The 288,358-nt window shown below is 40.9% G+C and overlaps 3 protein-coding genes across 3 annotated transcripts; all 3 read left to right on the plus strand.

Moving 5' to 3' along the window:
- The first annotated feature begins 24,712 nt into the window (after positions 1 to 24,712).
- HHIPL1 (HHIP like 1) lies at positions 24,713 to 129,432 on the plus strand. The gene is made up of 9 exons (XM_036752656.1): positions 24,713 to 25,141; positions 53,006 to 53,652; positions 56,859 to 57,002; positions 59,818 to 60,146; positions 63,163 to 63,289; positions 67,661 to 67,806; positions 106,336 to 106,417; positions 118,569 to 118,651; positions 125,321 to 129,432. The coding sequence occupies exons 1-9, from the start codon at positions 24,854 to 24,856 to the stop codon at positions 125,908 to 125,910; spliced, it is 2,436 nt and encodes an 811-aa protein (XP_036608551.1). The 5' UTR covers positions 24,713 to 24,853; the 3' UTR covers positions 125,911 to 129,432.
- LOC118844703 (40S ribosomal protein S29-like) lies at positions 77,410 to 77,709 on the plus strand. Its single transcript, XM_036752657.1, has one exon. It carries the CDS (start codon positions 77,410 to 77,412, stop codon positions 77,578 to 77,580), a length of 171 nt encoding a protein of 56 aa, XP_036608552.1. The 3' UTR covers positions 77,581 to 77,709.
- A 32,450-nt stretch (positions 129,433 to 161,882) lies between the features above and the next one.
- LOC118844835 (cholesterol 24-hydroxylase) lies at positions 161,883 to 225,215 on the plus strand. The gene is made up of 15 exons (XM_036752828.1): positions 161,883 to 162,068; positions 164,109 to 164,189; positions 171,711 to 171,792; positions 178,375 to 178,448; positions 181,270 to 181,356; positions 195,115 to 195,253; positions 199,103 to 199,213; positions 200,482 to 200,638; positions 202,226 to 202,285; positions 204,558 to 204,630; positions 206,373 to 206,457; positions 211,539 to 211,649; positions 213,203 to 213,291; positions 221,765 to 221,831; positions 224,001 to 225,215. The coding sequence occupies exons 1-15, from the start codon at positions 161,899 to 161,901 to the stop codon at positions 224,142 to 224,144; spliced, it is 1,530 nt and encodes a 509-aa protein (XP_036608723.1). The 5' UTR covers positions 161,883 to 161,898; the 3' UTR covers positions 224,145 to 225,215.
- The last annotated feature ends 63,143 nt before the right edge of the window (positions 225,216 to 288,358 follow it).

Raw genomic sequence — 288,358 nt, forward strand, 5'->3', positions numbered from 1 at the left:
AGTGGAATGGGTGGATGAGAACAATTTGTTTCAATAGCCCCTAAGGTGGTAGAAGCAGGCCCTGTGGAGCACTTATAGCTCTGTCAGACATTTGAAGATGCCAAGGTCATCCACTGCATCCCGGGCCATCAACAGCCCTCTTGACTTTTGACTTGCCACTGGATTTCAATGACTCTGTGTAACAACAATGCTGCTTGTAGCTGCTGTGGAGGTGTAAGGCCAGTAACATCAGCACACAGGAAGAGTTCTTTGATCTGCTTTTCTAAGGAAAGCAACTTTAAGGGGTTAACAATCTTACTTTAATTAAATATATTTTATATATACATACATACATATATATGTGTATATGTTATATATATATGTGTGTGTGTATATATATGTGTGTGTATATGTATATGTATATGTATATGTATATGTATATGTATATGTATATGTATATGTATATGTATATCATTCACTTAGTTCAAGGGGAAAAGTCAGCACCCTGAACTTCAGAGCAAATACAAACAGAAATTACAAACAGAGAAAATAACACAAATCAACAGACTGGCTTCTGTCTCACCATAGTAATACACACATAGTTACCAGAGAGAGAAGCACCAACATTTGGGTTTTCAAAGCTTAGGCTCCTTAATGGCTACCCAGAGGCTCATCTGGCCAAATCACAGGAACAGTCTTCCAATGAGTGAGCCCCCAAAGCAAAATGCTAACCTCAGAATATATAGTCACTTCTTCAGGGTCAGCTCACAGAGGGCGTCACAACCATGTGACTCAAACTCATGTGACTTAGGCTTTCTTGTGACTTAAGCAGGTCATCAAAGACTCTTGATTCAAGGAAAGGCAAGACTCAATCAAAGGCACTTGATTGCCTTAGTGCTGAGAAGAACTAGAACTCCAAAAGAAAAAAGAGCAAAACAAAAAGTCCCACTTTGCTTGCCGTTACACTCAGAAGAGAGGATGAGACTTTGTTTTTTGTTTTTTTGAAATTCAACCTTTTTTTTAAATTTATTTTTTATTTTTAGTTTACAGCCCTCAGTTCCATAAGTTTTTGAGTTCCAAATTTTCTCCCCCTCCGTCTCCTCCCCCCACCAAGATGGCATGTAATCCTATATAGGTTCTACATATACCTTCACATTAAACTTATTTTCACAATAGTCAAGTTGTAAAGAAGAATTATAACCAATGGAATGAACCATGAGAAAGAAGGAACAAAACCAAAAAAGAAAAAAAAGAGAGAGCAAATAGTTTGTCTCAATCTGCATTCAGACTCCTTAGTTCTTTCTCTGGATGTGTGTAGCTTTTTCCATCATGAGTCTTTTGGAGCTCTCTTTGAACCTTGCATTGCTGAGAAGAGCCAAGTCTATCAAAGTTAGTCATCAGAGATACTGTGTGTCTGTAATTGTGTACAATGTTCTGGTTCTGCTCCTTGAGAGTGAGACTTTGTGCAACTCTGCCTCACTTCAATCCAATTCACACACAAGTCAAGGCATTATCCTGTGATGTCATTGGTCCTCCTAGAAAACAAAGAATGAACAGCAACCACAAGAACAACTAAGTTCCAGGGACTCTAGTAAGCACCGGGGATACAAATACAAGCAGAAAGAAAGCCGGCTCTTTCCCTCAAGAAGCTTACACTCTAACGGGGGAAGACAACATGTAAAAGGGCAACTGAAAAGTGTAGTGGGGGAAGAAAAAGAGATACAAGCATAGGGGAGGGGTGGTTAAATCCAGAGAATCAGGGATAGCAGGTCTTGGGCCCTTCCCCCAAAAGGAAGTCCTGGGAAGAACTCTCCAATGGAAGAAGGGGCATGTAGGAGCTGAGGCAGGAGGCAGCTGAAAAGGACTTCCCCTAACCTGTATTGAATTTCTTTCCAATTTTCAAGGTAGGCTCAGGTTTCACCCCAGTGAAGTCTTTCCTCATCCCTCCAGTGTTCCTCTTCGGCCCGAATCTCTCATAGAATTATGAGGATTAAGTCCCTCATAGATTTAAAGTTTAGAAGGGACCTCAGAGGCCATGGAGTTCAACTCTGATTTTGAGACTGAGAGCAAGGGGGTTTAAGTAGCTAGCCCACAGTCACACAAATGGCAAATGGCAGGATGGGGATTCAAACCCAGGTGCCCTGACTTCAAATCATCTCTCTGTCTGATTTTTCCTATGTGTTTATATATTCCAATCTTTATTATTTTTATTTCAATTCCATAAACATTTACACACCTACTATGCGTAAGGCACTATGCTCATACAGGTCTCATCCATCTGTATAACTGTAAGCTCCCCAAAGACAGACACTGCATAAATTTTCATCTCTAGTTGCACAGGGCACATAGTAGGTGCTTAATAAAGGTACATGGGGTAGGGGCAAGGTTGGTCTCAAAATACAAGTCAAAGGAGCCCCCTTGTTAGAGCCAGAGTATGGGGTCGGACTCCAAGGTTGAGCTGGTACTGATCCCTTAGAGCTATATAGCTCCTGGGGTCTTTATTTTGTCCTTGCTTGGGGCCATACGAGTCTCAGGGTCTGGAACATAAGTGAGACTGCATTAATTTGGTCTTTTTCAGTTGTATCTGACTCTTCATGACCCCATTTGGAGTTTTCTTGGCAGAGATACTGGAGTGGTTTGTCATTTCCTTCCCCAACCCATTTTACTGATGAGGAAACTGAGGCAAATAGGGTGAAGTGACTTGCCCAGTCACATAACTAGAGAATGTCTGAGGTCAAATTTGAACTCAGGAAGATGTCTTCCTGACTACAGGCTCAATCCACGGCAACACCCAGCTGCCCTAGGTGAGACCGCAGATGAGGATCCTCAAGCAGGAGGATCCCTGGGAAAGGAATCCTGGAATCAGTTCTACTTCTGATTCTGGCATTCAAGGACCTTTCCACTTTGGTTCCAACTTACTTTTATCAGCTTTACCTTCCCAGTCTCATCTTCATGCACTGGATATTCCAGTCAAACTGAATTGTCCTCTTCTTTTGCTCCATCCCACCTTTAGTGGACTCCCCTCTGGCCCCACTTTTTCTGTTGAAATCAACTTTTGTTTGTCTTACATACCAGTCTCCTCTATACTTTCCCTGATCTGCCAAGATGAATCCATTTTTTCCTCTTCTAGTTCCTCTTCTGGACCTCTCCTTTCTACTCATCTCATTCCCCCTTGGGTTGGTCTTTCATGTACATATCTTTCTCCCCATTAGATTCTAAATTCTTTGAGAACATGGCTTTTATTCTATATCTTTTAATGCAAGTACAAGGCCTTATATACAGTAAGCGCTTAATAAATGTTTGTTGAGTTGAATTGAATCTTAGTTTTACAAGGGACCTTAGTAGAATCATTGACCCATAGAAAGTCAGAGCCAAAAGGGACTTAAGAATTATTGACCCACATGGGGGCAGCTAGGCGGCTCAGTGAGTAGAGCACCAGCCCTGGAATTGGAAGGACCTGAGTTCAAATCTGACCTCAGGCACTTGACACACTTACTATTTGTGTGAGCTTGGTCAAGTCACTTAACCCCAGTTGCCTTGCCTTCCCTTCCCTTCTCCAAAGGAAAAAAAAAGAATTATTGACCCATTAGAAGGATAGAGCTGAAAGAACCTCACAGATCAGGGGTTCCTAACTTGGGCTTCATGGACCCCTGGGTACATAGATGGATTTCAGGGGAATCATGAACTTGGATACAAATAACATCTTTATTTTCACTAACCTCTAACTAAAATTTAGCATTTCCTTCCACTACAAAATTAAAAAAAAAAAAAACAACCGTGTCATTCTAAGAAGGAAGTCATAGGCTTCACCAGACTGTTGATACAAAAAAAGGTTAAGGACCCTTGTCATAGATCACCCATTCTGACCTTTTACTACATGAAAGAGATGCTAGTTGCCTTCCACAGTAAAGGAGGGTCTGTAGCCTGAGTTTCACATATCCTTCCAGGCTATGTCATTCCCTAGGAAACCTGGTTGGGTGGGCTACAAGATTGAAATGAGAGTTGGGTTGGAAAGCCGGTAACTCCATAGATCTCCACTTCGGGCCCTCTTAAATACTCTGAATGCCTGTCGGTGCTGGCATCATTGCTAAGGAACCAATATTAGAAGGGAGGAGAGAAAAAAACAAACAAACAAATGATTTGGGAGTTTAGGCTAGGCAGGGAATCTACCACCAAGAAAATAAGTCAAAATTCTAAATACACGTGAATTTAGGGAGCCAGAGAGTAGGTAGGTGAACCAGTGGTGGGATGAGTCGTCAGGTATTTGGCAAATAGAAATAATAATAATAAGTTAAAATAATAATAGTAATAAACCCCTTCACTAAAATCCTGCTGCAATGCTTCATTGTAGTGTGGAAGTAACCCTGAGTTCTCAGCAGCTATAAAGTCTTTGGAGATATAGGTCTGTCTTTGGGGATTCTGAATAGCTAAATTGAGAGTGACATCACCAGGAGCGGGCCTGGAGGTAGTAATTTTATTTTTTAACAGTTACTCACAAGGACTATTCACCAAGGCATGGAGGGATTACGATGAAAGGAGTAGTCACACCAAAGAAATTTGTTGTTGTTCAGTCATTTCAGTCATGTCTGACTCTTCTGTGACCCCATTTGGGGTTTTCTTGGCAAAGATACTAGTGGTTTGCCATTTTCTCCTCCAGCTCATTTTACATGTGAGGAAACTGAGGTAAACAGGGTTAAGTGACTTACTCAGGGTCACACAGCCAGTAAGTGTCTGAGGTCAGATTTGAACTCAGGAAGATGTCTTCCTGACTCTAGCCCCAGCACTCTATGTACTATGGAGCCACCTAGCCGCCCCAAAGAAATTAAAGATCCCTTATGTAGGTCCTTAATGATTATAATGCAATTCACACTTATTATTTCATTTGATCCTATGTAGTGGAGCTTGCCATGTCCCATATATCTGGGAGCCTGGGGGCTGCCACAGGGGGACATTGAAAATAGGACTGCCTGAGCATGGGTTTAGGGCAGGGATGAAGCCATGCAAGAGGTACAAATGGATAAGAAAACCTTCCTTCTTTTTGTTCCTTGTAGGCTTTGTGTTTGGGCAGAAATGCTGGTTTTCCGTTCATTTAATTTGGGTGACAGAAAGAAAGCATTACTCTGGGGGTGATTGAAATCTCTGCCTGTGATGAAGCTGAGTGACAGTGGATTTGAGGAATCAAATGTCCTGGGTTGCTAACAGTGCAGCCTGAGCGTCTGTCTGAAGTGATCGAGAGGCTAAGATCCAGATCTTAAGTGGAGCCACAAACTGAAGGCTGAGATTGAGGGGCAGTGTGGCTGCTGGGGTGGGTTCCAAAATATTGGTCATAGCCAGCTAGAGCAGAGTGGGTGGGGGTGGGTGATGAAACTTTTTTCTTGTGCTGCTCTCACCTTTCAGTTTTTGCTCTGAGGTCCGAGACATACAATTCCTTCCCCTAATTTTGCTTTGTTGTTGCTCAGTCATGTCCAGTGACCCTTCATGACTCCATTTGGGGTTTTCTTGGCAAAGATACTGAAGCACTTTACCATTTCTTTCTCCAGCTCATTTTACAGATGAGGAAACAAAGGTAAACAGGGTTAAGTGACTTGCCCAGGGTCACACAGTTGCTATGTACCTGAGGTCCAGGAAGATGAGTCTTCTCAACTGCAGGCCCAGCAATCTACCCACTGGGCAGCCACCTAGCTATCCACCCTGATTTTACTGCAGCCCTGCAAATCTGGCACTTCCCTACCGGTTAATCCACTCAGATTTAGACTCCACCCTGCAGTTGAATTATTTACTCCGGCTGGTGAGTATAACTTCTTGAAAAATCATTTAAGCTATTATATCAAGCTATCCCTAGAATATTATTCCCATTCTAGCTAGCAACCTACACTGGATATCTTGCCATATTCCTCTTCCTCTCTCCCTGCTCCCCACCTCCACCTCCAACTTTCTTCCTCCTGCTCACTCCAAGGACAGTAGTCAAATCAATACTACCATTGCTTCTGGAAAGGGTATGGCACTTCACTGCTGTGACTGCTAAGACCAAAATGCCCTTCCCTGGTCTTTACTCAAATATTTGAGCGTTGTCTTCCATCATTAGAATGAAAATTACTGATAATCAACTGTGAAAGACTTAACTACTCCGATCAAGACACGGATCCAAGACAATTCCGAAGGACTCAGGATGAAAAATGCTATCCACCTCCAGGGAGAGAGAACTGATGAATTTTGAATCTAGGTTGAAGTATATTTTTTCCCTTAATTTTTCTTGTCTTTTTCTTTTTGGGCAGCATGGCTAATGTGGAAATGTTTTGCATGACTTCATATATATAATGGGTATTGTGTGTCTTGAGTTTGGATGGGGAGGAGAGGGAGTGGGGAGAGGGAACTAAAAATAAAATAAAAGAATGTAAGTTGCTTAAAGGCAAGGAACATTTCACTTTTGTATATATATTCTCAGCATTTAGCAGAGTTCTTGGAATGTAGTGGGCATTTAACAAATGTTTGTTCACACTTTCATTTTTTAAAAATTATCATTATCTTTTGTTTTCTACATCACCAGAATTTTCCAAGTATACCTCTCCCCTTTTTCTCCTAGAGAGCTATCCTATATAGCAAATAATATGCTTTAAAGAAAAAGAAGAGCCCAAAAAATCAGCAAAACTGGCCAATACACTGAAAAAGCCTGAAAATACTTGCTAGACACCACAGTCAGGCACGCCTCCCACTTTTGCAAAGGAATGGGATGAGACTCTCTTCTTGGTGTCATTTTTGTTCATTGTAATATTGTAACATTCACTTTTCATTGTTTTATGATTGTTTCTTTTATTTACATTCTTATGGTCATTGTATATATTGTTTTCTTGTCTCTGCTTACTTCACTCTGCATCAGATCATATTTTCCATGCTTCTCTGTAAATTCATCATATTTGTCATTTCTTACAGCACAGCAATATTCTATTACTTTCATTTACCACAATTTTTGTAACCGTTCCCCAATGGATGGGCATACTGCTTCCAATTCTTTACTACCACAAGAAGGGCTACTATAAATATTTGGCTATATATGGGAGCTTTTTTTTCTTATGAATAACTTCCTTAGGGCATGAGCCTACTGGTGGAATTTTTGAGTCAAGGCATATGAGCATTTTAGTCCCTTTATTTGCATAATTTGAAATTTCTTTTCAAAACAGTTGTAGTGATTCATAGATCTGCCAACAATGCATTAGTGTGCCTGTCTTCCCATAACCCCTCCAACATTAACTATTTCCATCTTTTGTCATCTTTGTCAATTTGCTAGTTGTTTAGTAAAACCTCAGGGTTATTTTGATGTGTATTTCTTTTAGGATTATTAGTGATTTGGGGAATTCTTTCATATGGCTGTTAATCATTTGCAATTCTTCTTTTGAGAACTAGTTGTTCATATCCTTTCACCACTTTCCTATTGGGGAACGACTTTTGTTCTTATACGTTGTAATATTAATGGAATAGGAAGATCTTCCCTGTTCATTAATAGGCCTATGTGACCACATGTGTTCTATCACAGCTGTGATACATCCTGGGTCACATAGAGCCCATTGGGGGAGGAACTTCCTTAAGGAGGAGCTTGCTTAGAGGAAGTTTGCTTACTGGGAGGCTTACTTGTAGGAAGGCTTTCACACCTCTTGGTACAAAACTAATTAAGCACTGAGTCGTGAGGGTTGTGATGCCTTCTGGCTCTGAAAAGTGTATATATATATTCTGAAGTTGTTATTTTGCTTTGGGGGCTTGCTCTTGGGAAGGAACTTTTGATTCCCTGGATGGGACTCTGAGTAGTATTTGTTCAGAGACCCCCCCCTGACTACTCAGATGTATCTGTGCTCCTCCATGCAGTGGTGTATGTAGGTGGTTGTATTACTTTGATCAGACAGCTGGAGCCCTGTCTGTTGGTCTTTGTGCTAATTTCCCTGCTTGTATTTTCTCCATGTTCAGGGTGCTGACCTTTCCCCTGAACTAGTGAATGTAATTAAAGTAAGATTGTTGACCCCTTTAAAGTTGCTTTCCCTTAAGAAAAGCCAATCAAAGAACCTGTGCTAGCAGGCCATCCTGGGTGTGCCAAGGTGCTTGCTGTTACATGTATACATATACATACATACATATATATATATATACACACATACATACATACATATATATATACGCACACAGAAATAACGCACACATATATAATCTGTTAGCTATCTATATATCTTGGATAACAAATCCTTATCTGAGAGATTTGATACAAATATTTTTCCCCTGTACTTTTGCTGTATTTTCCTAGGTCTTTTTCTGCACCTAATCAAGATAATGTGGTTTTGCATGGTTTTCTTTTAAACATTACTAATTGTGTTGATTGTTTTCCTAACATTGACCTATTTCTATTATATAGTCAAATTGAACAAAATGAATGGTTTTCTTGATGAATTTCTAAAGTCTGACAGGATTTAAAAATATTTTGAATTAGTTCTCCTTTATTTGTTTTATCCTTCCTTAGTTTGGGTATTAGGAATGTATTTGTCTCATAAAAGGAGTTTTGTAGAGTGCTTTGTCTCTCAATTTTTGAGAATAATTTAGTAGTATTGGTATTAGTTTTTATTTATAAGGTAGCTATGTGGCCCAGTGGATAGAGTACTAAGCCTGGAGTCAGGAAGACCTGAATTCATATCCAGCCTCAGACATTTATTACCTGTGTGACCCTGGGTAAATCACTTACCCTCCCCCATTAGACTGTGAGCTCCTTGAGGGCAAGGAGTACCTTTTACCTTTTCTTGGCAGCACTTAGCATAGTGCCTGACACACAGTAGGCACTTAATAATTGTTGAATAATTGATTGACAACCTCAGTTTTCTCAACTGTAAAGTGGAAACATTAATAGCTATGTCCTAGGGTTGTTGTGAGATTCAAATGTGATAAAAATTGTAAAGCCTTAGCAGTTTCTTGCATGTAGTAAATGCTTAATAAATATTTGTTTTCTTTCTTCCTTTAAAAGTTTGATAGAATTCTCCTGTAAAGCCATGAGGAGCAGGATTTTTTTTTCCCCTTTGATAGTTCCTTCCTAGCTAGTTCTATTTCCTTTTCTGAGATTGGATTATTTAAGATCTCTATTTGGCCTTCCGTTGGTTTATATGTTTTGTGTTTTTGAAGACGTTCCTCTATTTCTTTTGTGTTCTCAGTTTTGTTAGCATATAATGGTGCAGAATAGGTTCTGATAGTTCTTTTTATTTCTTCTGCTTTTATATTGTGATTTCACCTTGTACATTTGCTGTTTTATTGGTTTGATTTTTCTGCTCTGTTCTTATTAAGTTGGCTAAAGATTTATCAATTTTGTAAATCTTTTCAAAGTATCAGCTTTTAAGTGGATAAGCCTTTTTCATTTTAGTTAATTTATAGCCTAATTTACAATATTTCTTCTTTTGTGCTTTTGTGTTTATTTGTTGGATTTCTATTTTTAAAAAATTCATTTCGCTAATCCTTTCCTTTTCTATTTTGTTAATATACATTTTGGAGTCATCATTTTCCCTAGGACTGCTTTAGGGGTATCCAAGACAGTTTAGCTGTTGTTTCATTGTTACATTTTCTTTCAGATAAATGCTTTCTATTATTTGTTTTTTGACCCATTCGTTATTTAGAGTTTCATTGTTGCATCTTAATTTGGGTTTGCCTTTTGCTTGGGCTCCCTGAACTAGCTACATTTAAAAAATTGTATCATAGTCTACCAAGGATGTGTTTACTATGTCTGTCATTTAAAATTTGTTTTCAATATCTCTGTGTTCCAATACACAGTCAATTTTTGCAAAAGTTCTGTGTGGTATGAGAAATATGTATGTTCTTTAGTGACATCATAAAAAAGATAGTGTGATCATAAGTTGAGCTAATCAAAGAATATAATACAGAATAAAAGAGATGGCAGTCCCACTGCATTCTGCCTTGGTCAGTCCCCATCTGGAGCATTATGGTTAGTTATAGACTATTCATTTGCGGAAGGATTTTAACAAACGGTAGCACCTCCAGAGGAAGGTAACCAAGTTGTTTAGGGGAACAAGAATCAGGTTATTCAAGGATTCATTGAAGGAACCAGGCATGTTTAACCTGGAGAAGAGAAGACTTAGGGGGATTCAATTGACTAATGACAGAATTTTTGAATCCTGTCAACCAGCTAGCTCTAAATCCACCTAATTATACCATCATCTATTCCACATAGCTCCATGTTGTCCTGAAGGATATCATTTAAAAACTCTGAAGGTCATAGAATTACATACGGAGATCCCAGAGGTTAAGTAATGTGCCCAAGGCTTTGTATATAGTAGGGTCAAAATGCTTTTGCTATGGGAAAATCCTCAATGAGTAAATAGATTTTTTTTCAGTAAGATTTTGTGGAGAGCATATATCCTGGAAGTATTTTATAAAACAGCACACACATCCTCAAAAAAGGATGATTTGTTCTAAGATTTTCATAGCAGCATTTTATGTAATTGCAAAACAAAACAAAACAAAAAAAAACTAGAAGCAACTTAAGGGTCCCGATAGGGAAATGGTTAAATAAATTATGATTCATTAATATAGTGGAACATTTTAATATAATCAAGACTAATGAGTTTAAGGAATACAAAGAAATCTGGAAAGATCTTTATGAAATAATCGAAAGTGAAAAAGGCAGGACCAGAGGAATGAAATACACACTATGATCATAAGAGAGAAAAAGTGAATGAGAATAAATGGACAAATAAACCATTCCAATAGGGACTTAGAAGAAGTGACTGGATAGTTTATGTGATACTTTATGTACTGAGATTAATTAATCAAAATGTAAATCTCTACTATTTTGGTTGGTTGAATTAATGCCCAAGTAAGTTTTTAATGGGGCAGCTAGGAGGCAAAGTGGATAGAGAGCTGGAATTAGAGTCAGGAAGCCTCATCTTTCTGAGTTCAAATTTGCCCTCAGACACTTACTAGCTGAGTGACCCTGGGCAAGTCATTTAATGCTGTTTGCCTCAGTTTCCTCATCTGTAAAATGAGCTGGAGAAGGAAATGGCAAACCACTCTACTACATTTGCCAGGAAAACCCCAAATGGAGTCAGGAAGACTGTTATTCATGACTGAATAACAACAAAAAATTTTCATAAAAAATTGATCTTTAGAAAAGTTTTATATAGATGGCTAAATAGTCACAAAAGTTGTTTCTATAGTTGCTGGTGTCTTCTTAGTTTCCTTTTGAGGTGGAGGTGGGAGTGTAAAAGCACAGGCCATTATTCTCTGTATTATTTTTGAATCTTCCCCATTTTGAGTCACCTTGAAAATTGATCTGTGCGTACATTTATATTTGTGTCACCTCCAGCACAGACTTCTGTATGTGTTTGGTTATGTTTGGCTATTTTCCTTAATGTAATCTCCTTGCGTGTCGTAGTGGAAAGAACAATGCACTGAAAGCCTTAGAGACTACAATTCAAGTCTTAGCTCTGTTATACAATAACTGTGTGGCTTCAGCCGTGTCAGTAATACCTAGGAGTCCCAGTTTGTAGATCATTTCGAAGAAGGCCTTTCAGCTCTGACATTCTGTGATTCCACGATGATATTCCTCTGATCTACTAAACCAGTAACTAAAAAAGTTAGTTAGACTAGTTCTTAATGAACACTGCTCCCTCTTCTAAATGCTTACCAATCATTCCTTTAATAATAGCTGATGGGTGAAAGGGTCATGCTTGTGCTTTGCTTCCATCTATCTACATGCCCAGAGCATGCCCCGTCTATGGTCCTTATCTTAGCTTGGTCTCTTTTACAAGCTTTCAAAGATTACTGTGACCATAAAGCCTATATGTAATATGATGTGGAAAACACTGAAGAACCTGGGGTGTCAGCGATGCCTGGGGTCTAGGTTGACAAGTTGAAGCAAAGTAGCTACTAGCTAACATTTCTATAGCACTTACTAAGTGCCAGACACCATGCTAAGCACTTTACAATTATTATTTCAATTAATTCTTATAATTCCCATTTTACAAATGAGGAAACCGAGGCAACAGAGGTGAAGTGACTTGCTCAGGATCACTCAGCTAGTAAGTGTCTGAGGCCAGAGCTGAACTCAAGAAGATGAATTTTTCTGACTCTACCTATCTACTCTTATCCACTGTGTCACCTAGCTGCCCCAGTAGAAACACAAAATTTTGGAAAATAATTGAAGCTCACTGGCCTATAGGTTAAAAATTCTGTCTCTGTCTTTCTCTCTGTCTCTGTCTGTCTGTCTGTCTCTCTGTCTGTCTCTGTCTGTGTCTCTCTCTGTCTCTGTCTTTCTCTCCCTCTCCTCCCCGACCCCCCCTTTCTTCCCCTATTGGGTAATATTTACTTATCTCTAGATTTTCCTATTTTACACTGTTTTTCAAAGCTTACTCATCGTGGCTTTAAATCACAATTGTAAGTTTGTTCAAAGGTCCAGGACACCACTGATCCCTACCTGGTAACTTGAATTCGTAGCAAGTATTTAAATATTCCCTTTACCCGCTTCACCCTTATCTTGACTTTAAGTCTCTGTTAAATACTTTTTGTTCTATCTCTCCTAGTCCTAAAATCAATCTTCTTGGTATAGGAAACAAAAATGAAATGAGAGCTGAATGGTCCTGCCTTTGCTCTGTTTGTTATCTCTGTTTAGATCTTCCTCTTATTTTTTTAAAGATTCTTTTTGTTGTCCTTTATCATTGATTGCAAGCCTCCTCTGAGCTTTATAGGATCATGTCAGTCTTTGGGATTCACTCTCAACTGCTTGTTCTTTCTGGAATCTTCTGTACCTGTCTTTTAATGGTGTAAGTCAGTCCAGATGCTCTTTGTGAATAACAGCAATAACTGATGCTTGTAAAGCGCTTTAAAGTTTGCAAAGCCCTTCAATCAATTATTTCACCTGAGTCACAATTATCTCCATTTTGCAGAGGAGAAAACTCAAGTTCATAGAAGGTCATAGAGGTTCAGCAACTTGTTCCTGGCCAGTGGGGTTAGTCAGCATCATGCACAGGACTGGAAATCAGGCCCTCCTGACTCTAATTCTAGCCATCTCTCCAGCTGTGCCTGTGATTCCACATGTTTCTTTAGATAGCTGAAACTCAGAGAGGTGAGAAATTTGTCTAGCTAGTAAGCGGCAGAAACAGGATGCCTCAGGGTCTTCGGATTACGTTCTTTCCCTCACCCATCATGCAGAAGGGAAGAAATCAGGAGAGACCCCATTAAGTCCCATAAGGCAGACAGACAGTTGTCAAGGGGAAAGTTTGTATCAGACAAGGCAGATGTCTCAAGCCCACTGACAGTTGGAATCTGGTAACGGGCAACAGATGGCAGCCCAGGCAGTGAGTAGGTCATTGTTGGTCTCTGGCTGAGGTCACAGGGCCCTAGCTGGGAACATGGGGGCTTTTCCATTAGAGTTCTATCAAATGCCCTAGACAGTGTTTAAGGACTGACCCTGAACTGCATGCTATAAGGGAAGCTTAATGTCAAGGACGCCTAGGGATGTAATGAACCTTGATGAGGACCAGGTGGGAGAAAGGGGCTAAGACGGAAGAAGGAAGATGCACTGGGCAAAGGCCACAAGAAAGGAGGGGGTGGAGATGAAATAAGAGGATATGCAAATTAGGAGGTTTCCTTGGCCAAAGGCAGGTACATAGGGGGTACTTATTCAGAGGCAGAGAGGAAAAGGACTTAAAGGAAAGAGGGGAGATTAGCAGGTTAGAGGTGAGACAAAGGATGAGGTGGCACGTGGTTCTTTTCCCTTTTCATCCCCAGTCCCTGGCACAATACCTTGTACTTCGTGTATCCTTTATAAACACTCATTGAGTTGAACTGAATTGTGGGTGGTATTTGATGCAATGTGTAAGGATCAACACAGCTGAATGGGGGATCAGAGCCACTCCCTTGGTGAAGCTCCCTATATGGAATAAGTAAAGCTGTGCCAAATACTTAGATCCCAATTGGCTTGAGTTATTCCATCTCCTGCAAGGGGTGGAAATGGTAAACGACCTCAGGGGAGGAGAAGAAAGGTAGCAGTTGGCCTCAGACTTTATGATGGACATTGATAAGCTGAAAATTGTGCAGAGGAGGGCAGCTAGGGTAAAGAAAGAGGATTCTAAGCAATACCATGCAAGGATCGGTTGGAGGAAATAAGCTGGAGAAGGGGAGAGCTGGAGGAGAGATGATAGCTGTCTCAAATTAGCCAAAGAATTCAGTAGAGAAGAAGGATTAGAATTATTTTATGTGGCTAGCTCAATTGCCTCAGTCACTCTTTCTCTCCTGGGTTCTTGGATGAAGGTGAGAAAGAGTCTTCATCTAGCTCTACACAAAGAGGGGACAGCCCCTCAGTTGTTCAGTTGTGTCTGACTCTTCAGGACCCCATCTGGGGTTTTCTTAGTAAAGATACTGGAGTGGTGTGCCATTTCCTTCTCCAGCTCACTTTACAGATGAGGAAACTGAGGCAAACAGGGTAAAGTGACTTGCCCAGGGTTTCATAGCCAATAAGTGACTGAGGCCAGATTTGAATTCAGGAAGATGAGTTTTCCTGACATCAGGCCCGGCACTCTAACCACTGTACCACCCCCCCCCCCCCAGCTCCTCCCAGCCCCTCAGTAGAGGCCTTTAAAGAGACAAGGATTTAATATCATCCTTCTGATGGGGCTCCCAGGTTGGGGGAGGTTATAGCTGGTAGGTCGGGAAATACTCAGTGGATCATGGCAAGGAGCAAGTTCCAGTATTGACTACAATCCTGGGAATAGATCGTAGGCAAGAGGCTTATGTCCTTGTAGTTAGTTACCTTTCTAGAGAGAACCCTGACAGTGACTGGGATGGCTTGAGGCGTTAAGCCGAGGTGTCTTCTCTGGCACTGTGACCCTAATGTTCCTGGTTCTGCTACTGTTCATTACCACCATTTCGTATCAGGAGGCATGAACTGCTTCTCATATTAATCCCACTGAATAAACTACTACTTTTTTAGATCGTTTGGTTCTTTTGTCTCTTCCATTGGCATTAAGCTTCTCCTCCAGGGCTGATCTCTCCCGAGGTCAGAGTTGTTTGGTCAATGGTTTCAAGGTTGTTTAAGCAGTTGAAGGTGCCCTGGAGGATTTGGGAGACCATTGCTACCGAAGTGTGGGATGCGGTAAGAGTAGAATCTGCTTTCCCTAGTCTGGGCTGTTTTCTGTAAGAGGCAAGAAGCCTGTCTTTAGGATTCTCTTGGTCTGGCTCTGGATGACTAAAGCTTGAAGCACTGGTGTAGCTTTCTTGTTGCCTGGAGCATAAAGATCCCAAGAACTTATGAGACATTATTCCAGAGCTTTGCAGAGTTCCCATGGCTCTACTGGGTCTTTCTGACCCAGGTTTTGCTGCCTTGGCAAATGTGGGGAACAGTTTCTATATTTATCGAATTATATGCTTTCCTTTTTATTGTAAATAAATGGATATTTATTGAATTTGATGATCCACGAGTGTTACATCACATTTCCTTTCTTCCTGAACCTGAATCATTGGATTGACCTGGGTGAGCTAGGCTTGGCTCAGAAATATATCCTTAACTTTATTGAGGCAGCTAGATGGCATAGTCAGTGGCAAGCTGGATTTGGGTTCAGGAAGACCTATGCCTTCAGTTCAGGAAGACACTTAGTACCTGGGTGACCCTGAAAAATTCACTTTACCTTCTCAGAGCCTCAGTTTCTTCATTTGTAAAGTGGGCATGATAATGGCATTTATCTTAAAGGGTTTTTGTGGGAATCAAATTAGACAATACATATATATATATATATATATATATATATATATATATATATATATATGTACAAACACATGTATATGTGTGCATAGAACTTTGTAAACCTAAAAAGTTAATTATTGTTAGAGTTCCAAATTTGCTTTGTTATGCAGCCTGCTCACACCCACCATGTGCTTCTCCTTTGTCCTCTGTTACTCATTTTAAATTCTTCAGACTGTAGTAATCCATGCCTTACAGCCTTCAAACAACACTGGTAGAGGGAAGGAGGGTAGGAAGGAAAGAAAGAAGGAATGAAGGTAGGAAGGAATGAAGAAAGGAAGGAGGGAGGGAAAGAGGGAGAAAGGATATGAGAGAGGGAGGGATGAAAGAAGGGAAGAAAAGACGGAAGGTGGAAGGCAAGGAGGGAGGAAAGACAGGAAGGAAGGAAGGAAGGAAGAGAGGGATAAAGGGAACAGGGAAGGAAGGAAAGAAAGGAAGGAAGGAGGGAGGGAAGAGGAATAAAGGAGGACAGGGAAAGAGGAAGGAATGAAGGAAGGAAGGATGGAAGGAAAGACGGAGTCATTAAAGAAGCTTTACAATTTCCCAAAGGCAATACATTCTGTTCTCTTCCTACTTAGATGACTCAGGCAAGGATGGCAAGGATAGAGGGACACTGATAGGTGAGGTGGGAGAGTTGCAAAAAAAAAAATGACCAGTTTCCCAAGTTTCCCCACTCTTAGTGTGGTATAGTGAAAAGGCCATTGGACTGGGAGTCTGAGGATCTAGGTTGGATCCTATCTCTGTCACTAACTGGCCTCTGGTAAGGACTTATTCTGAACTACGGAAGCGCCTCAACCCTGTGCCTTTGCCTCAAAGAGAATCTCTCTGTGTGTGCCTGTATCATCTTTTGACAGCACTGAGAAAATATTGAAGGAAAAAAAAGCTTTTGAGGTTTTATGAACCTAAGGTCTTCCTGGTCCTGAATGCTTTCTTCCTTTTAAACAGGGTTTCACACTACATATGATTCAAAGTAATAACTTTGTAATCTCTGCATTTTATTCACTTTCTTTCCATTCCCAAGCCCTTTTTTGGAAGTGTGTCAGGGAAACACAGACTGGTTGCTTTTGGATGTTGGTTCTGGAAGCTCAGACTTAGCTAAAGGAAACAGCACAGGGAGAGAGTCTGGAGACATGGGGTTTAGTTGTGAGTCCGTCACTAACGTACTATGTGACCTTGAACAAGTAATTTATTTCTCCTCTTGGGGTCTAATTTTCCACATCTGTAAAGCAGAGGAAATAATCACAAGATCATAGAACTTAGAGCCGGAAGGGTCCTTAGGGATCATCTAGTCTGACTCTCTGATTTTATGGATGAGGAAACTAGGACTTTCAAAAGGCTGAAGGACAACAAGCGGTTCTTTGGATAATTAAGTAAAAGAGCTCAGGACTGAACTTAACTTTCTAATGGGGTCACTGTGAGGATCAAATGAGAGAGCAGAGATAAAATGGCTTCTTAAAGTTAAAATTCATTCATTCAACAAACATTTCCTGAACATCTACCTACTAGGTGCCAGCTACCCAAAGGAATACCAGCTACTCTTAAGTCCCAGGTGTTCCTTTACTGTCCCTTCAGTTGCTTAGGGCAGGTAGGTGATACAATGAATAGAGCACCTGGCCTGGAGCCAGGAAGGCTCATCTTCCTGAGTTCAAATCTGGCCTCAGACACTTACTAGCTGTGTGACCCTGGGCAAGTCACTTATCCTTGTATGCCTCAGTTCCTAATCTGTAAAGTAGAAATGGCAAATTGCTTCTGTATCTCTGCCAAGAAAACCCCAAACAGGGTTATGAAGAGTAGGATGTGACTGAAAAATGACTGACCAACAGTTATTTTAGCTTCCTCCTCATGCCCAATCCCCTAACCCACAGTAAATCCTCATCCTTAAAAGAGATCTGCAGCTTCTCTGAAGCAGTGTGTTCTAGTTGTAGGTACAGCAAATTATTATAAGTTCACAAAACTGGTACTACCAAAGATCTTGCCTTTAAAAAAAAACACTCGTTCTTTCTAGCTTGACCAGGTATATTGGTAATTAAGGTGGGACTTTTTTTTTTTTACTATCTTCTCTTTTGAAGCACTTAGGTAATCAAGTGCCTTTGATGAGTCTGGCCTTTGTTTCTTTGATTAAATCCAGGAGTCTTTGATGACCTGCTTAAGAAACAAGGAAAAGTCTAGTTCACATAGGTTTGAGTTGCATGGCTGTGATGCCTGAAGAAGCTTCACATGGTTTCGAGTCCCATGGTTGTGACACCCTTTGACGCTGAACAGGGTATATAAACTCAGAGGTTAGCGTTTTGTTTGGGGCTCTCATTCATTGGAAGAGTGTTGGAGACTCTGGGCAGGTGTTGTTAAGAGCCCCCCAACTTTGAAGAAAACCCAAATGTTGGTGCTTCTCTTTTTGGTGACTATGTATGTGATATCTTGATCAGATAAAGCCTGTCTGTTGAGTTCTGTTATTTGATCTGTTGATATTTTCTGTTTGTAATTTCTATTTGTATTTGCTCTGAAGTTCAGGCTGCTGGCTTTCCCCCTGAAATAAGTGAGTGATATATGTATGTTTGATTAAAGTGAGATTGTTAACCCCTTAAGGTTGCTTTCCTTAGAAAAGCAGATCAAAGAACCTGTGCTGGCAGCTCTTGTTGCTGGTCTTGTTGGATCTTACACCCCTACAGCAGCTGCTAGCAGCATTGTTATTACTACACCAGGCAGTGGACACTCACAGCTCCAGTGCACTATGGAAGCTCTGACCTCCTCAGTTGCTGACACGGGCAAGTCCTTCCCACCTTAGGAAGTCTGGTGGCCCCTGATGCTGAAGGCTCACCATATTGGTGCCAAACTTAGTGTTGACACCAATGGGCTTTTGCCCTACTGCAGCTCAGAACTCCTGAGCTCAAGTAATCCACCAGCCTCAGCCTCAGCCTCAGCCTCAGCCTCAGCCTCAGCCTCGGCCTCAGACTCCTCAGCAGCAGGGATGGCAGACATGTGCCATAATGTTTGATTAACTATTTTACTGCTTAAAATCGACATGCTTTTAAAATTGACTCTTTCTCCCATCTACCTTCCTAGGCCCTGTTGCTCCTAAAGCAAAAAACAAACAAACAAACCCCTGAACTATAAAGGATGGAACAGAAGTGTGTGGCAGAGGATGGAGGTATTTTACCAACCTATTTATAGTTTGATTTGTGAGCCCTGCTTTAAAATAGTATTGTATGCAACTGTCAAAATAACAAGCCATAATAACTTGGTCAGGCTGACATGGAAGAGAAACAAAGCAGAGAGCTTACAATTGAAGCTCCCATTTCCATGGTGTTTTTGGCCTTTTTGATGAAGCTGTCTCAGATGAAGCAAACTAGAATGGAAGAAAGAAGGTGGGAGAGAGGGAAGTGCCTACTATGTGCCAGGTCCTGTGCTAAGTAATCCCTTTGCAAATATCTTATTTGGTCTTCACAATAACCCTGAGTGGTAGATACGATTATTATCCCCGTTTTACAGATGAGGAAACTGAGGCAGACAAAAGTTAAGTGACTTGCCCAGGATCACACAACTAGGAAGTGTCTGTGTCTGGATTTGGACTCAGGTCTTTCTGACTCCATTCTATTTGCTGTGCCACTTAGCTGCCTTAGCATCAGGAGTTACTGGCTGGTCACTTTAGGAAAATCCTCAACCTCTCTGATCTGCAGCTCCCATACCTGTCAGAGGTATTAATCCCTCCCTGTCTCCTTCACAGAGTTGGCATGAGACTCCAATAGAGTGATGTCCCCTAAAGCAATGTCCCCTATCATTTCCAGAAAGATGGCAGAGTGAGGGGTGGTAAGCAGCTCAGATTTTTTCACAGCAGCAGCAGCAGCAACAGAATTTCCCAACGAAGGGAAAGAATAACTAAAATACTTAAGATGAAAATCACCTTGAGCCAGGTGAAGTGACACACAACTGTAAACCTTGCTACTGGGGAGGCTGAGGCTGACAGATCTGCTGAGAGGGAGAGAATGAAGAAAGGAGGAATGAAGGGAGAGAGGGAGAAGGGAAGAAGAAAGAAAGGGAGGGAGGGAAGGAAGGAAGGGAAGGAGAAAGGAAAGAAGAGAGTAAAGGCATGGAAGGAAGGGAGGGAGAAAGGAGAGAAGGGAAGGAGGAGGGAGAGAAGGAAAGAGGGAAGGAAGGGAGAAGGGAGGGATGGAAGGAGGGGAAGAAGGGAGAAAAGAAAGAAGGGAGGGAGGAGGGAGAGAAAGAAGGAGGGAAAGAAGAGAAAAAAGAAAGAAGGGAGGAGGGAAGGGAAAAAGAAAGAAGGGAGGAGGGAAGGGAAGAAGAAAAATGGGAAGAAAGAAGGAGGGAAGAAAAGAGGAAATGAAGGGAGAGAGAAAAGAAAGAAGAGATGGAGGAGGGAGGGAAAGAAAGCGAGAGGAAGGGAGGGAGAAAAAAGGAGAGAGGAGAGAGGGAAGAAGAAAACAAAAGGCTTAAGGTGGGTCAAGCTAATAAAGCAAAGATGATAATTCTTCATTGTTTAGCAATTTTCTCAAGGAGCACAAGATCATAGGTCGAGAGTTGGAAAGAGACCTCAGGAATCATCTGATCCAACCTCATTTCAAAGATGAGGAAGCTGAGGTCCACAGAGGGTGAGTGGCTTGTCAGTCACTAAGGAAATAAACAAGGGTGTTGGGAATAAAGTCAGGCAACATGACACTAAACAATGCTCTTCGTACTATTCCATACCAAACAATATACGATTTTGTTATCTGTATGGTGTCTTGTACATTGTCAACATAGGATAAACATGAAACGTATTATTTTGAGAGTGAAGAATGCTATTAACCTATCTGACTTAAGGATTACAGCATAAGTAAAATAAATTATCACTTTAGATAAATTTTGTATATAGTCAAAGTCTGTTAAAAGTGGAACAGAGATTAGACAATCATTCTAAACACTTGACTTTTGTTGAATTAACTATGTCTAACAATATGGGTGCTGTTAATAAAAAGCATTTACTATGTATTTATACTGAAAGACATTTTCATAGTTGCTAGAAATGTGTCTATACATTCATATGCATCATATATACATACATATACACATACATTCATACACACACACATACACATGCACACACACACCTGCAACAACTGGGCCTTGTCACCTACCCAAATGCCCTACCCTCCTATGAATGTTTTGTCCCCTATTCAGAGGTAAGATCCTTGAGGGTAGGAGTTTTCTTTTGTATTTCTGTCTCTGGGGGCAGTTAGATGGCCTTGTGGTTAGAGTGCTAGGCCTAGAGTCAGGAAGATTCATCTTCCTAAGTTCAAATCCAACCTGAGGCACTTACTAGCTGTGTGACCCTGGTTAAGTCACTTAACCCTGTTTGCCTCAGTTTCCTTAGATGTCAAATGAGCTGGAGAAGGAATGGCAAACTACTCCAGTATCTATGCCAGGAAAATCCTAAATAGGGTCACAGAGTCAGACGTGACTGAAATGACTGGACAACAACAAGAATCTATATCTCTAGCATAGTGGTTGGCATGCAGCATAAATTCCCAATAAGTACTTTTTCATTCATTGCATCCATTCAGGGAGTTTCCAGTGTAGAAATGCCCTGTACTACAGCAGATCAGTGACTCTGCAATTTCTAATCTTGAAATGGTGTTTAGGAGCACTGGGAGACTGAATCACTTGCCCTTGTCCCACTATCTGTGTCATATGTATGTCAGAGATGGGACTCGAACAGAGGTTTTCTACCTCTGGGATACTGTCTCTCACCTACGTAGACAATGCAATAACACTCGAAATATCAGTGGGATGCTTCCTAATATTGGATAAAACAACAAAATTTAATTAGCAGGACAAAAGGTCAGGAATACCATGGAAAATAATGAAAAGAAAAAAAATACTGAAGATACTTGCGACACCAGATCTCAAATTATACATTAATGCAGTAAAAATATCAAAATTATCTGGTGTTGGATAAAGACCAGAAAAATAAATCAGAGGAACAGATTCACAATCTAGAATACAAATATGCATGCAGTGGACTTGTGCTTTATAAACCAGAGATCACTGAAACATTGGGAAAGGATTTAGTTATACAATAAAAACCATTGGGGAAATTGCACGTAGTTTAATGAAGATTAGAATCGACTCTATCCCACAAACATTATACCACACAATATATTTCAAATCAATTAATGATTTAAATATTTTGTAAATCATAAAAAATTACAGAATAATGGAATATTATCTTTCACAACAATGGAAAGAGGAAACATTCTTAACCACTCATAATTGAAAAGAAATTACAAAAGAAAAAATCAATGAATTTGATCATACAAACTTAAATTATTTGTTCAACAAAAAATGTCTAGAATAAGAAGTAAAGAAATAGATTGCTAAAAAAAAATCTTTGCAGTAAGAATTATGATAAAAGTGAGCTATTCAAATTTTATAAGAAAATTTGTAAAAAGGAAGACTAATGTGTCAAAGGATCTGAATAGGCATTCTTAAGAGAAGAAAGACAAGTTATTAATAACTATACAAAAAGTGTTAAATTCCCTTATAGTCACAGAAATATACCTGAAAAGAACTCCAAGATTGCATCTATCCTTTTATACCCAACACTGTACCCATCAAACTGGCAAAGATAGTAAAAGAGGATAAAATCCAAAACGTATGCCTCTGGAAAAATATTGCTCATGAAGCTCTGAATTTATTCCATCTTTTTGGAAAGCATATGGAATTATACAGTAAGAGTTAGAAAAATGTGTATACCCTCTTGCTCAGTGATCCCACATTAGGATTATCTCCCAAACAGGACCCAGACAGGAAAAAAAGAGACTGATCTGTTAAAAAAAAATTCCTAGCAGCAGTACTTGTAATGACAAGACTGCAAACTATGCCTCCAATGATGGGGGAGTGGCTATACTAATTATAGCATATGAATTAATAGATGATTATGGTTCATAAGAAATGACAAATATGACTTATTTAAAGAAATATGGGAAGACATATGAAGTGCTCAAGATTGAAGAAAACAGACCAAAGGATAATACACACACTGACCACATGTAACAAAGATAGCAATAACATTAACCAAACCATTTCAGTACACAGGCAAGTACAAAAGGGGTTACAGAAACCAAAAAAGATGATTTGGCTACTCTCATTAAAGTTCATCTATACATCTTTTTGTTTGTTTAACAAATTGTAAATAAGAGAAGATTTTGTTACATGTATCATCATTTAAAATAAATTTTCTGGTTTTTCTTGTTTTTTCTTGTTTATATAGTTGAGCACATGTACTTCGATGTTGGGAGTTCAACTAAAATTCATTGTGAGGAGAAAAAAAGAAATAAAAGCTGTTATTATTAAGGATCAGTCTGTGCCAGAGTATAGGGACTGGGCACAAGTGACCTTTTCCTGGGGTTTTGTCACTGTCTTATTTACAGGTTCATCTTTGCCCCTCACCCAAAAAAGAAGAGTGACTACCTGCTCATTGACTTATGTGTTAATGCATCCCTAGAGAGAGTTTTCTTGACTCAAATGACCATCATTAACACCTTCAGTCTGGCGGATATTAATTTTCCTCTAGACTCAAAGGATGGTTGAGAGATAGCCAGGGGAACCTCCACAGTAGATTCTAATAAGGTAGGATCCCACGGAGGGAGAGGGGAACATGATCCACCAACTTTTCCTATGCCTATAACAGATTCTAATTTATATTTCGATTATTTGTGGATATTTCTTATTTTCCTGAGGTACTTATACTGCTCTTTGTCCTAGGATATGTGGAGGAGGGGTCCCCTAGTTCTTTGGGTGGGTCCCCTTCTGAGGATTTGCACAGAACATAAAAAGAGCAGGATAAGAAGAAGGGTATGGATGGGTTGTGATCTGAACCACTGGAAGGTGGTTCTCCTAGAAAGTTATCATCTTGCGTCTCAGTGCCCAGCACAGTTATAATCCTTCATGCTTGCTGAATTGAACCATCTTCTCAACAATGTTTCTATGCATTTCTAGTATTCCCCTTACTAAAGGCTTCTAAACTTCCTACCTCTAAGTTGAGTTAAAAGAAAAGAAGACAGGGAGCCAGAGGATCACAGCATTAGAGCTGGAAGGGAAGGTTAGAACTGGAAGGGAGGGATCTTAGAAATGCAGAACCACAGCATGTTAAAGTTCTTAGAGATCTTAGAACTAAGAAATATCTCAAGTCAGAGCTGTTTAGAACACTGAATGTCAGACCTGGAGTCTTAATATCGTGGGATGGTAAATTATCTGAGTTGGAATGGGCCTTAGAGACCATGTAGTCTAGAGGTCCTTAACCATTTTGGTTTTCATGAATAGTCTGTTTTAACAGTGTAAAGAAGCCTATGGATCTTCCTCAGAATAGTGTTTTAAACAATTGAAGGAACTGCTAAATTTCAGTAAGAAGTTAATGAAAGTAGAGATGTCCGTCCCCGCCCCCCACCCCCCATCCAAATTCACAGACCTCCCTGGATTCTATGTCTGTAGCCTCCAGGTTAAGAACTCTTGCTCTAGTCTAGCCCCTTGATTTTAGTGAGGCCCAGTGAGAGAAGAGACTTATGCAAGACATAAATTCCCTCCAGGATCTGATGAAGGTTTGTGGTTTGAGGAGAGAACACCAAGGGAAAGACTTCTGGGTCCAACGACTTTGCCTTCTGTGGATGGAATCCCAAGGCCTCCCCGGAGGCAGAATCTTGGGCTGGAAGGATCTTGGAATTGACCTTAAACATTCTTCCAGCCTCGTCGGGTTCCGGGAAGGAAAAACCCAGTTAGGGGCTGGGGGGAGTGGGGGTGGGGAGAAGTTGTTAGGGAGAAGGCTAATCATCTTTTCCTCCCCCTTAGCCAGGGCGGGGGAGTCTTTCGATGGGTGGGAGGAACGTCCCGACTCTCCTGGGTCCCCTCACCCTCCCCGCAGGGCGGGGCTGCAAGGCGACCTAAAGGGAGGAGGGGGGCACAGCTGGAGCTGAGAAGGCGCAGGAGGAGCTCGAGGCTCGAGGCTGGCCAAGCTGGGGACTAGAGGGAGGCGAGGGCCTAGAGTGCACGGGGGGAAGGAGAGAAGGAAGGGGTGGAGGCGGGCCAGAAGCGAGGAGCGGGGGCAGCGTCCCCATGGCTCCGGCCGGCTGCAGGGCGGCGCTGGCCCGGCTAGTGCTGCTGCCGCTCGCCCTGGCCCCTCTGCGGGCCGGCCCTGGGAGCGCGCACCCTCAGTGCCTGGACTTCAAGCCCCCGTTCCGGCCGCCGCACCCACTGCCCTTCTGCGAGATGTACTCGGCCTTCGGCTGCTGCGATGCCGAGCAGGACGCCGCGCTGAGCCGCCGTTACTGGGCCGTGACCCGCCGCCTGGAGCCCGACACCTTCGCGGACTGCGCCGCCTACGTGCGCGACCTGTTGTGCCAGGTGAGGGGCCGCTGCGGGAGCTGGGGGATCGGCGTCCGACGCCCACCAGGACCCCGCCTCTCCTTCCCCTCTGCAGCCCCCTGACTGCTGGTCGAGGCGGTGCGGGGGGAGGTCGCGGAGGGTGTGGTCGTGCTCCTGCAGCTGTGGGAGGGTAATTATAAGCGGATTGGGACAGATGAGGAGGAAAGCATCAGGGAGAGGGCTGAGGGATACTGGCCTGTCTGGGTCTCTGGAAGAGATACTTGGGATAATCGGAGCTGGAAGGGGCCCTCAGACATCTATTTCTATCCTCTCATTTTACAGTAGGGACAACTGAGGCCCAGAGAGCGATCCTAAAGGTATAACCTTGTGCTTCGGGAAACACAAAAGTTTTGGTTGAAAGGGTACATCTAGCAGAGTTGGGCCTAGAATCTAGGAATTTTGAGTGCAAATCCAACAATAAAACATTTCACTTATGCAGATATTTTAGCAAGGGCCTACTATGTGCAGAGCAAATCCAGTGCTCTTGCCATCAGGTCACAACTGCTTCACTGTGTGATCTTGGGCAAGTTCCTTATTTTTTTCCCCTGAATTTTAATTCCTCATCTATGGAATAAGGAGGTTGGACAAGGTGGTCTCTAAAGTTTTTTTTCCCTCGTTTTTACAATTCCTCTTTCTTTGGTTCTGAGTGGGTTTTTTTTTCCCTCCTCTATTCTAATGATACATACTAAGTTCAGTGATTCTAAGGTGGGAGAGAGAGGATTGGGTTCTCCTTTGGTATTCATTTGAGGCACAGGAAGGTTCAATTAAATTCAATAAATGTTTCTTTTTAAAGCACCTACTATATGCAGGGCACTGTGCTAGGCACTGGGGATGCAGAGTCACAACTGAAACAGGCCCTACCATCATGGAGCATCCCTTCTACTAGGGCATACGACATGTGCACAAAAAAAGGATAATACAAGATAAACTTAAGAAAGAGATCACTGTCTAGGAGGGCCATCAGAGAAGGCTTTCTGGAGGAGGTGGCATCTTCTCACAGTTGAAAGAAGACAGAGGTTTTGAAAAACAGATACAAGTAAGAAGTACATTCCAGGAATGGGGGAAATGGCTTATGTGAAAGCAGGGAGGTTGGAGATAAGAGTCCGAGAGAATAATTAGCAGTTCATTTTGGCTGGAAGATGAATTTATGAAGGGGAGTAGTATGAATAAGGCCAGAAAAGTGGACGAGAGCCAAGTTGTGGAGAGCCTTAAAAGCCAGGCTTTATCCTTGTATTGAACAACCTCTGAAGGATATCTTTTTTGGGGGGCAGGGGCGGGATAATGTGCCCAGGACATAGGTGCTTAATAAATGTTTTTTGACTAATGAAATCCATTGGGGACATTATTTTGTTAGCTGTGTGAAGTATGGATTGGAAATTAGTAGTGATAATGGACTGAGCTGGGGTGGAGATTGTGTAAGTGAAGAAAAAGGGAAGGATCTGAGCGATATTATGGAGGTAGAATTGAAAAGATGTCACAAGTGACTGGATATGGGTATTGCAAGGGAATAGAGTAATGAGGGTGACTCCAAGTTTGTGAACCTCAGTGAAATTTGGAGGAGGAATGAGTTTTTTGGGGGAAAGACAAGATTCTATTTTGAATACGTTGAGTTTGAGAGGTCCATGGGACATCCAAGGAAGAGAAAGCCAACAATACATGACTAGTATTCAAGAGAGATTAGGGCTGGATATATGGATTTTTCATCTTCTCAATAGAGGTTATACTTGAAACTATGGGAACTGAAAAGATCTCTGAGAGAGAGAGAGAAGAGAAGAGAAGAACTGAGGCCAAGACAGAGACCTGGAGAACTTCCATGCTGAGGTGACCGGAGATGGATGAATGGAAGCCTTTCCCAACTGATTAATTCCATTGACTTACCTCTGCTGATTATTTCCTATTTATCCTGTATATAGCTTGCTTTGAATAGTTTTGTTTACATGTCGTCTCCCCTATTAGAGTATAAGGTCCCTGAGACCAGGGACTGTTTTTCTCCTCTTTTTGTATCCCCAGTGCTTAGCTCAGTGCCTGGCACATAGAAGGCACTTTATGTTTATTGGTTGATTGATTGGTGACCCAAGAAAGAAACCTGAAAAGGCTTCTTCTTATGGTCAGGCAGGCAGGAGAGCCAAAACAAAGTAATATAACAGAAGGAAAGGGAGGAGAGAGAGATTATCAAGAGGAGGGGTTTAATCTACAGTGTTTCATCTTCAGAGGTTAAGTAGGATAAGGACTGATAAAAGGCTGTGTGATTAAGCAGTTAAGAGACCATTGGAACATGGGAGAGAGCTGTTTCTGTTGGGTGATAAAATCCACATCGATATTGCAAGGGATTCAGGAGTGATGAGAAAGTGGATGCAGGCTATCAATGTAGAGATTCTTTCTAGGAATTTGGTGTGAAAGGGTACTGAGTGATAACTTGAGTGGATGGCAGAGTTAGTTGCAGCTTTTTATTTATTTTTTATTTTATTTATTTTTTCTGAACTTAAGAAATAAAACAAGCATTTCCATAGCATAGTAGAATAGGGGAAAAAAAGATGATTGTACATGAAACAATTGCAGCTTTTTAAAGATTAAGATAGATCTAAACATGTTTGTGGGCAATGGGGAAGGAGCCAAGGGATGGAGAGAGATTAAAGATGAGGGAGGAAATGATGGATCAAGTTCCTGGGGGAGGTGGGAGGGAATGAGATGGAGGGTGAGGCCTTAGGAGACTGGAGTAAAAGAAAGGAGGCTAGTTGAAGACATAGGGAGGCTGGGAGGTTTGGAATCCAGTAGAAAAGGGAGGTCATGGTGGATGGCTTTTATTTCCTCTTTAAAGAAAGAGAACATCTGTTGAGAGATGAGTAAGGGGGAAGCAATTGGACCCTTGAGATGTTTTGGAACAGCTACTAAGTCCTTTCATATGGTAGATGCTTAGTAAGTGCTGTTGAATTGAAAGAGTAGAAATATTTGGGGTTTTTCCCCCTTGTACAGCAATAAAGGTCCAGTTGAGTTGCTTTTTTAATCTGAACCTATGATTTCATTGACGTGATATAGAGAACTCTCAGTGCAGAAACTCTTTTCATGGATACAGATTGACTTCTCCTCAGTTATTTATAGTCTTATAGGGTAGCCATGGAGTCACTGAGATATTAAATAGTTTGTCCATGGTCACACAGCTAGTATATTAGGGAGAAGACTTGAACCTAGGTCTTCCTGATGCAAGGCTTTGCCTCTATCCACTAAGCCAGGCTGCCTTTTCATTTGAGATTAGTTAACCTAAATTTGTAATGATCCCAACTGGCATGGTGCTATGACCTCCTCCAGTGTTCTTCAGCAACATGGGAGCCAACATTGAAGAATATGGATGGTGTAGGGTGTGATTCAGGGTGGAGGATTAGCACAAAACGAAGAGCAGTAGGACAGTGGGGTTAAGGGTGGTGGACATGGTATGTAGTTGTTCTGATCAGCTGTAGGGTCAAAACTATAGAGGAAAGTGAGATAGGAGCAGGGGTGACAGTCTGGGTTACCTGGGAGGGATGGAGAGACTGGTGGTCATAGTGAAGAAGAATAGGTTTAGGAGGAGTGAGTCAGAGGGAGAAACAGAAGAAGTGGAGATTTGGATTATCCAGAAGAATTTCAAAGTTCAAAATAATGAAGGTTATAGGGTTGGGGTGTTGGGGTGGGGCAGGGTGATGGGAAGAAGTAATTGGAAAACCGACCTAGACCCAAGGCTGTGCCTCCAAGGCCTTCAGAGTCTTCTGAAACATGATTCAGAGGTCAACCTGGGTTGGAGCTGGACTCTAAGGACTGCCTTGGAACCAGGGGAGGAAGGCAGAGCTTCCTGTAAGCCAGATGTTCTTCCCAATGGTTATTACAGCCTTTTTGAGAGAATTTTAGAATTTATAAACTTAGAGTTGGAAAGGACCTTTAAGATAATTTAGTGACACTCCTATATTTTGTAGATGGGGAAATCAAGGCCAAGGGAGATTAAATAACGTCTAAAACCATAAAGCTGGTTAGTGGTAGAGCTGAGTCTAGAGCTTAAGTCTGGACTTCTATTTCAGTGCTATTTTTAAGAAGTCCTACTGACTCTTAAAAAACCCATGATGTTTTTTATTGATGTCTTTTGTTTTTCACGTCATCTTTTCTGCAGTATCCCTTCCTTTCCCTCTCCCAGAGAGCCCTCCTATATAACAAGTAGTATTTTTAATGACAAAAACAGGAAAAATCAGCACAACCGATCAATACACTGAAAAAGTTCAAAGCCGCATTAAAATGTGCGACACCTGTGGACCTCCCACCTCCACCTTGAAGGGATGCTTTGGGAGTGTTCTCTCCATACTACTGACTCGATTAGGAAGGAGTGTACGTGTAACCCTTCAGATTTGTGGATTCTAGACTGGTAATTAAAAAAATTGTCATATATCTTAATCTGTCCTTTTTACCTTGTTTGCTAGTGCTGCTTCTGTTTCCTAAAGGCTACTGCAGGCCTAAGTATGCCCTCCTCTGAAGTGCAGCATAGTGCTGGTTCTGGTCACCTAGTACCAGGTTGCTTAGCCTTAAGGGGCCTGGAGGACTGGCAGTTCTTCTACCCTTACCAGTAGGAGGTGGTAGCTAGGATCATGGGATCACAGATTGAGAGCTACATCTTAAAGGTCTCCGATTTTACAGATGAAGAAAGTAAGGCCCAGAGAGGTTCAGCTACTTGCCCTAAGTCACATAGGCAATAAGAAAGTAGCAGAGTCAGAATCTGAACCTAGGTCCCCGACTCTAAATCCAGTTCTCAGTGTCTCTAAGGGTCATTGGAGCTTTTACTGCTTTCTTTCCAGCAAACACAAGAAGAGAACAATCTTTTGAAGAACAGCTTGTGGCCTCCAAGTTTGAGGGCTGCTCTGTCTCAGTGGGTCCTGGAGAACTAGAAAGGGACTGAAGTTTAATTCCTCCCAACAGTGGGTGGAAATTGGCAGATATTAAGGATGAAGCTGTACATCAATGAGGGGCAGCTATTTATTGGTTTATTGGCAGCTAGGTGGCACAGTGGATAGAATGTGGGGCCAAGACTCAGGAAGACTCATTTTCCTGAGTTCAAATCTGGCCTCAGATACTTTCTAGCTGTGTGATTCTGGGAAAGTTACTTAACCCTGTTTGCCTCAGTTTCCTCATTTGTAAAATGAGCTGGAGAAGGAAATGGCAAACCACTGCAGTATCTTTGCTAAGAAAACCTGAAATGGGGTCACAAAGAGTTGGAAACCACTGAAATGAGAGACCAACAAAGTATATCAACAACTTTCTTCCAGGAGACTTGGATTCTTTTTCCTTTTTTTAAAAAAATTATTTATTTTTAGTTTTCAACATTTATTTCCATAGGTTTTAAATTTGCTCCCCCTTCCTCCCCCCTCCCTTCCCAAGATGGTGTGCAGTCCAATATGCACTCTACACACGCATTCCTATTAAACACACTTTCACATTAGTCATGAGAGAAACCATGAGAAAGAAAACAAAACAAAACAAAAGAGAAAAGAGTCTGCTCTGCTCTGCGTTCTGACTCCATAGTCCTTTCTCTGCATGTGGATGGCATTTTCCATCATGAGTCCTTTGGAAAAGTTTTAGGTCCTTACATTGCTGAGAAGGGCTAAGTCTATCAAAATCAGTCCTCGCACAGTGCGACTGTTACTATGTACAAGGTTCTGGTTCTGCTCACTTCACTCAGCATTGGATTCTTTTTCGAACTCTGCCAGAAATTTACTGTGTTGGTCTTAAGCTGGTCACTTTCTCTCGAGGTATTAGTTTTCTCATCTGTAAAATAGGTGGATGATTTGTAAGGTCCCCTTCCAGTTTTTACATTTTATGACACATACTAATCAGAAGAATTTAAGGAACACTGGAAAAAGAGAAAGCTTTGGGAATAAATCAGGCGACTATTGCAGTTATTTTATGTTAGGAACAAACACTAGGCTTTGTCCATTAGTGGACATCTGTAGAGTCCCTTAAACGGGGCAGGTATTTTCCATGAACAAGTATAGAACAAACTAATTCTCTGAGTACTAGGAGAAATGTTTTGTAAATCTTATGACAATATACAAATAAATGGTAGCTATTATTTTGTTGAAATTGCTCAGTCATTTCAGTCATGTCTGACTCTTCCTGACCCCATTTGGGGTTTTCTTTGCAGAGATACTGGAATGGTTTGCCATTTCCTCCTCCAGCTCATTTTATGGATGAAAAAACTGAGGCAAACAGGATTAAGTGATTTGCTCATGGTCAAACAGCTAATAAGTATCTGAGGCCAGATTTGAACTCAGGAAGTTGAGTCTTCCTGATTCCAAACCCAGTGCTGTGTTTACTGCACCAACTAGTAGCTTCTTCTTCTTCTTCTTCCTCTTCTTCCCCTTCTTCTTCTTGCCCTTCTTCTTCTTCTTCTTGCCCTTCTTCTTCTTCCTCCTCCTTCTCTTCTTCTTCTTCTTCCTCTTCTTCTTCCCCTTCTTCTTCTTGCCCTTCTTCTTCTTCTTGCCCTTCTTTTTCCTCCTCCTCCTCCTCCTCTTCTTCTTCTTCTTCTTCTTCTTCTTCTTCTTCTTCTTCTTCTTCCTCCTCCTCCTCTTCTTCTTCTTCCTCTTCCTCTTCTTCTTCCTCTTCCTCTTCCCCTTCCCCCTCCCCTTCCCCTTCATCATCATTGTCTTCTTCTTCTCTTCCTCCTCTTCCTCCCCCTCTTCCTCCTTCTCCTCTTCCTCCACCTTCTCCTTCTTCTCTCTCAGTCCGTGCCACTCAACATAGTCCATTGAAGGAGAGGGAAGGGAATAGGCATTTATACAGTGCCTGCTGTGTGCCAGGCACAGTGCTTAGTGCTTTTTAATAAATATCTTATTTAGCCTGTTGACCATGTTGTGTGATTTTCTACCATTTCAAGTATTGTGCCTCGCGTCAGAATTGTTTGTGTTCTCCACTCAGCCTCCTTGCCTGGTTGTGAGTTCCTTAAGGGATCACAGAATCTTAGACTTAGGTTTGGATAGATCGTATAGATCAGACCTCTTGTTTCACAAGTGAGGAAAGTGAGGCCCAAAGAGCTTAAGCGACTTATCCCCGATCAGGTAACAAGAGACAGAGGCAGGATTTGAACCCAGGTCCTCTGACTCCAAAGTACTTTATATGTTGCCTCAATACTTTTTCCATCTTTGTATCCCGTTCTTATAACAGACATACAACGAATGGAGTCTGTTTCAGTGATACTTGGGTTCTGTTCCTTTGTTCTATTTGGTCAGGAGTCAGCCATATTTATTCATTGTGTTCCTTTTTGTTGTCTTGTTAAACCGTGGTATTTCCCAGGTGTGTCAAGTTCCTTTTGTCCCCACTGAAGGCTGACAAGGATGCCAGTCCTTCTTTGAGACATTTCAGGCAGAAGTCAAGCCTCTGGGCCTGGGAGGGCAATTCCTGATTGGCTGGAGGTTTGCCATACTTTCTAAGACACACCAATAGCATCAGCTCACACAACTAGATGAACAGCTGTGAGGAGCCAACCGTGCACTGAGGGACTGCAGGGGAGAGACGTGATTCTTGGGGAAGTTGAATTGGTAGTCATGCTGTTTTTTTTTTTTTTTTCTGGTGGAAAAAATCAGGAAAACCCCAAGTGAGCAAACAGAACAAATCCTAGATAGGTTTAGAAGGACTAGGGACGTTGACTTGCATGGGCCCTTGAGGACTCTATCATACATTCTAGAAGTACTTAAGAAGTGAATTGAATCAGAGAACAGGCTAATTAGAGAAACTCCAGAGAAAATGTGTATAGACAGGGAAGGGGTAGGGAATTCATTTTAGGGTCTTTCATTTCACCTTAATCCTCTATATTTTGCTTCCTTTTGACAAATTTCCCTTCTTAAATCTTGGTAGCAGGCTAATCCACAGAAAGGCATTTAATCAGGAAGAACATATTTGAAGTGTGACCTAATGTCTCGTCCAAGGCAGGGAGCAAACAGTATCTGGTCAACCAGCGGAAAAGATGGGCAACGGGGTTGGGGAAATGACATGAAGGGGAGAAAAAATGATCCTATTTAGTTCTTTTTGGAAGAGGTGCCATCTTTTAGCCCAGAGTTTGTGTCAATTCCATTTCATCTCCAAATATTTATTGCTTAGTACTCTGTGGCCAGCTCCATTCTGGGTGCAGCCATTCAGTCAGTAGCAGTTAACTGGGATGCAGGACCATGTTACAGCTGGGAATGAGCTTGGACTTGGTGTCAAGAAAGCCTGAGTTCAAATCTTGCCCCAGACATTCATTAGCTGTATGACCCTGGCAAGTCACCTGACCTCTCTCAGACTCGCTTTTCTCATCTGCAAAAGTGGGAATGGTCATAAAGTCAATCTCATAGGATGCTTTGAGGATCATTTGATATAATATATATTATATATATAATATAAACTGTTTTGTAAACATTAAAGAGCTGTATAAATGCTAATGACTATTATGTATTTCCTCGTCGAAGGAGAATGGCCCTAACATCTCACTGGGGGAGCACAGTTGAAACACAACCCCAGAACATCTCAGCAAGGCTTTGGTTTTATGATCCTCTTTCTCCGGGCGGTCTTTTCGGGGTAGAGGCTGGATGGGGTCATGGGGTGAACTGAGTTCCACCTGCATGCTTGGGCTTTTTCCAGAGCACTGAGGGATCTTGAAATTCCTTCTTACTCTGGTACCTGTGCTTTATGGAAGAGCAGAAAGGGAGTTACAGGAATATTCTTTTTCATCTGTCACTGTCAACGAGGGAATGGAGTAAAATTTCCTGTTAAGGTCATCTGTTAAATTCAGGGCTTCTTAAGCTTTTTCCGCTTGTGACCCCTTTTCATGTTTTGGCATCATTCGTTGGCATTGCATGGCCCGAGAGCATGAGCGGTGCAAAGTCCCCATGCTTTGTGTTTGAACCAAGGCTGCAGTGAAGTTGCTGCATACAACATGGGCAAGGGCTGCCAGAAACACCCCAGATTCATTACACATTTGATTTTTAATTAATTTCTGGTTGTTGCACATTCAGAAACCTTTTACTGTTGCCAAATTTTTTGCAACCCCATATGGGGTTGTGACCCACAGTTTAAGAAGTGCTGAATTCTATTTGAGGGGAGATAACATCTTGTTACTATTTCCAAAGTGGTGAAAATAAAAAAAAATTAGACAAAATAAAATGAAATGAATATGAAATTAAAAACATGTTTATGGAGCACTTTAAGGTTTATAAAGGACTTTCCCTATAATAATCCTGTGGATTAGGTTGAGGAAATGGGTTTAGGAAGGTGAAATGATTGACCAGGGTCATACAGAAAACTAGCATTGGAGCTGAGATTTGAACCCAGATCTGCTCGTTCCAAGTCTGTTTTCTGAGGCAGGATACTGGACACAGTCTAACCTTATCTTTAAAAAAAATTCATTGGTACCTTCTATTTTTACATCCAGCATTTCCAAATATACCACACCCTTATACCCTTTGTTTCAACAATTCAGCTAGCAGCTGCTGTGGGGGTGAAAAACCAGCAACAACCAGCTCATAGAATGCTGCAAACCTAGGTTCTTTTGATCTGCTTTACTAAGGAAAGCAATGTTAAGGGGTTAACAATCTTCCTTTAATCCAGCATACAAATATCATTCACTTAGTTCAGGGGAAAAAGCCAGCACCCTGAACTTCAGGGCAAATACAAACAAATTACAAACATCGACAGATAGACCTTGTCTGATTCAAATCTCAATTCAGAGTTACCAGAGTAGTATCAACATCAAAGCTGGGAGCTCATAACAACGGCTGGCCTAGAGTTACGCACCACTCCTGCTTCAGCTCAGAGCTCTGAAAGAGAGAGCCAACCTCTGCGTTTATATATCTTGTTCAGGGTCAAAGGTGAGTCACATGTGCGACTCACCCATGTGATCTAAAATTGTCACAAAAATGCGATTTAAACCCACATAGTCTCAAAGCCTCTGATATCACAAACATGTCACTCAAACCCATGTAAGCTAGGCTTTCCCTTGTCATCAAGGACTCCTAACTTAAGGAAACAAAGGCCAAACTCTTCAAGGGCACTTGGTTGAATAAGTGCTAAGAGCCCATCTTGATTCCCAATACACTCCTATCCAGAGAAACTTCCTTTGAAGCAAAGAAAAATAGTAAACAAAACCACCCATTGTCTAATATCATGTGTAACATTCTATATTCAAAGTCCTCATCTTCTCCAAGGAAAGAAAAAGAAAAGATGCATCACCTCATCTCTTCTCAGGAGCCAACATTGGTCGTTGAAATTATAGTGTTTTATATTAATTTAATCTTTTTTTAAATTATTGCATGGAAACAGATTAACTCTCCTCCAGCCCTTTTAGAAATAGTGAGAAAGCATCAAAAAATCATCTGAGTCTGAATCCTTTGGACTAATCTGAAAGAAAAACCTCACCCATCCTTTTTAACTATCAGTTCCAAAAAATGTCCTGCACCATTCTTTCTGACCCTTATTAATTTTGTAACCCTAGGTAAACTAATTTAACTTCTCTGAGAGTCAGTTCCTTTATCTGTAAAATGCAGTTATTGTAATTGTAAAGATCAGATAAGGTAATGTAAGTAAAGTGCTCTCTAGATCTTATAACACTATGCAAAAGTCAGTTGTTACTATTGTGTGGCCAGAAATGGTGTGAGCTTCACTGTAAGTAAAGGTGTGGAGAATGGGTGGTGGATGTGGGCGGTATTTGCTCATTAGAATGACTCAAAGACTATGAAATGTTGGGCAAAGCTTATATCCTGACTTCCACTGGGACTGACTGGTGTGTTTGGAGACCTCTTGGCTCCAGACTCAAGTTGACCCCCTTCTAGATAGATTTTGAAATATGATGTAGCTTGCAGAAAGACCCCATCCTTGTTCCTTACTTAGCTGATACCTTCTCAGCTGCCCTATTGTACATTAGCTTGGATTCTGCTTATAGAACATCACCGTTTTGAGGGTAGGGACTATTTCATCTTTGTCTCCCCTCCCCCAAACACAGGGCTTGGCACAAAGTAGGCTCTTAAGTACTTACAGATTGATGGCCCTAATCTTTCTCAGTAATATTGTGAGACTGTCCTCCATGCCTGATGAGTCTGTCAGTTGGCTTGCCCCCAGGCTTAATGGCCCCTAGACTACTGTGCTTTGTGAGTTTCTGTGTCTGCTTAAAAAAAAAAAAAACCTAATGCATTGGGGGGCCATCCCTTGGAAAATGCTTGGAATTGCCTTTCCTAATTCTGGTTCATCAGATAGAATCTTTGGGGCCCGTTTCCTGGCATGTGGGGGTTGGGGGACTTGCCATTTTAATATGATATGGCGAGTCCTGAGTTGCCTTTTCTCCTGGCGCCTTAGGAGTGATGTAGTATAGGGAACTATGTGAATTACAAGAAGAGACAGTTTTGGGGTCAGCCCCTTGTTTTGGTTCTCCCGTGTATCGGTGTGCTCTCTCTAGAGAGAGAACCTTTTCATCATGAGAAGTTTGGGGAGATGAGCAGTTATCTTTCCCCTTACCCCACTGCCACTCTGCTGATGGAATCAACCAGGTAAGTTTGCACCTGGGCCCTGGCTGCCTACTCAGCTTTGTGTTTCATTTCCTGAGCGGGTGATTGAAAATCATTCTTAAAAAAAATCATTCTTAGGGTGGGTTTGACTTGTTTGGAGACCACATCGTGAGTTTGAGAAGGCTGAAGGCTTTAAATCTCATTGTGTTGGAGCTGACTAGTGGCCGGAAAAGCTTCTGTGTCGGAGAAGGTAGCCACTGAGTCCCCAGACCTGGATGGCTGTTTTACAAGCAGACGTCTACTGAGTTAGTTAGACAGTAAGGAGCTGAGGTGAAATGTGAAATGCCTAAGTACCAATCCTTTCAACTCTTTTATGTTCTGATGAGATTTAAGTATCAGCTTAGCAATAGATTGTCACAGTACACCTAAGGTCCATTTAGGTAGTGAATCTTATTTTAAGTCATTCTTAACACGCACTGAGACTTTTAAGTTTAGCATTTCTTTTGGGTAAAGCAGTAAAATACCTGTCCCATATCTGATTCATATCGTACATTGAGTACCCATTTTATTTCTGCTTTTTGGAGAAGCTCTGAATGGGAGCCATAACCTAAGCTAAAAGTGAAATCATCTTTGGAGCAGGAGTTTAATGAGTTGTAGAGTATGTGAAAAGCAAGCCTAACCCCTCTCATTAGAAGCTAGACTCCCTTAGAGGGGACTGAATCCTGTCCAAACCACCTCTGTGGGTACAGAACAGGGAGTGGTGCAATACCTCACCCCATGTTTTCCCAGTAGTGTTTCCTCAAGTTAAATTAATAACTACCAATGAAAACAAGCAATCAAGAAAATTTGAGAAATAAGTAATATGTTAAATGTTATGCCATATTTTAACAAATGAGAAACAAATTAATCAAAGAAATGTGTGCTTCCATCCCCTCCTAAGTTTTCGTTACTGGTGGGTTTTAAAATGTATACATATATGTATATATATTTTATATGTATAGTATGTATGTATGTTTGGTTTTTGATAATCGTTGTAAAACATTCCCAGTCTTTCCATATTCTTAATGTTAATATTTTGAAAGTATGATACTATTCAATTACATTATATGGCACAATTTATTCAGAATGAAGTTAGGAAGATCTAGGTTCATGTCCTATCTCTGACATGTTATCTATGTAACTGTGCTCAGACATTGCTGTCAAGACTGGCATTGATGGAAGAAGTTCCCACACTAGACTAGAACCTCAGCTGGGAGTTCCCCCACATGGATAGCATTACAGATCCAGACTACCACCCCTTTCCCCAAAATCATTGGATTTATAGCCTGTTTTCCAAGTTTTTGTTATTGTAAATAAAATAGCTATAAATTGAATCATTTCCTGACCTTCCCCAAACCTCCCCCCTTCCTGTTGTCAATATTTGTTTTCCATTGCAGTAAATCTTTGGTTGGCTGTTTTTAATTGATTTTAGGCTCTTTTGATGTGGTCATCCTTTTATTTCTTTCATAAATTCCTTAGTGATACCTTCAGTTGCTCCAATGTTTTTTTTTTACTTTTTATAAGTTTTTTTATATCATCGTGGTATTTGGTGTCTTTGTTATCGTCATAGTTGTTATTTTCATGCCAAAAACTGGGTGTTAAAGTCTTTTTTGTTGAAATTTTTCCTACTAGGAAAACATATCTTTTTAAAAACTTTGGAACCCCTACCACTTTTATCTACCCAGTGATATTCTTCAATGGAAAGCACCTTTTTCTTATAGATAGAGAAGCTGGTACATCAATGGTTTGGGAAGCCACTAAAAGTGGGAAATCTAAGCCTGTTAGGGTTCTGTGATCTCTGATTGCTTGGGTTTCTTTACCTTGAATTCAGTCCCATCTGAAACACGTAAGGAAGTGCTCAGAAAATCTCCTGGACAGTGTCACTATTGCTACGGCTTTCTTTATCTTCTAGGCCCAAGGCTTGAGGCAACTTGTAGGACAGATAGGCACCCAAGACTTCCCCAGGGGAAAACACAACACAGGGAAAAAGAAAGTCAAACATGAAAAGCTCTCCAGAAATAAATTTATGAAGCTCCATCATAGAGGTTCCACCTCACTTGCTGTCTTTCTCTCTTCCTCTGGCTGCTTTGCAATAGCAGTGAAAAGGACCTGCCTATCAAATGCCAATCTAGATATCTGAATTCTCCTCACTTTTAACTGCCCATTGCAAACTGGTTTGTGTTTTCTTTTTTTAAGTGGGAGGAAAGGCTGGTGTTCTTGGTATGCTTCTGAGCAGCAGCTGCTCCCTTCCTGGTTTCATAACTAAACTAAGATGCTTCTTATGATTGTGGAAACACCTGTCTTCACGCCCCTTATCCCTTCCATTGTTGTCAATTGGCCCCCAGAGAAGAATGGGTAACTGTATGAACAGACTGCCACCAAGTAGGAGAAACACCTATAGACAGAACAAGAAATTGCCATTTATCTCAGTTGTTTCATATCACATCATCCCTTAGCCCTGTGAAGGGGCACAAGATTAAAAATCAAAACATGGAGAAAAGGACCTCCAGTCTCTGGATGGTGCTTGCTGAACTCACTTTAAGAAAGCAGCTGGGATATGTTCAACAACCTGAATGCTACCTCAAGGATATAAGGTGAAGTTGAAGCTGGCCCATTTTTTCCCTAAGAAACTCTATCAGCATGGATGAGTGAATATGTCCAGTAATAACACTGTTGTTTGTTCTGAGTGACCATCTTGATTTGTCTCTGACGAGAAAATTAAGGTCAACTTTTCGCAATAGGCCTAATAGCATGTCTTCACTATGTCAGTCATGATGTGGAAACAGCAGCATCTGTTGAAAGACTTGGCGGAGGTTCTTGATCTCAATCAAAGGGGTTGTCATGGATACTGCTTTTAGAGGAAAGGGTGCTAACAAGTGAGTCAGTATGGTATAATAGAAAAAACACTCTACATGGATTAAAGACATCTGACTGAGTACTGACTTTTACTATTACTCACTATATGACTATGGGCAAAAGGCATTGGGTCTCAGTTTCCTTGTTTGTATATTGGAATCGCAATGCTTGTATTGCCTATGTCATGGGTTTTTAAAAAAATTTTGAATTTTTTTGCTTCAAATTTTAAAAATTATGAATGTAAACACCAATGAGTGTTTCAATATGCAAATAAGAAAAGAAAAAGGATTATTTAAGAAATTGTGAACTCTTATGTATGTTTTGTTTTTTTAAAAGATTCATTTTAAATTTAACACTACAGTAGCAAAACTTCACACATCTGAACTTCCTTTTGCTCTCTTCTGTTATTAAAAAATGTTTCAAGGACACTCATTTCTTTTTTTTAAATAAAAACAATAAATAATTTAATTTTAAAAAGATGTCAATTAGACAACATAACAAAATTTTGGGGTTTCAGCCAAAATGATACTTTCTAGGAAAACTTTACATCTTTATTTTATTTTTTATTTTTTTAAAATGTTATTTATTTGTTTGTTTTTAGTTTTCAACATTCACTTGTATAAGATTTTAAGTTCTAAATTTCTCCCCTTCCCTCCACTCCTCCTCCCCAAGATGGTGTGCAATCTGATATAGGCTGTACATGTACAATCATATTAAACATATTTCCACATTAGTATGTTGTAAAGAAGAATTAGAACCAAAGGGAAAAACCACAAGAAAGAAGAAAACAACAAAAAAAGAGAAAATAGTATGCTTCAATCTGCATTCAGACTCTGTAGTTCTTTCTCCGGATGTGGATACCATTTTCCATCATCATTCTTTTGGAATTGTCTTAGATCCCTGTATTTCTGAGAAGAGTTAAGTCTCTCAAAGTTGGCCATCACACAATGTTGCTGTTCCTGTGTATAATGTTCTCCTGGTTCTGTTCACTTCACTCAGCATCAGTTCATGTAAGTCTTCACAGGTTTTTCTGAAGTCTGCTTGCTCATCATTCCTTATGAAACAATAGTATTCCATTACATTCACATACTACGATTTGGTCAGCCATTCCTCAATTGATGGGCATTCCCTCAATTCCTGATTCTTTGCTACCAGAAAAAGAGCTGCTATAAATATTTTTTATTCATGTGGGTCCTTTTCCCGTTTTTATGATCTCTTTGGGATACAGACCTAGTAGTGGTATTGCTGGCAAGGACACTCGTTTCTTTCTTTTCTTCTTTTTTGTTTTTGGCATCAAATGTCACTATCAGCCTACTCCTTGTCATGACTTATCTCCTCCTCCCCTCAAATAAAAACTCTTCCTCATAACAAGTATAGTCAAGCAAAATGAATTCACCCAGTGGCAATGCCTGCCAATATATGCCTCAGTCTGCACTTCTAGTCCATTACCTTTCTACCAAGAGATGAGAAACATGTTTTATCATCATCTCCTAAAGACATGATTGTTCATTACATTGATCAGAGTTCTGAAGTCTTTCAGAGTTGTTTTCCTTTTCGTTGTCAGCTGCTGTATACATTATTCTCCTAGTTCTGCTCACTTAGCTCTCCTTCTGTTCATATATGTCTACCCAGGTTTCTCTGAATACAACTTCTTTATCATTTCTTAGAGTGCATTCTATTCTGTTATTCTATTACATTCTATTATTCTATTACATTCTATTCTATTCATCATGTAACTTGCTTAGGCATTCTCCAGTTGTTGGGTACCTACTTTATTTTCTGTTCTTTGCAACCACAGAAAGTCCTACTTTGGATATATTTGTGTGTATGGGTCCTTTAAGCCTTCTGTCTTTGATCTCTTGAAGTATATGCCTAGTAACTGTTTCTCTTTTGGCCAGGAACCCTGAGAGTCTTCCCTTCCCAGATTGATTTTTTTTTTTGAATTTCGAATAAAGGGGCCATCCCTTGATTAACTTCTTAAAGAGGCATATTCACTGAATGGGCATTACGTCACTCAAAGTGAGAACCTGAAAAGACCTTGGCCTGAAAGGGCCAGGGTCTCCCGTTGCATCCTGGGCCATCTCCAGTCATCCTGGTGAATATCAAGCCACTGGACCCAGATGGCTCTGGAGGAGAAAGTGAGGCTGGTGACCTTGCACAGCCCTCCCTCACTCAAATCAGAATCAACTGCAAGTCATGGTATCATTTCCCTGATATCATGATCCTTTTCAAGAACGAAGGACAAACACACAACAACCTGTTGGTCCAAAGAACATAGACATTTTAGGGACTATTTGAGTGTAGTTCCAAATTGCTTTCCAGAGTGTTGAACCAATTTACAGATCCCACCAACAGTGCAATTAGTGTGCCCATCTTCCCACAACCACTACAGCAATCATCATTTTTGTCATCTTTGCCAAGCTGATGGCTGCGAGGTGGAATGTCAGACTTATTTTAATTTGTAGTTTTCTTGTTATTAGTGATTTGAAGCATAATTTTTATGTGGTTGGCTGTATCTTGTGTTTTTTCCTCTTGAGAAGTCTATTTATTGGGGATTGGCCTTTGTTTTTGTATATTTGTATCATTTCCTTATACATCTTATATATCAGATCTTTGTCAAAGGAATTTTGGGGCAAAGATATTTTTTTTCTCAGTTAATCAGGATGGTAACTAATTTCCCCCCAAATTACATTGATTTTGTTTTTGCAAAAAACTTCCTAATATTATGTAATCACAATTTTTCATTTTTATCTTTGTTCACTATCTCCCTTGTTCAGTCAAGAACTCTTTCCTTATACTTAGTCGTGAAAGGTATCTCTTTATTTGCTTCTTTAATTTGTTTACGATATCATCTTTCAAATGTGGGCCTTGGATCCATTTGGAGCTTATTGTGTTAAATGGTGTGAGATATTGGGATAAATGTAATTTCTGCCAGACTGCTTTCCAGCTTTCACTCAGCAGTTTTTGTCAAATAGTGAGCCCTTTCCCTTACTGCTGATGTCTTTCATTTTATTGAATACTAGCCTTCATTTTCTTCTTGGTCTTGTTTACTTAATCTGATCAGATCAACTTTTATTTTTTTAAATCAGAACCATTTTTTTTATGATTACTATTTGTAGTATAGGTTGAGGTCTGGTATTGCTGAACCTCTTCTTTTCCAATTTTTTCATTATTTACCTTTTTACCCTTGACCGTATTATGTTCCTCTAGATGAATTTTTGTTATTAGTTTTTTCTAGTTCTGTAAAGGAAACTTTTGGTTGTTTGGTATGGTAATAAATCTGTAGTTTAGAAAGTAAAATATTTTTTATTATATTAGCATGCCCCAACCATAAGCAATACACATCTCTCAGTTATTTAAGTCTTCCTTTATTTCTATAAAGAGTGGTTTTTCATTGTATTCATATAATTCTTTGTGTGTGTTGGCAGGTAGATTATCAAATATTTTATACTTTCTCTAGTTATTTTGAATGGAACTTCTTTTCCTGTCTTTACCGGCTGGATTTTATTGGTAATATACAGAAAGTCTAGATTTTTGTGGAGAAGGAAGGGGAATGGACAGTTTGTAATTGAAGTGATGCAGTCCCTCTCTCCTGACCCAATCAGATACATACCTAATAAAGACAGATAATGGATGGGCTGGGCATTAACAACCAGGAAAAGGCCACTTGAAGGAGGTGGCCCTTGAGATGAACTTCCAAAGGGAACTAGGGATTTCAGGAGAGAGAGAAATAAAAAGGGAGAGAAATCCAGCAAAGGGGGCAGCACAAACAAAAACGGCAAAGAGGAAGGAGATGGACTACCATGTATAGGGAAGAGCAATTGGCCTACTATGTGGTAATATGGCAGGCATGGTGTGGGGGATGGGTAGAGTCATTTGTCATCAGACCAGCTGATATTTGAACTGGAATCCCCAATTTCTCTAACATTTAGCCTTCCCTTGAAGACCTTCACTGAAAGGGAGCCAACTCACAAGAGATAACTCTTTTCACTTTTGGATAACTCTAATTATCAGAATACTTTCTCTTCAAAACAAAATGTACTTTTTTGCAATTGCCACCCATCATTCCTAGTTCTTCCCTCTGAGATGAAGCAGAAAAGTTTAATTCCTCATCAATAGGAGAGCCCTTTGTATAGCTGAAAACAATTATGTCCTCACTAAGTCATCTCCCAGGCTGGACATTCCTACTTCCTTCAGCCAGTCCTCATGTGACATCCCCTCAATATCCTGGCTACTCTCCCTCTGAATGTTTTCCAGTTTTCAGTATTGTCCTTAAAGAGTGGATCCCGGGACTGAACATACTGTTCCACATGGTGGTGGGAAGGTCTGACTGGGACAGGAGACAGAGAGATTCTTACCTCCCTTGTTCAGTTGTTTTAGTCGTGTCCGACTCTTCGTGACCCCATTTGGGATTTTCTTGGCAAAGATACTGGAGTGGTTTGCATTTCCTTCTCCAGTTCATTTTACAGATAAGGAACTGACTGAGGCAAACAGGGTTAAGTGACATAAGTCACATAGCTAGAAGTGTCTAAGGCCAGATTTGAACTCAGGAACATGAGTCTTCCTGACTCCAGGCCCAGCTGTCTATCCGTTGTACCACCTGGCTGTTCTAGGCACATGCCATTAATTAATGAAGCCTAAGATTGATTTATCCTATTTTGTAGCTATACTGTTTACAGAGTCACAGAATTTCAGGGTTGCAAGGAACCCCAGACACCATCTAGACCAGCCTGTATCTTATTGGAAGCTCCTTATATAATATTCCCAATAGCCTTTACTCGAAGAGCCTTTAAGGGGGAACTCACTACCTCCCAACACAAATTACTTTCTTTCCTTGGCATATTGTAGAAATGTATAGTTTAGAGCTAGAAGGGAACTTAGTCCAACCCTCTACTTTTGCTGGTGAGGAAACTGAGGCTCAGAGAGATTAAGTGACTTACCCAAAGTTATAATAGGTTGTAAGTTGCAGAACCAGGATTGGAACTCTAGTCCCCTAACTCTAAATCTAGCCCTCTGTTCTTCTGGGATACTGAACTGCCACCAATCTTTGTGAAAGTGAGTACTGTACCATAAGGAGAATTCTCCCTCTGAATCACACTTGACGATAAAGTGTGGCTGCATGTTCTGTGTTTTCAGAAGCAGCTTTTCCAGTGGGCTAGCATTTCAGGCCGTGATGCCACAAAGCAGAAATCTAATGAAGTCGAGGGACTTAACATCTGACTTTCAAACATGTGTACCATGGGTATTGAGTCTGTTGTTTGTGCAATGGAGCCAATTGGCTACTTTCCCATGGATGAACAAATGTCTAGGGAATGCCTTTTCTTTATCATTAAATTGAGCAATGCTGGGAACAGGCCTCTGAATTGGTGCTGATCCTCCATTCTCTTCGTTCTTCTTCTCCCATCCTCCCAGGTGACAACACCATGCCTTTCCTCTTCCTCTGTCCTGTTCATTATTATGAATCATTTTTTAAATTCATTTTCAAATTCAGAAAATTGGCACGTGCAAACTTTCTCATACCAGGCTGATTCTGCCTTTGTTCGTGATGTTATATTGAAAGAGATAATAAAGGAAAGTATAACAGGATAAATCCAGGGTGTTCTGGTAATGTGTTTAACAATTGACTTAGCAAAAAAGAAAATCTGCACAACATGCTTTTAAGTTTAATCTGCATTATTAACATTTTTCCATCTCTTTCTCAAGACTAAATAATCAGCAAAGCAATAAATGAAGCCCTGGGTTATAATGTTTGCTGATTTCTGAGGTATAAATGCTCAACATGAAAATTTAACCATCGCCTGGGAGCTGGCTCCAGCACACCCCTGGATATGTCACTGCCAACATTCATTCAGCCTCGGCACATCATAGGGGAAGGAATTGTTTTCAGCAGAAGACATGGTTCTGCTTCGTTCTACTTGTGTGACCTTTGGGGCTAAGATTCCTCTGTGAAATGAGTATTTTGATGATCTCAAAGATCCTTTCAGTTTTAAATTTGTGATCCTCTTCTGAACATTTATCAAACACCGCCTGTTTGCAGAACTTAGTGCTAGGTATGAGGGAACAAATAGATTTTCAAAGCAACTTGGTCCCTGGGCTTTGTGGATCTTACCGTCTAGAACCCTTGGAGAGTGCTAGAGCTGGATTGGAATCTTAAAATACACCAAACTTGCTCCTTCCTCTTCTGTGTGTGTATAAGGAAACCGAGGCCATGACAGATAGAGTGATTTTCTCAGTTTCATGAGCTTGTAAGAGGCCAAAATGGGATTTGAACCTGAATCTTCCAATCTAAAATACAATATTCTTTCTATAATACCACATAGTTTCTCTGGACTCTTTTAAAAATTTGTTTTAATTTTCAGTTCCAAATTCTCTCCCTCCCTTGACAACTCCTTCCCCACCCATTTAGTGGATTCTTTTTTTAAATTTAATTTTTATTAGAAAAATGTTTCTCCTAACAGCTTCATGAGGTATCCAAGGTGATTGTTGGGGGATGGGAAAAGAGCAGGGAGAATCAATGTCTTATGTTTATTACTCTTATTGACAAGAATACTGAGGGTCAGAGAGGTTCAGGACTGATTTCCCAGTAGTCAGATGGCTAGTAAGTATTGGAGCCAAGAATGGAACCTGTGTTTTCTGATTCTTGCTCCACAATGTTGAGGTTGTCAAAAGCCGTGGAGTGATTTTAGTCTATGTTTCAATCATGGACAAATTCCACCTTGCAATATGGAATTTCTCAGTTCTACCTACTCTTCCTTTCTCCTCTGTTCCTTCTCCCTCTCACACTCGTGGGTCCCCCAAAGGTATGCCATGTTTACAGTAACTTATGAATCAGCATCTGTGCAATCCACAGTTTAAGAGCCCCTTCCTTGTATTTCTTTTAGAAAATAGAGAAAACATTCATTCAAAGTGAAAGACAAATAGCATAACAAAATAAGTGACCGGAAAGCTTCCCTGCACACTCTTCTGCAGGTGACCCCACTACTAGTGATGAAGGGGAAACATGTGGCCAGGAAACTTGGGTGATCAGAAGATGTTTCATGGGATCGAAGTGCCTGGCTCACAGTAGACGCTTAGTAGGCAGTTGTTGACTTGACCCTAGAGCTAGAAGGGTCTAAGAGGTCATCATGTTCAACCCCCTCATTTTACCAATGATGAGGAAACAGAGGCTTGCAAAGTTGAAATGAACTGCCCACCTGTTGGCTGGGATTTGAATTCAATTCCGGTGACTTCAAGTTCAACATCCTCTTCTGTACCATGTCGAGAGGCACACATGGAGGTACTTCTGGCTTGGGAACACATGCAAAGAGACATAAATGTAAGAAACCTGTTGTTGTTTGTCCTTTGTTCTTAAAGGGGAAACATATAGCCAGGGCAGCGCGTACCTTTGACGTTCTAGAGCCTCTGACGATGCCCTCAAAGGAGATGATGAGCCAGGACTCTTTGCTGAGCTGCTCTCTGCTGCCACCTGTTGGTCTACAAGTGCTGTGGTGCTTTGTCAGGTCCTGTGCTGCCTTCCATGGCCACTACTCTGGAGAACCTCCCCCTCTCCTTGCTCTCAAGGGAGGGTACTAAGCTCTTCAGCCATACCCCAGGACCATTGTAATAGTCAAGTAACCAGGAAAAGATAATAGAACCCTAAGACTTAAAATGCAACCATGTAACACTGGATAAAGTGCTAGGCACTCTATTCATTAAGCCACCTGACTTCCTCATATCCCTTGGCTGTTAATCTGGGTATCTGTCAACTCATACTGGGGACTTTACTTAGCAGAACTGGAAAGGAACTGGGTGGAAAGAAGTCCTTTTAGCTTCTCCATAATGATCCTGGTCACTGTGCATATTACTTCAGGAGCAATACTCATGAAAAGGCTGGTGAGCCGGTCAAGCAACTAAAGTTGCTGAGTTTCCTTCAAGAAAAACCAGTGGGCTGTGGGAAGCATCCCTGAGAAGAAACCAAGTATACGTATTTTTTTTAGAAACAGAAGAGTGGAATTCTAGGACTTAGAGCTAGAAGAAACCTTAGTTAGTCCATTCTTCTTGTTTTGTAAATGAAGAAACAGGCTAAGGAAGTTTCAGTGACTTGCCCAGGATCATCCAGAGGAGGAATTTGAACCCAGACCTTCTTAAGACCATATCAAAGAGAGGCAACAAGGTGGAGAGAATGCTGGAGTTGGAGACAGGAAGGCCTGACTTTGGATCCTCTTCAAACACTTGCTGATTGTGTGAGCCTGAGTTAGTCACTTAACTTTTCCCAGCCTCAGTTTTCTCATTTGTAAAATCCTTACCACAGGGGTGTGGTAAGGATCTAATGGGATAATACATGTAAAATTTGCCATGTCATCCAGAATAAATGCTATTATCATTATTCATTCTAACATACCAGAATGCCTTACTGTATTTTCTGTTTTGAAAACTATCAATTGTTTAATAAATTCATTTTGAAAGAACAGAATCAGAAGTTAGAGACCTCTGAGCTCTTTCCTTTCAAAGTATGGCAAATATTCATTCAACAAACTCTTGTTTTATTTTTAATCTTATTTTTATTGATATACTGTGCTTTCATATCACCTTCATTTCCAAAACATTTCTCCTCCTCTATTATCTGATAAGCCACCTCTTGTAACAGAGATTTTTTAAAAAGAGGAAAAAAGCACTCCTCAAAAACTAATTAATGAGCATCTCTGACAGTGTGTGTAATATTCATATCCACAACTCTCTACCACTGCAAAAAGAGTGTGAGGTATTATTCACCCAACTCTTCTCCAGAGCCTAGGTTGGTCATTGTAATTACACAGCATTAAGGTTTTTAAAACATTCTTTCTGTTTATACTGTTGTCATGTGTATATATTATATGTATATACAATGTTATATTATGTGCCTACACATGTTTATATGTAATGTCTATGTCTATGTTATATATGTATGTGATATTGTTGTCATTACACACACAACTACAAGAATGGAAACAAAAACCTTAAAAACTGTATATGACATATTAGTGTATGTAAGTACACATAACATATGTAAAGAACATTATATATTAACATTACATGTAATAGTTGTATTTTTAAATGTACACATATGTTATCTAGCTATCTTTATAGAGATCTAGTTTTCCTAGTCTTATTGCACTCTGAATCAGTTCATGTAAGTCTTCTGATGCTTTTTTGAATTCTTTATACTTGTTTCTTATGGTACAGTAATATTGTATCATATTCATGCGCCATGATTTGTCTAGCCATTCTCGAATCAATGGGCACTTACTTTGCTCCTAGTACTTTGCCCAATATGTTTTGTTCAAGGATTCCTCCACTGTCCATTTCTATAAAGGAAAGGGAAATAGACTGTCCTGTTACAATCACAGAGGGATCTCTCTCTCTTCGTCATTACTGGCATGATTCTTGCCAGAATACCCTTAATAGGCTGATCCTTTATCTGAAAGATGGCCGTCTACCTGAGGGCCAATGTGGCTTCAGAAAGAGCTGAGGACCAGTCTGTAAGGTGTTTACTGTTCCACAACTCCAGGAGACATGCCAGGAGCAAAACAGAGGTCTGTACCAATGTTTGTCAATCTGACCAAAGTCTTTAATAATGTCAATAATGAGGGCTTGTGGGAAATTATGGCAAAATTTGGTTGCCTGGAGAAGTTCTTCAGTATTGTCTGTTAGTTTCATGATGGCATCCTTGCATGCGTTCTGGATAATGGACAATGCTCTCATGCTTTCCCTGTCACCCGTGAAGTGAAGAAGGGCTGTGTGCTTGTTCCCATGCTTTTTAGTATGATGAATTCAGTGATGTTGTCAGATGCTTTCAATGAGGGTAAAACAGTGTCAAGGTCAGCTACCACATTGATGGTAAATTATTTAACTTGAAAAGACTACAAGCCAAGACTAAAGTGGAGGGAGAGTTGGTATGTGACTTTTTGTTTGCAGATGATTGTGCCCTCAAATTGTGCCCTCTGAGGCTGAGATACAACAAAGTATGGATCGATTCTATGCTGCTTGTACTAATTTTGGCCTAGCAATTAACACCAAGAAAATACAGGTTCTTCACCAGCTTGCACCACACCATCCATACATGGAACCATCGGTTACAGTAAGCGGAGAAGTTTTGAATGCTGTGGATAAGTTCACTTACCTTGGTAGTAGTGTATTTTCCAGGGATGTACACATTGATAATGAAGTTAATTCACTCAATGCCAGAGCTAGTTCAGTGTATGGGAGGCTCCAAAGGAAAGTATGGAAGAAAGGAGGTATTAGACTGACTATCAAGCTGAAGGTCTACAGAGCCGTGGTGCTGACCTCCTTGTTGTATGCCTGCGAAACCTGGACAGTCTACCAGCGCCATGCCAGGAAACTGAATTGTTTCCATTTGGATTGTCTTAGGAAGATTCTGAAGATCGCCTGGCAGGAGAAGGTACCAGACACTGAGGTCTATTTCTTGAGCTGAACTACCAAGCCTTCAAACTCTATGGCAGAGAGTGCAACTCTGATGGGCTGGCCACATTGTTCAAATGCCAAAAGTGTGTTTGTCTAAAAGACTATTTTGTGAAGAATTCATACGAGGCAAGTGCTCACGTGGAGGTCAGAAGAAGTGATACAAGGACACTCTCAAGGTCTCTCTAAAGGACTCTGGAATCCATTGTGAGACATGGGAGACATTGGCACGGATCATCCAGCATGGCATGCCTACATCAGAGAAGACACTGTGCTCTGTGAGCAAAGCAGAATTGTAGTAGCTCAAAGGAAACATGAGATGCACAAATTTAGACACCTCTCCACTCCAGATGTTCATGTGGACTATTTGTGCCCAAGCTGTGGTAGAGCCTTGAGAGCTGATGTCTGATCAGCCACAGTCAGACACCCCGTACCTTGACCCCAACATAGTGATGTCATTTTGGTCCTCTTTAAGAAGGGAGGGCAACAACCAGTCAACCAAGTACTTTGCCATCACAATTAAATGTTAGTAAGAATATTTTGGTATATATTTTGATATTTATCGTCCTTAATATCTTTGGGATTTATACCTAGCAAGGACATCTCTGAGTCATAAGGGTTATGAACTCTTTAATCACTTTTTTAAAAAATCACTTTTTAAAAAAGTAAGGTCAACATTTTCAGAGCTCCTACTACATGTGAGACCCTGTAGTAGATGCTGGGAAGAAGCATGATAGTACAGTTCAGACACGGGTGACTGTTCCTTGTCAAGTCACCGAGGCAGGAGATAACAGTGGTGCATAAGGCCAGAAAGGTAAATTTGACTGACAAAAGAGAGTATGTATGTGAAGGGAAGTAACATGAAATAATGCTGCAGAGAGAAGAGCCAGATTGTGTGGGCCTTTAAATCGCTGATGGAGGATTTTGTGTTGTATCCTGGAGGCAAGGAGGACCCTAGCATTAGTTTTTATCTACCCTTGGGCACTCATACATATATGCCTTCTCATTCTTAGGAGATGGTGAAGACAGGAGCTGTGCCTTGTAGGTGTCTCTGGTCCTCACAGCGCCAGGGATGACTGAGGGGAAGTGTATTGAATGAATGATGCACAGATGACCTTATGACTCTGGACAAAGAATGCTAGGGAATTTCCAGGGATATTTCTTGTATATGCTATTCATTTTCAGAGTTTTGATCACAGCAGTTTCTATTAGATTCTCAAGCATAAAGTCAGTAACAAGTTTGGATTTTGGATTATTGGACACAGGATATGCATGTATCTTTTAAAATATTGGCACAGTACCTGGTATACCGCAAGCGCTTAAATACTTGCTGCTGACACTGTTCTAGAACAGTTTACTGTTGTAACTGGCCTGAGTTTAGTTTGGTTTGGGATGTAATAATACCTCTGTAGTAACTTCGTTGGTAGCACCTACTTTTGAGATAATATTTTAAAAGTAAGCACTATATAAATGTTTCTCCTTCTCCTTCTCCTCCTCTTTTTCGTCCTCCTCCTCCTTCTCCTTCTTCTTCTCCTCCTCTGCCTCCTCCTTCCTTGCTTTGTGACTTTAGGCAAGTCACGCTCCCCCACCAGGGCCTCAATCTCCTTATTTATAAAACGAAGAGGCTAGACTAGGTAATTTCTAAGGTCCCTTCCAGCCCAAACATTCCATGGTTGTGTGATTATTAGAGTTCCTTTCACTCTGACGTTCTCTGAAAGAATGATCTTGGGATCCCTTCCAGTTCTATCGTGCCATGATTCTCTCTCCTTCTCCCTCTCTCCCTCCTCCTTCCTCCCCCTCCTCCTCTCCCCCCCTCCTCCCTCTATATATGTATGTCTACACACATATTTTTTTCCTAGCATCTAGACAACACACAGATGATAACTGGATAGGACATTTGTAAATAATAATCAGAATAGGTAACTGTTTACTTCTTTATCAATTCAATTTGATAAGCATTTATTAAGTGCCTATTGTGTGCCAGGCACTGTGCAAGGTATTGGGAATACAAAAACCAAAACCATGGGGGCAGATTGATGGCGCAGTGAGTAGAGCACTGATCCTGGAGTCAGGAGGACCTGAGTTCAAATTCGACCTCAGACACTTGACACACTTATTAGCTGTGTGACCTTGGGCAAGTCATTTAACCCCAATTGCTCTGCCTTCCCCCCTCCAAAAACAAAAACCATCAGTACATTAATGACGAGATGAGTATGGAAAAGTCATGGGAGCAGCACAGGTATAGCAGAAAGGGAATTGAACTTAGAGGCAAAGATCAAGGTTTGAATATCTTGGCTCTGGCATCTATGCTCTCTGTGACAGAATGTAAAGCTCCTTGAAGGCAGGCATGTCCGTTTTTGTTTTTACATCCTTGGTGCTTAGCATCCTAATAGGCACCTAATAAATACTTGTTGAATGGCTAAATGAATGGATCAACAAATGAAGTCACTTCTCTGAGACTAAGTTTTTTTCATCTCTAAAATGGGCATATTAATACTTGTATTACTTACTCCAAAGGGTTATTATGGGGAAGTCACTTTGCAAACCTTAAAACCACCATAGAAATGTGAATAATTATTGTGGGAATATCTTTTAGTGGCGAGGAATGTAATATAGTGGATAGACCACTGGTCTCAACGTCAGGAAGACCCAGACTTAAATCCTGCCTCTAATACACACTGACCGTGTGCCCCTGGGCAAGTCACTTAACTTCCCAGAGTTCTTGTAGAGAGTTGCATGGACCTCTTCTTTTAGAGAAGGTGGCATCCTGGACTGGTAGAGCTTCATCATCCGGAGTTCCCTATGCCAGTGAAATCACATAGCAATCCCTATTGTACCTTAATTTAGCTAGAGTGTTATTAGCAGCTATCATCTCTTCTGAGTAGTCCAGAAAGGCTTCTTACAGGAAGTGACATCATAGGAGCTGTTTGAGGGAAATGGACATAATTTTTGTCTTTTACACATGGAAAGAGTGGTTGGCCACTAGGGCTTTGGGGTCAAAATGAAGACCAGTTTCTCTCTGTGTCTATAGGAATGCTCTCCATATGCCGCACATCTGTTTGATGCAGAGGACCCATCCACACCCCTCCGGACAGTGCCCGGGCTCTGTAAGGACTACTGTCTAGATGTATGGCACAGATGCAGGACCGTATTCCGTCATCTCTCCCCAGACCCAGAGTTATGGGCACTGGAGACTAATCGGGCCAAGTTTTGCCGCTACTTATCCCTTGATGATGCTGACTACTGTTTCCCTCGGCTGTTGGTCAACGAGAATCTGAATGTGAACTTGGGTCAGGTGAGGGCTGACACAGAAGGCTGCCTGGAGCTCTGCCTGGTGGAGGTGGCCAACAAGCTCCGGAACCCCGTGGCCATGGTGCATGCCAATGATGGCACCCACCGATTCTTTGTGGCTGAGCAGGTGGGGCTGGTCTGGACTTACCTCCCCAACCGTTCAAGGTTGGAGAAGCCTTTTCTGAATGTCAGCGAGGCCGTGCTCACCTCTCCCTGGGAAGGTGACGAGAGGGGCTTTCTTGGCATTGTCTTCCACCCTCAGTTTAAGTATACTGGGAAAGTCTATGTGTACTACTCTGTGGAGGTCGATTATGAGGAAAGGATCCGCATCAGTGAATTCAAGATTTCCACTGATGACATGAATACTGTGGACCACAGATCTGAAAGGTAGTGCCTTTTGGGGAGAACTTAACCCTGAATTCCTAAGGGAGGGAGGAAGACAAAGGAAAAGAAGGATACTAGGACTTTGGTTGTCCGAAGTCCTCTGGGAATGACTGATTTGGTTGGGTTACATTTTCTAGATAGTGGAAATTCATCCTTTTGAGAAGCAAAACTTTAAAAAATTGAACATTTGAGATGGAAGTCTTTCTCGAATATATCACACACTCTTTTGACATCTTAAACACAGTTCACAATTATAGAATGTTAGGACTCATAGTGGCCTTAGAGATCATAGGATCATGTGATGTGGTGCCAGAAGGGACCTGAGAGATCATTTTAATCTACCTGATTCTTTTTATCCCCATCTCTTAGCATAGTGCCCTAGAGCATGATAAGAGCTTCATTAATGCTTGCTGGTTAATTGACTGATCGAGCCTCTTATTTCACAGATGAGGAAACTGAGGCCTACAGGGTCAAGTCAACAGCAAACATTTACAAATCAACAAATATTTTAGTACCTAGAGCCAAAGCACTCAGTGCTGGCAATACAAAGAAAGGCAAAAACAAACAAACAACAACAAGCCCTTTTCTCCAGGAGCTCCTCATAGTGTAATGGGGAGGTAACATGCAGGCAACTATTTATAAACAAGATCTATGCGGGATAAGTTGGACATAACTTCAGAGAGAAAGCACCAAGATACAGGAAGACTGGGAAAGTCCCCTTAGAGGAGGTGGGACTCTAGGAAGAGGCAGAGATGAAGAGGGAGAGAGTTCTAGGCATGGGCAGCAGCGGGTGAAAATGCCCAGGTTTGGGAGATGGTGTCTCTGTCGTGTGTGAGGAGGCCAGTGCCATGGGATCAGAGAGTGTGTCGAGGGGAGTAAGGTGTAAGAAGACTGGAAAGGGCTGGGTTATGAAGGGAAGGTCATTAACTTGCTCATTGGTTTATTATAAGAGGCAGCTACTTGGTGCAGTAGATAGAATGCTGGCCCTAGAGTCAGGAAGACTCATCTTCCCAAGTTCAAATCCAGCCTTAGACACTTACTAGTGTGTGACCCTGGACAAGTCACTTCACCCTGTTTGCCTCAGTTTCCTCAGCTATAAAATGAGCTGGAGAAGGAAATGGCAAACCACTCCAGTATCTTTGTCAAGAAAACCCCCAATGGGGTCACAAAGAGGCAGGCACAACTGAAGATGACAACAAAATTGGGTTGTAAGCTGCAGGGATGGTGTTTAAGTACTGGTCCATAAACCCAGTGTTCTTTCCACTCAACCAAAGTTCTTCTCATTCAGTCCTCCCACCGTGCTGAAAACAATTTTCAGATTTCCCCCTCAGCATCAGCTGTCATTTTCCCCACTCTTCTCAATGTGCTTGTCTTCAATAACCATTCTGCTTCATTTTAACTGGAAACTTCTAATCTGTTGGGGGCTAGAAAATAGGATCGCCAAGTTTGTATAAAGTGAGAGTAAAATGGCATAAAATACTTTCTGTTAGTTCTCTTCTTTGGAACTCTCAATTTTTAACTTAATTGTGCTATTCCTCCCTACCCCCCCAATTTAATTATCCTTTTCTTTAAAATTTCTTTTTCTGCATTTAAGTAAATCCATTCTGATCATTTGCATCTGGGCTATTCCCTTTAAATTTCATCATCTCACAGATTGTCTTCCCATGCCTGGAAAATATTCCCCTCCATTTCTACCCATCCTTTAAGGTTCAGCAAGTCAGTCAACAGACATTTATTAATTACTTACTATGGATCAGGCAGTGTACAAAACACTGGGACTATAGGTACTAGGAGAAAGAGGTATCTGCCCTCAAGGAGGTTGCATTCTAATGAGGGAAGATAACACACCAAAGGAAGCTGAAAAATGTGGAGAGAGGGGAATTGTTATAGAAAATCTAAAGTATATTTTGGAGATGACCGAGACATGGTTGGCTCAGGTACCCTCCTTAAAATGGAAGCTCTGAAATTGGAGGGGGACGTCATAGGGCCAGAGGACTCTTCCAATATGTGAATTTCAGAGCTGGAGTGAGGCTTCAGGATGAAGAGGTTTCTGGGATGTGGTAAAGGAAATCCGTAGCATGAGATGGCCTGGCTCAGAGCTGCCTCCTCCATGAAGCCATCTCTGATCCACCCTTCTCTCCTACTAGCCAGATCTCTCTGGCTACTTTCCTGAGAGTCAGTGTGGCCTGGTGGAAAGAATGCTGGGCTTGAAGTGAAGAGTCCTAGATTCAAATCCTACTTTCAGCTATCTACTAGCTGTGTGCCCGGGCACATCACTTAACCTCTCAAGCTTCTGTTGGAGGTTATAGAGATAATACTTGTACTCCCTACAATAAAAAATAATAGGGGCAAAGTAGAGATCCAGGTCAAGCGCCATAATAAATATGAGGAGGATCAGGAAAGGAAGGGTTGGGGGAGGAGTTGGCACTTGACTTAGATGTTGAAAGTTTTCATGGCATGGGTACCAGCCTGAGTCCATGAGAGGAAGGCAGGGTGAGATTGAGGAATAATGAAAAGTCCGGTGGATAGGGTAATTTTTCAAGCACTTACATTGTGCCAAGTGCTGGGGAGACACATACTAGAAAACAAGATGGTTCCTACTCTCAGTGCTCTTACATTTTCATAAGGAGAAGACAAAACATAAAGGGAAGCTAGAAAACCCAGGTAGGGTACAAGGTGGGATAGGAAGGGGTCAAGTGGACTCATGCCAGGACAAAATGCTAGGTGGAGGTAGAGCAATCTGGAGGATGGGTTGAGCTGAGATTGAAGTGTGCAGTGAGTGGCAGTCCTGGCCAGAGACTCATCAATTAGAATAGTGGACCCCTAAAAGAGGGGGCCGGGTGGTCAAGGCTGCTGGGGAGAAGGTTCCATACAGTGGAGTTGAGCTAGGATTGCATTGAATGCAATCAATAGGTTGAGTGAAATAAGTAAGGCTAGCCAAATCGTTTCTTCTCTCCAGGCCTCAGTACCTTTGTAAAAGGAATAGGTTGGACTTAGAAGATCTCTGTGGTTCCTTCCTGCTTTGACATGCTAAGTTCTGTGACCCAAAGACCCCTTCTAGCTCTCATAGTCTGTATTCCTAGAATCATACAACCTAGAATATTAGGATTGGAAGAGACTTTAGAGTGATTGGGTCCTTCCAGCTTTTTCATTCTGTGATCCCATGCAAATGCAACATTCTGATTTGAGAGACTTTTTTTTTTAATTAGGATAATTTTGGAAATTGAAGAACCAGCATCTAACCACAATGGTGGACAGCTGCTCTTTGGAGATGACGGGTATCTTTACATCTTCACCGGGGATGGAGGAATGGCAGGAGATCCATTTGGGAAGTTTGGAAACTCACAAAACAAGTAAGGAAAAGAAGGGGTTTGTTCCCACTGAAATAGGATAGTACAAGTGTGGCCCTGCTGGAGGGGTGGCAAGGAGGGGATGGACTTTTTCTCTCTCAAGATAGAGAGTCTGAAGCTTCTATTAACAACCAGGCTCTTTTGAGCATAGGACGTTAGGATTGCTTTTATCCCTCCCTTCTAATTGACTGTGTGATTGATATACACCAAGGAAAAGCAGTGTTGAGAGTGTGTACTTCTCGCTGGGCAACAACATTCTTAACTTTAGATAGCACTGAATGAGGATAGTTTGCTGAAAATCTGAGTTCAGTGTAGAAGCCCCTTCCAGGAAAGGAGCCAGAGGGCCATCCCTGGCTGTCAAGGACCTCTGCTTGTCAGTCATCTGCTCTGGATAATTGAAAGTTGACTCTATTTATCTATTTTTTCCAGTTTAATAAACAGGTGGCCCATATAAACCTAGTAAATATAAAAACAAAATTAGCATCTAGTTAGCGTAAATAAGGACTCTGGATTTTCAAGGCAGCTGGCTTGATTCACTTAGTGAGATGATAGAAATCTTTCTGAGAAGGCAAAATAAAAATAGAGTACATTGCTAATTACTGTAATTAAACCTATCACAATTAGTGATTTTTGCTTCCATATAGTATAGTGCAAGGATCTTCTGAATCCGCTAATTATTTGGATGACTTTAAAGGCAAATTTCAGAAAATAGAAATGTATAGACTCATAAGGGACAGGGTAGAACTTTATTTTGGAAAACAACATTAGTGTTGTACCTCCAATGTCCACATTATACGAGGAACGTCTCACTATTTAAACGTACTGAAGGTTACGTTGAAGGCAGAGTATAACAAACAGCGTCTGGAATTATCTGTAGCAAAGTTTGAATTCAGTTCCCGGTGAACTAAAAAGATCTCTTGTGCCTTCTTCATCTGACAAAAATTTTGGGAACTGATCGTCTGATTTCCTCAACCTGGCGTTTGAGGCAAGGTCCGTCTCCATTTAGTCTCCGTCTCCTCCTCTAGCTGCATGATGATAACACCAAGGGATAAGGGGATGCCATGATTTACCGAGTACTTCTGAGTGTGTGTTATCTTATTCGATCCTGACAATAATCTTATGAAAATTCCTCCAGTGTGGTTACATTTTTACTGTTTAGCAGATGAGGAAACTGAGATCTAGAGAGGTAAAAATGACTTCGCCAAGGTCACCCAGCTAGTAAGAGACAAGCTTCCAGTTAGGACTCAGGTATCCTGACTCTTGATCTGGTGCTCTCTCGATTCTATTTCCCTGCCTCTCACAGTGCACCTTTGTGTGTCATATGTTCCTGACAAACCATCGAGCCCATCATCACCTTCACGTGCTTCACTCTTTCCTGCCTCTACTCTTCTCCTTGGTACCTAGATGGTGCAGTGCATAGAACACTGGCCTCGGACACTTATTAGCTATGTGAACCTGGGAATGTTACTTAACTGTGTTTGCCTCAGTTCTTTATCTGTGAAGTGAGCTGGGGAAGGAAATGGCAAAGCACTCCAGTATCATCGCCAAGAAAACCCCAAATGGGTCAGGAAGAATCGGACATGACTCAGTAATGACAACTGTTTTCTTCATCTGTTCCTGTTAATTAAATGCCTTTCCCTCCCTGCCTCCACTTTTGCCAGTTGGAATCTTGTCTAATTTTCCACGTCAGCGAAGAAACTGCTTCTTCTCTGCAGCCTTCCTTGATTTTGATGGTCAGAAATTATTCCTCCTTCCTCTGAACTAATAAAGCACTCACATCTCTCTTAATGGACTTTTACATTTGGCTTTGTACTATAATTATTTGTGCTTGTGTTCTGTCACACTCTTAGGCATAAATTCTAGGGACGCAGAGACCACATCTCATTCGTCTTGACATCTCCCCTGCCATTTCAAGCATAATAGGATCACATGAGGCTAATATGGAAATATGTTTTGCATGCATAATGGGTATCATAATGCTTGCCTTCTCAATGGGTTGGGGAGGGGCTCGAGGGAGAGAGAGAATTTGAGCTCAAAATTTTAAAAAATGAATATTAAATTTTAAAAAACTATACCAAGAAAACATATAGTAGGATCTTGCATACAATTGGACATCTGGAACAGATAAATGTTTGTTCCGTTGAAATGAATGAAAGGTTATGGATCTTCATGGTTGTTGTATGTGTGTTTTTTTGAATCCAATTTGTATCTGCCTCTCACTCTATGTATGACATTCAACAAGTCCTTTTGCCCAGCTGGGCCTCCATTTCCTGATCTATAAAATGGGGGTTTTAGACCAGATCAGTTGGCATGGATCTTAATTATCTAAAATGATATACATGTTGCTTCTCCCCAATAGAACATAAACTCCTTGAGGACAGGGACTGGTTCATTTTATCTTTGTCTTCCCAGGGTCTAGCACCATGCCTGGCAGATAGTAGACAATGACAAATACTTGTTGAATGTGAATTGCATGAACTTATGAACTTATAAGTGGTGGTCAGGAGACAGCTTCGTAAGCCCTAAAGACAGATACGTATAAGAAAGACAGTGTGAGTTAGGAAGACCTGGCCTCAGATCCTGCCTGTGACCTGTACTGGCTGTTTGACTTTGGGCAAATCACTTAACCTCCCAATGTACCAAGCAGATCTCCGTGATGGTAAATTAAAGAGCAGGTGCTGGTCTGCATTGGCAGAAGGACTTCCTCACTCAGAGTTCCCTATACCCATGAAATCACAGGTCCGTTGCCTCTCTCCCCCCCCAAAAAGTGCTTTCCTGTTTTTATGAGTTCTGCTTTCTCTCCTCTGATTGTATCCAGGTCAGCCTTACTTGGCAAAGTATTGCGGATCGACGTGAATCACAATGACCGAGGGCCTCTGTATAGAATCCCTCCTGATAATCCTTTTGTTGGTGACCCGTTGGCCCGACCAGAAGTCTATGCCTATGGCGTGCGAAACATGTGGCGCTGCTCCTTTGACCGAGGAGACCCCATTACCAAGGAAGGGCAGGGAAGGCTCTTCTGTGGAGATGTTGGTCAGAACAAATTTGAAGAGGTTGACATTGTAGAGAAGGGGAAGAACTATGGATGGAGGGCCAGGGAAGGCTTTGAGTGCTACGACAAAAAATTATGTGCCAATTCTTCACTAGGTAATTTCTTTAAGCCTACTCTATCCCTTACCCTCTTCCTACCCCTAATCCCCTGTACTGTAGGGGATGTAGGGACAGTTCATAGACCCATATAGAATCTCAAAGTGGGAAGACACCTCAGACATCATCTACTCTGACCTTCTAACTGAAGCATTGACCTCCTCTATAGTAGAGATAGGGAATAGACCTGTGGTTTTGCTGGTATAGGGAACTCCTGAGTGAAGCAGCTCTCTATACCAGTCTGAGTCAGTGCCATATCTGTAAGTCTTAGCAGGTTATAGAACACTAGGAGGTTGTTATTTACTCAGGGTCACAAAGTCCTTATGTGTCTAAGGTAGGACATGAATCCAGGCCTTTTTGGCTTTGAGGTTAGCTCTTCAACCACTGTACCACATTTCTCTCTCTTTCTTCTCTAGTTTCCCTAACAAAGTCCCTTCTGGCTTTAAAATTCTGGGATCTCTTCTAGTTATATAGTCTCTGATTGTTATCTTTCAGTGATGGGGATGTCACTACCTTCCAATGCAACATGCTCCAAGGTTATATAGTTCTGGTTGTTAAGTTCTTCCTTATTTTAAGCTTAAATTAGATTCCTTCTAGGTTCTACCCATTGGTCCTGGTTGTGCCCACAGAAGCCTAGCAAAATAAATCTACTCCTTCTTTGATCTGGGTGTGGCACAGTTGAAACATCACTGGATTTCGAGTCAGAAGACCTGGGTTTGAATCCTGTCCTTGTGGAGGTCAGTTTACTTTTTTGGTCCTTATCTTTCTCATCTGTAAAAAAAGAGAAGATTGGACCAAATGATCTCTAAAATCCCCTCTAGTTCTGGCACTGTATGAGCCTGTGTAATATTTAAAGACAAAAATCAAATGGCCCTCAAGACTTCTCATCTATGGGTAAGATATCCCCAGATCTTCGGCTGAGCCCCCATGGAATAATTCTTTTGTTGTGCTCATCTTGCCCCAACTAGTGAGGTTCCATTAATGAGCCTTTGATCAATTTTAGGACACAGTTTGACATAGGTAGCATTAAAGCATTGGTATCATACTCAAATGGAGGAGGCCACTAAAACATATATGAGGATCTTTTCTGGCTGCACATTGACTTAGAAAGCCACATATTAACCTCATCTATGTTCTATTGTACTTTTATTTATTTTGTTAAATATTCCTCAATTATATCTTAATCTGGTTGGGGGTGCTTGGGAGTGTTGCCAGTAGACTGTGTGTTTGACACCTCTGGTATGTAAAGAAACCCTGTGTACTAGCTGATAGCATACCCAGACACTTTCTTTTAGTTTTAAGAGTCCTGTATAGTCACTGCGATTGAAGAGAGCTATCATATGTCCCCAAAGTCTTTTCTTCTCTAGTTTAATCATTCCCAGTTACTTCAAAGGATGCTCATATGTCATGGTTTCTAATCTCACCATCCTGGTTGTCTTTCTCTGGATCTTCTCCAGTTTGTCATGCTCCTTCCGAAAATGTGGTACCCAGAACAAAACACAAAACCCTGTTGTAAACCCCGACCCCACTGGGTACTAGGAGCTTTCCTAGCACTTATGGTTCTTTCTACCCCTGCTTTCCTTATTCAGGGTGACAGGTGACAGTGAACTAGCTCCTAGTTATGGAAAGAAGTCACAGAGAGTCCAACAGAGGTTACAAAAGGCTAATATTGTGAATTCCCAACCCTTGTTTTCATTCTGTTTCCTAGATGAAATTTAGTCATGTGAGTGCTAGTTCTCCTTTTTTGGTAGAAAAGGCCTTCAAAGGACTTGGGGTTGGATTTTTTTCTAAATTTCCTAATTTTTTTTCCTAAAATTTCCCCTAAAACACCAGAGCTTCCACTTCTGAGTAGAACTGATGAGTGCTTCCTCAGAGCAGGATGCTTAACTTTCTGAACCATGAAGATGCTACTGAAGAGTTGGGCACAGGAACTGAGCTCAGGCAGAAGAGTAAGCAGAGTTGCCAGGGGATCTAGAGAGAACTTGTGCTAAGCTTGTTTTCACCCCATGATACATGGTCCATTTTGGCTTTTGATATTTTGGGGTGAATGACTATGTACTTTAACTGTGAGTTGGGTTTCAGTATGGCAGAATGGACCTCAGAGGGTGTTAGGTATTGATAACTTGGGTTTTTCTTTGAGTCATCTTTGAGATCTGGACCCCTTGACCTCTGAATGCAAAGATTCTATGACCTTTCCATAGACTTTGAGGATAGGAAGGGGACTAAGAAAGGATGGACATTTTGAAAGGAGCTTGAGACTAGATTATATGGCAAGTATGGCCACATGCAAATAACATGCAAATATATATTCAAATGAGGATGTCTATTTTTATTTTTAAATTCACTTTATTGTGATATTCAGGAAAATTCTATTAGGGATGAAATATAGGATAGGCAAGAAGGTGGCTAATTATAAAATAAGAGACTCTTACACTTAGAAGGGACTTCAGGGGCAGCTAGGTGGCACAGTGAGTAGAGCACCAGCCCTGGAGTCAGGAGGACCTGAGTTCAAATCCGGCCGCAGACACTCGACACACTTACTAGCTGTGTGACCTTGGGCAAGTCACTCAACCCCAATTGCCCTGCCTTCCCCCCTGCAAAAAAAATGTACAAAAGAAGAAGGGACTTCAGGAATCCTTTAGGACAAATCACATCAGAACAGGAGTCCCCACTGCAGCACCCATGACAAATGACCATCCATGCTCTGCTTGAATACTTCTAGTGATGGCAGCTCACTGCCTACTGAAGTAATCCATTCTACTTTTAACTAGCTCCAAATAAGAAACATTTCCTTATATTGAGCTAAAGTTTTCTTTTTTGCATCTCCTGACTGATCACACCTAGTTCTGCCTTCTGGGGTTAAGCAGAACAATCCCTTTTCCATGTGATAGGCCTTCCAATATTTCACACCATTCATTGCATCTGGTCCACCTCCTAGGATGGAGCTTGACTGGGGGTAGCCCAGGCTGGTAGCCAAGTGTATGGGGAAACAGAAGCCATTTGTCTTTTTCTACAGATGATGTTCTTCCAATCTATGCATATCCACACAAGATGGGAAAGTCTGTCACAGGAGGCTATATCTACCGGGGCTGCGAGTCCCCCAATTTGAATGGGCTATACATATTTGGGGATTTTATGAGTGGGTAAGTAACCATGCTGGCCAGCTCACTGGCTTAACACCATTGCTTGCATATACTGTCTTTTTATCTGTTGCCTCATGCTGGTTCTTGTCCAAGTCTAACATTCAGCTTCTGGTTCACCATAGCTCTCATAAATGCTGGAGATACTATCATGCTTGCTTGATGTGGTGGGTTTTTCGGTGCCTCCCACAGGGCCTAACATCCATAGATCTTTCTCCCTAACCAATGAATGCCAGAAGTTCCACCATTAAGACACTGTTAGCAGAATAATGCCTACTTGACTATCTCTAGGGTAGGGTTTGAATGGTCCTTGCAACTTCATCCTTTCCCTGGCTTAGTGAGACTGGTGGAAAAGGAAAAAAGCCCAATATTTCCTTTATTCTAAGACTTTGATAGTTGTTGAAATGCAGCCCTAGTGTAAGATTCTAAAGTTCTCTGTTTCTGTCCCTGAATATATCATTTGGAGCCCACTTGAAAAAAAATCCATTTGACCTATCCCTAGGAGATACCTATTTCCATAGAAACCTACATTACTAAAGTATTTATAAGCTCTAGATAAATGGCCTATGTATTTCAAGCTGTGGTCTATGCGACTAGCTTCCAAAACTTGGAAGGGCCCTAAGAGCATGCTGGGATAGCCTATAGCCTGTGGTGACAAAAAGGAACCCTCTCATGCTTCAAGCCACACCTAACACAAGTTACGATTTACTGAGTGGGAAGGAGAAGAGCTTGCAAGGTGGCTTTAGGTATGTTTCGAAATGCCCAAACCACAAAGCAGCACGGGATGATTCAACAGTTTAACAAGCAGTTATTAAGTGCTTGCTCTATGCTAGACACAGGCCTAGACACTGGGATACCAAGACAAATTTGAAAAATTTCCTGCCCTCAAGAAGCTTGGAGGGAGGGGGATACAACATTGTGTAGGCAGATAAACAGAAGATCTTTTGAAGGAGAATATTGGGGGGGGGGGAGTAGGGAGGGGTCAGGGAAAGCTTCATGGAGGAAATGGTACTTTAATTGGGCCTTGAAGAAAAGATAGGGCTTCTGACAGAGATTAGAAGAACTTCCATTCCGTGACTAGGCAAATGTATGGAGGTAATAGATGGAATGTTTATTTCGGAGGATTAGATAGTAGTTGAGTTTGGCTGGCATGTAAGGTAGATAAGGAATACTCAACAATCATTGTTGCATGACTTCTTCCAATGGCATTTAACAGCCTGGCAATAGGAAGGGAGAAGATGGTGAATGTAACCCATGGTTGAGGTGTGACAGAGTATGAATGATGGTGTAGGATAAGGGGCAAGGGGAGGTCAAGGGATATAGTTTAACTGTTTAAAGTTGACTAGGCAGAGGGGAAAGTGGGGCAAAAACAGGTAATGAATCAGAAGAATAATGACAATCATTGGAGGTCATGGTGAGGAAAAAATTGGTTTGGGAAGTGCAAGACAGAGGGAAAATTGGAAGGACAAGAGGTCAGAATTTCAGAATTCAAAATCGTGGCAATAGCATGGTATGCGTCATGACAAGAGGGCAGGGAATAAGGTGGAGAGCAAGCATACGAGCAGTACTGAACTCCTTAAAAAGAGTTTGGGTGATTCGGAGAGTGGCGGATTATAGCCACAAGACCTAGACAAGGTGATTGGTACAGACAGATGGAGCAAACCTCAGAAGAGAGAGGTCTCAGAAGGAGGATCTAGAAAGATCGGTGGACATTAAAAAATACAATAACTCCTCTTGGTTCCAGGGCAAGAAAGAAGGAGAAGCTCACATTAGAGAGGGTGACCAGTGATAGATATGGTGTCTTCTAGAGCAGGTCAGGAGCACGAGAAGGTGAAATGAATTCAAGGTGAAAGATCCAGAAGGAAGGATAGCTTGTTAAGAGTAGAGATTCCAGAGAGCACAATGGAATGAGAGGGCAGAGGAGACTATGGATAGAAATGAGAGTATTATAAATACCCGAATTAACTACAAAGGATGTATGAAGGAAGATGCTATCTGCATCCAGAGAAAGAATTGATAATTATGTATAGAATAGTTTGATAGATATATACATATTAGTGTCTAATGGTAGCCATCTCTAGGGTGGGGAGATGGGGAGGGGAGGGGAGAAAAAAAGGAAAAAAGAAAGCTGCATTATAACTTTATTATATATTTAGAGGGAATAGCAAGTTGTATATAATAAATTTGCAGTTTCATGTACAATCATCTTTTTTTCTCTTCTATGTTATGGAAATACTTGTTTTATTTCTTAAGTTCAGAATAAAATAAATAATTTTTTTTAAGAAAGGAAAGGGGAAGAAGGCTTTTCACTTGGGTAGACAATAACAGTTTATTTCTGTAGTGCTTCATTTAAAGAGATTTCATGTATAATACCATGGTATAACATGCATGGATTCCTGTTCCAGTATGGATTGAATCAGATTATGACTGAACACTTTCCACATCTGAGAGGCTATTATTTTATTCTGTAATAGGGAAAGAGCCCTGGACTTGGGAGTTAGACATGAGTGCCAGTACCAGCTTTTATATACATTGACTGTAATCATTCTCTCTGAGCCTCAGTTTCTCTATGTGTAAAATGGAGATAATAAGACTTGTGCATCTTGCTCAAGGGATTATTGTGAGGAAAGTATTTTGTGAACCTTTTGGTACTATATAAATGAATTTATTTTCATGTGTCTTCATTACAGCCCTGAATGGGAGGTAGGGAAGGAATTTATTAGTACCCAAACATCTGGGTTTAACTTGTTTCCTATGGCTGCCCTACATGCGCCCAAAGTTTCAGGAAAAATAGCCTGCTAGGTGTTCTTTCCTCAAATTTGATATTCCCCTTCCTGTCTCTCTGCCTGTCACCCATGGCTGGATCATATCCCTCACCCATCCCTACTAGACTCTCAGGAGTTCTTTAAAATTGAGCTCTAGAGTTATCTCTGACCTTTCTTGGTCTCTGAAGTTATTAGAACTCCTTCCCTCCTCATATCATCACTTAGTTTCTTATCTGTGTTGCATCCTTCCAGTATAACAATAATATTATAATAACGTATAATAATATGCTATATATGCTAATAGCTAACATTTACATAGCACCTACTACATGTCAGGCATTGTGCCAAATGCTTTACAAATATAATCTCATTTGGTTCTCACAACAACCCTGGGAAGCAGGTGTTATTATTATCTACATCTTACATCTGAAGAAGCTGAGAAAATCAGAAATGAAGCAACTAGCCCAGGACCACCCAAATAATAAGTGTTTGAGATCAGAGTTGAACTCAGGTCTTCCCGATTCCAGGTCTAGCTTGCTATCTGCTGCTGTCACCTAGCTACACATATAAGCTCTTTATTTTGTTTTGGCTTTTGTATTCCCGCAGCCTAGCACAGTGGCTTACCCTGAGGAGGTAATGAACAAGCATTTATTAAATGCTTATTTTATGCCAGGCACTGTGCTAAGTTCTGGGGGTACAAGGAAAAGCAAAAGCACAACCTCTGTCCTCAAGCAGATTACATTTAAATGAGGGGAGACAACATGTGCATATGCTACATATACAAAGTAGATGGATGGTAATCTGCGAGGAGAAGGCACTAAAGTTGGGAGAACTACAAAGGGCTCCTATAGCAGGTGAGATTTGCATTTAGTCTTGAAGGGGAGGATCAGGAACCCAGGAGGTAAAAGGAGGGAAATCATTGCAGATATGGAGGACAGCCAAAGAGAAGGTATAGAGATAGGAGATAGAGTATTGTGTTTGAGGAACATAAAGTGGGCCAGAATTACTGGATCATAGAGTGTTTGAAGAGAAACAAAACATGAGAAGATTGGAAAGGTAGGAAAGGGCCAAGTTCTGAAGGACTTTAAATGTCCAACAAAGGGGTTTATGTTTGAGCCTTTGGGTAATGGGATGTCACTGGAGATCAGAGATCAGGGAAGTGATGTGGTCACACCTGAGCTTTAGAGATATCACCTTGGAGGCAATGAGGTGGTGCTACAGTAGATAGAGCTCTGACCCTGGAGTCAGGAGAACCTGTGTTCGGATCTAGCCTCAGACACCAGCTGTGTGACCCTGGGCAAGTCACTTAAGCTTGACTGCCTCAAGAAAAGAAAAGAAACATCACCTTGGCAACCAAGTAGAAAATGGTTTGGAGTAGGGAGACACTCTACGTACTTAATAAACATTTGTTGAATTAAATTATATCCCATTTTTCCTATGAGGGCAGGGATTGGGGATGATGCTAGGAAAAAGGAATTTTTCACTGCAGCAGACAACCATGAAACTGAGACCCAGAGATTCGGGTTCCCTGGCTAGTCAGTGCCTTTTACACTGCTCCAGACCATGCCATCAGAGACCGGTATTAATGCCATTTGCTTTTCCTCTTTAGGCGCCTGATGTCACTCAGGGAGAACCAGGCCACCAGACAGTGGCAGTACAGTGAGATCTGCATGGGGCGTGGGCAGACATGCATGTTTCCAGGCATGATCAACAACTATTATCAGTACATCATTTCCTTTGCTGAAGATGAGGCAGGTAAACTCAAGTTTCCATGCAGTTTCAGCTACAGAGCCTGACCTTTTGTGTGATTCCTAGGAGCAGTTTAATGTATTTTATAATACCTTTCTTCTTTAAAAAAAAAAAAGAATTTTTTTTCTTTTTTCCCCCTTAATAGTATTTTTTTCCAATTACATGTAAAGATAATTTTCAACATTTGTTTTTCCCTCCCTCCTCTCCCCCCTCCCCAAGACAGCAAGCAATTTGATATGCATTATACATGTACAATCATGTTAAACATATTTCCACATTTAGTCATGTTGTGCAAGAAGAATCAGAATACAAGGGGAAAACCATGAGAAGAAAACAAAAAAAAGTAAAAATAGTGTGCTTCAATCTGCATTCAGACTCCATAGTTTTTTCTCTTGTGGTTAGCATTTGCCATCACGAGGCAGAAAGAAAGATTATTGATGTCTTAAAAAAATATCAGACATTTCTCGATATGCTTTATCTTTTAACCAAAAAAAACCCCAACCAGTTAAACAAGTAACTATGTTTTAGTAAGTATTTATGCCTTTATCCAATAAAAAGGTTCGGTAGCACAAGATACTAAGCCCAGATGCCACTTCTAGGTTGGGTGGGAGAAGGTTACTGCCTTTGTGGTCTTAGACAAATCATTATCACATGTGCAGACCTCAGTTTCCTTTTTTGTTAAAATGAGGGGATTGAGCAATCATCACTATGGCCCTTCCTGGCTCTGACATTTTCTATTATCTGATAGGAGTCAGGAGACCTAGGTTCTGGTCTCCTTCAGCCATGAACTGGTATTGTGACTTTGGCAAAAATAATTTCTCCTTTCTTGGCTTCAGTTTCTTCAAACAGGAAATGAAGGACTATGACTAGAAGTCCTTTTGAGGCCTCTTCCAGGCCTGTGGTTCTAGAGCAGAGTGCTTCATCTGATTCTAAGGTCCGTTCCAGTTTGGTTAGATATTTGGTTCTGTGAGTCAGATGAGGCCTGCTTAAGGCCGTTCCCTTGATAGACATCTTCCTTGGGGGAAAACCAGAGCTCTGTGAGCAAAGAGGAGGGAGGTTTGGGGAACAGTATGTCCTGGCTGGTGAGGAATATGAAACTGTTGCCTTCATGAAGAGTTTTGGATGATGCCTCGCTTTCAGACAGCCATCTGTCTGCTGTGTAACTGAGAACTGGTGGGGTAACTGTCTCTCTAGGAAATATTACTGTCTCCAGGCCTGTAGACATGAATTGTCTTCAAGTATCCAAAGGGATATCATTAGTAGAAAGATGTAATTAGCTTTCCTTGGCCCCAAAGGGCAGAACTTAGACAACGGAAAATAACAAGAAGGCAAATTTTGGCTTGAGATACAGAAAATGCGTTCAACAACCAGGTATTTAAAAGTGGATGTCTTTAAGCGGTGGCCACGTGGGTCGCCTCTTGGCAATGTTCAAGAGGGGATGATGACTCTCCAGGAAGGCCAAGGCTAGATGCTGGCTGAGGTCATTGCCAGATCCGAGGTTCTATGGGATAGTTTCATGGGATAGTAACACTTTCGTGAGCTATCTAATAGAGTTGTCTTGAGGAACGTCCTTGGCAAATCAATAAAGGGTATTATGACCGTTAACACTATTACCAGGATGGCTTTACTGACCTCAGTTCAACAGACATCTTTGAGGAATTTTTATCCCAGGTAGCAGGGATGGATTACCCAATTCATCCATAATCTCTCTCCGCACTCCCTTTTACGGTTTGGTCCAGTTTAGGGAAGCAAATTATATTCATGGAGAGAGAGTGAAGCTTATTAGGCAGGATTAGACCCAGAATGTTGGCCTGCATCATTAGCACCCTGCTTGGGCCAAGTAAGCATGGATGGACTCCTGGAGAATAACTAAGACCCAGGCAAGCAGACACCAACATTACCAAGGCCACTGACATCAGCAGTTGGGTGTTTTCTGAGGGAGCCCTTGAGCCCAATTCATGTGCTGACTTCACTAATCCAAAGATTGAGAAGAACTGAGAACTGAGTCATTTTCTCCAAAGGACCGGGATGGAAGAGTTCATGGCTATGCTAATTAGGTCTATAAATTGTGCCTGGTACAAATGAATGTCTTTTCCAGCTGATTAAGACAATCATCCCTTTAAATATCTGGCAGGGCTTTGTGCTAATTAGGCTTAGCACTTGTACATAATTCCACCCACAGGCATTTCTAGACCTTTTCCAAACAGTCCAGGCATGACTCCAGAGACTGCCTGTAGAAGCTGTTTGTCCCGTTTTATGACCAGAGAGGCTGAGATGGGGGAGAATTGGTCATGAATCTCCTGTTATTACCAGGATGCAGCTAGGAGGCCTGTGTTCTGTGCTTAGCCTCTCTCCACTCACCTCAGAAATCTCATTATTTATAATTGTGGGGAAGGGTGGTGATTTTTGATGCCTTAAGATAAAAAAGAGGAGAAAGATGGAATGATTAGGTTATAGGCCTGCCTTGGAGGTGGGAGGGTTTGGGGTAGGATTGGGCCTGTGGCCAGGGTTAGGGGTTGGGGTCAGTTTGTGGTCCTGCAACAGAGGTTTTGCTTGTGATAAGTTAACTAGACCTGACAGGAAAATAGCCCATTATCTGGAGTTCCTCAGCTTCTTGTTATAGTGACAATCTGTTCTACAACCCCAGAAAGAGACCCATACTAGAATAACAGTGCGCAAGGTTGCAAATCAGTGGGGACACAAATATTTTGGTTTTCTTTTTTTAAATGAGGGAGGGGGAGGGCAGACCAAGAAGAAATTATATTGAGAAGTTATGGGGGTATAGAAAGTAGGGAGAGGTGATAGGTATTATGAAGAAATGGTTTTTTGGTTTCATCCATCCATCCATCCATCCATTCATTCATTTATTCAATTATCTATTGATTGATTTATTAATTTATCTATGTATTCACCTAAGTTATCAATCTATTCATTCAGCCATTCATTCATTCATCCATCTATTTATTTGCTAATTGGGTTTTCCTATCTCAAAAGGGCAGGAAGTGCAGTAGCTTCATTTCAATACTGATCTGTATGGAAGCTTTAACGTGCTCCCTTTTTCTGATCTGGGCCATTCACCCCTTACAAGGTAGCTCAGACTACCACCCAAGGTAGGCATCCCTCTGCTCCCCAAGGGCTCACTGTATTGTCACTAGACTCAGGGTAGACCCTCAGTAGGCGTTAGTCCTACTGCTCCTCATGACTCTTGAACTCAATCTGTCTACCAGTCTAAGCCTCTCCCAGTAGCAGGACCTACAGGGTCATGCCAGCATGCCTAGCCCGAGGTAATGTTTGGAAAAGCAAGATAAATTTTTAATTAATGTAATAACAATGGCTAGCATTAAGATTTGCAAAAACATGGGGCAGAGCCAAGATGGCAGCTGGAAAACAGGGACTCAATTAAGCTCTCCCCCAAATCCCTCTAAACACCTGTAAAAAGTGGCTCTGAACAAATTCTAGAGCTACAGAACCCACGAAATAACAGAGGGAAACAAGTCTCCAGCCCAAGACAGCCTGGATGGTCTCTAGGAAGGGTCTCACACTGTGCTGGGAGAAGAGCGCAGCCCAACTGCCAGGACAGACCAGACTAGACTGGGAGCTAGGTGGAGCAAGCCTTAGGGCCATGAATCACTGAGCTGTGGCAGTTACCTGACTTCTCAACCCACAAACGCTAAAGACAACTGAGCAGGTTAGTGGGAAAACTGCTGGATCTGGTTGAGAGAAGTGAGTGGTCCGGCCCCAGCCCCAGGGGCAGTGGAGGTGGTGCAGCAGTGGCAGCAGCAAGAAACTCCTGCGGCTGCTTCCAGAACTCCAGAGGCAGCTGCTTCTGGCTGCAGGCCCACCTAGTAGGAGGAATCAAGCAGCGAATCAGAGCAGGAGTACAGGGATTGCCTTGCAGGATTTGCTTTGCAGAGGCAGGGTTCTCTTGCTTTCCTCTGCTTGGATGTGGGTTGCGGTCCTGGTTAGTGGTTCTTGGGGGAGGAGGAGCACTGGTGTGGCAGAGCTTGTGGTGACTGGGGTAGAAGTAGCTCTGAAAACAGCAGCACAAGGCCCCTAAAGCTTGGGACAAAGTACTCTCCACTCTGAAGGCACTCATACCCTGACGAAAAGCTCAAGGGTCAAGTAGTTGGCTGTAAACATGAGCAGGTAGTGAAAAAGGACCCAGACTCAGACTATAGAATCTTTTTTTGGTGACAAAGAAGATCAAAGCCAGAAGAAGTCAACAAAGTCAAAGAGCCTACATCAAAAGCCTCCAAGAAAAATATGAATTGGTCTCAGGCCATGAAAGAGCTCAAAAAGGATTTGGAAAATCAAGTAAGAGAAGTAGAGGAAAAATTGGGAAGAGAAATGAGAGTGATACAAGAAAACCATGAAAAACAAGTCAACAGCTTGCTAAAGGAGATCCACAAAAATACTGAAGAAAATAACACCTTAAAAAACAGACTAACCCAAATGGCAAAAGAGCTCCAAAAAGCCAATGAGGAGAAGGATGCCTTAAAAGCCAGAATTAGCCAAATGGAAAATGAGGTCCAAAAGACCACTGAAGAAAATACCACCTTAAAAATTAGATTAGAGCAAGGGGAAGCTAGTGACTTTATGAGAAATCAAGATATTATAAAACAGAACCAAAGGAATGAAAAAATGGAAGACAATGTGAAATATCTCATTGAAAAAACCAGTGACCTGGAAAATAGATCCAGGAGAGGTAATTTAAAAATTATTGGACTACCTAAAAGCCATGATCAAAAAAAAGAATCTAGATAGCATCTTTCAAGAAATTATCAAGGAAAACTGCCCTGATATTCTAGAGCCAGAGGGTAAAACAGAAATTGAAAGAATCTACCAATTGTCTCCTGAAAAAGATCCCAAAAAGATCCCAATATTCCTAGGAATATTGTTGCCAAATTCCAGAGTTTCCAGGTCAAGGAGAAAATACTGAAAGCAGCCAGAAAGAAACAATTTGAGTATTGTGGAAACACAATCAGGATAACACAAGACCTAGCAGCTTCTACATTAAGGGATTGAAGGGCTTGGAATATGATATTCTGCAGGTCAAAGGAGCTAGGTTTAAAACCAAGAATCACCTACCCAACAAAACTGAGTATAATGCTCCAAGGCAAAGTATGGATTTTCAACAAAATAGAGGACTTTCAAGCTTTCTCAGTGAAAAGACCAGAGCTGAATAGAAAATTTGACTTTCAAATACAAGAATCAAGACAAGCATGAAAAGGTAAACAAGAAAGAGAAATCATAAGGGACTTACTAAAGTTGTTTTATTTACATTCCTACATGGAAAGATGATATTTGTAACTCATGAGACCTTTCTCAGTATTAGGGTAACTGAAGGGAATATAGATATACACACACACACACACACACACACACACACACACACACACACATATATATACATGTATATATAGATATAGACAGAAGGCACAGGGTGAGTTGAATATGAAAGGATGATATCTAAAAAAATAAAATAAAATTAAGCGGTGAGAGAAGAATATATTGGGAGAAGGAGAAAGGGAGAGATAGAATGGGGTAAATTATCTCACCTAAAAGTGGGCAAGAAAATGCAGTTCTATTGGAAGGGAAGAGGGGGCAGGTGAAAGGGAATGAATGAATCTTGCTCTCATCAGATTTGACTTAAGGAGGGAATAACATACACACTCAGTTGGGTACCTTACCCCACAGGAAAGTAGAGGGGAAGGGGATAAGAGAGAGGAGATGATAGAAGGGAGGGCAGATTGGGGGAGAAGGTAATCAAAGCAAACACTTTTGAAAAGGGACAGGGTCAAGGGAGAAAATTGAATAAAGAGGGGCAGGATAGGGTGGAGGGATATATAGTTAGTCTTTCACAATAATACTATTATGGAAGTGTTTTGCGTAATGATACATGTGTGGCCTATGTTTAATTGTTTGCCTTCTCAAGGAGGGTGGGTGGGGAGGAAAGAAGGGAGAGAATTTGGAACTCAAAGTTCTAAAAACAAGTACTCAAAAAAAGGTTGTTTTTGCATGCATCTAGGAAATAAAATACACAGGCAATGGGGTATAGAAATCTATCTTGCCCTACAAGAAAGTAAAGGGAAAGGGGACAAGGGGCAGGGAGTGGGGTGACAAAAGGGAGGGTAGACTGGGGAAATGGGCAATCAGAATATATGCCATCTTTTGACAAAATACAACACCCATTCCTATTAAAAACACTAGAAAGCATAGAAATAAATGGAGTCTTCCTTAAAATTATAAATAGCATCTACCTAAAACCATCAGCAAGCATTATTTGTAATGGGGATAAGCTAGATGCATTCCCATTAAGATCCAGGGTGAAACAAGGATGTCCATTATCACCCCTATTATTCAATTTGGTACTAGAAATGTTAGCTTTAGCATTAAGGGAAGAAAAAGAAGTTGAAGGAACTAGAATAGGCAAAGAAGAAACTAAATTATCACTTTTTGCAGATGATATGATGATTTACTCAGAGAATTCTAGAGATTCAAATAAAAAACTACTTGAAATAATAAACAACTTTAACAAAGTTTCAGGATATAAAATAAACCCTCATAAATCCTTGTCATTCCTATATATTATTAACAAAGCCCAACAGCAAGAGATAGATAGAGAAATTCCATTAAAAGTTACTGTAGATACTATAAAATATTTGGGAATCTACCTGCCAAGACAAACCCAGGGCCTATATGAACACAATTACCAAACACTTCTCACACAAATGAAGTCAGATCTAATTAAATGGAATAACATCAGTTGCTCATGGGTATGCCAAGCTAATATAATAAAAATGACAATCTTACCTAAATTAATTTACTTATTCAGTGCCATAACAATCAAACTACCAAAAATTATTTTACAGAGCTAGATAAAGTTAACAACAAAATTCATCTGGAAGAACAAAACGTCCAGAATATCAAGGGAATTAATGAAAAGAAATGCTAGGGAAGGTGGCCTAGCCATACCAGAAATCAAACTATAGTACAAAGCGGCAGTCCTCAAAACTACCTGGTACTGGCTAAGAAACAGAGTGGTAGATCAGTGGAATAGGTTAAGTACACAAGATGCAGAAGTTACCAACTATAGCAATCTACTCTTTGATAAACCCAAAGAATCCAGCTTCTGGGTTAAGAATTCACTATTTCATAAAAACTGCTGGGAAAATTGGAAAATAGTATGGCAGAAACTGGGCATAGACCCATATCTTACACCATATACCAAAATAAAGTCAAAATAGCTATATGATTTAGGAATAAAGGCTGATACTATAAGCAATTTAGGAGAGCAAAGAATAGTTTACTTGTCAGATTTATGGGAAAGGGAAGAATTCATGACCCAACAAGAGATAGAGAGCATTACAAAATGCAAAATGGATAATTTTGATTATGCTAAACTGGAAAGTTTTTGTATAAACAAAGCCAATGCAACAAAGATTAAGAGGGAAGCAGAAAATTGGGAAAAAATCTTTACAGCCAATGTCTCTGATAAAGGCCTCATATCTAAAATATACAGGGAACTGAGCCAAATTTATAGGAATACAAGTCATTCCCCAATTGAGAAATGGTCAAAGGATAAGAACAGGCAGTTTTCAGAGGAAGAAATTAAAGATTTGTATAGTCATGTGAAAAAATGCTCTAAATCACTATTGATTAGAGAAACGCAAATCAAAACAACTCTTAGGTACCACATCTCTCCTGTCAGATTGGCTAACATGACAAAACAGGAAAATGATAAATGCTGGAGAGGATGTGGGAAAATTGGAACATTAATACATTGTTGGTGGAGTTGTGAACAGATCCAGCCGTTTTGGAGAGCAATGCCCAAAGGTCTATAAAAATGTGCATATCCAGCAATACCACTCCTAGGCCTATATCCCAAAGAGATCACACAAGTGGGAAAGGGACCTGTATGTACAAAAATATTTATAGCTGCTCTTTTTGTGGTGGCAAAGAATTGGAAATCAAGGGGATGCCCATCAATTGGGGAATGGCTGAACAAGTTGTGATATATGAATATCATCGAATACTATTGTGCTATAAGAAATGGGGAAGATATGGACTTCATAATAACCTGGAAAGACCTACATGATCTGATGCTGAGTGAGAGGAGCACAACCAGGAGAACATTGTGCACAACCACAGACATATGGATTCTGTGATGACTAACTTTGATAGACTTGGCTCTTTTCAGCAACACAAGGCTCAAAGACAGCTCCAAAGGACTCATGATGGAAAAAGCTATCTACATCCAGAGAAAGAACTGTGGAAACTGAATGTAGATTGAGGCAAACTATTTGTTCTCTTATTTTTTTCTCCTCTTTTTTTTTTTTTGGTTTTGTTTCTTTTCTCTCATGATCATTCCATTGGTCATAAATCTTCTTTGCAAGTTGACTATTGTGTAAATAAGTTTAATGTGAAGGTTTATGTAGAATCTATATTGGACTGCATGCCACCTTGGGGGTGATGGAGGAGGGGAGGGAAGTGATAAAATTTGAAACTCAAGAACATGTAAAACTAAGTGTTATAAACTAAAAGTAAAAATCTAATTAAGAAAAAGAAAATATGCCATCTTGGAGTGGGTGGGAAGGGTAGAAATGCGGAGAAAATTTGTAACTCAAAATCTTGTGGAAATCAATGTTGAAAACTGAAAATATTAAATAAATAATAAAAATATGGAAAAAAAAGATTTGCAAAAACACTACATATGGTATCTCAGTTGATCCTTACCACAACCCTGTGAGGCATGTGCTGTTACTATTCCTATTTTACAAAGGAGGAAACTGATGCTGAGAGAGGTTAAGTGACTTGCCCAAGGTATACATCCAGTAAGTATCTAAAGGAACATTTGAATTCAGGTCTTCCTGATTCCAGGTCCAATGCTATCTATCTACTGAGCCACAGAGGCACCTCACTTATTAAGCACTCAATTAGTGCAAGGTGTTGTGACGGGCATCCAAAGATGGAAAATGACACAGTTCCTAGTCTATCCCTTCTTCCCTCTTCTGGGAGTTTATGGCATCAGTTATTCCCTTTCTCTCAAATTTTCATCCTCTACTAATCCACTGGTATCTTCTTGATACCTTCAAAAATGTTCAAGGTCTCTCTATCCTTAAAAAAAAAAGACTTCGCTTAACCTTGCCAACCCGAAACTATCATCCTGTATCATACTTCCTTTTCACTGGAGAATATAGTCTACGCTCATGGCCTCCACACATACTTCTTGTTGTTGTTCAGTCATGTCAGTAGCGTCCTATTCTTTGTGACTCCATTTGGGGTTTTCCTGGCAAGGATACTAGAGTGCACTGCCATTTCCTTCTTTAGCTCACTTTACAGATGAGGAAACTGAGGTAAACAGCGTTAAGTGACTTGCTCGGGGTCACACAGTTAATAAATGTCTGAGGCCAGATTTGAACTCAGTTCTTCCTGAATCCAGGCCCAGTGCTCTATCCACTGCATCACTGTGCAAAATAATGTCTGACCCCGCCATTCAACTGAAGGAATCTCTCAAAAGTTACTGGTGGGTGAGGCCGTACCGGGGTTTGAAGAGCACATGCGTAGACTGTTTTCTTCCTTTTGTCTCCGGTCCTTGTTAGTGGTGCCATGGGTCACCAGCAGCTCTACTGGAGTCACCCTCGTAAATTCGGCCAGGGGTCTCGGTCGTGCCGCATCTGTTCGAACTGGCATGGCCTGATCCGCCAGTATGGCCTGAACATGTGCCACCAGTGCTTCTGGCAGTACGCAAAAGACATCGGCTTCATCAAGTTGGACTAAGTTATATTAACGGATCTTGCTTACGCTGACCATCAGTGACTATATACCATTTTACTGGATTCTGGATGACTATTTGATCTACCCTCCTAAAGATCTGATTCTGTTGTACATTCTATGCTACCATTTGCATATATGGTGAAAAAGGTCATCCTCAAAAAAAAAAAGTTACTGGTGGCCTCTTTTTTTCAAATTATATTTTATTTTTTTCAATTAATAAGCATTTATTTTTATCCCTCCCAAAGCCTCCTCCCCAATCATTTTTTAAAAACCCCACTGCAAACATATACATAGTTAAACAAAAAAAAAACATTCCTGATTTGGCTATGTTCAAAAACATAAGTGACATTCTACACTTGTGTCCATCTCTTCTTTGTCTTGAGGTGGGTGACATCATTAATCACTGGTCCTCTGGAATCATGGTTGGTCATTGTGTTGATGAAAGTTCTTAAGTCTTTTAAAGTTTCCATATTAGCTATATTTTTTAAAAAGCAAAAAAAAGTGAAAAACTTACTCTTCAATTTGCATTCAGACTCCATCAGTTTTTTCCTCTGGAGGTGGACAGAATTTTTCATCATCCGGAATTGTCTTGGATCATTGTATGGCTGAGAATAGCTAAGTCACTCACGGTTGATCATTGTACACTATTGCTGTTCCTGTGTGCAGTGTTCTCCTGGTTCTGCTCACTTCACTTTGCATCAGTTCATATAAGTCTTCTTAGGTTTTTCTGAAACCATTCTGCTTCTCATTTCTTATAGCACAGTAGTATTCCATCACAATTGTATACCACAACTTGTTCATCCATTCCTCAATGAATGGGCATCCCCTCTGTTTCCAATTCTTTGCTATCCTGGTTCATTTCTTGTCTGATGTTCCTTCTCAGAATTCTTTTCTGGATTATCATCTGTATCCCATGTAAAAATCATGGGTAGCCCCAAAGCCTTTGTCTTAGGACTTCTCTTCTGTCTCTGTATACTCTAGGTCGTTGGTGGCAAAGTCAAATAGAAACAGGGGCCATTAATCTGTACATAGGGATCCCAATGGCTTGTATGTTGGCTTGGGTTTTAAAAATGTAATATTATCTATGTTTTATTGCATTTTTATTTATTTTATTATATTATTTGTTTGTTTTGAGCCAAATTCAGGAGGGTTTTTTTATTGTATTTTATTTATTTTGTTATTTGTTTGTTTTGAGCTGAATTCAGGAGTGTTTGGGGCCACATGTAGCAGCCAGGGGGCCCAATGTCTGACATTTATGATCTCGGCAGCTGCCATGGGTTCAATGATCATTTCAACATAGTATATTCCCATGGTCTGTAGAGCCTGCTCTAATTATGGTCCTGAACTTCAGTCTTGTGACATTTATATTGGTATTGGCATCTCACACTCAATGTCCAAAATGTACCTTTTCCCTCCTGAATCCCCTGCCCCTTCTCCAAGCTTCCCTCTTTCTCTTAGGGGTCAGGGGAGCCAACATCTTTAAAATCGCCCCCAATTTGTATCCTCATACTTATCTAGTGCCCAGCACAGTGCCTGGCACACAGTAGTCACTTACTAGTAACAATGCTGGTAGATTGATTAATTGATCCTTGACTTTTCTTTCTTCATCACGCATCACATTCAATCAGTGACCAAGCCTTATTGATTCCTCTTCCATAGACTCTCTCACTTTCATCCTCTTTTCTCTACTCTTTTAGCCACCGCCCTAGTTTAGGCCTTGTAACTTCTCACCTGGACCATTGTAATAACCTCCTATTTTGGTCTTTCTCCTTTATCATCTGTTTTCCATACAGTTGGCCAAAATAATCTATCTGATGAACAGAAAATAATACTTCATTTCATAAAGCACTTCAGGGGTTCCCTCATAACCTTTGGGATAAAATACCAACTCCCTAGGATGGTATCCTTGGCCCTCTAGGATCTGACTCCAGCCTCCCTTTCTGACATTTTTTGCCCACCCTCTTTTCCCTTCATTCCTCTTTAGGTGCTCTATGTTCAAGTTAAACAACCACTCTCTGTCCCCCAAACTCCACTGGCCACCGCCACTTCCATATCTCCAAACAAGCCATGCCCAAATGGACCTGCTTGTCATTCCTATCTTGCAAATCCTTATCATCTTTCCAGGTTTAGCATAGATTCAGCTCCTCTGTGAAGCTTCCCATAATTCCTTCTTCCTCCCCCCATTCCCAGGGATCTTCCCCTCTTCAGTGTACCTTGTATTTGCTTACCTGTATGCCTGTTGTTTCCCCCAGGAGAGTGCAAGCTCCCTTGAGGGAAAAGACTCTCCCATTGCAATGTGCCCTCAGCACTCAGCATGGGGCTTTATTCATTGTAGATATTTAATAAATGTTGAATTGAGTGGTCAGATCTGCATGGAAGCAGCATTTTATTTTGGCAGCTGTGTAAAAGATAAATTAAAGTAGGGGGAGGGGCGGGAGAAGGGAGGAGAGACTAGAGTTAGGGATACTAATAAAGTAATTGAAATTGGACTGGGATAGTTTAGATCTGTGCCTGCCCGAAGGCAGGGGGATGAACTCTATGACCTCTCAGAAATCTCTTCCCCCTTTGCTGACTGTCTTAAACAGCTGCCACAGCATCTGTGTAAACACAGCTGCATAATTGATACCATTGACGTGTGTGTGTGTGTGTGTGTGTGTGTGTTGCCCACACCCTCATGCCTTTGCTCATAGCTCCACACCCCACCTCCTCAGATTGTCCGAGGAACTCCTTCTAGTTTGGGAGACAAGATTAATACTCTGAAACAACAGCGAACAGTACCAGCCAGCATATAATTACCTAACTGCTGAATTGTATGGGATAGCCTGTTAGTTCAGCTCAAAAATAGAATGGAATCCCCCATCCCTGCATATGTTCAGGAGGCCAGATGACTAGTCGCTCAGGATGTTGGAGAGGGCATTTCTGGTCAGGTCCTGGGTGGATTAGGCCAGGAGCTCTTAACCTTTTCGTGTGTCCTGGCCCCCCAGGTTAAGAATGTCTAAGACTACATGGTCTAAGGTTTGTGGAAGAGGCCGACTTCATCCTGGAACACTGGCCCCCTGTCCAAATTGTATCCATCTGTCAAGGCCCAGTGTGTCTCGACTCTTCCAGGAGGCCTAACCACAAGACCCTCTAATGATCTCTCCATATTCTGACCTCATCCTGCTCTTCTGTGATGGAGGAGAAAAAACAACCAGATTTGGAGTCAGAAGCCTTGAGTTTGAATCTTCCTTCTGACAATGACCCTGGGTGAGTCAGTCCATTCATTTAACAACTTTTGAACCTCAGCATCCTCCTCTAAAACGGGTCTGGAAATCACAGGAGCACTACCTCCCTTGAAGCGTTGTTGTGAAGAAAGGGCTTTTGCAGCCATTAAGTGTATATGAGCTATCGTCATTATCATTATCATACCACTTCGCAATTAAGGATGCATCCTTATTATGCTCCCTGGTTATCTCCCTCTCATATAGTAAGGGTAGGTCTGAATTGTGTTACATACTTCATCGTCACCCCCAGTGCCCAGCCTGGTGCTGGGCGTAGAGTAAGTACTAATTGAGGACTGATGGATGAGTGTGGCATCTGGCTCGTTTTGGTGCTTGGGTGGAACCTACCATTCCCTGGATAAAAGAACTACTTCTAATAGGCACCTGGTTTGGTGGAAGGAAATCATGCTGGGAATCTAAGTACCTGGGTTCTAGTCCTCGATCCACCACTAACTCTCTTTGTGACCTCGGGCAAGTCTGTTTACCTCTTTTGTCCTAATTGTCCTCATTTTAAAATTATTTCTAGCTAATATTTAAAGTTTGCCAAACACTTTACAAATATTATTTCATTTTATACTTACAAAGGACAACATTAAAAGATATTTATTTAAAAATTTTTTTGAATCATCTTATTTTATCCTTACAAGGACCCTAGGAGGTAGGTGCCTTTTTTCTTACGGACAAGGAAACTGAGGCAAATAGTCATTAAGTAATTTGCCTCGGGTCACAGGCCTATTAGTTAGTGCCTGAGGCAGGATTTGAAGTCAGATCTTCTTGACTCCAGGTCCCACATTCAAATCTCTCGCACCTAGCAGCCTCTAAAATAAGTGAGCTAGCCTGGAATATCTGCAAGGTGCCTTTCAGCTTTAAGCATCTGTGATGATAAGGGTTTATCTATTTATGACATCATGTAGTGCTCTAAGGTTCATAAAATGCTCTTCTTACAACAGTTCTTTGAAGTAGTTAATGCAAATACTTCTAATATCATTTTACAGATGAGAAAACTGAGGTTTATAAAGGTAAAATAATTTGTTTACTGTCACACAGGGCAGCTAGATGGCTTGGTGGATAAAGCCCCGGTCTTGGAGTCAGGAAGACCTGAGTTCTAATCTGACCTCAGTCACTTACTAACTGTGTGACCCTGGGCAACTCGCTTAACCCTGTTAGCCTCAGTTTTCTCATCTGTAAAATGAGCTGGAGGAGGAAATGGCAAACCACTCCAGTATCTTTGCCAGGGAAATCCCAAATAGGGTCACAGAGAATTGAACAACAATATAGTCACACAACTACTAAGTATCAGTTCTAGGATTTGATTCCAGTTCTGTCTTAGCACTTTTTCCTCCTATACTAACCTGTTTTTCTTAAAAGATTTTTTAAAAATTAAATTATTTAATAAAGCTTATTATTGAATACTAATTTTTTAAAAAGTCACACTTGTGAATTCATGGGTGTTTGGAGTTTTCAGTGTGGAAATTCCCTCTGCCAATCCAAGTCAGCCCCTGCTCTGTAATTTACAGTCTTAGAGCTGCCTGCGTCACTGGGAAGTTAGGTGAGTTGCCCAGGATCGCACAGCCGCAGTGTGTGTGAGGGGGCTCTCAGTGAAGCCACCTAGCTCACATCGCACAGCTCAATGAATTAAACTTGCTGTGTAACTGATGAACTTCACCACCTTCAATTTCGTAACTTCTCAGTAGTTTCTCTATGTCATTATCAGGGTTCTTCATTAGTTTCTCATTTACTTCTCTTCTTATGTCATCATGGTTAGGATGTATTCTCTTCTTCTGGCTCTGCTTTTTCCATTTCACCAAGATTTTTCTGGATTTTTTATATTCTTCATATTTGTCAATTTTCAAGTTTATTATATTAATATATTCCATTATATTAATATATCCTAATTTAACCGTAGTTGGACATTTATTCTTTTGGTTTTCTGAAATTATAAATAATGTTCTTGGCAAAATTTTTGAATGAGTAATCTTTTGTATTTTTGAAGACACTTTCAAGGAATAGTCCCAACAGTGGAATTATCTGGTCCACCCTTCTACATCTGATGTTTTCTGCTGTTAAGGTCTCTTCTAGCCTTGATGATCTGTGATTCTCTCTCCCTTGTTTGACACATGGTAGTTTTTTGCCCATGAAAACCTGAGGTTCTAGCGCCATAGTGCATAGAGTGTTGGACTCCTCTTCCTGAGTTCAAATCTGGCCTCAGACACTTACTAGCCTTGTGACCTTGGCAAGTCACTTAACCCTGTTTGCCTCAGTTTCCTCATCTGTTAAAATGAACTGGAGAAGGAAATGGCAAACCACTCTAGTATATTTGCCAAGAAAACCCCAAATGGGACCACAAAGAGCTGGACGTGACTGAAAAATGACTGAACCACCGCAACAACCTGAGGTTCTGGGTGGAATCCCTATTGATCTTTTTTCTGTGGAGGTAGAATGAAAGGCTATATTGAACTGGCCAGGTTCTTCCACATTTGAACCTGTGGGGTGAGGGGAGGGAGGAAAAGGAAGTAGAAGGGAGAGGAATCCCCATTTAGTTGACAGTTTGCCTGAACAGGCTTTGGGCAAGTACTTGCAAAGGACACAACTGGCTCTAAGAACTTCTGTTTCTAGGTGGCATAGTGGACAGAGTGACAGGCTTAGATTCAGGAAGGCCTGAGTCCTAATTTGGCCTCAGATACTAGCTTTGTGACCCTGGGGAAGTCGCTTCACCTATTATTTTTATTATTCCATATTTAAGATTCACAGGTCCCATCCGTGTTTATCTCTGCCCCTTCATAATCTGAAGCAAAGTGTTACATTGGGAATTAAATTAAAAAGGTACAATATATTCTGCTAGCTTTTCATTGTTGTTCAGTCATTTTGGTTGTGTCCAACTCTTTGTGACCCCATTTTGGAAGGTTTTCTTGGAAAAGTTACAACAACATTTTCCCTTTCCTTCACCAGCTGAGGCAAGCAGAGTTAAGCGACTTACCCAGGGTCACATAGCTAGTAGGCCCAGCACTCTATTCACTATGCCGCCTAGCTGCCCTGTTTATAATTACATAAAACCAATGAGCTCTTTAAATCAGCCTCCAGTCTCTCTCCTCTCCAGTGCTTTCTCCACCCTGGAGCCAAAGAAGTATTCTTAAGGCACCAGCCTGACAGTGTCACTTCTGTATTCAGTAAGCACCAGTGGCTCCCCATTGCCTTAGGAATCAAGTATATGTGCTTTATCATCAGTCTTCTGGAACCTGGGTTAATCGTTATATCAACTGGAGTTTTTAAGTTATTCCATCTAAGTTATTCCGTTACAAAGTTATATTCAGTAATAAATTTGTTCTGTTGACTCCACTCTGTATCAGTTCATACAAGATCTCTCAGATTTCTCCGAATCCATCCCTTTCATCATTATAGTACCATAAGATTCTATTACTTTCATATACTGTAATTTGAACGGCCATGTCCCAGTTGATTAATTCTAGTTCTAGTGTTCCTACAAATATTTTTGTACATATGGATTCTTTCCCTCTGTCTTTTATCTCTATGGAGGTCTAACCCTCATAGCAGTTCACTTGGTCAAAAGTTATGTATAATTTAATGACTTTTTGGGTATGAATCCAAATTTGCTTTCCAGTGTGGTTGGATCACTTCACAGCTGCACCAGTGATGAGGGCATCAGTGTGTCTGACTTTCCAAAGCCCCTCCAACAACTGGTATTTTTCTCTTTCGTTATCTTTGCTAATCTTATGGGTGTGAGGTGGGACCTCCATGTTGTTTTGGTTTGCACGTCTTTTATTATTATTAGTAATTTGGAGCATGCTGCCATATGATTTATTAAGATTTCCTGCCTTTCTTTTGAGAATTGCCTGCTCATTTCCTTTGGCAATTTACCTATTTGGGAATGGTTCTTGTTCTTATATATTTGTATCAATTACCTATATATCTTAGATAGTAGACCTTTATCAGAGAAATTTTCTGCAAAGATTGCTTTTCGCAGGCAATAATTTCCCATCTAATTCTAATTTCATTTATTATATTTGTGCAAAAGCTTTTAAATTTTCTATAGTCAAATTTGGTCCTGTTAGATCACCGCTTCTCAGTTTCCTCTGCTGGGTCATCATCCGAGTCATGCCCTTTATCCATAGGTGTCCCACAGGGTTCTGGCCTGGGTCCTCTTCTTTTCTCTTCTCTCTATATACTACTTAACTTGGTGATCTCACCAGTTCCCGTGGATTTAATTACCCTCTCTGTGCTGATGATTCTCAGATCTACCTCTTCTGCCCTAGCTTCTCTGTTGACCTCCAGTCTCACATCTCCAGCCGCCTTTCAGACTTCTCAAACTAGATGTCTAGTAGACATTTTAAACTAAGCATGTTTAAAATTGAACTCATTATTTTTCCTCCAATACCCCTGCACTCACTCCTTTTCTAATTTCTCTACTACTGTCAAAGACAACACCATTCTCCCAATCCCTCAGGCTCATAACCTAAATGTCATCCTCAACTCCTCACTATCTCTCACCGCCCCGCCCCCCCCAATCCAATCTATTTCAAAGACCTGTCAATTTCGCCTTATTGAATATGTCCCTTTCTTTCCTCTGAAATTGTTACCGCCCTGGTGCAAGGCTTCATCGCCTCACTCCTGGATTATTTCAATAGCCTGCTGGTGGGTCAGCCTGCTTCGAGTCTCTCTCCACTCTCATCCATCCTCCATTCAGCTACTGAAGTGTTTTTCGTAAAGTATACTTTCAATCATGTCACCGCTACCTCCTCACTCAAGAAACTCCATTGGCTCCCCATCACCTCCAGGATCAATACAAAATCCTTTGTTTGGCATTCAAAGCCCTGAATAACCTAGGTAACCTCCACCTGCTACTCCCTACCACAATTTCAGTCTTCTTATACCTTACTCCCCACCATATATTCTTCCATCCAGTGACACTGATCTCTTGGCTGTTCCACGAATATGACATTCTCTCAACTTTGTGCATTTTCTCTGGTTGTCCCCCATGTTTAGAATCCTCTCCCTCCTCAGCTCCACTTACCGACTTCCCTGGCTTCCTTCAAATTTAATTAAAATCTCATGTACAGGAAACCTTTCACCTCCTCTTAATTCTAGTGCCTTCCTTCTTTTAATTATTTATTATTTATACTATGTGTAGCTTGTTTGTACATATTTATTTGCTTGTTATCTCCCCCATTAGATTGTAAGGTTCTTGAGGGCAGGGACTATCTTTTGCCTCTTTTTGGATCCCCAGTGCTTAGCACAGTGCTATTAAGTAGGCACTTAATAAATATTTATTAACTGACTATTCTTCATTTTATCAAATGTGATTCTTACAGAAGTCCTAGTCTCAAACTTCACCATGGTGTATGAGTGAACCTGGGCTTTTGAAAGTTACCCTAGTGGAGCACAAGTTTTGGCAAGATATCTCATGCTAGAAAGGCTTTGAGTATGGCTCTGGGAACTGATAGTTTGTTCTGAGGCCCAGTCTAGTTAATCATGGAGAAGCATAACACAAGTAGTCAAGGCATTTGGTGATGAAACTTTCTTGGCCATGGCAACCCTGAAGTGGTGTAATGTCAATTAAGTTGGGACTTTCTTACTGTTTTATAATGATAGATTAAGTGTCTTTGATTGAGCCTTACTAGGTGCAAAGCCCCAGGCCAAAACCCCTACCTTTTAGGTGCTAAGCTTATGTGGGTGTGAAACCCTCAGGGTCCTAAGGGGAGTTGCTAGGACCAGAGGCAATAGTAGGAGCCTGAGTTCTGGTCACTCAGATGACGTTTGATGACTTCTGAAGAGTGTATAAAAAGAGAGAACAGAGCTATTTGCTTGGGGCTCTCACTCTTGGAGGTGTGTTGATGTGGAGACTCTGGGCAGCTGCAGTTAAGAGCCCTCCAGCTTGTAAACGCAGATGTTGGAACTTTATTAAACTCTGGTAATTATGCATTGAGATTTGAATCAGATAAGGTCTGTCTGTTGATGTTTGTAATTTGTTTGTGTTTGCTCTGAAGTTCAGGGTGCTGGCTTTTTCCTGTGAACTAAGTGAATGATATTTGTATGTTGGATTGAAATAAGATTGTTAACCCCTTAATGTTACTTTCCTTAGTAAAGCAGATCAAAAGAACCTATGTTGGCAGCTTTCTGTGTGCTGGTTGTTGGCAGGTATTACACCCTTACAGCAGCTGCTAGCAGATTGTTGCAACAAATGGGGAATTTTTTTTAAATGGCCCTTGGTCCTGTAATACCCTCTTTTGCTTCTACTATAATGATGGCAGAATGGTGGGGAAGGGAACAGTAGGCATTAAGAATCATGGTTTTCAGATTCTCAGTTAACTATAATTTGACCGTTGGTACTCTATGTGTAAAGATCCTTGTCCAATGACCAACAAGCAGTCCTCTTGCTGAAGGAGGTGAATCATATGACTCTCGACATTCTGGCCATAAACAAAGCCAGAGGGAAAAAGGAAGTTGTAGCTAAATGGGAGGAATGCTTTACACAGGAACTCTTTTGAGAGCCAGAGGAAGGAACAGGAAGAGTAAGTATGATTATTTGCCCCAAAGCTACAAAGAAATATTATTTCATGGAACATTTGATCATCAAATATTGTAGTATTAAGGAAAAGCATTTGCAAAAAGATCACTGTGAAAATAATTGTAGCTAATGTACCAACATTAGTTGCTCGGGTGAAGTTGTAGAGAAATTCCATGAAGAGCCTGATAAGACACTCCAAATCAAGTCAATATTCAGTCTGATTATTCAGTGACAAATGCAAAGGTGAGAGAAGGGGAAGATGGGAAGTAATCTATGGGCAAATATGGTTCAGAAGATAATGAGATGATGAAAAATGCTATCTACACCCAGAGAAATAACTGGTGGAGTCTGAACGCAGATCAAGCCATACTATTTTTTGCTTTCTTTACTTTTTTATGTTTTTTTTTCTTTTTGGTCTGTTTCTTCTTTCAAAACATGACTATTATGGAAACAAATTTTACATGACTGCACATATATAACATATCAAATTGATTACCATTTTAGGGTGGGGGTAGCTGAAGGAGGGAGGGAGAAAATTTGTAACTCAAATTTTTAAAAAAATGAATGTTAAAAATTATCTTTACATGTAATTGGGAAAAAATAAAATACTATTTAAAAAAAGAAAAGTATAAAAGAAGGCAAAGACTCGTGGGTTATGTAAAAGCCTTGTGCCTCCATATCATGCGAACTTTCTTTAGAGAAAGAATTGATAGATGCTGGATGTGGCAAGCATCAATTATGACCACTAAGAATGAATTTGATGACATTTTAATGGACAAGAAAGGGCTTATGGACATGTTTGTTATTCCTAAGTCATCTGTCTGTGCACAGACCATTGACTTGGCAGACATAAGACCAGAATTAATAATAAACAAGATAAGAAATAGTAATGAGAAAATCTATCGGGTTAATTTGAATTATTCAAATAAGCTATCGAAAGTAAAAAATAAATGGAAAATAGCCAACAGAAATGACATTGGTGCCAACTATAATAATTTTATTCAGGAGCTGAACTAGTGTAAATTAATTGCCATAAAAATAAGAAGGCCAAAAGTCTAGAGAGCACATTAGTCAGCAAACGTTGAACTTACCTCAGAGATGATATTTGTAAAAAAAAGCACTTAGTACAGTGCCTGGCAGGGCAGCTAGGTGGCACGGTGGATAGAGTGCTGGCCTGATGGGAAGACTCATCTTCATGAGTTCAAATTCGGTCTCAGACACTTACCAGCTGTATGACCTTAAGCAAGTCACTTAACCCTGTTTACCTCAGTTTCCCCATCTGTAAAAATGACCTGGAGAGGGACCTGGCAAACCCCTCCAGTATCTTTGCCAAGAAAAGTCCCAAATGGGGTCACAAGGAATTGGATAGGACTGAAATGACTAAACCCAACATTTAGTAGTAGCATTTAAGAGGCGCTATATAAATGCTTATTCCCTTCCCCTCTTCTCACTTGCCAAGAGGTATCTGCCAAAGGCAATAGAGGGCTAGAATATAAACTTATCTGTAAACTCATACAAAGAAGAATGATATAGAATTATGAACAGCACAGTCTTCTAAAGCAGAGAGAAGCTTTGGAGAGGAAAGCCATTCTTAAGAAAGCTTGGTAAGATATACAGTTAAGCAAAGTTATCTCAAAGGCATTCAAGGATGAAAATGGAAACAGAACTACAAACAGATAAAAAAATGGATTTGCAAAAATGATTACAACAGAACATTTTCTCCGTTAAGGACAGTGGATCTGCCACACTTAGATTGTATTATCAGTCCCTAGGGTGCTTACTTCATGAATATTAATAATAATTTTTTGTTGATTGATTGATACTAATGGGAAAAAGTTAAGAGAAACTGCTTCTGTTTGAATGGTTTGAGAACGCTTAGCCGGAGAAGATGGGGGGTGAGAATAGAACGAAATCTCCATCTTCAGGTATTTGAAGGGCTGTCATGTGGGAGATAGAATGACTTGATGGAAAAAATAACAAAATGGAAAATTAATGTTTCATAGTTGACAGGGAACTGAACTTGGAGCCAAGAAGACTTGGGTTCAACTCCCATCGCTGAGACTTATTAAGCTGTGTCATTATGGGCAAGTCACTTACGTCTTTGAGCCTCAGTTTCCTCTTCTGTCAAATGAGCATACTTGTAGTATCTATTTTATGGGGTTGTTGCATGGCTGAAATGAGGTGGTAAATGTAAAGCCCTTTGGAACTTTTTAGAATATTCCATAAATTATGTCAATTTTTTAGTGGAAAGATTTGGAGTCAGAGCACCTGGATTAAAATTTCAGTCTAACATCAGCGTGACCTTGGACAAACCATTTACCTTCTTCAGGCTGCCACTTCCTCATTTCTAAGATGGGAAGTTTAGACTCGATAATTACTGAGATCTCTTCTAGTTCTAAATCCTATCAGCTGTAATTTGTTCTGCTTATCCTTAGAAGAGAGAACTTCAGATAATCCATAGAAATTGTTGGAAGGGATCTCAGAGTCCATCTTGAACTTGTGATATGGACTTTTCCATGGCCAAGACTTTACATTTGCCCCGGTTATAATGAATCTTATTAGATTTGGATTGGGCAGCTATGTGATGAGGTGGATAGAGTACTGGGCCTGGAGTCAGGAAGACACTCAGCTGTGTCACCTTGGGCAAGTCACTTAACCCTGTTTGTCTCAGTGTCTCATCTTTAAAATGAGCTGGAGAAGGAAATAGCAAACTGCTCCAAGTATCTTTGCCAAGAAAACCCCAAATGGAGTCACAGAGTCAGACATCACTTAAAAATGATTCAACAACAACAAATTAGATTTGGCCTAACAACTTAGTCTGCTGAGATTCCTTTGGATGCTGGCCCAACCATCCAAGGTGTTTATTATCTCTCCCAGCTTTTCTGCACCTTTGATAAGCATGCTCTTTAGTACCTTTATTCAAGCGATGGATAAAAATGTTAAAAAGCACCAAGCCTAGGGGAGGTAACTGGGGTAGTTCCCCAAGACTTCCTTCGTTGACATTGAACCTTTAACTACCATTCTTTGGGTCTGTCCATTCCACAGCTTCTGAACCCACATTAATAGTAATTGATCAATAAATGTTTATTAAGTATATATATGTCTGTATGTATGTGTGTATGCATATCTATATCTATATCTATATCTATATCTATATATGTATATGTAAAAGACAATCTCTGCCCTCAAGGAATTTACGATCTGATAGGGGAGACAACATGCAAACGAATATATGCAAAGCAAACTAGTCTGGAGAAAGGAAAAATAGAAAAAAATTAACAGAGGGAAGGCACTTAGACTTAAGAGGGCTCGGGAAGGGCTTCCTGTAAAAGATGGGATTTTAATTGGGACTTAGAGGAAGCCAAGGAAGTCAGTAGGTGGAGTTCAGGAGGAACAGTGTTCCAGGAATGGGGGAATGCCCAAGAAGACTGGAAAGGTGGTGGTGGTGGTGGTAGCGGGGGGGCTAGGTTATGGAGGGCTCTGAATGCCAAGCAGAGGCTTTTGTATTTGATACTGGAGGTGATAAGGAGTTACTGGAGTTTATTGAGGAGAGGGACATGGTTGTCTTTCTTTCCCAAATCTCTTCAAATGGTAGTAGTTTATAGGGATAGCATGAGAGGTTTTGTAAAAACAAACAAAAACCACTTTGCTGAATCTAGGTGAATGGGGTACATAAAGCATTTCTCTAATCTGTCCATCTGGTAGCTCTGTCAAAAAGGGATCATATATTTGTTGAAGCTGTGCTCTTACCAATCACTGCTTATTTTTAAAGATGTTCTCTAGCCATTTGCTACTTCTAATGACTGTTGTATGGTAAGCTTCTGCTTAGCCCAACATCTTCATGCGTGAGAGGCAGACTTTAGAAACAGGGATGGAGAGAGTATTTAGGAAACCAGATACTAGTAGCATAAATAGATGAAAAAAAGGTTGGAAAGGTTGACTAGGGTCAGATTGTGGAGGGCTTTGAATGCCAGACTAGGTATAGAAGTCAAAACTTATCTGATGGGGGAGGTAATGAAGATTCTGGAGCAGAGGAATAACATGATTAGGACCAGGTTTTAGGAATATTCGTCATATCAGGGTGGATGGAAAGGGGTGGTGGAGTGCTGGAGCCAGCGCATATTGGCTCCTCAGCCTGTGGTTAAATTTTCAGTGTGAGCGCTTACTTCTCAGAAATTGACAAATGCAGCAAACCAAGATTCGATGTATTGTTTGGTCGGTTGTCTAAACTTAAACTGATGGAGAAAATGTTAATAGTTTAGATTAAACTTAAAAGTGTGTCTTATGTACTTTTTTTTTTTGAGAACTGGTTTTTCGTTTACCAGCATACCCTTGGAGACTCCAACTATCATTAGGCAACAGAGATGAGATTTGAGGACTCCCAGCTGGGATCGTATGGGGACACGGCTCCATAAATATGTAGGCATCCCATTCCTCATGCTCAAACTGATATCATTGAGCCCTGAAAGAGAGGGAGAAAGGATTTGGATCCGAGGAAATTAGCAAGCAGGGTTCCACCTGCCAGGTTGGAAAATAGATAAGGGTTAGGTTTATTTTTTTCCTACCCCTCTCTCCGCATGTCTGACTGTCCTTGTAGTTGGTGGGTGACCTCACGCAACCCATGGCTCTGCAAATGCAATATTCCTTCTCTCCTCCCCAGCTAACCCTCCTCAGGACATTTCTCCAGGTTTAAGAACAATTCCTTCCCAGCTTTTCTGTCTCTCTGCCCCAGCTCTTCTCTATTCACTATACAATCCTCTGTCCCATTGCTTCAGTGCCTTATTCTTTCTCAAGTTTGCATTTTAATAGGGGACTCTTGGAGATGCTGTGCTTTTATTTAAATGGATGACCCTCTAATGGTGAAATCTGTGGTACTATGGGGGGCTACTGAAGAAGTAATGTGGCAAGATCACTTTCTAGCACCCCTCAAATAATTTCACAAAGTCACCAGCTAACTCTGCGTATGCAGCAGGCCATAGAATGCGAGGACTGTTCATCTAATCCAGTCCTCTCAGTTTACAGATGAGGAAACTGAGGCCCAGAGATGTGAAGGGATTTGCTCCAGGTTGGTCAAGTTAGTAGCAACGCAGGGACTAGTTCTGCTGACTTCCGGCCCCACTGTGCTGGTATGGGGGGATGGGGATGAGGAAAGTTTGGCCATTAGAAATTTAGATCCTTAAAAGTAAGACCAAGTAACTTTGTGTTGAGAAGAATCTCTCCTCCAGAGCTAGTGAGGCTTTAGTTTAGAAAAATGTGTAACAAAGGAGTGGGGGGAAGGCAGGAGTCTGTGAGCTGGCTGAGCTGGCGCTGGCCTGGGCCTCTGGTCTTTGTTTCCACTGGGAGAGCCATTCACCAACAGTCAGGGATTGTCATGGGACAAAGCCATTTGGGCCATTCAGAGGGGCTGAGAATGCTTGGCCAGGTTGCCAGGCAACTCCATGTACCCCTGTGGTGATCCCTGCATCCCCATTCCCCACCCCAGCTCGGTGCTTCATGCCAAGAAATCTCTGCAAGTTCAATCCTTCAAAGCTTTTTATTTTCCTCTGACAGTTTTACAGGTTCTTTGGGTCCCATCCCAGCTGAGCCAGGTGAAGATGGGTGACTAATTTCATTATGTATTTTCCATAGGGGCAGGGCATCTATCCCCTGGTCCCCAGCACCCACCAGTGCCAGAAAATACTCTGAGAAGGGCCCCAGTTGGAATTAGCATGCCTGTGGCTAATGGGAAGTTTTCATGGTATTTGAAATTCTTTGTTTTCCATGAGGATTAGAGGGTTAATTTATTCTGCACCTCAGCCCTGTGAGGATTGTTGTAAGGATCAGATGAGATAAAATATGCAAAGTGCTTTGAAACCTTTAAAAGTTGTGTATATACTAGCTATTATTATTAATGCTAATAAAGTAATAATAATGGTTTTGTGGGTCTGAAATTTATTAATTATGAGCCTCCCCTGCCTCCTTACAGAATCATTTTCCGTATTTATCTATTGGGTTTTCTCTCCTCTCTTCTCCTTCTCCTCTCCTCTCCTCTCCTCTCCTGTCCTCTCCTCTCCTCTCCTCCTCCTTTTCTGCTCCCTCTCTGCTTTTCTCCCTCTCTTCCTCTTCCTCTCTTCTGACTTCCTCTCCTCCTCCTCTCTTCTCCCTCTCCCCCTCTTCACCCTCTCCTCCTCTCCCTTATCTCTCCCTCTCCTCTCCTTTTTTCCAGATCACACAATATTAAAGCTCCAAGGGATTTCAGAATCAGAATTTTAGAATGTTAGAGCTGGAAAAGATTTTAAAAATTATAGAATCATAGAATGTTAGAACTGTAAGGAGCTATATATAAGATCATCTATAGTCCAAACCTCTTATTTTACAGATGTGGAAACTGAGGACTCAAGAGCTTAAATTAGAGTTAAGGAAGAGGGCAGGGTAGTGACTTGGTGCCAAAAAAACCCCAACTGGGTTTAAGTCACACCTGTGCCATTTATAAACTGTGACCTTAGCCAAGTCCTTCTCCTTTATACTTCTATTTCTTCATCTGGAAAATGAAAAGGTTTCACAAGATGATTTTTAAGGTTCCCCCTAATGTTTTGTGATTCAGGGGAGTCATTTCTCCGAAGTCACTTAGACAAGTGTAGACTTAGCCCTGTAAGATTTCAACCTGGGTCTTCTGTGTTCAAGTAAAGGGTGCTTTCCACTATACCAGGGATTGACAGAGGTTAGGTATGTCGTGAACATTAAATGATAGACAAACATATGTGCTGTAGTGGAGAAAAGCACTCAGTATAAAGCCAGAAGATCTGGGCTGAGCTCTGGCTTGGTCAGTTGCTAATTGCATGACCTTGGGTAAGTTCCTTAGACTTTCTGAGACTCAGTTTCCTCCCTTGTAAAATGAGGGATTTGCTCTAAATCAAGGGTTCTTAGCCTGGGGTTTCATAAACTTCTGCTTTTAAAAATATTTTTATAACTATCTCAATGTAGTTGACTTCCTTTGTAATCCTATGTATTTTATTTTATGCATTTAAAAAATGTTATTCTGAGAAGCAGTCTATGGGCTCGAACCAGACTGCCAAAGGGATCCATGACACAAAAATGATAAAAAAAATCTGTTAGATCTCAAAAGGCCTTTCAACCCTAAAGTCTTCTGATTGATCCTAAGATTTTTAAATATTATGTTTTATTTTATTTTCAGCTCTGCATTCTTTCATTCCCACCTTCTCTCTCACTATCACCACGAATTGAGAAAGCAAACAACACAGAAATAAATGAATAAAATCCCTCTTACAAACATGTACAGTCAAATAAAAACAAATTCTTACATTAGCCATATTAAAAAGGTCTCAGTCTGTATTCTGAATCCATCACCTTTCTCTGAGGAGGTAGATAGCATGCTTCCTCACCAGTCCTCTGGAATCATGATTGGTTATTTTAGTGATCAGAGTTATTAAATCTTTCGAAGATATATCCTTACTATATTGTTGTTAATGTAAACATTCCTGGTTCTGCTCCTTCACTCTACATCAGTTGCTATGTCTTCCCCGCTTTCTCTGAAACCATCCCCTTCATCATTTCTCACAACACCAGCAGTGTTTAGTCACATTCATTTAATGTAATTTGTTCAGCTGTTTCCCAATCGATGGGCACCCTCTCAGCTTCCGTTTCTTTGCCACCACAAAAAGAATGGCCCCAAACGTTTTTATATGTATCTTTTTCTTCTTTCTGTCTCTTTTTTCTCTTTCTTTGATCTCTTTGGGTTTTAGACCTAATAGTGGTATCACTGGGTCAAAGAGTAGTTTGGTTGTTTCCAAGATACTAAGATTTACTGCTTAAGTAGGAACATCCAGAAGATTCTGCTATAGTTTTTATGGTCTTGAAAGTTTGGGGAAAGTCCAAATAAGATGATATTGATATTATTAGTAATATTAATAGTAATCTAATATTAATAAAAAGCAATATCTTCTGTTTCTATAGTGCCTCCTTTGACAATTTTCTGAAAGAAATTGTCCATACTTTTTTTTTTTTTTGCTTTTTGGCAGGGCAATCGAGGTTAAGTGACTTGCCCAAGGTCACACAGCTAGTACATGTGTCAAGTGTCTGAGGCTGGATTTGAACTCAGGTCCTCCTGACCCCAGGGCCGGTGCTCTACTCACTGTGCCACCTAGCTGCCCCTGTCCATACTTTTAAAGAAAAATTTCTAGGGTGTTAGTAATCCTGAGACTTTTTGCATTGCGATCTGTCCTCCATGCTTTGTCACTCAGTTCTATGTGTTTTCCAGTAGCTTGGATAATCCAGTGTTGGGGGGGTTTGTTTAGTTTTTGTTTTTTCAGCCTATATCAAGTTTTTTTTGTCTACCATTTATTTTCCTCTATAGTAAATGTACTATTTTTTCTTCTGGGGACTTTTAGTACTTTTTTTAATTTATTTTTTTGGAGGGGGGAAGGCAGGAAAATTGGGGTTAAGTGACTTACCCAAGGTCACACAGCTAACGTGTCAAGTGTCTGAGGCTGGATATGAACTCAGGTCCTCCTGACTCCAGGGCCAGTGCCCTACTCACTGCACCACCTAGCTGCCCCTTTAGTATTTTTTTAAATCTCATTTTCCATACTGGTCATTTTCTTCATTAGTTCCTTTCATTCTTTCAATTCTTCCTTAATTTCCTTGTCTTACTGAAAACTTCTTTTATCTGGTCCTGTGGTTTGCTTAGCATCACCAAATAGTGATTATTTTCTTTGACTATGACATTTATCCACCTAAAGCTGTCTCTCAGTACATAATCTGACATGGCTTCTTTTTCAGTCTCTGTTCCTTGTACATAAAGCTATCCAGTTGTCCTACTTTTTAAAAGATTGCTTTAGCTTTCATTTCCTTTCTTATCTTTTATTGTGGTTAATATTATGTTTTCCTGTGTATTTTTAAGCCATATTTTTTTCTTTGTGGTAATTTCTGGTGTGTGTGTGTGTGTGTGTGTGTGTGTGTGTATGTATTTTGGTGGGTATGTTAAAAACCTGGCTCTTGTCAATTTGCTCACTTCTTCATCTTGAATCAGTTTCTCCAGGCTTCTATAGCATCTTCTTTTTTCTTTTAAATTGATATTTTATTTTTTCCCACTTGCATGCAAAAACAATTTTTAGAATTCATTTTTAAAAGAGTTTGAGTTCCAAATTCTTTCCCTCCCCACTCCTTGAGACAGCAAGCAGTTTGGTACAGGTTTCTATAGCATTTTCATATCACTCCTTTATCTGTTATCTCATTTGTTCCTCATAACAACACTGTAAGGGATGCAAGGTAGAGATCATTTATCCCCATTTTAGAGGTGAGGAAGTTGGGACCCAGAGAAATGAAATGACCTGCACAAGGTGACACAACTAGTAAAGGGTAGAGAAAAGCATGGGAAGAAAACTGGTACAAAGTGAAGTAAGCACATGTAGAACATGATATCCAGTAACTACAATAATTATAGTAGGTGAAAAGGCCATATGAGCTCAGACCAATTTTTGTCCTGTAGAACATGGAAGAAGCATTTCCTTTAAGTGGAGAAATGAGGCAGGCAAGGTAAGCTAACAAGCATTTTTAAGCACTTATTTTTTCCTCCACTTAACAGTATTTTATTTTTTTCCAATTACGTGTAAAGATAGTTTTCAACAGTCATTTTTATAAGATTTTGAGTTCCAAATTTTTCTCCCTCCCTCCTTTCCCCCCTTCCCAAGATAGCATGCAATCTGATATAGGTTCTACATGTACAATCATGTTAAACATATTTCCACATTAGTCATGTTGTCAAAAAGAATGAAAACAAAAGGGAAAAACCACGAGAAAGAAAAAAAACAAACAAAGAGAAAGAAATAGTCTGCTTCGATCTGCATTCAGACTCCGTAGTTCTTTCTCTGGATATGGACAGCATCTTCCATTATGAGTCTTTTGGACTTGTCTTAGATCCCTACATTGCTGAGAAGAGCCAAGTCTATCAAAGTCAGTTATCACAAAATGTGGCTGTCACTGTGTATGATGTTCTCCTGGTTCTGCTTATTTAAGCACCTATTTTGTGCCAGGCACTTTTCTAAGCAAGGAAAGACAAAACAAGCAAAAAGAGACAATCCTTGGCCTCAAGGAGCTTATATTCTAGTGAGGGAAGACCACACATAAAAGGGAACTGATGAGGAATGTGTGGGATAAAAGACCCTCACCAATTAAAAGTTAATAAGGAGCCATCTCAGGGTGGGAACAGAAATAAATTTTATTCCATTCTCGAGAATAGGGTGTCCTCTGCTAGCATGGAGCAGAACCAGCAAAGGAGGCAAAGTACAAGAGGCAAAGCACCAATAATTATACCCAACACAAGAGAATTCCTGCCCACCTCTGACCCTTCTCACCATTGGCTGGGAGGTGGGCTTACAATCTGAGCACGAAAGCTAGACAAAGAACTGGGAAATCAAGGCACAGAAACTCCAATTCCCATTCCCTTAGTTAATGATTACAACTGAGGGACATCTATAAATCTAAAGAAGGAGAATAGGATAAGGGGAGGGGGAGACCCTCTCCATTCTTTTATAGTAAAGGAAAGCAGGTCACAGTGACCCTATTCTTTCTGAGCAAATCTTTAAACCAGAACCAGAAGAAAGAACAAAAAGTTTCAGGGTAACCTTTCCCAGAGGCTGAGCCATCAGACTCTCATGGCCTCAGAATTTTTCCACTTCCTCCCTACTTTTTGGTTTTTAAACATTTCTTAGTACAGATATATATATATATATATATATATATATATATATATATATATATATATATATATATATATATATATATATTTTATACATATCTTCCCTGTGAAGTCTTCACATTTTATTTACCTCACACAGGAAGAACACGGGGTACCTGAATGGAGGTATGGGGGCAGAGGTACTAAAGGCTGAAGCAAAGCCAAGAGGGGAATGAAGCATGGTCAAAATGGAGGCCCTGAAAGGTGGGGCTTCCAAATAACCATTGTAAAAAACAAAAGGCATCCATGGGGGAAGAGAGCTGGCATGGTGGAAAGATTTTGCTAGGTGAGAAGGGCACAGGCACTGAGAAGCCAGGGTGAGAGGGCAGTTGGGTAAGAGTGGTGATGTCCTTGGAGTCAGAAGCACAGCTGAGAGGGAAATGAAGCCAAGCTGATGTGACCCTGGTCTACATAATGAAGGCCTGGCAAGTGATGTGCCAATGATGAGATGAAAGGGGATGGCATGGTGGAAGGATATTGGTGGATGGAACTCTCCCTGTCCTCCTGGTGCTGAGGAACTCGGGGAGTTGAATGTTGCATGAACTGTCAGATAAAGGTCCTTTTATCAGCGGGTTTTAGCTTTTTTTTTTCCTAAGGAAGTTTGACTGGGTGGGGTTGGATTAGGTGTGCATGGAAGGGGGGTAGGGATGGGTAGGATATGTAGAGAGGAATATGGGGGAACCGTGTTTAAAATGTAAACAAGACAGGAAATTTTTAGTGCCTGTTTTCTCTTCTTTTCCCCTCATCCCTTCCTCCCTCCCCCCACCTACCCCCTCCCCTTCCCACTCCTCAGTGCATACATATTAGTTCCCAGCTGTCTGGATGGTGAACTGTGATCCTCAGTGGGGTTCCTGGCTCCCTGAGACAGAGAAACAGGCAGTTTGGCAAACTGGTTCCATCTAGCAGTGCTGGACATTCAGAATGTGCCCAGTCAACACTTGGTTGATTATATGTATAGCTGCTAAGCCTTTTATTTTATTTTATTTTTGGAGGGTGAGGCAGGTGGGCCTTACCTGGCTCCGAGCAAATCTGTCATTCCTGTTATGCAGGTGGTATTCTAGGAAGATCACGGAAGGCAGGAGACCCAGACTCTAGTTCCACTGCCATCATTAACTCACTGTGTGATCTGAGAAAAACCTTTTCCCTTCTCTGGGGCCTCGGTTTTCTTATGTATAAAGTGAAGATAATAGTTTCTGGCTTGTTGACCTGAGATTATTTGAACCTCTGTTGAATTTCTGGTGTATTTGAGGACTTGAAAGTATTAGTTTTTTCAAGACCCAGCTCACACCTCAGCTTTTCATGTAACCTTCCCAAATCCAGAAACATTGAAGAAATAAGCTGCAGTGCTGAAGAGGACTTTATAGATCAGCTCATTCAGTCATCTCATTTATCAAATAAGAAAACTGAGGTTTCAGCACCTGCCCAGGGTCCGGCAGGTAGTAAACAGTAAACACAACCAGGATTGGAAGCCACACTTTCTAATTGTGAATCCAGGGCTATTTGTATGATTGTACACAGATTGTGTGCTAGGAAAATACAAAGATTGGATAAGACAGGATCCCTTTCATCAAGGAGTCCAGTCTTGTAGTGGGGTACAGAATCAAAGAGATGGAAGGAGACTCAGAAGCAGCTAATTCAATTTGTACCTGCACAAGAATCCTCTCTAGCTCATCCCAAGCAGGTCTTCAGTCAGTGCCTCCTCTTCCTTTCCTCTCATTTTCTTCTTAGGTAGTCAGTAGATAGAGTGCCAGGCCTGGAGTCAGGAAATGGTTTTGTTGTTGAGTCATTTTAGTCAGGTCTGATTCTTCAAGACCCTATTTGGGGTTTTCTTGGCAAAGATACTGGATTGGTTTGCCATTTTCTTCTCCAGCTCATTTTACAGATGAGGAAACTGAGGCAAATGGGGTTAAGTGACTTGCCCAGGGTCACACAGCTTGTAAGCGTCTGAGACTGTTTTTGAACTCCTGACTTCAGGCCCAGTGCTTTATCCACTGTAACACCTAGCTGCCCCCTAGTTTCAGTACCACTGAGCAAAAAAATCCCTTTGTAACAAATAATCCTCTGGAGCCAGTATTCCTACCTCAGATATCTATATCCCTATGCACAGTCACTTCTTTTTTCATTCTAATTTGTTTTTCAGTCATAATAGCTGGCATTTATAGAGAACTTTACACACACGCACGCGCGCGTGCGCGAGCGTGCGCGCGCGCACACACACACACACACACACACACACACACACACAAACACATGCACAGCTAGTAAATGTCCAAGGCTGGATTTGAACTCAAGTCTTCCTGACTCCAGTCCCAGCCCTCTATCCATTGCCCTACCTAGCTGCCCTGGAGACAGGAAAACCAGAGTTCAAATCGAGGTTTAGATCCATTTGCCTCCATTTCCTCAACTGTATGATAGAGATTAATAATAGCACATACCTCAATCAATAAACATTTATTAAGTTCCTACTATGTGCCAGGCACTGTGATAAGTACTGGGGATGCAAAAAGAGGCAAGAAACAGTCATCCCTGCCCTCAGAGAGCTTACAATCCATTGGAGGAGAGGATTGTGCGGATCCGATGAAATAATATTTATAAAGTGCTTAGCTAGTGGCTGGAACATGTATGAACTATATAAAATGTTAGTCGTTGCTATGTTTTATTGTCTCCCTATAGCCTGGCTTCCAACCTCATTATTCAACTGAAATGGCTTTCTCCAAAGTTAACCGATGGCCACTCCGTTGCCAAGTCTCTAAGCATCCTTCCTTAATCCTTATCCTTCTTGATGTCTCTGCAGCCCTTGACTTTGCCGACCATCGTCCTCTTCTCCTTCATGATGTCTTCTCTCCGGATTTTTGTGTCACTCCTTTTCCTGGTTCTTCTCCTCTGGGTCTGACTGTTGCTTCTCAATCTCCCTTAATGGACATTCCTTCAGGTCACTTCCACTAACCGGGGTTGTCCCCAAGGCTCTGTCCTGAGTCTTCTTTTCCCTCTCTACTCCTTCACTTGTTGATTTCATCAGCTCCTATGGATTCCATTATCATCTCTCTGCTGATGATGGGGCAGTTAGGTGGTGCAGTGGATAGAGTGTTGGGCCTGGAGTCAGGAAGAGTCCATCTCCCTGAGTTCAAATCTGGCCTCAGACACTTACTAGCTGTGTGACCCTGGGCAAGTCACTTCACCCTGTTTGCCTTAGATTCCTCATCTGTAAAACGAACTGGAGAAGGAAATGGCAAACCACTGTAGTATCTTTGCCAAGAAAACCCTAAATGGTGTCATGAAGAGTCAAACTAACAACGACAAATGCAGATGATTCTCAGATCTGTTTAACCTCTCAAATTTGTTTAATCCTTAACTTCTCTCTCGACCTCTAGTCTCCTATTCTCATCCACCTATTGGATATCACAAACTAGATATCTTAAACTCAACATGACTAACCAATGGCCTTATTATCTTCCCCTCCTAACCCTATCCTCTTCTGAACTTGTTGAGCGTTATACTCATGGGGCCAGCCATGCTCAAATCCTTGCCTCTTCACATCCAATAAGTCACCGAGTCTACCTTCACAACATCTCCCATACCTGTCCCCTTTCTCTTCCTTGACACTGCCCTTGCCCTGGTCGAGGTCCCCGTCACCTCACGCTTAGATTATTTCAGTAGCCTTTTGGCTGGCTTCCCTGCCTCAAATCTCTCCCCACTGTAGCCCATTCTCCGCAAAGGTAGCAAAGTGATCTTCCCAAAGCAAAGGTCTGACCGTGACACCCTCCTGCTCAGTAAACTCCTGTGCTTCCCTGTCACCTCCAGAATCAAATATGAAATCCTGTCTTTGTCTTTTAAAGCCCTTCAGAACCAGGATCCTCCTGCCTTTCCAGTCTTCTTACGCCTTACTCCCTTCTACCTACTCTGAGATCTGGTGACACTGGCTTCCTTGCAGGAAATATCTCCTAACTCCAAGCATTTTTACTAATTATCTGTCCTACCTTGAGTGCTCCTTCTTCTCATCTGCATCTCCAGGCTTCCCTGTTTTTGGTTTTTTCCCCCCCAAGTCTCATCTAAAATCCTACTTTCTGCAAAAAGTATTTCTTAATCTCCTTTAGTGCTCATACCTTCCAGGACTGCGCTGGTGAATGTTAAACAACTGACTGGGGGCGGGGTAGGACACACTTTATGTTTAATATGCATTGTTGACATTTTCTACATCACTGTATTAGCTTCAGACCATCAACAGGACAATAAATCAAGTCCTGAATTGTAGAGTTTGCCAGTTTCCAGTGGGCAGATGCTCACAATGAAAACTTAACAACCGGCCTTTCTGAGCTCCCCCTTCTTTCTGAGATTGCCCCCAACTTATCCTGTCTGTATCTCATTTGTTCATAGACTTTTGAATGTCATCTCCCGCACTACATTGTGAACTCCTTGTGGGTAGGGACTGGTTTTCTGCCTTTCTTTGTCTCCCCAGAGCTTAGCACGATGTTAGTCTGGGAAACATAGACACTTACCCATGGGAGGTGGAGAGGGGAGACAAAGCCCCAAGGCCTGTGTCTTCCTGAGGACACCTCTACCCCCTGACCTAGGGGACCTCTCCTTTCCTTTGAAACTTTGTCCCTACTAGATTCTCAAGCTTTTCTAAGGGCATTGGGCAGTAGGACATAATATGGGGGCCACTTTGTGAGATGAGAGAGGGACAGGAAGAGCACAAAAGAAGAAAGGGAGGTGACTTCTGAGCCCTGAGTGCAGGGCGATGCCTTTGGGGTGATGTCTCTTCCTTCTGTTTCTGTAGACTTTTTATTTCTCTGGAAGCTTTACTTTCCCAAGTGGCTAAACTATTTTTTTTCTGGGGTGGGAATAGAGTGAGCTTGGGGCCTGGGCAAACCTGGAAGAATGGAGAAAACCTCCTCCCTGGTGAACTGTTTGTCCGTAGTCACAAGATCAGGAGCCTCTGCTCTGGAAGGATCAATGCCCCTAAGGGAGTTCAGTTTTCAGAAGTCTGACTGAAAGAATATTGGATCCCAAGTCTTTTGCCACCTACTTCAACCAGTTTCTTTTTTTTAATCAATAAAAATTAATTTTCAAAATAAAAGCTACATGTCAAAAAGAAATGCATAATAGATGTTAATTATACTCATTTATGAAAACAACTTCCATTTATGCCTTATTATCAAATAACTAATGCACATTTTCTTGACTATTCTTTGCAGTCCCACCTATGAGCTCTGTTCAAGAAATTAGGTCATTTATTACTTTGATTTGGGGCAGTTTTCAACCAGTTTCAAATCAACTTCACCGCATCACCGTCTAGTTTACATTCCTGCATCTTCGCTACAAGGAAAGACTTTGTCAAATGTTTGACTGGTCTCTGTATATTGTGTCTACAATCTTCCTTTGCTGTACCGGTCTAGCTGACTTCTCTGAAAGGAAAATGTAGCTAGTCTGGTTTGACCTGTGCTTGCTAAAGCTGTGCCGACTCTCAGTGATTACTGCTTTCCTTTCTAGAGATTGACAAATCATCCCTCTAATAATATGTTCTAGAATTTTGCCAGGATTGAAGTTGTACTTACTGGCCTACAGATTCCAGGCTCCATTTACATCTCTTTTGTGAAAATCAGAACAATATTTGCCCCTCTTCAGTCCTGAGGCATCTCTCCTAGTCTGCAGGATCTTTCAAAGATCGGCAGCCATCGTTCAGTAATCCCATCCACAAATTCTTTCGGGATCCTGTCATTTGGGGCCTGATGGCTGGAATTCACCAAGTGCAATTAGATGCTCTCTTATTATTTCTTAATTACCTTGGCCTTCAACTCCCTATTTGGTGATTTTGTTTTGTCCTCTCTATTCCAAAGATATTTCATCCTGGCAGAGAGAAGAGAAGAAAGAAAGAAAGAAAAAAGAGCAGTCTTGTATGTCATCCATTATCTGGCCATCTTCCCTAAGCAGCATTTCCATCCCTTCTGTGATTTTCCTCTTTTCTCCAGCATAGCTACAAAGGCCCTTTCTGTCATCCTTAGCATTCTTTGCCAGACTCAGCTCATCCTGAGCTTCAGGCCTTTGCACTCTTTTTCTGTCTGTCCCACAGGTCCTTGCTTAGGATAACTTCTTGATGAATATTCAGTTTGACGGGTTGGTCATCTGCCACTGTGCTCAGAATCACAGAGGTGTCAGAACTAGAAAGGAGCTTAGAGATCATTGAGTTTAACCCCCTTGTTTTACAGATGGAGAAACTGAGATCCCAAGAAGTAAAGTGAGTCACCCACGGCTACACAACTAATACATGTCGGAGCTGAGACTTTTAACCCAAATCTCATTCCAAGTTCACTGGCCAGCTCACACTCTAGCCATCTGCCAGATGGGCGAAATGCTGTGATGAATGAGGATCCAGGGCTTCAGATATCATAATTGAAGCTTATTGGGCAGCAGGACAAATCCTGCTGGACATGACTGGGTCTACAGGAGGTTATAGGTGAACTCAGCAGGCAGGGAAGGAGGTTCAGATAAGTGGGCAGCCACTGTCAGACACACGGCAGTGATCAACGGTTGGATGGACCACCAGCAGGGAGGCAGAGTGTTATTACCAGGGAGTCTGGCAGCATTTGATAGAGGCACATGGGCAGCAGGTATTGAAACCAAGCCTCATAGGCAAGAACGTACTTCTTAGAAGTAAGTTTCCTATCGTTAGAAGCAGAGGCTAGATGACTACTTTTTAGAGTTTTTGTAGATAGGAGTCATGCTTCATGCAATTCAACAACAAACATTTATTAACCATCTCTTATGTATAAGTTGCAAAATCTGGAATATCAAAAATAACTTAAAATATCACAATATCTAGCGTCAATAAATTTACAACCTAATGTGTATCTCTAGGGGAGATATGAAATGTACATGAATAAATGATACAGATTAGAATGTAATTAAATACAAAGAAGAGGTCCTAGCAAAGGGCTATAAGAAATTTGAGGAGGGAGGAAGAAATTATATTTACTGAGAGGTTTGGAGGAGGGAAGAAGTGACCTGGGACAGTTTCCTGGAAGAGGTAGCATCCAAATTCAGCCTTGAAAAAAGGGAGGAATTTGAATGGACAGAGATAGAGGAGGCAGATGGCAAGGAAGGTACATTCCGAGCCTGGGGGAGTGATTTAAACAAAGATTGGGACAATGGGAGTGCACTGGACAGAGGACAGATTACTTGAGCTGGACCATATGGTCCAGGAAGGGGTATAGTGTGAGATAAGGTTAGCAATTTGAAGCCATATCATAGCAGAATCATAGGATTTAGAGACAGAAGGGACCTTAGAGATCCGGCCTCCACATTTTTTTTTTTTTTTTACAGATAAGTAAATTGAGACTCAGAGAATTAAAATGACTTCTTCAAGGTTATCCAGAGCTGGGGTCCAAACCCTGGTCCTTTGATTCCAAATCTAGTGCTTTGTCCCCTGCGGTCTGGGGGGCTCAATGCTGGGCTAAGGAGTTTATACATTATTCAGTAGGCCGTGGGAACTGCTGAAGGCTTTTGAGGAAAATGAGTGATGCGATTAGGGCAGTCGATTAGGAAAATTCTCAGGCCTTAGTGTGAAGGTTGGATTGGTGAGGAAGTAGCCTGGAGCCTGGGAGAAGAATGCAATCAATACTTACAGACTTGGTTGTACTAAATGATATCTGTGATCCCTTCCACATTTAAGATTCTGTGATAGGGGAGAGGCAAGGCCCAACCACTGGAAAAGATTTACTATTTTTAACTCAGAGAGACCGAGTAGTGACTTGGGTGTAGGAGGGATGAGATTAGGGATCCAGATACTGAGAACAGAGTAGCAAAGTTGGACTTGGTCACAAGGATTAAGGCAAGAGACTGGCTACTGGATATTGTATAAGGTCAGAGCAGAACAGACTCTGGTGAGTCTAAGAGCTCTTGGGCCTGGCTCGCTGTCGATCCTCCCAAGCTCAGGGTTAAATCGAGCTCAGTCTGGGATGGGTGGTTACATGGTTATACCTTCCAAAAAATAAGAAGTAGGGCAGCTAGGTGGTGCAGTGAGTAGAGCACCGGCCCTGGAGTCAGGAGGACCTGGGTTCAAATCTGGGCTCAGATACTTGACACACTTACTAACTGTGTGACCTTGGGCAAGTCACTTAACCCCAATTGCCCTGCCTTACCCCCTCCAAAAAATTGGTTATACCTATGATATTAGAATGTTAAAGGATGTGCAAGGAAGCACTAGGTAGCATTTTCACATGTTCTCTTTTTTTCCCTCAAAGGGGAACTTTACTTCATGTCTACCGGAGTGCCAAGCGCTACTTCTGCCAGTGGAGTCATTTACAAAATGGTTGACCCTTCCAGGTAAGACCTGCTCTAATTTAAAAAATGTAGTGTCCACGTGCCTGACTATGGTTCATTTTTCAGCAATAACTGGCCCCAAAAGTCTTGTTTGAATAGAAAATGAGCACAAGCCCTACTCGTGTTCCCCAATGCTATCCCCTCCCTGTCCTGGGCCATGCTCACTTTAGAACCTGTCAACGTCATAAGTGGCAGAGATCTTAAAGTCATCACGATAGACATCAGAGTTGGAATGCGCTTCAGAATCCTAGAACCACAGAACATCTGGGCCTCAGTGTCTTTCTCAACAGCTTTCTTCTTCAGGCAAGCTAATGGAATCATTCAGGATCCCACTATACACAAACAGCACGCTTTGGTTTTTAGCTGCTCAGTTCCCTGATATCTGTCTCTTGTAATAATTGACATAGGTGGCTTATTTCTTGTTCCTGTGCCATCTACGTTATTAGGCTATTGAAAGGAATCATCAGAGAAAGGCTTAATGTTGGCTGATGGTGGCAGAGGTCTCTAGAGGAAAGACTCCTTTCAGCCCTCTGTAAGTTCCATTGGGGCAGGGCCCCAGTTTGATAGGAGGTCAGCTTTCTTGCTGATAGGGAGAAAATAGCCCCCAACAAAGAGCTAATAACAGATAGTCCTGTGTCTGCAAGCTGAAGGCACCTCCAATGTGACCACCATTCTGATTCATGAGAATATCTGTGCTGTTACCCACAGGATCTGATCTGTTCTTGGTGGAGCAAACCTTGAGAATGCACTGTGGGTAAGGTCTAGTTCCCAGGTGCTAAAGAGGATTCAAAGGTGAATAGACTTGCATGCTGTGGCTTATAATCTAATCTTTAACTGGATCTGTGATCTCAGATTCTGAATCTCCCTCTTTAATGCAGATTGCAATCCATCCATCCTGTGTGACGATAATAGTCTATTAGATGGCTCCTTTCCTGCTCTGGTGGTTCCTGCTTTATTAAGGACTTAAAGATAATCAAGAAGAGAGAGCTGCATGAATGTACAACCTGAAGTCTAGTGGGGGAGAAAAAATAACACCCCCAAATTAGCCCAAGGAGTTTATGAACTATGGCATCTGATGTGGGAGAGATCATTTCTCTGTGTGGGGGGATCAGGGAAGATTTCATGAAGAAGGAAGCACTGGAGTTGGCTTTGAAAGATGACTAGGTTATTATTAACTGGCAGAGGTAGGGGAAAGGGCACAGTTTTTCTGAACCCTTAAATGAACCCAGCTCTGTTGAGAAACACTGACAGAGTATTGGGTTATGTCAGGAGACCTGAGTCGCGGAGATTTGACATTTGTCAGCATATATGACTGCTCAGTTGTTGTTGAGTTGTTTTTCAGTCATGACCCCATTTGGGGTTTTCTTGGCAAAGATACTGGAGTGGTTTGCCATTTCCTCTCCCAGCTCATTTTATAGATGAGGAAACTGAGGCAGACAGGATTAAGTGACTTGCCCAGAGTCACGCAGCTAGGAAGTGTCTGAGGCTGGATTTGAACTAAGGAAGATGAGTCTCCCTGACCTCAGGCCTAGTGCTCTTTCAGCTGTGCCATCTAGCTGCCCTAGGTGACTGTCATCAACTTATTTTACTCTCTGAGCTTCCGTTTCATCATTTGTAAAATGGGAAATATAATACATACATTACCCACCTCACAACTTGTAAAGAAAGGCCTTTGCATACCATATATACACGTATTTGTGTTGTAGGTGTGTCTATATGCACATTATATATAATATACACATATTTTACATCTATTTATACATATGCGTACATGTACACATTTTCTACAGACAGTTTTATCATATGCTGCTGAACAGAGCCCAAGGACATCACAAAACCTTGCTGACTGGGTCCACAACAGATTTAAACTTGCTAAATCAAACTGGGCCCTCCCTGCAGCCAGGCAACCCTACTTCCCTTCCCCAGTTGGTTTCTCATCCTACTCAAATAGCAGCTGTTTTAAACCTGTGATTTATACCTTGAACCTCCAACATCCCATATCATTCTCCCCCTCCTCCATCTCTGCTAAGAACCTTGAGTCATAATTTACCAGAAAAACTGTGACTTTTCACTAAGAGCTCTCCCTCCTCTTCTCACTTCCCTCCTGACATCATCCCCACTCTCTCTTCCTTTACTTCAGTCCCTGTTGAGGGAACATCTGTTTGCCAAGGTCAGGCCTTCTATGTAGACTTGATCCCACCCCCTCCTGTATATGTCAACAGATTGCTCCTATCATCATCCCTTCTCTCTATCTACTCATTCCTTTCCACTGCCTACAAACACACTCATATCTTCCCACCCTTGAAAAACTCTCACTACATCCCACCATGTTGTTCAGTCGTGTACAACTCTGTGACCCTGTGTACCATAGCACCCCACTGCTGCCCATGGGGTTTTCTTGGCAAAGATACTGAAGTGGTTTGCCATTTCCTTCTCCAGAGGATTAAGGCAAACAGAGGTTAAGTGACTTGCCGAGGGTCACACAGTTAATAAATGTGTGAGGCTGGATTTTTATCCAACTCTTCTTGACTCCAGGCCCAGTACTCTATCCACTGATCTGCCTATCATGCCCACCAGCTTTTCCCCCTATATCTCTCCTCATCTCTTAACTGAACTCTTTGAAAATGACTTTAACAATTGGTGCTTCTGATTCCTTTCCTCTCACTCTCTTCTAAATTCTTTTCAGTCTGGCTTCTAACATTATTCATTTGAAACAGCCCTCTCCAAAGTTATTGATGGTCTTTTAATTGCCAGATCTAATGGCCTCTTCTCAATTGGCATTCTTCTTAACCTCTCTGTGACATTTGGCACAGTTTACCACCTGTATACTCTCTTCTTTCTGAAAATTTTCTCTTCTCTTCTTTTCTTTCTTTTTTTCCTTCCTTCCTTCCTTTCTTTGTTTCTTCTTTTTTCCTTCCTTTTTTTTCTTCCTTTCTTTCTGCCTTCTTTCTTTCTTTTCCTTCCTTCCTTCCTTCCTTCCTTCCTTCCTTCCTTCCTTCCTTCCTTCCTTCCTTTCTTCCTTCCTTCATTCCTTTCTTCCTTCCTTCCTTCTTTCCTTTCTTTCTTTCTTTCTTATTTTCTTTCTTTCTTTCTTCCTTCCTTCTTTCTCTTTCTTCCTTCCTTCTTTCCCTCCATCCCTCCTTCCTTCCTTCTTTCCTTCCTTCCTTCCTCTCTCAGTTCTCTTATCTGTATGTTTTCTCCTTTTTGTTTTGTTTTGCTGGCTCTTCTTCCATGCCATGCCCATTAAATGTGGGTGCTCCACAAGAATTTTTACTGGACTCTCCTGTGCTTTCTGTTTTTCCCTTGGTGATGTCATCAGCTCTCCTGGAATTCAGTCTTCATTTCTATGCAGTTGATTCCCACATCAATTTTTCTAGTCCCTGTTTCTCTCCTGAACTCCAGACCCACATTACCAATCACTTATTGAACATTTCATATTGGATGTCCTGTGGTCATCTCAAACTCAACATATCCAAAAGAGATCTCATCCTTCCAATCAAACTTCCCCCTCATCCCAGATTTTCTATGACTGTGGAGAGTACCACCATCCTCCCAGTCAACCAGGTTCACAGTGTTTGCGTTATCCTCAACTCCACTCTCACTCACCAACATAGTCAATCTGTTGCCAAATCTTTTGTTTTTTGCTTTCACAAAGCCTCATGTAAACATCTTCTTTCCATTGACTCAATCACCTCCCTGATACAGGCCTTCCTCACCTCATGCCCGCACTATTGCAGGAGCCTTTTGATTGGTCTCCAAGCCTCAAGTCTCTCTCCTCCTCCTACCCCCAATTCCAGTCAGTCCTCCACACAGCTGTCAAAGTGATTTTCCTAAAGCTCAGGTTTGACCATATCACCCCCTTACCTTTCTATTCCATAAACTCCAGTGATCTCTCTTATCTCCAGAATAAACGACTGAATAAAGAGCTTCTTCATTTGGCCACCCTTAGCTCTTCACAACCTGACATCTTCCTATTTTTCCAATTTTCTTATATTCTACTCCCTTCCCTGTACTCTGTGATGCAGCCATGTGGCCCTAATCACTGTTCCTTGGACAGAACTGTCTCTGTCTCTGTCTCTGTCTCTGTCTCTCTCTCTGTCTCTCTCTCTGTTCCTCTCTGCTACCTGGTGTCGATGTCTGGAATGTTTTCCCTCCTAACATCCAACTCTTAGGATCCTTGGCTTCCTTTTAAGACTCAGCTTGAGTACCCATTCCTCCAGGAGATCTTTTCTAGTCCCCAGCTACTTGTGCCACCCCCCTATAAGGTTATCTTCCATCTACTCTGTATTTATCTTCTGTGTACAGACTGGTCTGTCTTCTCTCTCCCATTGCAATGTGAACTCTTCTGGGGGGAGACTGTTTTATATGTGGCACATAGCTAATGCTTAATAAATGTTTTCTGACTTACATATACATATACACATATGCATACATATACATGTATAATACACATATACATACCTTCCTTTCCCTCCCTCCCTCCTCTGTATGTGCATGCATACATATATACACAGAATATTCTATATAAATGTATATTGGGATAGCTATAGATACTGTTATAGTGCTCTGTCGATCCCTCCTTGTGCCACTTCTATTAGATTTCTTATTAATGACTTGTAGGGAGGTCTAGATGGCACACTTATTAAATTGGCAGATAACATGAAATTGAGAAAAATAGGTTCTTCTCAAGTCATTGGGTGACAGAGTCAGGATCCAAAAATATTTTAACAAGTTAGAATATTGGTCCTGATCTAATAAAATTCAATTTAATCAGAATACATGTAAGGTCCAGTACTTGGATCCAAAAATATTTAACTGCACCAATGGAAAAAGGGAGAACATGGCTGGCCAACATGGGAAATTTGGTGGACTGTATTTTAGCGAATGGCAGCTAGGTGGTACAGTAGATAGAGCACCAGGCCCGGAAGTAGGAAGACCTAAGCTAAGTTCAGATCCAGCTTCAAACATTTACTAGCTGTGTGACCCTGGGCAAGTCACTTTACCCTGTTTGTCTCAGTTTTCTCATCTGCAAAATGAGCTGAAGAAGGAAATGGCAAAGCACTTTGGACACAGCTGAAAACCAACTGACAACAACAAAAGTTTTAGCAAACTAAGTGTTTTAGTGGACCCTCTATGTTCAATTAGAAAACAGTGTACCGTATTTCCCCATGTATAAGGTGCACCTTAATTTTGGGGCCCGAAATTTGAAAAAAAAATGTATTACATGAGGTTATTGAACACAAGTTTTATTCATTATAAAATTAATACAACTCCTCATCACTGTCAAAACTCCCATCCATTAGCTTGTCCTCATCTGTGTTTGATGATGAATCACCATCTTCATATATTGCCTTGTCCTTAGTTCCATCTGTGGCATTTGAAATGCCACACTTCTTAAATGACTTGACCACCATCTCAATCTTGATATTATCCCAGGATCTTTTCACCCAGGTACAAACTTCTCCTATAGTTGGTTTCTTCACTCTTGCCTCTCATGGCCTTCTTCTGCCGTGGCATTTTCAGTAGGGTTTCTTCTTCCCGTAGCCAGTCTCGGATTGTTTTCTCAGTTGGAGGAGGACCAGACTTACGTTCAGCAGCACACTTTCCATTCACTTTTGCAAACCGGATGCCTTTTAACTTGAATTCAGTACTGTACAAAAATCTTTTCTGAGCCATTTCTGGGCAGAACGTGGCAAAACATAACCTAATATACCAGTAAAAAATGCAAAACGATGATTGCTAAGACAACAAGCACGAAAAATTGGAAAATGCAAGTAAAAAAATCTACAACCACTGTATAAGACGCACCCAGTTTTTAGACCCCAAATTTTTCTAATTTTGCATCTTATCCATGGGGAAATACTGTAATATGGCAGTCAGAAAATATCATCAGATCTTAGGCTATATTAATATAATCACAGCATGTAAAATATGGGAGGCAGCAGCTCTGCTATCTTCTGCTCTGGTCAGACCTTATCAAGGGTGTGTTTTTATGAGTATATACTCTTTTTACAAGAGTACGTTTGGGGGTCCACATTTTGGGAAGGATGTTAACAAACTAAAGTCTGAAGGAAAGCAATTTGATTTTTAGGGAGATGGGAAACCATACCATGCAAAGATCAACTGAAACAACTGAGATTTAGTCTGGAAAAGGTAAAGAAGGGTTTCAGATGACATGGTCATTTCCCTCCAGTACTGGAAGGACTATAATGTGGAAGAGGGAAAAAACACCAGTTACAGGGAGACAGGTCACAGTTGGGTAGGAGGAAAAACTTCCTAGTAATTCGTTGCCAAACCATGGAATGGAGTGGGCTGCCTCAGTAAGTAAGGCTGGCCCTCTTACTGGAAGCCTTTTCAATTAAACACTAAATAGGCCAATTTTCAGGGATGTGGTAGAGAGGATTTCTGATCAGATCTATAGTTAGGTTCAACTAAGTGAGTTCTGAGGACTCCTCTGAAGCAGAGATTCTGTGGTTCTGTGATTCAGCCCTCCCATCTGAATTCTGTCTGTCCTCTGGGACCAACCAAAATAGGGCCATGTTTTTGCCCCTCTCCTCTGTATCTACCCACATGCAGCTGTGTATTTTATTACTGCTGAGCCTGAATTCCCCCTTGGCCCCTTGGCTAGTATAGCACACTCCGTTGTCTTTACAGGCATGCTGTTATGCATACTAATGTGTGGCTTGTCCTATTCAGTGGATACTTGGCTTGTCTAGAGTGTCTCACAATGAGTCCTGCCAATAGAGGGGAAGCAGTGGGTTGTGTAATCATAGTAATAGCTGACATTTTCATAGCACTTTATAGGTTGTCGTTTGGTCATTTTTCAGTCATATCTGATTCTTTGTCACCCCATTTGGGGTCTTCTTGGCAGAGATATTGGAATGATTTGCCATTTCATTCTCCAGCTCATTTTACAAATGAGGAAACAGAGACAAACAAGGTTCAGTGACTTGCCCAGGGTCACACAGCTAGTAAGTGTCAGAGGCCAGATTTGAACTCAGAAAGATGAATCCTCCTGACTCCAGGCCCAGCACTCTATCTACTGCACCACCTAGGTTAGGAAGCAATTTATATGCATGGACTCATTTGAACCTCATAACAAAGCTGTAAGGTATAGGTACCAAAGCTATTGTGCTTTGCCTCTGAAAAAGAAAGGCTCTCTGGCTGTTGGCATTTGTTTGCAGGGTATTAATGCAGAAACCAAGACATGCTTTATACAAATCTGCCAAGCCTCAGCTGTGTTCAGGACTTTGTAGTAGGTGCTGCAGGAGATACAGTCAGTCAGCCAGCATTTATTAAGCACATACTATGTGCCAGGCACTTTGTTAATCACTGCAGAAACAATCCCTCCTCTCCAGGAGCTCACAGTCTAGTGGAGGAGACAACGTGGAAACTCTTTATACACACAAAACGTAGGCTAAATTAGAGACAGTCATCCTGGGGAAGGCACTAGCATTAAGGGGGACGATAGGGTTAAAGATAAGCAGGACGCTGCCACTGCCCACCCAGCCTAGTTGTGACGGTGGGTGTGGGGTTTGGCCGAACATAGACACACTCTCATACAAATACCTAAGAAAGTCACAATTGAGATGCTTTTGGAGTTCTGAGGAGGGAGAGATCATGCACAGAACCTCAGAGAGACCTCGGAAACCATTTATTTTCTAGTCCAAACTGTACCTGAACAAGAAACCCCTCGACAGCCGCTGGTCAGTGGTTATCCAGCCTTTGCCTGTAGATCTTTAGTAGGAGGGACGCACTACTTCCAGAAGTAGTTGGCATCCCAATGTGCTTTGGGATAACTCATACCTGTTACCTGCAATGAGCCTGGGCAACTACATGGCACAGTGGATAGAACGCTGGACCTGGACTCAGGAAGACCTGAGTTCAAATTTGGCTTCAGAGGCTTGCTAGCTGTGTGACTCCGGGCAAGTTACTTAACTTCTGTCTGCCTCAGTTTCCTTATCTGTAAAATGGGGATTAATAATAGCATCTGCCTTCCAGGGTTGTTGTGAGGATAAAGGGATATTAGCAGAGTGCTTTGCAAACCTTCAGGTGCTACGTAAATGCTATCTAATGCTTCTTCCTTCCCCTGTCGTCGTCAAGAAGATGGAAGGAGCGAGAAGATCATAGCATCGTAGAATTAGAAGGGGACTTTGGGGTTTGGGGTGAAACCCTCTGATTTTGCACATGAGAGAACAGAGGTACAGAGAGGTTAAGCGACTTGCCCAAGGTCACACAGCTATTAGTTACCTGAGGGAGGAGTTCAACCCAGGTCCTCCTGACTGCTAGTCCAGTTCCCTATCTATTATACCATAATACCTTTCACTTCTCAAGAGGTCCAATAGGAAAGGCAGGTTGTTAACAATAGAATGGGAATACCAGAGGGCACAAAGAAGGGGAGGACAGAGGAGTGAGGAGTAGGGGGTTTCAGAAGAAGTAGTGATGAAGTGAATGGAGATCATGGTGCTGGGACTAAGAGTAAGGGAAGGGAGTTTTCTCCTAGGTAACCTCTGACTCTGCAGGAATTCAGCACTTTGATATCTCAAGGACAGTAGATTGCATCACCTTTCCCAGTAAACAATGTTCCAGACCCTGTCTTAAATGTTGATTTTCCTCCCTTTTCTAGAGGGGCTGGTGATGCTGAGGCATCACCTCTGGAAGTTTGTGTTTGTGACTGGGTGGGGACATATTGACGATTGCTATTAGTAATGGCAGCTCTGTCTCCCTCTCCCTCCACCAAGTTGACTTTCTCACCCGCCTGGTGAGGCTAAGGCTCTGGTCCTGGGCTGCCACTGTATAAGAGGACCCCTTGTGGGATTTGTTCTTCTTTGTCCCATAGAGGCAGAGCTAGCAGGTGGATTTTTACCAGTGCCAGTTAGATGCACAGCATTCCATCTAGAGCCCATCATTCCCATATTTGGAATTGGGGCTCAGAAATCCAAATCTCACCTTCAGATACCATTTTTAAATCAGTTGTTCACTTCTCAAATTTGCCTTCTCTTTTACAACCCTTTCTTTTTATTATAGCAGTGATGAAAACACCACTTATGACCCCATAAAGTCTTTGGTTTTCTACCCAAGACCTCATAGTTCTTTTTTTAGGTTGTTTTTTTTTGGCAGGGAAATTGGGGTTAAGTGGTTTGCCCAAGGTCACACAGCTAGTAAATGTGTCAAGTGTCTAAGGCCGGATTTGAACTCAGAAAGATGAATCCTCCAGGGACTCCAGGGCCGGTACTCTACTCTCTGTGCCACCTAGCTGCCCCGACCTCATAATTCTTAATAGTGTACCTTAGATTCTTCTGTAAGTATCATTATACCCATGGGAGTCACTAGAAGTGGGTAACAGTTAATCAGATCTGACAAGTCTTGGGTGGTTCTCTATTATGTCATAAATATGTATCTGTTGAGCTGAACTCTCTTCTGGCTTGAAAAAATCAGGGAGTGCTTCTAGATGAATCCAGTTTCATTAGGCAGGAGTCAATATGGGGCAGGATGGGAAAGCACTAAAGGTAAAAGGAATGATATGAACAAAGTTGCAGAGATAGGAAGGTGCGGTCTTTTTTTCATTTAACAGTAACTAGCCTAGTTTGGAGTGTTAAGTACATGAGTGGAAACAGTGAGAAATGGAACTGGATTGGTAGGTCAGTACCTAAAACATGGAGGACACTAAGGAATTTGAACTTTATCTGCTATATACTAGGGAGTCATTGAAAGTTATGGGATAATCAGAGATCCAAAGTTGGCTGTCCTATCACATCCTATCATGGCAGGATAAGAGGAATTAGATCATATGACAGAGTCTGTGAAGGAGAATCCAGAAGAACACTAGATAGTGTCAGAAGACTTGGGTTTAAATACCAGCTTTGATGCTTCCTTGTTGTGAGACATAGGGCAAGTCACTTCTCTCTTCCCCTCATCTATAAAATGAGGATGTCGGATTAGGGCTTTTACTGAGTTTTTTTTTCATAGCAGGATGAGGGTGAGTTTATGGATTAGACCAGGTGCTGATTTTTGCTTGCATCAGATTTGCCATGGAGTATTGGACGTCTCACAATTTTACTGTCCTGACAATTTCCTCATATAAAATGGGGATAATCCGTCTTCCTCTCCCTACCTCATAGACTAGGATCAAGATGAAACGATAGAGAAAGTGCTCTGTAACCTCTGTCACTCTTAAAGTAAGGGATTGTTTTTGATGCTTAGCTGCCTATAGCTTTTCCACGTGTTATCTCCTGGGCTGCCATGTGGAGAATACATTTTGCCCCAAACTTGGAGCCTCTGACAGGATCCTGGCCTCCTTTGGACTTATGACCCCAGAAACTCTTCCCCCCTCATCCCGTGCCCTGGCTATTTGATGATTTTTCATGCCTCAGCAGCCGGTGCTCCCAGCTGAACACAAGGCTGGGCAGAGATTTCAAGGCGAGACTGTTCTCATTCTCCATGGTGAGATGTCTTTCCTGTCACCCTGTTGAGGAGCTGCCTGAAGAGAACTACATTAGCTCTTCAGAGCATCCTAGGGAAGGCTTTTTTCTTTTGTATGAAGGAGGTTTGCACCACTTCCTGGGTCAGGTTGATCTCTCCAATCGTGCGTGCGTGCGTGTGCGTGTGTGTGTGTGTGTGTGTGTGTGTGTGTGTGTGTGTGTGTAAGAATGCCCCTGCTTGGGTGTATGTTAAAGAATCAGAGAATCATAGAAACTTAGAGTTGGCGGAGACTTTTAAAGTCTGTCTTATCCAACTAGTATTTGAACAGGAATCCCCTCTGCGCCTTTCCTTACATGAGGTTATTCATTCTACTCATGAGATAGAACTTACTACCTCTTATGACGGGGAGCTCACCACCGCACAAGGGAACCCATTCCGTTTTGGGCTAGCTCTGGACTTCTATGAGCTATGCTACACAGTTTATCACTTGGGTCACTTTATTACATCGTATCGTGTTATTTGCTGTTGTTTTGTGTGAGTTAATCTCGTCTCCCTTGAGTTCCTTGAATATCTTTACCACTTTGCCCTACATTGGAGTTCAGCTTAGCATCACAGAATATCAAGGCTGTAAGGGAACTTAGACTCCTTAGATTAGATTCTTTTTAACACAGATTCTTTTTTAAAAAATAGTATTTTATTTTTTCCAATTACGTGTAAAGACAATTTCCCCCCAATTTTAAAACATTTGTATTTAAAGTTTTGAGCTCCAAATTTTATCCCTCTCTCCCTCCCTCCCCTCCACCCTCCCTCAGATGGTAAGCAGATATAGGTTACACATGTGCAATTATGTAAGACGTTTCCATATTAGTTATTTTGTACAAGAAGACTAGAATAAAAGAAAAAAATGAAAGAAAGTGAAAAATAGTGTACTCCAGTCTGTATTCAGTCATCACTTCTTCCTCTGGAGGTGGATAGTCTGCTTCCTTAGTCCTTTGGGGTCGTCTTGGATCATTGTATTGCTGAGAATAGCCGCCTCATTCACTGCTCTTCATTGAACAATGTTGTGGTTACTGTATACAGTGTTCTCCTGGTTCTGCTCACTTCACTATGAATCAGTTCATGTAAGTCTTTCCAGGTTTTTCTGAAATCTGCCTGCTCATCATTTCTTACAGCACAATAATATGTCATTACAATCATATAGCACAGCTTGTTTAGCCATTTCCCCAATTGATGGGCATCCTAAAGACAATTTTTAATATATGTCTAAAAGTTGTTTTAAGTTCCAGTTTTTTCTCCTTTCCTCCCTCCCCTTCCCCTTTCTCTCCCCCCTTCCTAAAATGGTAAGCAATTTGATATGGGTTATATGTAACACTGGAAGGGCCTTAGAGATCCTCTGGCCCAACTCTCCTTCTGACTTGCCTACCAGGTCTTCCTGGTTCTGTGTCCTGCCTCCTATACTGTGTACCATGCCATTTCCCAACTATAGCATGAGACATTTAGGTTAGACGTAAGGAAGAACTTACTGAAGTGGAGTGAGATACTGAAATAGTGACTGAGGGTAGCTTTAGAACCTGCTTCAGACAAATAGAATTGACTTTCCTCCAACTGAGATGCCTTTGGTGAGGTCCTCCCAGCAGGCTGGGGGATGGAGATAGAAGATGTTCCTTGACTTCAAGCCTTGGTGCTGCTGCACTGGGGAAGCCTTCTCATGGCCCCTTCTATGTGTTGGCAGGAGAGCTCCTCCGGGCAAGTGTCAGATCAAGGCGGCCCCCGTGAAAGTGAAGAGCCGAATCATCAGCTTTGCACCTAAGGAGAGTAAGTCTTGTTGCTTCTTTGACATTTGGCATGCAGACTCCAGGGTCCTGGGAGTCTGAGCTGGGAGGGATGATCTACGCTGAGCTCCTAATCTTCTAGGAGAAGAAACTGAGGGTGACTTGCCCAAGATCATAAATGCCAGAGCCTGATTTCAAATCCCAATCCTCAGAGTCTGAAGCTACCACTCTCTTATTATATCATGTTATTCCTTAGAGATGGGCCCCCCTCAGCCTCTGAGATGGATGTGGGAGGCTTCTGGGTTTGGTTTCAACATCATAGGACCCAGAAGACATAGCAACTATGGCATCATGACTGATACAAGTAGCATGGGCACAGGGCATGGGGCAGCTTTTTATTTCCCAGACTGATCCTGGCTTTCCTAGCTGGTTCTGGGCTTTCTGCCTCCAACCAACCTGGCAATCCAAGGAGATGAATGAGAGAGAAGCAGCTGAGTTACTCAGTCACTAATTATTTCTTGACCAGTTGCCATGGGCAAAGCATGGTGGAAGAGCTAAAGAAGAAGAAAAATGTTTTATTTTCATAAGGCTTTAATGTTTACATGGGGCAACTAGGTGGAACAATGGGCAGAGCATGTGGTCTGAAGTCAGGAAGACTCATCTTCGTGAGGTCAAATCTGGCTTCAGACACTTACTAGACGTGTGACCCAGGGAAAGTCACTTCACCTTGTTTGCCTCAGTTTCCTCATTGGCAAAATGAGCTGGAGAAGGAAATGGCAAACCACTCCATCATCTTTGCAAAGAAAACTCCAAAGGGTGTCACAAAGAGTAGGACATGTCTAAAATGACTGAACAACGACAAAATGTCTCCAAAGTCCTTTCCTCATAACCGCTTGGTGAGATAGGTAATACAAAGACTTTTATCTCCATTTTATAGAGAAGAATGCTGAAGTTTAAACGGGTAAAGTGGCCTGCCCCAAATACAAGAGCAAGACAGTCCCTAATATCGAGGAGCTTACATCTTCTGGGGGGTTGGTAGTACAAAACAGGTGGATGGTGGATGCAGCATGTTCACAGAAAAGGTATCTACAAAATAAAAGGGGCACTGACATTTGGGGCAATTAGGAAAGGCCTCTTGAGGGAGGGAACCCTTGAGCAGACCCTCGGAAATACCCTAGGAGTTCCAAGAGGTAGGGGGATGGTGTTCCAGGCATGGGGGAAATCCTGTGCGGAGGTATGGAGGTGAACAATAGAATGTCATTTTTGTAGAACTGCAGATAGGTAGTTTGGCTTGAAGAGTTTGTAAGGGGGAACCTTCTACCTCCTGCTCAGGAAGTCTTTACCAACCCCTCTTAATTCTAGTGCCTTCCCTAGTAATGTGTAGTCAGCCTGGAAAGCTATGCTGGAGCTAGACTGTGAACAAATGAATGAATGAATGAAACACATTTGGTGCTGGGTTAGAAATAGAAAAATTAGACAGCCCCTCCTCTCAAAGAGCTCACATTCTAAGGGCAGAGACAACACATAGGAGGTTTTGGCTGCAAGTCAGCTGAGTAAGGACTGCAAAATCCTTAGGGTAAACAGCAGAGCACATGGTAATGTATCTTCTCAATTGTCAGTGACATTGATAAAACTACATCCTTTGAACCATCTGATAGTGCGAGGGACTTTGGCGGGGAGAACTTTTTTTTCTGAGTGGCTGTACGTGACAGACTGAATGCGTGTACCCCTAAAGGGCATGGAGGATCACTGAAGAGCTTCGTGAGTGCGGTCTGATTTGTGCTTTAGCAAAATCAACTTGTTAGTCACTCGATAGACATTTAGTAAGAGGCTGCTATGTGCAGGCGGTTTGCTAAGTGCTGGAGACACAGAAAGGTGTAAAAGACAGTCTCTGCCCTCAAGGAGGTAACAATTTAATGGGTAAAGAAGTGTGTACTAGCCGGCCATATACTGGATAAAGAGAATAGAATTAAAAGAGGGAAGGCGCTAGAATTGAGAGATTGGGAAAGGTTTCCTGTAAAAGATGGGATTTTAATTGGGACCTAAAGAAGCCTGTAGGAGGAGATGAATTTGACAACTGTGTGGAGAATAGATTGGAGAGGGGAGACATTGGGCATAGGGGGTTGTTGTGGTACTCAAATGAAGTTTACATTTACATACATATGGAGACGTAGATACATATATGTGTCTATATAATTTTATTATATATTCATATAAAATATATAAAATCACTTTGCAAACCTTAAAACAACACATCAGTGTCAGCTTTTATCTTTATTATAAGCAGTATTCCCGAGCTCTGTGCTGTCTCTCCCTGCCCAGGTGGAGGGGCCCTGAGAGGGTACATTGAGCTGGTTTATAGGATGATGGGTTTAGATCTAGAAGGGATGTCAGAGCCCAGTGAATTCAAACACACTGCTCTGCCTCATTTTACATATGAGGAAACTGGACAGAAAGGTTAGTGACTTACCCAGAGTCACACAGTTGGTGAGTGTCTGAGGCAGGGCTTGAACTCAGGGCTTCCTCCAAGTCCAATGCTCTATGAACTACACCAGCTATCAGTCCTTGAACCTTTTTGGTCTCAGGACCCCTTTAAATGCTTAAAAAATGAGGACTCCCCCAAAGAACTTTTGTTAATGTGGGTTATATTGATCAATAGTTACTGTATTAGAAATAGAAATATCTTCATTTTACTAGGAAAATAGTTTTAACCTTGAGGAACTCCAGACCATGCTGGGTTTTTGAGAACCATGCTGCCTCTCTGGTGGGTAATGAGTAGATTCTCTTCCCTTTAATCCTTAAAGGCATCATACGGTCCCTTTATCCATACTAAGGACTCCTTTCTCTTACCATCTCTCTTGGAAGCACCTGTGTTGTTGGTAAGAGTCCTGTAAAAATGGGGATCATCCTACCTGCTTCCTGTGTCTACCATGAAGAAAGTGATTTTAAACTTTAAAGCACTCTAGAAACTGCTATCTAGGTGAGTCAGTTCCCTTATCTAGGTCTGTTTCTTCATCTCGAAAAGTAGGGGGTTTGGTTAAATGTTCCCTAGAGTCTTTTCCACTTTTAAACGCTAAGGTTTTGACTTCTCTGGGGCCATGAGCTAGTTGCTGACGTGTCCAGGACTAAGAAACGTGACCTTTTGGCTCTTTGACCAGGGCTGTTTCCTACACACCAGGCTGACCCCAGAGCCATGAAGCGTTGTCAGAAATCGAAATCTTTGCCGTCCTAAGGAACTTCAAAGCTGTCTGGGGCAGGGGGAGTCAGGGGGTGGTGGAGAAGGCACAGAAAGAAAGTCCTTTGTGTTGACTGGGTTGTCATGGCAGCCTGAGCTTCTCTCACACATTCCAGTGATGGGGGAAGGCCGTGGGGAGACATGCATTTGGGGTGCTTTTGAGTCTAGTACCTGGGAATCAGGAAATCAGGGAAAAGGAGAGCCTATTCAGTTAGCAAAAGACAGAACATTAAAAAGTAGCAGCACGGGCAGTGTGGCTCAAGTGAAGGTGCAGGTCAAGGCAGGGCAGGGAGAGTCAGATGCATTTTTTGTTGGCTGGCAGCGACCCCTGTCCTTTAGCTTAGCTTCCTCTCCAACTTTCCCCTATCCCGACAAAGGGAAAGAAGCAGGAAAAATGGGAGCAAAGTCTACTGTCTCTCAGCTCCCCCTTGCTCAGCCTCAGGGAGGCCCTGTTTTCCCTTTCTCTCAGGGCGGTCCTGGCAGGGGATTTCTGAGACTGTGGAGAGATGACTTGGTATTTCCCAGATACGGGCTAGCATACTATTATGCGTCCTTCAGAGCCCAGCTCAGACCCTTCCACTTCAGTAAGGCTGCCACAGACAACCCCCAACTGGAAGCGATCCCTTCTAACCCTAACCCCTTTAATTCTTTTAAAACAATGTATTGATATCTTTTATTCTGACATCAGGACATTTTCCTGTGCAGCTAGGTGGTTCAGCAGATAGAGTGCTGGGCCTGAAGTCAGAAAGATTCATCTTAATGAGTTCAAATCTGGCCTCAGGTACTTACTAGCCTTGTGACCCTGGACAAGTCACTTAACTCTGTTTACCTCAGTTTCCTCACTGGCAAAATGAGCTAGAGAAGGAAATGGCAAACTGCTAATATCTTTGTTAAAAAAACAAACCCAAATGGGGTCACAAAAAGTCAGACACAACTGAATAACAGATTTTCCCTTTCACTCCTTCCCATTCTCCCCATTACCCCCGAGATCACTGACAGAGACTCCTCAATCCCATCTGCTAATTCACTCAGTACCCTCAGATTTCATTCATCCACATCTGTTAACCTGGAGCAAGCAAGGGCAGCTCTGTGCTGTGTGACTGTCTTCGTTTTCTACTCCCTGCTAATTATTATCTTGCCTATGCTCAGTCAGCACAGTTAGCCCCACCGTTGCAGTATAATAGGTTAGCACACACACCAGTCCAGAGCTTCAGATTCTCATTAGATTTATCTGCTACCTGCAGGAGACTTGGAGGAGGAAAGGCTAATCTCCTTCTAAGGGCTACTGGCTGCTTCCTTTGGCTCCACAGATCAAGCACCCTGCCTGTCTGATCCTAACGACGCTGATATCCTCCAGTCTGTCCTTACCTTTTCCCCTCTTCCCCCAACATGTACTCTCTGCCTTGATTCAACTCTCTATCTAAAGCTGTCCTTGGTCTAGGGCAGTGGTTCCCAAAGTGTGGTCCAGGGGCTCCTGGGAGTCCTTGAGATGCTGTCAGAGGATCCACGAGCTTAAAACAACATTCACAATAAAACTAATATGTCTGATGGTAAATATCAATAGATGTAACACACATAACCAAGAGCTCTTTGGGATCTTCAGTAATTTTTAAGAGTGCACAGTGGCACGGTGGATAAAGAACTAGTCCTGAAATCAGAAGGACCTGAGTTCAAATCCAGCCTCAGACATTTACTAGCTGTGTGACCCTGGGCAAGTCACCCAACCCCGATTGCTTTCTCCTCCAAAGAAAAAGAGCATAAACAGGTCCTGAGACCAAAAAGTTTGAGAATTGTTGGTTTAGGGTACTGATCACTGTTCTGGGCATCATGTTTGGCCAGAGGCAGGTGGCAAGGATGTTAAGGAGCCTCATGTTTTTGAGGAATTGGCATGTTTAGCTCAGGGAAGAGAAGTCTCTGGAGGGACAGTGTTGCCATCTTCAATATCTTATGGCCTGTCATATGGAAGAGAGATTAGACATTTTCTTAGCAATTCCCAGGAGACAAAACTAGAACCAGTGGATTGAAATTATAAGGAAGAAGCAAAGAGGTGACTCTCCCTGGGTCATGCACTTAGATTAAAAAAAATTAGGCTTAAAAATACAGCTTTGAGGAGACATGGGTAGATAACAGTCCCAATGAAAAATATCTGAAATTTTTTATAGACAGTGAACTCAAAATGTCAGCCATAACATGAACCAACAGGGTAGTACTACAGTCTAAAAAGTCTAATAGTATCCTCGGTAGCATTTAGAGAGTCATAGTGTACTAAATCTGGGAGGCAATGGTATTGCTGTGCTCTGCCCTCAGTGGACCACATGTGGGAGGGCTGTGTTCAGTTCTGTCCACCGTGTCACGACAGACAGGCCCCAGAGAAGCTGGAGTGGGCCCATAACGGGGTGACCAGGATGAACATCATGAGAGGACTGGTTGAATGAACCTGGAGAAGAGAAGATTTAGTGGGGGAAATAAAAGCCTCAAGTGTTATTAGTAATAATAATAATAATATTTGTTATAGGGCTTATTATGTGCCAGGCACTGTGCTAAATGCTTTATAATTATCTTATTTAATCTTCATGACAACCCTGGGAGGTGCTATTATCATCCCTGTTTTACAGATGAGAAAACTGAGGTAAACAGAAGTTACGTAACTTACTCAGAATCACTCAGCTAAGTGAGTGTTGGAGGCTGGTTGGAGCTCAGGTCTTTCTGACTCCTGGTCCAGCCTGAGGGCAGAACTAATAGCAATAGGTGAAGAGTTTCAGAAAGGCAGCTTTAGGTCTGATATATTGAAAAAAAGAAAGGAAAAAAAGGCAGCTAGGTGGTGCAGTGGATAGAGCACAGACCCCGGAGTCAGGAGGACCTGAGTTCAAATCCAGCCTCAGATACTTACTAGCTGTGTGACCCTGGGCACATCACTTAACCCCAATTGACTTCAAATTAAAAAAAAGATATAATGAGAGACATAGTTTAGAGTGGCATAAAACTGGAATGGGCACCCTGGAGGTCTCCAGGTGGAGAGTGCAGGACCACTTGTTGGAGATGCCATGGAGGGAGGGTTCCTGCTTCCGGTATGGGTTGCACTAGATGGCCTCTAAAGTGTCTTCCAAATGTGATATTTCGTGATTCTTGGAGAAGCAAGTATTATTCTGCGGTGGAAGAGCAGTATAAATCTAGGGAGTCCAGGTTTCTGGATAAGTTTCTGTGTTTGTGTTACTCTGGATTTCATGCATCCCTGGGAAGAGCCTCGTGTATTGGGCTGTGCTGCTTGCTGCTTGAGATCTTAGATACGGAATACCCCAAAGGGCTGGGCAGTGAGGATGCTGTTTTCCAAGGCCAGCCGCAACTGAATTGATGAAATCTCAGTCCTTCCATGGTTATTCTCTCAAAGAAATCAGTGGCAGAGGCTCTAGTATCCTATCACCAAAGGCCAAAATTGGGGAGAAAGTTGCTTCTCACAATTCTCTTTCTTTTTCACAGAGTTCATCTCCCAGACTGTGACTGCGCGGCCTAAACCACGAACCACCACCAAAGCCCCACGACGGAGCACCTCCACCACAAGGCCCACACCCTCTTCAACACCTGACTGGGTCGAGCAGATTTTGCAACTCATCCGAAACCGCTCAGTGACCCCCACAGCATCTGTTTTGACCCCTACGCGGCGGCCTTCTGGCCGGAGAGGTGGGAGGAGGAAAAAAAGGCCAACTACAGCACCCCCAGCTCCCCGGAATGGTGCTGTCCGATTGCTCAACCACCAGTCCCCAGGTCGGGACCGGGGCCGAGTGGAGATCTATGTGAGCGGAAGGTGGGGCACTGTCTGTGATGATGTTTGGGACTCCAAGGCTGCAGCTGTTGTCTGCCGCCAACTGGGCTTCCCCTATGTGGTCAAGGCGGCCAAGAGGGCAGAATTTGGCGAGGGCCAGTCCCTGCCCATCCTTCTGGATGATGTTCGCTGCACAGGGCAGGAGAGAAACCTTCTGGAGTGTTCGCATGCTGGGGTTGGCAAACACAACTGTGACCACAAGGAAGATGCAGGAGTGATGTGCAGCTATCAAGACCCTGACCTATAGATGCGTGTGGGTGGCTGTGGAGCATGACGCTAAGGGCATGATGGGGGCAAGAAGAGAATGGTTCTGGGGAGCCTCTCTCTCTCCCCTGCCAAGTGGCCTTGTGGGCTCCATTTTGCATGATGTGTGTGTATAATGTATGTATGTGCACACATGGGCACTTGTGTGTATCTGAGATCTTCCCTCCTTCTGTTCACCTTCTTTTCTTTTTTTCTCTTCCTTTCCTTCTCCTTTTCCTTCCTTTCTTCCTCCCTCCCTCCTTCCTTCCCTCTCTTCTTTCTCTTTCTTCCTTTCCTTTCCTTTCTTTCTTTTTCTTTCTCTTCCCTTCCTTCCTATCTCTTCTTTCTTTTCCTTTTCTTTCTTTCTCTACTTTCTTTCCCTCTTCCTTCCTTCCTTTCCTTTTCTTTCTTTCCATTCTTGATTTTCCTTCCTTTCCCTTTCTTTCCTTTCTTTCCCTTTCTTTCCTTCTTTCTTTTTCTTTCCTTCTTTTCTTTCTCTTTTTCCCTTCCTTTCTTCCTTTCTTTCTTTCCTTCTTTCTTTCTTTTCTCTCTGTCTGTCTGTCTGTCTGTCTGTCTGTCTCTCTCTTTCTTTCTTTTTCCTCTAAATACTCAGAGGAACAGCAGGGCAAAATTTGGAGAGTCAGTGCTCGTTGTTGAGGTTTGTGCAGGTACAGAATTGGAGTCACTTGTTTTCTTCAGATTCATGATTAGAAGGCTAGTGTCTGGAGTGACAGTGGTAAGGACCTCTATGTCTTCTGCCCTGTTTGTGCAATAGCTGGGATATTGTGTTCAGCTCCAGCCATTTTAGGAGGGATTTTGATAGACTAGAGTGAGAGAAAGATGATCAAGCTGGGGACTGGAGACCAGGCCAAATGAGGAACAGTGAAATAACTGTAGCTGGTTAGTGGAGAAGAAAAGACATAGGGGAGGCATGATTGCTTGCTTCCAATATTTAAGGAACTATTATAGGAAAGAGGGAAAAGACAAGTCTTTTGTGACTCCAGAGCTTATCATTGTGCCTGGAACACGGTGGTTACTTAATAAATGTTTGCCAACTGTCTGAGTGTTCATAGACTCCAGAAAACAGAACTAAAAGTAGTGCATGTAAGTTCAGGAAGGGCAATTTTGGTTCACTATCAAGATCATTTGGTTCACCATTAAGATAAATGCTGATCATTGAAGCCATCCTGCAATGGAATAGGATGACTTCTGAGAGAGTGAACTCCCCATCACTGGAGACGATTCAAGCAGAGACTAGCTAGGCATCTGTTAGGGATGCTGTAGAGGGCCTTCAGTTCAATTACACAAATCATTTATTAAATGCCTGCTGTGCTGGACATTAGAAATATGAGGACAAAAACAAACAGTCGCTGCTCTTAACTTTCTATTGGAGTTCTCATATTATGTAGGGATCCCTGTTAGTCCTACACTTCTTTGAACATCATGATTCCCACATTCAAGTTTATGGAGCCAGAAGTTACTGGGAACAACCCGGGTTCCTCTCTATGTGACCTTAGGTAAATCACAACCTTTCTGTGCCTCTGTTTCCTCATCTGTCAAATGAGTGGACTGGTATATAAAGTCCCTTCCAGCTCTAAACCCTATGACCCGATGTCCCCAACCATGAGCACTGACCAAGTAAACCAGTCATAACTTTGTAGCTTAGAACTCATTTCAAGTAGGGATTGTTTAGTAGGCCCTTAATAAATCCTTGCTGATTGGTTGACTGACTGGTGGTTCCTCTTTCCTGTGAGTGAAAATTACCCCCACAAGGTAGCCTAAGCTTGGCAAAGACACAAGGGGGGTGGTTTCTGCCTCCTCTGATGCAGGCAAATGAGAAGCCTTTAGCACAGGAGCCATACTTATTTTTTTCTTTACCGTTCCTGAAGTCTTAGATGCAGCTTCAGGAAGTATTGGGTGGGGCAAGCACTACTGGTAGTGTGGAGTCGCTTTGTGATCTTGAATAAGTCACTTCTCTAAACTCCATTTTCTCATCTTTCAAGTGAAAGAATTGGACTGAATGATACAACTCTAGCAGTCTATGGCTCTGTGGTCCTGAGGTTGCTTCCCAGTCTGACAGCCTGTTTTATGATCCCAAGGCCCCTTCCGACTTTGACATTCTAAAGTCCTATGGAGTATCAGAAAGGGGAGGGATTAATGGGTGAAGTGTTCCTACCTTAAATACTGTATGAATAAGGGTCTGTGGGAGCTACCATGCTTGTACCATCCCCACAGAGCCAGCACCCCTTGGAATCCAGTTAATCTATCAACAAACACTTATTAAGTGCCTACTGTGTACCAAGTGCTAGGGATAGAAATCCAATAAATGAAACAATCCCTACTTGGAAGGAGATGAAATTCTAGTAGAGGAGATCTACTTACCCCAGGGAAAGCAGGAGAATAATCAGATTAACTTGAGAACCTGGCTTTTTGATGACAACTCTTCAAGTATGGAATCGCCATACAAGCTCCCTGAAATCTGCCATGGAACCATTGACTATTACTGATGAACCACATAACAACAATTTAGTAAGCACCTACTGTATGCAAAACACTTGACTAGGTGATGGAGGAGATATAAAGTTTAGATAAAACACGCACCATGGCTATAAGGAACTCACTTATGTCTAGTAAGGGGATAAGAAGTGTATCTATAGTTAGCACCTTCAACTTTAAGGATATGTAATTTTTTTGGGGTGGGGTATGTATTCCCTCTACCACTATAGATCCCATTAATAGGTGATTTTCATGCGGTGCCATGGCAAAAAAATGCATTATTCTGTGGTGAGCCTAGTGCTATGTCTCTCCAAAAACATATCATTATATGAAAAGTGCATCGCAAACCACAGTACTATGGGAAAAGTTGTCTATGTCTGGGGAATCAGGGAAAGCTTCGGAGAGGAGATAACATTCCAGTTGGGCTTTAAAGGACGGGTAGGAATTTAACAGGCAAAGATAAAGAAGACATTCTATGCATGGGGAATAGCATGAAGACGTGGAGGTATGAGAGATTTGCGTGCGTATGGGTTCTAGAGATTTGTCTCATTCTGTTAGAGTGTGGGCCTTCTTTGGAGATAGCTCTCTCCCTTTACAAAGGAGGAAATTCAGCCCCAGAGAAGGGCAGTAGCTTGCCCAAAGTAACACAGCACATTGTAGCCCCCAGGTTTCCTGGTTCTCCCATTGCCCTCCTCCCCAGAACATTCAGTCTGTAAAAAGACCCTGTTCAAATTAGTTTTACATCATATTTTGGCATCTTCTTGTGACAGGAAACTTAGATGGGTCAATGAATTTCCCCAGGCTCTGTCATGGCAGTCTGTCTGTGAGACTGTATGTATAATTGGGCTGTGACCCCAACCAAATGCCCCCTATGTCTGAGGGTCCTGCCAGCATTCGAGCTGCAGAGAACAGAATGTATTGGGGGCTGGGAAGGGACATCATCTTTGCTGCCATATTGCAACATGCCCCTAATAAAGGCTGAATGCTTGAATTTCTGTTTTACTTTGTCTCTTATAGCTTCATTGAGTACCTTGGTCCTTCTTCTTTGAAAGTATTATAAGTGGGACTAGTCGGTGGCCATTCCATTCTCCATCTCAGAATTAGCTGCATGTATAGATGGACAGGGCACTTTGGAGGTGTAGCGCAAAACTGATGAAACTGTGAAAATATAAGGTCATACGTACTCAGAGGCCCTTACAGTGAGATCCTCAGACCGTTCCTGTGTGGTAGGTAGTGCAGATATTCTTAGCCACATTTTACACATGAGGAAAATTTGGCTTAAAAAGGGAAAGTGACTGTGTTCACACTGCTAGTAAAGGGTGGAATCTAGACTCAAACCCAGATCTCCTTGACTCCAAGACCAGCATTCTTGCCAGTGTACCGTGAAGACTTTGCAAATGGTAATGCACCATATGTGAAGCACTTTTCACCTCTCTTTAGTAGTGAATAGCTTCCATTTCCACAGTCCTTTACTGTTGCCAAAGCGCTCTCCTACATAATATTGGTGCAATGTAGGAAGGGCAGGGATTATTAATTATAGTTTATAAATGAAGAAATTGAGGCTTAGAGAGAGGAAATGCTTTGTCCAAGGCCACCCAGAGCTGAGATTCAAAATGTAGGGCTTCTAACTTTTTCAAGTATTTCCTCCCCCGCCCCTGCCCCACTATATTATAGGTGTCCTTATCCTTATTCTTCCCTATCCTGGTACAGTTCCCCAGCCTCACCTCCAGTACCTAATGCTCTATTTGCCGCCCCCTGGTTGCACAGAGATCCTTCCAATGATATACTGATCCTGTGCTTTCTGTCCCCAGGTAGTGTCCCATGCTACCGACTCAATACTGCCCAGATTCTCCGGCTTCCAATCTAATGGTCTTTCCACTCCTTTCTCCTGCATTTAGCTGTAAAGCAGTTAAATTCAAAGGAACTGCTGGTGTACCCTTGGGCAAGCCACTGTGGTACGGTGGAAAGCCCTGGATCTGAAGTCAGAGGGTCCTACCTTTGCCTCTTCATTCGTAGTAAAAATTTTCTAATGAGTTATTAAATGAAGCATACTACATACTCAGTAGACATGACGTTTTTGTGGTTGTTGAGTCATTTCAGTCATGTCCAGCTCTTTTGTGACCACATTTGGTGTTTTCTTGGCAAAGATGCTGGAGTGGTTCGCCATCTCCTTCTCCACTAAGTGTGACTAGTTTTAAGTAACTTTTCAGATATGTCATCGAACTTGCCATGACTCACTTTGAAGTAGGAAGCACTGTTAGATCTTCAGTTATTTCCTATTTGGTCTTATTTCTTTAATATACACTTAATCAGTTTCACATTCATCCCCCAATCCTTGTCATGATTCCTAAGCCTTTCAGATATTTATTTTTACTTTTGTAAAGTAATGGTGTGAGGAATGTCTTTTGACATTTTGTTACTGAAATAAACACTTATTTGATTTTATTATAAGAGGTATAGTGACCTTTTGGAAAGTATCATCTGTAAAAATCGAAAGGTATTGGACTAGTTGACATGTCAGATTCCTTCCAGTTCTAGAGCTCGTATCCTGTGATCTGTGACCTTGCTGGCCTGTGGACTAAGTATTTCAACTTGTGGCAAAGTACTTGCCAGGACAGTTATCCCTTCCGTATCATGGGGGTTAGGGCTGTGGTACTCCCCCCCACCCTGCCCCCACCACCATGCAATCTGGAAAAGCTGCGAAAAATTTTTTGGCCCTCCCTTCATGCCAGGGAAGAAGTCTGAATTATCACGGTATTAAAAGATAAAATATGTTGACGTTATACAATACAATATACATTTTATGCGTTTCTGACTTTCTAAACGTTTTCTGTGTCATCTGTTGGCCTTTCCATGTCGCCTGTGACTTCCACAAAACTTCCCAAAATTCTCATTTAATTTCTTATGCCGACCAGCAATACATCGAAATTGTACTAAGGAAAGTTACAATGCGGAAGAGATAAGTGTAGTTCTAAACAAATTCAGAGATGTCCTTGGGAAGATAAGGCTTTGATTCTGAATTAAGATGCTTATTCACAGCAAAGGGAGAGAGTCGTGCTTATACTTAGAGAGCTTCAGAATGGATGACCCAAGGCTGGTTTGGACATCTTCCCAAAAAACTAGAGTTTTGTGAAAGGATTTCAAGGAATGCATGTGGGGTGATAGTGTTGGGTTTTAGGCCTCTAGCAAAGAGGCCAGTTCAATCCTGTGAGACGGTGTGGGAAAAATATCCAAGGAAAAGAGTGAGAGACAGAGAGGGGAAAGAGCAGAGAAGATAGAGAGGGCCTGGAACATAGAGTAGGAGGTGTGTTGAAAAACACGATACAAGCAGGCATCCTCCGAAGGAGAAATTACTTTCACTTTAGTCAATTTTTTGGTCATGTCCAATTCTTTGAGATGTCATTTTGGGGTTTTCTTGGAAAAGATATTGGAGTGATTTGCCACCTCCTTCTCCAGCTCATTTTACAGATGAGGAAATCAAGGCAAATAGGGTTAAGTGACTTGCCCAGGGTCACACAGCTAGTAATTGTCTAAGACCAGATTTGAACTCAGTAAGAAGAATTTTCCTGACTCCAGGCCAGCCTTCACTGCACCACCTAGCTGCCCCCCAATTGCTAGGTATGAATTTAACTTTGACTAATTAAGTTACAGGGAGGCAGGTTCAGCTCAAAATAGAGAATTTCCAAACAGCGCTGACCTTGAATAAAGTGGGCTCCCTTCGGGGGAGCAGGGGGAAGCATGTTTGTTCAAGCACCCTTTAAATAGTGACTTATGAAGGATGCTGCTCAGATTCCTACTTCAGCAAGGCGCTGGGCCAGATGACCTCTAAGGACAGTTGAAACTAATGTTTTATAATTCTGTAAGTTCCCCCTGATAGTAATTAAAAAGACAAAACCTGCAATAGGACTGAATTTGAGCCATTGCCTCAGTTTCCTAATCTTTAACATAAGAGTGTATGATACCTACTCCCTCGGGTTCACAAGGTCATCAGGATCAAAGGAGATCATGAATATGAAAATGATCTGTGAAATGGAAAGCATTGCATCAAATCTGCTTTATTTTAGGGAGGCTGCATGGCACAGCCCGAGTGCAGGGTTTGGAGTCAGAGGGTCTGGGTTCGAATTCAAGCTCTGTTGCTTCCTCACTGTATCATCTTGGCTAAGTCACAGTCTCTATGGGCCTGGTGTTGCCTCTAGGAAATGGGGACTTTTACTAGAGCAGAGTTCTTGGCCTTTTTTTGAGTCACAAACCCCTTTGGAAGTCTGGTAAGCCTATGGACAGCTCTCTTCTCAGATAATGTTTTTAAAAGCATAAAATAAAATCCACAGGATTACAAAGCAAACCAATTATGTTGGAATAGAGTTGTCAAAATATTTTTCAAAAACCAAGTTTGCAGACCCCAGGTTAAGAACCCTTGGATTAGACAATGATAATAACCGGTATTTTAAAAACACTTTAGGGTTGGCAAAGCATTTTACAAATATCTCATTTTATCACCTCAGTATCCCTTTGAGTTAGAAAAAGGGGAAAGGAATAAGTATTTCTGCAGCGTTCACTACATACCAGGCACTGTACTAAATGCATTACAACTTTATTTTACGTGATCCTCACAACTGGGTTATTGTGGTGCTGTAATCATTCCAATTTTACAGTTAAGGAAACTGAGAGAGGTGGAGGTTTAGTGACTTGTCCAGTGTCACAAAGCTAGCAAGTGTCAGAGGCTGGATTTGAACTCAGGTCTTCCAGACTCTGGGTTTAGGGATCTATTCACTCTACCAACTAGATGGCTTTTCAAGTCCCCTATAACTAAGGAATTATGATCCTAAAAGAGCTATCATTTCTTCTTCCACTGACAGAGATTAGAGCCCCTCCACGCCTTAGTGTATGGTTCAGTGAATTGCTATGGGGTTACAGATGTGCCCCTTAGTGACCAACCGTCAAGGATGAATCTCTGCCCTTGGCTTCGTTGCTCCTCCCATCACACAGTGAATTCTTTACCAAGCTCACAATCAAACTTGTGTCCCCCCATCATAGCCCAGGCTCACCTCCAGCCCACAAAGAGATATCAGAGGAAGACTTCAGGGAAGAATCAAGAGTAGTTGTTTTGTAATGGTAAATGTGGAAATAGAAGAAAAGAATTTAGGACAAGCTTTTGATTTATCATTGCGCTTTCAGACAATTCTGTCTACTTTGACTACGGTGAATGTATACAGAAGCACACTGTGATAATTCAATATTGTGAATTAATAATTCACATTTATATGGTGCTTAAAGTGCTTTCCCCACAACAATCCTGCCAGTCTTCTCTCACTGGGATCTGTGACAATTTAGGCAGGCTAGGCTGAAATGCATCTTTATACTATCTGCCAAGAAAGGATTTGCTGAACAAATTAGTAACAAACCCAACTGGGAGGTTGTTTAAACTACTTTAAAGAACCCATTGTATTAAGATACACTTGATCTGATAAATTTTATAAAATTGACTTACTAAATACAAATCATTATCTGTTTATTAACACAGACCTTAGTTTAGGATCACACTTAGTGTTTCAGAATTGCAGTGGACCTTCAGGTTAGTAGCCCTGGGTTCATGTTATTGTGTATGCTTTAAAAATAATTTATACATTTATTTCTTTTAAAATATTCTCTAATCAAGCAAGTCACTTAACCCCAATTGCCTCAAAAAAAGAAAAAAAGAAAAATAATTCTATAATTCAAGCTTCTTCCTTATTAAAATTGATCCCTCTCCCAAAGTAGGATTGTAAAAATCTTAGTGGTAAAAAGGGTCTTCTATGTCATCTAGTAAAATTCCTTCATAGGGATAAAGAAATTTCAGACCAATGTGGCACCTTAAACCACAATCCACTTTCATGTTTGAGAACTCTGAAATTCCTTGGCAGCAAAGTGGTGGTGCCGCCATTGGGGTTGGACTGAGGAAGACCTAGCTTCAGACGCTTACTAGCTATGTGACTCTGGGCAAGTCAATTAACTTCTGACTGCCTCAATTTACTCAACTTTAAAATAGGGTTAATAATATCACCCATTTCACAGGATTGTTGTGAAGATCAAATGACATATTATTTGTAAAAATGCTTAGCACAATGTCTGGCACATACTAGGTACTTTAGAAATACTATTTCTTTCTCTTTCCCCCTTTGACCTATACTCCATTATTCCATCTCTCTTTGTACCTTACCACTCTCAAACCTATTCTTCATTCTCACTTTGACCTCTAATATCTCCTCCCTTTCATCCATCTTTCATTCTTGAACAGGACCGATGACATCATGAGGGTGATGTCTTGACTTGAACGTGGATTAGATTTAAGTGAGGCAGAACTGCACAAAATTGTCAGCCTCACTCTCTCCTCCAGAGTTATCAGAATCCAGTGGCAAGATGAGTCAAGGCTCCTGGTGATGGTCCTGGGTGCCAGCAAAGATAATTAAAGATGGAAAAAAGTAATCCTGGATGGAGTTTGTGGGGGGAAAGTCTGCTACTAGATGGAGTAATGAATTGGTACAAACTTTTTTGGAAATAAGATGGAATTATATAGTAAGGACTACAAAGCTATTCATCCCTTTTGACTGGCTGATCCATTTTTAGCACTATATCTCTCTGATGCTTTTTTTTTGGAAATAGTATTTTATTTTTTCCAATTACATGTAAAAATAGTTTCAACATAAATTTTTATAAGATTTTGAGTTTCAAATTTTTCTCCCTCCCTCCCTCCTCCCAAGACAGCAAGCAAGCTGACATAGGTTATACATGTATAATCATGCCAAACATATTTCCATATTAGTCATGTTGTGAAAGAAGAAACAGAACAAAAGGAAAAAAACCGAGAAAAACAAAAAAAAGTAAAACTAGTATGCTTCGATCTGCATTCGGACTCCATAATTCTTTCTCTGGATTTCTATCCTGAGTCTTTTGAAATTGTCTTAGATCAGTGTATTGCTGAGAGGAGCTAAGTCATTCACAGCTGTTCATTGCATAATGTTGCTATGACTGTGTGCAATATGCTCCTGGTTCTGCTCCCCTCACTCAGCATCAGTTCATATAAGTCTTTCCAGGTTTTTCTGAAGTCTGCGTTCCATTACATTCATATGCCACAACGTGTTCAGCCATTCCCCAATGGATGAGCATCCCCTCAATTTCCAGTTCTCTGTCACCACAAAAAGAGCTTTAGCACTGTCTCTTAAGCACAATATGATCTTATATTTTGAACTCAAAGAGACCTTAGAGATCATCTAGTCCTATTCTCTCATTCTACAGATGAAGTAACTAAAGCCCCAAATGGGGAAGGGACTTGCCCAAGGTCACACAGGGAGTAAGTGCAGACCTGGGACTCAAACTGTTGATAGGAGGAAAAAGAGTTCTATTTACATAAAAAAAGTTTCTTTAGCAGTAGTATTTGTAAGAATATAACCTATGTGTCTTGTGACCAGGAAATAAAGCGTGTGGCATATATGAACACAATGGAATGTTATTGCAGTATAGGAAATTACAAACATGAAGACAAAAGCTTACATGAAGCAATACAGCATGAAGAAAGTGAATCAGAATGACAATGTATATGGTGATTAAATTATGTAAATAATCATAGAACTGGCAACATGTAGAAAACGAGGAGAGGGGTGGTATTTGGTATTTGTTCAAAATCGGTTTGCATACTTTAATTAACCTGGATGTGATCAAGTGTGTAACTATACATTTTTCCACTTTTGAATGGTTGCCAGGGTTTGTTAAGACTATTAAATTTATTGTAAAAATGATTTTTGCTTTTAAAAAAATGGAAATGAGGCATTGAGAAATGAAAGGACTTGCCTACATTTACACAGCAATTTGTAACTGCACAAATTAGTGGGATTTCATAAGAACGTAAGATATTAGATCCTAACGGGACCTTGGAAGTCCAAGGTGTGCCCCCACCTCACTTTACAGAGAAGGCAGGCCCAGAGAGTCAAAATTCCTCGCTCAAACCTGACAGAGCCAGGGATCTTAGCATATCATGAAGCTGGTTAGAGAATAGATGTCAACATTTCATCTCAGTGACAACAGTTAAATGAGTGTTTACAGCATCTCCTAACTGCCAAATGTGTTTGCATACACACATCTGCTTGACATCAATCGAAGCTCTTGGGTAAACTCCTGATGCATTCTAGTGCTTTGAGTTCCCCCACATGAGTCATAGGGATAATTGCCATGGCATCCTCCTCCTCAGTGTCTCAAGGTATAGGGAGGCAGGCACCAGCAGCTGCTTCTGTTATCTATCCACAAAGCTCTTTGTCAAGCTTAGGATATCACTCTCTGGCAAGAAAGTATAGAATCAACCTCTCTCATGCTTGTCCGCCCAACTTAGGAAGCTCTTCCTAGTCTGGTTCTCAAGCAAGGAGCAGGAGAAACAAAAGAGGGTGGAAAGCTGGAAGAGACTTTGGCAGCCATCTTACCCATCTCTTGTATTTTAGAGACGAGGTAACCACTGCGGAGAGGAGAAGGGATTTGACTTGCCCAAAGTAGTGGTAGAACCTTATGATAACAACGGCTGGTATTCATATGGTGCTTTGGGGCCTTCAAAGGTCTTTATATCATTTACACCTCACAACACTCCCATTAAGGTAAGCAGTGTATTATTAGTCCATTTGACACGTAAGGAAACTGAAGCACAGAGAATTTGTGATTTGTCTAAAGTCAAACAGTTAAGTGGTAGGGCTGGGCTTCAAACCCACATCTCCTGACCTCTTATTCAATGCTCTTGCCAATAGACCATGGGTGCCTGTTTATTCCAATTGTTTGAACCTTTTCTTCTAGTCTCTTTTATCCTACGTTCTCACAAGGGGATCCTGGAAACATCAGGCCCCCCACCCCCACCCCATTCCACAATGGAGGGAGGAAAGGAGCCATCATGGAAGAGCATCCAGACTTGAGAACAGTGAGGCATGGTGGGAAAGCTTGGGAGAAGCTGGGAGGGCCCTCAGGACCATTCTATGGCAAACTGTGTGTGTCAGAGCTCACACTAACAGAACCCAAAATGCAATATAGCAGCTAGAGTTCTATACTCAGAGTCAGGAAGACTCTGGTTTTGAATCCTGCCTCATATACGTAACTAGATGTGTTACCCCATGAAAGTAACTTACTCTCGTCAGCCTTAGTTTCCTCTTCTGTAAAATGAGAGTGTTGGACTCCCCTACCTTTAAGATTCTTTCCAGCTCTTTCCTATGAAAGGGATTTCAGAATCATAAACTAGTCCAACTCTGACAACAGAATTAGGAGAGGCCAAAGAACAACTATAAAACAATGACCCAGAGGTCACTGTTGACATCATAGGGTTGGGAAATACTGTAAGCTCCAGATTACTTGGAAGAAAATCAGACCAAACAGCCCTCTATAAATTAGATACGAGTTAGTGGGGCAGGTCAAGACATCTGAGTTCAAGTCATAGTTATCATTTGCTGGCTATGCAAACTCAGGTCAATCATATTAACTCCCTTAGGAGTGTTGAATGAGAACAATACATACACACACTGTCTACCACGTGGTATGAAGAAAGTACTTGGCAAGCTGAACAGTTTACCCCAAAGTGGCATAGTAATGGCCCATTATTAGCAGATGTACCCCACGGTTGAAGAAGAGGCAGTTAGGTGGCAAATGGATAGAGGGCTAGGACTGGAGTTAGGAAGACCTAAGTTCAAATTCAGCCTCAGATTCTTACTTGCTGTATGTCCTCAGATAAGTCAATTAACTTCTGACTGCCTCAGTTTCCTCAACTGTAAAATGAGAAAGTAAGAGCACATACCTCCAGGGATTGTGAGGATCAAATGTGAAACACTTAGCCCAGTGCCTGGCACACAGTGGGTGATAGAGAAATGCTTACTGTTATTATCACAATTGCTCTTATGACTTTCCTAGATTTGGTTTCCTGAAGATTCATGTAAAGTGCTCCTTGAGGGTCTTTCCCGAGTACTGTACCTGAGAGGGTCTTCATGAAGCCCCAAGAAAGCAGGCAGCAGGATGCCGGAGCAAGAGCACCAGCAGGAAGGTCTCCTGACCTGTCCATAGCCAGGCTGATTCAGCCCAAGGCTCTTTGTGCCAGATGTTCTGATTTAAGACACACTGAGAATGAAGCCAAACAGCCAGAAAACAAAACAGAACAAACAAAAATAAAACAAAACAGACATGGAGGGTAGGTTTCTCATATTTCAGGATACCAGTGTTTTCTCTTCCTGTTCTGTTGTTTACGTTGCCCTGGAAGGAGTGAGTGACCATGTAGAATGGGAGGGAGCACATTTTAGAGAGAATTTCCCATTCAGTAAATAGGGTTTCTAACCTGTAGCTAACTTCAGTACTGTCCCCCTTCCTGGAGATCTTGCCTGTTTCTCTCTTTTCTAAACCCTCCACATCCTTAGAGGTCCAGATCAAGTGCTACCTCCTCCACGAAGCCTTTCTTGATCACTGCCTTCTCTCTGCCCTCCCCGATGTCACGATCAAACAAATAAGCAATCCACCAGCAACATTTATTAAGTGTCTACTGGGTGCCAAGCACTGTAGGCACACACTGGGAATACAAATACAAAGAATGAAATAATTTGTACTCTCGAGAAACTTACTATATGTATCTATCTATCAATCTACATACATACAGATAGAAGAAGAGTATTCTATACTCTCACCCCAATTATTACAGAAAGCATAGGTACCTCTACTGAATTAAAGGCATAAACCCGGTGCAAATAAGTCCTTAATCATTTTGGGAGGAGTGAAGTGCTTTTTATTTTTAATAACATTTTATTTTTTCCACAAGTACACATAAAAGCAATTTTTAACATTTATTGTTTCCTTTTAAAATTTTGAGTTCCAAATTCTATCCCTCCTCCCTCCCTGAGATGGTAAGTGATCTAATATGGGGTTATACATGTGCAAACATATAGCCATTTTGTGGAAGAAAATGGACCAAGAAAGCCAAAGGCAGAAAGAAAGACAAATGGACAAATAGAAAGAAAGGAAAGAAAGAAAGTGAAAGATAGTATACTTCAGTCTATATTCAGGTGCCATCAGTTCTTTCTCTGGAGGCAGATAGGATTTTTCATGATGAGTGCTTCAGAATTGTCTTGGATCATTGTATTGCTGAGAATAGCTAAGTCATTCACAGCTGGTCACCATATAATGTTGCTGTTACTGTGTACAGTGTTCTCCTGGTTCTGCTCACTTCACTCAGCATCAGTTCATGTAAGTCTCTCCAGATTTTTCTGAAATCTGCCGCTCATCGTTTCTTACAGCACAATAATATTTCATTACGATCACACATCACAACTTGTTCAGCCACTCTCTAATTGATGGCTGTCCCCTCAATTTCCATTGAGTGAAATGCTTTTGAGTCATTGAATAAAATTGAATATGGACACAAAGGAAAATGAATGACTGAATGGATGGATGAGTGAATGAAGCGTTTAGTAAGCACTATGGGGAAAGCGTTGGAGATACAAATAGAAAAGTTAGAGTCTCTTCTCAAGGAGTTCACATCCTAATGAGGATGCAGCACATAGGGAAGCTATGTCCTTAGGGTGCAGCAGCAAAGTAGATGTCTTTGCCTCTTCTTTTATGTAATTTCCACCGATGAAATCATATCAATGTTTGATGCTGAATCATTGACAGCGCCAATGAGTTTGATGACAGAATGTTTTTTTTCTTGGGGTTTTCAATAGGTGTGGTTTTAGCACCTGCAGGAGCAGGTGGGAGGCCCCATCTCCACAGTTATGGCATCTGCAGATGCTAGTCTAGAAGCATTGCTATTTCTCAGGGACTTGGGTTCAAGGTCCTGGGCTATCTCCATGAGGCTCGGGGAAGAGATGGTGGTTAAGGTGGTGGCAGTGGTTTGACCTGTTTGCCACATGTTGCTTTTTATCTCCCCCTTAGAGTTCCTGGCTACATCAGCTAAAAATGTATTGAGATTGATTGAAAGAATTAGTCATACCCCTGAGCCTATGTATGGCAGAAAAGGAATCTGAGCTAGAAAGTGGACACATTTTGAGGTAGCAGACCCTTATACATACAACCAGAGAATAGCATGGTAGGGAGTGAATTGAGTCTTTCCTCTGCATGTCCCCTTTAACTCAAGGATGTGTGAACTTTGACAGATCAGAAGTTTTGGCTTTCCCATCAGAATTAGTAACAGTCTCCCAGGAGCAGCAATAGCCCATTAAACACCGAGGCAAGGCTTCAGGACTCTACCAAGGCATCAACCCTTGGAGCCTTAGTGAGAGCTATACCTACCTAAGGGGAATCTTGAGAGTACTCCACAAGGGGAGAAAAGGACTTCCAGAAACCAGGAGCTATGTACCCTTTTTCATAAGTGCTCCCTAAGCTTGAGCCCACTCTCCCCCCTTAGACCTTGTATGTATAAAAGGAGAGTGCATCTCAGGCTTTGGAGGAGGGATACATACCATCCTAGTAAATATTTATTTCTAAAAACTAACTCTGATTAGACAATTGATAACCAGTGGGAAGCAAACAGAATGGGAGCAGGCACACAGGAAATGTCCTGACCCCTAGGACTGAGGGAAGTAATAGTCAGCTGCCCTCTGGGGACTGATCTCATCCATACATGTAACAATTGCAGGAAAATTCCAGAGGTGAGGTATTACAAAGAATAAATATAAACCAAATGCAAGGTAGTTAAATACCAGCTGTTTAGGGAGGAACCAGGAAAAGCATTATGTAGAAAGCACTACTAGAACTGATCCTTAAATAAAAAGAGGGATTCTGTAAGGTAGAGGTAAGGAAGGAATTCAGATCAGAGGAATGATAATAGCAAAGGCATGATACTAGGGGATGGACAGCTATGAACAGAGAGAAAAACAGAAAGAAAAAACAGAAAAAAGAAAGAAAGAGAGAGAGAAATCTGAGTTTGACTGTAAAGCCTGAAAAGGACAATTGGGGCCAAGGTGGGAAGGCTTCCAGGGCAGCTAGGTGACACAGTGGATAGAGTGCCAGACCTGGAGTCAGGAGGTCCATGGACCCCTTCCTCCTCCTCCTCTTCCTCTTCCTTCTTCTTCTTCCTCCTCCTCCTCTTCTTCTTCCTCTTCTTCTTTTTAACAATCAGATACTTACTAGCCATGGACAAGTCACCCAACCCTGTTTGCCTGTTTCCTCATCTGCAAAACAAGCTGGAGAAGGAAATGGCAAACCACTCCTGTATCTCTGCCAAGAAGACCCCACATGGGGTCAGGAGGAGTTGGATATGACTGAACTGAGTTTATAATTTGTTTTGGAGGGGGGAAGGCAGGGCAACTGGGGTTAAATGACTTGCCCAAAGTCACACAGCTAAGGAAGTGTGTCAAGTGTCTGAAGCTGGATTTGAACTCAGGTCCTCCTGATTCCAGGGCCAGTATTCTACTCACTGAGCCACCTAGCTGCCCCTTTTTGTTGCTGTTTTGTTTTGGGGTTTTTGAGTTTATGTTTTAAGGAGTTTATATTTTATCCTAGGGACAATAGAGATCCACTGGAGTTTGTTGAATTAAGTGAAATGGCAGGATCTGTGCTTGTCACTACTCACCATAGCAGTTGTTTGGAGGATAGATTGGAGTGGGGGGAGACTTGAGACAGCAATCAGGAGGTAAGTGCAATAGTCTAGCCAAGAGGCGATTAGGGCTGTAACTTAGGTTTAATTTAGGTGGATTGGGTTGTAGAATTGATATGGAGGTAGAAACAGTCAGATTTTGCAACTGATTGGATATATATGGGGAGGGAGAATGAGGAGGAGGGATGACTTCGTGGTTACTAACCTGGGAGGCTGGAAGGTACTTGTAGCAGAAATAGGGAAGTTCAGAAGAGGGGTCAGTGTGAGGCGAAAGAGGATGAGCTCCCTGCTTTCGGTCATGTTAAGTACAAGATGACATCCACCTTGCCTGTAGCAATGTCACTTAGCTTTTCCCTCTTTGTTTTTCAGGCCTGAATCTGGTCTGCCCAACCAGGTCATAATCTTTTTGAGGCAGAGATTATGTGCTTAGCTCAATGCTGCTATCATTGTTTGTCCTTCGTTCACGAAGAGGACCATGACATCAGGAAGGTGATGCCATGACTTGCAAGTGAATTGTATTTAAGTGAGGAAGGGATGTGCAAAATCACCAGCCTCACTATTTCCTCTGGAGCCATCTGGGTCCAGTGGCAAGATATAGATCAGGATGACTGGAGATGTCGTCCCCCCCCACCCCATGCTATATATGTACATGGAAAACAGTCAAAGGTACTCGTTGACTGATTGGTTCCAGTCCCTTAAGCAGTGAAAAGAGCACTGGTTTAGGAATGTTAAAATCCTTAATTCTAGCCCTCATCCTTCCTACTAATTCAGGGAGTGACTTTGGGCAGGTCAATTCCCTTCTCTTAGCTTTTTCCCTCTGTAAGATGTAGAGACTGGACTAGATCAGGTGTCCATGGACCCCTTTCTCCTCCTCCTCCTCTTCCTCTTCCTTCTTCTTCCTCCTCTTCCTCTTCTTTCTCTTCTTTTTAACAATCAAAACTCAATTGGAAGGACACATTAGAGCTATTAACAGCTATGTAACACCAGTCTTAATATACTTTTACAACAGTATATTGGATGGCGGATTTAGAAAATATTTTAACAAACCTACACAATGGTTGTTGTCCTTCCTTCTCTTTGGTTGTTGACCCAAATTAGATCATGTTGGAGTTGAGGTGCGTTGTGTCTGACCGTGTCTGATCAGACCAGTACAAGCACAGAAGACTCTACCACAGACCAGGCACAAATAATCCATATGAACATTTGAAGTGGAGATGTCTCTAAATGTGTGCATCCTGTGTTTCTTTTGAGCTACTACAAGTCTGCTTTGCTTACAGAGGATAGCACCTTCCATGATGTGGGCACACATCCCTTTCTATGGAAAAAATTTTTTGGGGGGGCGTCTATGAATTGACTAGGAAAAAGTTGTATCTTTATTTTTGCTAGCTTTATACTGAAATTTATAGTTTTCCTTCAATTATGAATATAGACAACAAACATTACTCTGAGAAAGTCTCCTTAGCACACCCAAAAAGTTAGAACCCCTGGCCAGATGATCTGTAGGCTGCTTCTAGCTCTGACATTCAATGTTCTATGATTCTGAGTTCCCTTTCAGCTCTGACATTCCACGTAACTTACTATAGAACCCAAACCAAATCGTCAAAGTTTGAAAGTGCCATATTAGGACACGGTTTACGGTTACTTTCCCAACTCATATAGATTCTTCTAGGAAGGTCACTACTATTGGGCAGGGGGGTGGCTTGATCCAGTGAATTCCGAGCTGTTTTGTTTTCTTATTTTACTTTCCTCAGATGAAAAAAAAAACTGTATACCAACATTTAACATTATTAAAGTTGAGCTGCCCACGGTCTCATCCAGGTATTTAAAGGGAGACTGTAAAAGAATCTGGGATGATTGGCTTTTCTGTTCCTTGCTCCATTGTGGAGCAACCTGGTTTTCTTCTTCACTGTTTGTGGATTCTTCCCAGCCTATACCATCATGCCCTCTGCCGGCTGTTTAGTGGTACTTCTAATGAATTGGAGCATCTGGGATCTCTGGCTCAAACAAATGGATCTAGGGAGCAGAGAATTTCAGAGTTGGAAGGGAATTTAGAAGTCAAGGAGTCATCTGACCCAATCCCTGCCTACAGCATGAATTCCCGCTGTAACATCCCCAACGAGAAGTCATAGAGCTTCCCACTGAAGTACTCTATTAACCAGAAGCTCACTACTTAACAAAGCTGCATGTGGCACTCGGGGGCAGCTCTGACAGCCAGGGACGATTTCCTTATATGACATTAAAATCTTCCCCTCTGCAGTCTGAGTCCACTGCTCCTACTCTCTAGGGCCAAGTACAACAAATCTTGCTATATCGTATACACGTCTACAGCCTGTCCTGGGGATGGGGTCTCTGTGGAACGAGTGAAACACTGTAGTCACAATTTAGATTTGAAGATCTTTCCCACCCCTTAATAGGCCATGGGACCTGCTTAGGTCATAGAAAGCCTAAGTGACATGTGGTGGGAGGAGCTTTCTGACAGGAAAAGGAAGTTGTGTCACAGGAAATGCAGAGAGAGGGAGGGAGGGAGAGAGAGAGAGAGAGAGAGAGAGAGAGAGAGAGAGAGAGAGAGAGAGAGAGAGAGAGAGAGGGAGGGAGGGAGGGAGGGAGCAGTTATGGCTGCTAATGGCCGCCATCATGATGGTTAGAGCTGAACAGGCTGACTTAGCTGTACGACCCCAGCAGGGGTTGGAGGGGTTTGGGGATGGCGAGGCTCCAGGTTGTGATATTGTGTGTGGAATGTGTTACTGCTCTGATGGACTGGATAAATGGCTCGGGGGAATCTGGTTCTCTGGTGTCTGAATATATGGTTCACCTCTTCTACCTTCTGTGTGGAGAGTCTCGTATACTTAGCGATACAGAACCACACAGGCATTTTGACAGTTATCATCTACGTTGTTATTATTGCCTTACTGATACAAACACACACACATACACACAACAACAACAACAAACCAACTACTCGTACTTGGGTAATATCCAAGGAAGCTTTTTCATTCCTTAGAGAAGTCGTGATTATCAGCTAGAAGGTTGACACTGTGGATTTGGCGTACCCAGATACAGCAAACCTCTCTGGAGTTTCATCATTGAATGTGGAAGCTGCACAGAATAGTAGTGGATAAAATGCTAGACTTGGATAAAATGAAGACCTGGGTTCAAATCCCTGCATAAACACTAACTGTGTGACCCTGGGCAAGTCATTGGATCTCTTTAGGCCTCACTTTCATCCTCTGTAGCATGAAAGGGTTAGACTTGATGACCACTAAGGCTGCCTCTAGCTCTAAATTAATGATTCTAGCATCCTTTGGGACTAACTCTAGCCTGCTCAAAGTTTGTTGTTCAGTAATTTTTCAGTCATGTCTGACTCAGTGATCCCATTTGTGGTTTTCTTGGCAAAGATACTGAAGTGGTTTGCCATTCCCTTCTCCAGCTCATTTTACAGGTAAGAAAACTGAGGCAAACAGAGTTAAATGACTTACCCAGAGACAGGGTTATTAAGTGTCTGAAGCCAGATTTGAACTTGGGAAGGTGAGTTTTCCTGAACTTCAGGCCCAGCACTCTATCCACTGCACCACCTAGCTGCCCACTAGGGTATGGTTCAAAGTACTGGCACCATATTGCAGTGGACTGGTGCTCAGTCTTCTTGAATATCCCAACAACCCATGTCTCCAGTGTGCAATCTAACAAAGAGGTAGTGGACAGCATTGGTATTAAGCAACAAAAAAAGTACGGAATACTCTTGGTATAGGGTGGATCCTGAGGATTTCAATTTAGATGACTCTCCAACACCTGAGGAAGGGAAGAGTCATCTGAAGAAGGAGCCCATTTTGAGCATTGATTGATTGAGTGGAATGTGGCATGTCCCCAAGGAACAAAACTGTCATGGGACTTAGAGCTGGAAGGGACCTCAACACCTATTGAGTCCCATCCCTTCCTTTAACCCAGTGGAGGTGACTTTCTGGAGATCACACAGGTATAAGCAGAAAATCCTTGACCCCAACCCATGTCCTCTGATTCCAAATCCAGTGTCCACTCCACTGCCACTGAACTGTGTCTGTGCACAATCCTTTTCTTGAACTCACGACCCTTTTGAGAATGGTCTTGGAAAATTGCTCTGTCTGAGGCGAAGGAACTCAGGAACCCTCCGAAGGAAGTATTAGCTGTCAGCAATGTAGCTCACCCATAATGGTGATACAGAAGACGGAGACCATCTGGATGTGTATGGACCACATTAGCTGCAAATACAATAGCAAATGTATTTAATGAAGATGTGAAAGCTGTGTAAGAGGGAATCAAGTAATAGAATTATTCTTCCCCCCCCCATACACAAATGGACCCCCAATACTTCTTGGAAAACAGGTGGAAGAAAAAGGAAAGAAAGCCACATGGAAATTTTAATCCTGGGGTATTCCTCAGTGGTACTGAATGGAGAGCCACACTGGAGCATACATAACTTAGCCTGTCTGGGTTCTAATGACTGTGGAGGAGGAACCACAAAAGATAGCCTCTCAATTTGCTTCCCGTAACTGGTATGAAGATCCACTGCAGTGTCTTGGAGCTAGCTCTGGGCTACTCATTCCTTCTGTGTAGAGGCAATCTTCTGGGTTCCCTCCTCCATAGTCACTGAAACCCAGGCATGCTGGCATAGTTGTAGGGGCTAGAATCTCCCCATTCATTGGAATAAATACCATGACATCAGACTGCTCCAACTACAACTGAAGAACATGTTAGGATCACAGTTTCCATATGGCCTTGCTTCCCTTTTCTTCCACCTGTTTTCCAAGAACTTCTCCCCTTCCCTTTTCTCCCCTTTCCCCATTTGCACCTCCTGATGCAAATCCTACGTCTTGATACAAATCTCCTGGGATTTTGAAGTTCTGGGGGTTCTCCCAAAGAGCATCAAGGAGTACTCTTGCCCCAGCAGTGAAGCCACTCTAGATAGCTTTGTTATGGGCAAAAGAAATCTCTGCTCGAGGTCTATTGGTATGTGATTGTTGCAACAATTCGATTAGCAGCTACTGTGGGGGTGAAAGACCAACAGAAGCCCCACAACAAGGACACTGCCTACCCTGGAGTAAGAAGGACCTGAGTTCAAATCCAGTCTCAGACACTTAATAGCTGTATGACCCTGGACAAGTTACTTAATACGGTTTACCTCAGTTTCTCATCTGTGGTTGTTTGTCCTTCATTCTTGAAGAGGACCAATGACATCAGGAGGGTGATTTCTTGACTTGCAAGTGAATTGGATTTAAGTGAGGCAAAGCCAAACAAAGTTATCAGCCTCACTCTCTCCTCCAAAGTCATCTGAGTCCAGTCTTGACATAGGTCAGGAAGACTGGAGATGACCCCAGATGCAGTGGGAGACATTGGCCTTTTTAAGCTAAGGTCTTTCTCAGGTCTCAGTTTGTCTGAGGCAAACAATAATCTCTGAATAGTAGTAGCTGCCCCACTGGTGAACCAGCTGGCCAGTTCCAGTTGGGCAATGTTCTCTTCCTCCTTCTTTCCTTTCCTCCTTCCTTCTCTCTCTCTTCCTCCTCTCCCTTTGTCCATATGGGCAATCATACCTTTACAATGGGGCACTCTGCCCAAAGGAATATAAATTTTGATCACTGAAACTCACAAGACATCTTGGGGTTTGGGGGCTAGATTTTTTTCTTTCTCTTCCTTACTTATTTATTCTATTTTATTTTTTTAAAAACTAGGACAATTAATTCTTTTGTCTCATGTAGTTTCATTTATGATATCTTGAAATATAGCTGTGGAAAACCAGGCTTTGATAAAGCCCATTGGGATTCTAATGGAGCTACTTGACCATGCCTTAAACCCAGAGGACTCTGGCTCTTACTGATTGGTCAATAATAGGTCCCAGCCCAAGCCTCACTTGGTCATTGTTTGGTTTGATGGCACAGAATGGGTGTAAATAGCAATTATTTTTGTTCTGGCCAGAAATCCTGAAGGTTTCCCCTCTCAGTTTGATTTTTTTTGGTAGGCAATCTAGGCTATCTTTTGCCTCATTTCTTACCTATCCTCACCTGCAAAATAAGCTGGAGAAGGAAATGGCAAACCACTCCAGTATCTTTGCCAAGAAAATCCCAAATGGGGTCCTAGAGAGTTGGACATGACTGAAACAACTGAACAACAACAACAAACAAAACAATAGTGAATAATAAATGGACCTGCTTAAAATGATACGTAGAATATATCTGAAACCAAGAGCTATTACTGATTGCAATGGAGATAAAACTAGAATCCTTTCCAACAATTTCAGAACTGAAACAAGAACGTCCATTGTCACCACTTCTACTTGACATAGCCTTAGAAATGCTGACTATTGCAATAAGACAAGAAAAAGAAATTGAGGGAATAATTATAGATAAAGAAGAAACAAAATTATCACTTTTTGCAGACGTGACACTTAAAGAACCCTAAAGAATGAACTAAAATTAACTGAAATAATGAATAACTTCAGAAAATTTATTGGATATAAACTAAGTCTACATAAATCTTCAGCCTGTCTATATAATATTGGAGGAGGAGTAAGAAAAAGAAATTCACTTCATTCCCAATTGCCAGTTTGCGTTCTCCTCATTTCAGAAGGTGCCTTTTAATGAACTTCAGAATGCTGTTTAGGTTTGAAGTAAAGCAGTTTTTTTTATTTGAGTCTCAATATACAGATAAATTTGATTGTCTCCAAATGTTAAGCCAAGAAAACAAGGTTATTGTCTTCCTTCTGGCCTATATTCTTATCTTTATTATTTATATTATATTATGTTATATTACATTATACATTTTAATATATTATACATATTTTATATAACATGTATGTGTATATAAATATAAAATAGGTATATGTATACATATATATGTATATTTCTCAGACTAGCATGCATAACTGTGCTTCATTCTTCTAAATCCTTATACCTCATATCTATTTTCCCCATGCTAGTTGCAGCTTTCTTATATTAATTAGATAATAGATTCAGGGCTGGAAAGGAGATTAGAGGCCACCTAGCTCACCTTGTTCCCTAACTTGAGGCTCAGAGAGATGGACTTGCCTATGGTCAAAAGATTTGACCCTAGTCAAAAGACAGTGTGCCCCAGAGGCAGAGATTGCCAGCTTTTGGAATCTCATCCCACTTCTCCAGCACTGGGCCCACCTTGAATTGCTATATCCTGACTATAACATATCACTTGCTCCAGGAAGCTAAGAGCCTGAACTCAGAGGGGCCTCACACAAAAGCACAACGGTGACCTTCTGCAATGATGACAGGCTTCAAGAAAGGATCTAGAACAGTCTAACCACCTCCCTCTGTGAACAGATCTCTCTCTATCCACCATTACTCTGTCTGGACTTGTTCCAATAAGAGCTAACACTAGAAACTACTCCACAGCCCCTCAGGGTTATCCCTAGAACCCAAGGGGAAAAGTAGCAGCCATCCCTCAGGGACCCAACCAGCCAGTTCAATAAGAGTTGGGAAATGGTCCCAGAGACTGCACCATACTTCCATTTCTTCTTTTGAGAATTGCCCATTAATATCTTTAATTATTTATCTCTTGAGGAATATATTTGTATGCAGACATATTTCTTTCAATTCCTTAAATATCTTAGTTATCATATCTTTATTAGAGAAATCTGCAAAGATTCCCCTCCCCATTTCCAGTCAATTTCCCTAATTCTACTGTTAGAATTGGTGAAATTATTAACTAGAGAAAAAAACTGTTTGCAGCTGATTTCTCTGATAAACATATGATAATATACAAAAGCTTTTTCAATTTTATGTAATTCAAATTGTTCCCTCTTTTTTCTTTTATGATTATGTACATCATGTTTGATCATCTCCATAGCTCATAGTTGTGAAAGGCATCTCTTTCCCATTTCCTCTAATTCATTTATGATATAACCTTTATAATTACATCATGCATCCATTTGGAGTTTGTTGTGGATCATCAGGAACGTTTCAAGTTCTGTCACATTCATGATCTCACTTGAATCCCTATAATCATCTGAGGTCCCCTGAAAAAAATAGAGGCTCAGAGAGGTCAAATAACTTGGTCAAGGTTATTGTTAAAGAGGGTATAATACTCCCGGCTAAGCTCTGGGTTAGCTCTGGGTACAACCCTGCCATCTAGTGATGGTCTAAGGCCCTGTGAGGTGTCATCCTATTGAAAGTCTGAATTCTTTGGGGGAGTGATTTTGGATGAGTGGTAAGTCAAAGACTGAGAGACTTTAACCAGACTAGAGGGATCATAGCCCAAAAGTATGGTGATTTTTTTCCCCAGGGGTGGGGGTAGCTTCCTGCTGGAGACAGGGATGAAGTATAGTAATGTAAAAGACATTGGGTATACCAAAGGTACACTGAGGTTGGTATGTGTCCAAAACCAAAGTTATTATCTTTTCCCCGATTCCCTATTACTGTTGATCATCCCCACACTTGCAAACTAGGTGTCATCCTCTACTCTTTTCTCTCTCTCTCATTCCCCATACCTAATCTATCTGTTGCCAAGGCCTGTCAATTTTACTTTTATAACATCCCTCAAATATGCTCCCTTCTCTTCTCTGACATTGCCATCATCCCATGCAGGCCCTCATCATCTACTGCAATAGCCTGCTGGTGGGCCTGCCTGCCTCAAGCCTCTCCCCACTCCAATCCATCCTCCACTCTGCTATCAAAGTGATCTTCCTAAAGGTCAGGTCTGATCATGTCACCTACCCCTTTGCCCCATTCAATAAGCTCCAGTGGCAATCAGTATCAACGTATAAAAATATCAATTTAAATATAGATAATATATAAAATAAATAATTTTATTTCCATATTATATACAATATAATACAAACATATATTTATATTATATAATACTAGATATAATACACTACTATATAATATATTTAATATTATATAATATATTTATTATATATAATTATATTGTATATTATATATAAAATATATATCAAATACATCAAATCCTCTAGCTTTCAATAACTTGTTCTTCTCACCCACACTCTCCAGCCCCTATATACTTACCCTATATACTCTGTGATCCAGTGACATTGGCCTCCTTGTTGTTCCTGGAACAAGAAATTCCATCTCCAGACTCCATGCATTTTCACTGGATGTCTTCCACTTGTGGAATTTTCTTCCTCCTCCTCATCACCTCCTGGTTTCCCTGGCCTCCTTCAAGTCCCAGCTAAAATTCCACCTTCTTTAAGAAAAGCTTTCCCATTCCCCCTTGCCAACCCTTGAGAATCTCTGGGTCCCTATTCTGTTCTAACTTCCCCCACCCTCAGGTCAATCTAACTGCCCCCGAGAAGACTCCAGCACACCTTAGCAGTTTCTAACTACCCCTGCTCTTGGACAGAGATAATCCAAGGGTCACTTCTACAACACAACTCTATTAGCAACCATACTAGCTTCTGTTGACCTGAATGTTTGGTTAAAGGAGGCAAACAAGCTAGGTGATATGTAAATTCATATTGTTTATTCCCTTAAAGCTGGTGGATACATACATGTATGGAGCCAGACAAAATGTGACTGCCCGAACAGAAGAATGAGAAGGTTTAAATACATTTTTAGAACAGTCACAACTCAGCATGTCTGTGTTACTCAATTTTATGATCTCCATGTATGTTTAACCATGATACAAGAAAAGGACTTTTCTAAATTGAACAGGTTGTAAATACAATAAGATAAGAGAGTTGACAAGGGTCAATTGAAACTACAACCCAGCGTTTCTGTGTTTAATTTACCATTAACATTCCATAACATAGTATATGCCCATAAAATATTAAGCAAGATAGTTTCTCGAGTTAAGGGTCTCATCCTTAATGGCTAATAGACAGAGGAAAGAATGCTCTTAAGTCAGCCAGATCTGGCCTTGTTGACATAGGAAGAGGTATTCTCTGAGTTTACTCAGAAAACAAAGAGGTTGGGGGGCGGAGCCAAGATGGCAGCTGGTAAGCACGGACTAGAGTGAGCTCCGTACCCGAGTCCCTCCAAAAACCTATAAAAATGGCTCTGAACCAATTCTAGAATGCCAGAACCCACAGAACAGCAGAGGGAAGCAGGGCTCCAGCCCAGGACAGCCTGGATGGTCTCTGGGTGAGGTCTATTCCACACGGAGCTGGGAGCTGGGAGCTGGGAACGGAGTGGAGCAGAGCCCAGCCTGAGCGGAGTGGACCATCCAGAACAGAAGCTGGGCGGAGGGGGCCCTAGCGCCCTGAATATGTGAGCTGCGGCAGTTACCAGACCCCTCGATCCACAAACACCAAAGACTGAGGAGAAGGTTAGTGGGAAAAGCTGCGGGAGTGGAAAGAGTTCGAGGTTCGGCTTCCAGCCCCGGGGGCAGCGGAGGTGGGGCAGCCAAGGCTGCTGTTGCTTCCGGCTCCAGGCCCACCTGTGGGAGGAATTAAGTGGCGGATCAGAGCAGGAGTGAAACAGCCTGCTGAAGATCTAAGCCCAGTCTGGACTGGGGGTTCTTGGGGAAGGAGTAGTGCGGGTCTGACAGAGCTGGCACCTCCCCCCCAAACGTGGAACATAGAACTCGTTAGTCTACAAGCAGTCATACCCCACTGAAAAACTCAAGGGTCAAGTTAGTTGGTTGGGAATATGGCCAGGCAGCGAAAACGTGCCCAGATTCAGTCTCAGACTTTGGATTCTTTCTTTGGTGACAAAGAAGACCAAAACATACAGCCTAAAGAAGACAACAAAGTCATAGAGCCTACAACCAAAGCCTCCAAGAAAAACATGAACTGGCCCCACGCCATGGATGAGCTCAAAAAGGATTTGGAAAAGCAAGTTAGAGAAGTAGAGGAAAAATTGGGAAGAGAAATGAGAAGAATGCGAGAAAACCATGAAAAACAAGTCAATGACTTGCTAAAGGAGACCCAAAAAAAATACTGAAAAATACACTGAAGAAAACAACACCTTAAAAAACAGACTAACTCAAATGGCAAAAGAGCTCCAAAAAGCCAATGAGGAGAAGAATGCCTTGAAAGGCAGAATTAGCCAAATGGAAAAGGAGGTCCAAAAGACCACTGAAGAAAATACTACTTTAAAAATTAGATTGGAGCAAGTGGAAACTAGTGACTTTATGAGAAATCAGGATATTCTAAAACAGAACCAAAGGAATGAAAAAATGGAAGACAATGTGAAATATCTCCTTGGAAAAACCACTGACCTGGAAAATAGATCCAGGAGAGATAATTTAAAAATTATTGGACTACCTGAAAGCCATGATCAAAAAAAGAGCCTAGATACCATCTTTCCAGAAATTATCAAGGAGAACTGCCCTGATATTCTAGAGCCACAGGGCAAAATAGAAATTGAAAGAATCCATCGATCGCCTCCTCAAATAGATCCCAAAAAGAAATCTCCCAGGAATATTGTTGCCAAATTCCAGAGCTCCCAGATCAAGGAGAAAATACTGCAAGCAGCCAGAAAGAAACAATTTGAGTATTGTGGAAACCCAATCAGAATAACCCAAGATCTGGCAGCTTCTACATTAAGAGATCGAAGGGCTTGGAATGCGATATTCCGGAGGTCAATGGAGCTAGGATTAAAACCTAGAATCACCTACCCAGCAAAACTGAGTATCATGTTCCAAGGCAAAATATGGATTTTCAATAAAATAGAGGACTTTCAAGCTTTCTCAGTGAAGAGACCAGAACTGAATAGAAAATTTGACTTTCAAACACAAGAATCAAGAGAAGCATGAAAAGGTAATCAAGAAACTGAAATTGCAAGGGACCTACTAAAGTTGAACTGTTTTGTTTACATTCCTACATGCAAAGATGATGTGTATGATTCATGAGACCTCAGTATTAGGGTAGTTGAAGGGAATATGCATATATATATATATGTTTATGTATATATATATATATAAGTGAATGTGTATGTATGTATATATCTATGTGTATATGTATGTATGTGTATATATCTATGTGTGTGTTTTTATATACATATATATATGTAAAAGAGAGAGAGCAGACACAGGGTGAGCTGAAGATGAAGGGAAGATATCTAAAAGAAATAAAATGAAATTAAGGGATGAGAGAGCAACATACTGAGAGAGGGAGAAAGGGAGAGATAGAATGGGGTAAATTATCTCACCTAAAAGTGGGCAAGAAAATGCAGTTCTATTGGAAGGGAAGAGGGGGCAGGTGAAAGGGAATGAGTGAACCTTGCTCTCATCAGATTTGGCCTGAGGGGGAATACCATACATACTCAGTTGGGTATCTTACCTCACAGGAAAGAAGAGGGAGGAAGATAAAAAAAAAATAAAAGGCAGGGGGATGATGGAGGGGTGGGCAGATGGGGGTGGAGGTAATCAAAACAAACACTTTGGAAAGGGGACAGGGTCAAGGGAGAAAATTCAATAAAGCGGGATGGGTTGGGAAGGAGCAAAATGTAGTTAGCCTTTCACAACATGAGTATTGTGGAAGGGTTATACATAATGATACATGCGTGGCCTAGGTTGAATTGCTCGGCTTCTTAGGGAGGGTGGGTGGGAAGGGAAGAGGGAAGAGAATTTGGAACTCAAAGTTTTAAAATCAGATGTTCAAAAACAAAAAAAGTTTTTGTATGCAACTAAAAAATAAGATACACAGGCAATGGGGCGTAGAAATTTATCTTGCCCTACAAGAAGGGAAGGGAAAAGGGGATGAGAGGGGAGGGGGGTGATAGAAGGGAGGGCTGACTGGGGAACAGGGCAACCAGAATATAAGCCATCTTGGAGTGGGGGGGAGGGTAGAAATGGGGAGAAAATTTGTAATTCAAACTGTTGTGAAAATCAATGCTGAAAACCAAATATGTTAAATAAATAAACTTAAATTAAATTAAATTTAAATTAAAAAAAAAAGAAAACAAAGAGGTTTTAAGGTTCAGACTCTTCTTCTGGTTAATCAGTTCAGGCTCTTCCTCTGGTTAATCAGCTCAGGCTCTGGCCCTTATTGAAGTTACTGAATTGATGTTAAGTGATTAACATTTCCTCCTTTTGGTCAAAGGCAAGATGAAAGCTTCACCTTTAGACCAAGAAAGGTATGGAAAAACCTCTCTCTTCCTCAGGAGCAAAGTTCTAAAAATCCTTATCTAGGTGGATTCAGGTTTTTTTTCTTCCTGTGGTTGGACATCCCCAGAGATGGGGAAGTAATTGTAAAGGAATTGTAAACAAGCAGAGGGAGCAAGTTGCAAGGGGGATCAGGGTAGGGAGCATAATGGGAAAAATAGAGCAGCTAAGTAAAATAAGCTAAAGATACCAAAGATATAGTAACCAGTCTTGGGAATGCAAAGGGACTCAGATAGGGAGGGAGCTGTTCTTCGTGCAGGTCTGGTCTGGACTCTTGGGCAAACTGTCTACCTCTGATGTCGTCTTTTTCAGGCCCCTTTGAAACCGGAAAGCAAGTTCTCCTATGAGCTCAGATGTCCACTCGGGAGTAGGGGCAATCTTTAGATGTGACAGAGGGATCAAGGAGTCCATATCCACAAGTTGGCAGCTATAGGAGTAGTCAGACCTGACAGAGGCTCCCAGAACACATACGATTTGATAATTGAGAGAAAAACAGCACAACATAGGTCCTTGACCAAAGGCACATAAAAATGCTTCAGTTTCCTAGCCATGCAAAGCTAAGTTCAAACAGTGCAATAAATGGCTCAGTATCCCAGCCACACAGGGCTGAGTTTAAACAAATACAATAAAGTTTTCTCGCAATTCACAAAATTGCACAATTACATTAAGTCAGGTACAGACCAAACCACTTAGACATTCACACATTAGATAACAAAGAAAACTTAAACATGAACCATACGAAGTAATGCAATCATTATTACCAAGGTAAACTAACATTAGGTTCCTTGTATCCCAGTTACCTCTTCCCAAAGTCCATTTAAGCAGCACTTTTTGAATCCCAGATACCTGATGTAGTTATCTGGTCCCTAGATATTCTTTCTTTGACAAAAGGGTCTTATTCTTAGGACAGTTCTAAAAGAGAGTTCTGCGTCTCTGGTTCAGATCTAGACATTCCCAGATAATTCTTACTTAATATAACTTAGTACAATCACTTAAATTTGGTTCTCCATTTTTGAAACTTCAGAGAATTTCAGTTTATATATATTATTTGCTGTTTCTGTCCTTACCTAAATTTTGCACCTGGTATAACAATTCTTCAAAATGTGAAGGTCCATCCATAAAAAGAACTCATCTGCCTTTTGAAATTATCAGACAGATACCTTAATAGAGGAGAAGTAATTTTACTTTTACCACTATTTCATGCAATTTTGCGCAAAAATCCAAATTTAAGCTCTATTTACCAAAGCATAATAAATTTTGGAAACCAATCATATACATCTGTATATAATTCTTAGAGGAATCAATCTTCTCAAAATTTGCTATCCCTTTTTTTAATTAGACATCTATCACATTACATCTTTGTCTTATTACTTGGCCTAATCATTTCCTCCTTTTGGAGGATGTTATCTCTATATTATTTTTATTCAGCCATGAATATAGGTTAAAATTGTAAGCTATTCATTCCTGCGTCCCATCGTAGTAACTCAAAGATATTCCAATATCCATCTATTACCTAATAGATTTAGCATTGTGCTTACAAAACTTCTTGATAATATAAATTTGCTACAAAAGAAAAAGAGGGACAATATCAAATATCTTAACAGAAAGAAAGAATTTCCTTAGGTCTGTGTGATTCTAGGCATGAGTCATATCTGATAGCCAATTACATAATCACTAGATACCGAAAGCAGGGCTTAGGAGTAATCAGGTGGGAAATTTTTCCTTTTCAGAAAGGAAATGGCAAAATTAGGAAACAGAGTCAAGAAGATCCTACCTGGGTTGTGTCCAAGATTGTCTTCAAAACTTTTCCCAGGCACAGACATTCACCTTTAGAAGTTCTCAGCCTGTAGCACATGCCATTCTGCTATTGGCTTTATAACACCTATCCCTGTAATCAGATCTTAAGACAATTGAATTGAAGTCCCATAAAGTCTTAAATAAATTGAAGTCCCATAAAATCTTAAATAGCAAGTAAATATCCTTCATGTAGGACTGTCCCAAATTTCATTGAGCATTAATTATCAAATCAAGCTATACAACTTTTCTGTCTTCTAAAATACTTCCTCACACTTTCTCAATATACTTAAACCACCTGAAACTTGATGCAGAACAACTATCTAGGGACAGGAGGGGCTAACCCCCATTTATTTGTCCCTAAACCTTCTTATCTGCCTTTCATATTTCCAATCAAACCTTTATTTATCTCTCCAAATCTCTCAAACCCATTATTCAGCTTTCCTTTTCATTTCAACCATAAGACAAGATAACTCATAAGTTATTACTCTTTACTAACATAACTACTGTACTGGAATCCCATTCCAGCTTAAACACAGCAAAGAGGTTAATGACTAACCCCACAGATTGATGAATTTGTCCTTGTTTCACAAGCTTACTTATTCTTCTCTAATTATACTCATTCTGGAAGAGACACTTCAGGAATTAAATCTTTTACATATGATATGTTCAAACACTCATTTTCAACTCTTGCTTAGGCCATGGAATGACTACAAATTCAGATCAAAATGGCAAGATCTATCCTGCTTTACAACTTATTACATTAATTTATCAATTAATTATCTTGCAAGTTTGGTATCATGAAAGTTTAGTAGGCCTTCTAAAAATCACAAAAAAATTTTTAAACATTTCTCCTAAAAGTGTTTCCCCTTTTAAAACAGTTTTAAAATTTATCCTGATGTTAAGAGGAATAATCACTAAACTTTTCTGAAGAAAATTAGTTGGATAGTTTTAAAATGATAGAAATATCTTTCTTCTTCCTTAAAGCAAAAAATAAACCTTTAAACACTGGAATTTATTAACTAAGTTGGTGCAAAATGTCCTTGTTCCCAAAGTATTATAGAAAATTCCTAGATATCCCAAGGTTCCTTAGTCACAAAGGTGTTGTAATGGAGAGGACACTTAGTTTCTATGAGTTAAGAAAAACATACCCAGTTAAATTAGCCTTATCACAATAACAAAGTTTACCAGGACTTTAAAAACTTACTCCCTAGGAATTTCTGTACACAGAAGACTTTACACAAGATTGATAAGAATTCATGACTAGATGGTTCCAAAAATCCCTGTTTCAGTTAACTTTAATTTCTTAATTATGTACAATTCTTAATCTAACAACATCTAGATTATAAGAGGAATTGTTTTTCTAACAACATAGGTAATGCAATATTAACCAAGTTGCACAATACAAAAAAATTTTGAAATATAAGCATACCACAAGCAATTATCGTGTATTTAAAACTTGAAACGGAACCAATTAATTACCAATCAGGTGACCATAACTTAGTTGGATGAGCAAATCATATCTGGATTCATAATCACTAGTGGTAACATTTTAATTTCTAAGGCCCAATATTCTCAGCATTGTAAAAGAAAAGATTATTATCTATAAATTCACATTTTTTTAACAGCTTACAATGTATCCTGAATTGACAGAAATTACAAGAGGAGATCCCAAACAAGGCCTTTGTATAAATACTTGATTTATAGCAAAAACAATTTTAACTGAACTTACTTTTAAATAAAGACAAAACTTGGAAGTTGATAATTTCTTAAGTTACAGCAATTATCCAGCTTCTTAACCCATTCATTATTTTCCTAAGATAATACAATCTTAACAAAATTTAGACCACAGAAAGGTAATAATGCCCTAAGCATTATTATGTATGCAAAATTTGAAACAACCCATTGACAAGTTAGGTGAATGCATTTCTAAATCACTTTGCACAGAGAATCATTCATCTCGTCATTAATATGTTAAAGCTATAACTTTAAACTATAATAATAGACAAGATTTTAAATAGAAATATGCTCTCATAGTAAATATCAGTATTACTAATTATTACTTGTTACAACCAAATATAACAGTTTCAAATTATCAAATTTTCATCACATCCCTTTAAAAACCCAATTCACATTTATCAAAATCAGACTAAAATTGCTATAATATCATTTCTGCCATACAATGGTCTTCTCAAATTTCGCAATCTAAGAGAATTTTAGAAATATAATACGGAAACAATAAACTTCAGATGACACCAATTGCATTTCCAGATTATCACATATAGAAATTATTCAACTTATTACTTTTGGTATTTTAAAACCACTTCAGAGGTTAACAGTTACATTTGAATTAGAAAGAGATAATAATAATGTTATGTCTAACGTATACCAGACGTTATTTTACAATCATTACATCATTTTGATCCCATAGCAACAACCATTATTATTTTCCCTTTTACAAATCAGGAAACAGGTCAAACAGAGATAAAATACAGTTTTGCAACTGGAACAGAGAAGTGTGAAGTTTACCTAGAGCAGAGGCTGGTTTCTCAATGATGACAATTCTTGGAGGCAGGGCTTAGGGAATGCTAGCCACAGGTCCAATCCATCTACCTCTCCTTTCCCCCACAACTGCAGAATTTACTGAGCCTAGGGTGGTTTGCAGCTGTCGGGACAGGGTGGGCAAATGCATAGGACCTGGGTGACATTTCCAAGCTTTGCCAAAAAGGATGGGCTACAAGGTGTCCAGGGGCACAGGACTGTCAGAGCTACTGCCCCTATGTGAATTTCTGCCCCTCCTCTCCTATTGCCAGGTGGGGAAGGGTGATTTAAATTCTCCAGCATTCTCTTCTCTTAATCTGACCTGGGATGACAGGAGTTAACAAGAACCCTTATGGCTGTTAAAAATTCCCATACTGAGATACCCTCTTAACTCTGGGGAGGAACTGGGGAATGATAAGTGATCAGGACTGGGAGGAGGTGTTTTATCACAGGTGAGTTCCTGGAGTTACAGAGTTTTCTCCTGAAATTCCAACTAATCAGTTTCCAAACTTTTTAATGATTAACCCCAGAATCTGCTAAAATGTTTTAGTTTATGTTTTCACTGTAATTCCAGGTTGACCAGACCAGAAATTACAAGGAAAAGACAAATTGACAATTAACAGGACAAATACAAACTGAGTTCACAATTTAACAACAGAGAGGGAATTAGAGGCTTGTTAGAAATTCCCATCACCAATTGGCTATTATTGTTCCACGGAAAGGGGTTTGGGGAATTTGCAAGGATCTAAGATCTGACTGGGATGGATCCTGCACCTTCGCTTGGAGGACCTCTATGGTCTTTGGGGGAAGCCTTGGCATCCCTGATTTTTCTGACTCTCCACATCCTACATCCAGAGTGTAGCTGTCCTCCTCAAAAACAGAGCCCTAAGGGAAGTGGGAAAGAGGGAGAGAAAGGAGGCAACGGCAGCGGAACAAAGTTATCCTCCAGACTCAGTCAGAAGGCACCAAAGCCTACTAAGCCAGTACCTGATCAGCTCAATGCTATCAGGTGCAGAAGCCTACACTGATTGGCGAAGGAAAATACCTGGGAACAGGAGATTGTTATGGCCATGAATCCCGGGAAACTAAACTCCAAGAAATAATAATTAAAATTCACTTTGCTTATTCTTACAACTTCCTCTTCTGTGTATCCCAGCTACCCTCTCCTTTTCTTTCGAACCAGTAAACCCTGTGAGAATCCCCTATCTCCCTTCTCTTCCCAGCACCCCTGTCTGAGTAAGGCAGAGGTTGTCCTAAATTGCAATTCCTCAAACTTGAATAAATGCTTCAGTTTATTTACTGAATACCTAGTTGGTCTGACTTTGTTGTACAGAATTTGACACTCTTAGTGCTAGTCCCTTCTCTGTTGATTTCAAACTTATTGCGCATGTAGTTTGTTTATACATAGTTGTTTGATGTTCTCCCCTTCATTAGACTGTGAGCTCCTTGAGAGCAGGGATGGTCTTTTGCCTTTCTTTGTATCCTGAGAGCTTAGCACAGTGCCTGTAGATGCATTGTAGGTGCTAAACAAATGTTTATTGAATGACTGACCAGAAGGGGCAGTGGCTGAGAAGAGGTAGAGATGGGGAGGAATGGATAAGGGGGGGGGAGAATGGGGTGGGTGGGTGGGTGTGTGTGCGTGTGTGTGTGTAGAAATATGTGTGTAGATATACATATGTACGTGTATATATACATACACATATACATATATATAGATAAGAGGGAGAAAGGGCATAGACTAGACTAGAAGGACCCACATACAGGTTGTCATCCAGTCGTTTGTATGAAGTGAAAACCCTATTTTGGGGTTTTCTTGGCTTCTCTAGCTTATTTTACAGTTGAAAAAATGAGGCAAATGGGGTTAAGTGACTTGCCCAGGGTCACACAGCTAGCAATTGTCTGAGGTCGCATTTGAACTCAGGAAGATGAGTCACCCCGATTCCAAGTCTAGTGTTCTATCCACTGGGCCACTCAGCTTCCCTTACATACAGGTTAGGGCTAGGTAACCTGGAGGGGACAAGGAGGTATGGAGTTTGGTTACTTGAGCAGGAACCAGGGACAGAAAAGGGAGGATTGGGATTGGGTAGGAATGGAGAAATGTAGAGAGAATGGAGTTGAAAGGGAGGCAGTTTTAAAGAAGGGACAGGGAAGGATGGAGGTTAGGGATCGGACGGGAAAGAGGGTGGGATGGAAATGGGGCTAAGAGGTATTCCTGGAGAGTGATGAAGGACAGAGACTGAGCTGTGACTGGTGGGAGCGAGCCGAGATGAAGGTGATGCGAAGGAAGAATGGAAGGGGCGGGGCAAAGACTGGACAGGGAGCTAGAAGGGGCTGCTTCCAGGCAGGATGCGGGAGAAAAGGGGGTGCGGTGGAGGGAAAGGGGCAGAGTGGAAAAGCAGACGAGACAGAGCGAGGTCCGGGAGGATGGGGGTGGGGGGGAAGGCTGGAGGCCGGAGGTGGGGACTGGGGCGGGGACTGGGAGGTGCAAGCGCCGATGGCAGGGGTCACACGAGCATCGCCCGCCCCGCTATGACTCACTTGTCAAAGGGCACCGAAATGGAGCTGCTGGCTGGCGATCTGTGGGAGTCCTGCCTCTTCCTCTTGCTCTCCGGGCCCCTGCTTGCTTTCGGTTTCTACTGCGCCTACGTCCACTACGTCCATCTGCGCTATGACCACATCCCTGGGCCGCCCAGAGCCAGGTGAGGGCGGGGGCCGGGGCTGGGGGCGGGGGAGGAGGCCCAGGGGTAGCCTGGGGTAAAGAGCAGGGGTGTTGGGAGCAAACCTTGGAAGCGCTTTGTAAACATCATCTGTTATTATCATCATTATTAATTAACCTCCGGGCTGGTGAAGACTCCATCCCGTGACCCTTCTACTGCACCACTGAGCTCAAGCAATGTTTATAGAACACTATAGGGCTATGCTGTGAATGGTGAACCGCCGGGCTCTTGGACGTGGGAAAGTATACACACACACACTTTTAAATCTAATCCGCATTATTAACATTTGCGTGAAGCCTAGACAATCAACAAAAGAATCGACCAAATTCTGATTTTCACACTCAAAATTTAACAACCAATGAGAGAGCCTGCACCCTTGGTTAAGAAGAACCTGGGATGCCCTTTTGGAATTCTTCCCACCCACAGAATTTCACAAAGTAGTAAATTGAAACCCAGAGAGTGGAGAAGTGTTTACAATAGTGTATAAATTATTTAGAGCAATAATTTTGATATAGTTTAATTCTTTTTGAACTTTAAATCTAATTTTATTATTTTTTTTCAGTTATTATTTATTATTATATTTATTATTATATTATATTATTTATTTATATTTATTTGTATTATATTGTATTATTATTTATTATATTATATTACATCATATTATTTATTTATATTATTTATTATTATTTATATTATTTATTTATATTATTATTTCTAATATTATAATATTATTATTATTATTTATTATTTTCAGTTATTTTTTTCAGTTAACGAACGTTTCTTTTCTCTTTCCCACTACTCCCCTTCCTCATTTAAACAAACAAAAAAGAAAAAAAGAAAACCCTCATAACAAACATGCATAGTCAGTCAAACTAATTTCCCTCATTAGCTATGTCCTCAAATACATGTAGTATTCTTCATTTTGAGTCCATTATCATCCCTCTGTCAGGAGGTCCCTGGTCAGATCTTGGGTCCTCTGAATGTTTGTTTGTTTTTTTTTTTTTTTTTTTTTTGTCATTGCATTGATCAGAGTCCTAAAGCATTTCAAAGTTGTTTTTCTTTATAGTGTTACTATAGAAATTCTGGTTTTGGTCACTTTGCCAGTTTACAGAGGTCTTCCCAGTCTTCTCTGAAGCTGTCCATTTCATCGTTTCTTGGCACAATAATATTCACATACCATAATTTGTTTAGTCATTCCCTAATAGATGAGTACCCCCTTAATTTCCATTTTTTTCTATCATGAAAAGAGCTGCTTTTTTTGATCTCATTGTGGCATGAGCCTAGTAGTGATATAATTGGGCCAAAAGATAGGCAGTTTAGTGACTTTTGGGGCCTAGGTCCAAATTGCTTTCCAAAATGGCTTGACCAATTCACAGCTCTGCCAAGCAGTGTATCATGTCCATTTTACTGCAACTCTTCCAAACTCATCATTTCCCTCTATTGTCATCTTTGCCATCTTTGGCGGTGTGTGAGGTAGGTCCTCAAAGTTCCTTCGCTTTTCATTTTTTTAAATTATTAGTGTTTTGTAGAATTTTTCATGTGGTTATTTGTAGCTTGGATTTCTTCCTTTCAAAACTGTTTATGTAGTTGACCACTTCTCTTTTGGGGAATGGCTCTTGTTCTCGTATATTTGAATCAGTTCTGTATATATCTTGGTATATTTTAATTTTGTGAGGCAGAGTATAGAAATGTGAGTTGTTATGATTATATTTAATTCTTTAACACAATTTTATAGATACATCACTCTAATGTATCAAATGGAGCCCACAGTTTATACTTAATTGCACTTGTTTATATATTGTACACTGAATAAATTAAATGAATATTTTCCTAAATATGTTAAAACATTAGATCTATTTTATTTGAGCATGGTATATATAACTTATGATTTATTGGTGGAATTAAACCATCAAATGCCACCTACATGTGAAGGTTGTGGATAAAAATTACTAGGGCAAATAAATGGACATTTTCTCCATATCTCTGACTCCAATTTCTAGTCAACTCTGATTTTTTTTTCAGTTTCTTATTTGGACATTTGTCTTACCTCACGAGACAAGCAAAGGACAGTGGTAAAATTCGACAGGATGTATTTTTGGAATGGTGAGTTCTAGTGTATGTGGTGTAGTGTGTGTGTATGTATGTGTGTTTAAATAATTCTATTTCATTTAAATATTTCCACATAAGCTCTCTTTGGATGGCTCTTATTGGTACAGTGTTGAACATGTGTTGTCTAAGACTATGACAATGAAGAAAAAATTCTGGCTGGTTCAGGGAAGGTCTTTACATGAGGGCCTGACAATAGTCATTGCCTTCTGTCCAAGTCAACTTGTGGAGATCATCACCAAAGGTGATATATTTGGGGGGCCAAAGAAGACCCACAAAATGTAAAAATGCAAAACTGCTCCTGTAGATTTTGGTGTCATTATTAATGGTCATATCAAGAGTAGTGGGAGAGAATACCAAGACTCTAATGGTTCTTAGGATGTCTATAGACATTAATTTAATGGTTGGTATTCTTTTTTTATTAAGTTATAAGTTGATTCAAATATTCTTTTAAAAATTTTATTTATTTGTTTTTAGTTTTCAACATTAACTTCTATAAGAAGTTCTAAACTTTTGCCACCCCCTCCATTCTTGCCTCTCCAAGATGGCATGTAATCTGTACATGTATAATCATATTAAACATATTTCCACGTTGGTCATATTGTAAAAAGGAATTAGAACCAAAGGGGAAAACCATGAGAAAAGAAGAAACAAAAAAGAGAGAAAATAGTATCATTTGCTCTGCATTCAGACTCCATAGTTCTTTCTCTGGGTGTGGATAGCACTTTCCATAAGTCTTTTGGAATTGTCTTAGATCCTTGTATTACTGAGAAGAGTTAAGTCTATCAAAGTTGGTTATCCTGTCATGTTACTGTGTACAATGTTCTCCTGGTTCTTCTCACTTCACTCAGCATCAGTTCATATAAGTCTTTCCATGTATTTTTGAAATCCACCTACTCATCATTTCTTATAGCACAATAGTATTCCATTACATTCATATACCACAACTTGTTCGGCCATTCCCCAATTGATGGGCATCCCTTCAATTTCCAGTTCTTTGCCACTACAAAAAGAACTGCTATAAATATTTTTGTATATGTGGGTCTTTTTCCCACTTTTATGATCTCTTTGGGATACAGGGGTATTGCTGAGTCAAAGGGCATGCACAGTTTTATAGCCCTTTGGGCCTGGTTCCAACTTGCTCTCCAGAATGGCTGGATCAATTCACAACGTCACCAACAATGCATTAGTGTTCCAATTTTCCTGCATCTTCTCCAACATTTATCTTTTTCCTATTTTGTCATGTTAACTAATCTGATAGGTGTTATGTGGTACCTCAGAGTAGTTTTAATTTGTATTTCTCTAATCAATAGTGATTTAGAACATTTTTATATAACTATTTATATAACTATAATTAATAATTAATTATAATAACTATTAATAGCTTTAATTTCTTTATCTGATAACTGCCTGTTCATATCCTTTGACCATTTATCAATTGGGGAATGACTTGTATTCTCATAAATTTGACTAAGTTCTCTATGTATTTTAGAAATGAGACTTTTAGCAAAGATACCCTGTGTAAAAATTGTTTCTTCGCTTTCTGCTTCCCTTCTAATCTTGATTGCATTGGCTTTGTTTTTGCAAAATCTTTTTAATTTAATGTGATCAAAATTGCCATTTCGAATTTCATAATATTCTCTATCTCTTTGGTAATAATTTCTTCCATTCTCCATAGATCTGATAGGTAAACTATTCCTTGATCTCCTAATTTGCTTATAGTCTCACCCTTTACTTCTAAATCATGTACCCATTTCGAGTTTATCTTGGCATACAGTGTAAGATGTTGATTTATGCCTACTTTCTGCCATACTATTTTCCTAACTATTAGTATTCTTAATTTGAGTTTTTTAATCTAATGACCTATTAGAAGTAATTGAATTCATCTATATTAACATTCTCACTGTCAGTGAAACCAGAAAACCACCTGCCTCTGGTGTCTCTCTTCACCCCAGGGCTTTCTCCAGTGCTCTGGAGGCCTTCCTTTGATCAGATCCACCTGAAATATCTAGCTCCTGCATCTTGTCTATACTCTTCAGGCTGTGCCTTTGCTTGTACCTGCCTGCTGTGAGTCTGCCCTCCTGGGCATGACAAGACTGAACATCACCATCTGCTTTGATGTTGGACTTTGAGGGAGGGCCTTGAAGAGCCTTAATCACTCTTCCTCCTTCAAATAACCTCTTTCTAGCCATTAATGCCTCCACTCTTTCCTCAATGGTTAGAATATTCCCATGCCCATCAGACTCTCCCCTGGCCAATGATTCTGAACCCCACCCCCCCACTCCCGCCCACCTGACTGGTCATGGTGGGTGAATTAGGATATTCCTTGCTTCCAATTGCCACTTCCAGGCTCTCCCTATACTGTCATTTTGAGGTGTATTCAATCCAAATTTATCACCCAATCAAGATTCTAGCAACTATTATCTACCAGCCTCTAAGAACACTCTCCTTCCTCATTGAATTCAGTGCCTGGAGCACAATCTTTCCTCCCCATCTCCTGCCTTCATACGAGGGGATTCCAACGTAAACCGGGTGTTCAAAAGTATCCCAAAAGTCTGAGTGAAGTTTTAGCTTTAGTAGTATTTTAAGCTATTAAAGCTTAAAACTGGACTAAGACTTTTGGGACTTCTTGTATATTGATTGTTGTTATTCTTGCTTAGTCGTGTACAACTCGTTGTGACTCCATTTGGGGTTTTCTTGGCAGAGAAACTGGAGTGCTTTTGCCATTTCCTTCTCCAATTCACTTTACAGATGAGGAAACTGAGGCAAACTGGATTAAGTGACTTGCCCAGGGTCACACATCTAGTAAGTGTCTGCGGTTGGATTTGAATTTAGATCTTCCTGACTTGAGGCTTGGCACTCTAACCACTGCATTACTAGCTGTATATTGACACCTCTTCAAATACCTTAGCTTCTCAATTTTTCATTCTACTCGATTCCCATGACCTGTTCTTCAAAGCCACCTGAGCTACATGTAACACTGGCCGTATCCTTGATCTTGCTCTCATCCCCAAGGGCTCCACTTCCAAGTTCATGAATTCTGAAATCCCTTTATCTGATTATAGTTTTAACATTCTGTGGTGTTCCTTTGGCCTTAAGACTCCTAACACTAGTCTCCATCCTCACTATAGCCTCGAATGCCATCAAACCTCACTTCTTTCCTAGATTAGCCTTCAACCCTGTGTGACAACCCTTTATTATTATCCCTCACACGGTCCTTTGCCCCTTATCCTATTTCATATTATGTCTTGCCAGTTTCAACCTTGAATTACTCTTACCTTCTACCCTATTCACATATTGATGAATGGAGCTGGAGAAAAATCACGAAACTGTATTGATTGGATCCATTATAAATTTATGCCCATTAAAATTTTGTGTCAAGATGAGAGGGCAGCTAGGTGGCACAGTGGATAGAGCGCCAGGTCTGAAATCAGGGAGACTCATCTTCCTAAGTTCAAATCCAACTTCAGACACTTAACTAGCTGTGTGACCCTGGGCAAGTCACTTCACCCTTTTTGCCTCAGTTCCTCATCTATAAAATGAGCTGGAGAAGGAAAGGGCAAACCACTCCAGTATCATTGCCAAGAAAACTCCGAATGGGGTCATGGAAAATTGTACATAACTGAACAATGACAAGAATCTCAAGCTAAGATTCTCACTACAAAATCCATTTGAAGCCTGCCTCCCTTCCTTCCTTCCTTCCTTCCTTCCTTCCTTCCTTCCTTCCTTCCTTCCTTTTTTTTGAGGTGATTAGTGTATTCTTTCTATTTTTACTTTGTTCTTTGATTCTAATAGATCTGGGAAGTTTTCATTTATAATATCTTGTAATATTCAGAATTTTTTTCTTGAAAATATGATGGTTCCTGTAGTTCAAGTCAATTATTTTTGACAACATGTAACATAAGATGTTTGACAATATATTTTCTCCTATTTTTAGTCTCTCAGTCAACAAACATTTATTAAGTGCCTACTCTGTGACAGACACTGTGCTAAACACTAGGGATACAAAAAGAGACAAAAGATAATCCTTTCCCTTAAGGAGATCACTATCAATTTTATAATCTTTTGATTTTGTTCTAATATCTCTTGTAATATTCTGGGTTCTTTGCATTTTGTCTGCTCCATTTTAACTTTCAGGGAATCCATTTATGTAAAGTTTTCTGACTTTTGTTCTATATTTTTACTTCTTCCAGTTTTCCTTTAGAGCTCTTTTTTCTCTCTTTTCATTTTTTCCAAGTGTTCTTATAGTCCTTGTGCTCAAGATATATTTTTTCCTCTCTAGGCTCTGCTTCTACTTTTTGTGATTATTCTTTTCTCATTCTGCCTTTAGAGTGCTTCTTTATCCATAATATTTCTTCATAGTATTCAGTGTCTTCTGCTTACTCATATCTCTAGTCTCAGCTCCTAATTTGGGGCTTGGTACCAGGATATACCTTCCTCCTGCAGTCTTGGATGAGACAGTCTTTTGTTCCTTATCTCAATTTTCTGGGCTCCTATTACTGAATTTTACCAGAGCCACTGGCAGGTTGATGCCCCTCTGGGGTATCCCCAGTGGAGGCTGTGTGGATTTTGGGCCTCTCTGGGGCTTCCTGATCAGAGCACTACTGATTCTTAGTCCCATATGCAATGGCAGAGAGCTATGGGTTTTAGACCTCCATCCCCCTGAACTTCCATGACAACTGTATCTGGGCTTTCTTCCTCTTTCCACCCTCCCAGTTCCCCTGGAACAATGCCACAGGCTTCAGCTTCTCTTGGAGTGAGCCTTAAGTGTCAGCAGGCTTTCTTCCTGTATGCCTAAGCATGTACCAGCTTCACTGGTGGCCCCCCTTTCCTAGTGCTTGACAGCTTCTCACTCTCTTTTTGTGTAGTCTGGTATGGATGATAGAGCTTACTATTGCTTCTATTTGGATTTCTTGATCATTGTATTGTTTGACTGGGTGCACTTTTTAGATCTTTGCTGGGATATGTATTGTCGAACTGGACTCCTTTATGATTTTCAATGTCGCCATCCTTCCTGGGCCAAATATTGATTTTTTTCAGCTTTTCTTATATATATCTTTAAATAGAATCACAACATCTTAATCTTAGAAGGAATCTCAAAGGCCAATTAGTTGAACCTTATTTGACTAAGAATACTTGTTCCTCATCTATAAAATGAACTGGAGAAGGAAAGGGCAAACCACTTTAGTGTTGTTGGTAAGAAAATCCCAAATGGAGTCACAAAAAGTCAGATAGGACTGAAATGACTCAACAACCATCTGTCAATCTCCCTCATTGCCCCCTAGTCTTTGTTTGCCAACCTCCAGTGGGAGGGAGCCCATTTCCTTCTAAAGCCACCAATTCTGCCTTGGCATAGTTCTAATTGTTAGGAAGTTTTTCATAACCTCAAGTCTACATTTTCCTCTGTAATTTTCACCAAGGGTAATGATTGGTGAGGAAGCAAGCAAGATGTTAACTGTCCCCTTAACCTGCAGATCTGCATTTAGGGACTTTTGAGCATTATAATTTGTTGAGGGTGGTAAAGAAGGGAGAGAATGTTAGAATCTAGTTCACGCCAAGGCTGAATGGCTTTTTTTCACATAAAGATAAGCATATGGTATGGTCAATATGGAAATATGCTTTGCATGACTTCACACGTATGATCTGTATCAAATTGTTTGCCTTCTCAAAGGTGGAGGGAAAGGGGAAGGAAGGAGGGATAGAGAGAATTTGGAACTCAAAATTTTTAAAAATGAATATTTAAAATGTTTTTATATATAAAATTGAAAATAAAATAAAATAAAAAGATAAGCACATGTTCTTCATGTTTTTAATTAAACTCTGAGAAACTCTTCTCCACAGAGATTGTGAGAGATAGCAGTTATGAGAGATTGAAAAGACAAAGGTCACAGACTTTGTTGGTGGACTTCTGATTGAACTCTTGAGATTTCTGACCCTAAAGTGTGCTTTATGTATAGTGAAGAGGTTAACATTCACTGAGGACCTTTTATTTAGTATCTCATATGTGGGGGTGTCTTGGATCAGTACAGTAAAATATTGAGTATAGCAACTGACAGACAAGGACTATTCTATACAGTACTACCTCCACAGAAGTCCTTCCTGGAGGGAGGCAATAGAAAGAACATGACTGTGAAGTCCTGTGGTACAGAGGAAAAAAGGCTGTATTTGAAGTCCAAGGACCTGGGTTCAGGTGCTGACTCTACCACTTACTACCTATATAACTTAACATCTTCAGGCTTCAACTTTCCTAATTACAAAACAAAGAGGTTGGATTAGATCACTATGAAGAGCTCTTCTGCTTCTAAATATACTATTCTGATTTCATCACTTTGGATTTAGAAATTTTACTTACTGAGGCATTTTAAATGGGATTTTGTGACAAGATTTGTTTCAGGCTTTCAAAAAAATTTCTGTCAGATACATTAGACATCAATTAATTTGGTATTGCAAAGAAACTGTGCTTTCTTTGATGGATACATTCTATCCATTGAAGCAGATTGCAGCCTCTGTTTCTTAGTTGATGATCATCGTGAGTTGCCATAGCCAAAAAATTCACCACGTGACAGCCAGAGTTCTGTTATTGAGTCTCTCTCCATTTAATCTGGTTCTTAGATTATAGACATGCTCTCTTCTGCCCCTGGCTCTGTACTTTGAAGCCTCTCAAGCTCAGTAGGACCCCATGATACAGGCTGTCCCTTAAGCCTGAAATCTCCTTTGTTGTGTCCTCTGCCTCCTAGAATCCCTAGCTTCTGCAAGGCTCAGCTCAAGTACAACCTTGTCCTGATTCTGCTCCACCCCCACCCCGGCCTTGTCTTCTTCCCATTTACCTTGTGTGTATTTTGTATGTACTTATATGTATATGTTGCTTTCCTGGATAGAATATAAGCTCCGTGAAGACTTAGGAATTTTTTCATTTTGCCTTGGTCTGCACAGTGCCAGGCATATAGGAGTTTAATATGTTTGTTTCTTGCTGGATTATACATTGTTGTCATTCAGTATTTTTCAGTCATACCTGACTCTTCATGACCCCATTTGGGGTTTTCATGGCAAAGTTACTGTAGCAATTTGCCGTTTCCTAGGCTAGATGAGGAAACTGAGGCAAACAGGGTTAAGTGACTTGCCCAGGATCACACAGTTAGTAAGTGTCTTGAGGCCTGATTTGAACCCAGGAAGATGAGTCTTCCTGACTTCAGGCCCTGTGCTCTATCCAAGCTTTCTGTGCTTCAATGTGATTAAGTATTGTACCCCCAGGGCATGATAAAACTTTGGAAAAAGGACTTTTATATAACATTCTGGACTTAGTAGGTACTTAATAAGGATTTGTCAAAGCATTAAATTATGACTAAGAGACTGGAGCATGGCTTATGAGGTCTGATAGTATTGTCATGTCAAAGGAAACATAACGTTTAGAAACTTTCTGTTTCTGGAAAACATTTTGAAATGGCGTCTGCTGAACTGTTTCACAGGGAGTGAATTCTTTTTGAACATAACCTTTTTCTCTCTCATTTTACTACACAGGGCCAAAGAATATGGACCGATTGTACGTATAAATGTCCTTCACCGAGCCTCAGTGATTATTACAAGTCCTGAATTAGTCAAGGTATTTAAATTGAATCCGTCTTCCACCAATTAAGTAATAATGGACAGGGTACTGGATTTGGAGTCAGAAGATCTGAGTTCAAATCTCAACCTTGCCAGTTATTTGTATCTGTATGACCGTAGGTGAGTTTTCTGACTCCCTTGGTTCTCTGTTTCCTTATGTGTAAAACAAGGGGGAAAGACTGGTTGGAATAGATTATATCCAAGATCCCTTTTTGTTCTAGTGCCTTTGATCTTGTGAGAGTGTGTGTGTGTGTGTGTATGTGTGTGTGTGTACTTCAATTCTTCAAAAAAGCTGTGATTTCATTCTGGTAGCCACTCGCTGAATAACAGAATCTGAATTGGAAGAGACCTCAGAAGCAATCTGTTTCAACCTCTACTTAAACAACCTCTACTTTTCTATTGCCTACCTGACAAGTGGTCATTCAGTTTTTGCTTGATGACCATCGATGAGAGGGCATTCCCTAGTTCTTGAAGCAGCCTTTTGTACATGCTGTCATTCACTCATTTTAGTCATGTCTGATGTTCCATGACCCCATTTGGAGTTTTCTTGGCAAAGATACTGGAGCAGTTTGCCATTTCCTTCTCCATTTTACAAATGAGGAAACTGAGGCAAGGAATGTTAAATGACTTGCCCAGGGTCACACACACCTAGTAAGTGTCTGAGGCTGGATTTGAATTGAGGAAGAGTAGTCTTCCTGACTTTAGGCCCAGCACTCTATCTACTGTAGTACCTAGCTGCCCCACCTCCCTATTCCGCGTAGAGATAGCTTTAATTTTTAGGACATTTTACTGATAACAAGCCTAAATTTGCCTCCCTGCAACTTACATACCTTGTTGTTCACCAAGTGAAACAAATTTAAACCCTTTCCCACATAATAGCCTTTCAAATATTGAAGCTATTATGCCCCTCCCCCAAATCTTGTCTTTTTCAAGCCAAATACACCATCATGGATGTAGAATTCGAAGGGACCTCCAAAGCCATCCAGATTAACCCCCTCGTTTACAGATAAGAAAACTGAGACCAAGGGAGATTAAGTGGCTTGTCCAAACTCACACAGGTCATAAGTACCAGAGACAGGATTTGAACCCAAGTCCTCTGACTCAAAGAGCCAGGGCCCATTCCACCCTACTTCCCTAGTTCCTTGTCCTGTGGCTTGATCTATCCAGCTTGCCCTTCTAAAATAGAGCACTCAGAACTAAACCCAACATTCCAAATGTTGTCTGACCAAGACAGATCATAAGACCCTCACTACTTCTCTAGTGTTGCATGCTGTGGCTTTCTAAATGATGTCTAAGTTTGCTTTAGTTCTTTTAGCTTGAGAGGTTGATTTTTTTTTATAACCAAGTGTAAAACTTGACATTTATCCCCATTCACTTTTATCTTATTGGATTTGGCTTAACCTTCTAGTCTGGCAAAATATTTTGAGATCTCTATTTTGCCATCCGTTGTATTAACTATCCCTTCAAACTTTGTGTCATCAGCAATTTTCATTATCATACTATTAGTATCTTTACCCAAATTAGTGATAAAAATGTCACAGAACCAGGACCAAGGACAGGTCTCTAGGGCATACCACTGGGGACCATATTCTAAGGTGTTGTTGAATGGCTGCTCTTTGGATCTGGCCTTTCAGCCCGTTCTGAATCCATTTAACTTTGCTATTGTCTAGCCCAGGGCTTCTTAAACTTTTTTTACTCCTAACCCCTTTTAGTGTCTAGTTTCAGCAGTGTTCCTTGGTGTTGCGGCCTGAGGGCACAGGCAGTGGAAAGTGCGCACGCTTTGTGTTCAGAACCAAAATTGCAATGAAATTGTGTGATGCAACACAGGCAAGCACTGCCAGAAGCACCTTGGATTCATTATGAGTTTGATTTTGAATTAATTTTTGGTCATTGCACATTCAGAGACCTTTTATTGTTCCCAATTTTTTTGTGACCCCATATGGGGTCTTGACCCACAGCTTAAGGAGCGCTGATCTAACCTACATATCCCCATCTTTTCTACAGGAAGAGGATGAGAGCATCAAGCACCTTGCTGAAATCTAAGTGAATAATATCTCTAGGCCCTTTCTATCAATGCAAATGTCAGTTGTTCTATGCCTGAGTCAGATTCTATGACTGAAAAAAATTAGCACCTAATAGCCAGGCTTCGGGGGATGAGCTTTTCCTCACCTGACTAGTCTAGTCCTTGGATGAGACACATATGTTTCATTGCCAGAACTCTAATCAAAGCCTTTCTGGCTTGGTGTAGGACCTGCCAAAGACTGTGCTCTGTTGGCTTAAACTTCGAGAATCCAGAGTTTTCTTCATGTCCTGATAAGGTACTGGAAGAGGTTGTCACTTGTTTTTACACGTATACACGTACACACACGCACAGGCACACACATTTGTATGATTATTATACCAGTTACTCAAGGGCAGCTAGGCAGCTCCGTGAATAGAGCGATGGGGCTGGAGTCACAAAGATATCTTCTCAAGTTCAAATCTAGCCTCAGACACCTGCTAGCTAGCTGTGTGATCCTGGGCAACTCATCTAACCCTGTTTGCCTCACTTTCCTCATCTGTAAAATGAGCTAGAGAAGGAGATGGCCAACCACTCCAGTGTCTTTGCCAAGAAAACCCCAAATAGGGTCATGAAGAGTAGGACAAGACTGAAAAATGACTTTTAGGGTCATTTGGGTGGCTCAGTGGATAGAGTGCCACTCCTGGATCCAGGAAGACCTGAGTTCAAATCCAGCCTCAGACACTAGCTGTCAGACCTTGAGCAAGTCACTTAACCCCGTTTGCCTTGGTTTCCTCATCTATAAAATGAACTGGAGAAGGAAATGACAAACCAGTCCAGTATCTTTGCCAAGAAAATCCCAATTGGGGTCACAAAGAGGCAGACACAGCTAAAACAGTTGAAAAGCAACAAACTGTATTTCTTCTAAACATTGATTCTGACTTTATGACTTTTGAAGAATAGATCATGATCCGGTGCCAAAAACTCTCCAACAAAACCCGAACTTTAGGAGATAAAATATATCATTTGAATTCCTTTAAATGAAAAGCTGTTTAAATAAGGACATTATAGAATTGTGAAGTCCCAGATTTAGGAGCCACCCCAGAGATCATTTAGTCTAACCTGTGAATGAAACTGGAATGTCCCCCAATAAGTGGTCTTCTAGCCTTGTTGGGAGACCTACACTGATGAGGAGAGGCAGTGTGGTGTAATAAATAGTGTTGGAAGACTGAGTTAGGAAGACTTAGAATCAGGTTCAGAGGTTCATAGACAGGACCTCGAGGCCATCTAATCTAACCCAGTCATTTTACAAATGAGACTCAACCAGGTCATGCTCTCTGACTCCAAATTCAGCACTTTCCCCACTATTCCAAGTTTCTTCTCATCAATACCCTAAATGGGCCTTCTCTTTGCCACGGCCAGTTCCTCCATATGTATCCTGGATCCCCTACCCTCTAATTTTCTCTAGCAGATTGTCCTATCATCCCTACATTCTTTTCCCAATCTTCAGTATCCCTGTTGCTTACAAAAATGTGCATGTCTCCTCCATCCTTAACAAACACTCCCTTGGTCCTTCCATCCTTGTTAGTTATTATCTTATATCTCTTCCCCCCCGTAGCTAAATTCCTTTAAACCTCTGTCTAAACCTAAGCCTTCACTTCCTCTTCTCTCACTCTCTTATAAACCTCTGCAGTCTGTCTTCTGAATTCATCAGCCAACAGAAACTGTTCTCTTCAAAGTAACTAATGATCTCTGAATTGCCACATCTAATGGCCTTTTCTTAATTCTCACCCCCTTTGAACTCTCTGCGGCATTTGACTCTGCTGGCCAGGCTTTCCTCCTGGATACTCTCACCTTCATGGGTTTTCCTGACACTGCTATCTCTTGGATCTCCCACTTGTCTGACCCTTCCATACCAAGTCTCCTTCACTGGATCATCATCCATATCACTTCCATTTACTGTGAGTGTCCCTCAAGGCTCTGTCCTAGGCCCTCTTCTCTCTTTTCTCTCTCTCCTTTCTTATTTGGTGACCTCATGAGCTTCCATGGTTTAATTGTCATCTCTAAGTAGAAAATTTCTGTATCTGTATAGTTAGCCCTAATCTTTCTCCCAAGATCCAGCTTCGTACCAATTGTCCCACCTTTTGGACATCTCAGATTGAATTTCTTAGAGGTATCTTAAATCAATGTGTCCAAATGAGAACTCATTACCTTCTCACCTAAAACCATCCCTCTTCTAAACTTTCCTAGTTTTGATAAGGACACCATCATCCTCCCAGTCAACCAGGTTTGCAACCTCACTATCCTCACTCTCATTCACTTCACATATTCAATCAGGTGCCAAATTTTGTTGTTCCTACATCCGTGGCATCTGTCATAGACATCCCCTTTTTTCCACTCACAAAGCCATCACCCTAGTTAGGGCTCTCATCACTGCTCACTCGGAATATTGCAATGGCTTCCTTTTGTCTTCCTGCCCCAAGTCTTTCCATTTACCTACCAAAGCCCTCTGCTTAGTAACCTCTAGTGGTTCCCTATTACCTCCAAGATAAAGGCCTCTGTTTGGCATTTAAAACTCTTTAAGTGGCCCCATTCCTCCTTCTTGACTTATTAAACATTACTCTCAGGCACTACATAGTCCAACTAAACTGGCCTTTCTGCTATTCTTCACACATGATAGTCTTATGCCTTGTCTCTGGGCCTTGGCACTGGGCATCCCCTTTACTTGAACTGTCCTTGCTCCTTAATTCTGCTTCTTGAAATCTTTGGCTTCCTCCTAGACTTGGTTCAAGGGCCGTCTCCTACTAGGAGGCCTTTCCTCACCCCCTCAGGCATCTGTTGCCTTCCCCATCAAGGTTACCTCAGGTGTGTTGTGCATAAACTCAAATACATCCGTATCGTCTTTAGCATTAGAATATAAACTCCTTGAAGGGCAGGACGGTTTCACTTTTGTCTGTGTATATCCAGCACCCAGAACTGGGCCTGATGTACAGTAGGTACTCAATGAATGCTTGTTAATTGATTACTTGATTAAAAACATGGTTAATGGAGAGGTAGGAAGGAAAGGATGTGATAGAAAAGACCTAGCTAGCAGGCTTTCATCAAGAACGTCATGCTATGATAACCTTATTTCTATTTTTGACAAGGTTAGTGAACTATGAGATCTGAGAATGTTGTGGGTGTACAGTTTAGCTACCCAGTTCCAAAGCATTTAACAGATCGTTTTTTGTCATTCTCATGGGAAAGATGCTGGCCAAGACAACTCGGTGTATTTGTATTCTGTCCTGATGAATAACCAGACCTCAACAGTAGTCAGTGATGATTCCACGTCAGATTGGGAGGAGGCCTCCAGTGGAGTGCTGCTGGGGTCTGCGCTTGCTATTACACTGGGTGGTATCTTTTATCAATGACTCGCACAAAGGAATGGGTGGTACGCTTCTCAAATTTGCAGATGCCACAAAGCAGGAAGCAGACAGTCAAGATGAAAAAAGTTAATAATAACTGTAATAATAGCTAACATTTCTACAATGCTATATAGATAGGTTTGCAAAGTGTTTTACAAATATTATCTCATTTGATCTTCGCAACAACCTTGGGAGGCAGGAACTATTATTATCCCCATTTCGCAGATGAGAAAACTGAGGCAGACTGGTGGTTAAGTGACTTATGTGAGGCAAGATTTGCATACGGGGTTACCTGACTCTAGGCCCAGCACTCTACCTAGCTGCCTCTAAGGTCTCCATACCTAATTAGGTCAGTCCTTAGAAAACAGAACTCTATTTTGGGGACTGCAGGTGAACCCTTTCCATTATGACAGAACCTGCCATATTTAATGAGCTGAAGTTATAGTTAACATACTCAAAGGGAGGGAGGCCTTTAAAAATACATAAATTTGTCCTTCAATAAACGATAGACAACCCTTATCTTTGGCTGCTTTTTAAGAACCCAGGGTCGCTTCCAACTTGTATCACAGCATCCAAATTATACTTCATGGAAATTACAATCATTGTTTCATATAATTGTCATTTTATCAATTTAGTTGTATCCAACTCTTTGTGACCCAATTTGGTGTTTTCTTGGCAGTGATACTGGAGTGGTTTGCCATTTCCTTCTCCAGCTCATTTTACAGATGAAAAAACTGACTTGCCCAGGGTCACACAGCTAGTGAGTGTCTGAGGTTGGATTTGAACTCAGGAAGTTGAGTCTTCCCATTTCAAAGCCCAGTCTTCTATCCACTGTGCCACCTAGCTGCCCGTGTGATTGCTGCTTTGTAAAATGAAAAGTGCTATAAAACACGAGCTATGGTCTCATCTCTGTGGATAACCTTTTCAAAGACACAGATCATATCTTCTCCTAGTCTGGTTATCCTGTGTGATTCTTGCCTATGACTTCCCTTAAATTTGCCGAGGTGGTTAATATTGTTAGTGGGTGCCTTCCTCTTGCTCTGTTGAGATTGTGTGGACACCAGTGGAACGAGTGGGTTGTCCGTTAGTTACTCTATTACTATCTTTAAAGGAAGAATAAGAGATATGCCGATGTGTGATACGAATCAAGTAAAGATAACCTTAATTTGTTCTTTAGGTATTCCTGATGTCCCCCCAATACAAAAAGGATGCCCTTATCTACTCGAAGTTACACAGTTTGTTTGGCAAAAGGTAAAAGATATTGCGACAAAGTATATTTGAGATGAGGAAAAGACTGATGGGTTCAGGCATTCTCTGGGCACCTCATTCCTAGGTTGAGAGCCACCAGATGTTTCTAAATGTCTGCTGTGTTCAGGGGTACATAGCCAAACAACAAAACAAGCCCTGCTTTGGAAGAATTTCAGCCTATATCGACCACTACAAGTTAAAGTGGGACTGAAGTGTCAAGGAGAGATGGAGTAGTTTAACAGAGGGGAGAAGGAAATAATTCCTTTTAGTTGGGGGGATTTGGGAAGGATTTATGAAAGAGGTGGCGTCAAAGCTGGGTCTCTAAGAGAAAGGCTCATAATACCAACAGTGATGACAGCTGACTATTTACAGTGCTTCAAGATTTATGAAGCATTTTATATGCATTATCTCATTTAATCCTTAAAAAAGAAATACTACAGGTATTATCATCCCCATTTTGCAGACGAGGAAACTGAGGTTCAGAGCAGTTAAATGACTTCTTCATGACCATACAACTGTTAAGTTGCAGATTTGAACCCAGGTCACTCCTGACTCTTTAAATCTAGGACACTAAGTTCACTACAGCAAGCTGGGCTTTAATGGGTGAAGAATAAAAATTGGATAGAAGCAGCCACTTTAGGTAAAAGGGATGGAGTGTGCTTTGAGAAATTAGAAATAATACCTGCTAGCATTTATATAATGCTCTAGTGTTTGCAAAATACTACAAATGTTATCTAATTTGATCTTCATAATCCTGGGAGCCAGGTATCATCTCCCTTTTACAGATGATGAAACTGAGGCAGACAGATATCGAGTGACTTGTCCAAGCTCACATAGCTATTAAGTGTGTCTGAGGTAGGATTTGAACCCAAGATTCCCTGACTGTAGGTCCAGTGCTCTAACCACTGCACCACCTAGGTGCCATTAGTTAAAATGAGGATCATTTAGTAGAGTATAATGAGGCTGGAAAAGTAGCTTGGAGACGGAAGGTAGAATATCTTAAAGCCCAAAAAAAGGTTCTATTTTTTTTTTTTCTGAGAAGCAGTTGGGAGCCACTTAAGAGTCTCCAGTAGGGTAATAGCATGGTCAAGTCTGCGCATTAGGAAAATTAATTAGTATAATATGCAAGATAGATTAGACAGTGGACAAGAGAGTCAGGGTGATCAGTTACAAGATTATTGTGATAGCCCAGGTGAGATATAATGAGGACTTGAACTAGAGTGGTGTCAGTAGGAGTAAGTAGATGAGTCGGCAAATCTCCTCTTAAGGATTCACTCTATCTACAGGGTGTCCTAAATGTCTTAACGCAGCTTTAAGCTATCAAAGCTTGAAGTTGCACTAAGACTGTAGAGATGGTGGCAATAAAATCAATGGGACTTCCCTTTTGATTAGATGTGGGCAGTGAGAAGAAAGAGTCCGAGGTAATTCTCCAATTTTTAGTCTGCGTGATTGGATTTTCGTGGTGCTATCTCTAGAAGTAAGGAAGTTAGGAAGAGTAGCAGACTTTAAGGGGAAGATAATGGTTCTGTTTTAGGCTATGTTGGAGTTTCAGGTGCCGAGGGGACATCTAGTTTGAGATAACCCGTAAGAAGTTAGATGTGTATAACTGAGCCTCAGTTTCTTCTTCTGTAAAGGGGAATAATAATACTTGAAATGATCAAATCAGGTAATGCAGAAGCAATTTGTAAAGTGTATACAAGTACAACAGATGATTGTTTAGGGTAGTGCTTGGTGAATAGATGGGTTAGCATTTTCTTTCAGTCTTTAAAAAAAACTTCCTAAAATCTCCCTGTGCCCTTCACTGTCTTAGCAAGGACAAGAGAATGAGTATAATTTAATTTCTTTCGGTAATTCTAGATTTTGGAGTTCCCCCATGTAATCACTGGGAACATCATTGCTCCTTTTGAGAGGGTAGAGGTGTCAGAGGTGCATGGACGTGCAGTGCATCCAGGATGTCCTTTGTACGAGCAGGGTTTGTTGCTGTCACTGTTATTGTTTTGCTGCGTGGTTAGACACCGGTTTTGACAATGGAAAATGATGAAACATGAGGGGGTGGTAAGGAGAGGCGGTGTGGTATATAGGAGGAAGAGGGCTGGACTTGAGCACTTCCTAAATCTGAAGTCTTGGGCGTAAACTTTTCTGCCCAAGTTTCCACTAAATGTATCTCAGTTTCCTCATCTGTAAAACACAGATGATAGGTGCATAACCTGTTTCACAGTGTGACTGCCAAAATTTTTGTAAGCTGCAAAGCTCTACAGAAATATGAGCATCTGTTGTCATCACTATTATTATAATGCAAATGGTGGCACAGTGGATACTTATAGGCAAGAAGACTTATCTTCCTGAGTTCAAATCTGGCCTCAGACACTTTCTAGCTGTGTGACCCTGGGCAAGTCATTTAACCCTATTTGCCTCAGTTTCCTCATATGTAAAATGAGCTGGAGAAGGAAATGGCAAACCACTCTAGTATCTTTGTGAAGAAAACCCCAAATGGGTTGGACACGACTGAACAACAACAGACCTCCATTGACAGTCTCCTCCAGTGCTTCTTTTGGGGTGGAATTGAGCCTGGCCTTTCCAAAGTTTTGTCAATGAAGTCTGAGTTCTGTTAATTCCTGCAAATCTAGAAAGATTTTGAATTTGGGCCCAGTTGTGGGCCATGTGCATGTTGTCTGAGGACTGGCCTAGCCATATATAGACTGGCCACTAGGTTTTTTTTGTTTTTGTTTTTGGAGGGGAGGTTGGACCATCAAGATTATGTATTAAGGGACATAGAGATTATGATCTGTAACATTTCTTTTTCCTGATGTCTTGTATTTCTAAGATTTTTAGGGAGAGGTTTGGTGTCAGAATTGGATCATGAACTTTGGCAGAAGCAGCGGAGAATTTTCGATCTAGCTTTTCACCGAAGGTGAGTGGGCAGTAGAAGGTGGTATAGTAAATCATATACATATGGATATTGAGGCCACAGAAGGGCAAGACTGGGGTAGCTGGAATTACCATGACTACATCTCAAGTGTTTCTAGTTCGCCCTAAAATGGTCTTTTTATTGCTTTTGGCAATGGTGGAGATATAACAATTTCCTGACTGAGAGAAGAGTTGACATGCTAACTCAGAAGGAGGCAGATTGGGAGTAAGGTATCAGGTCAGGTAAAGAAAAACAAATTTTTCTTTTAATTAATAACTTATTTGGGAGCCAGCATGGCCTTATCAGTAAGACAATAAACACAACATAAACAATAATCATGAATATGCCTATGTAGTTTTGTATCGCAAAGTATGAGAGACTCTCCATAAAAAAGGTAAAAGAAGTTTAACGTTTGTTCAGACACCAGAAAACCGTATCCCACAACCAAATGTTCAGCTCCCAAAGCCAGTCAGCTCACTTCATCATAACAGCAAGGAACTTAAAACACCATATCACAGCCTGTAACGTCGCCATCCCAAAACCTCTCTGACCCCCTGCTGGGATCTTCCCCCAAAACAAACTCACAGTACAGCTAAGTCACAGCCTGTTCAGTTCTAATAAGCATGAGGGCAGCCATTAGCAGCCATAACTGCGCTCTCTCTCTCTCTCTCTCTCTCTCTCTCTCTCTCTCTTTTCCTGTCAGAAGGTTCCTCCTACCACATGTAACTTAGGCTTCTTGTGACATAAGCAGGTCACATGGCCTATTAATGGGCGGAAAAGATCTTCAAATCTAAATTGCTACTACATTCAGCCCCAAGATCTTTCTTATCCATTACATAGGGCAATGGGAATTCTGGGATAACTGGTGTCAACAGAACTTTACACAACAATGTAACAGGAATAACACAAGATAAGCATATAAAACAATGTCATCATTCCCCCCTCGAACAACTGGGGCTCAAAATCTTGGGGTGAGGGGTGAAGGTCTAATCCTCCAAAGCTTCTTCCTGCTGAAATTGGATGTAGAACTGTCCCTGCCCCAAGAGATTAAGAGTCCTATTTGAGAGGTCAGTTCTTTAGCAAGCTGGCATCTGGAACTCAGTTGACACCAGGTCCAAGGATGACACATCACAGTCGTGGACAGGTTCAGAGATGACACATCACAGTGATGGACAGGTCCAGAGGTGACATCCAAGCACATCAGAGGTTGACATCTGGCTTAAGTGATCTGCAGGTGAATGGTACTAAGCCTGCAGGAAACAAATCTCACAAACAAATTGAGAAAAAAGCCAAAAAGAAACAAAGAGACTATCATAGTCTCATTCACAATAAAATACATGAGTCAAGGGTACAATTTCAAAATTATTTTCTTCTGGGTAGACCACTGTTACAGTATTGTCTTTCCCATGTGCTATAATTTCTGCAGCCTTTGGAACATTGTCTGGCTCCTGTTTTACCTAGACTTTAGCTCCCAGTTTTATTCTATCAGTAGAACCAAACCCTTCCTTTCCTCTGATAGTTATTTTGGAAGGAAGGTCAGTTTTCACAAGAGATATTGTTTTATAAGGAATAATAATCAATTGAACTATTCTATCATTTTTACAAAACTGTATAGGGTCTTCACCTAAATTCTGGAGTGTCACAGTAATTTCCCCTTGATAACTAGAATCTATCACTCCAGCCAATACATGTATTCCTTGAGCTGCTACTTGTGGTTTAAGTAATTTCCATCCAAAATGATTCTTAGGGATTCTCAAACATATCCCAGTAGAGATTTTTCTTCTCTCTTTTCTATCCAGCCAAAAGTTCTCTAAACAATGTAAATCATATCCTACTGAACCAGGTATTCCTGGATATGGTGGTGGGACATCTTCCCTCACAGTCCAATACTCAATATTTTGGATCTTATGTGTTCGCTGTTTTCTAATTTGCAGATTTGGGGCCATCATTCTGGCTAGAGGTATACTTCCTCTTAATGGTCTATTATTCAAATTACCTAAAGCAGTGAACAAATTCTCCTTTAATGTTAATATGAATTATTAGAACTTAACTTCTTTCAGCAATCCATTCATTCTATCAATCCAGATGCTTATGGACAATATGGAATATGATATATCCACTCTATGTTGTTCAATACACAATATCTCTTCATCTCATTACCTTTGAAATGTGACCCACTGTCACTTTGAATCTGCACTGGGGTTCCATAATATAGACTTGCAATATCTAGAGTTTTACAGGTGTTTTTCTGCGTTGCATTCTTATAAGGACAAGCCAGCAGTACACCTGAATAGGTGTCAACACAAGTACACATAAATTTGCATCCTTTATCTTGGGGTAGTGGTCCAATGTAATCTATCTGCCATATCTGGGCAGGAACTTTTCCCTTGCTATTTCCCCAGTTACTACCCGAAGAATAGTTCATTCCTTTTCCAATTGACATATATGACATTCCTCTGTTACTTCCTCTAACAATGGACAAGAGATACTAATACCTCAATCTTGTGCCCACCAGTATGTGGCCTGGACCCTTAGATGGCTGGCCATTAGGTGGACCCATTTTGCTAGTGCTGGATCATCACTTGGTGTCAAAGTAGGGACAGCATGTTCAGTAGCAATCTTTGCCAGTCGATCAACATATGCATTGTACTCACGTTCTGGGGTAGTGAGGGGCACGTGAGCATCTACATGAAAAACTGACAAATTAGTAACCAAAGACGTGTCCTATATGTCTTCCCATAGTTCTTTGCCCCAAACTTGTTTACCACAAATTTCCCAATTTTGATTTTTCCTCATTGGAATCCATGTAGCTAACCCATTAGCTACTGCCCACAAATTGGTGAATATATGACACTGTCCTCCTTCTCTGTTTTAATAGCTTGATGTACTGCCATAAGCTCAGCATATTGACTACTTCCACCTATCCCATTACTTTCCAAAGTTCTCTTAGTACATGGGTTATAGGCTACTGCTTTCCAATGCTTTTTATGTTCCAAATATTTTGCCATCCCATCAGTAAACCATGCATGTTTCTTCTGTTCTTCAGTTAGTACATCTTATCTGTCATTCCATTTTAGCAAGCATTGTACCAACTGTTCGCCTTGTTTCAGGCAGTTTGTCTTTGCCATCAGTGTTGATGCTTATAATAGATTCATGTAGAGTAGAATCTCCACTTTTGCCTGTTTTCAATCTGTTCTGAATATATCATTTCCATTTAATTATGCTAGTCTCTTGTGCATGTCCAATTCTGTGAGATGCTGAGGTGCTCATTACCCAAGTCATAATCGGGATTCCATACCTTAATGTCACTTCATGGCCCAGAATCAGTTGTTCAGTCTCTACCAAAGCCCAATATGCAGCTAACAACTGCTTTTCAAAAGGTGTACATTGTAATCCAGATGAAGGTAGTTTCCTTGACCAAAATCCTAAGGGTACATTTCAGCTTTGTTGTTTCTGCCATAAACTCTAATTTGCATAGTCATCCTGTATAGTCCCTTGTAATTCCACCAGGCCACTTTGCATAGGCCATAAATCCAGAGCCAATTATATAGCAGCTTTAGCTTCTTCAAAAGCTTTACTCTGTTCAAGTCTCCAATCAAATTCATCTTTTTTCCTGGTAACTTTATATAAGGGTTTCAAAATCTGTCCAAGATGTGGAATGTTATGTCTCCAATATCCAAACAGTCCTATGAACTTTTGGTCCTTTTCCTTATTGGTAGGGATAGGAAAATCTGGAATCTTTTGTCGAGCTTGTGGGAGAATTTCTCACAGTCCTTTATTCCATTGTATACCCCAAAACTTTACAGTTTGAGCTGGTCCTTGAATCTTTGCAGGGTTAATTTCCCATCCTTTGCTTTTCATATGCTCAATTAAAAGTATCAAACTGTTCTCCACTTCTTTGGCAGTTTCTCTTTGTATCAAAGTATCATCTACATAGTGGGTAGGCTGTATACCAGGTAACTTTAATTCATCCAAATGTTCAGCCACAATCCTATAACAAATAGTTAGGCTTTGCAGACATCCTTGTGGCAAGTGTGTAAAAGCATATTGTTGGCCCTGCCACATGAAAGCAAACTGGTCTATTGGTATCATAAAGAAAGCATTGGCCAAATGAATAACTGTGTACCAAGTCCCATCATATTTCTGGATCCTTTCTATTAAGGTAACAGTATCTGGAACAGCAGCATACAAGGGAGGAGTCACTTTATTCAATTGTCTATAATCCACTGTCATTCTACATATTCCATCTGACTTTCATACTGGCCATACAGGATTATTCCATTGAGTGGTTCTAGGGACTAACACTCCAGCTTCAACATATTCCTTTATAGTATTGGCAATTTCATGTTGCCCACCTGGCACATGATACTGCTTCAAAGTAATTACTTTAGAAGGTTCAGGTAAAGTGATTGGGTCCATCTCTACTTTTCCCACCAAAACTGTATTAATTCCTATCTTCCTTTCTGCAAATTGATATCTCCCCTCAGGCAAATTCAGAGTCATGCCTTTCAATATATCTATTCCAATGTTGTATTCAGGAATGGGTACAATGACCATGGCATATTCTCTCTTAGGCAGTTATCCAGTTTTCATCATCAGTTTGACTTGTTTGGCTGATATTTCAGCCCTTCCTAGTCCTGTGATGGTAATAGGAGCTCCATGCTTAAATTCATCAGGGTTTCCATAAATCAAGCTGGCCTCTGCCCCAGTGTCTATCAATGCCCTAGTTACAGAAATTTGATCCATTCTTCCAATATATAGTCAGATTAATGTGGGGTTTGTAATCCCATCTCTGTGTTTCTTTAATCTGAGCTGGCCCTTGGCCTATTCCCTAGTCTTTTTGAAGGTGTGACTCACTTGGATACAAGGGTTCAAGAGCTGTATGATTTGTAGGGGCAGTTCTTACTTCTCTAACCCGTTTGCTATTAAGCCCCTTATCTCGGTACATTTTGTATAGCTCATTAGTTGGAATACCATCTCTTCTTCTAAAATCTACCCCTGCTTTCAATAGAGCAGTAAACATCTATTTCCTTGTCACTCCACTCATTGGACATTGACTCCATTGGCTATGTACCCTTCTCTCCTGAGGAAACTTATTATTTCCCCAGTCTCCTAAGTCACTTAACTGTGAAACCTTATCCAGCACCTCTGAAAGAGGGTTCCCTACTTCTACAATCAGCAAAGTTAGGATCACATGTTTATAAGTGGGGGATGCCATCTTAAACATCAAATTCCTCTGAGAGACTCCCAAGGGAGTTTCATTATAAACTTTGATGTTCCCCAAAATAATAGCAGTCTTCATTACATCCTCCTTTAACTTTCTTGTACAGTCCCTAATTGAATACCAGGGTCTATCTGCAGTAGGCCACGTAGTATCAGCAGGATATTCCTCTTTACAGCCTACTGCAGCCAAAGCCAACAAATTGGTTGTTAAGTTAGTTCCTTGCAAGTAATTCCTAAAAGCTTGCTGTACAAAAGAATTCTGACTAATACTTATGAATATCTTACAATCCACAGAATCTACATTACTGATTCTCGCCGTCCAAGATATTAATGATTCTCCCGTTCTCTGGGTGAACCTACTCAAGACATCTGTGATTTCCTGCTATGTAAAGTCTTCCAAAATTTCCCCAAACTGAGTTGTTTGATCTTGCGTTTCCTGCCTCCTCCACTGTATGAGGCACATTTCTCTTTGAGAAGTCTGGTGTGATACTGTAACACTCTATGGTTCAGAAATAGCATCATGAAATGTATCATCTTGTGCCTGAGGTTCTGTCATTGTATCCTCCTTTCTAGATTCTCTGCCCCTGTTACCATGGTAACCAGACTGCCTGCTAGACTCAACCTGGGCTGACCTGAGGTACACTTTTGACCTCCTTGGCTCCCTCTGCCTTCTAGCTGAATTTACAACAAGGCTGTTAGCTTCCTGCTGTTCTACCACCTGAGTTTCTCCATCTTACTGTGGTATGGAAGAAGCACCGTCAGACATTTCAGTAACTGTATGATTACTCTCTTGCAATAGTGTCTCTGCTTTCACATACAATACAATAGGTTGTGAGTAAAATCCAGCCTTGTCTAGAGATCTCTCTTGGGATCCCCACTCTGGCTCAACAGTAACCTCTCTGAGACACTGTTCCAAATCTCTAGGTCCTCCACTCTGTAGCCTCTGCCTCTAGTCCTCACACAGACCAGTGCCTTTAGACCATTCCCCTGCTAGGGAGCAATAAGTTACATCCTCCCGTCCTGGGATAACCATTTCTTCTTCTAAAGCCCTTCTACCTCTAAATAAAGATCTTATACCTTGCGATCCCATCCTCCTGGTCGCCAAATGTAACAGTAAGGCAATGATAACTATGTAGATGATAATTGTCAAAATGCCTCTGTGGTTCTGTATCACAAAGTATATGAGAGTCTCCACATAGAAGGTAGAAGAGGTGAACCATTTATTCAGACACCAGAGAACCATATCCCACGAGCCGTTTATCCAGCAGTAAAACATTCCACACACCATATCACAACCTGTAACCTCACCATTCCCAAACCTCTCCGACCTCCTGCTCACAGTACAGCTCACGGTACAGCTAACTCGGCCTGTTCAGTTCTAACCATCAAGAGGGGAGCCATTAGCAGCTATAATTGTGCGCTCTCTCTCTCTCTCTCTCTCTCTCTCTCTCTCTCTCTCTCTCCATTTCCTGTGAAATAACTTCCTTTTCCTGTCAGGAAGCTCCTCCTACCACATGTAACTTAGGCTTCCTGTGACATAAGCAGGCCACATGGCCTGTTAATGGATGGGAAAGATCTTCAAATCTAAATTGCTACTATACCGTGTCTGACGCTTACCAGCTGTATGATCCTGGGACTATGATTTCCCTGCTTTAGGTTTCTGTTTCCTTCCCTACCAAACAGGGGTTGGACTGTGTTTTTGCTAAGCTCCCTTTTGACTCTGAGACTCTATAATTCTGAGTGTCTACTAGGCAATGGATGGCATGGGGAATTCTGAGGGGTAAAAGGCATGGTCATTGACATTACAGTTTCTTTGAGGATGTGGAACAAAGATAACAATGGTGGGCTACAGACTTTCGTCCCCTAAAGATGACTCTCTCCTGGACCACATTCTACCTTCACGTCCTGTCTTTAGTGTTTGTTAAATTTAATTGAATTGGTGATTTTCATCCAGTGCCTTGGGTTCAGTTATCATTTCAATGCAGATGACCTCGAAATCTATATGTTCAGAACAAATCTCTCTCTCCTGGAACTCCAGCTGGCCTCCTTGGCCAGCTATCACTTAAACAGTCTATCCATATCTCAAACTTAGTATATCCAAAATGGAATTTATTGTCTTCCCTTTGCTCCCAAATATGTCTTTCTTCCAAAGTTTGCAGCTTCTGCTGAGGCGCCAATATCCTTCCAGACACCTTGTGTTGCCCTTGACTTTTCCTTCTCTCCCTGACCCCCAATATTTAATTCTATGTCCACAGTATCCCTGATATCCACTCACACTACCACTATTCTATAGGGTGTTCCTAAAGTCTGGACACATTGGAAATGTGGAGTTATTGCATCGAGTTCACGTGAATCTTGCAAAGTGCATCAACCTTTGCATCACAAATAATGGAAATCCCATTGAAGATGTTATTTGTTAATATTCCAATTAAATAAAATGTTGTTGAAAATTTCATTCATTTCATTTCTTGAAAATATGCATTTTTGCCTAGGTGTCCAGACTCTAGGAACACCCTGTAATTCAAGCCCTTATTACCTTTGGTGTGGACTGTTACCTTAGACTCCTAATTGGTCTCCAAGTCTTCAGCACTTCCTCTCTAATCCATTTGCTACATAGCTGCCAAAAAATAATCTTTGTAAGGCAAAGGTTTAATTATGTCACTCCCCCATTCAAAAATTTTCCAGGGACTCCTGATTGTCTTTAGACCATTCAATACAAACTCCTCAGACTCGCCTACATCTTTCTACAATGAAGCTCCAATTTACCTTTCCAGTTCTATTTAATGCTACGGCCTTTTGAAATTAGGGCCTCTTATTACAGCAGTTTGAATAAGGGTCTATTTCTGTGAGTTCCAGGAACTTTCAAGCCAAGAAACTTGCCCAATTTTTCCTACTTATTTAATTTCTTACCATTAGCAAAAAAGGCCTCTTTAAATGGATTGTTAGATGGTAAATCAGCATCTATCTTTGTTGTTGTTCATTTGTTTCAGTTGTGTTGACTCTTTGTGGGATTTTCTTGGCAAAGATACTGGAGTGGTTTGCCATTTCCTTCTCCAGCTCATTTTACAAATGAGGAAACTGAGGCAAACAGGGTTAAGTGACTTGCCCAGGGACACACAGTTAGAGGTTAAATGTGAACTCAGGGCTTCCTGTCTCCAGGCCTGGTGCTCTATCCACATTACTATTTAGCAGTCCCAGCATCTACTTTAGGGAAGGAAAAAAAGAAGAAAAATAAATCCATAAATAAGACTTTTGTTTACAAATGACATTTGTTAAAAGATATTTAGTACAGTGTCCTGGGGATAGGATTGATACTGCTGTCCTCCAAGCCAGTGTCCTGATTGGGGTAGTGTTGTGACAGCTCCCAAAAGCTAGCTTCCTAGCTTTCCCGCTTTGGTAAAAAAAAGTCCCATCTATATATGAGGGATGCTTCTTCACTTTTGACTGGCTCCAGGGTGGTGGTTGGCGGGAGGGATTGAGGTGTTATCTGTTACTTCCATCGGAAGATCCATTCTTTGGGATTTTTGAGCACTATAAGCTGTTGTGGAGAAGGGAGAAAGGGAGGGACGATCAGAGTGTGATTTAGCCCAAGGCTCGCCTTGCACTTCTTTTCATATTGTTGGCTGTACTCTGAGAAACTGTTACCACCCTCCTCCCCCATGGTGACCTTGAGCTGGTGCAGAGAGCAAAGGTCACAGATTTTGTTGATGGCCTGGATTTCTACTCTTAAAATTTCTGGCCCTTGAGTGTGCTCTATGCATAGTTATCAGGTAATCACTCACCCCAGGTCTTTTGCTTAGTTCTTCGTATGTTGGGGTGTTTTGAAACTATGAGATGGGCCAGTGGACAGTTGCCCAGGGCACCGCAGCAATTCAGTGTTGCTGCCAAACTGGATGGACTAGCTAAACTAGCTGTTCCAAGACTTTCCATTTCATCTCCCACCTTTGGATCTTTGCTCAGATTACCTCCTTTGCAAAGCCTTTCCTGTTCCCTTCCCCCAGTCCCCACTCCTGCTAATTGTTAGTGCTTTTTTCCTCCAGAAATTGCCCTTTTACTCACTTATATGAACAGACAGTTCTTGCTTTACTTGAATTTGCATTATGCAAATTCAACTTTATGTAAAAAATTCTGAAAGAAATCCACATTCCAAAAAAAACCCACCACATTAATTTTACTCTGCAGTGCTGTGCTCTTTGTGCTCCTGCCTTTTGACTCAGTGCTCTGTGGCCTCCTCCCCACCCCCCTCCGCCAAAAGACTAAAAACAAAATAAAACAAAACAAAAAAACAACCTCCAAGTGAAAGCAGAACAGATCCAAAGAGAGAACACTCCATCCCCATCCCCACAGATCCTGGGTTTTCCTTGAGACCACTCCCAATTCTGCTCCATGCACTTGCTCCAATCCCACCCTCTTTTTTTCCTCTCAATTTTGGCCAGGCCCCCAAGTGTCTGGCTGCTTGCCCGTGGGTTCCTCCTCTTGCTCTTACCTCTCTGTCCATGGTCCCCACACGACCTTGAATCATGTGCTGGCCCCTCCCTCCACAGGTGAGTGGCTCCCTTCTGGCCTCTCCCATTGTCCCTTTCCCATGTTCCCAAATTCAAATTATTCCCTTAACAGTAAAGCTGTGCTAAAAGGTCCCCTTTATGTAAAGAAAGAAATGTCTGTATACATATTATATCTCCCTTGTAGAAGATAGGACCTTGAGGGCTGGGAATCTAAGTTGTCTTTGCAGGACCAAATCACAATGCCTTGCACTCAATATGTTTGCGGAATTTGATACAGGACAGGATGGGATGAAGACTCACTAAGAGTAGAGTAGGGACTCAGAGGAGTGTGTTTTCTGTGGGATGGATTGGTTGGGTCAGGGATGAATTTTCAGGGGAGGAAAGGTTAGAGTGAGACCTTAAAGAAAGCCAGTCAACAAACATTTGTTAAGCATCTGCTACCTGCCAGTGATGGGAATGCAAAGAAAGGTATATAATCTACACTCTTAAGGAACTCACAGTCCAATGGGGGAGACAACATGCACACAACTATGTACAAACAAGATAAATACAAGATAAACTGGAGCTAATTAGCAGAGGGAAGGCACTAAGATTAAGGATGACTGGGAGAGACCTCTTACAGAAGGTAAAAGTTTAGCTGAGACTTGAAGGAATCTGAGGAAGCTAGGAGGCTGAGATGAGGGATCATGTTCCTGGCAAGGGGGACCGCCAGTGAAAATGCCTGGAGTGAGTAGATTGAGTGTCTAGTTTGAGGAACAGCAAGGAGGTCATTGTCATGTGGGGGAGGAGGGAATGGGAGCAGATGCTGTTTAAGGAGCAGGAAGAGAGGAAGGTAGAAAAAAAGGGGAGAGGTTATGCTTCAGAGAAGCAGAAAGTGGTGGTGAATGTGCCCCCAAAGGGAAAATCCTGTGGGAAAAGGTTCAGGAGGGGTAATTTCTTAGGTATTTCCAGAGGACATTGAGACCATCTTGGCTAGAGTGGAGGCTTCTTGTGGAGAAGTTTAGTTTGATTGTGGCAAGAATCTGGAGGGCCATCAGTTCTTTCCTTGGAGGTAGATAGCATTTTTCATCATGAGTCATTTGGAATTATCTTGCATCATTATATTGATTAGAGTAGCTAAGTCTTTCATAGTTGATCATTGTACTGTGTACAGTGTTCTCCTGGTTCTGTCACTTCACTTTGCATCAGTTCATGTGAATCTTCCCAGGTTTTTCTGAAACCATCCTGCTTGTCATTTCTTACAGTACAACAGTATGCCATCACAATAATATATGCCAACTTGTTCAGCTATTCTCCGATCGATAGGCATTCCCCCAATTTCTAATTTTTTGCCACCACACAAGAGCTGCTATAAATTTTCTTGCATGTATAGATCCTTTTCCTTTTTTTAAATCTCTTTGGGATATAGACCTGGTAGTGGAGTTGGTGGGACAAAAGGTATGCACAGTTTTATAGCCCTTTGGGCTATAGTTCCAAATTGCTTTCCAGAATGGTTGGATCATTTCACAACTCCACCAACAGTGCATTAGTGTCCCAATTTTTCCACATCCACTCCAGCATTTGTCATTTTCCTTTTCTTTCATGTTAGCCAATCTGCTAGGTGTGAAGTATTATTTTAATCAGTTATTTTAATTTGCATTTCTCTAATCAGCACTGATATAGAGTATTTTTATACAATTATAGATAACTTTGATTTCTTCTTCTGACCATTTATCAATTGGGTAATGTGATATCAATTAAGTTGGGTGTCTTTGAGTCTTATTAGGTGCTAAGCCCCAGGCCCAAACCCCTATCTATTAGGTGCTAAGCCTATGTGGGCATGAAGCCTTCAGGGTCCTAAGGGGAGTAGCTAAGACCAGAGCCAATAGTAAGAGCCTAAGTTCTGGTAGCTCGGATGATGTTTGATGATGGCTAAAGAGTGCATAAAAAGAGAGAACAGAGCTATTTGCTTAGGGCTCTCACTCTTGGTGGAGTGCTGATGTGGAGACTCTGGGCAGCTGTAGTTAACAGCCCTTCAGCTTGTAAACCCCGACGCTGGGACTTTGTTAAACTCTGGTAACTATGAATCGAGATTTGAATCAGACAAGATCTGTCTTTTGATGTTTGTAATTTGTTTGTATTTGCTCTGAAGCTCAGGGTGCTGGCTTTCCCCCCTGAGCTGAGTGAATGATATTTGTATGTTGGATTAAAGTAAGATTGTTAACTCCTTAGTTGCTTTCCTTAGTAAAGCAGATCAAAAGAACCTGAGCTTGCAGCATTCTTGTTATTGGGCTGGTGTTGGGTTTTTACCCCCACAGAAGCTTCTAGCTGAATTGTTGAAAAAGGTAATAACTTGTATTCTTATAAATTTGACTCAGTTCTCTCTATGTTTGAGAAATGAGGCCTATATCAGATAAACTTGCTGTAAATTTTCCCCCCTAGTTTCCTGTTTTTCTTCTAATCTTGGATGCACTGGTTTTGTTTGCACAAACCCTTTTTAATTTAATGTAATCAAAATTATCCATTTTATGTCCCATGATCCTCTCTATTGTTTGGTCATAAATTCTTTCCTTAGTCATAGCTCTGACAGGTAAAATTTTCCATGCTTCCATAATATCATCCTTTATGCCTAAATCATGTACCCATTTTGTCTTTATCTTGGTATTCAGTGTGAATGCTGATCTATACCTAGTCCCTGCCAAACTGCTTTCTAGTTTTCCTAGCAGTTTGTCAAATAATGAGTTCTTGTCCCCACAGCTTAGATCTTTGGGTTTGTCTAGATTACCATGGTCATTTACTACTGTGTATCGTATACCTAATTTATTCCATTGATCTACCACTTTGCTTCTTAACCAGCACCAGACTGTATTGATGATTCCTCTTTATAATACCATTTGAGATCTGGTACTGCTAGGCCACCTTTCTTCCCTTAGATTCCCCTGATATTTTTTGACATTTTGTTCTTCCAGATGAATTTTCTTATTTTTTCTAACTATAAAATATTTTTTTTGTGCTGCTGTTTTTAGAGCTAGTTCTGAGGGTCTTTCAGTGCTTCCAGGGTGGTGTGATCCAGGCAGAGGTGTGGTCACTGTTCTCCTGGCTTGTGCTCCTTTACCCAGGAAGGGACCTTGCTCCCCGGTGGCGGAAAGTACTTTTGCTCCTCTCTGTCTTGGAACAGAGACCAGGGCCCCTACTCCCTTGTGAGCAATCACAAGCACTCTTCCCTGCCTTGGAACTGTGACTAGGGCCCCTGCTCCCTTGTAGATGCAAATGGTAGTACTCCTTTATACCCTGGAACTGCAACCCAGACCTGCCCCATATGGGCAATGCAACAGGGTCCTGCACCCAGTGCCAGCAAAGGGTTCCCTGTAATCTCTTTCTAACTTATAGTCCAGTCTCTTTACTCTCTGTGGGCTGAGAGCTCCTGAAGCTGCTGCGGCCACCACTGTTACAGCTGCCTCTAAGGCCTACTGCTGGTGTGGTCTGAGCTGCCATCTGGCCAGTCACTACCTGGTGTCACAGACCTCTCCTGCTCACCTCTTACGTTGTCTTAGGCAGGAAAAATGTCTTACCCCAACCTTTTGTTGGCTTTGCCACTCCAGAATTCAGTTGGAAGCTTTATTTTAAAGTTGTTTGGAAGATTGTTAGAAGAGTTCAGCCAAGTTGCTGCCTGTACTCTGCCATCTTGGCTCTGTCTCATGTTTCCAATTTTGTTACTGTGTAGTTCTTCAGTTCTAAAGTTCCTCTCAAGTCTGACAGTCTGTGTTTTATGTGAATTGTAAATTGCTTTTTGAATTATAAACTGCTATTTGTCCTTTCTCTTCCTCTTCCTCCTCCTCCTCCTCCTTCTCCTTCTTCTCCTCCTCCTCCTTCTCCTTCTTCTCTTCCTCCTCCCCTTCTTCTCCTCCTCCTCTTCTCCTCTTCCTCCCCATCCTCCTTCTCTTCTTCACGCTAGTTCTCTATCTATCATTCCATCATGTTTACTGTTCATCTAGCTGGCAAATGCTCTTAGGCATATTGTTATCATATAGTACAATTATGCTTATTTTCTTAGTTACTTGATGAGTTCCATGGGAACAATCAATGAAAAAGCAGAACAAATGATGGAAATGCTGGAAGCCAAGGCTGATGGGAAGACTGAAGTATGCATGGAAGATGTGATATCCTCGACCGTTTATGCCATATCTACTAAGGTAACTAAGGGACTTTTCTATCATCATGTCAATGAGCAGAGAACGAAAAAGCAATTTACCTGTTTTTTTTTCCTTTTGGCTTTTGTATTCTGACCAAGGCAACCTGATTTCTCCTTTCCATTACAGTCAGAATCCTGTAAATTTCTTTGTTAAGTGCACTTTTGGTCACTCTGCTATTTTAATAGCAAAATAATATGGAAGAAAAGATTCAGTGCTTTATGTTCAGGACTCAATATCTATTAATTAAATTATTCTAAATCTAAGCAACTCCACTTAGGGGGGACACAAACATCTTGCCTTTGATAATCTCTCTCTCTCTCTCTCTCTCTCTCTCTCTCTCTGTCTCTCTCTCACCCTCACCTGAAGCATTTTCAAGCTACAATTTGTAGTATCCTCACACAAAGACTAAATTCCACAATATAAGAAAACATGATCGCAGAGCTCATGTGAGAGCTCAGTAAACAGTTTTGAGTCATCAAACAGAACATGTCTGCATAGGATGGAGAATCATTTTCCTAAACAATTTAATTTCGTAAACCATTAAACTCCTCTCAGAGAGGAGTGCTGAACCTGAGGTCTATTAACTTGCTTTCTAAATATTTTGCTAATTGCATTTCAGTGTAATTGATTTCCTTTGTAATTCCATACATTTTATTTTCGTATTTAAAAACCTTATTCTGAGAAGTTGTCTATAGGCTTCCCCAGATTGTTAAAAGAGTCCGTGGTAGAAAAAAGGGATAACCCTTGCTCTGATTTTATTTTCTTCCTGGTTAAAGATAAACTGAAGAGATATTTCTATTAACTGAATTAATGAATGACTTCTTTCTCTTACTGTAATTATTACCATAATCAATCCAGTAAGGAGTCCTTTCTGGGCTGACCAGGTCTCTCTGTTCACAGACTGGTTAGGCCTTTGATATGAATGATATAAAAAAAGATTTCAGTGTATTGTTTGTAATTGATAGTTAAAGGAAGACCAATAAGGGTTTCTCATTCAGATTAGAACAAGAACCGCAGTCTAAGGTATTGTCCTAATGTTATTTTTTCTCTTTTTGGAGGAGGGAAGGCAGGGCAGTTGGGGTTACGTGACTTGCCCAAGGTCACACAGCTAGTGTGTCAAGTGTCTGAGGCCGAATTTGAACTCAGGTCCTTTTGACTCCTTGGTGCTCTACTCACTGCGCCACCTAGCTACCCCCCAATGTTATTTTGTAATATGTAGCCAAAAGAGGAAATTTGTTTTTCAGTTTTTTTCAGTCGTGTCTGACTCTCCATGACCCCATTTTGGGGTTTTCTTGGCAAAGATATTGGAGTGGTTTGCCATTTTATTCTCCAGCTCATTTGACAGATGAGGAAACTGAGGCAAACCAGGGTCACACAGCTAGTAAGTGTCTGAGGCTGGATTTGAATTCATGAAGATGAATCTTCCTGATTCCAAACCCAGTGCTGTATCCACTGGGCCACCTAGATGGGGCTTAATATGTCTCCACATTCCCTCTTTTTTGTGTATTATGTATCTGCTAATTGGTAGCAAAACACAATGTTCTAGTTGGTTCATTATAATTCTAGTGTTTTGTTTTAATATAGAAAAAAGTAGTGAAACAATTAGAACTATTCAACTTTGTGCTGAGTATCATAGTAGAGTGAGCTCATCATATGGCAGGTTATGTTGTTCGGGGAACAGAAAGTTATGTAGTGGAGGGTGGACACAAAAATCTAATGTTAAACATATGAGAAAAACCAGTCCTTCAGTCTTCTGAACAGTAACCAGGTGGCTCTTAAGATTAGTAAAACTTTCTGGGATCAAAGTGGTCCACTTTAAAGACAATTGGAACTTTAGAAGAAGCCACAGCCGAATCCATCGTCTGGTGTTCTTAGCTAATATGCAGTTTTATCACAAAACAGGTATTCTAAATCTATATACTGATTCTTCTAACACAGCTCTAGATCACACCTGGAGAAGGTACTTCTTCTTTTTATTCAGCTCAACAAATCATTTAATTTACTGCAACTGTGTCTTCCTCTCAAAATTGTGAACATGAGAACTACATGGTTGTGATGGTCAGAACATCCCCTGATTTCCTATTCCATACCACATATCTGGCATTATTCTATAATCCTTATGAATAGACTTAGCTGTCTTGGGACTTAATCCCTGATATATCATGACGAACTACTCAGTTCCATATGCATCCTCCCCAGAGTCCACGTGGCAGGGCCCAGATTTCCATAATGGGACTGTAAGTGTTAGAAGGTACAACAAGAGTGGTTGCACTACCAATTTAAGAAGCTCCAGGTACAACTCCACGACCATAGGTCAGAAGGAATTCTTGATTCTTTGTAGACTTCCAAGACAACATTCATTCCATGAAATCCTAGACCTGAGAGCATGCTCTGTCCCATTCTAGACTGAGGTAGATTTCAAGGGGTTTGTGAAGTTGGATAGAACAAAAAAAAAACATCTTTATTTTCACTAACTTTGTTATGAAATTTGGCATTTTCTTCAATAATTATTTTCTTAAAAATACCGTATTCTGAGAAGAGGAAGGAAGGAAGGAAGAAAGAGAGGGAGAGAGTGAAAGAAGACATTTGCCTGCAATGATCTAGTAATTGAGCTTATAGCATATGAGGCGGTGATTCACCTATGGGGAAACCAACACTTGAACCTGTTTCATGTCCTCCACGGAAATGAACAGTGTAAGAACCATCAGTCGAAGGTTCATGGATTTCAAGAGATTATAGATCATTAGAGAAAAGTGAAGGTTTCCTTGCAGTGAGTCAAAAAATTCCCTTCTGTTGCCTTGCCAACTTCACAGACCTGTTGAAATCTATCCGTGGACCCTTTGAGAGTCTATGCCAACTATTTACTGACACCACTCAGAATGCTGACTAGCCCCTGAATGTCCTGGGCGCCTCAGAGTGGTAAACAGGATTTGGTAGGGTACCTCCATGGTTAGAGCCACACTGCCAGTCTCAGTCTAGAATGCACACGAAGGCCTAGAAAGAGACGCCTAGTTTGTACAATTAGAAAAGATGCTGTCTTTATGAGGAGAGCCCAATTGAATCAGCTCCAGGTGAGTTTGGAAAATCTCCACATCATTTCTTCACTAGGCAACTATATGAAAACACTTCTCTTTTCATTAATGATGAGAGTACAATAAGCTGATGCATGGGATAAAGCAGGGGTGGGGAGCCTGTGGCCTCGAGGCCACATGTGGCCCTTTAGGTCCTCAAGAGCGGCCCTTTACTGAATCCAAACATCACAAAACAAATCCCTTTAATAAAATTTCAAAAGGCTGTACCCAAGGATCTAGAAGGTCACATGTGGCCTTGAGGCTGTAGGTTCCCTGCCCCTGGCCTATAGCATTGTGTTGAATCTAGTAAGATGAAATTCCTTAGGTAGGATCAAATGTAAAGTCTGGATCCCTTGGCTCTGATTGGCTTCTGCACCCACTCAACACTATGTGTATCCTTCTTCCACCCACAGAAATATTAAACTTAATTTTCTTAGCCTGGGCTCTTCATTAAGGGGAAGAAAATTAAGTTAATATTGCCCTGTAGACCTTCTAAAAAGTCATAAATCTCTAGGATCACCAGTAGGTATCTATCAGTAATTCATTAAGTGTTGTATATTCTTACAATGAAAGAAGTGGAAACAAATCTTTTAGGTCATCTAGCCCAACTCCTCCATTTCACAGATGCAGGAACTGAGAGCCACAGAGGGTCAGTGGCTCAACCAGGGTTACAAAATAGTTCTCTTGACTCAGTTCAAGACACTTTCCCTTTGAAGTTGATCTTATAGCTTCCCATCCAAAAATGATTTAACAACATTTTGTTTCTTTTTCTCTGCAGACATTTTTTGGAATGGAGTTAAAATCTTTGGTTGATGAACAGAAGCCATTTCTTCTTGCAATACGAAATGTTATCGAGGGTGTAACTCTGGCTGACAACCCCTTTTTAAAGGTACTAATCTAAAATTCTTGAATGAATATCCTATTAGAGTTATCACTGATTTTAGGGTACAGAATATTGAGGTAGGAAGGACCTTAAAATCATGGAACATTAGATACCATTTAGTCCCATTCTTCCATTTTAAAAAGAAATTGACATCCATGGAAGGGAAATAATTTACTCAGTGAGTAAATGGATGCACTAGCACCGAGATCCATTCTCCCACTTCCCAGGGCATTTCTCCTTTTGGTACCTCACAACGTCTTCTAGGCAAGAGAATTGTCCCGAGTAGTTGGTCAACCAGTCTTTTATTGAGCGAATGCAATAAGCATTTGATTAACAAGTCCTCTTAGGCAGAGTTTCTGCCCTCGAAGATCTTATTATCTGACTGGAGGGACCATCTTTATAGATAGGAATTGATTAAATAACAGTACAGCACTCAAGCTCTAGGGCCGTGTGGTGGCATGGATTCATTGAATGGGGGTGGGGTAGAAGAGACTCTGTAGCAGATTAGAGGAGGCAATGTCCAGGGAATAAAAATTCTGGGGTCTATAAAATCTGAGATTTCTTCTACCTGATCTGTGATTTTAAACAAAAAGCACTTTCTTGGTGTGCTATTATCTTGTCTCCTCCACATCGCTGCCTGAAGCACGCCACTCGGATCAGAATCCTTTATGTGTTTAGTGCCCCCCCCCACCCCTATTGCCTCCTGATCCTGGCATTCTGGGTCTTTTATAATTAATATTCCCCTTCTTTTTCCATCCTCCTTGAATATTGCTTCTATTTTCCTGACCACTTGTTCAGAATGCTACCAAATGCCAAAATGTGACTTAGACTAGTTGACCTCTGAGATTTCTTCTGATTCAAAGATTTCGTGAATATGCTGTGTTCCAAGCAAACTGGACTGATTTCTGTACTCTGTTCTCATGGTGCCCTCACCTGTCTCTGTGACTTTCCTTATCCCATTTTTCCATGCTGGAACCCCTGCTTCCCTACTCCAGTTATTAAAGCCCCTTCATTCTTTCCAAACCTCATTTAGCATTCCTTTACTCTCCCTTCTTATCATACTTATTTGTGTTTGTTCCCCACCTTCACCTTCCCCCTCCTTGCCACAGACATTAGATTATAAGCTCCTTGAGAGCAAGATCTGTTAGATATTTGCCTTTACATCCCCAGGACCTAGCACAGGGCTTTGTACACAGCAAATCCCTAATGTGTGTTTTCTGAATTAAGTTGAATTGTCCCCTGGGATAATGAAATAAAATAAACACCCTGTTAAGTTTTCACTAAGGAAACGAAAGTGGATAAACAAGACCCAAGAAAGCATAAGGTTTCTACGTGAGATGGGAAAAGAGTGGATCGAGTACAGGCGTGAAGCCATCCAGAACAATCGAGAGTTTCCACCCGATGTCATCATGCAGATGCTTAAAGCAGAAGGTAGATGTATTTGCCTCCGTTGGCCTTCAACTTAATTTTATTTTGTGGGCATTGTAAAGAGGCAGAAATGATGCTTACAATCGGTATTATCGTTACTACTTTAGTATTTCGATTCATTCGTGCACCTATGTCTTCCATTGGTACATATGACAACCTATCCAAAACTTTCTTATGCACAACTCTTGTCTGTATTCCATCAAAATTCTTCCATAGGATATCTGCCCTTTGGTATGAAAATCTCCTCCTAGGTCTTTTAACATTTCTTAGGGACCAGGGTAACACCTCGAATGCCCAGCTGTTACCTCTGCATGACCAGCTCACCTCCTTTTCTGATCCCATGTTTCCTGGCAATGTTGGTTTTTTTATGCCACCTCCCACAAACACTTCATGGCTGATAATGTAGTACAGCCTACTTGTGCTGACCTTGGCCTCTCCATGGTACTTTAGGTCACTTTCCATTTTGGTTACTTTCTCGGATTGGCTTTTTTTCATTTTATTACATGAAAGCATTTACTAATCCCTGTTTAACCAATAGGCCCCAAACACACATAATAACATAATAAGGTGTGTTTGTTTTAAAATTTGTGACAAGGCAACAGAAGAGAATTTTTCTACTCATTGCAAGGAAATCTTCTCTTTTCTCCAATGATCTACAAATAATTAAAATTCATGTACCTTCAGCTGATTGTTCATTCTCAATGAAGATATGAAACAGATTTTTGTGTTGGTCTCCCTGTAGGTGAATCATTTCCCTTTATTCTGTAAGCTCAGTTAGAATACTATTGCAGGCAAATTCTTCTTTGAGTATCTCCCTCCATTCCTTTCTTCCTTTCCTTCTTCAGAGAGGAAGAAGAGGAAGAGGTTGAGAAGGTTCATCACTAGTTTGGTGATGAATCTTCCAGCCACAGCAATTCCCAGACCATTTACTAAGGTATAGGGGATTGCAGTCTTCATTGGTGAAGTGGTTATCCATATCAAAGAAATCACAGATCCTTGAAATGTTCAGGTAGACAAATGAATAAAAAAGGTGGGAACAAACTGCTGTCAGATTTTCAAGGAGGGAGAGAATACTTCTGATTGGGGGCGAGATTTAAGGAGGCTTCATGACTGAAATGGTGTTGGACTTTGCCTTTGATGGATGAGTGGAATGTCCATAAGCAGAGAGATGGGAAAGAGTGTTTTAGACAAAGGCAGTGTCATGAACCATGAATATGTGATTATTTGAATATGTCAAGCAACAGTGATTTTTGCTAAAATTTAATTTTATCCTTTCCTTAATTAACAATCATTTCTTTTTTCTCCTTCCCATCGAACACACCAAAAAGAAAAATTAGGCCCTTGTAAGAAATATAAATAGTCAAATGAAGCAAATATGTCTCATTCTCCATCTTGAATCCATTTTCTATTTGTTAGGAGGTAGGTAACGTGTATCAGTCCTTTAGAATCATGTTTGGTCATTGCATTGATCAGAGTTCTCCAGTCTTCTAAGGTTGTTTTTCTATATAATGTTATTATCATAGAAATCGTTCTCCTTGTTTAAGCAATGCTGATCTTAATGTCATGCTGTCTTTCCTTTGTCTTTTGCAGCTGAAGAAGGAATAAATGACGAGTTTATGGTGGATAATTTTGTCACTTTTCTCATTGCTGGTTTGTAATCCCTTGCTGGCTTCGGGCAATTTTTAAAAAAATGAAGAAAAGTCTGTCATTTTAGTCTTTCACCCTCTAGGGATTTTTTCTCTTTATCTCTGTAAGAATTGAGTAACTAAAGGCCAGTGTCAGACAGGGTCTAATGTAAGCCCCTCTTTTCTAGTTTTCATATCATTTTTGCATAGAATGTGAATGCTAAAAAGAAGCCTTAGAATGTAGAACCCTAAAATGGAAGAGCTAGGATGGACCTTAGAATCCTAGACCAATGAATGTTGGATCAGGAAAGCATCTTAGGCCAAGAATTACAAATGGCAGAAGCTAAATAGGATTTAATTTTCTAGCCACTGTAACATGACCGGATTTACGCTTGGTCACACGATGCTTATAGCTGGGAAATTGAACACCAACGATGTCTGGCCAAGCAATGATTTTACTGTGGCTCTTAGTAATCCCCCTTATTTTCAAGATGAGGGAACTGTGGACCAGAGAAGGGAAATCACTCATCCTTGGCCTCATAGCAAGTTATTGTCAGAGCTGAGACTCAGACTCAGGCATCCTGACTCAGCCCAATATTTCTTACTATGTACAGGTCAAGCTATTAGGTTATGATAGCAATGAATGACTTTCCATTTTCTTTTCTGATGTGGGTAAGCCCTCCTAAGTTAGGTTCCACCTCTCAGGAATTTTTGGTCATTGAGACAGAGGCTGAGCTGAAGCTGAGATTTATACTATCTAAGAATCAAATTAATAATATGAACAGACTTTCAGGGGCGTGGCACTTTAATCACCATAGTAGTTAGGAGATCTCATGATTATCTAGTGCGTTGTGGTTTATGCAGTATTGTATTTACATGATCTCATTTAAACTGTGTGTTAAGCTTATGGGGGTAAGTAGTGCAAGTACCATCATTCCCTTTTTACAGATGAGGATACTGAGACTCAATTTAAATGACTTGCCCATGGCTGCACCACCAGTAACTAACAAGGTAGCAAACTGAACTCAGGTCTTCCAATTCTGAATCCGGTGCTTATCTACAGCACCCAGCTGCCTCCATCGTATTGTAGGGCATGGTTTTCATAGGTTCATAAGATTTAGGGCTAGAAAGAACCTTAAGGATTAGTTTAGATTCCTCATTTTACAGATGAGGAAAAGTAAGGGGAAGTGATGAGCCCGGCATCACAGAGCCTGACTCACTAATTATTTGTTGATTGGATGCACCAGCTGCCAGGAGATCTAGTATCTAGTCTTGGCACAGCTGTGATTTAGTTGTGTGTTTTTACGTGAGTCATTTCTCTTCTCCGTGTCTCAGTTCCCTCTGTGAATTCAATCAGTCAATAAAAGTTTATTAAGCGTCTACTATGTGCCAGGCACTGTGCTGAGTGCAAAGGATACAAAAAGAGGCAAAAGATAGTCCCTGCCCTCAAGGAGCTTACAGTCTAATGGGGGAGACAAAAATGCAAACAAATCTATAAAAAGCACACTATATACAGAATAGAGGAAATAGTTGACAGAGGGAAGGCACAGGAATTATGAAGGTTGGGGAAGGCTTCCTGTAGAAGGTGGGGTTTTAGTTGGGACTTAAAAGAAGCCGAAGAAGGTCAGTAGTCAGAGGGAAATGAGGATTTTGGATGAGTCGACCTCTCAGCTCTCTACCAGCTTGAACATTCCGTGAATCTATGATGCTAGAACTATTCTAGCTCTAACATCCCATGATTCGGGGATTCTGGGGTTTCCTGTTCTCATAGTCTGTGGTTTTGTGATCTAAGAGCACTTCAAGCTGCAATATTCTAAGTTCAGGGTTAAGATTTGTTTAGCTCTAAAATTTATTTCATTCATTCAACAGGAATATATTAAATGCCTGCTTTTGCGGTGGGGGAGGAGAGAGATGCTTTAGTAGGTAATTTGGACCCAATCCTTGTGCTCATAGCGCTTACAAGTAGTATGTGTCAGTCACTCTGATGCCTCAGCAGTGTGTGGGAGATAACGTTACGCTTGGGCAGCTAGGTGGTGCAGTGGATAGAGCATCACATCTCAAGTCAGAAGTCCTGAGTCAAGTCCCACCATAAACCCTTACTGACTGTGTGACCCTGGGCAAGTCACTTAACTGCTCCCAGCCTCAGTTTCCTGATCTGCAAAATAGGGATAATAATAGTGCCTACCTCCCGGGGTTGTTGTGAGGATCAGATATTTGTAAGGTCCTCGCACACCATGAGACACTATATGAACACTACCTATTTCTTATTGCTTTCACTATTTTTGTTCTTGTTGCAGGAGCTGAAACCTCTTCCAATCAGATACTACTTGCATTAATGGAACTACAACGACATCCAGAAATAGTAGAACGGTAAGTCGTTGGCGTTTGAGTTTGGTGTCTCTTGAGCATTCTCTACCCAGGACGTTTATTCTTGGCAAAGATTCTGCGTTATATGATATTTGTGGTTTCTATGGAGTATGGACTCCCTGACTCCTCTAATTTGTTGAGCTGTTGAAATTAGTACTGAGCAGCTCTTGATGGGGGCAGGTAGGTGGCATAGTAGATAGAGAGCCAGGCTCGGAGTCAGGAAGACCTGAGTTCAAATGCTACCTCAGACACTTACCAGCTGTGTGACCCTGGGCAAGTCACTTAACCCTGTGTGCCTCAGTTTCCTCACCTGTAAAATAAGCTGGAGAATAAAAGGGCAAGCCACTCTAGTATCTTTGCCAAGAAAACCCCAAATGGGGTCACAAGAGTCTGGCATGACTAAAATAACTGAACGACAATAGCTGTTGATGAGAGAGTGAAAGTGGCACAGAAGAAAATGAATATGGAAGAGCAGCTGAAGTAGAGTAAGTGCCCCCAGAAGTGGTCCATGCACAAGGTCACATGATTTTGAACTCACCGGGGGATCAGTTTTGAACAAGGAGAAGATACCGCCAAATAACTGGGAAAAGTTATGGATAGTTTGAACTTTTTGTGGGGATTGGAATGGGCTAAGGGTTTGGGAGAGAGGGTTGTGGCAGGTAATTATTGGCAACAAGGAAGCTATCCTTTTTGTGACCTGGGTTCAAATCCTGCTTTTCTTTATGATTTTGGGCATTTAACCTCTCTTGGCCTCAGTTTCCAATGAGAGGATTAGACTAGATGGCATCTAAGGACTCTTTTGGCTCTAGTCTATGATCTTATGATTTCTGCTTCACAGCACAGTCCTTTCCATTTTTAAATAGCTCAGATTATTAGGAAGCTTTTTCATATATGGAGCTGAAATCTGCTTCCTTGTAAGTCTCCCCATTCTCCCCCCTCACCTCCACCCCACTGGTCCTCCTTCCACCCCCTGTGACCAAACACAACACATCCAGTCCCTCTGACTTATAACTTAAATTTTAGTTCCTTTATACATCCATGATTTAATCAGTGTCCTTTCATGGTACAGATTGCAAAGATGCGTATACTTTCTCATTCTGTGCATTTCTTGTTCATGTCCTCCACAGAGGATCTAGTCAGCATGCTAGGGGCCTTCCTTTAGATAATTTAACATTCTTGGACTACTAATGCAGTACTCAGGCTGTCATCTATTATCTCTTGCTATCCCTAAATGACTGGGGCAGGGGGCAGCTAGGTGGTGCAGTAAGTAAAGCACCAGCCCTGGAGTCAGGAGGACCTGAGTTCAAATCTAGCATCAGATACTTGACATACTTACTAGCTGTGTGACCTTGGGCAAGTCACTTAACCCCAATTGCCCTGCCTACCCTCCTCCAAAAAAAGTAAAATAAAATAGACAAGAAGAGCCATCTTTCCTTTGCTGTATTTACTTTCCTTCAGGCTAAACATCTCCAGCTCCTTTCTTCACTCTCTACGACAAGGATTTGAGTCTCCTCACCAGCGGAGGGGTGAACGGTTTAGTCAGAGGCCTGAATACCAGGTCATATGAGGCGTAGAATTAGAGAATCTCCAAGAGGGGAAGAACCCTAGAGGCCACCAGGCCCTGCACATTTTGAACGGGAAACCCCATCTGTAGCCTCCCTGGTAGTATTTGAATCTAACTGAATGTGGAGAAGCTTCTTCGTGGAGAACAGTTTCTTATTTTTCCTTTTTCATTTCTCCAATAGGCTTCATGCTGAGGTGGATGAAGTTATTGGTTCCAAAAAAATCATTGAATATCAAGACCTTGGAAAATTGCAATACCTCTCACAGGTATAGAAAGCTACAAACACTGCTCACCGTGGTGAAAAAACCAGCTCCTGAATTTGGGGGTTGTAATTCTGGCTCAGCATTAGAGCTGGAATGTAAGGGCCTCTGCCTTGATTTGAGACCTTAGCTAATGAGAGCATTCTTGCCTTTCCCAGATGTGCTAGAAGTTCACAAATCATAGAGCCTACACTTTACATACCTGATAGCCAAACTCAGCAAACCCTTTCCCATGTTAACAGTTAGAACCTCATTTAAACGCAGAGTAAAAACTAGGGCATGGCAATCAGGGCTTTTTCCCTTGGTGCTGAAACTTAGAAGGTACTTAGGGCATTTATATTTCTTCAGCAAGTTAGAGACAACTGATGAGGTAGCTAACATCTAGGGACTCTATTTCCTCTTTCTGACAGTCCTCTGACATCCCTGCATCATGGCCCCTTTCATCCATGTCATGACTATTCCTGTTCTCTTTCCTTCCCAGTGGTCCCATAGCCATCATGTCCCTCCTCTGGGGCCTGATGTTCTACCTACCTTATCTGCCCCAGCCCATCACTGTATATTCTTGTTATGTTCCAGGGTTCAGAGAAATAATTGCTGCCACATCCCTGCCTACTGCCTGCATTCTCTTTATATTTATTTATATTTAAATTTTTTTTTCAATTAATCAAAATCTGCCTTCTCTCCCTCCCTCCTTTGCTTCATTCTCATTGAAAAAGAAAGAAAAAGAAAGCCCTCGTAACAAATATACGTAGTCAAGCAAAAAAAAAAGCCCACACTGGCCATGTCAAAAAATAGATGTCTCATTCCGCCTCTCTGTCAGGAGGTAGCATGTTTCATCATGAATGAGTCCTCTGGAATTGTGGTTGTCATTGTGTTAATCAGAGGTCTTAAGTCTTTCAAAGTGTTATCACAGTGTTCTTATTGTATCAATTGTTCTCATCACTTCATTGTTCATCAGTTCATATGAGTCTTCTCGGGTTTCTCTGAAACCATCCCTTTCATTATTTCTTACAGAAAGTAATATTCCATCACACTCATATACTGTAACTTATTCAGCCATTCCCCAGTTGGTGGGCACCCACTCAATTTCCAGTTTTTTGCCTCCACAAAAAGAGCTGTTGTACATGTATATGTACATGCATATATTTTACATGTGGCTCGCTTTCCTCTTTCTTTGTTTTCCTTGGGGCATCACTGGGTTATGCGCAATTAGTAACTTTTTGAGCATCGTGTCCAATTGCTTTCCAGAATTGCTGCATCTGTTCTTAACCCTCTCCAGATTCCTCCTTCCAGATGAGAAATGGATTTGCAGGACAGATTCTTGGAGGCTAGGCCTCCCGAACCCTATTGAGATTATACCCAAGTGGGGGGTAGACTGACCATCCTGCACACCAGACCAGGTTCTACATTTGTAAAATGAGAGGCTTGGACTAAATAGTCTTTAAGGTTCCTTACTTCCCTGCATTTTCATTTCACTTTGACCAAGGCTTTCTTTATTACTTATAGCTGTAGGAGAGGACACATTTCAAACACAGACAGCAAAACTTATTACCATGAAGAATCTCTTCTTCAAACTGTGCAAGGTTAAGCCTTCTTATACAGTTGGGAGAAACAAAAAAAAATCAAATGAGAGTGGACAAGTTAAGTGAAGCTGCCCAAAGTTGAGAAATAAACAGGGTATAGATACAAAGTTCAGTGCCTGGGTTGTGACTAGAACATTTGGGGAACAATTAACATTTAAAATAATGACTACAAGTGGATCTGCTGCTTTCCATTGTTCTGCCTGCAGATAGCAAAGTTTCCAGTGGCAAAATACATTTCTTATAGACCTGCAGGGTAGCAATGTCTAGCCTATCCATAGACCTTTGCAGTAATGTCAAGCTCGAGACATTCAACAGAAAAGCAAAGCCTCGAATCCTGTTCCACACTTTCCCCTGTTTGTACTCTCAGAATAGAAAAGTTGTCATCTAACATCCTCATTTGTGGACGAGTGATCCCTGTGGAAGCAAGGACCATGGGAAAGATCCTGTTCCTTTGGTAGGGATTAAAAGTAGTTGATTGCTTGATAAGTGATCAAAGGATATGAACAAATAGTCACGAAAAAGGCTCTAAATCACTATTGGTTAGAGAAATGCAAACTAAAACAACTCTGAGGTACTACCTCACACCTGTCTGATTGACTAATATGACAAAAAAGGAAAATGATAAATGCTGGAGAAAAATGTGGGAAAATTGGAACACTAATGCATTGTTGGTGGAATTGTGAACTGATCCAACTATTTTGGAGAGCACTTTGGAACTATGCCCAAAGGGCTCTAAAACTGTAGTACTACTACTAGGTCTGTATCCCAAAGAGATCATAAAAAAGGGATACAGATCCACATGTACAAAAATATTTATAACAGCTCTTTTTGTGGTGGCAAAGAATTGGAATTTGAGGGGATGCCCATCAATTGGAGAATGGCTGAACAAGTTGTGGTACATGATTGTGATGTAATACTATTGTGCTATAAGAAATGATGAGTAGGTGGATTTCAGAAAAACCTGGAAAGGTTTACATGAACTGATATTGAGTGAACTGAGCAGAACCAGGAGAACATTGTACATGGTAACAGCCACATTGTGCAATGACCAGCTTTGATAAATTTAGCTCCTCTCAGCAATGCAAGGATCTAAGATAATTCCAAAAGACTCACGATGGAAAATCCCATCCACATCCAGAGAAAGAACTCTGGAATCTGAATGCAGAGCAGAGCATGCTATTTTCTCTTATTTATTTTTGTTTTTTTCCCATGTTTTTCTCTTTTGTCCTGGTTCTTCTTTCACAGCATGACTAATGTGGAAAAGTGTTTAATATGATTGCACTTGTATAGCCTATATCGGATTGCTTGCTGCCTTGGGGAGGGGGAGATGGAAGGGAGAAAAAAATTTGGAACTGCAAATCTTTTAAAAGTGAATGTTGAAAACTATCTTTCCTTGTAATTGGAAAAAATAAAATATTATTAACTGGGGGGTGGGAATAATAGGTTGCTTGGGAAAGTGTAGGAGAAGTGTCAATGACCAAGCATAATTCCAAGAACGGACAATGACAAATATGGTGAACAAGCATTTATTAAGCATCTACTGTGTGCCAGACACTGTCCTAAGGGCTGAGGATACACAGAAAGGCAAAGAAGTCTCTGCTTTCAAGGGGCTCATAGTCCAATGGGGGAGAGATGTCCACATAAGGTATATACAGGATGAATTGGATGTAATCACAAAGGCAAGGCATTAGCATTAAGGGCAAAGGCTTCTTGTAGAAGGGGAGTGTATAGCTCAGACTTGAAGGAAGTCAGGGAACCTGAAGATGAAGGTGAGGAGGAAAGAATTCCAGGCATAGGGCACAGCCAGTGAAAATGCCCGGAGTCAGGAAATAGACTGTTTTGTGCCAGAAATAGCAAGGAGACCAGTGTTACTGAACTGAAGAGTACATGGAGAAGAGTAGATTGGAAGTGGACTGGGAAGGCAGAAGGGTCCAGATTATGAAAGGCCTTAAAAGCCAAACAGGATTTTATTTTTGATTCCAAAGATAATTGGAAGTCCTGGAAGTTTCTTGAATAGGAAGATGGCACAGTCAGTCCTGCACTTCTGAAAGACTAATTTGACCGATGAAGGGAGGACAGACTAGAGTAAGGAGAAAGCTGGTGCAGATGGACCAACTAGAAGACTTTTAAGATAGTCCAGGTGAGAGGTGAGAAGGGCCTGTACCAGGGTGGTGGCAGCATCAAGAGAGAAAGGACAATGTGCAAGAGAAGTTCTGAAGGGAGAATTGGTAACACTTGGCAACCAATTGGATCTGTGGGTTGAAAGAGTGAAGAGTTGACATGACACCTTGGTTTCAAGCCTGGATGGCTGGGGGAATGGTGGTGCCCTTGACAGTAATAGCGGAGTTAGGAAGAGGGGAGGGTGGCAGGGGGAAAGACTCATTATCTATATGACCTTGGGCAATGCAATTAATCTTTTCAAGCGTCAGCTTCCTTCTCTGTAAAATGAGGAACTTGAACTAAATGGACTCTAAGACCCCTTCTCTAAATCTGCAATCCTATGGAATTCATCATAAAACTGGTCATTTGTTTGCCAAGATTTGAAACAAGTGTGCTTACTTGAGCCAGACCTCTTTTTGCTATGTGATATCGTGGAGTGAGTCCTGTCCTTATAGAACGTGTAGTCTAGTAGGAGGGAAAAATTGATAGCTGCAACACCATTACAGGGGAAGGTGGGTGGCTCAGTGGATAGAGCACTGGAGTTAGGAAGACTCCTCTTCCTGAGTTCAAATCTGGCCTCAGATACTTGCTAGCTGTGTGGCCCTGGGCAACTCACTTAACCCCATTTTGCCTCAGTTTCCTCATCTGTAAAATGAGCTGGAGAAGGAAATGATGAACCACTCCAGTATCTTTGCTAAGAAAACCCCAAATGGAGGCACAAAGAGTTGGATGTGAACTACTCAACAACAACAAAATACCACAAGGAAGTGTGATATACTGAAAAGAATAATTTACTCTTTTCTCTTACACTTGGTGGCAGTGTGACTGTGGGCAAGTCTAAAACTGTTTTCATGAATGACGAAGATGAGACTGGCAGTGTATGATGGATGATCTGGAAGGGGCAGAGAATGGAAGCAGGATGGGCTGGTTAGGAGGTTGTTAAAATTGTTCAGGTGGGGCTAATTGGGTTAGACTGATGTCCAGTGGCCTTAGAGAAGAGGCTCATGGGACAATAAATTTAGGGCTAAAAGGGAACTTTAAGGTCATTAAGTTCAACTTCCTTATTTTACAAGTGGGGAAACTGAGGCCCAGAGAGGTTAAATGTCTTGTCCAAGATCACACAGTAAGTAAGCCTCTGGGTCAGGATTCAAACACAGGACTTCCTGACTCCAAATCCAGCATGCTAATGAGAAAGAGGTTATAAAATTAGAAAGGGCAGAACCTGGCAACTGGTTTGATATGAAAGTTGGGACAGAGGAGACTCAAAATTATGTGATTTTGTTTCCTTCTTGTTTGTGTTTTTCTGTAGAGAGGACTAATTGCCCTCCTAATATATTTCTCTAGGTTCTCAAAGAAATTCTTAGGATATATCCTCCTGTCACAGGAACTGTGCGGAGGCTGGAGAAAGACACTGTGTTTGATGGCGTTCTCATTCCAGGATGCACCTCGTTATTCGTATGTCTTTCTTTTCGTAACTGGCTGTCAGGGTAAGCTTGGCAGTGTAGAAGATTTGGGTCGGGGTACATGGTAGTAAAGAAAGGAAAAGAAGGTACCAAATTTACAAAGTGCCAGTAACTCCATGTTAGGTGCTGGGTCCTGATGCTTCCTTGGGAAATGGGAGTCTCCTTGGGGCACTGCATTTCCCAAAGGCTCACCTTTAAAAAGTAACATGCAGATCAGATACTGCTGTCAACCAGGGTGAACTTGGAGTGGCAAGGAGAGATTCAAATGGATTTTCTATGACCTCTCACCTCCCTTTTTAGAAATGCTACTGTCTTGCTTTTATGAGGCATTTTCTAGTGTAGACGGCACTTTCCAGAGAATAGTCAGAGGGGGAAGAGGCCTTACAATTCTACAACAGAGAATATCTGATCTTGAGGGAACCTTGGAGAATATCTAGTTCAGCTTTTTCATTTTACAGATAAGGGTGCTGAAGCCAAGAGAAGAGAAGAATAAAGGACAAGGCAGGGCTAGGTTATTGACTTTCAGGTTAATGCTCTTTCTGTGGCATTGTCTCTCATATACCAAATCGACTATCTTATATACTTATCAGCACTCGTTTGGTGACCTTGTCTCACTCTCAAGCGACCAATGTACTCAATCCTGCCTGCCCCTCCCCACCTAGGACCCGGGATCATAGATCTAGAGTTGGAAGGCCCCTTAGAACTGAGGAAAAGGAAGATTAAGCACCTTGTCCAAAGTCATATGGGTAGTATATGTCAGGGAGGGATTTGAACCCAGGTCCTCTGATTCTAGAGCCAGACCACTTTCTGCTAAACCACAGTGACCTCCAAGATTCCATCTGACATTCGTTCATTGATTCTGAAGTGCCTTTCAGCTTTGACATTCTATGGTTCTGTGATTGATCTATGAGCCTTAACCAGAAGTAATGAATGTCAACTGGAAGAACTTTGGTCAGCATAAGTAGCAGGCTAAGTGATGGGGTGCTCTCTAAACCCTTTGGAATCATGCTGTTGGTAACTTGCTAGAATTATTCCAAAGTAAGTCTTTGTTGGGCATCTAGGTGGCACAGGGGATACAGTGCCAGACTTGGAGCCAGGAAGACCTGAGTTCAAATCCAGCCTCAGACACTTAGTAGCTGTGTGACCCTGTTTGCCTCCATTTCTTCATTGGGAAAATGAACTGGAGAAAGAAATGGCCAACCACTCCAGTATCTTTGTCAAGAAAAACCCCAAATGGGATCATGAAGAGTCAGACATGAATGAACAACAACAGGTCCTTGCTAGGGAGGGAAACTTTAGATAGTGAATAGATTTCCAAGTTCTAGCTAATGGCTTTCTGGCTTCTCTCAGAGACAGCCCATATGTCCCAATGCCTAAAGAGATTTTTGTTTAGAGAGAGACATCAGACCCCATTAAGATTTAGCCTATCTTTTGACTATGATGGGGTCCACTGGGGAAGTTTTTGTTCTGATGGTGATTTCATTGTAGCGGGGCTGTGTGTGCCTGTGAACAGGACGTAACCGAGACCACTTGTTTTGTCCACAGTTCAGTACCTATGTAATGGGCAGGATGGAGATGTACTTTGAGGATCCCTTGACTTTTAATCCAGACCGATTCAGTCCTGGAGCTTTCAAGTAAGTACATTTTAACATCGTTAAGAAAAGAAACCTTTTTGAAAGAAGGCATGATTTCACTTGACTCTTACCTATTGGGCAGTGACATGATATAAAGCAAACTTTTGTGCGACTTGGAAAGCCGTTGTAATTGGATTTCAGAGGGGGCAGATTTACCTTTCCAGTCTTACCTCCTTCGATGTACTCCATGTTCAGCCAAACTGTACTCCTCTCCATCCTCCCATCTTGTCCTCACCACTCCACATTCTCTTCACTTCTGTAATGAGCCCCTCTCCCATCATTGTCTGCTCAGCTAAAGTGTCCCTTCTTCCATGAAGGCTTCTTTTTCTTATTTTTTTGGAAAGGTAGGGGGAGGAGAGAGAAAATAAATAGAAAGAAAAAGGAAAACTCAAAGGATGATATGGCTTTTTCCATGCAAGGGACAAACCTCTACCCATGCCCTCTATCCTATGCCTTCCCATATCCTCCAGTAACTTATCCCTCTGATAATTCTACCCCTCCCCTCTCTCTCCCTCTCCATTTCTCTCTCTCTGTCTCTCTCTGTCTCTCTCTCTCTCTCTCTCTCTCTCTCTCTCTCACTCTCATTTATGTGAAGGGCTGAATAGAAAAGTATGTATATAATCCTAGAAGTAATAGGGAATCACTAGAGTTTATTGAGCTTAAGAATGACGTGGTCAGACTTATCTAGGAATATTGATTTGACCGCGATGTTAGGATGTATTGGGGAGAGACTTGGGGCAAGGATGCCAATTAGGAGGCTATTTTAATAGTCCATATAAGAGGTGATGAGGGCTTGAATGTATTAGAAAAAAAGAAGACAGATGTAAGAGATGTTGGGAAGGTACAATTGGGAAGACTTGGCAATTATCTGGACGTGGGTAGTGAAGGAGAGTGAGAAGTCACTTAAGTTTCAAACCTGGGGAACTGGAACAATGGTAGTAACCTTGCCAATCTTAGGGAAGTTCATAAGAAGGTTTGGTTTTAGGGGCAAAAATAATGAGTTTTATTTTGGACAAGTTGAGTTTGAGATGTTTACATCCAGACATCCAGTTGGAAATGTTTAATAAGCAGTTCATAATGTGAGTCTGGAGCTCAGGAGTGAGACTAGCGATGAAATACAGAGATGTGGGAATCATAGGGAATAGAGATGGTGATATAACCCTCGGAAGCTGATTAGGTCACAAGAGAGAGAATACACACATACCTACATACATACATACACACATACACACATTTCTATAATTATGTAGAAGTGGGTCTAAGTTAGAGTCCTGGATCATACCCACAGTTAGGGTACATGTGGATAATGATCTAGAGAAGAAAACTGAGGAGCAGCAGATAGAGGAAGGCCCAAGAAAGAGCAATTTCATAAAAACCCAGAAAAAAGAGTATCCAGGAAGAAAAGTTGGTTAGTATGGACAAATACTGCAGAAAGACCAAGCAGGAGAAAGATTGAGAAAAATGTATTACATTTATTATTTATAACATTAGATTTTAGGTTTCTTGAGGGTAGTCCCTATCTTTTGCCCCTGTTTGTATCCTGTCCTGCACATAGTAGGCACTTAATAAATGTTTATTGATTGATATTTAACAATAATTAGGTCACTTGTAACTTTTAAACATTTATTTTATTTATTTTGTTAAATATTTCCTAATTACATGTAAAAAATTTAATAATCGTTTAAAAATTTTTTAAGTTTCAAATTATCTCTCTCCTCCCAGTCCCTCCCTGCTCTTTGAGGAGAGCACTTTGATTTTACTTATACATGTGAAATCATGCCAGACATATTTCCATGTTAGCCATGTTACAAAAGAAAATACAAACAAAAGAAAACAATAAAAATAAAGTAAACAAAAGTATGCTTCAGTCTTCTTTCAGAGTTCATCAGTTATCACACAGGTTTTCTTGAAATGAAAATTTATTGTTACATATTTTGAGTCCTCTCTTATGTTCTGCTATGCGCATGACATGCTTTTTTTCCTTTCTTACTTTGTATTTAAGTTTCAGTATTTAAGTCTATGATATGTTTTTGTTTCTGTTCTCTATTCTGTATTTGTGTTCTGGTAAAATAAATTTTAAAAATTTAGAGGTGGATAGCATTTTTCATCATGGGTTCTGTGTCTTGGATCACTGTCTTGATCAGACTTTCTAATTGATCATCTTTACAATGGTGCTGTTACTGTGTACGATGTTCTATTGGTTCTTCTCACTTCACTTTGCATTAGCTCATATAAATCTTCCTAGGTTTTTTTTCTGAAACCATCCTATTCATCATTTTTTATAGCAGTATATCATCACATTCACATACCACAACTTGTTTAGCCATTCCCCAATAGATGGGCATCCCCTCAATTTCCAATTCTTTGCCACCACAAAAAAGCTGCTATAAATGTTTTTCTTTTCTTTGATTTCTTTGGGATACAGACTTAGTAGTAGTATTGCTGGATCAAAGGGTATGTGCAGTTTTATAGCCCTTTAGGGACAGCTCCAAATTGTTCTTCGGAATAGTTGGACTAGTTCACAACTCCACCAGCACTGCATTAGTATCCCAATTTTTCCATATCTTCTGCAATATTTGTCATTTTCCTATTTTTTCATGTTAACCAATCTGATAGGTGTGAGGTGGTACCTCTGAGTTGTTTTGATTTGCATTTCTCTAATAAGTAGTGATTTAAAACATTTTTTTTCATGTGACTATTGATGGATTTGATTTCTTTGTCTGAAAACTACTCTAGCCATTTATCAACCAAGGAATGGTTCTTATTTTTATAAATTTGGCTCAGTTCTCCATATGTTTGAGAAATGAACCTTGAAACCTTTACAAATTTCACCCCCCCAATTTCCTTCTAATTTTGGCTTGCATTAGTTTTGTTTATGCAAAAGCCTTTTAACTTCATATAATCAAAACTATCTATTTTACTTTCTGTAATCTTCTCTATTTCTTGTTTTGTCATAAATTCTTCCTTTATCCGTAGATCTGACAGGTACATTTTTCCATGGTCCCTTAATTTACTTATCTCACTCTTTATGTCTAAATAATTTATCTATTTTACTTATCTTGGTATATGGTTTGAGATGTTTATCTATGCCTGTTGCTCAGTGGTTTAGTCTTGTCTGACTTTTCATGATCCCATATTGTCCATGGGGTTTTCTTTACAAAGATACTGGAGTAGTTTCTTTCTCCAGTAGATTAAAGCAAACAGAGTTAAGTGACTTGCCCAGGGTCACACAGCTAGTAAGTGTCTGAGGACAGATTTGAACTCAGTTCTCTATGACTCCAGGTCCAACACTCTATCCACTGAGCCATCTATCTAGCTGCCTTTGGTCTATGCCTAGTTTCTGCCAAAATATTTTCCAGTTTTACCGGCAATTTTTGTCAAATGTTGAATTCTTACCTCAAAAGCTTTAATCTTTTGAAGAGTATGGGGTGTTCCCAGAGGACTAGTACCCCTGGCGTGAGGGCTTGCTGAACCTCTTCTAGGGCTACTCATCTACCTTTGGTGTCCACCATTCACCCAACTCTCACCTGTGGCTCTAAGAAGCTGTAGCATGCGCTGCAGCAACATCTTGATAAACCATCTCAGCAGATGGGCTAAACTAGGTTGAGGATAACTGACAGGCCTCAAACCCATTGATGAGTTAGGGGATATCTAACCCAAGCATGTGAAGATTTTCTGTGGTGGAATGGGCAGATGAGAACAATGTGTTCCAGTGGCCAGGAAGGCAGCTGAAGTAGGTGCTGTGAAGTGGTTAGAACTTGGTCAGACAAAAAAATGCCAAGGTTATACACGGTGTCCTGGACCACTACTCGTCATCTTGTCTCTTGTCTTGCCACTGGACTTCAGTGACTCTGGAAGAGAGAGTGAGGCTGACAACTTTGTGGAACACTGTCTCACTGACATCCGATTCACATGCAAGTCAACCCAGCACTCCATGATGTCGTTGGTCGTCTGAGACATAGAATGAACAACAATAAACATCTTTTGGTTTATCAAACACTAGATTATGATGGTCAAATACTACTGTCTATTGTATACCTAATCTATTCCACTGATCCATAGCTCTATTTCTTAGCCAGTACCAGGTTGTTTTGATAATTACTGCTTTGTAATATAGTTTGAAATCTGGAACTGCTGGTCCACCTTCCTTAACATTTTTTTTTCACTGATTTTTGTTTTTCCCAGTGAGTTTTGTTACCACTTTTTCTAGCTCTATAAAAGAATTTTTGATAGTTTGATTGGTATGAAGCTAAATCAATAAACAAATTTAGGTAGAATTATAATTTTTATTTTATTAACTTTGTCTACCCATGAGCAATGAATATTTCTCCAGTTGTTTAGATCTGTCTTTTTGTGTATTTGTGAAAGTTGTTTTGTAACTGTGTTCATATAATTCCTGGGTTTGTCTTGGAAGATAGACTCCCAAGTGTTTTATATTGTCTGCAACTATTTTAAATTTCTCTTTCTATATCTTCCTATTGGACTTTGTTGGTAATTATAGAAATGCTAATGATTTATGTGGGTTTATTTTAAATCCTACCACTTTGCTGAAGTTGATAATTGTTTCAACTAGTTTTTTAGTTGATTCTCTAAGGTCTTCTAAGTACACCATCATACAGTCTGCAAAGAGCAATAGTTTTGTTTCCTCATTGCCTATTTTTATTCCTTCAATTTCTTTTTCTCGTCTTATTGCCATAGCTAACATTTCTAGTACAATATTGAATAACAGTGGTGATAATGGACATCCTTGCTTCACTCCTCATCTTACTGGGAAGGCCTCAAGTTTATCCCCATTACAGATAATGCTTGCTTTTGGTTTTAGGTAGATACTACTAATCATTTTAAGAAAGGTTCCATTGATTCTTATATTTTCTAGTGGTTTTAATAGAAATGAGTGTTATATTTTGTCAAAGACTTTTTCTGCATCTGTTGAGATAATCCTATAATTTTTGTTGTTCTGTTGTTGTTATGGTCAGTGATATTGATCATTTTCCTAATATTGAATCAGCCCTGCATTCCTGATATAAATCTCACTTGGTCATAGTATATGATCTTTGTGATATATTGCTGTAATCTCCTTGATAGTATTTTATTTACATTTTTTTACATCAGTATACATTAAGGAAATTGGTCTATAGTTTTCTTTCTCTGTTTTTGCTCTCTCTGATTTGGGTATCAGCAATATATTTATGTCTTAAAAGGAATTTGATAGTACTCCTTCTTTACCTATTTTTCAAATAGTTTTGTATAGTATTGGGATTAATTGTTCCTTAAATGTTTGGTAGAATTCACTTGCAAATCCATCTGGGCATGGACATTTTTCTTAGGGAGCTCCTTGATGGCTTGTTCAATTTCTTTTTCTAAGGTAGGGTTATTTAAGTATTCTACTTCCTCTTCTGATAATCTGGGCAGTTCATATTTTTGTAAATATTCAGCCATTTCACTTAGATTATCAGTTTTACTAGCATATAATTGGGCAAAATAACTCCTAATAATTACTTCAATTTCATTTTTATTGATGGTGCATTCACCCTTTTCATTTTTGGTACTAGTAATTTGGTTTTCTTCTTTCTTTTTTTTAATCAATTGAACCAATGGTTTATCTATTATTGTTTTTTCATAAAACCAGCTCTGATTGTATTTATAAGTTCAATTTTTTGTTTATTCTCAGTTTTATTCATCTTTCTTTGATTTTTTCAGGATTTCCATTTTGGTGTTTAATTGGGATGTTTTCATTTGTTCTTTGCTAATTTTTTTAGTTGCATGCCAAATTCATTGATTTGTTCTTTCTCTCTTTTATTGATGTGTGCATTTAGATATATAACTGTTTCCCTAAGAGCTGCTTTGGTTACATCCTACAAATTTTGAAATGTTGTCTCATTATTGTCATTCTCTTTAATGAAATCATTGATTATTTCTATGATTTGTTCTTTGACCTACTAGTTCTTTAGAATTATATTATTTAATTTCTAATTAGCTTTTAATCTATGCTTCTATGGCCCCTTAATACATGTAATTTTTATTGCATTATAGTCTAAAAGGGGAATTTAATATTTCTGTTTTTCTGCATTTGTTTGTGAGGTTTTTATACCTTGATACATGGTCAGTTGCTGTGAAGGTGCCATATATAGATGAAAAAAAGTATATTCCTTTCTATTCCCGTTCCGTTTTCTCCAAAGGTTTCTCCAGAGGCTCACTTGTTTGCTAACTTTTCTAAAATTCTATTCATCTACTTCACTTCTTTCTTGTTTATTTTATAGTTAGATTTATGTAGCTCTGAGAGGGGGAAATTGAGGTTTCCCACTAGTATACTTTTGCTGTCTATTTCCTCTTGTAATTCATTTAACTTTTCATTTAAGAATTTGGATACTATGCCATTTGGTGCATATATGTTTAGTACTGATATTACTTGTCTGTGGTTCCTTTTACAGCAAGATATAGTTTTCCTGCTTATCTCTTTTAGTTAGATTTATTTTTGCTTTTGCTTTGTCTGAGATCATGATTGCTACCCCTGCCTTTTTTACTTCAGCTGAAACATAATAGATTCTGCTCCAGCCCCTTGTTTTGACTCTGTGTGTATCTCTCTGTTTCATATTGTTGAATTCTGGTTTCTAATCTATTCTGTTATCCACTTTTATTTTAGGAGTGAGTTCATCCCATTCCCATTCCCAGTTATGATTACTGTGTACTTCCCTCCATCCTATTTTCTTCTATTTAGCCTTTTCTCTTTTTTTATCCTGTCCCTCTTCTAAAACCTGTTTTGCTTCTGACCAGTTCCTTCCTTTATCTGCCCTCCTTTGTTATCACACACCCCTCCCCCACTTCTCTTATCTCCTTCCCAGTGCTACTTCTCTGCTAGGTAAAATAAATTTCTATTAACAATAAAATGTGTGTGTGTGTGTGTGTGTGTGTGTGTGTGTGTGCACGCGTGTGTGTGTGTGTGTGTGCGCGTGTATATTTTTTCTTCCTTTCTTGAACCAGTTTAGATGTGAGTGGGGTTCCAGCATTACTGCCCACCCCTACCATTTTCCCCTCCACAGTAAAAGCTCCTCCTTGTGTACTTCTTTTTTCCCTATTCCTCTCTTTTCCCCCTTTTCCCAGGGCATCTTTTTCCTCACCTATTCATTTTTTTACATCATCCCAACATAATTGACTCACTCCCCCACCTTCTCTCTATGTAGAATCCTTCTAACTGCCCTAATACTGATAAAGCTCTTAGAAGATACATGTATTATCTTCCTATATAGAAAGACACACAGTTTAAACTTACTGAGTCCATTATGATTTCTCTTTCATATTTACTTTTTTATGCTTCTCTTGAGTCTTGTATTTTAAAGTCAGATTTTCTATTCAGCTCTGGTCTTTTCATCAAAAATGCTTGAAAGTTCTCTATTTCATTAAATTTTTTCCTTGAAGGATTATACCCACTTTTGCTAGTTAGTTTATTCTTGGTTGTACTCTCAGCTTTTTTGTCTTCCAGAATATCATATTCCAAGCCTTTTGCTCCTTTAACAAGGTAGCTGCTAAATCTTGTGTGGTCCTGACTGTGGTTCCGCAGTATTTGAAGGGTTTCTGTCTTACTGCTTGAGGTATTTTCTCATTGATCTGGGAACTCTGGGATTTGGCTATAATATTCCTGGGAGTTTTCATTTTGAGATCTCTTTCAGGTGGTGATTCATAAATTTTTCAATTTCTATTTTGCCTCTGGTTCTTGGATATAAGGGCAGCTTTCCTTCATAATTTCTTGAAATATCAGGTAATCTAATAATTCTTTAACTATCTCTTCTTAATTCTTAATATAATAACTCTTAAATTATCCATTTTCCAGGTCAGTTGTTTTTCCACATTTTCTTTTTTTTTATTCATTTGACTTTGTTTTATTGTTTCTTAATGTCTTTTGGAGTCATTAGCTTCCACTTGCCTAATTCCAATTTTCAAGTAATTATTTTCATCAGTGAATTTTTGTGTCTCTTTTTCTATTTGGTCAGCTCTCTTTTTTTAAGGTGTTATTTTCTTCAGTATTTTATGTGCCTCTTTTTATCAAACTATCACTTGTCTTTTCATAATTTTCTTCCTTTGCTTTCATTTCTTTACCCACTTTTTCCTCTTCCTATGTTATTTGATTTTTAAAATCTTTTTTGAGCTCTTTCAGGAATTCTTGTTAGGCTTATGTACAATTCACATTTTTTTCTTTGAGGCTTTGCTTGTAGCTGTTTTGACTTCATTGTCTTCTTCTGAGTTTGTGTTTTGATCTTCCCTGGCACCACAGTAGGTTTTTATGGTCAGGTCTGTTATTGTTGTTTGCTCATTGCCCTATTTCTTGATTTAGGACTTTATGTTAAAGTTGGGCTCTGCTCCTGGGGTAGTGGGGGCACTGTCCTAACCTTCAAGTTTTTCACCGTGCTCTTTTCAGAACTAAGTCTGAGAGGCCTCCACTTTCAATTTTGTGGTTAACCATCTTTTCCTTTTATAGGCCAAATTTTACTTACTTTCCGTTTTCGTTGGGGCCAAGATCCTGCATTGGACAATACTTTTCACAGGTAACAAATGACTGTCATTTACCACCATACCTCCAAAACAGTTAGGCATCCGTATGGTACATGAATAGAATTCTGGACCTGGAGTTAGGAAGACCCGAGTACAAATCCATCTTCAGACGTTTATTAGCTATGTGACCCTGAAGAAGTCATTTAATCTCTGTTTGCCTCAGTTACCTCAACTGTAAGATTGGAATAACAATGGCAGCACCTACCTCCTGGACTTCTGTGAAAATCAAATGAGAAAATATTTGTAAAGTGCTTTGCAAATCTTAGAGCACTACGTAAAGTCTAGCTATCATTATTTATGTTATGTTTAAAATGACTGATTTCCTTGGGGGAGCTCTTTAAGCAGAGGTTAGGGATACTGGTCAAGGATTTTATAGGAGGGAGGAAGCTATGCTTCTATTAGAGAGCCAACCTGGCTCTGAGACCTCAGGCCAATAGCTTCCTCCTCTGGGCTTTGGTTTCTTCTGTAAAATCAGGACACCATCTAGCTTTGGCATCCTCTAAGAAGTCTGACATCTTATGAGGAATATGACTTTAATTGTTTCAGGTTTATATTCAGCAGACATGTATTAGACATTTGCTGTGTATAAAGTTCTGTATTCAGCAAAATTGGAGATATAAAAATGAATAAAATATCATCATCGCTCTCAAGGAGCCTCTCATCTGTAGGAGAGAGGAGACAGGGATTCACATAACTATGTTAGCTGACCTTTGTATTGTACTTTATTAAGCATTTTACCTACATGATCTCATTCAATCCTTATGCCTGCTCTGTGAGGGAGGACCTGAGTCTGCATTTTACAGATGAGAAAACTGAGACTTAAATGAATGTTCTTGCCCAGCATCATCCAGCAGATAAGTAGTAAAGCTGGGGCTTGAACCCAGTTGTTCTGGTTCCAATTCTAGTGATCTTTTCACTCTGCCACTTTTGATTCGTGCTTGGGATAAAGAAAGAGTAAGGGAACAAGCATTTATTTGGTGCCTACTGTGTGCCTGGCCCTGTGCTAAGCACTTTTACAAATCTTATCTCGTTTGATCCTCACAACAATCATTGAAGGTAGGTGCTATTATTCTCCCCATTTTCAGTTGAAGAAACTGAGGCAAATGAAGATGAAGTGGCTTGCCCAGGGTTACACAGAGTCTGAGGCTGGATATGCCCTTTAGTCTTCTTGAGCCCAGGCCTCCCTACCTCTCACTCCCCACCAGTGCCCTGAACGCTCTGCTACCAGATGCCTGAAGTGAAAGGTACAAAGAACATGCCAGGAAAGATGTGAGTGGGCTGGGATCACTGCCCTGGGGAGATTGGGGAGGGCTTCATGGGTCTCAGAGAAAGGGAACGATTCCCAAGGTCATAGTTGGGGAAGAAGGAAAACAAGTCATAACTGAAGTTTTCTTTCCCCAGCCTGATGATATTACAGGGGACCTCGTGAGTGTTTCCCACCATGGCAGATTTCTGGCTAGCAGCATGTAGCAACAATCTGGCTAGCAGCTACTGTGGCTGTGTAAGACCAATAACACCAGCATACCGAAGGGCTGCTAACACAGGTTCTTTGATCTGCTTTTCTAAGGAAAACAACTTTAAGGGGTTACAGTTTAATCAAACATACATATATCATTCACTTAGTTCAGGGGGAAAAGATCAGCCTCCTGAACTTCAAGGCAAATACAAACAGAAATTACAAACGTGAACAGACAGACCTCATCTCATTCAAATCACAATTTATAGTTACCAGAGAAGCACCAACATCCATATCTGTCTGGGTTATCAAAGCTGGGGGGCAGTTACAACGGCTTGCCCAGAGTCTCAACACTCCTTCCATGAGTGAGCCCCAAAAGTCAAACGCCAAGCTCCCCTCAATTATATCCTGTTCGAAGCCCTGAGTGCTCTGACCTCAACCAGTCTGGGTGTGTGGAAGTTCCCCAACCCCAGTGTCACATCATATACAAGTCAATGACTCCTGATTGCCTCAGTGCTGAGGAGTAGCTGAGAAATATTCCAAAACAAAGACAGCAAAAGATTTCCCACTGATTCAAACAAAGGGGAGACTTGATAGTCTTAGCATCCCAAAAGGGAAGAACAGGGAAAAGTCCGATTGCCTTAACACAGCATGAAGAGCAAAATGTGGCTTGTGTTATTGACCCGTGTTTTTCATTTGGGTGCAGATGGAAGTGAAAGTGCTGATGGCCAAGCTGTTTCAGAGGCTGAAGTTTCAGATGGTCCCAGGACAGAGTTTTGGGATTTTGGATTCTGTGACTCTGAAGCCCAAGGATGGCCTGGTCTGCACCGTCAAGCTCCGGGGTGCTTAGGAAGGCTTTCTCTGGTCGTGAAGGACATCTGTAGTTCAGCCTTTAAATGTTGGATTCTTTAGATGTCATGGACCTTTCCCAGAATGGAAGTCAGAATTAGAGGCCTTCCAATTCAGAAAGCTGCTGGAATACAGATGGCTAAGATATCAGATCTTAAAGGCCCAGCTTGCAGTAGGCTATCTGCCATCTAAAGCTGAGAATATTTATTCTCACTCCTAATGGATAGAGGCAGAATGATGTCATGAACGGTGCTGGATTTGGAGCCAGGAAAACATGGGTCCGGTCCTGCCCCAGATAGTAGCTGTGTAACGCTGGGCAAATCCTTGCACTCTTCTCAGTCCGTTTCCTTGTATGTAAAATGAGGACAATAGCAGTGTTTATTTCACAGGCTTATTGCAAGAATCAAATGAAGTTGGGTGTGTGAAGCACTTTGCAGGTCTTAAAATGCTATAGAAATACCAGCTATGCTAGAGAGAATTAAGTATGATAGAGAATTAGGTCTTGGGATTATGATTGAGAAGGGTCATGGCGGAAGGCAAAGAATTGATCAGAGGTGAACTCAAAAGATGAAATAATCAGAACCTGAAATAATCAGAAAAGTTTCTTCCTTCTTTTAGTCAGAGGATTATTTAGACTAATTCTAAATCTGTCAATCTGGTCAAAGTAATCTAGTCAAAGGAGATCAGTTAAGGGCCTCCCATCCTTGTCCAAGCACCACACTTATTACTTCAGGGAGGATTGTTCCTGGGCTGGACTGGAGAGAGGGGAATGGGATATGGTTTAGGAATCTAGAGTAAAGAAAGATTAATCCAAAGTCTTCCTATTAGGATAATTTAAAATTAATTGATTCATTAAATTTAATAAAAATCTCTTATTTCTGAAAGAAGCATATAGAGAGTGAATTTGCTTTCACATTTGTTACCAAGCCCTCTGAAAAGATAACCATGCCTCAGTTCTCCATTACCACTGAGAACATTTATGGGTAGTGGTCAGGTAAGTGGCAGGCTACCAAGTGGAGTTGGAGCCCATTTTGTTCTGTGCCCACTATTACTAAATGAATAAACCCTAGTACCTTAACCCTTCATAACCACAGAACCTCTGAGTAGGGAGTAGTTGGAGCCACTACTGATACCTAGGCCTCTGCCCTAAGTGCCTGCTTTGCTATCACTAGACCTGGGAATTTGGGACCTTGATTCAACCCCCCACAAAGGGTAGAGTTAGAGACTTCCCTGCCCTGCCTTGCTCCATGGAATCCTCTCAGAAAAAATCCATGATTTACACCTCAAGACATCGAAAGACTGGTTCCCAGGCCTTTTTATCCAGGACCTCACAAGCCAGCCTTGACCAGGAGCTGAGTGAATGCTCTGAGTGTGGGGTGTCTTCAGGGTACATGTCACTTCCCATCATCTTGGCATATGGTAAACAAACTGTTGCCAAGAGTGAGTTCATTCTAGTCTTGAGGGCCTCATCACCATTATATTTAGCCCCTCAGATGCACAACCCAATCTCTTTGCTGCTCCCTAGTGTATGGAGAGAGGGTAGGCTTGATATGACACACTATAAGGGTGGGAACACCCTCATAGCTAGCAAACTCCCACCTCCTCCTCCTTTTAATATCTACGATTCAGAGTCACATCTTCTGAGGCAAAAACCTCCTTTCATAGCTACTACTTCCTGCTCTTATCTCCATCCAGCTCCCTAACCACCATCCATCTATGCTCTGTTCATCCATTATATCTTTTGGAATCCCTGTGCTATGGTTAACAAACTCCCCTTTATCCAAGACCCATTCCTCTCATATTCTGTCCATCTTCTGGTACTCATGAAAACTTGGCTCCCTCAAGGAAGAACCTGCATCTTGGTTACTGTCCACAGTACTGAATGCTCCTTTTTTCCTGCTTTCTTGGCACATTGGCCCAGGAGGAATCAGCAGATTTCATGCTTCTCACAAATATGTCCAGATCCCACCTTCCCCCACCATGGTTGCTAGCACTTTTCTGAGTTTATGCCGTGGACACAAGCCTATCCAGGTCCTAACTCTCCTTTCTTTGTCAAGGAGTTCAGTATCTAGCTTGTACTCTTTTTGAGTGTGTGTGTAGGCATACACACACCCGTATATATATATATATAACAAAAATATATGTATATATTTAAAAGCTATTTCAAAGCTAGTTTCTAAGGCTCCCTGTCAACTATATATACATAACAAAAGTAGGAAATTTGAACAAAGAGTTGAGGTAAAGGATTTTATTCTTTACTTTCCCCCCTTTTATTAATTTGCACTGGAATCAGTTGTTCAACTAGCATTTATTAAGCATTTACTAAGTGCCAAGAACTATGCTAAGTGCTGGGAATACAAATGCAAGTAGAAAGTAATAAATTTCCTGCCCTCCAGGTGGTCTAATAGGGGAAGATACATAAAAAGAAGTTGAAAAGAGATGGGAGTGGGGAGAGATCTGGAGTGAAACCTAGAAAACAATGGCATATAGTTGGCCTGGGCAGCCTATGGAAGAGCCTCAGATGAGCCATCCAGTCAGAGGGAGAGACTGCAGGGGTGGAAGATACTTTTGATGTGTTAATTTCAGGGCTAGAATGATGATCTTCAGGGTGAAGAATTGTGGCATGGAGACCAAAAAGAAATTTCAAGGTTGAGGATACTGGAGCTGTTTGGACTTTTAGAGTCCTGGGTGGTTTGTAGGAATGGTAATCCCTAAAATTTACTTAATGGATACAGTTTAGCAATAAGAAATTTTTATGAGGTGTGTGAGGATTTAACCCTAAGTCAGATGGAACTTTCAGAAAAGGACACAGACCCTGATGAGCAGGAAGTCGAAGTTAAAAAAAAGATGTTATGCCTCTGAGGTCTTTGTAGCTATCTATTCTGTGCTTTTTGAGCTTGGATGCTAGGACCTAAGAATCTGCCTTTGGAAAGGAACTTTCTATTATTGCCAAAGCTCTGAAGACTAGCAGGATCTTCTTATTGGGGAGAAAAAAGCAGCTAAGGGTTTTTCTAGGTGACTAGATGTGTAAGAACTCCCTTTCTTAGAGCTCAAGAAGTTTAAGCTTCTGGGCATTATGCTAAAATGTAGATGGTGGAATCCAGTCATCTTATGGGAAAGAAGCAGCATCTCAACTAAGGATACTAGCTGAAGCCACCAGACTCCACAAGGTTCAGCATCCCATAGCAACCCATATTTATCAGATTCCCATTGTGTGAGGCCAGTCAAGTGTAGACCCAGTAGAAGCACTATGAGGATATCACCAGAAGACATTAATGGCCTGCTATGTCAGGGGCAAGCATTAGTTTTATTCTCTTCACATGTGCCTTGGTCACTGGTGTTATTCCCTCTTTTCGCTAGCGGATGGACATCTGTGGTATACTGTGCCCCAGGTTTGTAGGAGAAATGTGCTATTGCAATTTTCCATACCATGCTATTTCATTAAATGGTTTTGCTTTTAATTAATAGTGTCCCCTGGCTAATTAGCAAGAGTGAACAGATTGGTGGTGACGTAGCGTGTTAAGAAAAGTAGCAAGAGGTATTTCAGGCAAGTCATAAAACAGAAAGATGTATGCTTACAAAAAAGTGTTCCCCACCGTGATAGAGGAAATCCTATTAAGATTGTAAGTTGAAGTGGCATTTTCCATGGATGGATAAGTCTTCTAGATGTTCCTGTTTGTAACTGAGTATGCTGGTTGCATCAAACCCTGAAACATTGCAAAGCATTATGGGAGAGATATGCAACAATTCAAAAGAGTCTAGCCTAAACATCCACACAGGAAAAATCAAATAGATGAAAAATGTTGCCCAGAATTTGACATGCTGTTGAATAGACAATCTGTAAGGCTTGTCCATCAGCTTGTTTGTCTGAGACAAAGAGAATAAACAAACAATGAGTCAGGCCCTCCAAAAAGAGGAGAAAGGGCTGGATTGTCTCCAGGAAATTATAAAGTTCATTTAATGACCCCAAGTTTCTCCCAGAAGCAAAGACACATTTTAAAAATAAGGGTATTCTACCAGTGTTCTTATATAACTGTGAGACATAGTACACAGCTGTCTCCAGAGAACTGAATAGAAACTTCATACAAAGGATAATGAAAAAAAGCACATTGTGGTTATGAATAGAATGCAGCATATAAGGAGTGAGCAACTTCAAAGAGAGTGTGATTAAAATGTATGATAGAAAAAGGAGCTGGGCTGGTCATGTAGCAAGGGTGAAGGATGATAAGTGGGTGGTCCAAGTGATCCACTAGCATCCTTGTGATGACAGGCCAAGGTGAGAAAAGATTCCAGCACATTAGGTGGACCCTTCACAAACAACTCCCCCCACAACCCCTGTCACCAAGAGAACATGGACAAGAGGCAAAGAGGAGGGGCAGGTGTGAATCGATGACGATCTCTCATGGGAGTGGGGTATCCACATTTTTAAGATCATAGGTCTATTTGGATACACGAAGAACTCTGAAATCTCTGTAGAAAACATATGTGCAAATAGGTAGAAACGAATGTACTTAGAAAGGCTTTCCTTCAAGTCTAATCTTCCACCTCTACCCGAAGTGAATAAGAAACTATTAGAGACATAAGAGAAATCTAAGTACATAAAGAATGAAGAAATAGATAGCAAAAAGTCAAACTAAGAGGCTTGAATTTTCCTTGAATCACTGTGGATAGTTAGAATGCTATAAATACAGCTAAAGCATTAAAATATCACCAGAATCTATCAAACCCTCATAAAACCTTTTAAAGCAATGTACCAACTGCCTAGTATGATTTAATTATTGTTGGGTTAGTACGAATATGGAAAGTATGGAAAATCTCTATTGAAAACCCATTGTTACAACCAAAAGCTAGAAATCTCATGTGAAATCATGTATTCTATATAATCATTACATTATCAAAAATCCAATTATCTTTCCATAATGTTGTACTGCTCTAAATAATAAGTATTAAGTGTGTACTAAATGCAGACACTGTACAAAATACAGGAAATGCAAAAAAAAGTGATAACAGGCCCTGTCCTCAAGGAACTTATAATCTAATGGGAGAGACAACATGAATATAAGCAGGCACATACAAAATTGAGGCAGAGTAGATGAAGGTAACCTTGGAAGGGAAGGCACTAGCATCTTAGGAGATCCAAGAAAGGTCTGCTGCTGAAAGTGATTTTTGAACTTGAAGGAAGTCAGGGATGCTAAGAGGTAGAGATGATGAGGAAGAGTTTTCTAGACCTGAGGGACAACCAGTGCAAAGGCGTGACATGGGACATGGGGTGTTGTGGATGGGCAATGGAAAGTTGGCCAAGACGCTGGACCATAGCGTGGGGAGGGGAGCAATGTATAACAAGACTAAGAAAACAAGGAGCCAGGTTGTGCTACCACACGGCCGCCTTGCCCTACCAGAAGCTCCCTGTCTCTCAGAACCCTCTCTGCTCCCAGACACGTGGAAGTACTGACATGGCAGACTGAATGGGGAGAAACAAAGACTAGAACCCTTCCCAAGGGTAAATCTAGTAACAGGCCCAAAAGCAAAGTCCTGGGTTGCATACTGGTTTTAAAAATCTTGTTCCAGCCTGTCTTCTTATCTCCTCTGTGATTCCATCTTAAGCTTGGGCAGCAGACCCTACCATGCATTTACTGAAACACATTGCCACAAGTCCACCTAGAATCCTCCAATTTTTGTTATGTTTTTCTAAATGGTTAGAATGCTCTATATTTTGCTAACTGAATCGAATGTTTCTATGAGGAACCTAGAAATCTCAGTAGATAGCTCTTCATACCCTGGCCCCACCTCCCTTTCCAGTCTTCTCACACCTCACTCCTGGACACATAGTCTTGGATCCAGTGAGCCCAGCCTCCTCCTACCTGTTCCACCCCAGGCCTGGAATGCTCTGCCTCCTCTTCTATGATTACTGACCTCGCTGCCTTCCTTCAAGTCCCATCTTTTACTGGAAGCCTTCTTCATTCCAATGCCTTCCTCCTGTTAATCATTTCCTATTTATTCTACACAGAGCTTGTTTGTGCTTATTTGTTTGCATGTTGTCTCCCCCATTCCATTGTGAGCTCCTATGTACAAGTACATACAAACAAGGATATTTTGAAGGAGCCAATGTACGTTGACTTCCTAGAAGTGTCTAGAACCTAGGAAACCTAGTTGAAGGAATCGAGAATAACCACAATAGAGATGGAAATCAAAGTCAATAATGTATCCACTATTTGACAAAAAACATATTCCTAAAAGGAAACAAGCATTTATTAAGCACCTACTATGTGCCAGGTGAGGTGCAAAACATTGTAAAGATACTTGATCCTGACAATATGCCTAGGAGGTAGGCATTATTATCTCTCCCATTTTATAGTTGAGGAATCTTGAGCAGACAGCACACATCTAGGAAGATGTCACCTATCTATTAAATGGCTGAGGTTGGATCTGAACTCAGGTCCTCTTGATTTCAAGCCCAGTGCTTTAATCCGCTAAGAAGGTTCTAATTCGTGTTGATTTACTGTATAGTTAGAACTCTCTAAATTGAGCTGAAGAAGTCACATCTTACTGCAAGCAAGCTATAACTCTGAGTAGAAGACCACTACCTAAGTACATTTCTGTCGTCATTCCTGAACTGTAGGAATACAAAGATACCACTAATTTCTAGATTTCGTGGCACTGATCATAAATATTCTAGAAGTTCAGGAAAAAGAAGTCAGTGTGGGCTGGAGTGACCAGGGAAAGTTTCATTGAAATGCTGAGTCTGGAGAGGACCTTGAAGGATATAACATTTGACTACAAAACACAGAAACATGGAAAGCCAACACTATATTGTGTTGTGTGTTATAGCCCAACCCCGAACCATCAAATTCTAAGAAGGCAGAGAAGTGATCTATCTTAGATTTCCTTTCAAAATGGTAAAAGCAAACAAAATTTCAAAGTTAGAAGAGGTAAGATTCAGATTATGAAAAATTCATTTTGATTGAATTGCCCTATACTAGAAGGATAAATATGGCTGTAACCTCATGTAATTCATTGAGGGGGAGGCCAGGATATGAGATGAGATGGTTCTTGCCTCCAGTGATTTCATCATTTGATTGGCAGGAGAGGGCTCAAAATACATGGAACAATCAATAAATAATTTTCAGTTGTTTAGTCATTTTTCAGTTGTGTCTGACTTTGACCCCATTTAGAGTTTTATTGGCAAAAATACTGGAGTGATTTGCCATTTCCTTCTCTAGTTCATTTTACAAATGAGGCAACTGAGGCAAACAGGGTTATATTAACTTGTCCAGGGTCACACAGGTAATGTCTGAGGCTGGATATGAACTCAGAGAGATGAGTCTTCCTAACTCTAGGCTCAGCATTCTATCCACTGGGCCATCTAGCTGCCCAGTGAGTAACTTAGTGTGTAATATCCCTGAACTGGGAATCAGAGACCTAGATTCCAGTCCTGGCTTTGTCTTGAACTTGTTGGGGAGTCATTTTCTCTTTCTGGGCCTTAATTTTCTTATTTCTAACATAGAGGTATGAAACTAGATGATCTCTAAGGTCCCTTCCAATGGTTCTATGAAATAATGCTAGTCACTATTCTCCAGTAATTGAAAGATGTGTAATTTCATTGGTGCAGATATTCCCTTTCCTGATACAAATTGCAACCCCCCTGTAAGCCAGTCTATGGCTTCTTGCTATAGCATTATAATAACAAGGTTAGGATATTTATGGAAGAGGATCCAGAAAAGTATGAAGAACTCAAATAATTTTTTAAATAATTCAGGATGTAGAACGAGAATACTGTGATACAGGGTTTAACTATGATGCAGAATTTGCACCAGTATACACTACTTTGAAGAGTGCTATTCAGGTTGGATTGAGTGCTGCGATATATTTATCAGAATGAATTTAAAACAATTCTCACATTGTACAAAAGATGATAGTAACTTAAGACGTTTTTGTACCTAAGAACATTGTAAATGTTGTGTGAATTTTGTTAATAAATTGAATTCTACTTTTTAAAAATGTTGCTGTAACTAAAAAGTGTATCACCCTGTGGTTAATCTGGTGCTGTGCCTTTCTGAATTTAGCAAGGCTGGCCTTTGGACAATAGGACTGTCATGTGGCCTGGAATCAAAGCCTTTCCAGCTTAACACATCTACAAGATCTTGATCCCTGCTATTATAGTCTTCAAGAACCCAGGATCATTTCCAGACCAATATGGAAACACCAAAGGACGACCCTAGTGGAATCCCTAGTATGAAATATATCTGTAGATCACTTTATAATCAGTGCAAATATTCCTGCCCGCCTGGGGATCATTGAACATTCTACAGAAGCATGAGCATAGCATTGCTCTGTTCTCTCTTTTAGGTTTTATTTAGAACCCACCAAAGCCACTGAGGTTCACTCACTTTGTCTTGCTTGTATGCTCAGTTCGATGTGCCACATGGCACCACATGGTGGCAGCATTTCTTCACTTTTGCTGCCTGTTGCCAGAATTTTTTTAAAATTTATTTTTAAATGTTTTATTGAGGCTGTTTTATTTTTAAACATCATCATCTCTTTCTAATGATTACTCATACAAATATAATCCTTAGTAACAATGTACAGTCACAAACAAAACAAATCAACACATCAGCCATGCCTTATTCCTGATTTACTATTTTCCACTATATATTTTTTGATGGCAGCTAGCAGATGCAGCGGAGGGAGTGCCAGGCCTGGAATCTGAGTTCAAATCTGACCTCAGACACTTACTAGCTATGTGACCCTGTTTGCCTCAGTTTCCTCATCTGTAAAGCAAGCTCCAATATCTTTGCTAAGAAAACTCCAAATGGGGTCACAAAGAGTTGGATATGACCAAGCATCAACAATCTCTTTCTTGATAGTCAGGAAATATAATTTGCTGTCACTGTGTCAGAGTTCTGAAGTCTTAGTCTTGTGGTCCTTTACATAATTATGGTCATTATTCAATATTCTGCTCCCTTCTTTTTTTCCTCTTTTAATTTTTTTAAATGTTATTTTTCCAATTAACAAGCACTTTTCTCTCCTTGTCACCTCCCCCTTAATTAAAACAAAACAAAACCTTTGCAACAAATGTACATAATTAAGCAAAACAAACTCTAGCTTGCAAAAGTTTTCATCTTTTTATTACTTCGGTATCAGTTCATACTTCCAAAGTTTTCTGAATTCATATTTGCCATTTCTTATGGTACAATAATATTCCGTTACCTTCATATCATCATTTTGTTCAGCCATTCCCCAACTGATATCCACTTTCTTTTCATTTCTTTGCTATTACTAAATATGTATGTAAACACACACACACACACACACACACACACTGGTATAGATACTTTTTGTATGTAAAGGACATTTCTTCTTTGGCCTTCTTGGGGTATCTTGGAATAGTAATTACTACTCCTTCTTGGAGTAGCAATATACCTGGTTCAAAGGGCCTGTACATTTTAGGGACTTTTTAAGTATCATTTTTTGTTGTGGTTCAATCGTCTCAGACTCTTCATGACCCCATTTGGGGTTTTCTTGGCAAAGATACTGGAGTAGTTTGCCATTTCCTTCTCCGGCTCATTTTACAGATGAAGAACTGAGGCAAACAGAGTGAAGTGACTTGCCTGGTGTCTGAGGCCAGATTTTAACTCAGGTCTTCCTGACTTCAGGCCTGATGCTCTATCCACTGGGCCAACTAGCTGCCTTTAGTATGAGTCCAGAGTTCAAATCAGCCTCAGATACTTCGTAGCTGTATGACCCTGGGAAAGTCACATAACCTCTGTTTGCCTCGGTTTTCTCATTTATAAAATGGAAATGATAGAACTTACCTCCCAGGGATTTTGTGAGAATTAAATGAAACAATAAATATAAAGTGCATAGCACAGTGCCTGGCACATAGTAGCAGCTATATAAATGTTCGCTATTATTATTATTATTATCAATCTGTATTTAAAAAGGAGGGATGACAATCATAATCCCCCAAAAGACACATTTCCGAGAGGTAAACAAGAAAGGTTGGGGCCAACAGGTGTGGAATACTTCATATTTTGTCAGATATGGTTCATATGTTGGTTCATTTTTCTGAATTGTTTTTTCACTTTTAATCTTAGTTACAAGGGAAGGCCCACTGGCTAAGGAATGGATAATCTGGAAATGAATATAATATAAAAACAAAAGGCATTAGTAAAATTATTTTGAAAAGAGATAAGCAAGGAAACTACATTATGACTATATGCTTCATAAATAATAAAACAGTATCAATACTAAATATTCATGATTGAATAGCACAGCATCTAAATACTTAAAGGAAAAGCTAATTAAGCTGTAGGGAAAAATAGGCAGTTAATTGTTGGGGACTTCAGTGTGACCCTTTGAGGCTTAGATAAATCTAACAGAAAGATAAGCAACAAAGAAGTTAGGGACCTGGATAGAATTCTAGAAAATGTAGATGTGCCAGGCTTCTGGTGATTAGAGAGTGAGATTCCAAAGCAATATAAGCTTTGCCTGGCATCTTTACAAAAACTGAATATGTGTGCAGGGTACAGAAAACTCATTAACAAATGCAGAAAACCAGAAATATTAAGCTCATCCTTTATAGACCATAGGCAATATCAATTATAAACAATATGGGGTATTTGAAGAAAGGAGTTATATTGAAATGGAGACCAAATAATACTAAAGAATGTGTGTATTAAAGAGCAAATTGTAGGAGTAATAAATTATTTTAATCAGAGAAAACTGTAACAATGAGGCAATAAGCCAAAACATCTGAGATGCTGCCAAAGAAATCCTTAGGGGAAAAGTTATCTCTCTGTGAGGGTAGAGGTTGATTGAATGAATCAATCACTCCACTACTCTTAAAGCAACTAATAGGATGCCATACTGCTTGATACATTTGTCAGGTGAGAACCCCTCTACAAGATCAATTAATCAATTAAAGACATTGCGCTATTCACCTTAATCAATTTGGAAGGAGAGAAAGCCATCAGATTCAGTAAAATGAAGCTACACAGGAAATGTTTTGGGATTGGTTGAAGAGACAGTCATGCCCCATGGGGTTGGGGTAAAATTTGTGGTTCTTTAGCCATTTCTCAGTGATGTCTGATTCTTTGTGACCCCTTTTGGGATTTTATTGGCAAAGATGCTGGAATAGTTTGCCATTTCTTTCTCCAGTTCATTTTATAGATGAGGAAACAGAGGTGAGCAGCCTTAAGTGACTTGCCCAGGGTCACACAACCAGTAAGTGTCTGAGGCTGGATTCAAATTCAGGTCTTCCTGACTCCAGGCCCAGTGCTCTATCCTTGTGCCACCTAGCTGCCTTGCCTAAAATAGGCCAGTTAAAACCCCAAATACCAGTGGCAGGACAGCTTAGAGAAATGAGCAGCTTCAGCCAAGCCCCTGAAAGGTAATTGCTTGGGGGATGGGGAGGCCAGGTCAGGGAGGAAAGCCTCAGCCTCCTCTCCTTGACCAGAAGATGACCTGGTAAACTTCAAAGGTTGGAATATGGAATGGAAATGGACTTCCCATGGGTGTCCTCACAGTGTCAGTCGGTCAATAAGCATTTATTAAGTGCCAGACACTGTACTAGGCTCTGGGGATACCGAGTAATAACTGTGGCTAATGGCAGTGTCTGCATCAGCAGCTGAAGACAGCCTAGCCACCCTTAGGAAAAGCAGCTTCAGGACTTTACAAAGAGCCCAGCCAAAAAAAAAAAAAAACTATGCCATACCAAGTGAGAACTTTATGAGAACTTCACAAAGCTGAAAACCCTGTTCTAGGTACCTGTCCTATTATTCCCAATGTGGTTTCGGAAAATGAGCCCAGGGCCTGTGCTATATCTCTGAACACTCATTAACAAAAGAAGAAATTAATGAATTGGATGTTCAACTCCAAAAATTAGAAGGCCAACAGAATTTAAAAGCCTGAATATAACCCAAGAAAAACATTCTCTTTGAATTTAGGCTCATAGTACATAGCAAAGGCTTAACATCAAAGAATACAGCATGTTAGAGCTTGTTGTTGTTCAGTCGTATCCAACTTTTTGTGAGCCCATTTGGGGTTTTCTTGACAAAGATACTGAGGTAAGACTACTTTTGTCTGGTGTTGAGCTATATACTGTAAAACTTTGTCCAAATCAAAGTCTAACATTGAAATGAAATATATATATATATAAATACTAAATATATATACATATATAATGTATATATGCATGCATGTATGTATATAGAATTGTTATATAGACATCTTCCAAGTTGTAACTTAGTTCATTGAAAATGTTATTTATAGTCAACAAAATTTATAAAATAAAGAAATGTATTATGGAGTCTTGCAGATTAGTAAGCATATGAGGCTTGCTAGATAACTTAATTAATAGAATCTCCCACATGAAAGATTTACAATTATTTGTAATTAGAGCTTTATAAGTTTATATTTAGAGTTTTCATAATTATGGAGAGAATAAAATTTTTTTATTTTATAATTATATAATGTAAATTTTCATCTGGGAGGTTTTTTAAGATAAAGATTATCATTGTATTTATTGTAAGTAGTTAGTAAATACATCTAAAAGAATATTATGAATAATATGATAAATTACCCTGGGGGTCCACGACACTTTTTTATTGATGTTGAAAGGGGTTCGCAGAACAAAAAAAGATGGGAATCATTGAAACAGATCCACGAAATAGGTGCGTGTCTTTTCTTTTTACCAAGATTGATTATGGTTTAGACTGATTAAGCTGGCTCAAATATTTAACAGTTTGTGTCAAATAGAGAAATGATAGTTAAAGTGGATTCAAAACTAGTTACTGACTGTACCCAAAGGGTAGTTATTACGGCTCTGTATCAGCTTGAAGGTTTGTAGTGGGGTCTTCAGGAATCTATCTTTGGCACTGTGCTATTTAGCATTTTAAACCAGTGACTCATAATTAAGGCATGGACAACATGCTTTTCATATTTGCAAATGACATAGAGCTGGGAGGGATAGAAAACACGTTGGATGATAGTCAGGATCCAAGAGATTTTGAGAGGCTAGAAGATGGGGGTCAAAAGAAATAATGAAATTTAATACGGATAAACATAATGCCCTTCTCTTAGGTTTAAGAAACAACAGTTTCACGATAGGAACCTCTAGCTAAAGAAGGATGTGAAGGTTAGAAAGACTGCAGAGGGAATCAATAGGGCAACATGGCGGGCAAAAAAGTATCCCAGACAACATTATCAAGGGCATAGTACCCAGGAAACAGAATATAATCTGATAACTGCCTGACCAGGTACTGCAGTCACTAACTCCTTCCTGAAGACCCACAAAGAAAGGTCTCTCCATTAAAGTCTTTGGTATTGTCAAAAGGTTCAAGGTCAAAATTGGCGTGGCTTTAACCATTGAAATGACATGAAATAAGATGTATTTGTATGTTACCCTTACTTCCTTTCTGCACTCTAGCCAAACTAGACCATGCTAAATCTAAATCAGCAGGTCTTACCAGCTGCTTGCCCTGCACTTGAAGCTTCTATTACTTGAATCCCTCTATTACAGGGCTTCTTCACTTTTTTGGTGTCATGGACCCCTTTGGCAATCTGGTGAAGCCTATGGGCTTCTTTTGAGAATAATATTTTTAGAAACATAAAATAAAATATGTAGGCTTACAAAGGAAACCAATGACTATGAAGTAAAGATGTAATTTTTTCTCATTAAAGTTGGTAGATACCCTCAAATTTACACACGAACCTTTAAGGGGGCCATAGACCCCTCCCCAGGTTAAGATCTCCTACTTTATTAGAATGTGAGCTCCTTGGAAGCAAGATTATCTCACTTTTATTTTATTTTATTTTATTTTATTTTATTTTATAGGTATGTATACGTAATAGTGTATGTACATACATGATAAGATACATGTATGTACATATACAGGCATATGCATGTATAATCACAGTGTTAAACATTTTTGTTGTTCAGTCATTCAGTCATGTCAACTCTTCGTGATCCTGTGGATCATAGCATGCCAGGACTGTCCATAGGGTTTCCTTGGCAAAGATACTGCATTGGTTTGCCATTTTCTTCTCCAGTGGGCTAAAGCAAACAGAGGTTAAGTGACTTGCCCAAGGTCACACAGCTAGTAAGTATTTGAAGCTGAATTTAAACTCAGGTCTTCCTGACTCCAGGCCCAGCACTCTATCTACTGAGCCATCCAGCTGCCTCCAAAGCAAACAGGCTAAGTAACTTGACCAGGGTCACACAGCTAGTAAGTATCTGAGGTCAAATTTGAACTCAGGTCTTCCTGACTCCAGGCCCAGAGATCCATTGAGCCTTCTAGCTGTCCCTGTTGTACATTTTGTTGTTTCCTAGTCATTTCAATCATGTCTGACTCCTCATGATCCCATTTGGGGTTTTCTTGGCAAAGCTACTGGAGTGGTTTGCCATTTCCTTCTCCAGTTCATTTTATAGATGAGGAAACTGAGGCAAACAGGGTTAAGTGATTTGCTTGGGGTCACAAAGCAACTGTCTGAGGCCCAATTTGAACTGAGGTCTTCCTGACTCCAGGCCTGGTGCTTTATCCACTTCACCACCTAGATGCCAGCTAGTTGTACATAGTGGGTACTTAATAAATGCTCCTTCATTCATGCATCCATCCATTCATTCATTTATTCAAGAGCAGTGACAGTCCCACCATATTGTGACATGATATTATATTCAGTTGTGAGTGCATTTCTCCAGAATGGATGTTGATGTGCTGGAGAGCTCCCAGAGGGAGGCAACCAGGATGGTCAGCATTGGAAACACCACCAGGTAAGGACTGATTAAAGGAATAAGGGAAGTCTAGCTCTGAGGGAGAGGTATAGCTGGGCAGGACATGACTGCTGTCATCAAGTGCCTGATGGTCTATGATAACAAAGAACGGTAGCCTTTGCTCTGCTTAGTCCCAGAATATGTCACTGGGAGCAACAGGTTAGAGTTGAAGACAGGCATATTTAGGCTTTATGGAGGGAAAGTCTCGCTAACAATGGGAGCTATTCAAAAGAGGGATGGACTGTCTCATGAGGTAGTGGGTTTCCCCTCACTAGATGTCATAGGGATATAGGATCATAGCCCCAGAGCTAGAAGAGACTTTAGAAGTCATCAAGTCCAACTCCTCATTTTATAGATTAAGAAATTGAGGCCCAGAGAGGTTAAGTGACTTGTCCAGAGTCACACAGCTTGCAAGAGCTTGAGTAAAACCCAGATCTTCCCCAGACTGGCACTCTACCCAAGTCTCCAAGCAGAGGCTATATCTAGTAAAAGGGGATTCTTGTCTAGGCAGAGCTAGAAGTAGGAAGTCTACTACCAATAGAAAATTCAGGTGAACAGTGTGTATTTGTGTGTGTGTGTGTGTGTGTGTGTGTGTGTGTGTGTGTGTGAAGGTAGAGTGGGGAAGGGACCAATCCTATATATGACTATGGAATAGTAGGTATGGAGGTCGTGGAAAGGGAATTTTTGAGAGACTGGGAGGCCAAATTGTCCAAAAGGGATGAGTTGAGCCGGAGAACAAGACTGTAAGCTGGATGTTAAACCTATTGGAGAGGAAGCAGAGTAACCTGGATTTCTGTATATTTCTGCACCAAGTATCTGGGCTGGATGGTGTGAACTTCATCCCTCAGTAATCTTTTCCTCTTATGTCTACATTTCCCTTGCCCCTTTAGTTCCAAACCTTCCATCTCTCCTCCGTTTTGTATTTTCCTTTGCTGACAGAGGTGTGGGTATCCCCTCCATTTTCAGCCCTATTCACATGGTATCTTCACATGTTGTTTTTGTTATTGTTGAGTTGTGTCAGATATGTCAGACTCTCCGTGATCCCATTTGGGGTTTTCTTGGCAAAGGTACTGGAGTGGTTCGACATTTCCTTCTCCAGCTCATACGACGTCTTCTCCTGGCAGAATAGGTGGATGAGAACAGTTTCTTAAAATGGCCATGAAGGTGGCTGAAGCAGCCACTGTGGTGCCCTTAGAACTTGGTCAGACATCAAAGACACCAAGGCCATCCACTGCATCCTAGGCTATCACCAGTCATCTTGACTTTTGTCTTTCCACCGGGCTTGATGTCTGTGGAAGAGACAGTGAGGCGGACAACTTTGTGTGACTCTGCCTCACTTAAATCTAATTCACATGCAAGTCATGATGTCACCTCATGATGTCACTGGTCTTCTTTGAAAGAAGGATGAACAACACAGACTAGGAAACTAAAGCAAACAGGGTGTGATGCCAATCAGTGATCAAAGAGCTTTCCTGCTTATTCAATAGGCCTCAGGTGGGGCTAGTTAAGGGAAGCTTGATTAGAGGTCTGTGTGTAGGCAGGCCTATACCCTTTACTTACTAAGTACTAAGCCCCAGGCCTACACCCTTTTGCTGATTGGGCGTGAAACCCTCGGCCCTAAAAAGAGTATATATTCCCAGAAGGAAGCCATAGAACTCAGAATCTGCAGAGAGCTCAGAGACTAGTGAGCTACAGAACTCAGAGAGCTGCAGAGAGAGTGGAGACCAGGGAGCTGCAGAGACAAGAGAACTGAGAATCTATAGAATTGAGCGATTGGAGAATGGAGAATGCACAGACTGGAGAATTCAGAAGACTGCAAGCCTTCTGAGAACTGCAATGGGAGAGGAAGCAGGCAGGCAGACTAAGTTAGGATTTGTGAGTGTTTACAGGAAGGCCCCAGCAGGGGAAAGGTTACAGGATGACTTGGCTCCTTGCTGTAATACTAAGTTATAATTTCCTTGTTGTTACATTGAGATGGACTTACTGGTTGTGGAATACAATTACTGCTATGTCAAATTGGGGTTATTGGTTCTGGGATTTAATCATCTGGTATCCAAATAAATGTTACACTTCCCCTGCCTTCTACCTAGACAATCTCTTACACTTTGTGATTCTGAGCTATACAGGCATGTTCATGGTCATCTTCAAGGTCATGAATCTTGCCTTACTGATACATAGGATTAAGTGACTTGCCCAAGGTCACCCAGTTGAAAAAAGTCCTGAGGCCAGATTTGAACTCAGGTCCTCCCGACTCCAGGCCCAGCACTCTGCCCACTGTACCACGTAGCTGCCCTTGCAGCTTCATATACTGCCTTGCATTTTAGGTTTTGGGTAGCAATGGGAATGGGTTGTAAAGGAAAACCATGGAGTCCCTTTCCCTGGAGATCTTTAAAGCTGAGAGATAACTTTTTTAATGGGACAGTTTAAATTCAGTCCTCCTTTGAGGTAGGATAGACTTGATGAATTCTAGAGGTCCATTACACCCCAGAAAGTATAGAATTTTAAACAAATATTCCTTCTAATCACCACCAGGCCTATATTTGGAGACTAAAAACATACAGTCCTAAAGAGTGAATGGGTTAAAGAGTCAGCTGGGTAATGCAGGAGATAGAGTGCAGACTATTATTAGTGTCTGCCTTTTACAAATAAGAACACTGAGGCACAGAGAGGTTGAGTGACTTGCCAATGGTCATAGAATTATAGACTACAAGATATGGAAGGGATCTTACAGCTCATAATGACAGATGAGGAAACTGAGGTCTGTTGAGATGAGCTGACTTGCCCATGCTCTGGGAGATGGTGGCAAAGCTGGGATTAGAACCTAGATTCTCTGGTTCCTAGGACAGTGCTTTTTCAATAGTACCCCATGCTCATTAGGTAGCTGAGCTGCTAGGGCTTGCACCCAGGTTTTCTGACACCACCAAGTTCTATTTTTCTCTCACTGTACTACAATATATTCTTTAATATCTTTAGGCCTCCTCCTAATGTTCTCATCTATAAAGTGAGGTCAGTCATTTCTAAGGCCCCTTTGATACCTAAATTCTATTATTCTGTTAGGAAGATTAGGCCAGGACTATTGTTGTTCAGCTATTTTCAGTCATGTCAGGTTCTCTGTGATACCATCTGGAATTTGCTTAGAAAAGATACTAGAGTGGTTTTCTCTTTCCTCCTCTAGTTCATTTTACAGATGAGGAAACTGAGGCAAACAGGGTTAAGTGACTTGTCCAGGGCCATGCAACTAGTAAGTGTCTAAGGCCAGATTTGAACTTAAGAAGATGAGTCTTTGAGAATCCTGGCCCGGTACACCATCCATTGTACCACCTAGCTGCCCTTAAGCCAGTATAGACATAACAAAATATCAGGTTGACTTTTGGAGGAGAGACATGTCTATAGTGCTTTAGAGTTTTAAAAGCCTCCATTTCTTCCAGGAGGTAGATAATGAGTGCCATGCTAGATATCCTGGACAGTTTATATATTATTGCTTTCTAATGTTTTTGCTCTTTTTTCTGTAATGTTTCTGTTTTTAATGTTATTTTCTAACATTCAGACCAAGATTACTAATTAAACATGCAAGGACCAGATTACCTGGTGGTGGCAAATGTGATGGACACTAGAAACCATTCTTGTGGTCACTAGATTGTGGGGCTACTTCCTCCCCCTAGAGCTGTTGTGGTTTGTGGTTAGGACTAATCCTTTCCATTCAGCCTTCGGTTCTACTTCTTCTCTGATCCTCAGAGAGCCCCTGGAATATTTACTCTAGCTCCTGTTGAGAAGCCTTTTAAAAATGTTGACTAGCTGTATGATTCAGTATAAGTCACTGCATTTCTCAGGCTCTATGTTCTTCTCTACAAAATAAAATAATAAATCTAATAAATATAAAAGAAGATCTCTAAGGCCTCTTCCACTTGTAATTCTTGTATTCTGACATTCACAGAATCAAGAGATAGTATCATGCAGGAGACAGAGTGTTGGATTTGGAGTCAGAAAACCCTGGGTTCAAATCCCATCTCCAACACTAATTGCGTGAGCTTGGGAAAGTCACAGGACCTATTTTTTTTCTCTTTTGGGGGGAACTTTATTCTGTTTTAAAATTATTTATTTTATTTTTAATTTATGAAATAAAACAAGCATTTCTATAACATAGTAGAATAAAAGAAAGGATTGTGCATGAAACTGCAAATCTATTATATATAACTTCCTGTTCCTTTTAAATGTATGATAAAGTTATCATATCTTCCTCCCCTTCCCCCAGATGACTTAGTTTTCTTATCTGAAAAATGGGGGGACTGGAGCCAATGACCTGGAAAATCCCAACCTGGAAAATCCCTTCTAGTTCTAAATCTATGGTCCTATGATCCCATGACTCATAGCATTTCAGAGGTAGAATGGAACTCAGTAGTCATCTAGTCTGACTTATACCCCCGAAAGAATTCTCCCTACAACATACGTGGCATGTGCTCAACCAGTCTTTACTTGAACAACTCCCAAGAGGGGGAACCCATCATCTCCCGAAGCAACCCATAGTGCTTTTGGATAGCTCTGATATTAAGAGATTGTTTCTTTACATGCTTCAGAATTGTCTCTGCATTTTAAAAAAATTATTTAAAAATTTTTTTTAGCATTTTATTTTTTCCAAGTTACATGTAAAAGTCTCTGCATTTTCCACCATTTGCTCCTGTTCTGTCTCCTGGGGCCAAGCAAAGAAACCCTAACCCTCTTCTGCTTGACCACCTTTCATGTACTTGAAAATCACTATCTTGTCACAGCTCCTTCCCCCCCCCTCCCGCTCCCCCCGGCTTCTCTTTCCAGGCTAGTGATCCCCTTGTTCTCTCAGGCAATCTTCAGATGGCATCATCTTGAAGCCCTTTGCCACCCTCTTTACCATCTTCTGGACCCTTTCCAGTTTATCAATGCCCTTTCTAAAGTGTGGAACCTAGAACTAGACACAATAATCCACATATGGTTTGCCTTGGATAAAGTACAAGAGACTAACACTTCCTTATTTCTGAAATCAATGCCTCTCTTAATGCACACAAAGGGTGCATTAGGATATTTAATTTTCTACATCTCATTGTTGGCTTACTGTATTTGTAGTCCACTAATCTCTGCAAATATCTTTTTAGAGGAATTGTTATCTAATGATGCTTCTCCTATCTTGTATTTGAGAGTTCATATTTTTGAGCCCAAATATAAGACTTCAAATTTGCCCTTATTATATTACATCTTATAGATTCAATCCATTCTTCTAACCTGTCAAGATATTTCTGCGTCCGGATTGTTAAGTAATATATCAGCAAACCCTCCCAGCTTTGGGTCATATGCAATTAAAAAAGTTTGTTGTTTTCTTTTGCATTTTTTACACTGTAGTTATTTTCTTATATAGCCTCGCCACCCAACATCAAACCCTCTTTTGTAACAAAGAAAAAAATAGTTTTAAAAAACCCATTTGCAAATGTGATAAGCATTGCAGAAATACCTTTATCTAACATTATTATGCAAATATTAATTAGCTTAGTGCCAAGCACAAATCCTTGGGGTACTGCACTGAGAGACCTTTCAAATTAATAATGAATCATTACTGATTACTTGTTGGGTTTGGTCCTTCCACCAGTTATGAATCCATTCATTTATACTTTCATCTAGGTTACAGCTCTCCATCTTCTCTGAGAAAATAGTATGAGTTACTTTATAAGATTGTATAAGGCATAAAATACAGGAATGTCAGTCTATTGGCAAGGAATGGAGTTCACTTAGGAAAAATTGGTAACAATGTACTTCCTTATTTTCTTGCAAACCTAATCAAAAGGGCTTTAGAATAAAATGGATGGGGGAAGGAAAAAATTGCTTACATGTATCTACCAAACCTGGAGGCCATAAAAAGTTGCTACGTAGAAAAAAGAGGAATAGCAGTTGAGATAGCCAGTGAACATTTATTAAGTTTCTACTATGTGCTATCCAGGGGTGGGGAACCTGCCTCCTTGAGGCCACATGTAGCAAGGCAGCAGGTTCCCAACCCCTATTAGGCACTGTGCTAAATGCTGGGGATACAAAGAAAGGAAAAAGACAACCTTTGCTCTCAAGGAGCTCACAGTTTAATGGAGATGACAACGTGTAAGCAACTATGTACAAACAAGCTATAGAGAGGATAAATTGGAAATTATCAAACGAGGAAGGGCACTAGAATTATGAAGGGTCAGAAAAATTTTCCTGCATCAGGTAGGATTTTAGCTGAGATGTGAAGGATGCCAAGGAAGCCAGGAGCCAGAGATGGAGAATAAGAGAGTTCCAGAAGTTCACAGGAGACAAAGTCCAGTGTGGGGATTTGTTTTGTTTGATTATTCATATTTGTTACAAGGGGTTTCTTTTTCTTTTAGGGGGAGAAGGTGGGGGGAGGCAGGAGGGAGAGAAAATAAATGCTCATGTAGCCCAGGAAAGTTTGGTAACATGGAGGAGTCTTTGAGGGACCTTTGGACCATGTCCAGATTGCCTACCATGAAGGTTTCTATGTCTTCTACCATGTAAGTGGGAGTAACCACCTTTGATTGCTTACCTATGTCTAAAACTATTGAGACTGAGCCAGGCACTCCTCTTTTCTGCCATAGTTCAGCTGCATTCTTTTCAGCTATTGCTATCTCCTGAGTCTAGCATGGGTGCCATGAACTCAGTTAGTGAGAGGGGAAGGACTTGCCTTCCCCTGCTCCCTATCTTTTACTTAAACTCCAAGAAATGGGTCTTGTGGTGGTTTTTTTTCTTTCCCCTGTTCTGTGTTCTTTGTCCTCAGTTTCAGATGCTGGAGTTGATCCCCATGAGACCTGGGAGTTTGAGCCATGACGACCTTGGAGCCAGAATTGCAAGTAGGATAATGGAGCCAGCCCTCCACAGAAGCCCTGAGAAACCAAGGTGTCCAGGACTCAAGTCCAAGGCAGATTTTGGACTTGAAATTGCAATTGTGCTCTGTGGGAACCAAGCTAGGCTATGAACCTAGTCCTCTTCCATTCCCCAGAGACTGAGGTGGTGCAAGAAGGAAAAGGATTATTCCTTCCATGTATTGGGGGGAGTAAGTTTGTATATTTGTGATTATATACTTTGAAGTAACTATGCCTTTATACAAGCTCCTGTGTTAACGCTTGTTAAAAAAGAAAAAAAGGAAAACATAGGAGCCAGTAGTAAAACTCATGACCTCAAATTTTTGTCTACAGAACAAACAAGAAGCTCCAAAGCAAGGAAGCAGATTTGACCTTATTGGTATCATTGGGACTTGGTGGAATGAGGCTCATGACTGGAATTTGGCTTTGGATGATATTAAAAAGAAACTGGGTAGGTAATAGAAGTTGGAAATGTGGTAACATTGTGTATATATGGTTTATTTTTATTGATTTATTTTGTTTTTGCATAACATTCATCTTTTGTTGTAAAGCTCCGCCTCCTCTACTCAGTAAACCAGAGATTGTAAAAGAAAAAGGAAAAAAAAGTTCAGCAAAACCAACCAACCCATCAACAAATCCTACAGTACTTGTGACATTGCATATGTAAAGGACCTTTCTCTGGAAGGAAGAGAGGGAAACATATTGACTCAACTCTTCTCTGGAGCCAAACGTGGACATTTTAGTTTTATAGCAGTCTCATTTTATCGTCGTTTTGTAAACATTGTTGGAGTCATCGTGTATATTATTTTCTTGGTTCTTCTTACTTGATTCCATACCAGTACGTATATCTTCCCATGTTTCTCTAAGTTCTTCATATGTCCATTGTGTTTAAGCACAAAAATTTGTTTAGCTATTCCTCTATCAACAGACTCTTACTTTGTTCTCACTTCTTTGCTTCTACAAAAAAGACTACTGCAAAATTTAGATAGATAGATGGATGGATGGATAGATGGATGGATGGAAACTTCTTTCTATCTTTGGCCTCCTTTGAATACATGGCTCCAGTGGGATCTTTAGGTGAATGGCTATGCAAATTTTGTTCTTTTTTTAAGCATAATTCAAAATTGCCTTATAAAATGGCTGAACCAATTCATAGTTCCATCAATAGTGTATTCGCATTCCTGTCTTCCTGAAGCACCTCTAACATGTACTTTTACTATATTTGTCATCTTTGTTAATTTTCTGGGTATGAGATAAAATCTCAGAATTGTTTTGATTTGCATTTATTATTAGTGATTAGGAACAATCTTTTATATGATAGCTTATAGTTTGTAATTTGTCTTTTGAGAAATTCATCTCTTTTGAGCAATTATCCATTAAATAAATGGTTTTTGTTGATATGTATGTGTGTTAGTTTCCTATATATCTCCAATATCAGATCCTTATCAGAAGTATTTGATTCTAATTTTTTTACCCAGTCGTTGATTTTCATTCTTATCTTCATGACATTAATCTTGTTTGTGTAAGAGTGGTTCAATTTCCCATGATAATAGTTAACTCTTGAATATTTTCTTATCTCTAATCTTTTTTTTTGGTTAAGAATCCATAGTAGTATTATGTATTAGAGAAGTATAGTTAAGTGAGGTAATCCAGGAACCACAGAGGGAAAACATTTTAGAGAGCATTTAGATGAACATCAATGGAAGGAGAAAAAGGAGCAAATTTCCCACCATAGTATACTACAAATCGCCTGGACAACAAGAAGATATAAATGAGGAGTGTGAGGAACAGATCACAAGCCTGACCCATAGGCATGATGGAGGGTGTAAATTATTTAGACATTCTCTCTCTCTCTCTCTCTCAATCTCTCTCTCTCTCTCCCTCCCTCCCTCCCTCCCCTCCTCTCTCCCTCTTCTATCTCCCTCTCTTCCCCCCTCTCTGCAAAAGCAAAGCAGCCAATAATTTCTTGACTTGCCTTAATCACAATTTTATCTTTCAGAAAGTAGAGAAAGTAATGAGAAAGTCTCTTCTGACTCTGTCTCACTAAAGGGAGGAATTGGTTGCTGAGTGGAGATGATGGGAATCTTGAGGGGGTAGTGAGCATTCCTTCCTAGAATTTGTGATGGAGAAGGAGAAGAAGCCTGAAATATACTCTTGATTTAGGGAGACCAGATTTCAGACGTTCACTCTAAGTGAACTTAGAAGTGATGCTGACACAGAGAATGATGCTTTCAGCCCTCGGCCTGCCCCTAAGGGCCAAGCTCATATGCTGGAATAGAGCAAGTGCTGGATTTGGCTTCAGAAATCCTGGGTTCTAATCCAAGCTCCAAAATTATTTGAATAATCTGGGAAGCAAGAAGCCTGACATGGGAACACTTGAAAAGGAACTTAGTGAAGATTGAAAGTCAAACAAGAACCGAAAGATAGCAGAAAATCCAACAATATAATCCAGAAAGGCAGAGGGCTGAACAACTAGTGCTTTCACTTATACACTTAAAGCGGCCAAGTCAAAGAAGGCTTCTTGAAAGCAATAGAACAAATTCCTTGGTAGAAAGAAATGGGGCAGGGGGTGGGGGTGTGTGGAGCAGTGTGTGTCTGCATGCCTGTGGGAAAATGAGTTAAAATTCTGCTTCTGCTAATTACTAACCTGTGCAACCTTGGGCATGTCTGATTGGTCTCACTGCCCCACATCTCTTCTCCCTCTAGTCCATCCTCCACTCAGCCGAAAGCTTGGTTCTGACCATGTCCTACCCCCACTCAATAAACTCCACTGACTCCTATTGCCTCTGGGCTAAAATACAAGATCTTCTGTTTTGTGTTCAAAGTCCCCCTTCATCCCCCGACCTTTCCAGTCTTCTTACCCTTTATACTTCTCATCTCACCGTACTTTGTGATCCAATGACACCAGCCTCCTGGCTGTTCCTTAAACCAGATACTCAAACAAGATCTTCCAACTCTGGGCATTTTCACTGGCTGTCCCCCAGGCTTGGAAAGCTCTCCTTCCTTATCTCAGTCTCCTGGCTTCCTGAGCTTCCTTCAAGTCACAGCTAAAGTCCTATCTTGTACAGGAAACCTTTCCTAATCTCTCTTAATTCGAGTGCCTTCCCTCTGTTGATCATTTCCAATGTGTTCTCTCTTTAGCTTGTTTGTACGTAGTTGTTTGAATCTTGTTTGCCTCATTAAACTGCCTGTTCCCTGAGAGCAGGGGAAGGTTTTTTCCCCCTGTTTTTGTATCCCTAGCAGACTAGGAACTTTCAGTTATATGAGGCAACCTTTGGTGCTTCGGAAACTGAGCTTCAGGATCCTGGGCAATAAATTACTGCATGTCCCCCACTCTCCCCCCTCCCAAAATAATAAAATAAAAATACATTTTCTCTTTCTCTTTCAGGCTGTCTTCTAATGTTCTTCCAATATGGCCTGATGTAGGTACTTAATAAATGTTTATTGATTGGCTGCTCTGAGCTTCAGTCTCCTGATATAATTCATTATATAATGATTCATTTTACACACACACACACACACACACACACACAAACATACACACACATACACATAATGATTCATTATAACATGAAGAGGTCGGGCTACATGACCCTCTAGATTCCTTCTAGTTCTAAATCTGGGAGCCTGTGTTCCTATATGCAGGCTCAGAGAATTAGCTCCAGACTCTCATTCTGTAACCATGACAACCGTAGTGACAACAACAACATAGCAGCAGCAACAATTCACCGTCTCTAGAGTTTTATAAAGACTTTCCTGCCCAGCAGCCCGTGAGGTAAGCTAGCCCAAGGACTTTCTGGATGAGGAAACTGAGGTCCACACTGGCAAATCAATGGGTTTGTCCAGAGTTACCAGCCAGGAAATATTGAGGGTTGGAGGTTGTCCTGCTCTCAGTCCAGTGTTCATTCCCTTCCCTCACCCCACAAGAAATCTTATCGGCCTCTCTCTGAGTGAATGGCTTAGAACAGCTCGTTTGTAGTAATAGGTCCAGATGGGATTCAGTGAACCATATCCATACCAGAATTTGCTGGTAGCCAAGCTCAGGGAGGAACAATCTCTGGGTTGTGAATCAACCAGGCCATTGGAGTAAGAAGGGAAGGGAAAGGAAAGTCCTTTCCCCACTTGTAGGAAATCCAAGGGAGAGAAAGAACTGGGAAAGAGTCCCAAAAGCGAAGTGTTCAAAGGAAAGGGATTGGAATGGGGAGGGAATGGAGCCATTTGTACAGCTTTATAGTCTGACTAGGAGGCCATGCTTTTGACTCTCTAAGTGACCGGTTATCTTTGGCTTAACCTCCCTAACCTTGTCCCTGGGGACTAGTCAGGAATTGCTGTGTTATCCTGGCATGGCACAGGTACCTTGAGAACGAAGGACGAATGACAACAACAAACTTAGCAAATGAATGCCCGGCTCCGTCTGTAGAATTTACCTCATTGTGGAATAAGACAGCCAAGTGAGAATTCATTGCAGTAGAGTGATACAGCTCTGGGGAGACAAGTTACTGGGATGGCTTTTCATGTGGACCTGTGTCTGTGCCCCTAGGTTCCATAGGGACTCTGGGAGATATTTAGGTACTAGAAGCTACCCTAGCCCTTATTGTGAAAGAATACAAGGGCAGGGCCACAAAATACAACTTGACAACATCGTCTGAATTTTTCTGTATTCTCTCCAGACTGTGTGTGGTCAGGAGAGGCCATGCAGCCTGTCTGTGCTTCCATTCATAGTTACTAGATCTCTGGGTCCAAGCAGAATGGGTCGATTTCCTTTTTTACATGATAATCCTTTAAATATTCGAGTGGAATTATCATCTTTCCCCTTAAATATTCTCCTCTAACCAGTTTCTCACACATTGTGATCTCTAGTGACTTCAGCATTCTTGTTCACATCCTCCCAGGATGATGTTGGCTCCAGGAGCCAACAAGAAGCACTTCAGCCTTAAGACCAAATGTGGCCCTGTAGGTCCTCATGCGGCCCTTTGACTGCACCCAAACTTAAAGGGCCACACTTGAGGACCTAGAGGGTCACATGTGGCCTTTAGGACCCAGGTTCCCCACCCCAGCTAGGCATTCTGTAGCTTGTCAACGGAGTCTCTGAAAATGAAGTGCCCAGAACTAAACACAGTACTTTAAATATGGACTAACTTGGGCAATGGACAGTGGGATCATGTATCATTGCCCTTGTTTTGAACACTATGCCTCTATTACTGCAGCTTAGGATAGCATCAGCTTTTTGGCTGCTATATTACATTACTGACTCATATGGAGTGGGCAAGCCACCAACCTCCCTCCTCCTCCTCCCACCCCTTCTGTCCCCTTCCCCTAGGTCTTTTTCCACATGAGCTGTTGTCTAACTACGTTCCTCCTCCATCCTGTCATAGTGAAGTTGATTTATTGGAACCCAGCTTAGGACTTCACATTTATCCCTGGAGTGTTGGAAGGCACTTTATCATCATAAAATATAGAATGTCAAAGCCAGAATGCAGACTGTTGGAGCTGGAAGGAAACTTGGAGAGCAGCTAGTCCTGACACTTTATTATATAGAAGGAGTAATCATCCAAAGAGGGAAGGCTTTTTTTTTGGTCCAAGGTCACTTAATGAGTCAGTTTCAGAGCAAAATTAGAATTCAAGTCTTCTGACTCCAGGCCCAGGGTTCTTTCATTTATATAAGACAACTTTTGTTGCTTTAGAAACTGAGCTTCATAGGCTGGAATCCTGGACAACAAATTATTTCCCTCCCCTCCCGCAATAATAAAATAAGCTTTCTCTTTCTCTTTATAGGCTGTGCTCTCATGTCCTTCCAGCATAGCCTGGCTGACTTTGACTTTGATAAAGGCTCAGCTCTCTACATCAAATATTTTGGAAATGATGGCAGAGAGAAAACCTAATAACCTAGTGTTGTATGATTTCCCCAGGAGCGCATCATCCCCTTGGAGATGATCTCTCCCCTTATCTCTATAAGAAGGGGTTCTTAGGCATTTTTTTGTATCCTGGACCCCTTTAGCTGTCTGGTGAAGCCTATGGATCCTTTGTCAGAATGTTTTTCAATAGTTGGAGGAAATGCTACATTTTAGTTAGAGATTAGGGAAAATAAAGATGGAATTATTTTCCCATCCAAATTCATGGACCTCTTGAAATCTATTCACAGACGTCAGGGATGGAGGCAAGAACCCGGGGTTAAGAACCTCTATTCTAGTAAATGGGATACATGGTCACCAGCCAACAGTGGCAAAGGGTATGAGACAGTAGGAAAAGAGGGCGGGGAATTCCTGTCTGTATCAGGATATGAAGGAAATGACAAATTATCTCTTACTACTCAAGTCTTCATGGTAGCTTTTGATGCCAGGGTCCCTCCTCACCTCACAAATGGACTACTACAATAACCATTTTTAAAAATTAAATTTTCTTTTCAGTTTTCTGTTCTCTGCCTCCCATGCTCTCCCCAAATAAAGAAACCAAGAAAAATAAAGCCTCAGTTACAAACACGAATAATCAAGCAAAACAAATTTCTGTACTGGCCACATCCAAAAAACAACCAAACCCTATGTTTGACCTTCTACTCTGAGCCTATAACCTCTCTATCACTAAGTGGGTGACACATTTCAGCTTGAGTCCTCTGGAATAATGTTTGGTCATTGTGCTGATCAGAGTTCCTAAATCTTTCAAAGTAATAATCTCTTAATTGGTCTCTTGGCCTCTATTCTTTCCCCTCTCCAATCTGTTATCCACAAAGTGATATGACTAACAGGCAGGCCTGACCGCATCCATCGCCTGCTCAGAAATCTCCAGTGGTTCTCTACTGCCTCTAGGATAAAATACATAGTCCACTGTTTGCCGCGTAAAGCCTTTCACAGTTTGGCTCCAGCCTATCTCGCCAGATTTACTACACGTGATTCTCTTTCACAAGCCAGTTAGGTGGACTTGGAACAACTGGTTGAATTACTGGTCCCCAAGGATAGCCATCATTACTTGGGTCAATGACAGCTTGGACTGAAATCTCTTAGAATTCTCTTTTTTCTCTAGGATGAAATACAAATGCTTCTGCGTGGAATTAAAAACCCTTCAAAATCTGGTTCTGATCTCTCCAGACTGATTTCACATTACTCTCCTTTAAACACTTAGCAGGACAGCTAGGTGGTGAAGTGGTTAGAGCACCTGGCCTGGAATCAGGAAGACTCCTCTTTCTGAGTTCAAATCTGGCCTCAGACACTTACTAACTGTGTGACCCTGGGCAAGCCACTTAACCCTGTTTGCCTCAGTTTCCTCATCTGTAAAATGAGCTAGAGAAGGAAATGGCAAACTGCTCCTGTATCTTTACCAAGAAAACCCCAAATGGGGTCACAAAGTGTCAGACACAATTGAACAACAAAAATACATACCACGGGCAGTCAGTCTGTCCTAGTCGCTGCTCTGTTCACAACATTGTGCTTAGCGGCCGTCGCTGGCCCTCAGCTCATTTGGGGCTTTAGTATGCTTTATATAGTCCTCCCTATTGTATTCATCCTCAATTGCTTGCCTTATTTCTATCTTCTATCCATGTCTTTTTAAAAATCTGAATTTCTTGGTTTCTCTTCCTAGGACTGATTACATTCTGTGGCAACTAGATGATGTAAAGGATAGAGGCAGAGGAAGGGAATGTAAAAAAAGGGAATAAGTATTTATTAGGCATATCCTATGTGCCAATCATTGTGCCAAGTGCTTTATAAATATTATGTCATTTCACCCTCACAACAACCCTGTAATGTTGGTGCTTTTATGATCCCCATTTTCCACTTGAGTAAACTGAGGCAGACAGAGATTAAGTGACTTGCCCAGGGTCACATAGCCAGTAAAGTATCTGAGACTAGATATGAATTCAGGTCCTTCTGATTCCAGACACTCTGTCCACTGTGACACCTAGCTGCCTCTTAGAGTCAGTAAGACCGGAGTTCAAATCTTATCTCAGATACTTACTAGTTACATGACCCTGGGTAAGTCATTCAACTCTCAGAGCCTTAGTTTTCTTATCTGTAAAATGGGGAGGATAACAGCACCTACTTTCAGAGGGTTGCTCCAAGACTCAAGTGAGATACTATCTATAAAGTGCTTTGCAAACCTTCACTATGGAAAGGCTAGCTATTATTATTGTGTTGTCAGAATTTCTTTCTTGAGGGAGGAATCTGGAGCTAACTTCTCCATCAAGATAATAAGCCATGGGATCCTACCTATCTTTTCTTTAAACACTTTGAAACTTGTTTTCTGATCTGTATGTCACAAAAGTAGGGCTTTCCTTTCTATCTCTACCATGAACTTTGTGATGAAGTAATTACCTGCTTCTCAGCTTGTTTTTCAGTTTGCCACTTCTCTTTCATTGCTGAATTGAATAGGCTATAGATGCCGTGTAAGATCAAGAGTTAGAGGTGAAAGGAATTGGTGTCACATTTATGTTGGGTCTAGAGGGCTTCCTGGTTAAGAGTCAGCTAAGGCTCATCAGTCCTGCCCTGGTAATAAGACTTCAGAAGGAGGGCAGCTCCCCCAGTCCTTGAGCATACAAAGCATCCCTCCTGTGATCACATGCTCCAGGGAACTGAGCTGGCCCCCAGAGTCTCCTGTGGTTCTAGGACTCTGCTTGGCTGGTTGCCTGACACTGATGGCCTCATCCCTTCTTGGCCTTCCAAACCTATGTCTCTCCCTTGTACTTCAGGTACACTGACTCCTAGTGAGTAATCCCAGATGTGTTTTGGTGAACATCTTCCCTGTCCTGCTTTTAGGGGAGGGAGTTATTTGGGGTGCTATTAACCCTTATCATTTCGGATAGACTCTGGGGCTGAGCTGGGATTTGAATTAGGAAAGCCTTGCCTCAAAGTGGTTTTTCAACACCAGTTTTTGACATTCTCCCGTAAACCCCTACAAATAGCATCCATAGGAGCACAGTATTTGGTAGAGGGACCTTAGAATTTACCTAGTCCAACCACTTCATTTTATTTTTAAAACATGTTTAATTATGAACTTAATCATTCTCAATAAAAATTATATAAATATACCTAGTTGTAATCACAGTTTAGATTTAAAGATCTTTCCCACCCATTCATAGGTCATGTGACTTGCTTTTGTCACAGGAAGCCTAAGTCACTTGTGGTGGGGAGGAGCTTGCTGAGGGGAAGAGGAAAGTGTGTCTCAGGAAATGGGGAGATAGCAGTTAGAGCCGAGGGAAAGAGCAGGTGCTTGGCTGCTTGTCGGTGCTAAGGCTCGGGGGAGGAAAGAGGTGGATGGCTTTGAGATGGAGTGGTTCTCTGCTGTGATATTGTTAATTGAATTCTTTGCTGATGTGAAGGATTGGGCTTATTGGTTTTGGGATCTGGGTCTCTGGTGTCTGAATAAATGGTTTACTTCTTCTACCTTCTATGTGGAGAGTCTGGTATATTTTGTGATACAGAACCACATGGGCATATTGACAATGATTGTCTATGTTGTGTTTATTGCCTTGTAATACACTAGTACAGAATGCAAGAATGTGTTAAAAATGTTGTCTTGGACTCCTCATTCTCACCCACCTCAAATATTCAGTTACCAAATATTATTTCTACTTTCACAAAATCTCTTGCATCTGCCCTTTTCTTCACTTGTGTAAACCTAGTTCAGGTTGTCATCATCTCATGCCTGGACTGTTGCAGTAGCCTCCTAGTTTATCTCCCTACCTAGATCCTCTTCCATCTTCAATCCCTTCCCCACACTAGTGTCAAAGCGATCTTCCTAAAGCACTGTCTTCGTGGAGCCCCTTCCTTATTCAGTAGACTCCAGCAGCTCCCCATCAGCATCCTCTTCAGTATCCAAATAAATCCCTTTGCTTGGTATTACTTTTACAACCTGCTTCCTACACATCTTTTCAGCCTTGTTTTACTTTATTCCCATTAACTTACTCTATGATCCAGACAAACTGGCCTCCCTTATGGTTCTCCATACATAATCTCACACCTCCACGTTTTCGTAATGGCTGTTTTCTATGTCTGGGATGAATTTCCTCTAACTTTGACCTATTTGAACCACAGGTTTTCTTTAAAACTCTGTTTGAGGTACATCTTCTATACAAAATGTTTCCTGATCTCCCCAGCTGCTAGCATTATTTCTTTTCATGTTGCTTTGTATTCATTATAAACATTCAGGAATCGCTAGGTGGTTCAGTGGATAGAGTGCTATATCATTAAGGCAGAATTCATGACTTCAAAGATAACCATGAATATGCCTGAATGGTCCAGAATCGCAGGATATAAGGAATTCTCTAAGTAGAAGGCAGAGGAGTTAAAGCATTTATTGAAACTCAAAAGTAGCAGACCCACGGACCAGTGTCCCCAATTCAACCTCCTGGCAAGAACCTTCCAAGACCAGTATGCCCATCTCACAATAGTGACCAGGAGGCCACATAAAAACATTATGGCAGCAAGCCAAGCCATACTGGTGCTTCCCCCCAATGCCAGGGCCCTCCAGCAAGAAGACCACCCACTGGCCTCAAGCCCCTGCTCAGCACTCTCCAGTGTCCATGAGGGTCAGTCCTGCTTTTTTGTAGCACCTGCACCCATCACCACCGTTTCCACTGCAATCTCCAAGCCATGTTCCAGCTAGCTGACTGCTTCCTCTCTTCTTCAGCTCTCAACTACTCTCACCAACTGCCTCACCAACTTCCTCTTAGTTCTGCTCCAACCATTCAGCAAGCTCCTCCCACCACAGGCTTCCATTGGCTCCAGTCCTAGCCACTCCCCCCAGGACCTTGAGAGCCCCGTCCCCAAAGCCCAGTGAATGGGCGGGGAAGATCTTCCCGTTCACTGATTGCCTTTACAAGTGCCAGGTCCTACAGTCAGGAAGACTCATCTTCCTAAGTTCAAATCTGGCCTCCCACTCTTACTAGCATGTAATAGACTATGTCATTGTAAGGAGAAGAGGCAGACAGGATGTGAGACTGACAAAGGTGATGTGTGGCACAAAATGCTCACCAATCATAGACTTAGCCTCTCCAAGCTAAACATTCACATTCAGCAAAAGCAGTGGCCCCACAGCAAGACAACTACCAGAAGACAACGTCAGCAGATGAGTGCTTCTCTGAATGAGAACAGTTTGTTGCTAACTTGGAGGGAAAGCTGAGCCAACACACAGCTGGGAACAGCGGAGCAGAAAAGGAGTGGCTTGCTTTCAGAGATTTTGTGTACAGCACCATATATACTCATCTGGGCATCAAGATTAATTTGACAAAAATGATGGGGAAATTCAGAAGCTGTTGAATGAAAAAACAAGACCTCCGCAAGGTTTACCAGCAGGATAGTTCGTCTGTCTCAAAAAAGATAGCATTTAATTCCATCAAAAGAAAAGTGTAAGCAAAGCTTAGAGAGGTGCAGAATTCTTTGCTCAGTATGAAAGCAGGTGAAGTTCAATTTTGCACTGTTAGTAGCAATCCAAAGCACTTTTATGGTGCCCTGAAGGCTATTTGTGGGCCAAAGACCTATAGTGCATCAGTGCTGATGGAGCCACAATAATTAGTGAGAAGGACATGTTCTTAGAGAGACGGGCTGACCACATCCCCAGGATTCTCAACAGAATGTTTTCCTAATGTTCTCAACGTTCTCAATCAATGCAGAAGCCACTGACTAGTGCACCTCAGGATAAAGACAATCCCTGTCTAGCTGAACTTCCAAAAGAAGAGGAGGTTTTGAATGCCTGTAGGCTCCTCTCAAGTGGCAGAGTACCTGGGGCTGATTCCATTCCAGCTGAGACTTACAAGGCAAGGGGTCCACTGCTCATACAAAAGCTGACTGAAATTTTCTGGGTTAGATGGCAAGAGAAGGTTATCCCTATAGGAATTCAAAGATGGCTCCATTATCCATCTCTGTAAAAGAAGGAGAAATAGGTTTTCCTGTGACAATCACGTGGTGGGGGTGGGGTCTCTCTTAGTCATCCCTGGCAAGATTCTTGCCAGAGTCCTCCTTAATAGGCTGATTCTTCACCTGGAAGATGGTCATCTATCCAAGAGCCAGTGTGGCTTCAGAAAGGGCTGAGGAATGGTTGTGTTTGCTGCTTGACAATGCCGGGAGCAGAAGAGAGGTCTGTACGCATCATTTCTCCATCTGACCAAAGCCTTTGATACTGTCATTTGTGAGGGCTTGTGGAAAATCATGGTGCAATTTGGTTGCCTGAAGAAGTTCATCAGTATTGTACGTCAGTTTCATGACAGCATGCTTGCCTGGGTTCTAGACAACGGACAATGCTCTCACATTTCCCCAATCACCAATGAAGTAAAACAGGGCTATGTGCTTGTTCTCATGCTTTTTAGCATGATGTTTTCTGTGATGTTGTCCAGCTCCTTCGGTGAGGATGAAAACAACATCAAGGTCAACTGCTGCACTGGTGGTAAATTATTTAACTTGAAAAAGCTATATATAACTCAAGACTAAAGTGGAGAGAGAGTCGGTGCATAACTTTTTGTTCACAGATGACTGTGCACTCAACGCAGCTTCTGAGGCTGAGATGCAACAAAGTAAGGATCGATTCTCCACTGCTTGTGCCAATTTTGGCCTAACAACTAACACCAAGAAGATACAGGTTCTTCACCAGCCAGCACCACACCATCCATATATGGAACCATCGGTTACAACAAATGGAGACATTTTGAAAGCTGTGGATAAGTTTACTTACGGTGGCAGTGTACTTTCCAGGGATGTACACATAGATGACACATTGCCAGAGCTAGTTCAGTGTTGGGAGGCTCCAAAGGAAAGTGTGGGTGAGAAATATTAGGCTTATTACCAAATTGAAGGTCTATGGAGCCATTGTGCGGACCTCATTGTTGTACGCCTATGAAACCTGGACAGTCTACTAGCGCCATGCCAGGAAACTGAATCACTTCCATTTGAATTGTCTTAAGAAGATTCTGAAGATCACCTGGCAGGATAAGGTACACTAAGATCCTTTCTTGAGCTAAACTGCCAAGCATTCAAACTCTACTGCAGAGAGTGCAACTCTGATGAACTGGCCACATTGTTTGAACACCAAAAGTACATTTGCCTAAAAGACTATTTTACAGACAACTCACACAAGGCAAGAACTCACAGGGAAATTAGAGGAGGCGAAACAAGGACATGCTCAAGGTCTCTCTGAAGAACTTTGGAATCAGGTGTGACACATGGGAGAGACATTGTCACAGAACCACCCAGCATGATGTGCTTGTATCAAAGAAGGCATTGCACTCTATGAGCAAAGCAGAATTGCGATAGTTCAAAGGACACGTGAGATGCACAAATTTACAAACATCTCCACTCCAAATATTCAAATGGACTATTTGTGCCCAACTTGTGGTAGAGCCTTCTGGGCTTATATTGGTCTGATCAGTCACAGCTGGATACACTGCACCTTGACCCCAACGTAATGATTTTATCTTGGTCCTCTTTGAGAGCGAAGGACAAAAATGAGCATAAATTATTCAGCCACTCTCCAATTGTTGAACATATGGGTTATTTCCCATATTTTTCTATCATATATAAAACAGCTATGAAATTGTTTTATATAGGATAAGTCCTTCTTTCCTTTTCGTGATATCTTTTATGTGACCTGGAAGTCAGAGACTTTCATGTAACTTTAAGGGTCCAAGTATACTTCAGAGAATTTCTTACTCCTCTGTTCTATTGCCCTCACCCAGACAGTCTGGTTGCTTTACTATCCAACATCACCTAATGCATTTTCCTCAACTTCCCTCATAGGCTTACAAGGTTTAAAGAAAGAGCAGGTTTACTCAAAAGTCAAAGAAAAAACTAGTGACATAACACAGCTCATGGAAAAGAACATCTGCGTATAAACAACCAACCATCCCTTAGAGTCCTGTACAGCCTTAATAACATCCAGTTATGCCCCGTGTAGGAATCCCAGCAGGTGCTATTTCTAATCCCTAATGTGACCCAGGAGTCAGAGGCTTTCATATGATTTCAATATGTTCAGCACATCTCCTAAGGCTCATCAGAGTCTCTGAGGACAGCTTGAGTTTATGACCAGAGTCCTCCACATATTCTTGAACTGCTTGTGCAGTCTAATGCTCCCTTTCCCTATAGCTGTCTATAGCAACTAATATAAGGAGTTTCTCCTTTCATATATGAATAGTTTTGGTGCTAAAAGGGGCAGAAAATGAGCATTGTGAAAGGAAAAATGATAAAACCAACTTTTGAAGAAAGAGTATCATGGATAGAATGGTGAAGAGAGACAAATGTTTTGAGGACCAGTTAGAGAACTACCCTTTAGATGAATGCACTGAAGGGACCTGTTTGAAGGTAGAGTAATGATGGAAGAAGTGATAGCTGTGGGGTATTGTTAATAAACTAATTTGCATGTGAAAGATTTTAGTGTTTTAAAGGTTATAACTGACAAAATTATAAATTAACTAACTAGGGACCACAGGACTGTTGGGATCATATCTGACAGAAAGGTGGATTTCTTGAATTTTACCTCAAAGGTAAAGAAGAGTCACTGACCACCAGGAGGTTCTGATTTAGGGCTTTGGAAGATGTTAAGAAGCCGGAGAAGAACCTTTAAGAAGCTATATGGAGATATAAACAGAAGAAGAAGCAGGAGAGTAAACTGATCACAGGAGGAGTTTCAAGAAGCTAGGGAACAGAAGGCACAGAAGGCTTCCAGATGATGCTTCAGCTGTTTGGCCGGAAACCTGCTGATTGGAAGAGGGGATTGCCTTACTGATGGGGAGGCAAAGGCTGGCACAGCTACTGGTATTGGAAGAGAGTTAAATTTTGCTGCCGAGTGAAGAGGGATCAGAGATCGTTGCCTTCCAGTGTTATCTACTGCTTGAGAACAAGAAATCTCTCAGGGGTGCGTATGTTGTCCTCTCCTTCCTTCTCTAGTTTGAAAGAAGGAAACTGGAGAGGACAGACAGGCTTTGTCTCTGTTACTGTGAGCTGGACTTTGCTATGAGAAGAGGCTTGGAGCTGATTGAACAAAGCACAACTTCTTGCTATTTGAAGAACTGAGGGGCTTGGCACAACTTTGGTGAAAGAGCAGAATGATTTTTGTCAGTCCTCTGTTAAGGGTGGTTATGAAAGTAAAAAATGTCACTGCTTCACGGACTCTATATCAATGCAGATGATCTCCCAACAGAAAAGTTAGGACAAAAGGAGAGACAGCTAACAGAGAAGCAGCTTCATGTGGTATATATTGTTCTTGAAGGGACCAAAGACATCAAGGTCTTCAGTCCAGGGCTATGAGTTGCCTTCGGCACCTAGGTTTTCCCACTCACATTTCTCTATAATTTGTTTCTTTAAGTGTGTACTCACTCTCCCAAGTGAATTTTGTGTGATGGTGGGAGTTTATGACTAAGGTTGATGGCTAGACTATTACACTATGATTATTCTTTCTCATGTTGTATATTAAGTAAATGTTATAATTATTCCTGGTTTTGTGTTCTTTTGAGTAAATATTATGATTATTATTAATCTTGTCATTTATGAAATATTTACTCTATAAGAGTTAATGATGTCATGGTGACTGGTTTTGTGTAAATGGTAAGCATACCAGTGGGAACTCAGCAGCTATAGTGGCAAGTAGTAGGAGTATATCCTTTGCCTTCCTCCCTCCGTAAACACACGCCAGGGTTATTCCTAGGACCCCCGTGAACAAGAGTTTTGAGTTGTAGCAGTGTGGTCATAGTCCCTCCCTGGAGCCAGCATGACCGTAATTTGGGTTATCAAGCCAGTTCAAGATAGTGGGGAGACACCCTGGGATACACTGGCATATGATGGGGCCACAGTAGAAGTATCAATGCTTCTGTTGTGGTTCCTCTGCTATCCTGTACACCATCACCTCTTGTCTATAATTCTCTACGATGTTAATATGACATTGGTACTCTTCTGCAGCTCTTGGCAAATAGTTATATCCTCACTCCTCCTGCAGATCTTTGCTCCTCCCAGCAGATGGCACCTGATGTCCTTTTTTGCAGTGTCTTAATCAGAAGCCAATGACAATCCATTAATTGTAGGAGTGTTTTCAGAAGTCCCTTGTCTTGGCAAGAAACAATTGGATTTCTCTGAATCCATTTCTGACACAGTGCCGAACAAGGGGCCCTTTTCTGGATTTCTCACATGGTCTACAGTTCTACTGAAAAAAGTCAAGGTCTCCCACTGCTTCCAGGACCATCTCCAGTCATCCTGATCTATATTTTGTCATCAAACCCAGATAGCTCCAAAGGAAAAAGTGAGGCTGGTGACTTAAAATCTCTCCCTCACTTAAATCCAATTCACTTGCATGACATGGCATCTCCCTGATGTCATGGTCCTTTTGAGAACAAAGGACAAACAGCAACAACAGCTTGGAACAGCCTTTAACCCAAATCACTCTGGCTCTCATTGATTGGCCAACAATAGGTCTCAGGCCAAACCCTGCTTGGTCATTTTTGGGGCACTGATTGTCTCAGAGTGAATTTAAATAGCAATTGGTTCTGTTTTGGCCAGAAGCCCTGAGGGTCTTCACTTCCCAGATTGATTTTTTTTTTTTAGCTAGGTAAAAAGTCATTCTCTGCCTCATTTTTACCTAGTAGTAATCACTGAATGGGTATTGCCTCAGTCAAACTGAGACCTCTTAAAGACTTTAGCTTAAAAAGACCATGGTCTCCCATTACATCTGTGGCCATCCTCAGTCATCCTGATCCATATCTTACTACTAAACCCAGATGGCTCTGAAGGAAAAAGTGAGGCTGGTGACTTTGTACAGCCCAGCCTCACTTAAATCCAATTCACTTGCAGGTCACAGCATCACCTCCCTCATATCATGGTGCTCTTTGAGAAGATAAGACAAACAACAACAGTTCTATTATTGTCTGGCTTCATGGAAGCATTCCCAATGAATAGGAACACATCTCCCCTTTCACCTTCCAAGTGGGCCTCCATCCCCACTACTAGGTCAGGTCAGGGTGACTCCATGGTACCAAAACTCCAGCAGATCTCACAGCTCTGCAGATCTACACCTCCCATTCATTCATTGAGTCAGTCAATAAACATTTAGTAAGTGCTTACTATGTACTACTGAGTACTGTGGTAGTTGCTCCGGATACAAAGAAAGACCCTCTAGGAGTTTACAATACAATAGGGTAGACAGTGCCTAAAAAGCTGGACAGTGGGGGAGAAGAAAGAGGAACATGGACATGATGAAGTCCTGCAGCCAGGTGGGAAATGATGCAATGGCTGTCCTGGGGAGGGGGATCTGGAAGGAGTTCTCTGATGTTGCTCTCCACTCTCTCCAAACAGAAGGAGGGAGGGACCCCAGTGGCAGGTGGTACTGAGGGACATGTGAGTTTCAGGGTTGATATGATCTTTGGAGTAAGTCTGGGTTTCATAAATCTACATGGGGCCAACTGGACAGGGCTATTGTGCAGGGCTATCTTGTAGTCGGAATACTCGGGTTTGAACCCAAGTTCAAACCACAATATTACTGTGGTTTTGATGCAAATGTCTCAGAACCTCGATTTCTATAAAATGTGGGTAATACCATATTTCCCCATGTAAAAGAAGCACCCTTTTTCAAAAAATTTGGGGTCTAAAAACTGAGTGCATCTCATACAGTGGTTGTAGATTTTTTTTACTTGCATTTCTTGCTTTTTCACGCTTGTTTTTACGCTCATTGCTGTAGATTTCTTTACTTGTATTTCCCACTTTTTCATGCTTGCTGTCTTTGCTCCCATTGTTTCGCATTTGGTACCGGTATATTAGGTTACATTTTGCCACATTCTGCCCAGAAATGGCTCAGGAAAGATTTTCATACAGTGCTGAGTTCAAGTTACAAGTGATCCAGTTTGCAAAAGTGAATGAAAATCGTGCTGCTGAATGTAAATGTAAGTTTGGTCCTCTTCCAACTGAGAAAACAATCCGAGACTGGCTATGGGAAGAAGAAACCCTACTGAAAATGCCATGGCAGAAGAAGGCCATGAGAGGCAAGTCAGCAAAATGGCCTGATTTAGAGAGGGAATTGAAGATATGGATTGAAGAGCAAAGGGCAATTGGAGTTCCTGTGTCCCCAAAGATGGTTCAGCATAAGGCAAGAAGAATTGCTGATGAAAAAGAAGGTACTGATTTCAAAGGAGGACACAATTGGTGCTTCAGGTTCATGAAACAGAATGGACTAAGCATGTGTACATGCACCAGACTTGCCCAAAAGATGCCTGAAAGCTATGAGCAGATGAATAAAACTTGAGTTCAATAACTTTATGTAATACATTTTTTTTCAAATTTCAGGACCCAAAATTAAAGTGCATATTATACATGGGGAAATACAGTAATATTTGAATTACCTACCTCATGGAGTTGTTATGAGGGGAGCATTTTGTAAATATTAAAGCATCATATAAGTGCAAATGGTCATTTTTAGAGGTATTTACTGGGGAAGAGATAGAAAACCCCAAACTCCCCTGACATTGCTCTAGTGGGCAGAGAAAAATGTATTATAGTTCCCAGTACATTTATGATAGCCTTAATGCTGGAATCAGTGGTTCAAAGGGAGCTTATGAGTTTTGTGACTCTCTTATACTGCCACTTTATTTTCCCCAAATGTTATGGTATCGACAATAAGATAATAGCACGCCTCTTCTCCCGTAGCCTTATTGGTAGCTTATTGAACTAAATCCTTTTTTCCTCTTTCCAGTTTATAGAGTCTGTAGTGGTACCTTAAGGTTCTGTTGGTTTGCATGTTAAAGACTTTGAGCATTTGTTTATAGGTTTGTAAATAGTTTTCTCATTTGAAAACCATTCATGGTTTTGATCATTTCTCTATTGGGAAGTAACTATGACTCTTACTGATATGTGCTTTATAGATTCTGGATGTCAGTCTTTCTATGATATGTTGCTTTCAAGTATTTTCTCCAACCCATTTTTCTTTTTAATTTCAGAAATGTTGTTTTTATTGTGCAAATCCTTTTATTGTTATGTAATCAAAATGATAGATTTGATCTCAGATTGTTCCATTTGCCAGATAACCATAGGTTTTGTCTCTAAAAATTCCATTTGCTTAATAAAAATGTTCTTCCTCTCAGTCACTGAAAAATGTTATTCTTTTGTTATTAAAATAATTTGAAAATATTTAACATTGACATCATTAGAATTTATTGTACTTTATGCTATAAGGTATGATTTTTTAAAAGTGCTTTTCTCAAAGTATCTCTATTGTTTGGTGATTTTGTTCCTCAGTGATTTTTTTCAGGTTGGGTTAATAAAATATTAACTTCTTAAATACACTTGGTTCTATTTTTGAGTTGCCTCTTATTTCGAATTGATTTATTTTTCTATTTTTCTACCAACATACAGTTTTCAAAAAATCTTCACTTGATGCCACCATCCCCAGGTCATATTCAATCTGTATCTCTCTTCCTTTTCTTAGCTAAACTGCTGGTGAAACCAGTCTACACAAGGTGCCTCCACTTCCTCTCCTCTCATTTGTAAATATGTGGCAATCTTAATTTCTAGCTGTATCATTCAACTGAAAGTTTTGTCTCCTTAGTTACTAATGATATCTTTTTTTGATATCTTAACAGCCAGTTGTCACAGTGTTTTCTCAGTTATCTTCATCCTTATCGACCTCTCTTCAAATTTGGAGACTTGATTACCTTTTTCTCAATATCCTCTCCCCTAAGTTTTCTCTTCACTGCTCTCTTATAGTTCTCTTCCTCCTTGTCTGACTAGCCCTTCTCAATCCCATTTGCTTATCAAGGTCATGCCCACTCAACAATGGGTGAGCCTAGGGTTTTGTCCTAGGCTCTCTTCTCTTTTTCTCCCTTAGTAACCTATTAGCTCCCATGGGTTCAAATATTATTTATGCAGGTGATTCCTGGATCTGTATAGCCAACCCTAACCTTTTTCCTGAGCTCCGGTCTTACTTCACCATGTATTATGCCCATTTCCAACTCTACAGCTCATCGATTTCTCAGATTCAACAAGTTCAAAACAGAACTAATCATCTTTCCTTCAAAACTTGCCCAGTCTGACCAAATCAATCCCCAATCCCTACTCAATAAACTCCAGTAACTCTGAACTTCCTTGCTCTTCATCTCCTGTCTCTTAGCATTTTCCCTGGCTGTCTCCTATGCCTGGAATGTTTTCCCTCCTCATCTCTGCCTACTAACTTCCCTGGCTTTTTTCAAGACCTAACTAAAATCCCATCTTCTAGAGGAAATTTCCCAACCCCTCTTAATTCTAGTGCCTTCCCTCTTTTAATTATTTCCTATTTATCCCACATATAGCTTGTTTGTACATCTTTGCTCATTGTCTTCTTCGTTAGATTGTGAGCTCCTTGAGACCAGGAACTGTCTGTTGTCTCTTTCTGTATCCCCAGGGCTTAGCATAGTGACTGGCACATAGTAGGTGCTAATGTTTTTTGACTAATTCTTTATTACCTCCAGAATAAAATCTTCAATTTGGCATGTAAGGCCCTTCACAATCTGGCTCCTTCCTACTTTTCCAATCTCTTCATACTTTATTCCCTTCCACAAACTATAATCCAGATACCCTGGCCTCCTTGCTGTTCTTGTGACAACAATGTTGCTAGCAGCTGTTGTGGAGGTGAAAGACCAACAAGAGCACACAGGAGGACTGCTAGCAGAGGTCCTTTGATCTGCTTTTCTAAGGAAAGCAACTTTAAGGAGTTAACAATTTTACTTGAATTAAATATACATATATCATTCACTTAGTTCAGGGGGAAAATCCAGCAACCTGAACTTCAGAGCAGATACAAACAGATATTACAAACAGAACAACAGACAGGCTTTTATCTGTCTGACCAAATCACAATACATACATAGTTACCAGAGAGAAGCACCAACATCTGGGTTTTCAAATCCGGGAGAGGGGGCGCTCCTTAACGGCTACCCAGAGTCTCCACACCAACACTCTTCCCATGAGTGTGCCCCAAAAGGCAAAATGCTAACCTCTGAGTTTATAACATTTCTTCAGGATTAAAGGGTATCACAACCATGCAACTCAAACCCATGTGATTTAGGCCTTCTTGTGACTTAAATGCTTGCTCAGGGTCAGAGGGCATCACAACCATGGGACTCAAACCCATGTGAACTAGGCTTTCTCTTGACATAAGCAGGTCATCAAAGATTCTCTATTCAATCAAAGATTCCTTAGTGCTGAGAAGCACTCCAAAACAAAGGCAACAAAAGTCCACTTTGCTTGCCATTACATTTGAAAAGTAAAACTCATCAAAGGTACTTGATTACCTCAGCATTTCAAAAGAGAAAACAATACAAAAGTCCCACCCTGATTACCTTTACAATTCCTTACACATGGCACTCTGTGCCTTTCCATTGGTTGTTGTTCATGCCTGGAATATTCCCCTTCCTCATCTCTGTCTCCTGCTTCCCTGGCTTCCTTAAAGCTCAGCTGAAATCCCACCTTCTACAAGAAACCTTTGCCACTCCTTCCCTCCCACTCTGCCCTTCCCCCCCACCTCCAGTGCTTCCCCTCTGATGTTAGCTTCTATTTTCACCGTTTATAAATTGTATGTACATGGCTGTTTGTGTGTTACTCCCTCATTAAAATGTAAGCTCTTTGAAGACAGAAATTTTTCCCATTTCCTTATACTCCTAGCATTTCCCAGGGTGCCTAGAACATAGTAAATACTTAGTAAATGTAGACATTAACTATTCTGTAATTATTAATTTCATAAAGCATTTCCCTTTTTATCATCTTTCTTGATACTCTTGCCTGTTTACTTTTTCATCTACATTTTGTCAGGATTGTACCTAATCTCATGAAATATATTATTGGTATTTTGTCAAATCCATAAATTAGTTTGGGAACTCTAAGCATGTTTGCTACATTTGTTTAACTTAACTATGAGCAGAGAATATTCCTAGGACAGAGAAGTGGTACAGCGGATAGAAGGCTGGACTTGGAGTCAAGAGGATCTGAAGTCACATTCTGCTTCATGGCTAGTAAGCATGTGGCTTTGGACCAGATACTTTATCTTCCAGGGTTGTAGTGTCTTCATCTCTAAAAATGAAGATGATAACAGCAGCTATGTCACCCAGGTTGATGATGGGATCAAATGAGATAACAGATGTACAACACTTTATTAACTTTAAAGTCCTATATAAATGCTAGCTACCAATATATCCTATTTGTTCAATTTTCTCTTAATTTATTTCAAAATAATTTCATTTGCTTTATGTAAGTCTCTTATTTATCTTAGAATGTTAGTGACTAAATATCTGAGGTTTTCCATAATTATTATAAAAAGTATTTCTTTATCATGTTTTCTTGATTTTTACTGGCGGTGTAGAGAAACAAAAATTATTTTGTGAATTTATCTTATATCCCACCACATTGATAAAATTATGATCTTCATTCTTTTGTTAATACTCTTGGAATTGCTTGAGTTGACATCATGTCATCTTCAATTAGAGATAATTAGCTTCTTAATTGTTTATGTTTATGCCTTTAATTTATTTTTATGCCTTATAACTATAGTTAACATTTCTAATACTATATTAAATGAGAGTGATGGGAGTGTAAAACTGTTTTACTCCTGAGTTTAATGGGATTGCTTCTAGTGTTTCACCACTGAAAATAATGCCAACTTATTATTTTATATATACAGACACATATGCATATATGTATATATACATATACACATACATACAGGCATATATATTTTGTCACTTGTAGAAAAGATGTTCCCATTCTATATTGTTAATGCTCTTAAATGATGCATTCCATTTAAAATTTCCTCTGTATCCAATGAAGTAAAGATCACAAAGAACTAGCATGACTCTACCAAGAATAGGTCATGCCAAACTAACTTTCTTTTTCTTTTTCTGACAAGTTTATTAAGCTATAAGATCAGAAAAATGCTGTAGATAAAGTTCACCTAAATTTTAGTAAAACAAAATTTAAAGTTTCTTATGTGATTCTCATGGAAAATATAGTAACTGGTGGCTGATACGGGAGCTGGATTTGTTGCTTCCTATAAAGGATACAGGAAGCAAAAAACCCAATGTTATCAGCTTGCGACTGGAAAAGTTTCTAGGAGGTAATGGGGGCAGGTGAAACCACTCATGATACAGCCATAGGCTCAAGAAGCTGACTAAGACTGCTGGATATCTGTTGTGCAGGTGGGATCTAGATTATTCCCTAGGCTGGCATCTACCTAATTCCTACTTGGATGGTGAGCTAGTGAGAAAGAATGCTTCTCTATCTGATCTTCCTTTGATTCTCCTCAATATAATCTGTGATTCAGAGTCAGGGTCTCAGACACATCTCGTTCCCTTTTTCTTTTCATGGCCAATAGGCATGTATGGTTTGGGGATTCTTTGGACATACCTAAAGTATGGGAGGAAAGGAAGTTCAAGCATGAGGAGATGGAGCAGGGCAGATGACTCAGTGTAGGAGTGCCTAACTTTTTTTTCCTTTCATTTTCATGATGTTAAATAAACCAAATCTGGATTCGTGGTCAGTTTAGCCTCCTGTCACCTGAGAACCTAAGAGTCTTGAGGAAATTGGCTATAAAACAGATAAAGTTTGATGGGGAGGAGGGATTGGGGAAGGGTAGGAGCAGTAGCCTCTGCCACAGTGGGGAGAGACCTTTGAGGGGATCACTCTAGTTGGGTGGCTGTGGGAAATTGGGATAGGAAATGGGCACTGACCACTTTGAAGAGAAATGGAGATTGCTTTAGAATAAAACAGGAAGACCTTCTAAGACTCACCCACATACCCTATATTTTCTCAGTGTTCTCTATAGATGGAAACCATCTCCCCCCCAAAAAAACCCCAATTAAACACCTCCACCTATTGAAATCCCCTTCAGCCTTCAAGATTAAGTTATAAGGTTACCTTCTTCAGGAAGTCTTCGCCAGCCTTTTCAGCTAAAAATTATCCAATTCTCCTAACCTTCTGTACGTACTTTTCCTGTGGCCTAGGTGGCAACACACTGCCTTGTATTAAAGCTGTTTGCCTCATATTTCCTCTGATAGGAGCTGCTTCGTATTAATCTCTAGCTTTTTTCGCTGTGCTGGGGACAGCTAAATTGCACAGTGCATAGAGTGCCTGGCCTGGGGTCAGGAAGATTCATCGTCCTGAGTTCAAATCTGGCTTCAGACACTTACTAGCTGTGAGATCCTAGGAAAGTCATTTAACTCTGCCTCAGTTTCCTCATCCGTAAAATGAACTGGGGAAGGAAATGGCAAATTACTCCAGTGTCTTTGGGGGTCACAAAGAGTTGGACACGACTGAAACAACTGAACAACAGTAATAACATTCTCTGCGCCAAGCACAAGCCAGGTACATAGTAGATGCTCAATAAATATTGGTTGAATTTGATTGAAAGGACTAGCTTATATGTTCTTGGGCTAGTCTCTTGGCTGCGTTAGCCTAAGTTTTCTGAGGCGTTAAAATGACGGGTTTGGATTTGGGGATCCCTAAAGTTCCTTCCTCGTAGCTTTGTGTCTTCTGACATTCTGTCTAAGGAATATCTGAAGACACTGGGAATGTGAAGTCTGAAGAGGAGAAGGCCTGCGGAGGACATGGTCACGGTCTTTGAGTATTTGAGGGGTTGTCGTATGGAAGAAGGCTTAGACGTCTGGCACTAGAACTGGTGGGTGAAGGTTGCCAAGAGACAGATGTAGATTTAGCATAAAGTAAACCTTCCTAAACATGTCCAAAAGGGGCATGGGATAATTTGGGTCAACGACGGGTTCCCTACTATGGAGATTCTTCAAGCAACATCTGGATAACTACTCACTGGAAGCATTATAGGGAGGATTCTTTTGGGGTTATGGATTGGACCAGAGGATCATAGGGGTCACTTCCAGCTTTGAGACTTTATGATTCAATGATAGACGTGGTATTGGGCCTGAAAGGATCCTGGGGTCAAGTGTCCTAAGACTAGAGGAGGAGAGTGACAGTAGCTAAGAGGCAGTTCTTTCAAGTGATACTTAAGCTCAAGTCCTTAAAATGCTACCTTTGCAATTACAAAAAGCAAATTCAACACCACTGTTTTCCCTTGGGAAAGCAACAGCTAGGAATTCCCACATTCCCAGAGCCATGTCCAATACCCTGTGACAGGGAGGATGGAGCCCATTAGAAGCAGGGCTGGGGGGAGGGGAGGAATGTTTCTATCAAACTAGATGAGGGCATCCAACCGTGTCTGAGAACAAAGCTTTTTCAAAAGCAGGCCCCCTGCCTGAAGGTCCTTTTCTGCAGCAGGAGTCCCAGGCTGCCCTAGGAGAGACAGAGTAGAATTGGACTCATCCTGGGCACGTTGATGACTCAGGAATCAAAGAGGTGACAAGAATTTATTGACAGTAGAAAGAATGGCCGGACTGGGAGTGATGCGATCTTCATCCAAGTCCCGACTCCAAAATTTACTAGCTATGTAACCTTAGGCAACTTTCTTCAAATCCCCAAGTCTGAGTTTCCTCATTTGTAAAGTAGAGATAATAACACGTCAGCCTGAACTTAAAACATTGTGAGGAAAGTGCTTTTAAAGCCTATAATTACTAGGATTGTTATTATTACTATATATTCAGCACCTTGCTAGGCACTGGGGAGGGAGGTACAGATGAAGTACACAGAAGGCACTAATTATGGTACTTTGAGAAAGTAATTTTCCTCCTCTGGGCCTTAGTTTTCTTATTTGTAAAATATAGGGATTAGCCCACATGATCTTTCAAGCTCTCCCATGCATTAACAATCTATATTCTACTATCTTAGGATGTCTCCTAGCTCTAACATCATATGATTCAGGCCCCTTCTGACTCCTTTCATAATTTTATAGTCTCTGCTTTTAAGGATTAGTTGGGGAGACAAGATCCATATGCAACAACTGACTCTCTTAATGTGGAAAAGGACAATTGAGAAGATATTAACAATGATGGGATTCTATGCTGTCTTGGGGAGGGAGGAGGGAAGAAGGGAAGAAAATCTGGAAATCAAAATTATGTAGAACTGAGTGTTGTAAACTAAAAATTAAAAAAAATCTAAATTAGGAGATATTTAACAAAATAAATAAAAACATAGCCCAAGAACATATAAGCTAGTCCTTTCAATTAAATTCAACCAATATTTATTGAGCATCTACTACGTACCTGGCTTGTGCTTGGCGCAGAGAATGTTATTACTGTTGTTCAGTTGTTTCAGTCATGTCCAACTCTTTGTGACCCCCAAAGACACTGGAGTAATTTGCCATTTCCTTCCCCAGTTCATTTTACAGATGAGGAAACTGAGGCAGAGTTAAATGACTTTCCCGGGATCACACAGCTAGTATGTGTGTGAAGACAGATTTGAACTCAGGACAATGAATCTTCCTGACCCTAGGCCCAGCACTCTATGCACTGTGCAACATACAACATAAAAAAAACAATGACCAACTTCTAAAACTATCGTCCCAGTCATCTCTTCATGAATTGAGACCATCCCTGTCAAGGATGTCAAGACAATGGACTTCTGCAAGCAATATTCAACAATGAACCCCATCTTTACCATTTAATAATGAACTGAAAGATGCTGAGAGAATACCAACCCACTGAGCTTACTGTTTGTTGATTTCCAAAAACAAATAAATTAACAAATATTTGATTCAGTAGAACAAAATGCCATCTCACAGGACTTTTTACAAAAAGGTGTCTCCTCTACAGATATCAAAATCACTCAAGATTCCATAGAAGATACAACAAAAACATACCATTCAATGACCCTCAGATCAGAAACATCAGGGGAGGCATAAAACAAGTGTTTGCCATTGTCACAGAGAAGATCCTGGGAAGAGCCCAGGATGGAGAAAGATTCTCTGCAGATGGTAGATCTTCCAGACGCTCATTTGTAGATAATATTTTGCTGATTGCATGAATTCTTCGTGGAAGAGATCTCTAATTGCTCAATGAAATTGGGCCTGAACATCCACGTAGGAAAGACCAAGTGGATGAAGAATGTCTTAGTTCTCTGGTTACCAAATGCATTTGGATGGACAGACTGTAGAGCTTGTCCATAAGGATGAATATCTGTAATAGACAGCACAGATGGATCATTTGGACCCAGAGCTGAACAAGATGAGAGTGGGCTGGATTGCCTTTAGGAAAACTCAAAACTTTTTTTAATAACTCTAGGTTTCTCATGAAAGAATACCAACATTCCATCAGTATTGCTATATCTTAGTGAGACATGGAATACCACTGCATCCTGAGAATTAAAAATGAGTCTCACACAAATAGCAACGGAGAAGCATGTTATGTGTGAACAGCCAGCAATATATAGCCAATGAAGTCCCAAGACGAACAAGCAATATAAATTGTGTTTAAGGAAGTGTATGCTAGGAAGGGAGTTTGGGCTGGTCATAGGGTAAGGGCAAGGGATGATAAGTCTAGCCAGAGTGCTCATTGTGTCGGAAGAAAGCAGGAGAGGCTTCCAGCAAATTGGATCCCATGTGCTATGCTTACGGAAGGGCAAAGATAAGAACTAGGTAGGATGGGTACATTCAGATGGATTGAAATCTGTGTTAGTTCATGTCTAAAGTCAGAGATAACTTCCAAATTGATGAGATTCCAAAACCACTTGAATATTTAAGTAGAAAGATTATTGGACCTCAAGTTTAGAATTCTCCTTCCTCGATTCTCCTTCGGCTTGACCTCTCAGCAGCCTATGGTGTTGTTGATTACTCTTTCCCTGATATTTTCTTTTCTCAAGGCTTTTGGGTCATCACTCTCTCCTAACCCTCCCTAACTCTAACCTATCTGACCATTCCTGCCAACCAACTGTTTGGCTGGATCTTCATTTGGATCATTTCTTCTGTGCTTGGCACAGAGTAGGTACTTAATAAATACTTGTTGCCTGATTTTTAAATGTTTCTAATTCTTTCTGACACGACATAGTTTCCAGTCCTCTCAGTATCCTGGTCATGTCTTTGGAATATAATTAATCAATCTGTAAACATCTATTAAACACCTATGATGTGCCAGCAAATATGCCAGGCACTGGGGACACAAAGACAATAATCTCTGCCCTCAAGAAATTTATTTTCTATGGGGAGATGGGAATAGGTGAGTATGGAAATGCATAAGAATATTTAAAACACATTCCAAGTAAATACAAGGTGATCTGTCCCTCTAAAATGTAGCAACCCCAAACCAGGCACAATACTTAAGATGTGATCTGACTAGGGTAGAGGGCAATAGAAATATTAGCTCCCTGAGAAAGTCACTTAACCTCATGTGAAAAATGGGGAAAATAATACTTGTAGTACCTACAATGCTTACCGCTTGCATTATGTAATTAGCTGGCTATTTGTTAGGCTGGATCACAGAACGTAGGAAATCCAGCAATGTCCAATGAGGCCGGAAAGGTTTGTTGAAGCCAGGTTGCGTCAGGTTTTAAGGGCTAAAAAGAGGAGTTTATATTTTGTTCTAGAGGAAACTGGAAACCACTGGCATTAGATGAGTGAGGAATCACACAATTAAGAAAATTAATTTGGCAACTGTGTAGTAGGGAATGGAGTGATGAGTCTTGAAGTAGGGAGACCAATTAGGAAGTTGTTGCAATAATTGAGGTGAGAGGTGATGAGGGCCTGGATATAAGTGGTAGCTTTGTGAGTGGGGAGAAGGTCATGGAGAGATGCTGTGAAAACAGAAATGTCAAGATTTGGCAACTGATAACCTATGTGGGCTGAAGGAGACCAAAGATTCCAGGATAATGCTGAAATTACAAACCCAAGACGCAGGAAGGGTGTGATGCCTTTAAAAGAAATAGGGAAGTTTGGAAGAGTGGGGGTGGGAAAATGCAGTTTTGGATATGTTGAATTCAAATTGTGGCTAGGCCATTCAATTTGAACTGTCTACTAGGTAATTGTTGATAGAAGATTGAAGGTAGGGGAAAGGGGTGGAGAAAGAGACTAGGGCTGAGTATGTATATCTGAGAATCATCTGCATGGAGGTGATGGTTAAATCCGTGGGAGCTGATGAGCTGAGAGAGACAGAGACAGAGAGATAGAGACACAGACACAGAGAGACAGAGACAGAGAGGCAGAGACAGAGAGATAGACAGAGACAGAGAGATAGAGACACATACATACACAAACAGACACAGAGACAGAGAGAGACAGAGGCAGACACAGAGAGACATAGACATAAAGGGAAGAACCAGGGAAGAAACTTGGGGAACACCCATAGTAAGGGGGGTATAACTGACATATATATGTGTGTATGTGTATATGTATATGTGCATATGTATGTATATATGGATATGTGTATGTACATATGTATTTCTTGCTTCAAGGTTTTTGAAGTGCTTTACATACATTATCTGATTCGATTCTCCAAAACAACCCTATGAGGGAATAGTTTGTTGTTGTTCAATTTTCCAGTCATATCTGACTCTGTGACCCCACTTTGGGTTTTCTTGGCAAAGATACTGCAGTGGTTTGCCATTTTACAGCTGAGGAAACTGAGGCAAACCGGGTTAAGTGACTTGCCCAGGGTCACACAGCAGGTAAGTGTCTGAGGCTAGATTTGGATTCAGGAAGAGGAGTCTTCCTGACTCCAGGCCTGGAGTTCCATCCACTGCATCACCTAGTTGCCCAAGGGAGTAGTTAAGCAGGTATCGTCCTTTATTTCCATTTTTCCGATAAACAAAATCAAAGACCTATGTAATTTGCCTAATTCAATAATTCAATTAAAAAATTTATTGAGTAACTTCTCTGTGCTAGGCACTGTGCTAAGCCCTGGAGTCTGGTAAGTACTAGAGGCAAGATTCCAGACACCTGGAAACAAGTGATGAGTTGGGGAACTCTTCCAGTCGCCCCAGAGAATAGTTAGCAAACCAAATTAGGGCTGGAGAATATATTATTTAGAGTCTTTGCCCTTCCCCTAGGTGGTAGTTGATGAATTTGGGGGTAGATATGAAAGGCTCTGCCACCTGCCTGAAAAGAAAAAAAAAAACTTTCAGTTCAGCTCTGTCAATTATCAATAAGCATTTATTAAGCACCTACTGTGTGCCAGGTCCTATGTTAGGTTCTGGGAATAGAAGTACAAAGAATAAAACAATTCCTACTCACAAGGAGATTACATTGTTTTGTTTTTATTCTGAACTTTTCAAACACCAAATAGAATGGCCATATGCATATATAGAGTAGAACAGAAAAAAAGATCTGAAATATATTATATATGAAGTCAACCCACAGCTTTGAAAGTTATCCTGATTGGCCTTCCCTCTTTTCTTTTCTCTTCATGTTTTTTTTGTTTTTTTTGTTTTTGGCAGAGCAACTGGGGTTAAGTGACTTGCCCAAGGTCACACAGCTAGTACATGTGTCAAGTGTCTGAGGCCGCATTTGAACTCAGGTCCTCCTGACTCCAGGGCCGATGCTCTACTCACTGCACCACCTAGCTGACCCCTTTTATCTTCATTTTAAAGAAAAGATGCCTTACTTTTTACTCTTTTCTTTATTTTTCCTTTGCTATCCTACCCCTGTCCTTTTTCCACCTACAGCGCCCATCTTTGGGGAAAAAAATAAGCCCTTGAAACAAATATACATAGTCAAGCAAGTCAAATCCCCACATCAGCTACATGTTCTGCTCTGCATCTCCAAGTCCATCCTCTCTGGAAATCAGTCCTCTGGAATTCTGGGGGTTCATTCCATTGATTATAATTCTCAAGTCTTTTGAAGTTGTGTTCTTTAGAATCTTGTTGTATCAATTATTTTTCTAGTCCTGTTCATGCCACTGCATCAACTCATACAGGTCACCCCAGTTTTCTCTGAAATTGTCCATATCTTCATTTCTTATAGTGCAATATATCCTATTGTATTCATATACCATAATTTGCTTAGTAAGGAGCTTGCATTATAATAGGAGAGAGCACATATATAAATATATAGACTATATAAATGTATGCAAATACATACAGACATACATATGTATATACACACAAACACAGACTACCTTGGCCCCACTTCCTGATGGCCACGTACGTTAGATTTTACCCTTTCACCCCTCTGAGATTCTCTGACTCCCTTAAGGGGTTTGGTGGTGTCTAGGCTCTCTGCACATGGCTCCAGACCCAACTGATAGTGTTTCCCCTAGTATAAGGAGGTGGTCTCTGGCATTCCAGTTCCATTGGCCACTAATAGGCAGATTAGCTTTTACAAATATTTACTTCAGAAGGTACAACCACAAATATACAAACTTACTCCCTGTAACATATAGGTGGAATCATTCTTTTCCTCTCCTGTACCACCTCAGTTTTGGCAGAAGAGAAGGATTACATTCATAGCTTATCTCATCATCATCAGAGTGCAATCTCAGTTTCAAGTCCAAAACCCATCTTGGTTCTAAGTGCCAGGCATTTTAGCTTCTTAGGGCTTCCATGCTAAGAATGGCTGACTGCACCACCTATCTGCAATCTTGGCTCCAATGTCTCCACAGTTGTAAGTTCAGTGGGTATTGATTCTGGAACCTCAACTGAGGAGGACCAATAGCATAGAACAGCAACAAACACCCCCCGGGCTCATTTCCTGATATGGGGGTAAAAGAGAGGGGGCTGAGAAGGTAAGTCCTTCCTCTCTCACCAGTTCAGCTCCTGGTGTCTATGTTGGACACTGACCTCAGCAGACAAGAGTTGCCAAAAAGAACATAGCAGGAAAAAGAACAAACACCTCAGTCTTGCCAGTTTTAAAGAGGCAGGCAGCCAATCAGAGGAGGTCACCCTCACCCACCTGGTAGAGAATGCAGAGGGCTCTACGTTAGACAAACTAGACATGTTCAAAAGGCCCCTTAAGGTATCTCCATGTTAGGAAAACCGAGCTGCTCAGATAAGTCCAGCTTAATATTTCCCTCTGTTTGAAATTTGTAAATGGGGATGCATATTTTTAAACACAGTCCTCATCCCAAATTTAGAATGGTTCTCTGTGGTCTCTGAGGAAGAATAAACAGTGTCCTTTGACTTACTTCCCTAATGCCATAAGGTAGTCTCACATACCCTATGTAATTACTCTTGTACAGATAAAAGTCATAATTACCTCTAAATACAAAGATTTACAGATTAACAGAACAACAAACGTTTCACAAAGTTTCCCAAATAAATGATCAAAAGGAATAGCATTTTACAGGTAGATGAAAGTAAAGATAAAGAAAACCGGCTTTTATATTGAACAGAAAGCTGGTCCGCACAACTTTCTAAGCTGCATGAAGATCTCCCTGTGGGGATTTGGGAAGTGGGATCAATTTGGTGTTGCCCATTTCTCAATTTTTACCATCACCACTGCACAAGGTCCTATGAGTCCAGGTGGAATAGATTCACAAGGAATTGGAAATGACATTGTGACTGTCCTTCGGTCCCAGAGTGACCCCTGGCTCTGCATTTCTAGAAGCTGTGTTAGAAGATTTTAATGTCTTCGTGACTAAGGCTGTGTTCTCTTGGCAAGTACATCCACTGTAAGCATGGCTATTTAATCCACAATTATCATAAAAGGTGGATTTGTTACTATGATGATTACCCTTTCCCTGGTTTGCTACACGAGAGGCTTCGGGGAATTTCTCCTGAGTGAAATCTGAGACTCTTTCTCATAGTTGAGCTGGATTACCTCACTCCCAATGGGAGAGCTCCTTCATGCTATGCTATCTTGTATATATTCAAACTTTCTCTGATTTTGGTTTTGCTGTTCTTTCCTATTAGTTATGTATATGTTCACTGTGGAATTGGTATTTGGTGGGAAGGAAGCCAGTTCTTACCTATAAACCTTGGATCCTCCTTTTTCCGTTAATGAACGGCAATCAGAAGAGGAGCTTGGACCTGAAAATTATGTCCCCTAAACTAACAATATTTAAAGGAGCAGATAGATATAATTCTAGCACAGTACCTATTCTCTCTGATGAGAGCGGAGTGGTCGAGCTTCTGGCCCCAGCCCCTGTTTTTCCTCTTGGCAGGAAATAAAGCCTCCCTTGAAAAAGGGTGATGGGAGACGAGGCTGGAGATGCCTGTTCTGCCTCCCTATGTTACATATGGGAGACAGCCTCATTACATGTACACTAAGGAAGGACACTAGTAGTTGAGGGAAGGGGGACCTCAGTAAAGCCTTCATGTAAATGATGCCTATACTACATCTTAAAGGAAGAGAGGTACTCTAATGAGGCAGAGTTATGAAGAAAGTGAATTCTAGGCATGGGGTGGCTGGCACAAAGACATGGAGAGAGGATATGGTGGGTCATGTCTGAAGAACACAAATAAGGCCAGTTTGATTAGATCCCAGAGAGCAGGAGGAGGAATAATGTCTGCAAAAGCTGGAAAGGTAGATTGGGTGGGATTTTAAAAGCTAAACAGAAGAGTTTATATTTGATCTCAGAGGTATTAGGAAGCCACGTGCATTAAATATGTCAGTCATATGGTTAGATCTGTGCTTAGAAAAATTTACTTTGGCAGTTGTGTGGAGGCTGGAATGGAGTGATGAGAGACTTAAGGTAGGGAGACCAATCAGGAGGTTGCTTTAATAATCTAGGTGAGAGGTGATGATGGTCTGAACTAAGATGGTAGCTAGCTGTGTTTGAGTAGAGAAGGGGTCAGATGCAGGATATGTTGCGGAGATAGAACTGCCAAGATTTGGCAAATGATGGGTGATGTGGGAGAGTGAAGAGTCTAGGATAAATGATGCTGAGGTTGGGAACCTGGGATACCGAAAGAACGGTAGTGTCTTTGATAGAAATAGGGAAGTTTGGAAGAGGAAGAGGATGGTCGAGGATGGAGGGAATAATGATTTCAGTTTCAGCTATATTGTGTCTGGCACATCTAATCTGAAATGTCCAATAGGCAGTTGGTGATATGAGACTGGAGTTCAGGGGACAGCCTTGAGCTAGATATATGCGTATAGGTATGGGTATATATATATATATATATATATATATATATATATATATATATATATATACACACACATATACATATCCACATTTACACATATGTCTATATATACATTTACAGATACATGTAGATATACTTACATATGGGTCATGTGCATAAAAGTGGATATATGTATGTATATATAATGATGTGTATATATGTTTCCGTATATATATAAAAGCTGGATATATGTATATATACACATTTATACACGTATATAGCTAGATACACATATGTACATTTACAGATATGTACGGATATATTTATATATGGGTCATATGCATGAATGTGACAGTTAAAGATATGGGACCTGATAAAGTTACTGAGAGGGAATGCAGACTGTAGATGGAGAGGAGAAGAGGGCCTAGGACAGAATCTTGGCCCACAGGTTGGGGCATGATGCCAATGGCAAGTTAGTGATGGTGACTGAGGAGTGGTCATATAGGCAGGAGGAGAACCAAAAGGTAGTTCTGAAAATCAAGAAAAGAAAACATAGTGGAGTAGAGGTGGTCAGAAGTGTCAAACAAAGCAGACAGGAGGAGAAGGATCAGGACTGAGAAAAGACACGCGGATTCTGCAATTCAGAAATCTTTGGTAACTTGAGAGAAAATAGTGTCGATTAAGTAATGAGACAGAAAGGCAGATTGCAAAGGGTTGGGGAATAAATAAGAGGACAAAGTGGACAGTGAATGTAGGCTGCTTTTTCTCGGAGTTTGGAGGTGGAGAAAGTAGAGTTAGAAACAGTAAAAAGTCCTTCTGTGTTTCCTTGGCTGGGCTCCACCCAGGCAAATGCTCTCATTGTCCCTTTGCCAAAGAGACGGTTATAGATTCCAAGCAATATGGAGTAATGGAAAGAACCCTATTTTCAGAATCAGAACAACTTGGATTCAGTTTCTGGGGCTGCCTTTGTGGCCATTTCACCTCAGACAAATCGCCTTCCATCTCTGGGCCTCAGTTTCTTGATCTGTTAAATGTAGTTCACTAAGGTTCCTTTCAGGGCCAACAGTTTGTGATTTTGTAAATGTAAAGGAGCCTCATCAATCCTTATCTACTTCAACCTTGGAGAGCCCTGAGACTATGACTGAAAGCTAATCATTCTTTTCCGTAAGGGAGAGGGAAGAGCAGGAGATGTCTTGTGTCTGGTGATGGCTTCAGAAAAAAGTAGTCATTCAGAGGGACGCTTGAGCCCCAAGAGTGCATTGTAGGAAGAGATTGTGGCCAGGTGGTGTGCGGAAGCTGGGGCATTGCTGACACAGCCTTCATATACAAGTACCTTCAACCCTAAATGTCATGGCCTCCAAGCCTGGGGCCTCCAATCACAGAGACCACTGGAGGGAGGAAGCTCAGTGCCTCTCCGACTACCCTGGCTGTCACTACTGTTGTTCCAATTGGGGAAGATTATATATAGCAGTCCTTGTTTAGGGATAAGTACAAAAGGTGGAACTCTTACCTACCTGACACTTCACTCTGGCTCTCGTGCTGAGCCTATATAAGCCATTTGTTCATTTCTTTAAAGAATCTGTTTGTTTTTTTTACCATAAGGTGTATGTGTGTTGCCCATGCAGGTCATGTGTGTTAACATGCATCTGTCTAGACTCAGGTCACAGGGAGGCATGGATAGATATCTGTAACCTCTGTCCACTCTTCTTTGAGGAAGACTGATTACTGCTAGGAGGGGAAGCAGGAAGATGACACAAGGCTCGCCACTGCACTCTTCTCAGAGAATGGGTACTGGGCTAGAATTCTATCTCTCTGCTCTCCCCGCCTCCCCCAAATAATGTTGGTCTAGAAGAAATACATTGTAGCTTCAAGTTATGTTCCTGATCGCTATCCCTTAACAAGGAAAGAGTGCCTCAAGCTATATGTCTAAGATTTGACTCTCTTCTTACCAAATCAATTACCCAAAGAACATGGGTAGCAAAGAAATCCATTTATTTCAGCTGATAACAATCAGAGAAATCAGAGAAACTCTACAGATGAAAGTATACCGGACAATACACACAGTGAATGAGTTTTTTCACTGGAAGCAAGATGAGAGAGAGGCAGAGACAGAGAGACAAAGGCAGAGAGAGACAGAGACAGAGATAGAGACAGAGAAAGAGACAGAAAGAGACAGAGAGACAAAGAAAGAGAGAGATAGAGACAGAGAGAGAGACTGAAAGAGAGTCCCAGATTTTAACCAAGGGGAAATTCACTGAAGTCTCTGGGATAGTATGCCGGCCATAGGAACACAATCAAGGTGCCAGATGTCATCTGGAGAAACCCTTTACATGTCAGCTTCCTTGCAGAGTCTTTCTCCCTCTGCAGGACCCCTCCCTGAAGAGGATCTGAAGCTGAGTGTCTTCCCTCTCAAATCTGACAGCCAGAAGACCAGAATCTCTCTTCTCCCAAACCTCTCAGCTCATGCAGGCATGGAATATTGAGTCATCAATCTCTTTCGGTGAGGAACATTTTATGCAAAATGTTTCTGAGCTCCTGGTTACTTGTATTTGATAAATGTTCTCCTAAAGAAATCAGTTTCTCTGAGATAGTGTTCATTATGTGTTTGTGTATCCTTGGGGGAAAAGTAATAGCAGTTAAGCAGGAAGTGACAGTCACCCTGGGATACTGAGGGAGGAGATTCACTTTTTAATTGCTCAGCTTACCAGCTGGAGGGACTTGAGATAAACCAAAAAACAGTTTTAATGTTATATATTTATTATGATTTGGGAGGCAGTTAGATGGCGCAGTGGATAGAAGGCCCAACTTGGAGTCAGGAAGACTCATCTTCCTGAGTTCAAATAGTCCCAGATACTCACTAGCTGTGTGACCCTGGGCAAGTCACTTAACCCTGTTTGCCTCAGTTTCCTCATCCGTAAAATGAGCTGGAGAAAGAAATGGCGAACCACTCCAGTATCTTTGCCAAGAAAACTCCAGATGGGGTCACCAAGAGTCAGATACAAAGGAACAACAACATTACAATTTACCCAAATGAGGAAAAAGTTTCAATGAATCTAGACTCATAACTGTATACAAAATGAGCCAACAGTGGGAGAAGAAATTTTGGTTAAGTAGAAGCAAGAGAAAGTCTCTCTGAGGCAGGGGTCTCTGGCAAATTCTCTCCTTTACCACCTGTCCAGGGCAAGCTAGAAGAGCTGGATCTTTCTCTCTGCCTACCCCCATCCCCCAGATTGGTAACTAAAGGAAAGTTAATGCCCATGAGGATACTTGAAGGGAGGAGTTAAGAAAGAGTGGCCCCTACCTCCCAGAGGGAGGGGGTCAGAGAAGGGAGTAGTTAGTTTCTCTTTTCAGCAAAACAACTGCATACACACCACCACTGTTAGATAAGAAATGGCTGCTAGGCATATTTGGTCCACAGATAGTCACCTCACCCGAGGCTCTCTCCCTCAGACAACACTGGCTGAAGCGTAATATCCTGCCATGGTTTGTATACAAACTCTAGGCTACCCTCCTCTCTCCTCCCCCTCTAGGGCGTAACAAATGCACACGTACACATACACCCTAGGCCAGAGGCCCACTTTGGGAACAATGGCAGGATATGGCCCTCAAAGCCTGCTGACTTTGGAAAGATGATTTCAATTTCCCCAAAGTGAATTGTCCAAAGGCAACGTCTACTCCGTGGACATCGACCCAAGAGCCAGGGTGCCCATCGCTCTGCTCTGCTCTGGAGTCTGCTCTCCTTCCCCTTCCCCTTCCCCTTCCCTCATTCCCTAAAAAAACTCGTGACTGAGGTTACATAATACAGAGTGAGGTGAGTAAATAGTGGAATTAGGGGTTCTGAAATCATCTGTCAACCTCTCTCTCTATCTCTCTGTCTACCTCTCTCTCTGTCTCTCTGACTCTCTCTGTCTCTCTCCCTCTTTCTTTCTCTCTCTCTGTCTCTCTCTCTCCCTCTTTCTTTCTCTCTCTCTGTCTCTGTCTCTCTCTAGTCCATTCCAGTCTATTCTTCTAGTATAGTCTACTGCCATTACTGATTTGCCCTGAGACCTTTGGCCAGTCACTTCTCTCGGGCCCTCGTTTGTCCCATCTGAGAAATCAGACCTATTATCCCACTGACTTAGCAAGGTTATTGTGAGGAAGGCACAAGAATGCACCCTCCTCGTAGGTCTTGGCTTTGCAAGTGAAAAATGGGAAGGAAACCTGGAAAAGCCATGCAAATTCTCTGGATCTGTTTCCTCCTCTGTAAGATGTGGGGGTGAGACAAGGATGATCTTTAGGTTCTCTCCCAGCACTGATGTTCTGTGGTTCCACGATGGTAAGGCCCCTCCCAACTGTAACATTCTACGTTCTAAGGCCCGTCCCGTTTCTGACTTGCATCATTCTCTGCTCCCCTTCAGCTGTAACAGTCTATGTTCTGTGCTTCTAAAGTTCCATTTAACTTTTAACATTTTTATGGCTTAACACTCTATGGAGAGGCTGGGTAAATGTGAATGGAGGAGGTGGTCAGGAAGTAGGGAAGAAAACTAAGAGACAGGGGCAGGTAGAGGGCACAGTTCCTTACTCAGATAATTCGTGTCAATAGGACCCTGGGTCCTAATATTATGGATCTAAGCACAGTTTGGGGAAGGGGGGAACCTCTCACAAAATTGTTATGGCACGTTCCTCACCTAGGAAGTATTGGGGACTCTCAGTTTCTGAGGGCAGCTAGATGGTGCAATGGATAGAGTGCCAGGCTTGAAACTAGGACGTCATCTTCCTGAGTTCAAATCCGATTCAGACACTTATTAGCTGTGGGACCCTCGGCAAGTCACTTAATCCTATTTGCCTCAGTTTTCTCATCTGTCAAATGAGCTGGAGAAGGAAATGGCAAACCACTCCATTATCTTTGCCAAGAAACCCCCAAATGGGGTCATGAAGAGTCAGACACAACTGAAAACAACTAAACAACAACCACAATCAGTATCTGGATTGGATCTCCTATAAAAACTTTGTTGAATATGCTCAAAATGTTTGAGGAATAAATGAAAAGGGAGGGAGTGCTGTTAAAACTGGAGGGCAGGTCAACAGCTGGTGTAGATGATTTCAGGAGCAGTGAACGTCTGTTTTTCTGAGCTGCTTTCCCACAATAAAACAAACAGGAAACAGGGAAGCTGGGGAGGATCATAGCGGGAGCTAAACAGCAGAGAAAGTCATGACCTCTCACCCACGTCCCTGGTCTCTAAAGCCACCGTCTTTTGCCTCCATCACACCGTTCCACTAGAGAACTTACTGCTCCCAGAGGCAGCCTGTTATATTATGCAGATCTGTAAGTGAAACATCCCAAGGTCCTTTATTTAAACAGTCCTTATAAGGTTTGGAGTCGCTTTACTACCCTTGCTATCGCTCCCTAAGTGTGTTTCTCGTTAATATCCTTTCCTGATACTAAGCTAAAATTTATTTGCCTGTCACTTGTTTTTGTATTATAAATTTATTTTATTTTCAACTCATGGAACAAAACAAGCATTTCCATAATGCAGTACAATAAAAAAAAAGGTGATTGCATACGAAACTGCAAATCTACTATGCGCAACTTGCTATTCCCTCCAAATAGACAACAAAGTTATCATGTAAATTTATTTTTTTCCCTTTTTTTTCTTCCCTCCCTTCCCCACCCTGGAGATGGCTACCATTAGACACAAATAGGTACACACATATATGTAAAATTATTCTATACACACTTCTATTTATCGTTCTTTGGGGGCCACTATCTATTATCCTTCCACCTCAGGATAGTCATTCAAATACTTGAAGAGAATGACCATGATCTGACACCTCTTCTCCAGGTGAATCATTCCCAATTACTTCACTCAAACCTTTAGTGATTTCAAGTGCTCTCGCCATCTTTTTCATCCCCCTTGGGTGACCACAGGAGCCAGCTGGTTGGTCTCACTCCCCTCCCCAAGTCTCTCACCATCCTAGTCCATCCTTCATTCTGCTGTCAAAGAGATTTCCCTCAGATACATATTTGACCGTGTTATTGCCTTTTCTATACACTATATACTACAGTAAGTCTCTGTCACTTCTAAATACTATATATATTCTATTCTATATACTACAGTATGTCTCTGTCACTTCTATATACTATATACTATTTATATTCTATTCTATATACTTTATACTATAGTAGGTCTCTGTCACTTCTAAATACTATATATATTCTATTCTATATACTACAGTATGTCGCTGTCACTTCTATATACTATATACTATTTATATTCTATTCTATATACTTTATACTATAGTATGTCTCTGTCACTTCTAAATACTATATATATTCTATTCTATATACTACAGTATGTCGCTGTCACTTCTATATACTATATACTATTTATATTCTATTCTATATACTTTATACTATAGTAGGTCTCTGTCACTTCTAAATACTATATATATTCTATTCTATATACTACAGTATGGCTCTGTCACTTCTACATACTATTTATATTCTATTCTATATACTTTATACTATAGTAGGTCTCTGTCACTTCTAAATACTATATATATTCTACTCTATATACTACAGTATGTCGCTGTCACTTCTATATACTATATACTATTTATATTCTATTCTATATACTTTATACTATAGTAGGTCTCTGTCACTTCTAAATACTATATATATTCTATTCTATATACTACAGTATGTCTCTGTCACTTCTATATACTATATACTATTTATATTCTATTCTATATACTTTATACTATAGTAGGTCTCTGTCACTTCTAAATACTATATATATTCTATTCTATATACTACAGTATGTCTCTGTCACTTCTATATACTATATACTATTTATATTCTATTCTATATACTTTATACTATAGTAGGTCTCTGTCACTTCTAAATACTATATATATTCTATTCTATATACTACAGTACATCTCTGTCACTTCTATATACTATATACTATTTATATTCTATTCTATATACTTTATACTATAGTAGGTCTCTGTCACTTCTAAATACTAAATATATTCTATTCTATATACTACAATACGTCGCTGTCACTTCTATATACTATATACTATTTATATTCTATTCTATATACTTTATACTATAGTAGGTCTCTGTCACTTCTAAATACTATATATATTCTATTCTATATACTACAGTACATCGCTGTCACTTCTATATACTATATACTATTTATATTCTATTCTATATACTTTATACTATAATAGGTCTCTGTCACTTCTAAATACTATATATATTCTATTCTATATACTACAGTACGTCGCTGTCACTTCTATATACTATATACTATTTATATTCTATTCTATATACTTTATACTATAGTAGGTCTCTGTCACTTCTAAATACTATATATATTCTATTCTATATACTACAGTATGTCTCTGTCACTTCTATATACTATTTATATTCTATTGTATATACTTTATACTATAGTAGGTCTCTGTCACTTCTAAATACTATATATATTCTACTCTATATACTACAGTATGTCGCTGTCACTTCTATATACTATATACTATTTATATTCTATTCTATATACTTTATACTATAGTAGGTCTCTGTCACTTCTAAATACTATATATATTCTATTCTATATACTACAGTATGTCGCTGTCACTTCTATATACTATATACTATTTATATTCTATTCTATATACTTTATACTATAGTAGGTCTCTGTCACTTCTAAATACTATATATATTCTATTCTATATACTATAGTAGGTCTCTGTCACTTCTCGTATCAAATACAAAATCCACTGTTTGACATTCAAAGCGCTCTATAACTTTCTCCCTCACCTTTTCAATCTTCTTATGCCCAAATCCAGTACTTTGTAATCCAGGAGCTTTTGCCACCTTGCTATTATTTCTCCAACTAGACACCCTCAATCTACCACTCTAGCCAATTCCTCTGGCTGCCCCTCATGCCTGGAATGCTTTTCCTTCTTTCTGCCTCCTGACTTCCCTGGCAAAGACACTAGAGTCATTTACAATTTCCTTCTCTGGCTCATTTTAAAGATGAGGAAATTAAGGCAAACCCAGTTAAGTGACTTGCCCATGGTCACACAGCTAGTAAGCATTGGTGGCCAGATTTGAATTTAGACCTTCCTGGCCCAGGCCCAGTACTCTACCCACTGCATCACCGAGCTGCCTGCCTAGCACATATTAGGCACTTAATAACTGTTTATTGACTTACGACATATTCAGTTTACCAACGATCCTTGCAAAATGTGGTACCCAGAACCGGATATAGTACTCCAGATGTGGTGCGACCACGGCAGAGGAGAGCTGCGCTATGATCTCCCTAAATCTGGCTCATCATCATATCTAGTGGTGATTCACAATATTTACTGTCTTGTCTCATCCCTCTTGTGATTTCCATCTGTGAGGCAGCTGGCTGAGGGGTGCAACCTGTGCTGACAGAATGGGGATGAGCCAACAAGCCCAGAGGAGAACATAGTCCATACAGTACAGCATTTGAAACACTGGATTAGGAGTCAGGAGACATGGGCTTCAGGTCTGCCATACATTCATGGTGTAACCTTGGGCATACCACTTCCCTTAGTGGTACAGTAGGTAGATTGCTGCATTTGGAGTCAGGAAGACCTGAGTTCAAATCCAACCTCAGATTCCTAATAGCTGAATGACCCTGGACAAGGCACTTAAACTTTAATTTGCCTCAGTTTCCTCATCTGTAAAACGGGGACAATCATAGCATCTACTGCTTAGGCTTGTTGCAAGGACTAAAGGAGA

The sequence above is a fragment of the Trichosurus vulpecula genome, chromosome 3 (genome assembly GCF_011100635.1).
Source record: "Trichosurus vulpecula isolate mTriVul1 chromosome 3, mTriVul1.pri, whole genome shotgun sequence".
NCBI lineage: Eukaryota > Metazoa > Chordata > Mammalia > Diprotodontia > Phalangeridae > Trichosurus > Trichosurus vulpecula.

Coding starts and splice junctions, on each gene's coding strand:
- HHIPL1 (XM_036752656.1), top strand. CDS start 24,854: ATGGCTCCGGCCGGCTGCAGGGCGGCGCTGGCCCGGCTAGTGCTGCTG. Junction 25,142..53,005: donor TGCGCGACCTGTTGTGCCAG/GTGAGGGGCCGC, acceptor CTGTGTCTATAG/GAATGCTCTCCATATGCCGC. Junction 118,652..125,320: donor CAGCTTTGCACCTAAGGAGA/GTAAGTCTTGTT, acceptor TCTTTTTCACAG/AGTTCATCTCCCAGACTGTG.
- LOC118844703 (XM_036752657.1), top strand. CDS start 77,410: ATGGGTCACCAGCAGCTCTACTGGAGTCACCCTCGTAAATTCGGCCAG.
- LOC118844835 (XM_036752828.1), top strand. CDS start 161,899: ATGACTCACTTGTCAAAGGGCACCGAAATGGAGCTGCTGGCTGGCGAT. Junction 195,254..199,102: donor TTTATGCCATATCTACTAAG/GTAACTAAGGGA, acceptor TTTTCTCTGCAG/ACATTTTTTGGAATGGAGTT. Junction 221,832..224,000: donor TTGGACAATACTTTTCACAG/GTAACAAATGAC, acceptor ATTTGGGTGCAG/ATGGAAGTGAAAGTGCTGAT.